Consider the following 247119-nt stretch of genomic DNA (forward strand, 5'->3'; position numbering starts at 1 on the left):
AGTTCAGCTTGCATGCACCACTAGCACTGGCAGCTCATTCCACACTCTTACGTCCCTTTGATTGATGAAGTTTCCCCTCATGTTCCCCTTAAACTTTTCACCTTTCACCCTTAATCCGTGACCTCTCATTGCAGTCCCATATAATCTCAGTGGAAAAAGTCTTCTTGCATTTATTATAACTATATAATGATGCACACCTCTATCAAATCTTCTCTCAATCTCCTATGATCCAAGGAATAAAGTCCTAACCTTTTCAATCTTCAAGTCAAGTCTATTCACTTTTATTGTCATTTCGACCATAACTGATGGTACAGTACATAGTAAAAATGAGACAACGTTTTTCAGGACCATGGTGTTACATGACACAGTACAAAAACTAGACTGAACTACGTAAAAAAAAACAACAGAGAAAGCTACACTAGACTACAGACCTACACTGGACTGCATAAAGTGCATAAAAACAGTGCAGGCATTACAATAAATAATAAACAGGACAATAGGGCAAGCTGTCAGTCCAGGCTTCAGGTATTGAGTTTGATAGCTTGGGGGAAGAAACTGTTACATAGTCTGGCTGTGAGAGCCCGAATGCTTCGGAGCCTTTTCCCTTATAACTCAGGTCCTCCAGACCTGGCAACATCCTTATAAATTTTTTCTGTACTCTTTCAACCTTGTTTACATCTTTCCTGTAGGTAAGTGACTAAAACTTCAGACAATACTCCAAATTAAGCTTCAACAATGTCTTATACAACTTCAACATAACTTCCCATCTCCTGTACTCAATATTTTGACTTATGAAGGCCAATGAGCCAAAAGTTTTCTTTATGATCTATCTGTGATGCCACTTTCAATGAATTATGGACCTGTATTCCCAGATCTCTGTTCTACCGCACTCAGTGCCCTATCGTTCACTGTGTAAGACCAAGGTTCATCCGAAGTGCAACGCCACAGACTTGTCTGCACCATCTGCCATTTTTCCAGCTGGTCAAGATCCTATTGCAAGCCATCACAGTTTTCCTTGGTGTCCACTACACCCCCGATCTTGTTGTCATCTGCAATCTTGCTGATCCAGTTAACCACAGTGTCATCCAGATCATTGATATAGATGACAAACAACGATGGACCCAGCATTGATCCCTGTGGCACTCCACTAGTCACAGGCCTCCAGTCCGAGAGGCAAGCATCTACTACCACAACACACACAAAATGCTGGTGGAACACAGCAGGCCAGGCAGCATCTATAAGGAGAAGCTGCCTTTGGAAGGGTCTCGGCCCGAAACGTCGACAGTGCTTCTCCTTATAGATGCTGCCTGGCCTGCTGTGTTCCACCAGCATTTTGTGTGTGTTGTTTGAATTTCCAGCATCTGCAGATTTCCTCGTGTTTGCATCTACTACCACTCTGGCTTCTCCCACAAAACTAATGTTTTCTCCAATTTACTACCACATCTTGAATGTCTCGGTTAGCGCGACACCATTACTGCCAGGGTCACTAGTGAACTCAAATGCAGGAATCCCAGAGACTTCAGCAATTCAAACAAAATATTTATTACAGAAATTAACCAACAGAACTAACAAGAACTCAGACAAACTATAGAATCTTGAAGGACCAAAATCATTCGGATCTCACAGAAGAACTTGGTCAGTTTCACCAGACAAGGATCCACAATGACTGAGCAAAGGGGGTTGGCAAGCACCCCCCCCCCCCCAACATACACCCTGGAGCCTGTGGGAATTCAGGCCTAATCAGACAGCCCCAGTGTCAAGACAAAGTAATAATCCCCAAAGACAACTACAATGTAAGACATTGAAAATCCCATGCTAATTAAATTATCCCAAATTGAATAAAAGTGATAAATACAAAGGGAGTTTAACAATTCCCATACCAAATGAGACACCTGTAAAACAAAGCGAAAACCCAGAGTGAGTTGAAAGACAATTGGATGTAAACAGTAAACAATCCGAGGAACACCACATACCCATGAGGTGACACCAAGAAAATACAATCCACATACTAACTGAGAAAAAAACTTAAGTCTGGTCTGGTCTTGAAAAAAAATTGGCCACTTGTGACAATTACAGGTTAGGGCATCAGAGTTGAGTTCATTCCCTGTACCGTCTGTAAGGAGTTTGAATGCAGTCCCCATGATCACATGGTTTCCTCCTGAAGTTCAAAGACGTAGTGATTAGTAAGTTAATTGGTCCTAAGGCTAGGCTAGTGTTAAATATTTGGTAGCTGGGTGGCACGGGGTTGAGCCAGAAAGGCATAGTCTGGACTGAATCTCTAAATAAATGAATAAACGTATAAAAGACTCTTATATAGGCACATGGATGAAAGAAAAATGGAGGTTGATGTGGGAAGGAAGGGTTAGATTGATCTTGGAGCAGGTTAAGGGGTCGACAATACTGTGGACTGAAGGGCCTGTACTGTACTGCAACAGCTACAGAAATAGGGCAATGCAGGCAAACAATACGGTGTAAGATCATAATGAGGTAGATTGTGAAGCCAAGAGTCCATCTTATGGCCAAGATGGCGCCAGTATACAATGCTCCCTCAGTCGACATCTTCCAGATGGCTAACGAAAATGCCTTTCTTTCTTTCTTTCTTTTACACCTGTTTTTCACCTTAAATGTGTTTCTGGGACTGTTAGAGCCTGCAATTTACAGTTTGGAGTTCATATGAATGACCCAGCACTTTGCTGTCTCCAAAAAGATTCTAGGAAGCGAGCACGTACTGGGACGGCCTCGATGCGAAGAAACTTCAAGATGGGGCGCAAGAGTTCAGCTCCATTTCACCAGTTAAAGCGTCAAGGAAGACTGAGATGTCGAGGTGATTGAAGAAGGCGAGCGAGAGTTTCAGCGCCGGATTACTGCCAAAGAATGGGTCTTTGAGCAGCCTACTGATGTAGCAGGCCAGTGAGGCCTCTCTGCCTCATGTGGGGTCTCTCTCTTTTAATCAATGTCAGTGATGTCGTAGGATGGTATTGTGGTTCTGCCCTTATGGATTTGACTACTGCATTTAAGGACTGTGGACATTTTCAGGCTTATGTTTTTTATATCCTGTGTTTTTATTGCCCATACTGAGTCCTCGGGGAATGTGGGGTCAAAGTTCAGGAGCGGGACGCAATCGGGAGGAGCCTGGGAGGGAGTTGTTTGGGTCTGGGTTGTGAGTGGGGTGTATTCGGGTCTGGATTTTGCGACGGATGTGGGCACTCTTTGCAGCCTGGGAGTAGCGATGCACTTTAGCAGATTAGCCTCCCCATGATGATCATATCACGTTGCTGTACGACAGGTCTCAGAGATATCCCGCTTTCTCTGGGCTCAGCCACGTTCACCTGTACAAAGTAGGTCCTGGGTTCACCTTAGTGCACATGCACTCTTACAGCCCTCTTATGAGTTCCCCTACACCTCCTCCTTACCTTTCAGGGCCCCAGACAGTTCTCCCAGGTGAGGCAACACTTCGCCTGTGCATCTGTTGGGGTGGTGTTCTGTATATCGGTGAGACCTGACATAGACTGGGAAACCACTTCACCGAGCATCTCCACTCTGTCAGCCAGAACCAGGATCTCCCGTTGGTCACCCATTTCAATTTGACTTTCCATTCTGACATGTAAGGTGCAATGAGACCACACTCAGGTTGGAGGAGCAACACCTTATATTCTGTCTGGGTAGCCTCCAACCTGATGGCACGAACACCGATTTCTCAAACTTATAATTGCCCCTCCCTCATTTCCCATTCCTGTTTCCCTCTTCCACCTTATTTCCTTACCTATCACCTCCCCCTGGTACTCCACCTCGTCTTTCTTCCATGGTCTTCTAACCCCTCTGATCGGATTTCCTCCCATCCCCTTCTCCAGCCCCTTATCTCCTTCACTCAGCAACTTCCCAGCTTTTTACTCCCCCCGCCCCTTTGCTCCGGTTTCATTTATCATCTGCCACCATGTATTCCTTCCCCTTCTCTTCCTGTGCAGTCCTGATGAAGGGTCTCGGCCCTGAAAAGTCGATTCCTTGCCATATATGCTGCCCGGCCTGCAGAGCTCATCCAGCACCTTGTGCGTATCATTTGGATTGGCGGCCTATGCAGAGTTTCTCATCTCGTCACAGGGTGCACCCACTTCCGGCAGTGAGGATGGCGGCTGTGCTACTACTCGTTTTGCTCTGGGCGAGGGCTGCGGAGGCAGGTGGGAGCTGGAGCGCGCCGGGCTGGGGAAACGGGCGACTAAGTTCCCAATTCGGCTCGCAGCACACCAGAATTGGGTGAAGAATCTGAGTCAAGATGGACTTTTAGGACCCGGGCAGCCCCAGAACCGCCGCTCACTGCTGCTGCTGAGTGTTGAATCAGGAGTAAGACGGTGTAAATCTGAATTTGCGGAGAGTGAAATAAACACGATTTGAGAATGATCGAACCGTCAACGGGACAGAAATGCGGCGGATTCGGCAGCAGCCGCGGACGGCGCTTCCTGAGCTTCCCAGGTGCCAAAGTCCATCCTCGCGTCTGGCGCGGCGAACACCCCCGAGGGCAGCGGGGGTGGGGGTGGGAGTGGGTTCTGGGTGCCAGTAGGTGTCCGGGCCGGGGTGTTTGCGGTTAGGGAGTGGAATGGGACAGGTTGCGTGTTGAGCTCGCTGCTAACTGGCAGAAGTGGAGCATTAGCGGTCGGTTCCGAATGATCTGTCTGACCTTAGTGGGTGTCATGACGTTTGTTAGCTTCGTTGAGCTGAGTCTGAATTTTGTGGTGTGGCTCTCTCGCATCTCTTTTTCAGCGGATGTGATGACTGACTCAGTCTGGTTTAGATATTCAGTTCAGTGACACTGGATCCCTTTTGTCTGTTATTATTTTGCTGATGATGACAAAAAAAGTATCATTTATGAACCAACTTCAAACTGCTGGAATAACTCAGTTGATGAGGCTGTATTGGTGGAGCCTGGAGGGTATTTCAGATTAAGATGCTGCATCAGGTCAGCTGAAATTTCCCAGACACCTGGTCAGGACTTGGCAACATCCTCCTGAATCTTTTCTTCACCCTCTCTCAGGTAACCACATCCACACGATGCCACTGTGTTCAGATCTGCATTCAACATTCCAGGAGTGGATGTTGAGCAACTGTAACATGACGTGCCTTCTCTGGTAGTCAGACCCCCTGTCTGATTAACACGAACTGATTTTGGACCTCAGAAAGAGTAAAATGAGGGAGCACACACCAGTCATCATAGAGGGATCAGAACCAGACAGAGTGAGAAATTTCAAGTTTCTGGGTGTCAATATCTCTTGAGGATCTATTATGGACCCAACATATTGAAACAGTTACAATGAAGGTATGACAGTGGCTATATTTCATTAGGAGATTTGGTATCCAGACACAAATTTCTATAGAGCAAACACGAGGAAATCTGCAGATGCTGGAAATTCAAACAACAACACACACAAAATGCTGGAAACACACACAGCAAGCCAGGCAGCATCTATAGGGAGAAGCGCTGTTGACGTTTCGGGCCAAGACCCTTCATCAGGACTAACCGAAAGGAAAGATAGTAAGAGATTTGAAAGTAGTGGGGGGAGGGGGAAATGCGAAATGATAGGAGAAGACCGGAGGGGGTGGGATGAAGCTAAGAGCTGGAAAGGTGATTGGTGAAAGTGATACAGAGCTGGAGAAGGGAAAGGATCATGGGACGGGAGGCCTCGGGAGAAAGAAAGGTGGGGGGGAAGCACCAGAGGGAGATGGAGAAAAGGCAAACAAATATGTCAGGGATGGGGTAAGAAGGGGAGGAGGGGCATTAATGGAAGTTAGAGAAGTCAATGTTCATGCCATCAGGTTGGAGGCTACCCAGCCAGTATATAAGGTGTTGTTCCTCCAACCTGAGTTTGGATTCATTTTGACAATAGAGGAGGCCATGGATAGACATATCAGAATGGGATGTACCATTCTATAGATGTACCCTGGACAGCATTTTAAATAGCTGCATCAGAATCAGGTTTATTATCACTGGCCTGTAATGTGAAATTTATTAACTCAGCAGTGTAAACTTAAATTTGCCAGACCAATAATCACACCATACAGTTCTTTATCCTTTTCATCAGTTTATTTGTTTGAGCTCAGCCTGCAAGAAACTGGGAGCCAATCATCAAAGAGACAGAGTCTCTCTCCCTCTCCCTCCCTCCCCCCCCCCCCCTTAACGAGCCTCTGACTTGACAGGCAGAAACGCTACAATTTATAGGAACAGCAGACACTCAGTTACCATGATATTCCCGACAAGACAGAGCAAAACTTCATTAATTAGATAAGAGAGTACACTAAATCACGGGTTTTAATTGCAGACAAATTCTTGCCTTATCAGTAAAACATGAATACACAAAGGTGGGAACATAGATCAGTGATGTGACATCGTGGGGCATGATGTATGCAACCTATATGAATACCGGCCACAGGTCGATCTCAAAAGGACAGCTGTGAATTGTTAATCTAAACAAACAGGCAGTTTTTTCAGTCAAGGACAGTGTCTGCAAGCTGGCACTTAATTTTAACCCACTATTTACCAGAATAAGAGAATCATTTCTTATGTCCCCAATTCCCTTAAAATTCCATCATCATCAGCAGTTCAATGCAATACATAATATAGAAGAAAAAATAAATAAATCAATTACTATATATTGAATAGATTTTAAAAATATGCAAAAAACAGTAATACTGTATATTGAAAAAGTGGGGTAGTGTCCAAAGATTCAATGTCCATTTAGGAATCGGATGGCAGAGGGGAAGAAGCTGTTCCTGAATCGCTGAGTGTGTGCCTTCAGGCTTCTGTATCTCCCACCTGATGGTAACAGTGAGAAAAGGGCATGCCCTGGGTGCTGGAGGTCCTTAATAATGGAAATTGCCTTTCTGAGACACCACTCCCTGAAGATGTCCTGGGTACTCTGTAGGCTAGTGCCCAAGATGGAGCTGACTAGATTTACAACCCTCTGCAGCTTCTTTCGGTCCTGTGCAGTAGCCCCCCACCCCTCCATACCAGACAGTGATGCAGCCTGTCAGAATGCTCTCCACGGTACAACTATAGATGTTTTTGAGTGTATTTGTTGTCATGCCAAATCTCTTCAAACTCCTAATGAAGTATAGCCGCTGTCTTGCCTTCTTTATAACTACTGTACATCGATATGTTGGGACCAGGTTAGATCCTCAGAGATCTTGACACTCAGGAACTTGGAAACTGCTCACTCTGGGGGACTTTCGGTGAGGCACGAGGCAAGATGGCAGCATGGCACTGAGCGCTGACATATAACCCTCCTCTTTCAAGTTCTTTAGGGCTTATATACGGTCTTAATACAAGGTTGAGTTGGAGAAAGATCTAACAAAAGACATGACCTCAAAAAAAATTCAAACTCAGCCAGGAAACAAGATACCAGCAGACGACACCAAGCTAGCGATTCATCTGAGGAAATAGCTATGCTAATTAAGCAAACAATGGCAACGGAGATGGAATCACTGCAAGAAACAGTAGCCCACATGCCGGAGTCGCCAGAAAAGGCTCTCGACCCCATACAGAAGCATATGGCAGAGATTGGCAACATTCTCTGGTCATTAAAGGAGCAAGCGGATGTTCATGCTAAAAAATTTAGCACGGTCTTCAACAAAATAGACAACATTCAGGTTTGCTTACGCAAGAATGAGAAAGTTACTAATTCCTGTCTCTCAGAGGTGACTAAGATATGGAAGAAGCTAAACGACTTGGAGGGCAGATCCAGGAGAAACAATGTGCAGCTGGTCAACCTACCAACAGGTGCTGAGAGCGACGATCACAAGACGTTACCTCCAGAAGATGCTGCCTAATTGGATTCCAACGCTCAAGAATTCCCACAGAACTCCATTGGAGATCGATAGAGCACATAGGATCTTTTCCAACAAGACCCCAGACCATGATTTTTAGGCTTCTACGGTACACCGATCGGCAGGCTATCCTGGAGGGCGCGAGGAAAGCCAAACCTACTCTCCCTGATGGCACCCAGCTGCAGTTCTTCGCCGACTGCAGCCCCGACACGATGCAGGAACGGCAGGGATACAAGGAGATCCGCGCTAAGCTTCGACAGAAGGGGATCGACTCATTCCTCATATACCCAGCGATTTTGAGAGTGAATATCAAGGGCATGAAGATGTCGTTTAACTCGGCAGAGGAAGCGAAAGAAGCTCTGCAATCGTTGGTGCTGGGAGATATGGAGAAGACCCTGGGCAAAGACCACACGCCCCTCGGGAGGAGATGGAACTGCATTAAGAGCTTGGACCAGCCTGTATGCACAATCTAACAGGCACGGGCAAGTTAACGTTATAGATGCGAAGTTCTCTGGTTATTCTTTTATTGGAAAGTCATTCGTTGCACTTTTGTATTTAGTTAATTACGGGGCCAATTTGTTTCTGAGTATTGCAGGTCAGAGTTTTAAGGTGATATTCAATATACCCAAATGTCATACTTCATCAAGAATGAAGCTGAAAAACAGCAGTTTGTTCTGAATAACTTTACAGCGTTATGTCTCCAGTAGACTTGTTTACGTTCCTGGGCACCAGATAAGACGGCACTGGCGACATCGCCAAGCGATGATCTGTTAAAGCGACAGTTTCTCGCAGGAGAGCTGTTGGGGTCTTGATTATGTGTTATACTTTTTAAAAATTTTTTTTAAACTTTTTTTTATTGTGTTTTCAAATAGTTACAGAATAAAAGTGTGTGAAAAAGAAAATATGTGTTACCCATCCCCCCTCCCTTAACCCCTCCCCCCTAACATCCCTATTGAAAAAAAAGAAAGAAAAAAAAAGGAATGCCTGGATATTGGAAGATCCCCACATGCTCCATGGAGTTCGTAATAACTTTAGTATATATATTTATTTCTTTCCCCAAGTAACCAATTATTTCATCTTCGGAGCATCTATATATTTAATCCTATCTTTTGTAAATAAGGGCGCCAAATTTTCAAAAATGTTTCATATTTATCTCTGAAATTATAAGTAATTTTTTCAAGTGGAATACAGCCATAAATTTCTTTCTTCCAACGATCTATACTTAAATATGTATCCGATTTCCAAGTAACTGCAATAGCTTTTTTGGCTACTGCCAATGCAATTTTTACTATTTTTGAGACGGAAATGGTTTTAATTATGTAGGTTAACGGGTCTGTCCAGGTTTTTTTTTCTCTTGTCTCTTTGATATGATTGTCTATGAGAACTGCTTTACCTTTCTGATTTTTTGTTGCTAGAGGGGGTTGGTTAATGTCAGTGTTCGGTGTCTGACGTTGCTAAGTGACACTCACAGATATTACAAAGTAAAGGGTTATATGCGAGGGATGGTGGGGGGGTAGGGGTGGGGGGAAGGGCTCAAACACCAACAGATCCAGGGGACAATGTGCAACACAGGTAAATTAGAATATCTTACTATTGTATCATTTAACGTTAGAGGATTAAACTCTCCCTTCAAGCGTTCAAAGGTTTTAGATTTCTTACGCAGGAAGAAAATAGACATCATGCTGTTACAGGAAACACATCTTAAACCTAATGACATTCCCAGGGTTCAAAACTGCTTTTAAAAACCCGTTGTGGCATCAGCTGATGGTACTCGTACCAAAGGAGTTATGATATTAATGAGACGTAATATCAATGTAGCAATTGAAAGGTCTGGCGCCGACAATAAAGGACGTCTGGCTTTTTGCTGTACATCCATTCAGGGTAAAAAAGTTGCATTCATTAGCCTATATGCCCCAACTATGTTCAAGGTTGAATATTTTCTCTCAATTACCTCACAATTACTGAAGTTAAGTGACTACCAACTATATGTTGGTTCGGACATGAATGCTTTGGTAAACATTAACCTCGATAAATCTTCCTCAACTATATCAAGCTCTCAAGAATCTGCTTCCAAAGCACATAACCTTTTCCTAACGGATTTAAATTTAACTGATGTGTGGAGGGTGCATAATCCATCTGCTAAAGACTATACCTTCTTCTCCACAAGACATAAAACTTTCTCTCGGATATATTACATTCTTGTATCCTCCGGTCTGCTGCCTTTAGTATACTCAATAGAATTTTTGCCCAGACATCTATCTGATCACAACCCAGTCATATCTACTTTTAATTATGGCAAAATTAAAAATAAGGCTACTAGGTAGAGGTTTAACTCCACCCTTCTAAAAAACGACGAATTTCTAAGACAACTGAGAACAAAACTGACAGAATTTATAAATTTAAATAAAAATAGTGTCTCAGATGTGACAGTGATTTGGGCCTCCATCAAGGGTTTCTTACGAAATAAAAGCCGGCTTCAAAAGATTTCCACCCAAGAAGAACAATGTGTGTGACCCTGTTCCAAGCTTATTGGATTTTCCAGCTTTAATCTTATTTATGTTGAGAGGATCGGAGTTGACGACACTGATGATTATGTATTCTTGTGAGATATTATAAACAGCCCTTTTTTTTCTTTTTCTAGTTTTTCTTTTTTTTTCTTTTTTTGCTTCTTTTTTCTTCATTAGCAGATTAGTAGTTTAGTCAATTTTGCAAACATTTTTTTTTCTTTTTTCTGTTTTTTTTATATCATATATTATGAAATACCTAGATTTACCTTGTTCATACATATACTGTATGGTTCATGTTTTGGGAAAACTCATTTATACTATAATTATTGCTTATGTATTCTTTCATGTGTAATGGGAATTTGTATGTTTGTAATCCCTTCATTAATATATCAATTGTATTTTGTTCATAATATTATTAATACTAATAAAAAGAAAGAAAGAAGAACAATGTAAGGTTTTGGAGAATGATCTCAAAAGGAGATACGCCATAACAAAAGAAAACCAGCTCAAAACAAAACAAGCAGAGTTAAATGATTTATTAAGAAACAGAGTAGAATATATGATCCATATAACCAAATATAAGTATTATGCAGAAGGCAGCAGACCGAGCCATCTTTTGGCACTAACGCTCAAACAACAGGAAGCTAAGAGGTCTATACCAGTGATTAGATGTGCTAAACATGGAGTAGTATCTTCAACAGAGGAAATAAACTGGACATTCAAGAATTACTTTAAAGAATTGTATACAAGTGGCTCAGTTCCTTCTGAGAATGACTTCACCAATTTTTTTTAGTGGAGTAGACCTCCCTATGTTGTCATTAGAGGACACCAAAACTCTAGACTCTCCTATTACACTAGATGAGCTACTTAAAGCAGTCAAAGCTACAAATAGAGGCCGTACGCCAGGTATAGACGGCATACCTGTGGAACTTTACCTAGCACTTTGGGATATTCTGGGACCATTATGGTTAGAAACATTAAATTATGCTTTTGGAAATGGTGCTTTCCATAGAGATCTAAACACAGCCCTGATCACAGTTATACCTAAGCCCGGTAAGGACCCCTTGGAGTGTGCCAATTACAGTCCAATCTCCTTGATAAATGCCGACCTCAAGATATTTTCCAAAGTCTTAGCCAGTAGACTTGAGACAGTAGTTGGGAAAATAATTAGCCCAGATCAAACGGGCTTTATCAAGGGGTGTCTCACATCTGATAATATTCGCTGGCTCTTACACATACTGAGTGCAACACATAAAATCCCACCTGCCTGTGGCCTGTTGTTTCTTGATGCTGAAAAAGCGTTCGATCGTCTTGAATGGCCATATCTTTGGAGAGTTCTGAAAGAATTTAAGTTCGGTGATAAATTTATCAATATGATTCAAACGTTGTATGCTAATCCTTCAGCCCGGGTATTTGTGGGAGGAGGTTTCTCAGAGTTATTTGAAATAGGACTGGGCAGATGACAAGGGGACCCTTTGTCTCCTTTAATTTTTACTATATATATTGAACCGCTTGCACAGTTAATTAAAAACTCTCCTCAGATCTCCCCTATAACAATAGGTACAACATCACATTCGATATCACTTTACGTGGACGACACGCTAGTTTATATGGCAAATGTTCAACAAACTCTCCCCTATGTTTTAAAAACACTGGAGCAATTTGGATTTCTTTCAGGATACAAAGTTAGTTTGTCAAAATCAGCACTGATGCTGATTAATACGGATAAAAGTAAGGTGTTTCTCCCTCCCCAGATTACAGTTACAAATGAGGTCCACTACTTCCCTGTCATCTGTGGCTAAAACAAATTACTCTTTAAAAACAAAAGATATTAATAGATTGAGACACCTGCCAGCATCAGTCCCAGCCCGTATATCGGTCATTAAAATGAACATCTTACCCCGCATTAATTTTATCAGCTCAATGATTCCACTTGCACCTCCAGCAGGATATTGGCCAAAATTGGACTCCTTACTACGATGCTATGTTTGGAATGGTAAACGACCCAATATAAAGTGGTCAGCTCTACAATTCAAAAAGTTGGATGGGGGATTGGCATGTCCAAATTTTAAACTGTATCACTGGGCATTTGTATTAAAAAGTCTTAGCTATTGGATGGAGGAGGATAAAGTTTCATTATGGAAAAATATAGAACAAGAGCTAATAGTACCAATAAGGTTGAAGGACTTTCTCCTTATAGGTATGTATACCAAAAAATGTGATTTGTATTATGGTCCAATTTTAACCCATATGCTACAAGTGTTTAGAGCAGCAGAAAAATTCCTAAAATTTTAAAGTGTATGGTGCAAATCATCTCCATTATGGAACAATAATCATTTTCTATCTGGGGGAAACCATTCACTAACAGAACTTGGGAGGATAAAGATACTGCTACTCTTCAAGATATTAATGGGGCAAGTAATATCCTTAGCTTTCAAGAACTGATATCTCGATATAATATTGATAAACATTCTCTTTTCTTCTGCTTTAGAGCAAGATCAGCTTGTAAAGCCTATGGCATTCCCTGGGGGTCAGATTTAAAGGACCATCCCATTTTAAGTTGGATACAGGGTGCTCCAAGACAGATAGTGTCATATATCTATGATAAATTAAACTCCCAGAATTATATGCCCACATCAAGGATGAATTCCTGGGATAGGGACATACCTGAATTGGGACAAGACTTAGACTGGGATGCGATTTGGGATAATGCTGCCAATGTTTCGAAAAACCCAAATCATCGGTATATACACTTGAAATTTTGTCATAGAGCATATTTAACACCGAGAATTAGACATCAAATGGGACTGGTTCCTGACCCATATTGCTCATTTTGCCCCCACGGAACTGTTGGCTCTTTTATACATGTTGTATGGGAATGTCCAGGGGTTGTTGGTTTCTGGGGGAAGGTTATCAGTACTCTTACAGAACTAACGGGGGTACAATTACCAATGGACCCCGCTGTACATCTTCTAAATGATGACTCCCACCTTTCCCTTACGGAAAAAACACGCAAAATCTGGCTGGCAGGCCTGACTGCAGCTAAGAAGATTGTAGTCCAGCTTTGGAAACCTCCCCATGATATTTCATATACTCACTGGCTTCGGAGATTTTTGGACATTTCTTACTTGGAACTTTCATCAGCAAGAGTAAATGATGCAGGACCAAACACAATCTTAATGTGGACAAATTTGATATCTAACTTAAAAGATCTTTTGTTAAAATAGGAATGCTTTGTCTGTGTTTGCACTACTATTCAGTTGGTTCGTGGAGGTTAGAGGGGGGATGGTGAGGAAAGTTGGGGGGTGGCGACGTTAAATAGTCAAAATGTAATTGGCAATTGGTTGTATTGAATGTAATTTGTTGGTGTTTCAATGAAAAGTTAGTAATTAAAAAAAGAAACTGCTCACTCTCTCCACTTTTGATCCCTCTATGAGGATTGGCATGTGTTCCTTCGTCTTACCCTTCCTGAAGTCTGCTATCAGCTCTTTCATCTTACTGACGTTGAGTGCCAGGTTGTTGCTGTGGCACCACTCTACTAGTTGGCATATCTCACTCCTGTATGCCCTCTTGTCACCACCTAAGATTCTACCAACAATGGTTGTATCGTCAGCAAATTTATAGATGGTATTTGAGCTGTTCCTGGCCACACAGTCCTGTGTATATAGAGAGTAGAGCAGTGGGCTAAGCACACACCCCTGAGGTTCGCCAGCGCCAGTGTTGATCGTCAGCGAGGAGGATATGTTATCATCAATCTGTGCAGATTGTGATCTTCCGGTAAGGAAGTCGAGGATCCAGTTGCAGAGGCCCAGGTTCTGCAACTTCTCAATCACCATCTTGTATTGGCGGGGGGTGGTGGTGGTTGCTATTGCTCAGGATTGGAGTTGTAAACTTAGTCAGATCCATCATGTGAGGGAGCCTCTGCAGTATCCAGGATATCTTCAAGGCATCCCTTATGACTGCTGTAGCCTTTGGTCATGTAGAGTTAGAGATTTATTGTTGTTGCTGAGGATGACGAGATTGCCGTGCTGTTCCATTCACTGTAAAACAGCGCACTAGCTATTCAATTACTGAAAGCACAATGACTACATTTAAATTAACGTCTTGAGTTTGAAATAACATCTAAGTTACAACTGAAATAAAAACAAACCACTCTAAAATTAAAAGAAACAGTGGCTGTCCCATTCAGTGTTGCACATGCCCATCTTATAAAATGCATTCATTATATATAAAATTGCTTCAAGAATTATGGCCATGTATTGCACCTTGAGATTATCCATAATGCCTAAGGAAGAAAGGGTGAGTGGTGAAGGGTGGGAGAGTCATTGTTCAGTTGCATGACAGCCCTGGGGGAATAGCCGTTTTTCAGTCTGTGTGTTCATGCAGAGATGTTTCTGTATCTCCGGCCATAGACAGTAGGTGCAGGAGTAGGCCATTTGGCCCTTTGAGCCAGCACCGCCATTCACTGTGATCATGGCTGATCATCCACAATCAGTACCCCATTCCTGCCCTCTCCCCATATCCCTCGACTCCGCTATCTTTAAGAGCTCTATCTTACTCTATCTTGAAAGCGTCCAGAGACTTGGCCTCCACTGCCTTCTGAGGCAGAGCATTCCATAGATCCACAACTCTGGCTGAAAAAGTTTTTCCTGAACTCCGTTCTAAATGGCTTACCCCTTATTCTTAAACTGTAGCCTCTGGTTCCGGACTCCCTCAACTTCGGAAACATGTTTCCTGCCTCTAGCATGTTCAATCCCTTAATGATCTTAAATGTTTCAATCAGATCCCCTCTCATCCTTCTAAATTCCAGTGTATACAAGCCCAGTCGCTCCAATCTTTCAACATATGACAGTCCTGCCATCCTGGGAATTAGCCTTGTGAACCTACGCTGCACTTCCTCAATAGCAAGAATGTCCTTCCTTAAATTTGGAGACCAAAACTGCACACAATACTCCAGGCCATAGAAAACATACAGCACAATACAGGCCCTTCGGCCCACAAAGCTGTGCTGAACATGTCTCTACCTTAGAACTACCTAGGCTTTACCCATAGCCCTCTGTTTTTCTAAGCTCCATATAGTAGCCATCCAGGAGTCTCTTATTGTTTCTGCCTCCACCACCACCACCACCACTGGCAGCTCATTCCATGCACTCACCACTCTCTGTGTAAAAAAACTTGCCCCTGACATCTCCTGTGTACCTACTTCCAAGTACCTTAAAACTATGCCCTCTCATGCTAGCCATTTCAGCTCTGGGGAAAAGCCTCTGACTATCCACACGATTAATGCCTCTCATTATCTTGTACACCTCTATCAGGTCACCTCTCATCCTCCGTCGCTCCAAGGAGAAAAGGCCGAGTTCACTCAACCTATTCTCATAAGGCATGCTCCCCAATCCAGGCAACATCCTTGTAAATCTCCTCTGCACCCTTTCTATGATTTCCACATCCTTCCTGTAGTGAGGCGACCAAAATTGAGCACAGTACTCCAAGTGCAGTCTGACCAGGGTCCTATATAGCTGCAACATTACTTCTCGGCTCTTAAATTCAATCCCACAACTGATGAAAGCCAATGCACCATATGCCTTCTTAACAACAAATTCAACCTACGTAGCAGCTTTGAGTGTCCTATGGACTCGGACCCCAAAATCCCTCTGATCCTCCACACTGCCAAGAGTCTTACCATTATTGCTATATTCCGCCGTAATATTTGACCTATCAAAATGAACCGCCTCACACTTAGCTGGGTTGAACTCCATCTGCCACTTCTCAGCCCAGTTTTGTATCCTATCAATGTCTCTTTGTAACCTCTGACAGCCCTCCACACAATCCACAACACCCCCAACCTTTGTGTCATCAGTAAATTACTAACCCATCCCTCCACTTCCTCATCCAGGTCATTTATAAAAATCATAAAGAGTAGGGGTCCGAGAACAGATCCCTGAGGCACACCACTGGTCACCGCCCTCCTTGCAGAATATGACCCATCTACAACCACTCTTTGCCTTCTGTGGGCAAGCCAGTTCTGGATCCACAAAGCAAATGTCCCCTTGGATCCCATGCCTTCTTACTTTCTCAATATTCCTTGCATGGTATGAGATTGAACAGATTATTACTGGGGTGGGATGAGTTGATCACGATTTTGCAAGCCCGCCGTGGACATTGTGAGTTGTAGATGGTTTCCATATCAGGTAATTCTGTCCCAGAAATGTTCTGTGCAGTCCTGATCACTTATTGAAGGGCTTTTTGGATGATCTTGTTGCAGCTAGTTTACCATATGTCATGTACTGTTCAGCTACGTCTTCTAATATATAGTAGCAAACTACAAATTCAGAGTGCATTAAATTATAACCATGTTTATTACTTGCAAGGGAAAGTCTACCAACATACTTTGTCATTAGAAGGTAGCATCAATCTTGCAGCTCAAAGCAAATCACTTTTATACATTTATAAAGTCCAGTGATTCATCATGTCATTGAGGTTGTTTCATCCCAAAGTTCCATCCCTTTCTTATCTGCATCCTTCACGTATGTCTTTAATCAGTCCATTTGTAATTTGAGGCTTTTTCCCCCACCCCCTCCCATGAGAGCTGTGTCCTGTTTTACTCTATTGTCAGAACATTCCCTACCATAAACACCCCACACTATTAAAAACAAGCAATCTTCTTGTAAGCCTCCAGCCAAACCAGCAAGGCACTCTGGGATCCCACAGGTTCCATTTTGTCACATTACATTTTTACAAAAGTAATAAATTCATAAAGACTATAGAGTTACAAATTTTACAGACTTGCATATTGTCATGCAGTAGGTCAGTATACTTCAATAAAGGTTTACTCGCAGCGTTTGGAGTAGATTTGCTATCTTTAAACTCTGAAAATAGTACAGGCATTACTGAGCTTTCCCTACTATACTGCTGTGTAAGCTAACAGTCAACTTGTTGGGGGAGTGTGGTGTTGAAGGCAGAATTGTTGTTGATTAAAAAGTATTCTTGTGTTGGTGTCCTTATGCTCCAGGTGTTCCAGTGCAGTGTGGAGAGTGATGGAGCCTGCTGTTGATTTGTTTGCTTTCTAGACAAACTGGTGCTGGTCCAGAGTAAGCAGGGATGGTGTTCTTAATGTGGGGCATAACCAGTCTGTCGTCATTGAGGCATGTTGCTTCTGACTAGTATAATGGTTGATGATTTGAAGCATGCAAGGACCACAGCAAGAGACAGGGAGGTGTTACAGATTTCAGTAGGAACAGTCCTTCTAGACCTGCCATCTGGTCCATGTGCTCTGTGTGTGCCAAGGCCTTGATCCCTGTTGTTGTCCCTGTCCAACTGAGCAAAGAAGTTGTTTAGCTCAGCTAGTGTAGCGCCACTGTTTGCAGGAGAGGAGGTCTTTCCTTTAGAGTCGGTGATAGACTTCATGCCAAATAACAGCGTTAGCTCTGAGTTTGCAGAGAAAACACTTACTTGTTTCTGTATTTGTATTCATGTTTAACTTGACTTTGTTTCCTGTGTCATACATTTCAATATTTGGCATTGACAAACTATAAAAAAAATTGCCAAAAATCATTGAACTGGGTACAAGGAAAATAACTTCGAGTCTTTTTCTGGCGTGCGTCTCTTGTGTTGGTTGTTGCAAATTAAAAAGGGCAATTCTTTCTTTTTTAAGAGGAATGTAACCGGCCACCAAAGTTGGAAAACGGCTTACTACACGATAAGTATCTCCAGAAAAAGACGTTTGCAAGTGGATCCAAGGTCTCTTACGTATGTAACCCTGGTTACACTTTTCCTCCATACAGTCGCAAGTCTATTATTTGTAATGAAGGTGTTTGGGAACCATTACAAGCCACCTGTACACGTAAGTACTGAATAACTAATCCTTTCTCACTCAATAACTTCTCCCATTCTGCAATCTGCATCTTTTCTCAGTCCCCATCCTCTCCAGGACTGAAGTAAGTTAGCTGGAGTGTGGTTCATGGGAGTCAGACGCTTCCTGACGCAAATCTAATTCTCAAGTGTGCTGCTCTACCTTTTAGACAGAAGAGTGAAAATCTGCTAATCTGAGCTTCAATTATCAGTGAGAAAAAGGAAATAGCAATTTTGGAAGAGCTCATTTTATGAACAATAATATCAAGATTAATTTAATGTGGGGCTAAATGTCCCTGTAATTTCCTGAGAAGTTTAATGTCTTGAATAAATTGCCTTGCTCACCCAGAACTTTAAAATTAAATAATATTTAGAAAAATCTGGAAAAAAGTGTGCAGCAGTTTAGTTGTTTCTCATGCATTTCAGTGAATTTAATTGGAAAGGCCTATCAACATTTTGTAACATCCTGGCTTTTTTCTCCTTTTTTGTTCAGCAAAGAGCTGTGGAAGTCCAGGGGAAATTATGAATGGGTATTACCAGGGTGACAATACTTTTGGAAGTAATGTTACATTTTATTGCAATGAAGGGTGAGTATTCACATACTTGATTGAAAGAAAAGAGTTGAGTTAATATTTCAGTTTACAACTTATTGCAATAGTGTTCAGTGTCAGCATCAGAACAGAAGGTGGTGGAAAAACCGAGAAACTGGACAGTAAATAAGGTTAGCTGTCAGAAAGGGGTGGGTAAGGGTGGTACATTAACAGGAGTACTGGGACAACTGCATGATAGAGCAGAAGCTGCCAGTCTCGGGTCCATGGACCCCTTGGTTAATGGTAGGGGTTCATGGCATAAAAAGGGTTGGGAACCCCTGGTTTAGAGGGATAAGGCTAAATGCAGGAAAATGGGATGAGCTTAGATGGGCACCTTGACCAGCATGGGCCAGTCATGCCCAAGAGCCTGCATTCAAGATTATTTAATGTCATTTCCAGTACTCAAGTGTAAAAGAGAATGAAATAATTGTTCCTCCACATCTTATGCAGCACCAAATAAAAACATTGAGATAAGGAACTCAGTAATAAAACAACTACAATAAACATAAATACGTGTCTGTACATCAGCTGACTGACAGTAAATGATGAAGCAGTGGTGTTTGGAGGTGTGGTGGGGTGGTCTTGTTAGAGGAGTTGTTGATCAGCCTTACTGCTCCATGGACTTATCTCCCCATCTCATGCTGCTGTTGAACAACTTCAGCTGAAGGATGACAACTCCATCACTTTCTCAAAGGCAATGGAGAAAAGCAATAAACACTGACCTTCCCAGACTTGCTAATATCCAATAATTGGGAAATTGTGATTGGCGTAATACTTTAAAACATTGGTAACCTGGGTTCAATTCTCACTGCTGTCTGTAAGGAGTTTGTACATTCTCCCCAGGACTGCATGGATTTCTTCAGGGTGCTCAGATTTCCTCCCGTGTTCCAAAGATGTGCGGGTCAGTAGGTTGATTGGACAGATGGCTGTAATTTAGTGGCCAGGGCTTGTTACTGTGCTGTATTTTGAAATAAAATTAATAAATAAATGACATCCCCTGCTTTGCTGCTGTTGTATGCCTCAGTGTGAGTGTCTCCACTTGCACTTTGGGACATTTGTCCATCTTGGCCACTGGGCTCTTGTAAGTGTCATGGATTTATTACCATTGGGAAGTTGGCTGTCTGATTCAGTCAAATTTTACACCTGCTTGTGGACATTAGTCCCGTCATAGTTAAACTGAATCAGGATCATGAGATTCTGCAGATGCTGAAATTCCTGAGCGACACACAGAAAATGCTGGAAGAACTCAGCAGGTCAAGGAGTATCTATTGAAGGATAAGCAGTTGATGTTTTGGGCTGAGACATTTTATTAGGTTTAATAAAGTGTTTGTATCTACTCAGCTGCTAGCTGACCTGCTGACTTTCTCCAGCATTTTCTGTGTTAATCTGAATTTGTTCTGTCACATGGTCTCTTAAAATATAAATGAAAAGTTAGCATTTAATTCATGCTTATATTTTCCCCACATCTTGGATGGCAGTGTTGCAGATCATTCACTTAATGTTTTACCATCTACAATGTAGCTACACATCTTCCTCTTTTCTTTTAAAGTTGTGTGATAATTAATTTCAAATTAATGGAATACAATTGCTAAGTCTCTTCCTGATAACATTGCTCTAACTTTAAGCTTCTCTGAGATAATTTTTAAAAATTTGTCACCTCTTTAGATATAAGCTGGTGGGTAGAAATTCCCGGTTGTGTCAAACTGATGGATGGGGAGGCCAGGTACCTACATGTGAAGGTGAGCTGAGATTCAGAATCATGTTTAATATATATAACTACACCAAATAAGTAGTGTAAAATGAAATAAAATGACGTGTGTACGTGGGTGTATTGTCCATTCAGAAATCTAATGGTGGTGGAGATGATGGGCTGAGGCTACAGTATTATACCCTCAGTACTGGTCAACAATCTGAGGCCATTAGCCATCTAACTGTGACTGATGTTCTTTTACTGGTTGCCTTTATTTCTATTCTGTTATTATTCCCCTTCAGAGTGCCTCTTGCTCTCCGGTTTAGAAGCATGCGGTTTTCTTTCTAGCTTTTCATTGCTCTCTGGTGTTGGTGTAGGATTGGGGAGGATCTTTCTGTCATGGTTCTGGCTGTTCTACTGGATCCAACGTGGACAATGTTGGTTGTGAATGTTGTTTCTCTGGAGGGTGACAGGTGAAGGAGGAGGGGATGGCAAGAATGGCTCGTGATACCTGCAGGCCACTGGTTGTGCTAGCAGAAAGGAGAAGTGTCGAGGGCTCTGAGAAAGTGTAAGAGCAAGGACAGACACGTTATGCCACAAATAGGAAGAAGTACAAAGAGATATTTCAAATTTTTCATTGAATTCTTATGATCAGGGAAAAGTGCTCTAATTGTATTAAAGCCGGAACTATTTGTAAATAATTGCTTCATAATTCTGCTGTGTATGAAATGAAGAGACAAGCCCTGGATTTCTTTCTAAGAGTAATGAATTAAAACAGCACGGAACTGCTCTATTCAGCCCAGATTGTCCATGCTGGCAATTTTGACCACGTAGTGAATCGTATTGGACTACGGTACATTAGATTCATTAGACATGGGAACAGAATTAAACCATTTGGCCTATCAAGTCTGCTCCACCATTCCATCATGAATGGTTTATTATCCCCTTCAGCGACATTCTCCTGCCTTCTGCCCGTAAGCATTGACCCCCCCCCCCCAACTAATCAAGAAATTATCAGCCTCAGCTTTAAAAATACCCAGTGACTTGGCCTCCACAGCCATCCGTAGCAATGAATTCCAATAATTTATCACCTGTGTCTTGCATGGTTGTATCTTGTCGAAATAGCTCTTAAAAGTAGTGACTGCAGTGATTCCACTGCCGTGCTCTGAGTTCCAGATATGAGCCATTCTCTGTGTAAAAGTCAAAACTCCCTGACGGATCTCCTTCCTCTTACCTTAAACCCGTGCCCGCACAGTTTTTTATACCACTACCATGGGAAAAAGAGCTGACTGTCCAGACACGAGGAAATCTGCAGATGCTGGAAATTCAAGCAACACGCACAAAATGCTGGTGGAACACAGCAGGCCAGGCAGCATCTATAGGAAGAAGTACAGTTGACGTTTCGGGCCGAGACCCTTCCTCAGGACTAGGGTCTATTCAGCCTATCTATGCCTCCTATAATCTTAGACACACCTCTTGGGTCACCCTTTGTGCTTTCTTAACTCCAGGGGAAAAAGCCCAGCCTGTCCAATCTAATCCCATAACTAAGTTCTCCAGTCTTGACAACATCTTTATAGTCAGTTTCTCTAAGGTCAGACTGAATGCCAAGATTATGAAAGGTAGATACACTTGGTCATGAGAGTTTGATTGTGTATTGGAGAGTATGAAGACGCCTGTACCTGGTCCTGATGAAGGGTCTAAGCCCGAAACGTCAACTGTTTATTCCTCTCCACGGATGCTGCCTGACCTTCTGACCTCCTCCAGAATTTTCTGTGTGTCACTCTAAATTTCCAGTATCAGCAGAATCTCTTCTGTTTGTCACTGGCATAATACAGACATCTTTGGACTGTGGAAGGAGACTGGAGTTCCTGAAGGAAACCCACTCAGTCACAGGAACAACGTAACAAACTCTTTACTGACAGTGGCAGAATTGAATCCCGATTGCTGACATTGTAAAGTATTACATTGACCACTGTGCTGCTGTGTATGTGTCTATCCCCTGGGGATGAGTTGGTCTAAGTTCAGAGTGGGTGCCTAGATTGTGAAAGGTGGATATGTGGTCATGGGGGTTTGAATGTGTATTGGAGAGGATGAGATTTCCCTGTATTCTGCATGCTACATTGCGATAGAGTGCTGTTGAACTTTTACTGAGCTGGTTTGACCTTTAACCATGAAGTTATAGGTGTGATGTGATGGTCTGCTCTGGGCATTAACTGAAGTACATTTGTTGCCAGCTGTTAAATGTCCTGACATTCCGGCCATTGAGAATGGAAGAATATCAAGGCCTTCTACAGAGTCATGGGAATACGGAATGGTGGCCGAAGTTTCATGCCATGACGACTACTCATTGATCGGTGAACGCAAGCTTATCTGTGAAAGTGATGGAAATTGGAATCATCCCTTTCCAAAGTGCAAAGGTACTGAACTAAAAATGAAACCTGTTTTAATTACCATTTTAAACATATTTAGTGTTTTAGTTTTGTAATTCTTCATGCAGTCAGTTAATTCTTCATGCAGTTCCTTAATGGAAATATACAATGATTTTCCAAAACTCAGAAGTACACTGCAGATGCTGGGGTCAGAGCAACACCTACAACACGCTGGAGGAACTCAGCAGGTCGGGCAGCATCCATGGAAACGAGCAGTCAACGTTTCGGGTCGAGACCCTTCATCAGGACTGAAGAGGGAGGGGGCAGGGGCCCTATAAAGAAGGTGGGGGTAGGGGTGAGAAGGAGAAGGCTGGTAGGTACTTTCCTCTGATTGAAAAGCCAATCAGAGGAAAGATCAAAGGGTGGGGAGGGGGACGCAGGGAGCGGATAGGCAGGGAAGGTGAAGAAGGAATGTAAGGGGAAAGCACTGTATAGTAGAAGAAGGCAGAATCATGAGAGAGGTGATAGGCAGCTGGAGGTGGAGGCAGAGTAAGACAGGGATGGGGGAAGTTAGAGGGAGGGAATTACTGGAAGTTGGAGAATTCGATGTTCATGCCAAGGGGCTGGAGACTACCCAGACGGTATATGAGGTGTTGGCCTGAGTTTGGCCTCATCACACAGTAGAGGAGGCCATGCATGGACATATCCGAATGGGAACGTGAAGCAGAGTTGAAGTGGGTGGCAACCGGGAGATCGTGTCTATTGTGGCGGATGGAGCGGAGGTGCTCAACGAAGCGGTCCCCCATTCTACGTCGGGTCTCGCTGATGTAGATGAGGCCGCACCGGGAGCACCGGATGCAATAGATGACCCCAACAGACTCACAAGTGAAGTGTTGCCTCACCTGGAAGGACTGTTTGGGGTCCTGAATGGTGGGAAGAGAGGAGGTGTGGGGACAGGTGTAGCATTTATGCTTGCAGGGATAAGTGCCAGGTTGGAGATCTGTGGGGAGGAATGTGTGGACCAGGCAGTCGCGGAGAGATAATAAATCAGCCAAGAATGCTGGAGCAGACTCGACCTATTTCTGCTCCTATATCATATGGTCTTATATTAGTGGTGAAAGGTGAGCATCTGATTGTCAGGGCAATACACTGAGTAGTTGAGGTGAAGATTGAAGAGAATAGAAGCAGGTTAGGTTTTTGGGGAAGGGCAGCATGTCCGTGAATGTGGAAGGGTGGCACTTCCTCTCAGCCGCTCTGAGGACTGCCAGTGAGGTCCAGCAGCAGAGCACAAAGTTACAGTGGGCATTCTGCTTGAACGGTCTGCATCTGCATGAGATGCTGCTTTTTCATCTGTTTTAGTTTAGCAAAGTGTTTTTGTGCCTTTAAGTGCTTTGAATTTAAAATTAAACTTTTCTTACTATTTTATTTGTGTTGTGAATTCATTAGGATACCTAACAGCAACAAGTTCTTTATTTTACCAGATGTTGAATGTCCGGCTCCTGATATTCCTAACAATGTCCGCATGGTATCGATATACAAACCTACTTATAAATATCAGGAGCAAATCAGTTTCCGGTGTGAAGAAGGTTATGAGATGGAGGGCGATGGTCGCATTGTATGTGGAGAGGACGGCAAGTTTTCACCCCCACCACCCACCTGCACACCACGTGAGTAAACATTTCCAGAAATAGTGGGTAAAACGGAATCTGAATTGAGAGGCAGTATGATTTAAAAAAAATGTGATTTGGTGACAGTTTACCTGCTACTCTTCACTCCTACAAACTTTTAAAGATTCAGCTTCTGAGATTAAAGAATAAAATGGTTATAGGTTATGTTTCAAAATGAGACCTATCTTTGCTTTTATGTCACAAAACTGCAGATTGAAACCAAAATACCACAGATGCTGGAAATCCAAAAAACACACGGCATCTGTGAAGAAAGAATTAGCAAAGCTTTGGGCCTGTAAACAGTGATATGTCACAGGGATCTAGCCAGAACTTCAGCATTTAGCAGTTCATAGAGGATTTTAGTTAAGGGGAAATTTTGAATTGGTTAGGACTTTAGACACTGGGGAGCAGAAAACGAGGGGAGATAGAGGTACAGTCGGCCCTCCTTATCCGCGAGTTCCGCATCCGCGAATTCAACCAACCGCGAATCGAGAAAACCCGGAGGTGGTCTTCCAGCACTTGTTGTTTGAGCGTGTACAGACTTTTTTTTCTTGTCATTATTCCCTGAGCAATGCAGTATATCAAATATTTTACATAGCATTTACATTGTATTAGGTATTATAAGTAGTCTAGAGATGATTTAAAGTATACGGGAGGACGTGCATGGGTTATCATGGATCAGGATCGAAAAAATCATGAGTTCTCTTACTAAGTAAGTCGGAACAGGTACATCCGGTATTATTTAGTATCAGTTAGTCAAACCCTGAACAATGCAGTATATCAAATATTTTACATAGCATTTACATTACTGTCTGGATTAGAGGGCATCTGCTATAATGAGAGATTGGAGAAGCGGTTTGTTTTTTTCTTGGAGCGGCAGATGCTGATAGAGACGTGTAAGATTATGAGATCGACAGAGAGAGCAGATGTTCAGTATCTCTTCACCCAGGGCTGATACGAGAAGGTATGCACGTAAATCGAAAGGAAGTGTTTTCAAGGGAGATGTGAGGGTCAATGTTTCTTACAAAGACTGTTGGCTGGCTGTGTTATTGGTAGAGGAAGAAACATGAGGGACTTTTAAGAGATGTTTAGATAGGAACATTAATATGAGGAAAATGGAGAGACATGGACAGATTGAATTAGTTTAATTCCACTGATGGGACAGTTCCTTTACTGTACTGTTCTCTGTTCTATGGGATCAGAACGGGAGATCGTAGTTTAAGGATGAAACATGAAATATTTCAGGAAGTCTTTTTTCCACTCAGAGGGTGGTCAGGGTTGGTAAACAAGCTGCCAGCAGAAGTGGTGGATGTAGGTTTGATTTTGACAGTTAAGAGAATTTTGGGCAAGTACTTGAATGGGCAGGATATAGAGGCTATGGTTCAGGTGCAGGTCGATGGAAATACGTAGAAGATTAGTTCACTGTGAACTAGATAGGCTGAAGGGCCTGTTTGCATCTATGACCCTGACGCTAAACTGTGTATGGTTTGGATGAGGGAAGTGAAGGAATGATTGCACCATGTTGTACTATACTGGAGTCTGCATATTTCCTCTACTGTCACTTCTGCAGGTTTACATGCACATACCCCAGTTCCTTCGCAAGATGGAAGTGAAAGTACTGTAGACAAATTGTCAGCTAGAATTAGAGTGGGCGGGCAGACATGAGCAACTGGACGGTTTATTCTTCTTCCTACTTGTAGTCTCCTGCTGTAAAAAGCTATCGATAAGTGAGTGGGCAAAGAGCTGATCCATGGAGTGAGTCAGGTTTTTTTATGTTTACTTTCAAATAAATTACGATTCAGTTGCATTTGGGGAATAAAATGGAAGTTTGAGTTTCTCTTCTGAATGACTCTGAAATTCTTAAATACTCCTGATGTAATAAGGAAATAACGAGTAGGATAGACAGAGGAGAATCGGTGGATGTTGTGTACTTGGATGCTCAGCAGGCCTTTGACAGGTCCACACATGAAGCTGCTGTTAAGAGCCCAAGGTAACACAGACTGGATAGAGCATTGGCTGATTGGCAAGAGGCAAAGAGTGGGAATGAAGTGTGCTTTTTCTGATGGGTGCTAGTGACTGGTGGTGTTCCACGGGGTAAGTGTCAGGTCCACTGCTTTTTACGTCTTTGGATGACAGAATTGATGGCTTTGAGGCCAAGTTTATGCACAATATGAAGATGGGTGGAAGGACAGGCAATACTGGGGAAGCTGAAGGCTGCAGAAGGACTTGGGCAGGTCAGGAGAATAGCAAAGAAGTGGCAGGTGGAATACTGTGTCAAAGGTACATTTAATGTCAGAGAAATGTATACAATATACATCTTGAAATGCTTTTTCTTCGCAACCATCCATGAAAACAGTGGAGTGACAACAAAGAAGAACGACAGTTAAATGTTAGAACCTCAAAGTCCCCCTCAACTCCTTTCCCTCCTGCATGTAAGCAGCAGCAAGCAACAATTCCCCTTCCCCCCACCAAAACAAAAGCATCAGCACCCACCACCGAGCACTCATGCGAGCAGCAAAGGCACAGACTTTCAGTACCCCAAAGGCTACTTGTTCACCTGGCATTCGACATACCACAGGCTCTCTCTCTCTCGAATAAAGGAAAAAGAGGTGTCTGTTTCACAGTGAGAGGGGAGACATAGCAAACAACTGGCTGCTTTACGATGTTAAAAGTCCATAGCATCGCTTTTTCCGAGCTCTGTGCCCAAGGATCTCAAGTCTCTGGGCACACAGCATGGATCTTCGGACTCCCGTGATCCGCCTGTCTCCAGAGCCAGGAGATCTTGGACCTCCGAAGGCAAGCTAACGTCTTTGACTGCATCCTTGGCATATCGAACAACAGCCAGTCTTGAAAGCCCAAGAGCGGGTCCCATTCCTGCAAAGAACCGAGGTCAGCGTGTAACTCCAGGTCAGGTGAAAGGGAAAAATAGAGATATTAAAGATGGAAATAAAGCTGTTATGGTGCCAGGAAGTGTACAGCCATACACTTTGACAGAAGGAACTAAAGTACTTCCTTAGAAGGTTGGCGTCATTCAATGTCTGTAGTGAGATGCTGAAGATGTTCTATAGGTCAGTTGTGGAGAGCGCCCTCTTCTTTGTGGTGGCGTGTTGGGGAGGCAGCATTAAGAAGAGGGACGCCTCACGTCTTAATAAGCTGGTAAGGAAGGCGGGCTGTGTCGTGGGCAAAGTACTGGAGAGTATAACATCGGTAGCTGAGCGAAGGGCGCTGAGTAGGCTACGGTCAATTATGGAAAACCCTGAACATCCTCTACATAGCACCATCCAGAGACAGAGAAGCAGTTTCAGCGACAGGTTGCTATCGATGCAATGCTCCTCAGACAGGATGAAGAGGTCAATACTCCCCAATGCCATTAGGCTTTACAATTCAACAGCCAGGAGTAAGATATGTTAAAGTGCCGGGGTTGATTGTATTTAATGTATTTAAGTAAACTACTTAAGAACTTTTTAAAAGCTATTATTAGTGCTTTTTGAGAGAGTGATTTAGAGGCATATCATATTTTTACTGATTGTATTTATGTAATTAGTTTTGCTACAACAAGTGTATGGGACATTGGAAAAAATGTTGAATTTCCCCATGGGGATGAATAAAGTATCTATCTATCTATCTAAAGTGAAGACTCTTCTGAGCAGGCAGAGAATTCAAACATCTGAGATGCAAAGGTAATTGGGAGGCCTCAGACAGGATTCCCGAGAGGTTACCTTGTAGGTTGGGTCAGTGGTAAGGAATATTCGCACGCATTTCAAGAGGACTAGAATATTAAAACAAGGAATTAATACTGAGGCTGCATAAGGCAATGGTGAGGCCTCACTTGCGGTATTGTGAGGAAGGATGTGCTGACACTGGAGAGAGGATGTGAATCTAGGACAGAGGCCACATCCTCGGAAATGAGGCACATCCATTTAAAATGGAGATTAGGGGGAATTTCTTTTGCCAGAGGGTGGTGAATCTGTGGATTTTGTTGCCACCGGTGGCTGTGGAGTCCAGGTTATTGGGAGTATTTAAGGTGGAGTTTGATAGATTCTTGATAAGTCGGGGTGTGAAGGGTTATGGAGAGAAGGCAGGAGAATGGGGTTGAGAGGGAAATGGATCGGCCATGTTGAAATGGCAGAGCAGATTCAATAGGCAGGATGGCCTGATTCTGCTGCTGTGTCTTGTGGTTGTATGTGCGCACGGGTAAATGGAGTTGGGGTGGAATGGGGGCTTGTTGCAGGTTGGTTCTGTTTTGTTCTGGACATTGTGGGGCATACTATGTTGGCACTGAAAAGTGAGGCAACCCGTGTGGGCTGGCCCCAGCATACCAGTCCTTCCAGGTGAGGTGACACTTCACCTGCGAGTCTGTTGGTATCATCGACTGTATCTGGTGCTCCTGGAGTGGCCTCCCGTATGCCAGTGATACCTGGCGTAGATTCAGAGACCGCTTTGCCGAGCACCTACGCTCCATGTACGTTTCCATTTCCCTCTCTCACCTTACCTCCTTACCCATCCATCACCTCCCTCTGACGCTGCTCCTCCTTCCTTTTTTTCCATGTTCTTCTACCCTTTCCTATGAGATCTCCTCATGTGTGTCACAAATCAACTTCCCAGCTCTTTACTTCACTCTCCCCTTCTCTTCTCCCTGTTTCACCTATTACCTTCTGCTTCTTTCTTCTCTACCCTATCCTCTTAATCTGACTTCTCCCCTTCCTGTCCAGTCCTGATGAAGGGTTTCAGCCTGAAACATCGACTGTTGACTCTTCTCCATGGATACTGTTTGGCATGCTGAGTTCCTCCAGCATTTGCCCTGGGCTCAGTCACGTCTGCCTGGCAGGCGCAGGTGAGTGAGAGAGCGGGAGGGTGCCGGAAGAGGGGCTGTCATGAGGCAGTAGGTGTCTGGGGTAATGGAGTGGGGTGGGAACGTCTCTGGCGGTTGGGAATGGGGCAGGATGAATCTCAAGGTCTAGTCTGGGTTATGGAGATATGGGGTGGGTTCGTGTTGAGCTCTTTGTTGCCCTGCAGTAGTGAAACGTTAGTAGTCTGTTCCAAAAGATCTGTCTGTCCATTGCAAAGTTCCTGTGTTGGTTGTGTAAGGTTGCTGAGAATCCCTGTTGTGATCTTGCTAAAGCTTCACTGAGCTGAGCCTGAGTTCTGTGGTGCCACATCCTTGCATCTGTTCCCCACCAGGTGTGATGTCTGACTCAGTCTGGAGAGGAGGTTTTGACATTTTGGGCAGCTGTAACACCACGTGCCAACTCTAATACTCAGTCCACTGTCTGATTAACACAAGTGTGCCATAGGTTGCTTAACACCCTTGTCTTCTTGTGTCATATGCCTTAGAGTCATTGAAAAGTACAGCACAGATACAGGCCCTTTAGCCCATCCAGTCCGTGCCATACTGCCTACTCCCATCGACCTGCACTGGGACCATTGTTCTCCAATCGTAGTGGTGCCGCCAACATCGCGGCCTCTCTCCCAGATGAGCTCAATCACTTTTACTCTCGGTTCGATGTCGCTAACTCTGAGCCTCCGGGGAAAGCCACCGCTACAAACTGCAAGCTGGTCATCTCTGAGGCTGAGGTACGCAGATGTCCCCAATGAGTGGACAGTCACAAGGCTGCAGGACCAGACGGCATCCCAGGGCAAGTGCTTAGGATGTGCGCAGCACAACGGGCAGGTGTGTTTACAGACATTTTTAATCTCTCCCTCTCCCAGTGTAGAGTGCCCTCCTGCTTCAAATTATCCACCATGTCCCTGTACTAAAAAAGACCAAGGTAACATGCCTGAACGATTGGCGTCCTGTCACACTCACCTCAATAATAAGCAAATGCTTTGAGAGCCTGGTCAAGGATTACATCTGCAGCTTACTAACACCCACACTGGACCTCCTACAATTCGCTCATCTCGACTGATGATGCAATAACCACTGCTCTACATACCGTCCTTACACATCTGGAGAAGAAGGATGCTTATGTGAGAATGCTGTTCTTGGACTACAGTTCAACATTCAACACCATAGTTCCATCCAGGCTCAACAAGAAGCTCAGAGACCTCAGCCTTGACCCTACCTTGTGCAGCTGGATCCTGGACTTCCTGTCAGATCGCCAGCAGGTTGTAAGAGTGGGCCCCCTCACCTCTGACCCTCTGACACTCAATACAGGAGCCCCTCAGGGCTGCATTCTGAGTCCCATCATTTACTCCCTGTATACCCATGACTGTGTTGCCACCAAAAGCTCCAGTCTGTTAATTAAACTTGCCAACAACACTATAGTGATTGGCCTTATCTCAAACAAAAATGAGGTGGCCTACAGGGAAGAAGTCATCTCTCTGACACAGTGGTGTCAAGAAAACAACCTCTCCCTCAATGTCGCAAAAACAAAAGAACTGGTTGTGGATTACAGGAGGAATGGAGATGGGCTAACCCCTATTGACGTTAATGGATCTGGGGTTGAGATGGTAAACAGGTTGAAGTTCCTCGGCATCCACATCACCGAAGACTTCACATGGTTTGTGTGCACCAGCTGTGTGGTGAAAAAGGCACAACAGCGCCTCTTTCACCTGAAGACGGTTGAGGAAGTTTGTTATGGGCCACCAAAGAACTTTCTACAGGGGCACAATTGAGAGCATCCTGACTGGCTGCATCACTGCCTGGTATGGGAACTGTACTTCCCTCAATCACAGGCCTCTGCAGAGAGTGGTGCAGGCAGACCAGCGTATCTGTAGTTGTGAACTTTCCATGATTCAGGACATTTATAAGGACAGGTGTGTAAAAAGGGCCCATAGGATCATTGGGAACTCAAGCCATCCCGACCACAATCTATTCCAGCTGCTACCATCCGGGAAGCGGTACCGCAGCATAAAAGCCAGGACCAACAGGCTCCGGGACAACTTCTTCCACCAGGCCATCAGATTGATGAACTCACGCTGATTTGAGTGTACTCTATACTACATTGACTGTTCTATTTATTATAAATTAATATAAGTTACTATGATTGCACATTGCACATTTAGATGGAGACGTAACGTAAAGTCTCCTCATGTATGTGAAGGACGTAAGAAATAAAGTCAAATCAATTCAGTTCATGCCCTCCCAACCATATACCTGTCCAAACTTCTCTTAAGCATTGAAGTGGAGCCCGTGTGCTCCACTTGTGCTGGCAGCTCGTTCCACACTCTCAAACCTTCTGAATGCAGAAATTTGCCCTCATGTTCTTCTCACTTTTCACCTTTAACCCATGACCTGTGGTTGTAGTCCCACCCAGCTTCAGCAGAAAATGCTTGCTTGCATTTACCAGATCTGTACCCCTTGTAATATTATATATCTATCAAATCTCCTCTCAGTGTTCTACGTTCTACAAAATAAAATCCTTATCTATTTAATTGTGACATCCAGATCCACCGGACTCAGAAACATCCTTGTAAATTTTCTCTGTACTCCTTCAACCTTATTTACATCGCAACTGTATGTAGGTGACCAAAACTGCACGCGGTATTCCAAATTGGGCCTCAGCAACATCTATACAACTTCAACATAACATCCCATCTCCCGTACCCAGTACTTTGATCTGTGAGCAGCAATGTGCCAAAAGCTTTCTTTACAACCCTACATACCTGTTCTGTGACTTTCAATGAATTATGGAGCTCTATTTCCAGGACTTGTTGTTCTACCAGCAAGTCAATTTGGATAGTATAGTGACTGCTGTATATTTGGTCCTGTGAGAGTTAGTTAGAGCATTATTGTGAGGACAATGAAATTACAGTGCCACTCCATTCAGTGCAAAACAATATACTGGGAATTCAATTACTGAAAACACAATGACAAAATTTAAATTAACATCTGAGTTATTTACAATGACTTCTAAGTTACAACTGAACTAAAAACAAAACACTTTAAAATTAAAGGAAACAGTGGCTGCCCCATTCAAGTGTTGCTCATGCCATCTTATAAAACACAATGATTAAGCATAAAATCACTTCAAATATTATGCCCATCCACTTCACTCACTTCATGGTGCCTCTGGACAATGTGTGGATGTATCATTGTTCAGTTGTATGACAGCCCTGGGGAAAAAACCGTTTTTCAGTCCGAATGTCTGTGCAGGGGTGTTTCTATATCTCCTGCAGGACGTACTGGGGTGGGGTGAGCCAATCACGATTTTGTGTGACAGCGTAGATCTTGTCATTTGGAGATGGTTTCCATATCGATAGTTGTATTCCAGTGATGTTCTGATCACTCACTGAAGTGCTTTTTGGTCAATCCTGCTGCAACTAGTGTGACACACTATCATGCCAATGTACTCTCAATGACACCTGATAAGGGTTTAACAGGCAGATTTTGGGACAGATTTGCTCTCTTTAAACTCCTAAGTGAGAACAGGCATTGCTGAGCCTTCCCTACTATCAAGGAGGTGTTGTTGGACCAAGAGAGCTCCTCTGTGGTGTTCATTCCCAAGAATTTAAAGCTGGAGACCCTTTCCACTGCTTTGCCACTTTGAGTAGTGGAACATGTTCATATCTTCATGTTTTCCTGTAATTAATTTTTTTTAATATATATTGATTGAAAGGTTATGGTTATGACTCCATTTGGACAGTTTATGCCTCTTCTCTCTGTATGTTGTTGCATTATTATTTGGAATTAATTAAGAGTGGTGGATATGTGGAATGCTCTGCCCCAGAAGGCAGTGGAGGCCAAGTCTCTGGATGCATTCAAGGGAGAGTTAGATAGAGTTCTTATCGATAGCGGGGTCAAGGGATATGGGGAGAGGGCAGGAACGGGGTACTGATTGTGTATGATCAGCCATGATCACAGTGAACGGCAGTGCTGGCTAGAAGGGCCGAATGGCCTACTCCTGCACCTACTGTCTATTGTCTTATTGTCTATAAAACACTGTTATTTGCCTCTGTACTTGTATTCATGTTTAACTTGACTTTATTTCCCGAATAGTACATTTCAATATTTGGTGTGACCAAGCCAAAAAAATGCTAAAAATCATTGAACTGGATGGAAGGAAAACAGCTTAAGAGAATCTTTTCCAGGCATGCATCTCTTGTGCTAGTTGTTTAAATTCAAAAGGCTAATTCTTTTTTTTCAAGGGAAATGTGACAGGCCACCAGAATTGGAAAATGGCTTACTAGAAGATAAGTATCTCATGCAGAAAAAGTTTCCAAGCGGATCTACGGTCTATTATGTGTGTAACCCCGGTTACACTTTTCGTCAATACAGTCGCAGATCTATTATTTGTAATGAAGGTGTTTGGGAACCATTACGAGCCACCTGTACACGTAAGTACTGAATAACTAATCCTTTCTCACTCAATAACTTCTCCCATTCTGCAATCTGCATCTTTTCTCAGTCCCCATCCTCTCCAGGACTGAAGTAAGTTAGCTGGAGTGTGGTTCATGGGAGTCAGATGCTTCCTGACGCAAATCTAATTCTCAAGTGTGCTGCTCTACCTTTTAGACAGAAGAGTGAAAATCTGCTAATCTGAGCTTCAATTCTCAATGAGAAAAAGCAAACTGAAATTTTGGAAGAGCTTATTTTATCAGCAATAACAAATATTAATCTAATGAGTGGTAAAATGCCACTGTAATTTGCTGAGAAGTTTAATGTCTTGAAAAAATTAACTTGCTCACTTTAAAATAAAAGTAATTTTAATTTTACTTTAAAATTAAATAATATTTAGAAAAATCTGGGAAAAAGTGTGTATCAGTTTAGTGTTTCTCTTACATTTCAGTGAATTGTATTGGAAAGGCTCATCAACACTTTGTAACATCCTGGCTTTTTTCTCCTTTTTTGTTCAGCAAAGAGCTGTGGAAGTCCAGGGGAAGTTATGAATGGGTATTACCAGGGTAACAATACTTTTGGAAGTAGTGTTACATTTTACTGTTATGAAGGGTGAGTATTCACATACTTGATTGAAAGAAAAGAGTTGAGTTAATAGTTCAGTTTACAACTTATTGCAATAGTGTCAGCATCAGAACTGAAGGTGGTGGAAAAACTGAAGCTGGACAGTATAAAGGATTAGCTGTCGGAAAGGGGTGGGTAAGGGTGGTACATTAACAGGAGTACTTGGACAGCTACATGATAAAGCAGAGGCTGCCAGTCTCGGGTCCATGGACCCCTTGGTTAATGGCATAAAAAGGGTTGGGAACCCCTGGTTTAGAGGGAGAAGGCTAAATGCAGGAAAATGGGATGAGCTTGACCAGCATGGGCCAGTCATGCATTCAAGATTCAAGATTATTTAGTGTCATTTCCAGTACACAAGTGTAAAGGAGAATGAAATAATTGTTCCTCCAGATCCAAAGCAGCACCAAATAAAAACATTGAGATAAAGAACCCAATAATAAAAAATTACAAAAAATGTAAATATGTAAGATAGCTTCTATGCATAGATTGTGTGTCCGTAGAATGATGGTACAGCAGTGTCTGTACATCAGCTGACTGACAGTAAATGATGAAGCAGTGGTGTTTGGAGGTGTGGTGGGGTGGTCTTGTTAGGGGAGTTGTTGATCAGCCTTACTGCTCCATGGACTTATCTCCCCATCTCATGCTGCTGTTGAACAACTTCAGCTGAAGGATGACAACTCCATCACTTTCTCAAAGGCAATGGAGAAAAGCAATAAACACTGACCTTCCCAGACTTGCTAATATCCAATAATTGGGAAATTGTGATTGGCGTAATACTTTAAAACATTGGTAACTTGGGTTCAATTCTCACTGCTGTCTGTAAGGAGTTTGTACATTCTCCCCAGGACTGCATGAATTTCTTCAGGGTGCTCGGATTTCCTCCCGTGTTCCAAAGATGTGCGGGTCAGTAGGTTGATTGGACAGATGGCTGTAATTTAGTGGCCAGGGCTTGTTACCGTGCTGTATTTTGAAATAAAATTAATAAATAAATGACATCCCCTGCTTTGCTGCTGTTGTGCGCCTCAGTGTGAGTGTCTCCACTTGCACTTTGGGACATTTGTCCATCTTGGTCACTCGGTTTTTGTAAGTGTCATGGATTTATACCATTGGGAAATTGGTTGTCTGATTCAGACACATTTTACACCTGCTTGTGGACATTAGTCCCGTCATAGTTAAACTGAATCAGGATCATGAGATTCTGCAGATGCTGAAATTCCTGAGCGACACACAGAAAAAGCTGGAGGAACTCAGCAGGTCAGGGAGTATCTATTGAAGGATAAGCAGTTGATGTTTTGGGCTGAGACATTTTATTAGGTTTAATAAAGTGTTTGTATTTACTCAGATGCTAGCTGACCTGCTGACTTTCTCCAGCATTTTCTGTGTTAATCTGATTTTTTTCTGTCCCATGGTCTCTTAAAATATAAACGAAAAGTTAGCATTTAATTCATGCCAATATTTTTCCTACATTAGGAGAAATATTGGAACTGATCTTGATTGGCAGTGTTGCAATTCACTCAATTAATGTTCTTCCATCTAAGAATGGAATTACACATTTTCCTCTTTTCTATTACAATCCTATCCTAATAAATTTCAAATTAATGGAATATAATTGCTAAGTCTCTTCCTGATAACACTGCTCTAACTTTAAGCTTCTCTGAGATAATTTTTATAATTTTGTCATCGCTTTAGATATAAGCTGGTGGGTAGAAATTACCGGTTGTGTGAAGATGATGGATGGGGAGGCCAGGTACCTACATGTGAAGGTGAGCTGAGATACAGAATCAGGTTTAATATATATAACTACATCAAATAAGTAGTGTAAAATGAAATAAAATGATGTTGTGTACATGGGTGCATTGTCCATTCAGAAATCTAATGGTGGTGGAGATGATGGGCTGAGGCTACAGTATTATACCCTCAGTACTGGTCAACAATCTGAGGCCATTAGCCATCTAACTGTGACTGATGTTCTTTTACTGGTTGCCTTTATTTCTATTCTGTTACTATTCCCCTTCAGAGTGCCTCTTGCTCTCTGGTTTAGAAACAAACTATCAACCTCAGCTTTAAAAATACCCAGTGACTTGGCCTCCACAGCCATCCGTAGCAATGAGTTCCAATAATTTATCACCTGTGTCTTGCATGGTTGTATCTTGTCGAAATAGCTTTTAAAAGTAGTGACTGCAGTGATTCCACTGCCGTGCTCTGAGTTCCAGATATGAGCCATTCTCTGTGTAAAAGTCAAAACTCCCTGACGGATCTCCTTCCTCGTACCTTAAACCCGTGCCCGCACAGTTTTTTATACCACTACCATGGGAAAAAGAGCTGACTGTCCAGCCATGAGGAAATCTGCAGATGCTGGAAATTCAAGCAACACGCACAAAATGCTGGTGGAACACAGCAGGCCAGGCAGCATCTATAGGAAGAAGTACAGTTGACGTTTCGGGCCGAGACCCTTCCTCAGGACTAGGGTCTATTCAGCCTATCTATGCCTCCTATAATCTTAGACACACCTCTTGGGTCACCCTTTGTGCTTTCTTAACTCCAGGGGAAAAAGCCCAGCCTGTCCAATCTAATCCCATAACTAATGTTCTCCAGTCTTGACAACATCTTTATAGTCAGTTTCTCTAAGGTCAGACTGAATGCCAAGATTATGAAAGGTAGATACACTTGGTCATGAGAGTTTGATTGTGTATTGGAGAGTATGAAGACGCCTGTACCTGGTCCTGATGAAGGGTCTAAGCCTGAAACATCAACTGTTTATTCCTATCCATGGATGCTGCCTGACCTGCTGATCTCCTCCAGAATTTTCTGTGTGTCACTCTAAATTTCCAGTATCAGCAGAATCTCTTCTGTTTGTCACTGGCATAATACAGACATCTTTGGACTGTGGAAGGAGACTGGAGTTCCTGAAGGAAACCCACTCAGTCACAGGAACAACGTAACAAACTCTTTACTGACGGCGTCAGAATTGAATCCCGATTGCTGACATTGTAAAGTATTACATTGACCACTGTGCTGCTGTGTATGTGTCTCTCCCCCGGGGATGAGTTGGTCTAAGTTCAGAGTGGGTGCCTAGATTGTGAAAGGTGGATATGTGGTCATGGGGGTTTGAATGTGTATTGGAGAGGATGAGATTTCCCTGTATTCTGCATGCTACATTGCGATAGAGTGCTGTTGAACTTTTACTGAGCTGGTTTGACCTTTAACCATGAAGTTAAAGGTGTGATGTGATGGTCTGCTCTGGGCATTAACTGAAGTACATTTGTTGCCAGTTGTTAAATGTCCTGACATTCCGGCCATTGAGAATGGCGAAATATCAAGGCTCTCTGCAGAGTCATGGGAATACGGAATGGTGGCGGAAGTTTCATGCCATGACGACTACTCATTGATCGGTGAACGCAAGCTTATCTGTGAAAGTGATGGAAATTGGAATCATCCCTTTCCAAAGTGCAAAGGTACTGAACTAAAAATGAAACCTGTTTTAATTACCATTTTAAACATATTTAGTGTTTTAGTTTTGTAATTCTTCATGCAGTCAGTTAATTCTTCATGCAGTTCCTTAATGGAAATATACAATGATTTTCCAAAACTCAGAAGTACACTGCAGATGCTGGGGTCAGAGCAACACCTACAACACGCTGGAGGAACTCAGCAGGTCGGGCAGCATCCGTGGAAACGAGCAGTCAACGTTTCGGGTCGAGACCCTTCATCAGGACTGAAGAGGGAGGGGGCAGGGGCCCTATAAAGAAGGTGGGGGTAGGGGTGAGAAGGAGAAGGCTGGTAGGTACTTTCCTCTGATTGAAAAGCCAATCAGAGGAAAGATCAAAGGGTGGGGAGGGGGACGCAGGGAGCGGATAGGCAGGGAAGGTGAAGAAGGAATGTAAGGGGAAAGCACTGTATAGTAGAAGAAGGCAGAATCATGAGAGAGGTGTTAGGCAGCTGGAGGAGGAGGCAGAGTAAGACAGGGATGGGGGAAGTTAGAGGGAGGGAATTACTGGAAGTTGGAGAATTCGATGTTCATGCCAAGGGGCTGGAGACTACCCAGACGGTATATGAGGTGTTGGCCTGAGTTTGGCCTCATCACACAGTAGAGGAGGCCATGCATGGACATATCCGAATGGGAACGTGAAGCAGAGTTGAAGTGGGTGGCAACCGGGAGATCGTGTCTATTGTGGCGGATGGAGCGGAGGTGCTCAACGAAGCGTTCCCCCATTCTACGTCGGGTCTCGCTGATGTAGAGGAGGCCGCACCGGGAGCACCGGATGCAATAGATGACCCCAACAGACTCACAAGTGAAGTGTTGCCTCACCTGGAAGGACAGTTTGGGGTCCTGAATGGTGGTAAGAGAGGAGGTGTGGGGACAGGTGTAGCATTTATGCTTGCAGGGATAAGTGCCAGGTTGGAGATCTGTGGGGAGGGATGAGTGGACCAGGCAGTCGCGGAGAGATAATAAATCAGCCAAGAATGCTGGAGCAGACTCGACCTATTTCTGCTCCTATATCATATGGTCTTATATTAGTGGTGAAAGGTGAGCATCTGATTGTCAGGGCAATACACTGAGTAGTTGAGGTGAAGATTGAAGAGAATAGAAGCAGGTTAGGTTTTTGGGGAAGGGCAGCATGTCCGTGAATGTGGAAGGGTGGCACTTCCTCTCAGCAGCTCTGAGGACTGCCAGTGAGGTCCAGCAGCAGAGCACAAAGTTACAGTGGGCATTCTGCTTGAACGGTCTGCATCTGCATGAGATGCTGCTTTTTCATCTGTTTTAGTTTAGCAAAGTGTTTTTGTGCCTTTAAGTGCTTTGAATTTAAAATTAAAACTTTTCTTACTATTTTATTTGTGTTGTGAATTCATTAGGATACCTAACAGCAACAAGTTCTTTATTTTACCAGATGTTAAATGTCCGGCTCCTGATATTCCTAACAATGTCCGCATGGTATCGATATACAAACCTACTTATAAATATCAGGAGCAAATCAGTTTCCGGTGTGAAGAAGGTTATGAGATGGAGGGCGATGGTCGCATTGTATGTGGAGAGGACGGCAAGTTTTCACCCCCACCACCCACCTGCACACCACGTGAGTAAACATTTCCAGAAATAGTGGGTAAAACTGAATCTGAATTGAGAGGCAGTATGATTTTAAAAAAATGTGATTTGGTGACAGTTTACCTGCTACTCTTCACTCCTACAATCTTTTAAAGATTCAGCTTCTGAGATTAAAGAATAAAATGGTTATAGGTTATGTTTCAAAATGAGACCTATCTTTGCTTTTGTGTCACAAAACTGCAGATTGAAAACAAAATACCACAGATGCTGGAAATCCAAAAAACACACGACATCTGTGAAGAAAGAATTAGCAAAGCTTTGGGCCTGTAAACAGTGATATGTCACAGGGATCTAGCCAGAACTTCAGCATTTAGCAGTTCATAGAGGATTTTAGTTAAGGGGAAATTTTGAATTGGTTAGGACTTTAGACACTGGGGAGCAGAAAACGAGGGGAGATAGAGGTACAGTCGGCCCTCCTTATCCGCGAGTTCCGCATCCGCGAATTCAACCAACCGCGAATCGAGAAAACCCGGAGGTGGTCTTCCAGCACTTGTTGTTTGAGCGTGTACAGACTTTTTTTTCTTGTCATTATTCCCTGAGCAATGCAGTATATCAAATATTTTACATAGCATTTACATTGTATTAGGTATTATAAGTAGTCTAGAGATGATTTAAAGTATACGGGAGGACGTGCATGGGTTATCATGGATCAGGATCGAAAAAATCATGAGTTCTCTTACTAAGTAAGTCGGAACAGGTACATCCGGTATTATTTAGTATCAGTTAGTCAAACCCTGAACAATGCAGTATATCAAATATTTTACATAGCATTTACATTACTGTCTGGATTAGAGGGCATCTGCTATAATGAGAGATTGGAGAAGCGGTTTGTTTTTTTCTTGGAGCGGCAGATGCTGATAGAGACGTGTAAGATTATGAGAGCGACAGAGAGAGTAGATGTTCAGTATCTCTTCACCCAGGGCTGATACGAGAGGGAATGCACTTAAATCGAAAGGAAGTGTTTTCAAGGGAGATGTGAGGGTCAGTGTTTTTTACACAGACTGTTGGCTGTCTGTGTTATTGGTAGAGGAAGAAACATGAGGGACTTTTAAGAGATGTTTAGATAAGAACATTAATATGAGGAAAATGGAGAGACATGGACAGATGGGATTAGTTTAATTGCACTGATGGGACAGTTCCTTTACTGTACTGTTCTCTGTTCTATGGGATCAGAACGGGAGATCGTAGTTTAAGGATGAAACATGAAATATTTCAGGAAGTCTTTTTTCCACTCAGAGGGTGGTCAGGGTTGGTAACAAGCTGCCAGCAGAAATGGTGGATGTGGGTTTGATTTTGACAGTTAAGAGAATTTTGGGCAAGTACTTGAATGGGCAGGATATAGAGGCTATGGTTCAGGTGCAGGTCGATGGAAATACGTAGAAGATTAGTTCACTGTGAACTAGATAGGCTGAAGGGCCTGTTTGCATCTATGATCCTGACGCTATACTGTGTATGGTTTGGATGAGGGAAGTGAAGGAATGATTGCACCATGTTGTACTATACTGGAGTCTGCATATTTCCTCTACTGTCACTTCTGCAGGTTTACATGCACATACCCCAGTTCCTTTGCAAGATGGAAGTGAAAGTACTGTAGACAAATTGTCAGCTAGAATTAGAGTGGGTGGGCAGACATGAGCAACTGGACGGTTTATTCTTCTTCCTACTTGTAGTCTCCTGCTGTAAAAAGCTATCGATAAGTGAGTGGGCAAAGAGCTGATCCATGGAGTGAGTCAGGTTTTTTAATTTTTACTTTCAAATAAAATACGATTCAGTTGCATTTGGGGGATAAAATGGAAGTTTGAGTTTCTCTTCTGAATGACTCTGAAATTCTTAAATACTCCTGATGTAATAAGGAAATAACGAGTAGGATAGACAGAGGAGAATCGGTGGATGTTGTGTACTTGGATGTTCAGCAGTTCTTTGACAGGTCCACACATGAAGCTGCTGTTAAGAGCCCAAGGTATCACAGACTGGATAGAGCATTGGCTGATTGGCGAGAGGCAAAGAGTGGGAATGAAGTGTGCTTTTTCTGATGGGTGCTAGTGACCGGTGGTGTTCCACTGGGTCAGTGTCAGGTCCACTGCTTTTTACGTCTTTGGATGACAGAATTGATGGCTTTGAGGCCAAGTTTATGCACAATATGAAGATGGGTGGAAGGACAGGCAATACTGGGGAAGCCGGAGGCTGCAGAAGGACTTGGGCAGGTCAGGAGAATGGCAAAGAAGTGGCAGGTGGAATACTGTGTCAAAGGTACATTTAATGTCAGAGAAATGTATACAATATACATCTTGAAATGCTTTTTCTTCGCAACCATCCATGAAAACAGTGGAGTGACAACAAAGAAGAACGACAGTTAAATGTTAGAACCTCAAAGTCCCCCTCAACTCCTTTCCCTCCTGCATGTAAGCAGCAGCAAGCAACAATTCCCCTTCCCCCCACCAAAACAAAAGCATCAGCACCCACCACCGAGCACTCATGCGAGCAGCAAAGGCACAGACTTTCAGTACCCCAAAGGCTACTTGTTCACCTGGCATTCGACATACCACAGGCTCTCTCTCTCCCGAATAAAGGAAAAAGAGGTGTCTGTTTCACAGTGAGAGGGGAGACATAGCAAACAACTGGCTGCTTTACGATGTTAAAAGTCCATAGCATCGCTTTTTCCGAGCTCTGTGCCCAAGGATCTCAAGTCTCTGGGCACACAGCATGGATCTTCGGACTCCCGTGATCCGCCTGTCTCCAGAGCCAGGAGATCTTGGACCTCCGAAGGCAAGCTAACGTCTTTGACTGCATCCTTGGCATATCGAACAACAGCCAGTCTTGAAAGCCCAAGAGCGGGTCCCATTCCTGCAAAGAACCGAGGTCAGCGTGTAACTCCAGGTCAGGTGAAAGGGAAAAATAGAGATATTAAAGATGGAAATAAAGCTGTTATGGTGCCAGGAAGTGTACAGCCATACACTTTGACAGAAGGAACTAAAGTACTTCCTTAGAAGGTTGGCGTCATTCAATGTCTGTAGTGAGATGCTGAAGATGTTCTATAGGTCAGTTGTGGAGAGCGCCCTCTTCTTTGTGGTGGCGTGTTGGGGAGGCAGCATTAAGAAGAGGGACGCCTCACGTCTTAATAAGCTGGTAAGGAAGGCGGGCTGTGTCGTGGGCAAAGTACTGGAGAGTATAACATCGGTAGCTGAGCGAAGGGCGCTGAGTAGGCTACGGTCAATTATGGAAAACCCTGAACATCCTCTACATAGCACCATCCAGAGACAGAGAAGCAGTTTCAGCGACAGGTTGCTATCGATGCAATGCTCCTCAGACAGGATGAAGAGGTCAATACTCCCCAATGCCATTAGGCTTTACAATTCAACAGCCAGGAGTAAGATATGTTAAAGTGCCGGGGTTGATTGTATTTAATGTATTTAAGTAAACTACTTAAGAACTTTTTAAAAGCTATTATTAGTGCTTTTTGAGAGAGTGATTTAGAGGCATATCATATTGTTACTGATTGTATTTATGTAATTAGTTTTGCTACAACAAGTGTATGGGACATTGGAAAAAATGTTGAATTTCCCCATGGGGATGAATAAAGTATCTATCTATCTATCTAAAGTGAAGACTCTTCTGAGCAGGCAGAGAATTCAAACATCTGAGATGCAAAGGTAATTGGGAGGCCTCAGACAGGATTCCCGAGAGGTTACCTTGTAGGTTGGGTCAGTGGTAAGGAATATTCGCACGCATTTCAAGAGGACTAGAATATTAAAACAAGGAATTAATACTGAGGCTGCATAAGGCAATGGTGAGGCCTCACTTGGGGTATTGTGAGGAAGGATGTGCTGACACTGGAGAGAGGATGTGAATCTGGGACAGAGGCCACATCCTCGGAAATGAGGCACATCCATTTAAAATGGAGATTAGGGGGAATTTCTTTTGCCAGAGGGTGGTGAATCTGTGGATTTTGTTGCCACCGGTGGCTGTGGAGTCCAGGTTATTGGGAGTATTTAAGGTGGAGTTTGATAGATTCTTGATAAGTCGGGGTGTGAAGGGTTATGGAGAGAAGGCAGGAGAATGGGGTTGAGAGGGAAATGGATCGGCCATGTTGAAATGGCAGAGCAGATTCAATAGGCAGGATGGCCTGATTCTGCTGCTGTGTCTTGTGGTTGTATGTGCGCACAGGTAAATGGAGTTGGGGTGGAATGGGGGCTTGTTGCAGGTTGGTTCTGTTTTGTTCTGGACATTGTGGGGCATACTATGTTGGCACTGAAAAGTGAGGCAACCCGTGTGGGCTGGCCCCAGCATACCAGTCCTTCCAGGTGAGGTGACACTTCACCTGCGAGTCTGTTGGTATCATCGACTGTATCTGGTGCTCCTGGAGTGGCCTCCCGTATGCCAGTGATACCTGGCGTAGATTCAGAGACCGCTTTGCCGAGCACCTACGCTCCATGTACGTTTCCATTTCCCTCTCTCACCTTACCTCCTTACCCATCCATCACCTCCCTCTGACGCTGCTCCTCCTTCCTTTTTTTCCATGTTCTTCTACCCTTTCCTATGAGATCTCCTCATGTGTGTCACAAATCAACTTCCCAGCTCTTTACTTCACTCTCCCCTTCTCTTCTCCCTGTTTCACCTATTACCTTCTGCTTCTTTCCTCTCTACCCTATCCTCTTAATCTGACTTCTCCCCTTCCTGTCCAGTCCTGATGAAGGGTTTCAGCCTGAAACATCGACTGTTGACTCTTCTCCATGGATACTGTTTGGCATGCTGAGTTCCTCCAGCATTTGCCCTGGGCTCAGTCACGTCTGCCTGGCAGGCGCAGGTGAGTGAGAGAGCGGGAGGGTGCCGGAAGAGGGGCTGTCATGAGGCAGTAGGTGTCTGGGGTAATGGAGTGGGGTGGGAACGTCTCTGGCGGTTGGGAATGGGGCAGGATGAATCTCAAGGTCTAGTCTGGGTTATGGAGATATGGGGTGGGTTCGTGTTGAGCTCTTTGTTGCCCTGCAGTAGTGAAACGTTAGTAGTCTGTTCCAAAAGATCTGTCTGTCCATTGCAAAGTTCCTGTGTTGGTTGTGTAAGGTTGCTGAGAATCCCTGTTGTGATCTTGCTAAAGCTTCACTGAGCTGAGCCTGAGTTCTGTGGTGCCACATCCTTGCATCTGTTCCCCACCAGGTGTGATGTCTGACTCAGTCTGGAGAGGAGGTTTTGACATTTTGGGCAGCTGTAACACCACGTGCCAACTCTAATACTCAGTCCACTGTCTGATTAACACAAGTGTGCCATAGGTTGCTTAACACCCTTGTCTTCTTGTGTCATATGCCTTAGAGTCATTGAAAAGTACAGCACAGATACAGGCCCTTTAGCCCATCCAGTCCGTGCCATACTGCCTACTCCCATCGACCTGCACTGGGACCATTGTTCTCCAATCGTAGTGGTGCCGCCAACATCGCGGCCTCTCTCCCAGATGAGCTCAATCACTTTTACTCTCGGTTCGATGTCGCTAACTCTGAGCCTCTGGGGAAAGCCACCGCTACAAACTGCAAGCTGGTCATCTCTGAGGCTGAGGTACGCAGATGTCCCCAACGAGTGGACAGTCACAAGGCTGCAGGACCAGACGGCATCCCAGGGCAAGTGCTTAGGATGTGCGCAGCACAACGGGCAGGTGTGTTTACAGACATTTTTAATCTCTCCCTCTCCCAGTGTAGAGTGCCCTCCTGCTTCAAATTATCCACCATGTCCCTGTACTAAAAAAGACCAAGGTAACATGCCTGAACGATTGGCGTCCTGTCACACTCACCTCAATAATAAGCAAATGCTTTGAGAGCCTGGTCAAGGATTACATCTGCAGCTTACTAACACCCACACTGGACCTCCTACAATTCGCTCATCTCGACTGATGATGCAATAACCACTGCTCTACATACCGTCCTTACACATCTGGAGAAGAAGGATGCTTATGTGAGAATGCTGTTCTTGGACTACAGTTCAACATTCAACACCATAGTTCCATCTAGGCTTGACAAGAAGCTCAGAGACCTCAGCCTTGACCCTACCTTGTGCAGCTGGATCCTGGACTTCCTGTCAGATCGCCAGCAGGTTGTATTAGTGGGCCCCCTCACCTCTGACCCTCTGACACTCAATACAGGAGCCCCTCAGGGCTGCATTCTGAGTCCCATCATTTACTCCCTGTATACCCATGACTGTGTTGCCACCAAAAGCTCCAGTCTGTTAATTAAACTTGCCAACAACACTATAGTGATTGGCCTTATCTCAAACAAAAACGAGGTGGCCTACAGGGAAGAAGTCATCTCTCTGACACAGTGGTGTCAAGAAAACAACCTCTCCCTCAATGTCGCAAAAACAAAAGAACTGGTTGTGGATTACAGGAGGAATGGAGATGGGCTAACCCCTATTGACGTTAATGGATCTGGGGTTGAGATGGTAAACAGGTTGAAGTTCCTCGGCATCCACATCACCGAAGACTTCACATGGTTTGTGTGCACCAGCTGTGTGGTGAAAAAGGCACAACAGCGCCTCTTTCACCTGAAGACGGTTGAGGAAGTTTGTTATGGGCCACCAAAGAACTTTCTACAGGGGCACAATTGAGAGCATCCTGACTGGCTGCATCACTGCCTGGTATGGGAACTGTACTTCCCTCAATCACAGGCCTCTGCAGAGAGTGGTGCAGGCAGACCAGCGTATCTGTAGTTGTGAACTTTCCATGATTCAGGACATTTATAAGGACAGGTGTGTGAAAAGGGCCCATAGGATCATTGGGAACTCAAGCCATCCCGACCACAATCTATTCCAGCTGCTACCATCCGGGAAGCGGTACCGCAGCATAAAAGCCAGGACCAACAGGCTCCGGGACAACTTCTTCCACCAGGCCATCAGACTGATAATCTCACGCTGATTTGAGTGTACTCTATACTACATTGACTGTTCTATTTATTATAAATTAATATAAGTTACTATGATTGCACTTTGCACATTTAGATGGAGACGTAACGTAAAGTCTCCTCATGTATGTGAAGGACGTAAGAAATAAAGTCAAATCAATTCAGTTCATGCCCTCCCAACCATATACCTGTCCAAACTTCTCTTAAGCATTGAAGTGGAGCCCGTGTGCTCCACTTGTGCTGGCAGCTCGTTCCACACTCTCAAACCTTCTGAATGCAGAAATTTGCCCTCATGTTCTTCTCACTTTTCACCTTTAACCCATGACCTGTGGTTGTAGTCCCACCCAGCTTCAGCAGAAAAAGCTTGCTTGCATTTACCAGATCTGTACCCCTTGTAATATTATATATCTATCAGATCTCCTCTCAGTGTTCTACGTTCTACAAAATAAAATCCTTATCTATTTAATTGTGACATCCAGATCCACCGGACTCAGAAACATCCTTGTAAATTTTCTCTGTACTCCTTCAACCTTATTTACATCGCAACTGTATGTAGGTGACCAAAACTGCACGCGGTATTCCAAATTGGGCCTCAGCAACATCTATACAACTTCAACATAACATCCCATCTCCCGTACCCAGTACTTTGATCTGTGAGCAGCAATGTGCCAAAAGCTTTCTTTACAACCCTACATACCTGTGCTGTGACTTTCAATGAATTATGGAGCTCTATTTCCAGGACTTGTTGTTCTACCAGCAAGTCAATTTGGATAGTATAGTGACTGCTGTATATTTGGTCCTGTGAGAGTTAGTTAGAGCATTATTGTGAGGACAATGAAATTACAGTGCCACTCCATTCAGTGCAAAACAACATACTGGGAATTCAATTACTGAAAACACAATGACAAAATTTAAATTAACGTCTGAGTTATTTACAATGACTTCTAAGTTACAACTGAACTAAAAACAAAACACTTTAAAATTAAAGGAAACAGTGGCTGCCCCATTCAAGTGTTGCTCATGCCATCTTATAAAACACAATGATTAAGCATAAGATAGATAGATAGATAGATAGATACTTTATTCATCCCCATGGGGAAATTCAACTTTTTTTCCAATGTCCCATACACTTGTTGTAGCAAAACTAATTACATACAATACTTAACTCAGTAAAAAATATGATATGCATCTAAATCACTATCTCAAAAAGCATTAATAATAGCTATTAAAAAGTTCTTAAGTCCTGGCGGTTGAATTGTAAAGCCTAATGACATTGGGGAGTATTGACCTCTTCATCCTGTCTGAGGAGCATTGCATCGATAGTAACCTGTCGCTGAAACTGCTTCTCTGTCTCTGGATGGTGCTATGTAGAGGATGTTCAGAGTTTTCCATAATTGACCGTAGCCTACTCAGCGCCCTTCGCTCAGCTACCGATGTTAAACTCTCCAGTACTTTGCCCACGACAGAGCCCGCCTTCCTTACCAGCTTATTAAGACGTGAGGCGTCCCTCTTCTTAATGCTTCCTCCCCAACACGCCACCTCAAAGAAGAGGGCGCTCTCCACAACTGACCTATAGAACATCTTCAGCATCTCACTACAGACATTGAATGACGCCAACCTTCTAAGGAAGTACAGTCGACTCTGTGCCTTCCTGCACAAGGCATCTGTGTTGGCAGTCCAGTCTAGCTTCTGGTCTAACTGTACTCCCAGATACTTGTAGGACTTAACCTGCTCCACACATTCTCCATTAATGATCACTTCACTTCAAATATTATGCCCATCCACTTCACTCACTTCATGGTGCCTCTGGACAATGTGTGGATGTATCATTGTTCAGTTGTATGACAGCCCTGGGGAAAAAACCGTTTTTCAGTCCGAATGTCTGTGCAGGGGTGTTTCTATATCTCCTGCAGGACGTACTGGGGTGGGGTGAGCCAATCACGATTTTGTGTGACAGCGTAGATCTTGTCATTTGGAGATGGTTTCCATATCGATAGTTGTATTCCAGTGATGTTCTGATCACTCACTGAAGTGCTTTTTGGTCAATCCTGCTGCAACTAGTGTGCCACACTATCATGCCAATGTACTCTCAATGACACCTGATAAGGGTTTAACAGGCAGATTTTGGGACAGATTTGCTCTCTTTAAACTCCTAAGTGAGAACAGGCATTGCTGAGCCTTCCCTACTATCAAGGAGGTGTTGTTGGACCAAGGGAGCTCCTCTGTGGTGTTCATTCCCAAGAATTTAAAGCTGGAGACCCTTTCCACTGCTTTGCCACTTTGAGTAGTGGAACATGTTCATATCTTCATGTTTTCCTGTAATTAATTTTTTTTAATATATATATTGATTGAAAGGTTATGGTTATGACTCCATTTGGACAGTTTATGCCTCTTCTCTCTGTATGTTGTTGCATTATTATTTGGAATTAATTAAGAGTGGTGGATATGTGGAATGCTCTGCCCCAGAAGGCAGTGGAGGCCAAGTCTCTGGATGCATTCAAGGGAGAGTTAGATAGAGTTCTTATCGATAGCGGGGTCAAGGGATATGGGGAGAGGGCAGGAACGGGGTACTGATTGTGTATGATCAGCCATGATCACAGTGAACGGCAGTGCTGGCTAGAAGGGCCAAATGGCCTACTCCTGCACCTACTGTCTATTGTCTTATTGTCTATAAAACACTGTTATTTGCCTCTGTACTTGTATTCATGTTTAACTTGACTTTATTTCCCGAATAGTACATTTCAATATTTGGTGTGACCAAGCCAAAAAAATGCTAAAAATCATTGAACTGGATGGAAGGAAAATAGCTTAAGAGAATCTTTTCCAGGCATGCATCTCTTGTGCTAGTTGTTTAAATTCAAAAGGCTAATTCTTTTTTTTCAAGGGAAATGTGACAGGCCACCAGAATTGGAAAATGGCTTACTAGAAGATAAGTATCTCATGCAGAAAAAGTTTCCAAGCGGATCTACGGTCTATTATGTGTGTAACCCCGGTTACACTTTTCGTCAATACAGTCGCAGATCTATTATTTGTAATGAAGGTGTTTGGGAACCATTACGAGCCACCTGTACACGTAAGTACTGAATAACTAATCCTTTCTCACTCAATAACTTCTCCCATTCTGCAATCTGCATCTTTTCTCAGTCCCCATCCTCTCCAGGACTGAAGTAAGTTAGCTGGAGTGTGGTTCATGGGAGTCAGATGCTTCCTGACGCAAATCTAATTCTCAAGTGTGCTGCTCTACCTTTTAGACAGAAGAGTGAAAATCTGCTAATCTGAGCTTCAATTCTCAATGAGAAAAAGCAAATTGAAATTTTGGAAGAGCTTATTTTATCAGCAATAACAAATATTAATCTAATGAGTGGTAAAATGCCACTGTAATTTGCTGAGAAGTTTAATGTCTTGAAAAAATTAACTTGCTCACTTTAAAATAAAAGTAATTTTAATTTTACTTTAAAATTAAATAATATTTAGAAAAATCTGGGAAAAAGTGTGTATCAGTTTAGTGTTTCTCTTACATTTCAGTGAATTGTATTGGAAAGGCTCATCAACACTTTGTAACATCCTGGCTTTTTTCTCCTTTTTTGGTCAGCAAAGAGCTGTGGAAGTCCAGGGGAAATTATGAATGGGTATTACCAGGGTAACAATACTTTTGGAAGTAGTGTTACATTTTACTGTTATGAAGGGTGAGTATTCACATACTTGATTGAAAGAAAAGAGTTGAGTTAATAGTTCAGTTTACAACTTATTGCAATAGTGTCAGCATCAGAACTGAAGGTGGTGGAAAAGCTGAAGCTGGACAGTATAAAGGATTAGCTGTCGGAAAGGGGTGGGTAAGGGTGGTACATTAACAGGAGTACTTGGACAGCTACATGATAAAGCAGAGGCTGCCAGTCTCGGGTCCATGGACCCCTTGGTTAATGGTAGGGGGTTCATGGCATAAAAAGGGTTGGGAACCCCTGGTTTAGAGGGATAAGGCTAAATGCAGGAAAATGGGATGAGCTTGACCAGCATGGGCCAGTCATGCATTCAAGATTCAAGATTATTTAGTGTCATTTCCAGTACACAAGTGTAAAGGAGAATGAAATAATTGTTCCTCCAGATCCAAAGCAGCACCAAATAAAAACATTGAGATAAAGAACCCAATAATAAAAAATTACAAAAAATGTAAATATGTAAGATAGCTTCTATGCATAGATTGTGTGTCCGTAGAATGATGGTACAGCAGTGTCTGTACATCAGCTGACTGACAGTAAATGATGAAGCAGTGGTGTTTGGAGGTGTGGTGGGGTGGTCTTGTTAGGGGAGTTGTTGATCAGCCTTACTGCTCCATGGACTTATCTCCCCATCTCATGCTGCTGTTGAACAACTTCAGCTGAAGGATGACAACTCCATCACTTTCTCAAAGGCAATGGAGAAAAGCAATAAACACTGACCTTCCCAGACTTGCTAATATCCAATAATTGGGAAATTGTGATTGGCGTAATACTTTAAAACATTGGTAACCTGGGTTCAATTCTCACTGCTGTCTGTAAGGAGTTTGTACATTCTCCCCAGGACTGCATGGATTTCTTCAGGGTGCTCGGATTTCCTCCCGTGTTCCAAAGATGTGCGGGTCAGTAGGTTGATTGGACAGATGGCTGTAATTTAGTGGCCAGGGCTTGTTACCGTGCTGTATTTTGAAAAAAAATTAATAAATAAATGACATCCCCTGCTTTGCTGTTGTTGTGCGCCTCAGTATGAGTGTCTCCACTTGCACTTTGGGACATTTGTCCATCTTGGTCACTCGGTTTTTGTAAGTGTCATGGATTTATTACCATTGGGAAATTGGTTGTCTGATCCAGACACATTTTACACCTGCTTGTGGACATTAGTCCCGTCATAGTTAAACTGAATCAGGATCATGAGATTCTGCAGATGCTGAAATTCCTGAGCGACACACAGAAAAAGCTGGAGGAACTCAGCAGGTCAGGGAGTATCTATTGAAGGATAAGCAGTTGATGTTTTGGGCTGAGACATTTTATTAGGTTTAATAAAGTGTTTGTATTTACTCAGATGCTAGCTGACCTGCTGACTTTCTCCAGCATTTTCTGTGTTAATCTGATTTTTTTCTGTCCCATGATCTCTTAAAATATAAAGGAAAAGTTAGCATTTAATTCATGCCAATATTTTTCCTACATTAGGAGAAATATTGGAACTGATCTTGATTGGCAGTGTTGCAATTCACTCAATTAATGTTTTTCCGTCTAAGAATGGAACTACACATTTTCCTCTTTTCTATTACAATCCTATCCTAATAAATTTCAAATTAATGGAATATAATTGCTAAGTCTCTTCCTGATAACACTGCTCTAACTTTAAGCTTCTCTGAGATAATTTTTATAATTTTGTCATCTCTTTAGATATAAGCTGGTGGGTAGAAATTACCGGTTGTGTGAAGATGATGGATGGGGAGGCCAGGTACCTACATGTGAAGGTGAGCTGAGATTCAGAATCAGGTTTAATATATATAACTACATCAAATAAGTAGTGTAAAATGAAATAAAATGATGTTGTGTACATGGGTGCATTGTCCATTCAGAAATCTAATGGTGGTGGAGATGATGGGCTGAGGCTACAGTATTATACCCTCAGTACTGGTCAACAATCTGAGGCCATTAGCCATCTAACTGTGACTGATGTTCTTTTACTGGTTGCCTTTATTTCTATTCTGTTACTATTCCCCTTCAGAGTGCCTCTTGCTCTCTGGTTTAGAAGCAAACTATCAACCTCAGCTTTAAAAATACCCAGTGACTTGGCCTCCACAGCCATCCGTAGCAATGAGTTCCAATAATTTATCACCTGTGTCTTGCATGGTTGTATCTTGTTGAAATAGCTCTTAAAAGTAGTGACTGCAGTGATTCCACTGCCGTGCTCTGAGTTCCAGATATGAGCCATTCTCTGTGTAAAAGTCAAAACTCCCTGACGGATCTCCTTCCTCGTACCTTAAACCCGTGCCCGCACAGTTTTTTATACCACTACCATGGGAAAAAGAGCTGACTGTCCAGCCATGAGGAAATCTGCAGATGCTGGAAATTCAAGCAACACGCACAAAATGCTGGTGGAACACAGCAGGCCAGGCAGCATCTATAGGAAGAAGTACAGTTGACGTTTCGGGCCGAGACCCTTCCTCAGGACTAGGGTCTATTCAGCCTATCTATGCCTCCTATAATCTTAGACACACCTCTTGGGTCACCCTTTGTGTTTTCTTAACTCCAGGGGAAAAAGCCCAGCCTGTCCAATCTAATCCCATAACTAAAGTTCTCCAGTCTTGACAACATCTTTATAGTCAGTTTCTCTAAGGTCAGACTGAATGCCAAGATTATGAAAGGTAGATACACTTGGTCATGAGAGTTTGATTGTGTATTGGAGAGTATGAAGACGCCTGTACCTGGTCCTGATGAAGGGTCTAAGCCTGAAACATCAACTGTTTATTCCTCTCCATGGATGCTGCCTGACCTGCTGATCTCCTCCAGAATTTTCTGTGTGTCACTCTAAATTTCCAGTATCAGCAGAATCTCTTCTGTTTGTCACTGACATAATACAGACATCTTTGGACTGTGGAAGGAGACTGGAGTTCCTGAAGGAAACCCACTCAGTCACAGGAACAACGTAACAAACTCTTTACTGACGGCGTCAGAATTGAATCCCGATTGCTGACATTGTAAAGTATTACATTGACCACTGTGCTGCTGTGTATGTGTCTCTCCCCCGGGGATGAGTTGGTCTAAGTTCAGAGTGGGTGCCTAGATTGTGAAAGGTGGATATGTGGTCATGGGGGTTTGAATGTGTATTGGAGAGGATGAGATTTCCCTGTATTCTGCATGCTACATTGCGATAGAGTGCTGTTGTACTTTTACTGAGCTGGTTTGACCTTTAACCATGAAGTTATAGGTGTGATGTGATGGTCTGCTCTGGGCATTAACTGAAGTACATTTGTTGCCAGTTGTTAAATGTCCTGACATTCCGGCCATTGAGAATGGCGAAATATCAAGGCTCTCTGCAGAGTCATGGGAATACGGAATGGTGGCGGAAGTTTCATGCCATGACGACTACTCATTGATTGGTGAACGCAAGCTTATCTGTGAAAGTGATGGAAATTGGAATCATCCCTTTCCAAAGTGCAAAGGTACTGAACTAAAAATGAAACCTGTTTTAATTACCATTTTAAACATATTTAGTGTTTTAGTTTTGTAATTCTTCATGCAGTCAGTTAATTCTTCATGCAGTTCCTTAATGGAAATATACAATGATTTTCCAAAACTCAGAAGTACACTGCAGATGCTGGGGTCAGAGCAACACCTACAACACGCTGGAGGAACTCAGCAGGTCGGGCAGCATCCGTGGAAACGAGCAGTCAACGTTTCGGGTCGAGACCCTTCATCAGGACTGAAGAGGGAGGGGGCAGGGGCCCTATAAAGAAGGTGGGGGTAGGGGTGAGAAGGAGAAGGCTGATAGGTACTTTCCTCTGATTGAAAAGCCAATCAGAGGAAAGATCAAAGGGTGGGGAGGGGGACGCAGGGAGGGGATAGGCAGGGAAGGTGAAGAAGGAATGTAAGGGGAAAGCACTGTATAGTAGAAGAAGGCAGAATCATGAGAGAGGTGATAGGCAGCTGGAGGAGGAGGCAGAGTGAGACAGGGATGGGGGAAGTTAGAGGGAGGGAATTACTGGAAGTTGGAGAATTCGATGTTCATGCCAAGGGGCTGGAGACTACCCAGACGGTATATGAGGTGTTGGCCTGAGTTTGGCCTCATCACACAGTAGAGGAGGCCATGCATGGACATATCCGAATGGGAACGTGAAGCAGAGTTGAAGTGGGTGGCAACCGGGAGATCGTGTCTATTGTGGCGGATGGAGCGGAGGTGCTCAACGAAGCGGTCCCCCAATCTACGTCGGGTCTCGCTGATGTAGACGAGGCCGCACCGGGAGCACCGGATGCAATAGATGACCCCAGCAGACTCACAAGTGAAGTGCTGCCTCACCTGGAAGGACAGTTTGGGGTCCTGAATGGTGGTAAGAGAGGAGGTGTGGGGACAGGTGTAGCATTTATGCTTGCAGGGATAAGTGCCAGGTTGGAGATCTGTGGGGAGGGATGTGTGGACCAGGCAGTCGCGGAGAGATAATAAATCAGCCAAGAATGCTGGAGCAGACTCGACCTATTTCTGCTCCTATATCATATGGTCTTATATTAGTGGTGAAAGGTGAGCATCTGATTGTCAGGGCAATACACTGAGTAGTTGAGGTGAAGATTGAAGAGAATAGAAGCAGGTTAGGTTTTTGGGAAAGGGCAGCATGTCCGTGAATGTGGAAGGGTGGCACTTCCTCTCAGCAGCTCTGAGGACTGCCAGTGAGGTCCAGCAGCAGAGCACAAAGTTACAGTGGGCATTCTGCTTGAACGGTCTGCATCTGCATGAGATGCTGCTTTTTCATCTGTTTTAGTTTAGCAAAGTGTTTTTGTGCCTTTAAGTGCTTTGAATTTAAAATTAAAACTTTTCTTACTATTTTATTTGTGTTGTGAATTCATTAGGATACCTAACAGCATCAAGTTCTTTATTTTACCAGATGTTAAATGTCCGGCTCCTGATTTTCCTAACAATGTCCGCATGATATCGATATACAAACCTACTTATAAATATCAGGAGCAAATCAGTTTCCGGTGTGAAGAAGGTTATGAGATGGAGGGCGATGGTCGCATTGTATGTGGAGAGGACGGCAAGTTTTCACCCCCACCACCCACCTGCACACCACGTGAGTAAACATTTCCAGAAATAGTGGGTAAAACTGAATCTGAATTGAGAGGCAGTATGATTTAAAAAAAATGTGATTTGGTGACAGTTTACCTGCTACTCTTCACTCCTACAAACTTTTAAAGATTCAGCTTCTGAGATTAAAGAATAAAATGGTTATAGGTTATGTTTCAAAATGAGACCTATCTTTGCTTTTATGTCACAAAACTGCAGATTGAAACCAAAATACCACAGATGCTGGAAATCCAAAAAACACACGGCATCTGTGAAGAAAGAATTAGCAAAGCTTTGGGCCTGTAAACAGTGATATGTCACAGGGATCTAGCCAGAACTTCAGCATTTAGCAGTTCATAGAGGATTTTAGTTAAGGGGAAATTTTGAATTGGTTAGGACTTTAGACACTGGGGAGCAGAAAACGAGGGGAGATAGAGGTACAGTCGGCCCTCCTTATCCGCGAGTTCCGCATCCGCGAATTCAACCAACTGCGAATCGAGAAAACCCGGAGGTGGTCTTCCAGCACTTGTTGTTTGAGCATGTACAGACTTTTTTTTCTTGTCATTATTCCCTGAGCAATGCAGTATATCAAATATTTTACATAGCATTTACATTGTATTAGGTATTATAAGTAGTCTAGAGATGATTTAAAGTATACGGGAGGACGTGCATGGGTTATCATGGATCAGGATCGAAAAAATCATGAGTTCTCTTACTAAGTAAGTCGGAACAGGTACATCCGGTATTATTTAGTATCAGTTAGTCAAACCCTGAACAATGCAGTATATCAAATATTTTACATAGCATTTACATTACTGTCTGGATTAGAGGGCATCTGCTATAATGAGAGATTGGAGAAGCGGTTTGTTTTTTTCTTGGAGCGGCAGATGCTGATAGAGACGTGTAAGATTATGAGAGCGACAGAGAGAGTAGATGTTCAGTATCTCTTCACCCAGGGCTGATACGAGAGGGAATGCACTTAAATCGAAAGGAAGTGTTTTCAAGGGAGATGTGAGGGTCAATGTTTCTTACAAAGACTGTTGGCTGGTTGTGTTATTGGTAGAGGAAGAAACATGAGGGACTTTTAAGAGATGTTTAGATAGGAACATTAATATGAGGAAAATGGAGAGACATGGACAGATTGAATTAGTTTAATTCCACTGATGGGACAGTTCCTTTACTGTACTGTTCTCTGTTCTATGGGATCAGAACGGGAGATCGTAGTTTAAGGATGAAACATGAAATATTTCAGGAAGTCTTTTTTCCACTCAGAGGGTGGTCAGGGTTGGTAACAAGCTGCCAGCAGAAGTGGTGGATGTGGGTTTGATTTTGACAGTTAAGAGAATTTTGGGCAAGTACTTGAATGGGCAGGATATAGAGGCTATGGTTCAGGTGCAGGTCGATGGAAATACGTAGAAGATTAGTTCACTGTGAACTAGATGGGCTGAAGGGCCTGTTTGCGTCTATGATCCTGACGCTATACTGTGTATGGTTTGGATGAGGGAAGTGAAGGAATGATTGCACCATGTTGTACTATACTGGAGTCTGCATATTTCCTCTACTGTCACTTCTGCAGGTTTACATGCACATACCCCAGTTCCTTTGCAAGATGGAAGTGAAAGTACTGTAGACAAATTGTCAGCTAGAATTAGAGTGGGCGGGCAGACATGAGCAACTGGACGGTTTATTCTTCTTCCTACTTGTAGTCTCCTGCTGTAAAAAGCTATCAATAAGTGAGTGGGCAAAGAGCTGATCCATGGAGTGAGTCAGGTTTTTTTATGTTTACTTTCAAATAAATTACGATTCAGTTGCATTTGGGGGATAAAATGGAAGTTTGAGTTTCTCTTCTGAATGACTCTGAAATTCTTAAATACTCCTGATGTAATAAGGAAATAACGAGTAGGATAGACAGAGGAGAATCGGTGGATGTTGTGTACTTGGATGTTCAGCAGTCCTTTGACAGGTCCACACATGAGGCTGCTGTTAAGAGCCCAAGGTATCACAGACTGGATAGAGCATTGGCTGATTGGCGAGAGGCAAAGAGTGGGAATGAAGTGTGCTTTTTCTGGTGGGTGCTAGTGACTGGTGGTGTTCCACTGGGTCAGTGTCAGGTCCACTGCTTTTTACGTCTTTGGATGACAGAATTGATGGCTTTGAGGCCAAGTTTATGCACAATATGAAGATGGGTGGAAGGACAGGCAATACTGGGGAAGCCGGAGGACTTGCGCAGGTCAGGAGAATGGCAAAGTGGCAGGTGGAATACCGTGTCAGGAAGTTTATGGTCCTGCACTTTGGCAGAAGAAACAAAAGTGAAGGCTCTATTCTAAGCAGGCCGAGAATTCAAAAATCTGAGGTGCAAAGAAAATTGAATTGAATTGACTTTTTTTCTTACATCCTTCACATACATGAGGAGGAAAAGTCTTTACATTACGTCTCTGTCCAAATGTGCAATGTGCAATCACAGTAATTTATAATAAATAGAACAGTCAATGTAACATAGAAATACACTCAAATCAGCATGAGTTAATTATTCTGAAGGCCTGGTGGAAGAAACTGTCCTGGAGGCTGTTGGTCCTGGCTTCTATGCTGTGGTACCGTTTCCCAGGTGGTAGCAGCTGGTATAGATTGTGGTAGGAGTGACTTGGGTCACCAATGATCCTATGGGCCCTTTTTACACACCGGTCTTTATAAATGTCCTGAATCATGGGAAGTTCACAACTACAGATGCACTGGGCTTTCTACACCACTCTCTTTGCAAAAAGCATTCTGGCAGTGGTATCCTTGTGCTCCAGTTGTTCCAATACGATGTGGAGAGCGATAGAGATAGGATCCTCAGTTGATCTGTTTGCCTGTCTGTCCAGAGTAGTAGGGATGGTGTTCTTAATGTGTGAACATAACCAGACTCTGCAGGTACTTGGCGTCTATGGGAATGAGTGCAACCAGTCGTTGAGGCATGTTATCACTGACTGGTATGATGTTTGATGTTTTGAAGCATTCAAGACCAACAGCAAGGAACAGAGAAATGTTATAGATTTCAGTAAAAACCTGCCAGCTGGTCAGCACATTTCTCAAGGACCTGCCCAGGTACGACGTCTGGTCCATCTGCTATGTGTGTGTTGATACTGTGGATGGTAAGTCTCGCCTATTGTGTGCTCGGTGTCAGGACTGTGTCCTCAGGTATGAAGGTCTTCGTGACTGGTTCGTTGTTGTCCCCCCCGTCAAACTGAGCAAAGAGGTTTAGCTGCTCAGCGAGTGTGGTGTCGCTGGTTGTAGAGGAGGAGGACTTTATAGTCAGTGATGGACCTAATGTCTAATAACAGTGATAACTCTGAGTTTGCAAAGAAAACATTGTTATTTGCTTCTGTACTTGTATTCATGCTTAATTTGATTTTATCTCCCATATTGTACATTTCAATACTTGGCGTAGCCAACACAAAAAAATGCCAAAAATCATTAATAAGAACATAAGAAATAGGAGCAGGAGTAGGCCATCCGGCCCATCGAGCCTGCCCCACCATTAAATAAGATCATGGCTGACCTGTCCATAACTCAGCTCCATCTACCCGCCTTTTCCCCATAACTCTTAATTCCCCTACTATGTAAAAATCTACCTAACTGTATCTTAAATATATTTAGTGAAGAAGCCTCAAGTGCTGGCAGAGAATTCCACAGATTCACCACTCTCTGGGAAAAACAGTTTCTCATCATTTCTGTCTTAAATCTTTTCCCCTGAATCTTGAGGTAATGTCCCCTAGTTCGAGTCTCACCTACCAATGGAAACAACTTCCCTTTCAAAATTTTGTATGTTTCTATAAGATCCCCTCTCATTCTTCTGAATTCCAGAGAGTATAGTCCCAGGCGACTCAGTCTCTCCTCACAGGTTAACCCCTTCATCTTTGGAATCAACCAGGTGAACCTCCTCTGCACTGCCTCCAAAGCCAGTATATCCTTCCTCAAGTAAGGAGACCATAACTGCACACAATACTCCAGCCTTACCAGTACCCTCTATAGTTGCAGCATGACCTCCCTGCTCTTGAATTCAATTCCTCTATCCCTCAATGAAGGCCAACATTCCGTTTGCCTTCGCAATAACCTGTTGCACCTGCAAGCCAACTTTTTGCAATTCATGCATAAGCACTCCCAAGTGCCTCTGCACAACATCATGCTGCAATCTTTCACCATTTAAATAATGATCTCTTCTTCTATTATTCCTTCCGAAGTGGATGATCTCACATTTACCAATATTGTATTCCATCTGCCAGACCTTGGCCCACTCACTTAACCTATCTATATCCCTCTGCAGACTCTCCACATCCTCTGTACAATTTGCTTTTCCACTCAGTTTAGTGGCATCAGCAAATTTTGCTACACTCGGTTCCCTCTTCCAAATCATCAGTATCAATGGTAAGTAGATGTGGGCCCAGCACCGACCCCTGCGGCACCTCACTCAGCACTGACTGCCATTCGGAGAAACATCCATTGATACCAACTCTCTGCCTTCTATTGGTTAACCAATCCACTGTCCATGCCAATACACTTCCTCCGACTCCATGCATTCTTATCTTATTTATAAGTCTCTTGCGCGGCAGCTTATCAAACACCTTCTGGAAACTAAGTATATGACATCCACCTGTTCCCCTCTATCCACTGCACTCATTATGTCCTCAAAGAACTCCAGTAAGTTTGTCAAACAGGACCTGCCTTTTCTGAATCCATGCTGCAAATGTCAAATGGAACCACTCCTTTCTAAATGTTTCGCTATTTCTTCCTTAATGACAGCTTCAAGCATTTTCCCAACTAAAGATGTTAAACTAACTGGCCTGTAGTTGCTGTCTTTTGCCTACATCCTTTTTTAAACTGTGGCATGACATTTGCTGTCTTCCAATCCGCCGGGACCTGCCCAGAGTCTGGAGAATTTTGGTAAATGATTACCAATGCATCTACTATAACCTCCGCCAATTCCCTCAGCACCCATCAGGACCAGGGGAATTATCTACCTTCAGGCCCTCTAGTTTGCTCATCACTATTTCTTTGGTAACAGTGATTTTGTCGAGGTCCTCACCTCCCATTGAACTGGATGCAAGGAAAATAGCTTAACTGAGTCTTTTCCAGGCATGTATCTCTTATGCTAGTTGTGGTAAATTAAAAAGGCTAATTTTTTTTTTCCAAGGGAAATGTAACAGGCCACCAGAATTGGAAAATGGCTTACTAGAAGATCAGTATCGTGGGAAGGAAAGATTTGCAAGTGGATCCAGGGTCTCTTACGTATGTAACCCTGGTTACACTTTTTCTCAAAACGATGGCAGATCTATTACTTGTAATGAAGGTGTTTGGGAACCATTACGAGCCACCTGTACACGTAAGTACTGAATAACTAATCCTTTCTCACTCAATAACTTCTCCCATTCTGCAATCTGCATCTTTTCTCAGTCCCCATCCTCTCCAGGACTGAAGTAAGTTAGCTGGTGTGTGGTTCATGGGAGTCAGACGCTTCCTGACACAAATCTAATTCTCAAGTGTGCTGCTCTACCTTTTAGACAGAAGAGTGAAAATCTGCTAATCTGAGCTTCAATTCTCAATGAGAAAAAGCAAACTGAAATTTTGGAAGAGCTCATTTTATGAACAATAATGTCAAGATTAATGAGGGGTAAAATGCCAATGTAATTTCTTGAGTTTAATGTCTTGAATAAATTACCTTGCTCATCCAGAACTTTGAAATTAAATAATATTTAATACAATCTGGAAAAAGTGTGCATCAATTTAATGTTTCTTTTACATTTCTGTGAATTGTATTGGAAAAGCTTATCAACACTTTGTAACATCCTGGCTTTTTTCCCATTTTTTGTTCAGCAAAGAGCTGTGGAAGTCCAGGGGAAATTATGAATGGGTATTACCAGGGTGACAATACTTTTGGAAGTAAGATTACATTTTATTGTAATGAAGGGTGAGTATTCACATACTTGACTGAAAGAAAAGAGTTGAGTTAATATTTCAGTTTACAAATTATTGCAATAGTGTTCCAGATCAGCATCAGAGCAGGAGGTTGTGCCAAAACTGAGAAGCTGATTTTATGGGATTATTATGCGTTGATGTCTTTTTTTCGTGGGGGGGTGGAATGGAGGTTTTGTTGCACCTATTATGAGATGAGTAGTCAGAAGGAGTGAGTAAGGGTGGTACACCAACAGCGGGTGAATGGACAGGTACACGGATAGAGCAGGGGTTCCCAGGTCTGCAGTCCATGGACCCCTCGGTTAATGGTAGTGGTTCATGGCTTAAAAAAAGTTTGTAAGGCATTGGTTTAGAGTGATATGGGTCAAACACATGAGCTTAGAATGGCACCTTGCCCAGCATGGACCAATTAGGCCAAAGGGCCTGCATTCCAGATTCAAGATCATCTAATGTCATTTCCAGTATACAAGTGTAAAGGGGAACAAAATAGTTGTTACTCAAAGGCAATTTCTCAAAAGCAATTGGAGAAAAGTAACAATCGCTGACCTTCCCAAAGTTAAAAATATCTAATAATTGGGAACTTGTGTTTTGTCATAATACTTTATAACATTGGTAACCTAGGTTCAATTCTCACTGCTATCTGTAAGGAGTTTGTACATTCTCCCCAGGACTGCATGGATCTCCTTCGAGTGCTCTGATTTCCTCCCGTGTTCCAAAAATGTACGGGTTAGTAGGTTGATTGGACAGATGGTTGTTATTGAGCAGCAAGGGATCGTTACTGTGCTGTGTTTCTAAGTAAAATTAATAAGTAAATGACATTCTCTACTTTAGTGTTGTTGAGCACCTTGGTGTGAGAGTCTCCACTTGCACGCTGTGACACTTGTCCATCTTGGCCACCCGACTCTTGTAAGTTTCATGGATCTCTTACCATGATTCAGACAAATTTTACACCTGCTTGTGGATATTTGTCCCTTCGTAGTTAATCTGAATCAAGATCACGAGATTCTGCAGAAGCTGAAATTCTAGAGCAACATACAGAAAATGGTGGAGGAACTCAGCAGATCAGGCAGCATCTATTAAGGGATAAAGAGTCAACTCTTCAGACTGAGACCTTTTTTCAGATCTAATGAAGTTTTTTGTCTCCTCGTAGATGCTAGTTGACCTAAGCTGTGCCAGCATTTTCTATGTTAATCTGAATTTGTTAGAAATCTCTATTTCCTGAGGAGACTGAGGTCCTTTAGCATCTGCCGGTCGATGCTGAGGATGTTCTACGAGTCTGTGGTGGCCAGTGCTATCATGTTTGCTGTTGTGTGATGGGGCAGCAGGCTGAGGGTAGCAGACACCAACAGAATCAACAAACTCATTCGTAAGGCCAGTGATGTTGTGGGGGTGGAACTGGACTCTCTGACGGTGGTGTCTGAAAAGAGGATGCTGTCCAAGTTGCATGCCATCTTGGACAATGACTCCCATCCACTCCATAATGTACTGGTTAGGCACAGGAGTACATTCAGCCAGAGACTCATTCCACCGAGATGTAACACTGAATGTCATAGGAAGTCATTCCTGCCTGTGGCCATCAAACTTTACAACTCCTCCCTCGGAGTGTCAGACACCCTGAGCCAATAGTCTGGTCCTGGATTTATTTCCACTTGGCATGATTAATTTATTATTATTTAATTATTAATGGTTTTATATTGGTATATTTCTACACTATTCTTGGTTGGTGCAGCTGTAACACAACCCAATTTCCTTCGGGATCAATAAAGTATGTCTGTCTGTCTATTACATTGTTTCTTAAAATATGAATTTAAGGTTAGCATTTCATTCAATCCAATATGTTTTCCACGATAGGAAAAATATTGACTCTGATCTTGAATGGCAGTGTTGTAGATCACTCATTTAATGTTTTTCCATCTAGCAATGTAGCTACACATCTTCCTCTTTCCTTTTAAAGTCTTGTGCTTATTAAATTTAAACTAATGGAATGTAATTGCTGAGTCTCTTCCTGATAACATTACTCTAACTTTAAGCTTCTCTGAGATAATTTTAAAAATTTTGTCGCCTCTTTAGATATACTCTGGTGGGTAGAAATGACCTGTTTTGTGAAGCTGATGGATGGAGAGGCCAGGTACCTACATGTGAAGGTGAGCTGAGATTCAGAAACCGGTTTAATATCGCCGGCATATGACATGAAATATGTTTTTCAGCAGCAGTAAATTGCATACTTGTTTAAGAAAAAGATTAATTACAACAAAAACTATATATATATAAAGATAACTACATTAAATAAGTAGTGTAAAAAGAAATAAAAGTTAGGTAGTGTACATGGCTTCTTTGCCCATTCAGAAATCTAATGATGGTGGAGATGATGGGTTGAAACTACAGAATCATACCCTCAGTATCATCCACTCCTCTTTTCGGCCTGTAAGCAAACTGGAGTGGGTCAATGAGCCCACTTACCCCCACCTGTAGCTGTGGTAGGAGGAGTCTTTCAAAGGACTTCATTCCCAGTGATGTTAGAGCTACAGGACAATCGTCATTATTGACAGTGGGATTGCTCCTCTTGGCAATTGGGCGTATGATGGAGGTTTTCCGAATGGTCGGTATGGAATGTTCAGACAGAGCGCGGTTGAGAGATGACAGAGAACTTCTGACAGCTGTCTACAGCAGAGTTTCAGTAGCCATCCACTGATGTTGTTTATACCTGGTGCTTCACTAGGGTTTGTTCTCCTGAGTCCTCTCTCAGATGAAACTCTATATTGGTGCTGCCTAGTGCATCTGAGAGAAGAAAGGTGGTGGGCTTATCCATCCCCAGTGTGAAATTGTACTGATCAAACCTGCAGTAAAAGCTGTTCAGTCCTTCTGCAAACTCCAGCATTCTTCACAACTTGGGGAGGATGGAGGCTGGTGATTACAGAACTGGCCAGTATTTTGGCACCTTTCCAGGCGTCTCTAGCTTTGCCCTCTTGGAAGAGCTTTTCCACTTTTTCTTTATAGATTTAGATAGATAGATAGATAGATAGATACTTTATTCATCCCCATGGGGAAATTCAACTTTTTTCCAATGTCCCATACACTTGCTGTAGCAAAACTAATTACATACAATACTTAACTCAGTAAAAAAAAATATGATATGCATCTAAATCACCGTCTCAAAAAGCATTAATAGCTTTTAAAAAGTTCTTAAGTCCTGGATTTATTTGGCTTGTTTTATTTCTTTGTTTAGTAAGTTTAGCCTCAGTTCTGTTACCGGGGTAAAGGCTATATTTTTTCAGGTTAAGTGTGTTTTTCTGATTCTTTGTGATCCAAGGGTTGTTATTGAGAAATACTTCAACAGTTCTTTTGGGTATGAATCAGTTTCATACTAAAATTCCTCCTTGTCATTGTGCAAGTCTGATCAGCAGCTTCAGGAAACGCTTGGTGGACATTATTGCTGCTCATTGAGGTTCTATCAGTTATGAAATACAAGGGTTCAAGTACTTTTTCCAGCCTAGACTGAATGATTAAACAATGTGTTCAATAAAGACATGAAAAGTAGAATTGTTTGTGTGTTATTAGTTGAGGAAGATTATTTTGTCTCTTATTATAACTTAGATGAAGATCAGACCACGTTTTATGAGTCATTAATGCAAAGAAACAGGGAATTGCAAAGGGTTTACAAACTTTTTCTTGCATCTGTATGTCTTTGGACTGTGGGAGGAAACTGGAACATCCAGAGGAAACCCACTCATTCACACGGGCAATGTAACAAACTCTTTACTGACAGTGGCAGAATTGAATCCCGATTGCTGACGTTGTAAAGTATTATATTGAGCACTGTGCTGCTGTGTATTTGTCTCACCCCTGGGGATCAGTTGATCTCAGTTCAAAGTGGGTGCCTAGATTGTGAAAGGTGGATATGTGGTCATGGGGGTTTGAATGTTTATTGGGGAGGATGAGATTTCCCTGTATTCTGAATGCTACACTGCGATAGAGTGCTGTTGAACTTTTACTGAACTGGTTTGACCTTTAACCATGAAGTTAAAGGTGTGATGTGATGGTCTGCTCTGGGCATTAACTAAAGTACATTTGTTGCCAGCTGTTAAATGTCCTGACATTCCGGCCATTGAGAATGGAAGAATATCAAGGCTTTCTACAGAGTCATGGGAATACGGAATGGTGGCTGAAGTTTCATGCCATGGCGACTATTCATTGATCGGTGAACGCAAGCTTATCTGTGAAAGTGATGGAAATTGGAATCATCCCTTTCCAAAGTGCAAAGGTACTGACCTAAAAATGAAACCTGTTTTAATTACCATTTTAAACATACTTAGTGTTTTAGTTTTGTATTTCAGCATGCAGTCAGTTCTGCTTTCTTGATGGAAATATACAATGATTTTCCAGTGGGTGAAACAGGTCAGTTTTCTAGCACTGTCTTCATCTTTTGGCTTGTTTAAAACGAATCCCCTAAAACCAGCTTCTGTTAATATTGGAGATCTGTCATAGTAAAACAGAACAGTCTAAACATGAGAGGTTGTGCAGATGCTGGAAATCCAGAGTAACGCACTCAAAATGGTGCTGGAACTCAGAAGGTGAGGCAGCATCTACGGAGAGGAACAAAGAACACTTTGTTGTTACTCTCTATAGATCTCTAATATTAAAAGTACTTTATTTTCAAACAAAAGCAAATGCCAGCAACACAGGTGGCATCTGAACATCAGAATGGGAAAAGCTAGAGGTAAGCGGACTTCAATTGCAAGCATCAGGGGTGATGGGGAAGGGCTTTGGTTGGGCAGAATGTAAGTGATGTGCCGCCCTCCACAGCAGTTGCTCCCTCTGTGATTCCCTTGTCCATTCATCCCTTCCCAATAACTTCCCTCCTCATACTTATCCCTGTAAGCGGCCCACGTGCTACATCTGCCCATTCCAGGCCTCAAACAGTCCTTCCAGCTGAGTCCATACTTCACCTGTGAATGTATTAAGTTTGTCTACTGTATGAGTGCTCCTGATGTGGTCTCCTCTGAACTGGTGAGATCTGGCATAGATTGGGGACTGCTCTGTTGAGCACCTCTGCTCTATTTGCAAAAGGCAGGATTTCCCGGGGGGCCAGCCATTTTAATTCCAATTCCCATTCTGGCATATCAATCCATAGTTGTGTCTCATGCCACAATGAGGCCACTCTCAGTTTAGAGGAGAAACACCTCATATTCCTTCGAGGTAGCCTCCAACCTGATGGCATGAACATTGATTTCCCCAACTTCTGGCAATTTTTTCCTATCTCCTTACGCTACTGTTCTGCACTCTATCCCCTTACTACTTCTCACCTGCTAACGTCCACCCCCTGGTGTGGTTCCCACCTACCCCCCCCCCCATTTCCCTTTTCTCCCATGATCTTGTTCTCTCCTATCAGATTTCTTCTTCTTGAGTCATTTGTCTTTTCCACCAATCTGCTCCTATATCATATGGTCTTATATTAGTGGTGAAAGGTGAGCATCTGATTGTCAGGGCAATACACTGAGTAGTTGAGGTGAAGATTGAAGAGAATAGAAGCAGGTTAGGTTTTTGGGAAAGGGCAGCATGTCCGTGAATGTGGAAGGGTGGCACTTCCTCTCAGCAGCTCTGAGGACTGCCAGTGAGGTCCAGCAGCAGAGCACAAAGTTACAGTGGGCATTCTGCTTGAACGGTCTGCATCTGCATGAGATGCTGCTTTTTCATCTGTTTTAGTTTAGCAAAGTGTTTTTGTGCCTTTAAGTGCTTTGAATTAAAAATTAAACTTTTCTTACTATTTTATTTGTGTTGTGAATTCATTAGGATACCTAACAGCAACAAGTTCTTTATTTTACCAGATGTTAAATGTCCGGCTCCTGATTTTCCTAACAATGTCCGCATGGTATCGATATACAAACCTACTTATAAATATCAGGAGCAAATCAGTTTCCGGTGTGAAGAAGGTTATGAGATGGAGGGCGATGGTCGCATTGTATGTGGAGAGGACGGCAAGTTTTCACCCCCACCACCCACCTGCACACCACGTGAGTAAACATTTCCAGAAATAGTGGGTAAAACGGAATCTGAATTGAGAGGCAGTATGATTTTAAAAAAATGTGATTTGGTGACTGTTTACCTGCTGCTGTTCACTCAAACATACTTAAAAAGATTCAGCTTCTGAGATTAAAGAATAAAATGGTTATAGGTTATGTTTCAAAATGAGACCTATCATCGTTTTTATATCACAGAAATGCAGATTGAAAATAAAATAACGCAGATGTCGGAAATTTAAAATACATGCTGCATCCGTGAAGAACTTTATCACTTGACAGTTCATTGAGGATTTGAGTTACAGAAGATTGAATAGGTTAGCACTTTATCCCCAGAATGAAGGGAGATTTGATAGAGGTATACAAAATGATGACGGGTATAAATAGGGTACACTGAGGTTGTGTGAGGTTTTCCACTTTGGGAGAGCATGCAGAGGAGATTTTTCCAGATACTGCCTGGATTAGAGGACATCTGCTATAATGAGAGGTTGTACAAACTTGGGTTATTTATTTTTTTCTTTGGGCGGTGGAGGTTGAGTGACTGCCGTCCAGTGGCACTGACCTCACTCTAGAGAGGCTGGTCCTGGTTCACCTCTAACCCCTGGTCTGATCAGCCCTCAATCCCCTGTAATTTGCCTACCAGGAGCACATTGGAGTCGATAGTGCTGTTGTAGAAGTAAGGACCCTACAGAAAATCCTGGCAATTCTGGACAATGTTTCTCATCCTCTGCATGCCACTTTGGTTAAACAGAGGAGAAATTTTAGTAATAGACTAAGACAACTGCGCTGCTCCAAGGAGCACTGTATGAGCTAATTCCCCTCAGCCATTAGGCTTTATAATGAATCAATGGTGTGGCACTCTGCCATCAATCAGCAAAGGCACGGTGACTGAGGGAGAGGAGTGGACGTACGGTGCCAAGGCGAATTATTCTTGCAATGAGGGCCATACGTTGACTGGTCAAGAGACCATTCACTACACGGAAACCGGGACCTGGAGTCACTGCCCTCCAATCTGTACAGGCGATCATCAAGGCTTTGTACGGTAAGGAAAGTCTCTGTAGCATACCTGGACCAACCCCACTGTGGGACTCTACACTAATCCCATTTGTTGACATTAGGCCCGAATTTCTTGGGCCTGCCTGATCCCAGCATTTATCAAAATGGCACCGGACAGGATAGTTTTTTTGTGGCGGGGGGGGGGGGGGGGGGAGTAGGGCAGCGGATGTTGTCTACATGGATTTTAGTAAGGTGTTTTAACAAAGCCCCTCATGGGAGATTAATCCAGAAGATTAGTAGGGTCGGCGGCGCATTCAGAACTAGTTTGTTCACAGAAGACAAAGGGTAGTGTTTGAAGGGACTTATTTGAATGGAGTTCCGCAGGGATCTGTGCTGGGACCCTTACTCTTCGTGATTTTTATAAATGACCTGGATGAGGAAGTGGAGGGATGGGTTGGTAAGTTTACTGATGACACAAAGATTGGGGGTGATGTGGATAGTGTGGAACGCTGTCAGAGGTTACAGCGGGACATTAATAGGTTGCAAAACTGGGCTGAGAAGTGGCAAATGGAGTTCAACACAGGTAAGTGTGAAGTGGTTCATTTTGGTAGGTCAAATATGATGGCAGAATATAGTATTAATGCTAAGACTCTTGGCAGTGTGGAGGATCAGAGGGATCATGGGGTCCGAGTCCATAGGACGCTCAAAGCAGCTATACAGGTTGACTCTTGGGTTAAGAAGGCATACGGTGCATTGGCCTTCATCAATCGTGGGATTGAGTTTAAGACCAGCAGTTATATAGGATCCTGGTCAGACCCCACTTAGAGTACTGTGCTCAGTTCTGGTCGCCTCACTACAGGAAGGACGTGGAAACCATAGAAAGGGTGCAGAGGAGACTTACAAGGATATTGCCTGGATATGGGAGCATGCCGTATGAAAACAGGTTGAGTGAACTCGACCTTTTCTGCTTGGAGCGACAGAGGATGAGAGGTGACCTGATAGAGGTGTATAAGATGATGAGAGGCATTGATCGTGTGGATAGTCAGAGGCTTTTCCCCAGGGCTGAAATGATTGCCACAAGAGGACACAGGTTTAAGGTGCTGGGGCGTAGGTACAGAGGACATGTCAGGGGTAAGTTTTTTATGCAGAGAGTGGTGAGTGTGTGGAATGGGCTGCCGGCAAAGGCGGTGGAGGTGGATATGATAGAGTCTTTTAAGAGACTTTTGGATAGGTACATAGAGCTTAGAAAAAAAGAGGGCTATGGGTAAGCCTAGTAATTTCTAAGGTAGCGACATGATCAGCACAACTTTGTGGGCCAAAGGGCCTGTACTATGCTGTAGGTTTTCTATGTTTCTATATAACTAGATGGGCTGAAGGGCCTGTTTGTGTCTATGACCCTGACGCAATACTGTGTATGGTTTAGATGAGGGAAGTGGAGGAACGATTGCAACGTGTTGTACCAAAATTAGTTGTTAAGAGTTGGAGTTTGCCTATTTCCTCCCCTTGTCATCTGTGCAGGTTTACATGCACATCCCCCAGTTCCCATGCAAAATGGAAGTGAAATTGTCGGCCATAGTTGGAGTGGTGGAGGAGCAGACATGAGCAACTGCAGGTTCAGTCCTGTTCCTACTATAGTGTCCTGGCTATGAAGAACTATTGATAAGTGAGTGGCCAAAGATCTGATCAATGGAGTGAGTTATGCTTTTATGTTTACTTTCAAATAAAATATGATTCATTTGGATTTGGAGAATGAAAGAAAGTTACCAACTTGATTTGAGTTTTTTGACAAGGTGATGAGGGTAGGGCAGTGGATGTTGACTACGTGCATTTTAGTAAGGTGTTTGACAAAGTCTTTCACGGGAGCTAATCCAGAATAAGATGCATGGGATTTGCGGCGAACTGGCTGTTAGAATTCAGAACTGCCTTGTACGTAAAAGACGGTAGTGGTTGAGCTGGGCGTCTGTAATTAAAGAATCTCTGCAGGAATCTCGGCTGCTTGTGATGTATGGAAATGACATGGATGAAAATGTAAATGGGAGGGTTAGTAAATTTGCATCTGGTACCATATTTGGAGTGTGGATAGTGTAGAAGACTGTGATAGACTGATATAGACTAGTTACGGATATGGGCTGTGAAATGCCCTTTGGAGTATAACCCAGATAAATGTGAGGTGTTGTACCTCAGTAGGGCAAATGCAAGGAGACAGTACAGTGTTACAGGGCAAGGTCCTTAACAGTGTTGCTGAGCAGAGAGAACTTGGGATCCATGTTCATTGCTCCTTGAAAGTGGCTACACAGGTCAATGAGGTGGTTAAGAAGGTTTAGGGAACGCTTGCTTTTATTACCCAAGGCATTGAGTTCAAAAATCGGGAGATCATGTTGTAGTTTTATAAAACTCTGGTAGGCCATGTCTGGAGTGTTGTGTACAGGACAGGTTGCCCCACTATTGAAAGTATGTTGAGGCTTTGGAGAGGGTTCAGAAGAGGTTCACCAGGATGCTGTCTGGTTTTCAGGGCATATGCTATCATAAGAGTCTGGATAAACTTGTGTTGTTTTCTCTGCAGTGGCAGAGGCTGAGGGGATATTTGATTATGAGAGACATAGAGTGGACTGAGAGCATCTCTTTCCAGAGTTGAAATGTCTAATTCCAGAGGGCATGCACTGAAGATGAAATGGGGTAGGTTCAAAGGGGATGTGAGGGGTAAGTTTTTTTACTCAAAGAATGGTGGATGCCTGGAATGTGCTGCTGGGTGTGATGGTAGAGACAAATACATTTGAATCTTTTAAGAGATGTTTAGAATGGCATATCATGGATGTAAGGAAGATGGAGGGATATGGACATGATGTAGGTAGAAGAGATTAGTGTTCAGGGGGTTTTGATTTGCTTTTTAGCTGGTTCAACACAAAATTTTGGGCCAAATGGCCTATTCCTGTGCTGTGCTGTACTGTTCTGTTCTCTATATTTTGAGTGTTTCTTCTGATGTGTCCAATAACTCTGAAACTTAAATAATCATGATGTAATAAGGATATAACAAGCAGGATTGACAAAGAACTGGTGGATGTTGTGTGCTTGGATTTTCAGAAGGCCTTTGATAAGGTGCCACGTATGAGGCTGTTGATAAGAGTATGGTATCACAGGAAAGGTACCAGAATGGATAGAGCATTGGCTGGTTGTCAAGAAACAAAGAGTGGGAATGAAGGGTACCTTTTCTGATGGGCTGTTGGTGACTAGTGGTGTTCCGCAGGGGTCAGTGTCGGGACCACTTCTTTTTACATTTTATGTTAGTGATATGGATGACAGAATTGATGGCTCTTAGGCCAAGTTTGCTTACAATAAAGGTAGGTGGAGGGCAGGTAGTACTGAGGAAGCAGGAGGCTGCAGAAGGACTTGGACAGATTAGAAGAATGGCAGACAGAATACTGTGTCAGGAAATGTATGGTCATGCACTTTGGTAGTAGGAACAAAAGCGCAGACTATTTTCTAAGCAGACAGAAAATTCAAAAATCTGTAAAGGACAAGGGACTTGGGCATAATTTGCTAAAGGTTTAATTTGCAGGTTGAGTTGGTGGTGAGGACTGCAAAAGCAATGGCAGTAGCATTCATTTCAAGAGGACTAGAATAGAAAATCAAGGAATTAATGCTGAGGCACTGGTGAGGTCTCACTTGGATTACAACAGCTATTTTGGGCTCCTTATCTAAATAAGAACATTGGCGAGCGGATGTGGAGAGGATGTTTCCCATAGTGGGGAACTCCAGGACAGAGGGCACAGACTCAGAATAGAGGCACGTCTATTTAGAACAGGCATGAGCAGGAATTTCTTTAGCCAGCAGGTGTTAAATCCATGCAATTTGTTGCCATAGGTGGCAGTGCAGATCAGGTGATTGGGTGTGTTTAAAGTGGTGGTTGATAGAAATGGCAGATGGAATTCAGTGTCTGAAAGTATATGGTCATGCACTTTGCTAGAAGGAATAAAAGTGTAGACTATTTTCTAAACAGGGAGAAAATTCAAAAAATCCAAGGTGCAAAGGGACAGGATTTCCTCAAAGTAATCTTCCTGATTGAGTCAGTGGTAAGGAAGGCAAATGCAATGTTAGCATACATTTTGAATGGACTAGAATATAAAAACAAGGATGTAATGCTGTGGCAAAAATAGACAAAAGAACACCAGAAAGGAATGTAGGAGATGTAAAATGCAGGGCAGCAGGACGTTCTCTGCAGGCCTGTCTGGACATGGTCTCTACGCCTTGTGTCTACATGTCAGGGTGACTGGGTTCTGACAAAGTGTCATAGATCTGAAATGTCAGCTGTAGTTCTCTTCCCACTGATGCTGCACTTCTTGTTTTTATTTTAGATTTCCAGCTTCTGCAGTTTTTTGTATTTTTCACTTTACTGTGTTTTTTGACTGCTATTATGTTAACTTCAATATTATTCCTTTACAGCTTCAAAACGCTCTCATCTAAATCTAATAATACTTGGTAAGTCAAAAAATTGGATAATTGATGCTTTTATCTTGTGTATAATTTTATTGACAGCAATAAACATGCACTAATATTTACAGAAAATGATGACAGTTGAAATCCTTTAAGGGCGTAAATAAGAGTTTTCTTTGTGAAGAGGGCAACAGTGGTAATTGAGCAACACACACAAAATGCTGGGGGAACTCAGCAGGTCAGACAGCATTGATGGAGAGGAGTAAATAGTTGGACACTTTGAGCCAAGACCCTTCATTAGGACTGGAAAGGAAGATACCAGAGTAAAAGGTAGGGAGGAGTGGAAGGCAGGCATGCTAGAAGATGACAGGTAAAGCCAGGTGAGTGGGAAAGGTAAAATGATGGAGAGGGAGGGATCTGATAGGAGAGGAGAGTTGAAGGGAAGGAGAAGGAGCACTGGGGGAGGTGAAGGGCAGGTGAGAAGAGGTAAGCGACCAATTGGGGAGTGACATGGGAGTGGTAAACGAGAGTATTTTTGGATCGAGGGCTCCGGTGATAAATGAGAATATTTTATTCTGATGAGGGATTCAGTGGTAAGTTCAGTATTCATTTTCCATCCATGAATGCCGCTGAAGGTCAGGTCCAGTGTCTGCACCCATGAATACTGGGGCTGAAGATGTCCTGTCCTGTGTCAGAGGTGTGTGTATGTGCATGGCAGATGCGGAGGGTGGTGACGAACAGGGTGTCGCTCACTGTTGCTTGCTGTGTTCTGTGTTCGTCTGCTGAGCATTGTTAGCGTAATCTGTTGACGTCGAAATGTATGGCACCTCTTATTGACGACCCTTAGCACATCCTCGGGTGTGTTGGTTATTCACACAAGTGACATGTTTCACTGTACGTTTCAATTTATGCCCGATAAATAAAACTGAATCAGACATCTGACCTGCTGGTATTTGTGTGGTGGAAGTGCTGCCACTTACTGCACTTGGGGAGGGGGCATACCAGGACTGAAACCCAGCCATGAAAAAGGACTGGTGATAATATTTCTTGGTTAGGATGGAGTGGGTGTGGGAGGGGAACTCTCAAAACCACTGCCTTTGTCCTGCTAAGTGGCAGAGATGGCGGGTTTGGAGTTGCTGTCTAATATCCCAGGTGAGAAATTGCCAGACATGTTGCACTAAGCACTGCAGTCATGTGGCGATGGGGGGGGGGGGGGTGGAATGGATTGTAGGGTGTGCAAGTCCTGGCATAATTTACTTATTATTATTTATGGTTTTATATTGCTATATTTCTACACCATTCTTGGTTGGTGCGACTGTAACGAAACCCAATTTCCCTCGGGATCAATAAAGTATGTCTGTCTGTCTGTCTGGGTCTATACGTTACAATTTACATTCCTATATAATATGAGGATCTCAGGAATCAGAATCAGGTTTATTATCACCGGCAAGTGATGTGAAATTTGTTAACTTAGCTGTAGTAATCAATGCAATACATAATATAAAAGAAAAAAGCACAAAATAAAATAATAATAAATAAGTAAGTAAATCATTTACAATGTATGTGTATTGAATAGATTAAAAATTGTGCAAAAATCAGAAATACTATATCTTAAAAAAAAGTGAGGTGGTGTTTTCGGGTTCAATGTCCATTTAGGAATCAGATGGAGGAGGAGAAGAAGCTATTCCTTCAGGCTTCTGTACCTCTACCTGATGGTAACAATGGGAAAAGGGCATGCCCTTTGTGCTAGAGGTACTTAACGATGGACACTGCCTTTCTGACAAACCGCTCCCTAAAGATGTCCTGGGTACATTGTACCCAAGAAGGAGCTGACTAAATTTCCAACCTTCTGCAGCTTCTTTCGGTCCTGTGCAGTAGCCCCCTCCCCCCACCAGACAGTGATGCAGCCTGTCAGAATGTTCTCCACAGTACATCTATAGAAATTTTTGAGTGTATTTGTTGATGTACCAAATCTCTTCACACTCCCAATGAAGTATAGCTGCTGTCTTGCCTTCTTTATAACTACATATGTTGGGACCAGGTTAGATCCTCAGAGATCTTGATGCCCAGGAACTTGAAGCGTCTCACTCTCTCCACTTCTGATCCCTCTATGAGGATTGGTATGTGTTTCTTCATCTTACCCTTCTGGAAGTCCACAATCAACTTTTTCGTCTTACTGAGTGCCAGGTTGTTGCTGCGGCACCATTCCACTAGTTGGCCCATTCCACTGTACGCCCTGTCGTCACCACCTGAGATTCTCCCAACAATGGATGTATCATCAACATATTTATAGATGGCATTTGAGCTATGCCTAGCCACACAGTCATGGGTATATAGAGAGTAGAGCAGTGGGCTAAGCATTCACCCCTGAGGTGCACCAGTGTTGATCATCAGTGAGGAGGAGATGTTGTCACCAATCTGCACAGATTGTGGTCTTCCAGTTAGGAAGTTGAGGATCCAATTGCAGAGGGAGGTACAAACTCCCAGGTTCTTTAACTTCTCAATCAGGATTGTGGGAATGATAGTATTATATGCTGAGCAAAAGTCAATGAACAGAATCCTGACATAGGTGTTTGCATTGTCCAGGTGGTCTAAAGCTGTGTGAAGAGTCATTTAGATTGCACGTGCCGTTGACCTATTTTGACAAAAGGAAAACTGCAATGCGTCCAGCTCCTTGCTGAGGCAGGAGTTCAGTCTAATCATGACCAGCCTCTCAAAGCATTTCATCACTGCAGATGTGAGTCATTAAGGCAGCTCACATTATTTTTCATCGGCACTGGTATAATAGTTGCCTTTTTGAAGCAAGTGGGAACTTCCGCCCTTAGCAGTCAGAGGTTGAATCCTCCTGCCATTTGGTTGGCACAGGTTTTCAGAGCCTTACCAGGTATTCCATCAGGACCTCCTGTCAAGTTCAGAGCTCTCTGAGAGTGGCTGTGCAGGTTGGTAGGATGGTTAAGAAAGCACATGAACATGCTTGCCTTTATTAGTCGAGGCATTCAGTTCAAAAGTCAGTAAGTTATTTTGCAACTTCGGAAACCTAGTTAGGCCGCCTCTGGAATATTGCATACAGTTCTGGACACCCGATTATAGGAAAGATGTCGAGGTTTAGGAGGGGGCAGAAGAGATTTACCAGGATGCTGCTTGGACTAGAAGGTTTGAGCTGAAGTGAGAGGTTGGGCAAGCTTGGGCTGTTTTGTTTGAGGTGGTGGAGGTTGAAGGGGAGATCAGATAGAGGTTTATAAGGTTATGAGAGGCATAGACAGAGTAGACAGTATCTTTTTCCCTGGGATGAAACGCCTGATACCAGAGGGCATACTTTTAAGACGAGAGGGGTAAATTTTAAAGGAGATGTGAGAGGCAAGTCTTTTACACAAGATTTTTGTTGGCTGCCTTTGGTGGTGGTGGAGGCAGACACATTAGGAATTTAGGTAAGCACATGAATGTGAAGAAATTGTGGTATATAGTTATTGTGTATGCAGTAGGGATTAGTTAGATTACTAATTTATTTGTTTCAGCACAAAATTGTGGGCCAAAGGGCCTGTTCTCTGTTCTATACTCAAAATATGGCCTAACCGTAAGTTTTAGACAGGTGAAACATGACCTTTTTTCTACTCAAATGACTCAACAGCTGAAGGTAAGCATGCCACATGCTGCCTTCACCACCCTGTCCCCTTGCGTTGCCACTTTTGGGAGCTGTGGATTTTGAGGAGTACAACTGCAAAGTTCTGTGATATAATTGGAAGAGAGCATATGGCATTCTTGCCTTCATCGATAGAGGCATTATGTACAAGATCTGGGATATCATGTTACAGCTATACGGGGATGTTGGTGAGATCACACCTGGAGTATTGTGTGCAGTTTTAGTCGCCCTACCATAGGAAAGATGTGATTAACCTAGAGAAGGTGAAGGAAATATTTGCAAGTGTGTGTTCCATGAACTGAAGAAGTTCAGTAATAAGGAGACACTGGATAGGCTGGGACTGTTTTCCCTGGAGAAGATGGGCAGAAATTTATAAAATCAAGAGGCACGTAGATAGGGTCCCAATTTATATTGACGAGTCTAAAACTAGAGGACATAGCTTTATGATGAAAGGAGAAAGTTTTCAAGGGGACCCGAGAGGCAACTTTTATACACAGAGGCCTGTGGGTGTATGGGCTGAACTGCTAGAGGATTATACCTGACTGAGGCAGCTACAATTACCTTTGAACATCTGCATACATGATAGGTTTATATTGCTATGGGCCTCACTTTGGCAAATGGGATTAGCTGAGGTTGGCACTTTGTTCGGCACGGACAGGTGGGGCTGAGGACCCGTTTCTGTGTCGTATAGCGATTGCAATAAGATTCATGGACAAGGCACTTTGGCTAATGTGGTTAACAAGAGAAATCGGTGGTTCTCCTTCAAGCAAAGAGAAAGGAGAGTTATGATTTGTTGTCAGACTTGGCAGAAGCTCTAATTACCTCTCACAGCTACTAAGATGAGAGTTGAATTTTGTCCAAGTCTTTACTGATAATGCCAATCTAACATTGTGTTTAATCTTCTTTTATAGGGGTACTTGCTATAGTTATTATACCTCTCGTGATAGGCTTTTTATACAAAAGAAATAGCTCATGTGGAAGGTAAGTTGTGTTTTATATTTTATTGATTTATATTTTAGATGCTGAATTCTATCTCATGGTCTAATTTCATGGTCCACTCTTTTTAACAATTTAATTGTCTGCTGAAAATTCTATTCAGATTTACCGAAAGGAGAATTGGATCAGGGAGTCTGAACCTGTTTTGATATTTGAAAAATCTTTGAATTGATGTGATTGTCCCCACGTTGTTGTGCACACTGCTCAGTATAACAGGACATCTTGCACATGTGATTAACTTCCTTAAGCTATGATGGAACCTTGTGTTCTCCCATCATTTGACATATTAAAGCTCAGTGCCATCACCCTCTTGATTCTCTACAGGGCCAAAGTCAACCCTGGCTACAATGTTCAGTGTCCTTAGACGGTGAATTGTACTGTGGGCGTGCAAGCCACTCCCCTCTCTTTGTGTAAAGCGACCCCATTTGAAAAAGGAGTAGTTGGAGAATATCTTCTGCAGGAAATGAGGCTCCTAACATCCAAAAATGTTCATGATGGACTTGGGCATATTCGGAGATTGAGACTCTGCAGTCCTCTTGAGTAAAGACTTTCATTTGGGTTATCTGCCACTCTGGGTTAAGCATTTTCCCTGCTGAATTACCTCCCCTTTGAGTATATAGCCCTGGGTTACATCTAACATGGGCACAGGAACAAACCCTCCTATCTACAATGTCCATGTTCTTTCTTTTCCTGCATGTTCATGTGCCGATCTAGAGCCTCTTGATGGCCTCCACCGTATTCACCTCACCTCCATCCCAGGTTCGTACCGACTATCTGGGTAGTAAAAAAAAATTGCCCCCTGCACATGTCCTTTCCCCTTGTCCCTTCTCACTTTAAAAGTATGCCCTCTAGTATTAGAGCTGTTGACCCTCAGTGAGAGATACTGTCTTGTCTTTTCTATCTATGCTTAATCTTATAACGCTCTATGAGATCTCCTCTCAGCCATGCTGCTCCAGAGAAAACAAGCAAAGTTTGTCCAAACTCTCCTTATAGCACATGCCCTCTAATCCAGGCTGCATCCTGGTGAGCCTCTTTTGCACCCTCTCCAAAGCCTCGACGTCATATTGTGGGGCGACCAGAACTGAATGCAATACTCCAGATGCAGCCTTATGAGTTCAATAAGGCTGCAACATAACTTCCTGATTCCATTCCTTGATTATTAAAAACAAGCTTGTTGTGTGCTTTCTTCATCACTGTATGAACCTGTGTCGCCACTTTCAGGGAGTTATGAACCTAATATCCCTCTGCTCCTCTACTCCTTGCTATTATTAAATGTAAGCTGTTCTTTATATTTGATCTCCCAAGGGAAAACACATCACATTTGCCTGCTATTTCTCTGCCCATATTTGCAGCTGATCTGTATCTCACTGTATCATTTGATAGTCGTCCACACTGTCCGCACAACCAATCTTCAAATATAACCATATAATAATTACAGCACAGAAACAGGCCATCTCGGCCCTTCTAGTCTGTGCCGAACGCTTACATTCACCTAGTCCCAGTGGCCCGCACTCAGCCCATAACCCTCCATTCCTTTCCTGTCCATATACCTATCCAATTTTACTTTAAATGACAATACCGAACCTGCCTCTACCACTTCTACTGGAAGCTCATTCCACATAGCTACCACTCTCTGAGTAAAGAAATTCCCCCTCGTGTTACCCTTAAACTTTAGCCCCCTAATTATCAAATCATGCCCTCTTGTTTGAATCTCCCCTACTCTCAATGGAAAAAGCCTATCCACGTCAACTCGATCGCTCCCCCTCATTATTTTAAATACCTCTATCAAGTCCCCCCTCAACCTTCTACGCTCCAAAGAAAAAAGACCTAACTTGTTCAGCCTTTCCCTGTAACTTAGGTGCTGAAACCCAGGTAACATTCTAGTAAATCTTCTGTGTACTCTCTCTATTTTGTTGATATCTTTCCTATAACTCGGTGACCAGAACTGTACACAATACTCCAAATTTGGCCTCACCAATGCTTTGTACAATTTTAACATTACATCCCAACTTCTGTACTCAATGCTCTGATTTATAAAGGCTAGCATACCAAAAGCTTTCTTCATCACCCTATCCACATGAGATTCCACCTTCAAGGAACTATGCACCATTAATCCTAGATCACTCTGTTCTACTGCATTCTTCAATGCCCTACCATTTATGATGTATGTCCTATTTGGATTATTCCTACCAAAATGTAGCACCTCACACTTGTCAGCATTAAACTCCATCTGCCATCATTCAGCCCACTCTTCTAACTGGCCTAAATCTCTCTGCAAGCTTTGAAAACCTACTTCATTACCCACAACGCCACCTACCTTAGTTTCATCTGCATACTTACTATTCCAATTTACCACCCCATCATCCAGATCATTAATGTATATGACAAACAACATTGGACCCAGTACAGATCCCTGAGGCACACCACTAGTCACCGGCTTCCAACCTGACAAACAGTTATTCACCACTACTCTCTGGCATCTCCCATCTAGCCACTGTTGAATCCATTTTACTACTTCAATATTAATACCTAACGATTGAACCTTCCTAACTAACCTTCCGTGCAGAACCTTGTCAAAGGCCTTACTGAAGTCCATATAGACAACATCCACTGCTTTACCCTCATCAACTTTCCTCGTATCCTCTTCAAAAAATTCAATAAGATTTGTCAAACATGACCTTCCACACACAAATCCATGCTGACTATTCCTAATCAGACCCTGTCTATCCAGATAATTATATATACCATCTCTAAGAATACTTTCCATTAATTTACCCACTACTGATGTTAAACTGACAGGCCAATAATTGCTAGGTTTACTTTTAGAACCCTTTTTAAACAGTGGAACCACATGAGCAATATGTCAATCCTCTGGCACCATCCCCGTTTCTAATGACATTTGAAATATTTCTGTCAGAGCCCCTGCTATTTCTACATCAACTTCCCTCAAAGTCCTAGGAAATATCCTGTCAGGATCCAGAGATTTATCCACTTTTATATTCCTTAAAAGTGCTAGTATTTCCTCCACTTTAATCGTCATAATTTCCATAACTTCCCTACTTGTTTCCCTTACCTTACACAATTCAATATCCTTCTCCTTAGTGAATACCGAAGAAAAGAAATAGTTCAAAATCTCCGCCATCTCTTTCGGCTCCACACATAGCTGTCCACTCTGATTCTCTAAGGGACCAATTTTATCCCTCACTATCCTTTTGCTATTAATTTAACTGTAGAGACCCTTTGGATTTATTTTCACCTTACTTGCCAAAGCAACCTCATAACTTCTTTTAGCTTTTCTAATTTCTTTTTTAAGATTCTTTTTACATTCCTTATATTCCTCGAGCACCTCATTTACTCCATGCTGCCTATATTTATTATAGATCTCCCTCATTTTCCGAACCAAGTTTCCAATATCCTTTGAAAACCATGACGCTCTCAAACTTTTAACCTTACCTTTCAACCTAACAGGAACATAAGGATTCTGTACCCTCAAAATTTCACCTTTAAATGACCTCCATTTTTCTATTACATCCTTCCCATAAAACAAATTGTCCCAATCCACTCCTTCTAAGTCCTTTTGCATCTCTTCAAAGTTAGCCTTTCTCCAATCAAAAATCTCAACCCTGGGTCCAGTCCTATCCTTCTCCATAATTATATTGAAACTAATGGTATTGTGATCACTGGACCCGAAGTGCTCCCCAACACATACGTCTGTCACCTGACCTATTTCATTCCCTAACAGGAGATCCAACTCTGCTCCTTCTCTAGTTGGTACCTCTATGTATTGCTGCAAAAAACTATCCTGCACACATTTTACAAACTCCAAACCATCCATCCCTTTTGCAGTATGGGCTTCCCAGTCTATGTGTGGGGATAATTAAAATCTCCCACAATCACAACCTTGTGCTTGCTACAAGTATCTGCTATCTCCTTACAAATTTGCTCTTCCAATTCTCGCTCCCCATTAGATGGTCTATAATACACCCCTATAAGTGTTACTACACCTTTCCCATTCCTCAATTCCACCCAAATAGCCTCCCTAGATGAGCCCTCTAATCTATCCTGCCAAAGCACCACTGCAATATTTTCTCCGACAAGCAATGCAACACCTCCTCCTCTTGCCCCTCCGATTCTCTCACACCTGAAGCAATGAAATCCAGGAATATTTAGTTGCCAATCACACCCCTCCTGCAACCATGTTTCACTAATAGCTACAACATCATATTTCCAGGTATCAATCCATGCTCTAAGCTCATCCACCTTTCTTACAATGCTCCTAGCATTAAAATAGATACATTTAAGAAACTCTCCACCTCTTCCTCTCTGTTTATCCCTAACGATGCGATCAACTTTATTAACGTTTTCTTCCTTCTCCCCTACATCTTCGGTCTGAGCGCTCCCCTTCTCTATCACCTGCCTATCCTCCCTCACACACTGTCTACTAGCTTTTTCTATTTGTGAACTAACCTCCTCTCCCTTAGTCTCTTCAAATTGATTCCCACCCCCCCAACCATTCTAGTTTAAAGTCTCCCCAGTAGCCTTAGCAAATCTCCCCACCAGGATATTAGTCCCCCTAGGATTCAAGTGTAATCTGTCCTTTTTGTACAGGTCACACCTGCCCCAAAAGAGGTCCCAATGATCCAGAAACTTGAATCCCTGCCCCCTTCTCCAATCCCTCAGCCACGCATTTATCCTCCACCTCATTCCATTCCTACTCTCACTGTTGTGTGGCACAGGCAGTAGTCCCAAGATTACTACCTTTGTGGTCCTTCTTCTCAACTGCCTTTCTAACTCCCTGTATTCTCTTTTCAGGACCTCTTCCCTTTTCCTACCTATGTCATTGGTGCCTATATGTACCACGACCTCTGGCTCCTCACCCTCCCACTTCAGGATACCTTGGACACGATCAGTAACATACCGAACCCTGGCACCAGGGAGGCAAACTACCATCCGGGTCTCCTGACTGCGTCCACAGAATCGCCTATCTGATCCCCTAACTATCGAGTCCCCTATTACTACTGCCTTCCTCTTCCTTTCCCTACCCTTCTGAGCTATAGGGCCAGACTCTGTGCCAGAGGCACAGCCACTGTTGCTTCCCCCAGGTAGGCTGTCCCCCCCAATAGTACTCAAACCGGAGTACTTATTGTCAAGGGGTACAGCCACTGGGGTACTCTCTAGTACCTGACTCTTCCCCTTCCCTCTCCTAACCGTGACCCACTTGTCTGCCTCCTGTGGCCCTGGTGTGACCACCTGCCTGTAACTCCTCTCGATCAACTCCTCACTCTCCCTGACCAGACGAAGGTCATCGAGCTGCAGCTCCAGTTCCCTAACACGGTCCCTTAGGAACTGCAGCTCGGCACACCTGGTGCAGATGTGGACGTCCGGGAAGCTAGGAGACTCCAGGACCTCCCACATCCGACACCGAGAACAACAAGCTGCCCTCACACTCATACTTCCCCTTTCCTCAAATAACAGGAAAAACTGAAAATCAAACCTACCTTGCCTCGTCCGTTTCCACCTAAGCCTGTTGAGCCCAAGCCCTTAAGCCTTCACTCTGCTCCCAGCTCACTCCTCTGCATGCACATGACGCTGCCTGCTGTAGAAGGCTGTGTCCTTTTTAAATCTTCCCCACTTCACTGCCCGCCTTCACACGCCTGCGCAGTCCCGCCTCTCTTAACTCCGATGAGAATAAGAAAAATTCAAGATGGCTCCCGCTGCACTCCTGTTCTGATCCACCGACTTCCTTCTCCAAATCATTTGCAAACTTACATACCCATCCATGTGTGTTTTCATCCAGCTTGAATACAAGAACATTCATACATACACACTTTAATTGATGGTTTTTTTACTATTATTATTTATTGCAATTTATTGATGCTGCAAAGTCAACAAATTTCACAATATATACCAGTGATATTCTGATTCTGAATGAGCCTGTCATGAGGGACCTTGTGCAAACTTCTTCATGTGCCTTGCGCATTACATGCTTGGGTGATCATGGCTCTGCACATCAAACGATCCCTCACAGCGTCAGTGTTTCTTTCACAGTGTCCATCTATTTTCTTCTTTGTCTTCCGCTTCCGCATTTCCCAGGCATATGGCCTTGTAATCTAAAACATTCTGTTTCTCCCTTTCTGATTACATGGCCCAGGAATTTAAGTTTCCTCTCATTTAATGTTCTAATTAAAGATCTTTTTGTATGGGCACATTGGTGTACTGTCTCATTAGTTACCCTGTCTCTATATGATATTTTCAGCATTCTTCTAAGAAACCACATTTCTGTTGCTTCTAAGTTTCTTCGGAGTTCTGCTGTTATAGGCCATATTTCAGAAGCATACAGCAAGATTGACCAGATGGAACATTTTAGTAGCCTAAGCCTTGTTGTCAAAGAAATGTGTCTGTTGGTAAAAATGTGCAAACACCTTACCAAACTCCACTTAAATAGCATCCACAATTCTACCTTCATCAATCACTCTCGTAACCTCCTCAAAAACACTATCAAGTTGGCATGGTGCAAAGACAATAACCTATCCCTCAACATCAGCAAGACAAAGGAATTGGTTGTTGACTTCAGAAGGAGTAGCGGACCGCACGACCTCATCTACATCAGTGGTGCGCAGGTGGAACAGGTCAAAAGCTTTAACTTCCTTGGGGTGAATATCACGAATGACCTGACTTGGTCTAACCAAGCAGAGTCCACTGCCAAGAAGGCCCACCAGCGCCTTTACTTCCTAAGAAAGCTGAGGAAATTTGGCCTGTCCCCTAAAACCCTCACTAATTTTTATAGATGCACCGTAGATAGCATTCTTCTAGGGAGCATCACAACCTGGTATGGAAGTTGTCCTGTCCAAGACCAGAAGAAGCTGGAGAAGATTGTGAATAGACATTAGACAATAGGTGCAGGAGTAGACCATTTGGCCCTTCTAGCCAGCACAGCCATTCACTGTGATCATGGCTGATCATACACAATCAGTACCCCGTTCCTGCCCTCTCCCCATATCCCTTGACCCCGCTATCTATAATAGCTCCATCTAACACAGCCCAGCACATCACACAAACTGATATTCTGTCTTTGAACTCACTTTACACTGCACGCTGTCGGAGCAGTGCTGCCAGGATAATCAAGGACATGACCCAATCATCCAACACACTTTTTGTCCCTCTTCCCTCCGGGAGAAGGTTCTGGAGCTTGAAGACTTGTACAGCCAGATTTGGGAACAGCTTCTTTCCAACTGTGATAAGACTGCTGAATGGATCCTGACCCGGATCTGGGCCGTACCTTCCAAATATCCGGACCTGATTTGCACTAACTTACTTTCCCTTTTTTATATTTTAAATTTATGATTTATAATTCAAATTTTTATTATATTTACAATTGATTTGTACTCCAGGGAGCATGAAGCGCAGAATCAAATATCGCTATGATGATTGTACGCTCTAGTATCAATTGTTTGGTGACAATAAAGTAATAAAGTAAAGTTAGTAAGACCTTGTCCTAATTAGGCAGTGGTTTTCCAAATTCTCACAAATCCTATCTCTAAAAATGCTCTCCAGTAACTTCCCTACCGCTAACAAGAGTCTATAGTTTTCAGGATCATAACTATTTCTCGAATAATGAAACAACATTAGTTACTTACCAGTCTTCTGGGACCTCACCGCTGGCTGGAGAGTACAAGAGGATATTGGTCAAGGCCCCAACAATCTTATCTCTTGCCCTTCTCAATATCCTGGGATATATCCCATCAGATGTGAGGGGTCTTATCCACCTTAATGTTCTTTAAGAGACCAATACATGAGCCTGACGTCAGTTGTGGGTAAAGTATTGGAAAATATTCTAGGGGACAGGATATCTAAGTATATGAATAGACAAGGCATGATTAGGGATAGTCAACATGGCAGGATTCAGTCTTAGGTCCTCTTGTTTATCATCTATGTTAATACTTTAGATGATGTGATAAACTGAATTAGCAAATTTGCAACAACTCCACATTTGCGGGTGTAGTGGACAGGAAGGAAGGTCATTAAAGCTTGCAGTGGGATCTATACCAGCTTGAAAAATGATCTGAAAGATGGCAGATGGCATTTAATGCGGGCAGGTATGAGGTGTTCCACCTGATGAGGAAAAACCAGGATAGACATTGCACAGAGAATGGTAGGACACTGAGGTATGCAGTAAGACAGGGGATCTGGAAATACAGATCCATAATTTCTTCAAAGTGCTGCATAGGGCCATAAAGAGAGCTTTATGGCACATTGGGCTTTATAAAATATTGAGTGCAGAAGTTGGGATGTTATGTTGAAGTTATATAAAATATTGGTGAGGCCAAATTTAGAGTATTTTGTGCAGTTTCAGAAAAACAGGAAAAATGTCAATAGGATTGAAGCAGTTGAGAGAAAATTTACAAGAACATTGCTGGGACTTGACATGAGTTATAGGGAAAGGCTGAATAGGTTAGCAGGACTTTATTTCTCGGACTGTAAGAGAATGAGGGGAGATTTAATAGAAGCTTACAAAAAGTATGAAGGGTAGAACTAGGGTAAATGCTGAGGTTGAGTGAGACGAGAAATAGACGTCATAGTTTAAGGGTGAAATGTGGAATATTTAAGAGGAACCTGAGGGGGAAATTCTTCACTCAGTAGTGGGAGTGTGGAATGAGCTGCCAGTGGAAATGATGGATGCAGACTCAGTTACAACATTTAAGGGAGGTTGGGTAAGTACATGGATGAGAGAGCCATGGAGGGCTGTGGTCCAGGTGCAGGTAGATGGAACTATAGGCGAGATGGGCCAAAGTACTGTGGTGCACTATGACACTGCCTCTTTAGTTAGCTTGAAATGCCCATTAACGGAATCAAGGAACATAAGATCAAAGACATAGGAGCAGAATAAAGCCATTCGGCCCATCTAGTCTGTTCTGCACTTGATCATGGCTGATGATCTTCCTTCTCAACCCCATTCTCCCTGTAACCTTTGATGCTCTTTTACTACTCAAACTTTCCAAGGCGTAAATCCATGGTCTAATGAGACTAACGGAGGCCTACACACACTGATCAAGGAATTATCAGCCTCTGTTTTAAATATTAACCAATGACTTCACCTCTATAGGTGCCTGTGACAATGAATTCCACAGATTCACCACTCTGACTAAAGAATCCTCCATCTCTGTCCTAAAGAGACGGAGATGAGGAGTCCTTGTATTCGAAGGCTGTGCTCTCTGGTCCTCGGCTCTCCCAATATAGGGAAACATCATTGAGACAAATGTTTAGTAGTAATGCGTGCAAGTGACAGAGTGTTTATAGGATTTCCTGTGACTGTGGAGCAGTGTATTTCATCCAGATGATGGAAACCCATATTAAGGAGCACTGGGACGTGTATCTGTTTGGGTTAGCTAGAGAAATCGGTGGTAGCAGAACACTATATTCGCATTGTCTACAGGATTGATTTCAGCACAAAACTATTGTGTCACGACGGTGACTTTTGGAACCACCTGGTGAAGGAAGCCAGTGAAATAAAACTGGAGAACAAGAATTTTAACAAAGGTCTCGCTCTAGGTAAGGACTGTAATTTGATTGTAAACAAGGTGGGACAGGGGAAACCTGTTTGGATGAGGACAAACCAATCAGGAGGAACAGATGACAAGAGGAAGCCCAAGAAGAGTTTATTCATCATATATGCTGGGACAACACTATATCATTTTTGGTAGACCATGTTTGAAAAGTTGAATGGTGGATTTCTCATGTCCCTTGGTTCTTGTGTTCTTTCCAGCCTGATGAGAAACAAGAAAAGAGACCTTGAGAATGGAGAGGCACTTTCCCATCAGATGGAGCGCCTTGCACCTGCTGAAGAGACAAAGTAATGGACTTCAACTTTTAAAGAGGTATTTAGTTTTATATCTCCAGCAGTTTTTGGGGAAATGTTTAAGCATTTAAAAGTACTTGTTCAAAGAAGGTCAGTCAGTGTAGAGTTAGAAGCCTGGTCATTGTCATCATTATGTAGCGACTGGTCGCTCGTGGTCTTTGACTGTGATTGTTCTTGGTAAATTTCTTCTCAGAAGCCGTTGCCTTCTTCTGGGTAGTGTATTTACAAGACAGGTGACCCCAGTCATTATCAATACTCTTCAGAGACTGTCTGTCTGGTGTCAGTGGATGCAGAACCAGGGCTTGTGATGTACACCAGCTGCTCATACAACCTCCCATGGCTTTACATGATATTGATCGGGGGCTAAGCAGGTGCTACACCTTGCCCAAGGAAGGAGCGCCTTACTTCTCCTTTGGTAAATACTGATTTCCTCCCCGGCAGCTAATTTAATCCAGAGGTTGAGGATAGTACACTAGGACCAATGCCCCAATGCCACAGGAAACATTCTGATGTGCTGAGGTCTTGGGTCCTTTTAAAAAAAACCTGCTTTGGGGTTGTGAAAAGTGGAATATTGCCACCACTCGGTCCTTATGCAGGATTCCCTAAAGTTTAACTTGCAGATTGGTACTGTGGTGAGGAATGCAAATGCAGTGTTAGCATTCTTTTGAAGAGGACTAGTATATTAAAGCAAGGATGTAATGCTGAGGTTTTATAAGGTATTGATCAGACCACAGTTGGAGTATTGCCATCAGCATTGGGTCCATTATCTAAGAAAGGGCGTGCTGGTATTGGAGAGAATCCAGAGGTGGTTCACAAGAATGTTCCTGGGAATGAAAGGGTTTACATATGAGGAGAATTTGATAGGGCTGGGCCTGTACTCACTGGAATTTAGAAGAAGAGTGATTGAATATTGAAAAGCCTGAAGAGAGTGGGCATGGAGAGGATATTTCCTATAGTGGTGAAGTTCAGGACCAAAGGCACAGCCTCAGAATACAAGAACAGCCCATTAGAGCAGAGATGAGGAGGAAATTCTTCAGTAAGAGGGTGGTGAATCTGTAGAATTCATTGCCTCAGATGGCAGTGCAGCCTAAGTTGTTTGGTATATTTTAAGAGGAGGTTGATAGGTTCTTGATTAATAAGGGTGTCAAAGGCAGGAGAATAGGATTGAGGGGATAATAATTCAGCCATGATCGCATGGCAGAGTAGACTCGATGGGCTGAATAATCTAATTCTCCCTTGTCTTATGGTTAATTTTCTTGGAATGAAGAAGATGGAGAGAATATTTGATTGAAGTGCACAAAATCACATTGGGTCAGAGTAGAGTGGCCAGTCAGCCAAGCATAAAGGGGGAGACGAAGGAAAACCAGTTTCATTGAAAGGGTGGTAGTGACCAGGAGGGGTAATAGGGCAGAAGCACCTAAACAGGACTTGGATATATATGTGAGGAAGTGTATCCTGAAGTGATGTGAGCTCAGTGTTGGAAGGTGGGTTTACACTGGGAAGCCCTTTCTGGCACAGACTCAGTAGCAAAGTAGCCTTTCTCTGGCTCAAGTCGCAGGCAACATAAGGTGGTTACGAACTGGATAATTAGTTAGAAGTTTAGATGATGGAACAATAGCTATGCCAACCATGATACTAATCTAATGCCATCTGCCTGCACATGGCCCATATCCTTCCATTCCCTGTCTGCTCATGTGACTAAATGCCTCTTAAACATTGTATCTATTGTATCTGCTCCTACCACCACTCATGGAAATGGGTTTCAGCACCTACCATTGTGTGTATTTAAACAAAATACTTGCCACTCCATCAGAGTCAGGTTTAATATCACCAACATATGTTTTGATTCCTTGATGGACATTGAGCCCTTGAACACTACCTCACTTTGTTAATATATATTTCTGTTTTTTGCATGGTTTTTGATCTGTTCAATGTATGTATAACTAATTTATTTATTTATTATTATCATTTTATTTTATTTTCTTCTTTCTTGTGTATTGCATTGAACTGCTGCTGCTAAGTTAACAAATTTCACAACACATGCTGTTGATAATAAACCTGATTCTGAAATTACAATACATGATAAAAAACTGTAAATGACAGTAACTATATGTGTGGGGAAAAGACTTGCCATCCACCTCTTCTATGCCTCTCATAATTCTATAACTCATCCCTCTTGTGTCCTAAGGAATGAAGTCCTCACCAACTTCAGGATTTCACAGATTACATTAAACTTAACTCTTGAGACTGCAACTGTGGAGTGTCATTGTTAAATTTCTGCTTTTTATTTCAAATAATTTAGGTTTGCAGAGATGTCTTTCCTGCTGGAAAATGAGCGATATTACTTTCTGGCTTTACCATTAGTGTGACTCTATGACTTAGAACTGAGGGCAGTACACAGGAACAGGCCCTTTGGCTCACGATGTTGTGTCAACCGATTAAATTAGTAATCAGTGGTCAACTAAATTAATCCCGTCTGCCTGCACTATTTCGAGATCCCTCCATTGTCCTCACAGTCATGTGCCTTCTAAACGTCTCTTAAAAGTATCTGCCACTACCACCATCCCAGGTAGCACATTCTAGGCACTCACCAGTGTGTTTTTAAATGAAACTTGTCCCACACACCTCCTTTGAAATGACTCTCTCACCCTAAATCAGAGGTTCACAACCTGGGGTCCATGGCATAAATGTATACTTTCTGGTATTAGACATTTCAACCCTGGGGAAAAGATGCTGTCTGTTTACTCTATTTTTGTCTCTCATAATATTATAAATCCCTATCAGAGCTCCGCTTAGACTTTTGAAAGCTACTTCTTAACTAAACTCTTTCTACACTACATTACACAACTCTTATTTTTTTTCTTTCCTTCTACAGATCGGTACTATGAAGTTGTTATTTTGAATTTGATTAATCATGGCAGAGGTGTGGAACTGGAGCTTCTCCTGCTGTTTCGAACAAGTGTATCGTGTATAGACATTCGGTTAAGGAAATCCTGCATTTCCTTAATGGTGTTTTGAAAAAAGGATGAGAATACTCGGTCAAAATTATGTGCCAGCTCAATGAAGTTGCAAAGTAGCAGACTAAATGGAAATGTTCTCATGCTTGCAAAGGAATGTTTATGAAACTTCAGATCAGTTGTAAAGAATTATATAGACATTTATATTACCCTGAAAACATATCCCATTTGGAAGCTCAGGAGTAGCTGATCCCAGTATCTACTAGAGGATCCAAGTTGTATGATTGTTTCATGCTATTTCTAAATTCATAATTGATATAGATTATTCCAGGTGAAGATAATTATTGAGTCTGTTAATTTTGTTTGAGTGCTATTTAATATTTAAATCTGATGTTTCAATTTGTGGGTGCTTTTGAAATCAGCAAAACCAGTGCCAGAGTATTCTTGTTCAGAGGGTCTCAGTTTGTTCCAACAACCTGTTTTAAACATCTGGACAGATGATAGTGACATTGGTAATAAACCACTTTACTGAGGTTAATTATATTTTGTTCAAAACCATTCCACCATCGAAGATGCAAAAAAAAAAACCAAGTGCTTCAAAAGAAGTCAACTTGTGTTTTAAAAACTTAATTAGAACTTCTGATTGATTTCACTGAAGTCCTGCACAGCAGAAATGTAACTTGCTCTTTGCTAATTTAGCTCAAAAGGTAGATTTGTTTCTCTTTCCTGTGTGCTGCTTTCAGGATGCTCCTGGCAAAGCATTGTTAGTCTTTATACCTCTTCTAAAGCTGGGGTAGGATTACCCCTCCAAAGGCATGCAGTTCTGAACAACACGAGCAAGTAGGTGGTTGCTTGAGGGGTGCAACTGAACTGCTCTCCTTTGCAGAAAAGGCCAGAATCTTCCCATGTCACCCGATGTGAGACCACCATTCTTACTTAAACCCTTCACCCCTACTGGGACCTAGGCCTCTGACAGCTGCTCACCAGAGTCCTCTGTCCTGCACACGTCTTTCTAATTGTCCCCAGGTATGGCCCGTCTTCTAGGCAAAGATCCTCGCTCTCCCAGGGATGAGGCCTTTGTAGCTTCTGGTGGTGTTTCTGTTGCTCTGGGTTTTTATGGGAAGGGGTTGCTAGCCCCATGCCCAACCCACCGACCTTCGCAGCCGGGGTTGGGTCTGCCCGTGGAAGAGTTGATACCACCGTTTCCTCACTATTATTATTAATTGGCACTTGTATCTTTGCTGAATAGATATTTATGTTCTGATTTTGAATGAGATTAAGAAATCTGAAATTGGTGCAAGCACCTGCGGGGCTTTTCTGTGTTAGGAGCTTCAAAGAGCCACTAGGCAGCACATTAATGATGTCAAAATGAAGAGCACTTATCGGAAATAATTTTAAAGACTTACTGTTTACTCTTTATGCTGACTGGCTTTTTTTTAGGTAAATTGTAAAATTATAATAATGCTCGAAATTCTTGCCAATTGACTACACAGTAAGGCAGCGTAAACTAATCTGTGTTGTATATATAATTATGTCTTTTATAAGCTGCAAGTGCAGAATGTAGTGCTCCCTAAAATCATCTGCCTTTATATCATTCTGGCTGCTTCAATTGGTTTTATTGATTGCTAACACTGGGTGCAGGTTAACTTCTGGATTTGTAGAAGCCGAGGGTCGGAGAGAACTGAAGATGGAGAGTTGTGAGGAAGCTGGAACAGAGTGGGAGTTTAGAGGCAAAGCTTGAGACACAGCTAAACATCCAATAAGGGAACACCTGCCGGGAAGAGGGTTGAGGCCAGACTAGACATTACACTAAGCTGGAGGGAAAATTTCAGATGAAACCAGAGCTTGGGTGAGAAGTCCTGTCGATTTTAGTTGTTGAGCGGATGGGAGTCACACAGATAACAAGAGCATGTAAAATTTTGTCCATAGTGGATCAAGGATCTCGTTTATTGTGTGAATAGTGCACATTGTGGCCTTATTTATTTAGAAGTTCCAAGGTGCAATAGAATTGCTCTTGGCTTGTGATTTAATTTTTCACTTTATAATTTTAAATGAAATAAAGTGCTAAAGAATTCTTGCACTTAAGTTACGGTATTGGCACCTTATACCTAAAATTTGGTGTTTTTATTATATGCCCGATGATATTTATTAGTAAAATTATGGTTGAAGTTACCATATACTTCTGAATGTACTCAACACATCTGTTCACGAAGTTCACGTTCCCAGTGGGAAAGATATAGTATGCATCCTGTATCTGCTGTTGTTACAACATTTTTGTTATTGATGGGCAGGGCTCATCCTGTTGCTCTTCTTCACTTTGGGATATGGTGTTTACTTGTTTATTTTGCAGTGCTTATCAAGGTCATGTATATTATAAAACAGACCTAATGTCAAAGACTTAGTAAGTTCTGAATCTCAAAGTACCACCCAGTTGTCAGTTTAACTTTTAAAGTACAGTGAAAGTTGATTAACTTGTTTTTGTCTAAACGAGCCTGTTCAGCTTTGGATCTAATGTCCAAGCATTAAATATAGTTTCCAAGTGCTGTTATCGCAACTGCTCATGTTAATAAAATCATTGCACTAATTAATTTCTCTCTCTTCCATCTTTTATGCTGCCCAATGATTACCTTTGTTGCAGGCTGTTCATTTGAACAATAAACCAGTCGTCACTGTTCTAACTGGGATCTCGTTCTTGTGGCCAAGTCCTAGAAACCTGAGGTGGCCTTCACTGTTGAAGGTGTGATGGTGTCTAGCTATAATTCAGGGGATTACAATGGCAGTTCATTGGCTCTAATGGGAAACCACACAGGGTGAATTTAGAGACTTGCGTTCGTCAGGCTGGGTATGGACAGCATGCTTCAAAAAGGTTCATTTTATTGTCGAAGTATGTGTGTATGATACAACTGTGATATTTATCTTCTCATAAAAGACATCTTCGGAGAAGGGTCTCAGCCTGAAACATTGACTGTTCACTCTCTTCCATAGTGCTGCCTGACCTGCTGAATTCTTCCAGCATTTTGTGTGTGCCTCTTTATAGTACATGCCCTGTAAACCAGGCAGCATCCTGGTAAATCTCTACCGCACCCTCTCCGAAGCCTCCACGACTTTTCCACAATTCAGCTCGTGTTCTGGTCCTGTTCGGGAACCTGCCTCTGGTCTTCTCCATAAGGCAGCTCTCCTTGTGCTCAACGGTGTCTGATTGCTTGATCGAATTCCAAACTGCATGGCGCAGGCTCCGGCAGTTTCTGTAACACATACAAGACAAAAAGAACAAGCACAAAGTGTAGAAAAAGTGCAATAATTGAGAGATTGGCTGTCTGGAAGACATTGCCCAAGGAATCATTTGCTGGTGCCATCTTGACCTGATCTATAAAATACTTCATCCCTGAAGGATTTATTGAAGCTAATTGGTTCAAGGGCAATTGTGGTCTGTGCCACTGTGACCAATTTTTACTAAATCCGCACCATGAATTGAATTCACATTCCACTGTATCCATGGATGGTTTGAGCCATGGTCTCCAGCAGAGTCAGTAATCTAACCAAAGAACCACCAGCATATGGTTTGTGAACCTTTTGTAATTGCCTGGTTTTCTGCATTAATTACTTAAGATGAAGATCAGACTGTATCTTATAAGTCACAATAATGGACAAACACAATATGCCTAGACTAATAACACACAAACAATTGTACTTTTCATGTCTTTATTGAACACCTTGTTTAATCATTCACAGTCCAGGCTGGAAAAAGTGTGTAAACCCTCCAACTTAATAACTGATAGAACTTACCTGAGCAGCAATAACCTCCACCAAGTGTTTCCTGCAGCTGTTGGTCTGCGTTTGTCAACGGTGAGGAGGAATTTTAGACTATTCCTCCATATAAAACTGTTTTAGTTCATCAATGTTTCTGGGATACCTTGCATGAACAGTCCTCTTCAAGTCGTGCCACAGCGTCTCATTTGGGTAAGGTCTGGACTCTGACTTAGACATTCCAACACACGAAGTTATTTTTTTAAACCATCCTGTTGTTGATTTTCTCTCGTGATTCAGATCATTGTCTTGTATCATCCAACTTCTATTTAGCTTCAGTTGACAGACTCCTACGCTGACATTCTTCAGAAAACTGTCTTGATGCAATTTCGAATTCATTGTTCCCTCAATGATTGCAAGCTGTCCAGACCCTGCGGCAGCAAAGCAGCCCCAAACCATGATCACCTTCCACTGTGCTTCACAGTTGGGATGAAGCTTTGGTGTAGGTGTGCAGTGCCCTTTTCCCTGCAAATGTAGCAGTGTGCATTTCTCCCAAAAGGTTCAACTTTTGTCTTATTGTCCTAAAAGCATTGTGGAACATCCAGGTGGTCTTTTGCAAACTTGAGATGTACAACACCATTCTTGTTCACTGTTTTTTCTTATAGTGGACTCATGAACAGAGATGTTAGCAAGTATTAAGAGATTTCTGTAGGTCTTTTGTTACCCTGGGGTTCGTTCTCACCTCCTTCGGCATTGCTCGATGTGCTCTTGGTGTGATCTTTGCTGGATGCCCACTGTTAGGGAGAATATCAACAGTACAGAATTTCCTCCATTTGCTGACAATTTCTCTTGCTGTGGAATGATGAACACACAGGTCTTTAGAAATTCTTTTGCTGCCTTCTCCAGCTTCACTCATCCCTACAATTCCACTAATGTACTCTGAAAGTTGTTTGGATCAAGGCATGGTGCACATAAACAGATCTTTCTGGAGAAGAGCAGGCTCTGTCAGTAATCTGACTTTGTGTGTCTTTTTCAATAGGGCAGGGCACCTCTACAACCCACACCTCCAATTTCATTTCATTGACTGGAACACCAAGCTCCAAGTAGTATTTTTTAGAAGGTATTACACAAGAGGTTCACGTACTTTTTCAACTTGGACTGTGATTGTTTAAATGGAGTACTCAATATTGACAAGAAAAAGTGCAATTGTGCGTTACTAGTTTAGGCAGATTGTGTTTATTATTGTGACTTGGATGACAATCAGATCACATTTTATGAATAATTAATACAGAAAACCAGGTAACTGCAAAGGGTTCACAAACTTTTGCTTGCAACTGTACATGTTCGGCTGAATCAGTATCAGGTTTATTTTCTCTGATGTACCTGTACATTGCAGTTGCAGTACAGTGAAATAAAAATTACTATATTACAATAAAGCTATATATAGTAAATGTAACAGAAATTATTTTAAAAATTGTTCTGTGTTCTTGGTTCAGCTTAGGGTATTCACAAACATAAGAGGGCAACATGTTCAAGGGCACAAGAGAACACTGTTAAAACTAGCAAACCTGTAATACGAAACTAGAAACAGTTCTCTCTAGTAGCAGTTCAGAAATCAAAATACATATCTTCTAAATGAGCTGATCTGCAGGATGCTTCCATGCAGCCTGTCCCTGTCCTTCCCACTCCCTCTCTCCTCCCACCCCACTCTCCCTCTCAGCCTGAGGCACTTGTTCTTTCTACTTGATGGCAGCAGCGAGAAAAGAGCATGGCTTGGGTTAGGGTCTTTGATGATGGATGCTGCTTTCAACAGCATTTCATGTAGATGTGCTGAATGGTTTGGAGGAATTTATATCAGGATGCTCTGAATCCTTTGTAGATTTTCCACTCAAAGGCTTTGGTGTTCCCATACCAAGCCTTAATGCAGCCAGTCAATACACTCTCCACTACACATCTATAAAAGTTTGTCAAAGTTGTTGGTGCCATACCAAATCTCTGCAGAGTCTTAAGGAAGAAGAGGCACTGTTGTGCTTTCTTCGCAATTACATTTATATGATGGGTCCAGGACAGGTCCTTTAAGGTGGCTACACCCAGGAATTTAAAGTTATTGATCTTCTCCACCCCTGATCTTCCAATGAGGACTACCTCATGGACCTCTGCTTTCCCTCCCCTGCAGTCTACAATCAGTTCCTTGGCCTTGCTGACATTAAGTGACAGGTTGTTGTTATGACACCAGCTTGGTGTTGGAGGTGTACTTAGCCACACAGTCATCAGTGTAAAGTGAGTGGAGCAGTGGGCTAAGCACACACCTGTGGTGCACCTGTGCTGATGGAGTTTGTGGTGGAGATGTTTTTGCCAATACAAATTGACTTGGGTCTGAAAGTGACAAAATCTGGGATCCCATTGGACAAGGAGTATTAGATGCTGAGCTGTAATTGACAGAGAGCATCCTGATATATGCATCTTTGCCGTTTAGATGTTCCAGGATTGTGTGAAGAATCAATGAGATGGTATCTGCTGTGGACCTGTTGCTCTGCTAGGTAAACTGGAACGGATTCAAGTTGTCACTTGGACGGGAGCTGATTTGTTTCATTACCAGCCTCTCAAAATTCTCCACTGTGGATGTAAGTGCAACTGGGGGAAAAAGTCATTTCGGCAGATAACCACGCTGTTCTTGGGCTCTGGTATGATTGAAGCCTGCTCGAAGCACATGGGTACCACACAACACTGAAGTGAAAGGTTTAAGATTTCCTTGAACTCATCAACTAGTTGGTCACCAAGATGGCATCAGGCTGCAGAAAATTGTTCTAAGTCTGCGGGAAGGAAGGGTCATACTGATCTTGGAATAGGTTAAAGGGCATGTACTATTCTGTAACAGCTAAAGAAAAAGGGCAGACAATAAGCTGCAAGATGATAACGAGATGGATTGTGAGGTCAAGAGTCCATTTTATGGTATTAGGGACATTCATATCTTTTATTATTTATTTATTTATTGAAATAGTGCAGAAAGGCTAATTCCGCACTTCAAGCCACACCGCCCAGCAATCCCAGATTTAACCCTAGTCAAATCACAGGACAATTTACAGTGACCAATTAACCTCCCATCCAGTACATCTTTGGACTGTGGGAGGAAACCAACCACCCGGAGGAAACTCACATGGTCACAGGGAGAATATTACAGGCAGCAGTGGGAATTGAACCGGGGTTTCTGGTACAGTAAAGTGTTGTGCTAACCACTATGGAACCATGCCACCCCATCTTGAACTTACTGTTCTGTATGAACAGCATGCAAGATGAGATTTTCTCTGTACTTGACAACATTAAATGGCTTCTTGGCCTTTAGGCTAAGATCAAGTGTAGTTTTGTTGCAGACTACTGTGATCAGGAGGCTGAGGAGAGGATAATTTGCTGATGTAGGGGTGGATCCTCGTACTGATTGGGTAACCAATCTAACACCTCTTTCCAGCAATTGACGCACGGCCAGAATGGCCTCTTTGACCAGCACACTGGGTGAAGGACCTGAGATCCGAAACGCTGTTAAGGGTGGCAGTGAAGGAAGCCCGTTCGATAGGCACCGCTTCATTTGAAATTGAATCCTGCAAGTTCAAGGCAGAAGACATCTACTACATTCAGGAATTCAACTGATTCTTTGACGCAACTTTCAAGTACGTGAAAGGATAGCAGAAGTTCCTGCGAGATTTTTATGAGGAGAACGAGGCACCGCTGTCACTGCTGAAGGAACAGCCCCTTTTCACTAACCCCACCCAGGAGCGGGTGATAATGGTGCACACATGAGCCCATTGTGGGCCTCCTCACCGTTCTTGCCCATTATGCTGAGGGCAAAGGACATAAAGGACTTATTTGGGATCTGGGTAAGCAGGTGACAAGCCAAGGTCAAGTCAAGGCTGGATGCCACTGTCTCCACCATCCACCTTTCCTCAGTCTTCGCCATTGGAGGGAACCATGGGCACATGGTGTACACTGGGAAACCCAGGGTATGTCGGAACTGCAATACGTCAGGACATGCTGTGGCCCAGTGCAGTGCAGTGATTTGCAAGAACTGCAAGCAAAGGATTGCACAGAAAGTAAATACTGCAACCTTTGTGGAAAGGCAGGCCCCCTCTACAAAGCCTGTCCAAAATGTGCCGGCACCTACGTATGGGCACAAGAGGAGGTGCTGGCACCGAAACAGCCCTGGCAAACGTCAATGCGTAGAGGCAATGACCTGCACAGGTCTGAAGCCTGGCACTGAGCAAAGGCCAACCACCTTGAGCTCCACATCCCCACTCAAAATCCCCAGGCCCCTCCAAAAGACGAGGAGGAGGGGAGGGCACAGGGTGAAGCAGAATGACGGGTGTTGAAGACATCAGCCAAGACACAATGGGCTGAAGAAAAGGGCAGGGCAGCATACAGCCACCAGCAACCTATCCCCCATCGAGGGAGGAAACCGGTTTAGGTAGAGGAAGCATGCAGTGGATGGATGGGAAAAGAATTCTACTGACCGCCCTACAGATCCAGGAGGCTGCGAGCAGCATGACGCCCAGTCGGCCCAGCTCTGGGAAACCGGAAGGAGCGCAGAAGCCTCTGGCCACCAACTCTGGGAGACTGGGAATAGTACAGGAGCCACCAACCCACAACTCCGGTTGTCTGGGAGCAGAACCTCGTCTGGCACTCGCCAGCTGAGAGAGGTGAAGAATGTAACTCAGCTAGTGCAGGAGAAAGAAACTGTGAACAATATTCCCACCACTCACATCACCAACATCCGGGGGAGGATTATCTTCAGTACCCAAGCCCACAAAGGCACACCGGTTTACTAAAGCTGTGGGCACGATGGCTCAAGGCTGAGTGACAGGTAAGAATTGTGACTCAAGGGCAAATCATGGTCTTAAAACTGGCAAATTTAAATATGCATAGTGTTAAGCAAACTGGGCGACACATCAGTGCTTTACAGGAGTACAAGCTATCACACCTCTGCAACTACCAAAGGCGGTTGAGATAGTGGCCCCGGCCTTTGTCTGTGTGTTGGGGAGCAATGATTGCAATACTTCCTGCCTGGGGATTCTGCTGCAGGGAGGCATCTTCTCAATCACCCCCTCATGGTGGCAGACGTAAAGTACCGAAGCAATCCGCTCCACCTAATCGACATGTACACCACAGCCACGTGGAGTGAGCGACTGGCCGTCCTTGATCAGCTCCCATCGCTTCCAGCAATGTCCCAGCCAGTCATTTGGCAAGAGACTTCAACTGATGCGGCTGGTCGATCTGGCAGCACTGACAGCAGGCTGGATAGCACCTCCAGATTCCTGAAGGAAATGCTGAGAATAGCCACGCTGCACGATGCCTCTGGCAACCCCCCCACCAAAGGTGGAGCACAGCTGCGACCCACCTGGTCGCAATCAGGTGGCCCAGACCACTCATGGATCGAATTCCTCTTCCTATCAGAGCATGTCCACCGACGTCACGCTGGTGTCCTTCTCTGACTGCTGCCTTCTGCGAGCCTGTGGTCACCTACAGGAAGACCAGAAAGGTTCACAGGGGAGCTTTGTGATCCACAGACTTGAGGAGGAGGACAGCTCAGTAGCATACTCAAAGAAGGCCATATGAGGATCCGTGGGTCCTTCTATGCCAGTCTGTGTGACAGGAAGGCCACAGTGTCCTAGAACTTCCTGCCATCTCTCACATAGGTTTTAGATGGCAGCAAGAGAGTCTGGACCAGTCACTGACCCTGGACGAGCTGACTGTCTCCATCCTTTCCTTTGACTCAGGTAAAACTCCTGTCATGGCTATGGCTTCCCAGTTGAATTGTACTTGGCTCCGTGGGATTGGATGGGCCCAGATCTGCTGCAAGTGTACAATGCTATGCTTCTAGCTGGCATAGACTCCATGAGGAGGGGCATCTATGCCCTCATCTCCAGGCAGAAGAGGAAAAGAGATGTCATCAGGAAGTGGAGACCCATTTCACTCGAGTGTGGACTATAAGATCCTGGCCACCATCGCCAACACGGTCAAGTCTGTTCGGGGTCTGGTGACTAAACCTTTGCTGTACCTGGCAGGAAGATCTTTGACAGCCTTGTGCCGCTGAGGGACGCCATCACCCTTGGACGGGATGGGGTGGACACCTGCTTGGTCAGCTTGAACCAGGAGTAAACCTTTGACAGGATATCACACATAATGGACATACTCTCCAAAATGGGATCTGTGGAAGGAATCAGGAATTGGATCCAACTGCTCTACACAGACATCTGTAGTGCAGTCCAGGTCAACGGGTAGGATACAGATAGCTTCCCCATCAGATCTGGGGTCAGGCAGGGCTGCTTCCTCTCCCGTCTTGTTTGTGTGCTGCATAGAATCCTTTGCCGAAGCCATCAGGAGGGATGAGAGCACAAGAGGGGTGACACTGCCAGGCAGTGGAGGGACCCACGTGAAAACCTCCCTGTACGTGGACGACGTCACCTGCTTCTGCTCTGATCTGAGGTCAGTTCGCAGTTTAATCAGCATCTGCTACCAGTTTGAGCTGGCTACTGGGGCCAGGGTCAACCGCGCGAAGAGCGAGGCCATGCTCTTCAATAACTGGCCCGACTAATCCGAAGTCCCCTTCGCCGCAGGTCCGATCAGGTGAAGGTGCTGGGGATCTGATTCAGAGGGGCTGAGGCATGCTGGAGTGGACTGGCAGTGTAAAGCAGAAATTGGGACTGTGGCAAGGGGCAAGCCTGACGCGCACCTCTCCAAAAATGTAATTGCACGTCGTGGCGACGCAGACATCAACAACTGTGATTGGTCTGCTTGGTAACATCGCATTTCCTCCTGTCTATAGGCATACTGTACATACACTGATGCGAAATAAATGGTTGGAGATGATGAGTCAAATCTACCTGCCGACATCCGAAAATATTTGCAATGCGTTTCCTCGTCCATGTCTCTCAGTGGCCAGACAAGCACAGAAAATTCACCCTCCTTCTGCCTCAATTCGTTCAATGGTCGTACATACCATCTCCTCCGACATCTTCTCTCTTTTCTGTGTTGCAGTAATTTCAATAAAAGTAACCCTTGTTCAACACTTATTAGCTCCAACTCCAACATGATGCGCTCAGTTGCTATTGTTTGAAGTACACAAAGTAGTGTCTTGTTTATTATTTATGCCTGCACTGTTTTGTGCATTTTATGCAGTCCGGGGTAGGTCTGTAGTCTAGTTTTTGTACTGTGTTATGTAACACCATGGTCCTGAAAAACACTGTCTCGTTTTTACTGTGTACTGTACCAGCTGTTATGGTCGAAATGACAATAAAAAGTGACTTGACTTGACTTGAAACTCTCTCTATACAGTGGCATGGAAACCCCACCGCCGACTAGCGTTTTGGCGGTGAATTGCAGAGCGACGCACACACACCAACGCACAGGTATCAATGCTCACAACGGCGTAGGCTACTACGCATTAGTATAAATCAGCCTTTAGGACACACTCAGGTTGAAGGAGCGACACCTTGTATTCCGTCTGGACAGCCTCCAACCGAGTGCATGAATATCAATTTCTCGAACCTCCAGTAATTACCCCCACCACCTCCTCCCGGTTTCACCGATTACCTTCTACATCTTTCTTCTATACCCGCACCTTTTTAATCTGACCTCTCCCCTTCTTGCCTAGTCTTAATGAAGGGTCTCAGCCCGAAACATCGACTGTTGACTTTTCCGCGGATGCTTCCTGGCCTGGGGAGTCCTCTAGCATTTGCCCCGGGCTCAGTCACGTCTGCCTGGCAGTCCCGAGGATAAGAGCGCCAGTATAAAGCATGGCGGCACCATGTCTCGGCTTCAGCTCAGAGCGCAAGCGCACCTTCTGGAGTCGCCTTTCCGGCGTTCCCGGCCCGGTGCGGTAATTTCCGGTGGCGACTATGGCGGTTGTGCTGCTGTTTGCTTTGCTCTGGGCGATCGTGGCGAGGGCCTCGGGGGCAGGTGAGCGCGCCGGGGCTCGGTCGGGAAGGGGACGGGTCCTGGGTATCCGGGCCGGAGTGACGAGGGGAGTGTTTGTGGTTAGGGAATGGGCTGGGAAAGTCTCTGTCCAGGGGTGGCTGCGTGTTGAGCTCACTGCTATCCGGTCGGCTCTGAGAGATCTGTCTGTCGATCTGCACCGTTCCTGTGTTGGCTGTGTAAGGTTGCTGACAGTCTCTCAGCATTCCCGCTGTGATCTTGCTTTGTTTCACTCAGCTGAGTCTGAGTTCTGTGATGCCGCTTTCTCGCGTCTTGTTCCCTACCGGCTCTGGTGTCTGACAGTCTGGAGAGGAGATGCTAACGTTTTGGGCGGCTGTAACACGACGTGCCAACTCTAGTACTCAGTCCACCGGCTGATTAACACAAATGTGCCATAACACAAATTCACCCTCTTGTCAGAGCACCAAAACAGGCCCTTTGGCCCATCTAGTCCGTGCTGACATATTTAAACTGCCTAATCCCATCGATGTGCACGGGACCATTAGCCCTCCATCCACGAATCTATTCGAACTTCACTTTGTTACGGATTCAGGCAACAATAAATATATGAGTTAGGCAGGGGTTTATATAACAAATAACACGTTTATTAAACACTGAAAACAAACCCCCCAAAAGTAAACAAATCACTGACGTAACCGAAAATCAGCTGCTGTGCGGCAGCCTAAACAGTTCTTAAAGCATTGAAGCTTAAACAGTTCTTAAAGCGATGTTGCAAAAACAGTTCTTCAAAGTAGTATTGCCAAAAGTTCAAAATGCTCACAGTCCATTTAAGGGAGAGACTTTTTAAAGACGATTTAAATTCTCTTCCACGTCGTGTTGTTTCGGTTCCCAGATCGAACTTTTTCCCACGAAGAATTTACGTAACGAAATGGCTTAAAGGCACTGATCGTTCCTTTACAACACTGTTCTCAATCCTTTCTAATATTTCACAGGGATTAACACGAGAACAGTCAACAAATTCCTTCCTAATAAGGATCAAACAAGCTCGAACCTGTTTCACCGTCGAAATCGATTCTCCTCGATCTTTCAGCTCCCGAACTCTGATCTTCACTCTCCACTGATTCTCAACTAGCAGTATTGTAAAGAAACTGCTGGCAATGACCTTTTAAACTTTAGGCATTAGATAAAACTTCATCTTTCAACTAAACTGCGTCATAACATTAAATCACGCAGTGGCATGAAATCAACATGGCAAATCCAGCCACGAACTGCCCCTCCTCACAGGGAGGGGTCCTCCTTTTATAACCTGTAAAAAAAACCTGCCAGATGACCTCTACTGGCGGGAAAATGACGTCACTCCACCATCACAAGACCATTACCTCAAGTCCAGTATAGCTTCAACCCCAGTCACGTGACAAGGATACCACTGTCACGTGTCACGGGTACGTAACACCTCCCTCCAAAAAAAACATTTTTGGTCTGACAAGAACAAAAATTTCAAAAATTATTTACAAGAAAAACAAATGTATAAATTTTATAACATACACAATATACAATACCATCACATAACATCTTACAACTCACAATACAGTAGGAGTGTTACAATTGTAAAAAAAACACTATAAAAAAATTACATTGTACATTCAACATCGAGATAGACAATCAGCAACCACATTATCTTTACCTTTAATATGAGTTATCACAATATTGTACTCCTGCAACATCAAACTCCAATTTAATAACCTTCTGTTTTTGTTTTTCATCTTACTCAGAAAAACTAACGGATTATGATCAGTGTAAACAATAAGTGGTTTTTGAGTTGTACCAACATATACCTCAAAATATTCTAAAGCTAAAACAAGAGATAACAATTCTTTCTCTATTGTCGAATAGTTTCTTTGATGCTTATTAAATTTCTTAGAAAAGTAAGCTACTGGATGATCAACCTCATCACCCTCATTCCTTTGCATTAATACTGCTCCTGCAGCCTCATCACTAGCATCTACAGCTAATGAAAAAGGTTTTTCAAAGTCAGGTGCCTTAAGTACAGGTTGTTGACATATCATTGTTTTCAATTTTTCAACTGCTTCTTGACAAGGCACTGTCCACACAAACTTCACATTCTGCTGCAAAAGGTTAGTTAATGGAAGGGCAACATTAGCAAAATTCTTACAAAATTTTCGATAATATCCTACCATTCCCAAGAATCTTTCTTTTTTCTTTTTCAATCTTTTTATTAGTATTAATAATATTATGAACAAAGTACAATTAATATATTAATAAAGGAATTACAAACATACAAATTCCCATTACACATGAAAGAATACATAAGCAATGATTACAGTATAAATAAGTTTCCCGAAACATGAACCATATAATATATATATGAACAAGGTAAATCTAGATATTTCATAATATATAATATAAAAAAAAGAAAAAAAAATATATGCAAAGTTGACTAACCTACTAATCTAGTATCTAAGGGGAAAAAAGGAAGCAAAAAAAAAGAAAAAAAAACTAAAAAAAAGAGAGAAAAAAAGGGCTGTTTATAGTATCTCACAAGAATACATAAACATCAATGTCGTCAACTCCGATCCTCTCAACATAAATACGATTAAAGCTGAAAAAACCAATAAGCTTGGCACAGGGTCATATTTCATCATATGAAAATATTGAATAAATGGTCTCCATATCTTTTCAAATTTAATAGAAGTATCAAATACACCACTTCTAATTTTTTCTAAATTTAAACATAACATAGTTTGAGAAAGCCAATGAAATACCGTGGGAGGATTAATTTCCTTCCAGTTCAACAAAATAGATCTTCTAGCCATCAAAGTGAGAAAAGCAATCATTCGACAGGCGGAAGGAGATAAATGGAGTGAGTCCATCATAGGTAAACCAAAAATTGCGGTAATAGGATGGGGTTGTAAATCGATGTTCAGTACCACAGAGATAATATCAAAAATATCTTTCCAATATTTTTTCAAAAGCGGACATGACCAAAACATATGAGTTAAAGACGCGATTTCTAATTGACATCTGTCACAAATAGGGTTTATATAAGAATAAAAATGAGCTAATTTATTCTTGGACATATGGGCCCTATGTACAACCTTAAATTGTATTAATGAATGTTTGGCACATATAGATGATGTATTAACTAATTGAAGAATTCTATCCCAATTCTCAATAGGAATAATTAGATTGAGCTCTCTTTCCCAATCATTTTTGGTCTTATCAAAGGGCACTGAACGTATCTTCATAATTATATTATAAAGTTTTGATATAAGCCCTTTTTGAAAAGGGTTTAATTCGAACAAACTCTCCAAAATATCTGAAGACACAAAATTTGGAAACGTAGGAAGTACCGTACTTAAAAAATGCCTAACCTGTAAGTATCTAAAAAAATGAAATCTGGGCAAATTATATTTATTAGATAATTGCTCAAAAGACATAAATCAGTTGTCCGAAAATAAATCGGAAAATCTTAATAAACCCTTAGTTTTCCAAGCCAAAAAAGCTTGATCTATAATTGAGGGGTGGAAAAAACAATTAGATACAATAGGACTATTTAAAACGAATTGGGTCAACCCGAAAAATTTCTGAAATTGAAACCATATACGTAAGGTATATTTAACTATCGGGTTGTCAATTCGTTTCGGCAATTTAGAAAGAGCAAAAGGGAGAGATGTCCCTAAAATAGAACCCAGAGCATAACCTGGTACCGATTTAGTTTCCAGACTCACCCAATGAGGGCCAAAAGGACCATCCCATTCTTTCAACCAACATAACAAATATCTAATATTAACTGCCTAATAATAAAATCTGAAATTGGGTAATGCCAACCCACCTTCCTTTGTCTTCTGTAAGTACGTTTTACCTAACCTGGGATTTTTATTCTGCCATATATATGAGGAAATTTTTGAATCAACATTAGTAAAAAAGGATTTCGGAATAAAAATTGGTACCGCTTGAAAAATATATAAAAATTTAGGTAAAATAACCATCTTAATAGCATTAATCCTACCTATCAGAGATAAAGATAATGGTGACCACTTAGTAAACAAGCCTTTAATCTGATCAATTAAGGGTAGAAAATTAAACCTAAATAATTCTTTATGGTTTTTTGTGATTTTAATCCCTAAGTAAGTAAAAGAGTCAATAACTAATTTAAAAGGTAAAATACCATAGCTTGGGACCTGTCTATTCAAAGGAAACAGTTCACTCTTATTAAGATTTAACTTATACCCAGAAAACTCACTAAATTGAGCCAACAATGATAAGACTGCTGGAATAGATTTCTCAGGGTTAGAGATGAATAATAATAAATCATCTGCGTACAAAGATACCTTATGAATATCTGTTCCACGATTAATACCCAAAATATCCTGTGATTCTCTGATGGCAATTGCCAAAGGTTCTAAAGCAATGTTAAATAGTAATGGGCTAAGAGGACAACCTTGTCTAGTGCCCCGAAATAAACGAAAAAAGGGAGATCTTTGATTATTAGTAAAAACTGGAGTTTGATAAATCAGTTTAATCCAAGAAATAAAGGTCGGACTGAAATTAAACTTCTCCAGCACATAAAATAAGTAAGGCCATTCAACTCTATCAAATGCTTTCTCCGCATCTAATGAAATAACACATTCTGAAGTGTTATGTGAAGGAGTATAAACAATATTCAGTAATCTAACATTAGAAAAAGAATAGCGATTTTTAATAAAACCGGTTTGATCTTCTGAAATAATTTGGGGTAATACCTTCTCCAGCCTGGAAGCCAGTAACTTGGAAAAGATCTTAGAATCCACATTCAATAAAGATATTGGTCTATAAGATGCACAGTCAGTAGGGTCTTTATCTTTCTTCAGTATTAAGGAAATGGAAGCTCTATAAAAAGATTGTGGCAAATTCCCCAATCTAATTGCTTCTTCAAAAACCTTGCATAGCCAAGGAGAAAGAGTAGCAGAAAAACATTTAAAAAATTCTACTGTATACCCATCTGGACCTGGTGCTTTCCCAGAATTCATTGAGGAAATAACCCCTTTAATTTCCGCACCTGTGAATGGAGTATCTAATACTGAAAGATCATCGGATGATAATTTTGGAAAATTCAATTTCCCAAGAAAATCACACATGGTATTATGATCCTGAGGGAATTCAGATTGATACAGGGAGGTATAAAAGTCTTGAAAAGACTTATTTATCTCATCATGGTTAACTGTCAAATCCCCATTCTGCTGACGAACCTTAGTGATTTGACGTTTAACCCAAACATTCTTCAGCTGACTAGCTAACAGTTTTCCCGATTTATCACTATGTATATAAAAATCAGATCTGGTTTTCATTAATTGATTTTCAATCGGAGATGTAAGTAATAAACTATGTTCCATTTGAAGTTCAACCCTTTGTTTGTAAAGCTCCCTACTAGGAGTAGTCGAATATTTCTTGTCAATCTCTTTAATTTTATCAACCAATAAAAGAGTTTCCTTCTTAATGCGTTTTCTCAGACCAACAGAGTAAGAGATAATCTGTCCACGTATATACACTTTAAAGGTGTCCCAAAGTATTCCGCAAGAGATATCTTCCGTGGAATTAGTTGAAAAGAAGAAATCGATCTGCTCCTTCATAAATTTAATAAAGTCCGGCTCTTGCAATAAGGTAGAGTCAAATCGCCATTGTCTAGCACTTAAAGCTGTATCCGTGAAATTAATAGAAAATTTTAATAGAGCATGGTCAGAAATAGCTATAATATCATAATTACAACCAATTACCGATGGAATAAAACAAGAGTCAATAAAAAAATAATCAATTCTCGAATAGGAATGATAAACGTGAGAAAAAAGAAAACTCTTTGTCATTAGGATGACGAAATCTCCAAATATCAAAAACTCCATTATCAGTCAAAAAGGAGTTAATACAAGTGGCCGACTTATTGGGTAAAGTCTGAATAGATGTAGAGTTGTCCATCAAAGGATTTAGACAACAATTAAAGTCACCACCCATTATTAACTTATATTCATTTAAATTAGGTAAAGAAGTAAATAAGGACTTAAAAAAATCAGGACAATCCACATTTGGAGCATAAACATTAACCATAGCAACCTTTTTATTACAGAGTAAACCCGTAATTAACAAAAATCTACCATTCGGATCCGAAAGGATATCATGTTGAACAAATGCAATAGAGGAGTCAATAAAAATTGAAACTCCCTTAACTTTGGCATTCGAATTCGAATGATACTGTTGACCCCGCCAAGACCTAAAAAAGTGATATTTGTCCTCCTTCCTCACATGAGTTTCTTGTAAAAAAATGATATGAGCATTAAGTCTTTGGAATACTTTGAAAATCTTCTTTCGTTTAATCGGATGGTTTAAACCATTAGTATTCCAAGACACAAAGTTAATGGTTTGAGCCATGCTTCTAAAGTCAACCCTTTGGTATAGAAAGGGTTAACCATATTATAAACTCATGCACCCAGAAGAGGAACAAAAATAAAGAGCGGACCCAGAAGTGACGACATAGTAGACATATTTGTCGTTCAAGAACAGCCCGAGTGAAAAAAACTGAAACAAACTGATAAAAGAAAAATAAAAAAGGAAAACAGACCAACCCCCACCCCCACAAGAAAAAGAAAAAAAGCCAAAATATGGCTAGAAAAAGGAAAAAATGAGACTAATTCTACCCCCATATCAGCGGCAGACCACTCCGTATTTAAAGGATATATGAAAAAAACCACCCCAACTTTAAAAATTATGATCACAATACTAAAATCTACGCTTCTTAATATGCTTAGTTGTAAAAAAAAAGAATATAATCACTAAAAGTTTATAAATCGGGTTATAACCCAAACAAATCAAGAAGTATTTAAACTATGATAAGCGATGCATTATAGGAAGAAGACGAAAAAAGAAACAATAACGCCATCTTAAACAAAAACCAAGAATATTTTGCAAAAAACCACCATCTTGATAATTAAAAATATTCCCTTCGAAAGGTTAAAAATATACCTTCAAGGGAACAAAACTAATAGTCAAAAATATAGTATAGTGGTTAAAGTGTATAAGACAGAGCGATTAATATAACGAAAGCACACTTTAACTTAAATATGAAGTATAGGATAAACCTACACCAATAGCCAGAGACTAACCCTGGTTTGAGGAATCGAAAACCATCTTACACGATCAGAATCACTCATTTATTAGAGAGTAGTGTCTATAGCAGTAGGGAAGTTCTCCTCCAGATACTTTTTCGCTTCAAAAGTAGAAAGAAAAACCTGGCGTGGAGCATTCGACGGAGAGATTCTAAGCTTCGCCGGGTATAAGAGCGCAGGTTTTAGATTTTTCTCATAACATTCAGACATCAGAGGTTTAAAAAGAAGCCTTTTTTTCATAACTTCAGGACTAAAATCTTCCACCAAACGGAAATAGTAATTTTGAAATTTAATCATCCCAGCCCTCCGAGCCTCACGAATGAGTTGTTCTTTGTCGTGTACATAGTGAAACCGGACAATTACCACCGGGGGTTTAGCTGAAGCACTTGATGAACGACTCCAAATTCTATGTGCTCGGTCAAGTAACGGGGGGTTCTCTGGAAAAACCGACGGAAACGCATCTTTTAAAAATTGAGCAAAATATTTCGAAGGATCGCCTTTTTCTATGCCGTCTGGGAGACCAAGTATACGTAGGTTCTGTCTTCTGGACCGATTCTCCAAATCGACACTCTTGGCTTTAAGTGTTTCCACCAGTTTAATGGTCGAAATTAAATCCTGTTGCAATTTTTCAATTGTCAAATCTCGTTTCCGAGCTTCTTCTTGCAGAGACGTGATAAGAGCTTGCTGCTGGTTAATTACTGAATCCGTCTTAACCATATAATCTTGAAAAGTCTTTATATCTTGTTTAAAAACTTGTTGTAGTTCATCGAATTTTCTATCCAAAACCTCCATAAACAGTTCATAAGTTAACTCAGTGCGTTGCGGTTGAGCTTGCTTCTTTCCATTACTGTTCAGGTTACGCCCCGGTTCTCGTCCTTTGGATCTAAGAGCCATTTCTGTTTGCATATCTTCAAAAATTCACAATAAAATCTTAACGATAAGCCCGAGGAAGTAGCAAGAATCTTTTGGTGTAGGTAAAAATAAGTTGAATAAGGGTGATCAAAGATTAAAAAAAGTAAAGGTTATGGAGCGGATCTGAAACAGTACTCACTCCATGAGCGTCTCCCGCTGACCTATCCCAAGAATCTTCTAAGAGTTTTTTTCCCCGTTGGAGTGGGAATCTCTAAAATTGCCCGAACTTTTGCCTGAACAGGAGCTACCTTGCCTTGACCCACAACATAACCAAGGTAAGTCACAGTGGCATGTCCAAATTCACTCTTAGCTAAATTAATAGTTAAGTTAGCTTTTGAAAGCCTTTCAAACAATTTCTCCACCGCAATAATGTGTGCTTCCCAAGTATCATTTCCTGTCACTAAATCATCAATATAAGCATCAGTATCTTTCAATCCCTGAATCACAGAGTTAATCGTCCTCTGGAAAGTACCTGGGGCATTCTTCATCCCAAATGAAAGAACATTATATTCATATAACCCAGATGGAGTTACAAATGCAGAAATCTCTCTACCTCTGTCCGTTAATGGAACACACCAATACCCTTTCAATAAATCAATCTTTGTAAGGAACTTTGCTTTTCCAACTTTATCTACACAATCATCTACTCTAGGAATTGGATATGCATCTGATTTTGTTACAGCATTCACCTTCCTATAGTCCGTACAAAACCTAATACTACCATCTGGTTTTGGCACCATAACACAGGGTGAACTCCAATTCGAGTTAGAATGTTTAATAATATTATTCTCTAACATATATTTAATTTCTTTCTCAGCAAGTTCACATTTTTCTATGTTCATCCTATATGGGTGTTGTTTAATAGGTTTGGCATCTCCAACATCTACATCATGTGAAGCAATAGTAGTAGTCCTTCTCGGAACATCTGGAAACAAATCCTTATATTTAAAAATTAATTCCTTCATCTGTTGTTTCTGCTCTAGTTGTAAATGTGCTAATTTCTCATCAATATTTTCCAGAATGGTTGAATTTGGTAACCTAACAGAAACAATGTTGGATTTAGAATGAAATTCAGATGAATCATCTATCATGTTCCTAGTTAAATGAAACTCATTCTCACTAACCACAACAGTCACAGTATCAGATTGTTTCCCAAAATATGGTTTAATCATATTTATATGGCAAAGTTGTGTTGACCTTCTACGATCTGGAGTTTTTATCAGGTAATCCACATAATTGATTTTAGACACAATTTCATAAAGACCATGAAATCTAGCTTGTAAAGGATTCGTTTGCACCGGGAAAAGAACCAACACCTTATCTCCAGGCTTAAACAGCCTCATCCTAGCTTCTTTATCATACCAAGTTTTCATTTTCTCCTGAGCCAATTTTAAATTTTCCTTGGCTAAGTTACAAGCTTTATGTAACCTGTCCTTAAATTTCAAAACATAGTCCAACAAATTAGTGTGTATTTCCTTACTAATCCACTGTTCTTTTAATAAAGCTAAAGGTCCTCTAACTCTATGCCCAAACACAAGTTCAAATGGACTGAAACCTAAAGATTCCTGTACCAATTCCCTTACTGCAAATAAAAGTAAGTTTATACCCTCATCCCAGTCACTTTCATTTTCCACACAATATATCCTAATCATATACTTGAGGGTAGAATGAAACCTTTCCAAGGCACCTTGCGATTCCGGATGGTATGCAGATGAAGTGATTTGCTTAGCTCCCAATTTATAAACTATCTGTTGAAACAATCCAGACATAAAACTACAGTTTGTATTTCCTTTGGTAATCCAAAATAAGTAAAGAATTTTATAAGGGCCTTTGTCACAGTTTTAGCTTTTATATTCCTAAGTGGTACTGCCTCTGGAAACCTAGACGAAGTACATATGATAGTCAACAAATACTGATAACCAGTTTTTGTCTTTGGTAATGGACCAACACAATCTACAATAACTTTAGAAAATGGTTCACCAAATGCTGGAGTAGGTTGTAATGGAGCTACTGGTGTAACTTGATTTGGTTTACCCACAATTTGACAAGTATTGCACGTTTTACAAAACATCGCCACATCTTTTCTTAGACCAGGCCAGTAAAAATGTTTTAAAATCTTGTCCACAGTTCACTTGCCATCCACTTGCCCATCCACTTCACTTGGAGGTTGTCCATAGTGTCTGTGGACAATGTGTGGGTGTGTCATTGTACCATATCGGGTAGTTGTGTCCCAGTGATGTTCTGTTTAGTCCTGATGACTCATTGAAGTGCTTTTTGGTCGAACCTGTTGCAGCTGGTGTGCTGTACTATCATGCAGTAGGTCAATGTACTCTCAACGACACGATCAGAATCAGGTTTATCATCGCCGGCATGTGACGTGAAATTTGTTAACTTAGCAGCAGCAGTTCAATGCAATACGTAATCTAGAAGAAAAAAATAATAATAAATAAGCAAATGAATTACAGTATATGTATAATGAATAGATAAAAATCACACAAAAGCAGAATAATATATATTTAAAAAGTGAGGTAGTGTCCAAGGGTTCAATGCCCATTTAGGAATCGGATGGCAGAGGGGAAGAAGCTGTTCCTGAATCACTGGGTGTGTGCCTTCAGGCTTCTGTATCTCCTGCCTGATGGTAACAGTGAGAAAAGGGCATGCCCTGGGTGCTGGGGATCCTTAATAATGGACAATGCCTTTCTGAGATACTGCTCCTTGAAGATGTCCTGGGAACTTTGTAGAGACAGTAGAACAGCGGGCTAAGCAAACACTCGTGAGGTGCACCAGTGTTTATCAGTGTTTACCATCAACTTTTGGGGAGATTTGCTGTCTTTAAACTAGTGGTCACCAACCTTTTTAAGCCCAAGATCCCCTACCTCGGCCTTAGTGAAAGGCAAGATCAACCTACTAAATTGTTCAGACACAGGCATGTGTGTGTGTGGGCAGAAGGGACCGGAAGTGTAGCCCCGTAGCCCTGGAAGCGGTCTCTCTTTACAGCCAGCTTTCTGTAAATTGGTATTACTTGTTTTTTATAATGCTCACGTTACAATACCTTTAATTCTATGTTTCATTATTTAATATATTTCAACATGAAAAATAAATGAATAAAAATTGACTGTTGCACTCAGTGTGATGACTGGGGCTGAATACTTTCTGCTAGATCACTGAAATTTGTCTCATGACTAGACAGCCATTCTGAGACATTATGAGGTGTCTGTCAGTAAGACAGCTCCTGTACTTAGATTTCATAATTTTAATCTGTTGCAGCACAGTGCCCTGGCAAACCTCCTCACAGACTGAATAATTGAATGGACTGTTTCCTTTTGTTAGACTGAATGTTGAACCTGCCAAGTTTTTCAGGTGTTTTGTATTGGTAAACTGTTACTGAGACACTAGTATAAATTTCAGAGGTACGCAAGCTAATGACACCACTTTTTTTTTGTTTCCCAGTTCTTTTACATTTGGGGAATGTTGGAATTTAAAGGGGGAGAAGTGTTGTAATGTGAACATTATCAGACATCCCACCCTGCAAAAACTCATTTCAGGGAGGTAGCACAATCAATTTGTGGGAGACTCCCGGGAGAGGTGGGATGTCTGCAATAGAGTAGCTCCTTAGCAGCTGCAAGCTAGTTTAAATAACGTTAGCTATGCTAATGAAGGACTGACACCTGTTAAACTCACCTCAACATGTCTTTTACATTTTAACCCACCAAGGGCAATAGAAAAGTCACTGTTGCAAACAGAGCAGTGAGCAACACTGTCATTATTTTTGACCCCTATTAAGCAAGGGTACACTTTAGTGCTGTCTGGGGTGAAGTACGTTTTATATTTTCTTTTTTCTTGAAACACTCTGCCATGGTGCTCTCTCTCGCACGTGCCCTCTCTCTGTTGCCCTCTTGCGCACTCTCTGTCTCTTTCTGTCTCTCACTCTCTCAAAAAAATCGATTTCCAGGATATTGTATATAACTTGCGGGTGACAGGGAGCCACTGTCAATTTCCGGGAGAGGTGGGATGTCTGCATTGTAAAGAGAGGTCAATGCTGATTAGGATAATGGTGATATAGCGGTGCTCCCGCTGTGGAGAGCTGTCTGTGGGGAGGGGTTGGTTCCAGGTTGCGGGGTTTTACTTCCAGTCTTTTCTGCCTAGTGCGCATTTTTATTTATTTCCAGGATCTACCGGGAAAGTCTCAAAGATTGACTGGTTGGTGACCACTACTTTAAACTGAAAGGTAATACAGTCGGCCCTCCTTATCCGCAAGGGATTGGTTCTGGGACCCTTCACGGATGCTCAAGTCCCTTTTTCAACCTGCTCAATGCGGTAGACCTTAGGACCCAGCAGAACCACAGACTTTATTTACCCTGTCTCAGTGCAGTGGACATTAGGACCCAGCGCCAGAACTCTGAATGCAGTGTTTCTGTTCACGAAAATAATCACTATCACAATTGAAAATAAAGTGGAAATAATAAAGCGATCGGAAAGAGGTGAAACACCATCGGTCATGGCTACGTCGGTTAACGATCGGAACAATTTTAAAGGATAAAGTGAGAAAGGCTCTGCCCCGATGAAAGCTACAATTATTACTAAGCAATGCAGTGGTTTAATTATTGGGTTTTGGGTTTTTTATCCTCCACATCAACCTGCCATGGATGGAGAGCGCACTCGGAAGTGGTCTGTCACTGGGTCAAACTCAAAAAATTCTGTTCCCGAGCCCGGCGCTGAAACAAGTGTTTTATATGCATAGAAAGGTAAAATATATACTATATACTAAGACAAACGTTTGACTAACTGATGCTAAATAATACCAGATGTACCTGTTCCGACTTGCTTAGTAAGAGAACTTCCAATCTTTTTCGATCCCGATGCACGATAACCCACGCACATCCTCCCGTGTACTTTAAATCATCTCTAGATCATTCATAATACCTAATACAATGCAAATGCTATGTAAATGGTTGTTATACTGCATTGTTTAGGGAAAAATTACAAGGGGAAAAAAGTCTGTACATGCTCGAACAACAAGTGCTGGAAGAGCACTTCCAGGTTCTCGCGATTCGCGGTTGGTTGAATTCGTGCATGCAGAATCAGCAGATAAGGAGGGCTGACTGTTTAGGCATTGCTGAGCCTTTCTGATTATCAAGGAGATGTTGGTGGTTCAAGGGAGCTGCTCTGTGCTGTTCATTCCCAAGAACTTAAAACTGGAGTCCCTTTCTACTGTTTCACTGCTTATGAGTAGTGGAGCTTGCTGATACCTTCTTGATTTCCTGAAATCAATAATCATTTCTTTTTGTTTTTTACTTTGAGTGAAATGTTATGGTTATTGCACCACTCCAACAGTTTCTGTCCCTCCTCTCTGTATGCTGTTTCATTGTTATTTGTAATTAATCCAGTCAACGAGGTGTTCCCTCCAAAGTTAAGGATGGAGTGGGTGAAAAGAATGGAAAGAGGAATGCTTAGTACACATTCCTGTGGTGCACCGGTGTTCAGGGTCAGGGAGATTATGCATCCTTGCCTTGTCTCACTGGTGTGATTGGTAGGAAAGTCCAGAATGCAGTTACAAATTGATGTATTGAGTCCAGCTTGTGTAGCCTAATGTTCAGTTTCAGCACTGTGTCCTCAGGTATGAAGGTCTTCAGGACTGGTTCGTTGTCGTCCCCGTCAAACTGAGCAAAGAAGTTTAGCTGCTCAGCTGGTGTGGTATTGCTGGTTGTAGAGGAGGAGGACTTTATAGTCAGTGATGGACCTAACATCAATGATAACTCAGAGTTTGCAGAGAAAGCACTGTTAGTTGCTTCTGTACTTGTATTCATGTTTAATTTTACTTCATTTCCCATATTGTACATTTCAATATTTGGCGTCACCAAGGCAAAAACATTGTCAAAAAGCTTTGAACTGGATGGAAGCAAAATAGCTTAAGAGAGTCTTTTCGAGGCATGCATCTCTTGTGCTAGTTGCAAATTAAAAAGACTAATTCTTTTCTTTTTTTTAAGGGGAATGTAGCCAGCCACCAAAATTGGAAAATGGCATGCTAGAAGATAGGTATCGTGGGAAGGAAACATTTGCAAGTGGATCCAGGGTCTCTTACCTATGTAACCCTGGTTACATTTTTTCTCAAAACGATCGCAGATCTATTACTTGTAATGAAGGTGTTTGGAAATCATTACGAGCCACCTGTAAACGTAAGTACTGAATAACTAATCCTTTCTCACTCAGTAACTTCTCCCATTCTGCATTCTGCATCTTTTCTCAGTCCCCATCCTCTCCAGGACTGAAGTAAGTTAGCTGGAGTGTGGTTCATGGGAGTCAGACGCTTCCTGACGCAAATCTAATTCTCAAGTGTGCTCCTCTGCCTTTTAGACACGAGTGAAAATCTGTTCAACTGAGCCTCAGTGAGAAAAAGCAAACTGAAATTTAAGGAAGAGCTTATTTTACGAACAGTAATGTCAAGATTAATTTAATGAAGGGTAAAATGCCACTGTAATTTCCTGAGGAGTTTAATGTCTTGAATAAATTAACTTGCTCACCCTGAACTTTGAAATTAATTCATATTTAGAACGATCTGGAAAAAGTGTGCATCAGTTTAGTGTTTTTCTTACATTTCAGTGAATTGTATTGGAAAGGCATATTAACATTTTGTAACGTCCTGATTTTTTTTCTCCTTTTTTCATTCAGCAAAGAGCTGTGGAAGTCCAGGGGAAATTATGAATGGGTATTACCAGGGTGACAATACTTTTGGAAGTAAGATTACATTTTATTGTAATGAAGGGTGAGTATTCACATACTTGACTGAAAGAAAAGAGTTGAGTTAATATTTCAGTTTACAAATTATTGCATTAGTGTTAGCATCAGAAGGTGGTGGAAAAACCGAGAAGTTGGACAGCATTTGGGATTAGCTGTTGGAAAGGGGTGGGTAAGGGTGGTACAATAACAGGAGTACTTGGACAGCTACGTGATAGAGCAAGAGTTCCCAGTCTAGGGTCCATGATAGGGGTCCAAGGGATATAGTCCCGCTTGGTGGCGCAATAATATCTGCGCCGGACTCCGGAGCGAAGGTTCCCGAGTTCGAATCCGAGTCGGGTTGAGCGTCGAACTAGCAACTTGGCCTCGTAAAACAAGAATAGCTTGCTAAACAATCACTGTCGTGACAGTGCCCCGATAACTCCACTGCCGAGTTAAAGGCTATTCGTCTTCTTCTTCAAGTCAAGTCAAGTCAACTTTTATTGTCATTTCGACCATAACTGCTGGTACAGTGCATAGTAAAAATGAGACAACGTTTTTCAGAACCATGGTTTACATGACACAGTACAAAAAACTAGACTGAACTACGTAATAAAAAAAAACACAGGGAAAGCTACACTAGACTACAGACCTACACTGGACTGCATAAAGTGCACAAAAACAGTATCGGCATTACAATAAATAATAAACAGGACAGTAGGGCAAAGTGTCAGTCCTGGCTTTGGGTATTAAGGAGTCTGATATCTTGGGGGAAGTAACTGTTATATAGTCTGGTCGTAAGAGCCCGAATGCTTCGGAGCCTTTTCATAGACGGCAGGAGGGAGAAGAGATTGTATGAGGGGTGCATGGCGTCCTTCATAATGCTGTTTCCTTTTCGGATACAGCGTGTAGTGTAAATGTCCATGATGGCAGGAAGAGAGACCCCGATGATCTTCTCCGTTGACCTCACTATCCGCTGCAGGGTCTTGCGATCCGAGATGGTGTAATTTCCGAACCATGCAGTGATGCAGCTGCTCAGGACGCTCTCAATACAACCCCTGTAGAATGTGATGAGGATGGGGGGTAGGAGATGGACTTTCCTCAGCCTTCGCATAAAGTAGAGATGTTGCTGGGCTTTCTTTGCTATGGACCTGGTGTTGAGGGACCAGGTGAGATTCTCCATCAGGTGAACACCAAGAAATTTGGTGTTCTTTACGATCTCTACCGAGGAGCCATCGATGTTCAGAGGGGAGTGGCCGCTCCATGCCCTCCTGAAGTCAACAACCATCTCTTTTGTTTTGTTCACATTAAGAGACAGGTTGTTGGCTCTGCACCAGTCCGTTAGCCGCTGCACCTCCTCTCTGTAAGCTGACTCGTTGTTCTTGCTGATGAGACCCACCACGGTGGTGTCATCGGCGAACTTGATGATATGGTTCGAGCTGTGTGTTGCAGCACAGTCGTGGGTCAGCAGGGTGAACAGCAGTGGACTGAGCACGCAACCCTGGGGAGCCCCTGTGCTCAGTGTGATGGTGTTGGAGATGCTGCTCCCGATCTGGACTGACTGAGATCTCCCAGTCAGGAAGTCTAGGATCCAGTTGCAGAGGGAGTTGTTCAGGCCCAATAGGCTCAGCTTTCCAATCAGTTTCCGAGGGTTGATTGTGTTGAATGCTGAACTAAAGTCTATGAACAGCATCCGAACGTATGTGTCTTTTTTGTCCAGGTAGGTTAGGGCCAGGTGGAGGGTGGTGGCAATGGCATCATCTGTTGAGCGGTTGGGACAGTACGCAAACTGCGGGGGGTCCAGTGAGGTGGGCAGCAGGGTGTTGATATGCCTCATGACGAGCCTCTGGAAACACTTCATGATGATGGATGTAAGTGCAATGGGATGGTAGTCATTCAGGCAGGACACTGAAGACTTCTTCAGCACGGGGACGATGATGGCGGTCTTGAAGCATGTTGGAATGGTGGCACTGCTCAGGGAGATGTTGAAGATGTCAGTGAGAACATCTGCTAGCTGGTCTGCACATCCTCTGAGGGGTGGACTTCCTCGCCGCCATGTAATTTTCCGCCTCAAACCGGGTGTAGAAGTTATTCAGCGCATTTGGGAGGCAGGCATCACCTGTACAGTCAGGTGATATTGTTTTGTAATTGGTGATGTCCTGGATGCCCTTCCACATGCACTACGTGTCGCTGCTGTCCTGGAAGTAACTGGATTAGCTGGGCATGTGCACGCTTTGCCTCTCTGATGGCTCGGGACAATTTGGCCCTTGCTGTTGTTAAAGCTGCCTTGTCGCCTGCTCTGAAGGCGGAGTTGCGGGACCTCAGCAGCGCACGCACCTCTGCGGTCATCTACGGCTTCTGGTTGGCGCGTATAGTGATGGTCTTGGACAGAGTAACATCATCAATGTACTTACTGATGTAGCTGGTCACTGATGCTGTGTACTCCTCTAAGTTGGTAGAGTCGCCATCGGTTGCAGCCTCCCTGAACATGTGCCAGTCAGTGTTCTCAAAGCAGTCTTGAAGAGCAGAGATGGCTCCTGCTGGCCAGGTTTTCACCTGTTTCTGAACTGGTCTGGAGCGCCTGACGAGCGGTCTGTATGCTGGGATTAGCATAACAGAGATGTGGTCTGAGTATCCGAGGTGGGGGCGGGGCTCTGCCCAGTACGCATCGGGAATGTTTGTGTAAACCAGGTCCAATGCGTTCTCCCCCCTTGTTGCAAAGTCCACATACTGATGGAATTTGGGGAGCACTGACTTAAGGTTTGCGTGGTTAAAATCACCGGCGACAATAAACAGTCCATCAGGATGTGCGTTCTGCAGTTCGCTAATAGCCCCGTACAGTTCACAGAGTGCCTCCTTAGCATTAGCGCTGGGGGGAATGTAGACACCGAATATAAGGACAGAGGTGAATTCCCGTGGCAAATAAAATGGTCTGATGTCTCCATCTCCATCTCCGGCTCCCAACATCAGGCAAGTCCGAGGATTGTAGGCTCGTTCCTCTCAGCAAGCTGACGTCACGTAATTCAGCCAGCAGATCTTTGTGGAGGTTTGTTTTTGGGCGATCTCTGTATTGTAGTAGTGTCTGGCGATGGTAGATAGTCGCTCTGTTATCCATGTGCCTGAATTAAAAATTGTGTATCAAACTTAAATTAGAAAATTAAATTAAAGTAACACCAGGTCTGAAAGGCCACTGCTGCCGTGCCGCACTGCCTCATGGGTAAATTCCTCTTCCAAGGGATATAAAGGTTGTGAAGCCTTGGTTTAGAGTGATATGGGCTGAACACATTAAATTAGTTGGATACCTTGAACAGCATCGGCCAGTTATGCCCAAGGGCCTGCATTCCAGGTTTTTTAATGTCATTTCCAGCGTACAAGTTTAAAGGAGAACAAAATAGTTGTTTCTCCGGATCCGATGCAGCATGAAAAATTATATGTTAAGAGCCCAAAAATAAAAAGTACAATAAATATAAGTACCGTAGATGTCAGATTATAAGCCGCTACTTTTTTCCCACATTTTGAACAGCTTTGAACACTGCGGCCTTTAATACCGTGCGGCTAATGCATGATTTTTTTCATGCCGCCAAAAACATTTTGCCTCGTAACAGTAGACCAATAAAATTGATGAGTAGTTCACAGAGGTCCAATGAAATTGTACGATAAATCAAGCGCACTTTCACAATTAAATTATTGTAAATCAGTCATTTGTACTCACCCTCATCAACATGGAAAACACTCGAAGAAAAGCATTGTGCTGCCTTTATGGCAGTTATTTAGTTTATAATATTTTCGTTTAGTAATTCATTTTCTAGTTAAAGTTAGTGTTTTAACTATATTTGTTTTCTGTACTACATCGCGGGATGCTATGACGTCACACTCGGTTTCGCCGCGTCTTGTGGGATACCGGTTTGCGATAAACGGGAAGGCGGGGGCGAGCGGCATTACGCGAGCGGCATTGGATCTGAGCGAACGCTGCTTTTAAGTTAAAGGCGATCAATAACTTTTCCTGGTAGGCTGCAGTATATATATTTTTTACCAGTCGTTAGGAGATATTGGAATGTTGTTCAGTAAAAAAGTATACGCAACGTATATTTAAAAGTAGCCGCGTTACAGGCACGGTTCGAAAAAAAAGCATTTGCAATATGTATTTGTTTATGTTACCATATGGATTTAATTAAAAGTTAAAAAATCCTCACGTGTAATATCTTTCTGTGTAAATATCTCATATTACAACGTGGGACACCTGCGGCCGAAAATCCGGTGCGGCCGAAAATCCGGTGCGGCCTAAAATCTGGTGCGGCCTGTACAAGTAAAAAATTGATTTTCTTTCTAAAATTAGAGCCAGCGGCTTTTAATCAGGTGCGCTCTGTAGTCCGGAATCTACGGTAGATAGTGTGTCTGTAGAGTGATGGCAGGCACAGCAGTGTCTGCACATCAGCTGACAGGCAGGAAATGATAAAGCAGTGGTGTTTGGTGGAGTGGTCTCGTTAGGGGAGTTTTTGATCAGCCTTACTACTTGGGCCTATCTCCCCATTCAATGCTGCTGTGGGAACAATTTCACCAGAAGGATGACAACTCCATCACTTTCTCAAAGGCAATGGAGAAAAGCAATAAACACTGACCTTCCCAGAGTTGCTAATGTCCAATAATTGGGAAATTGTGGTTGGCGTAATACGTAAAACATCGGTAACCTGGGTTCAATTCTCACTGCTGTCTGTAAGGAGTTTGTACATTCCCCCCAGCACTGCATGGATGTCTTCCGGGTGTTCTGATTTCCTCCCGTGTTCCAAAGATGTACGGGTTAGTACGTTGATTGGACAGATGGCTGTAATTGAGTGGCAAGGGCTCATTACTGTGCTGTGTCTTTAAATAAAATTAATAAGTAAATGACATTCTCCACTTTAGTGTTGAGCACCTCAGTGTGAGAGTCTCCACTTGCACTTTGTGACATTTGTCCATCTTGGCCACTGGACACTTTTAAATGTCATGGATTTGTTACCATTGGGAAGTTGGTTGTCTGATTCAAACAGTTGATCTTTTGGGCTGAGTCTTTTTATTCGATCTAATGGAGTGCTTTTATCTACTCGGATGCTAGCGAAATTGCTCCAGTATGTTCCATGTTAATCTGAATTTGTTTTGTCACATGGTCCCTTAAAATACAAATGAAAAGTTAGCATTTAATTCATGCCTATATTTTTCCTACATTAGGAGAAATATTAATTCTGATCTTGGATGGCAGTGTTGCGGATCACTTATTTAATGTTTTTCCATCTAGCAATGTAGCTACATATTTTCTTCTTATAAAGTCCTGTGATGATTAATTTCAAATTAATGGAATGTATTTGTTAAGTCTCTTCCTGATATCATTGCTGTAACTTTAAACTTCTCTGAGATAATTTTTAAAATTTTGTCACCTCTTTAGATATATTCTGGTGGGTAGAAATTACCGGTTGTGTGAAGTTGATGGATGGAGTGGCCAGGTACCTACATGTGACGGTGAGCTGAGATTCAGAATCAGGTTTAATGTCACTGGCATGTGACATGAAATATGTTTTTCAGTAACAGTAAATTGTAATACTTAGTTTAAAATGTTAATTATAGCAAGAAATATATATGTATGCATGCAAAAGTTTGGGTACTCTGGTCAAAATTTCTGTTACTATGAATAGTTTAGTGAGTAGAAGATGAACTAATCTCCAAAAGTCTTAAAGTTAAAGATGAAACATTCTTTTCAACATTTTAAGCAAGATTAGTGTATTATTTTTGTTTTGTACGATTTTAGAGTGAGGAAACAAAGAAAAGGAGCACCATGCAGAAGTTTGGGCACACCAAGAGATTTGAGCTCTCAGATAACTTTTACCAAGGTCTCAGACCTTAATTAGCTTGTTATAGGGCTATGGTTTGTTCACAGTCATCATTAGGAAAGACCAGGTGATACAAATTTCAAAGCTTTATAAATACCCTGACACCCCAAACCTTGTCCCAACCATCAGCAGGCATGGGCTCCCCTAAGCAGCTGCCTAGCACTCTGAAAATTAAAATAAATGATGCCCACAAAGCAGGAGAAGGCTATAAGAAGATAGCACAGTGTTTTCAGGTAGCCGTTTCCTCAGTTTGTAATGTAATTAAGAAATGGCAGTTAACAGGAACGGTGGAGGTCAAGTTGAGGTCTGGAAGACCAAGAAAACTTTCTGAGGGAACTGCTCGTAGGATTGCTAGAAAGGCAAATCAAAACCCCGTTTGACTGCAAAAGACCTTCAGGAAGATTTAGCAGACTCTGGAGTGGCGGTGCACTGTTCTACTGTGCAGCGACACCTGCACAAATATGACCTTCATGGAAGAGTCATCAGAAGAAAACCTTTCCTGCGTCCTTACCACAAAATTCAGCATCAGAAGTTTGCAAAGGAACATCTAAACAAGCCTGATGCATTTTGGAAACAAGGCCTGTGGACTGATGAAGTTAAAATAGAACTTTTTGGCTGCAATGAGCAAAGGTATGTTTGGAGAAAAAAGGGTGCAGAATTTCATGAAAAGAACACCTCTCCATCTGTTAAGCATGGGGTTGGATCGATCATGCTTTGGGCTTGTGTTGCAGCCAGTGGCACAGGGAACATTTCACTGGTAGAGGGAAGAATGAATTCAATTAAATACCAGCAAATTCTGGAAAAGAGCTGAAGATGAAAAGAAGATGGCTTCTATGACAGGATAATGATCCTAAGCACACCTCAAAATCCACAAAGGACTACCTCAAGAGGCGCAAGCTGAAGTTAACAGTTGAGTGTGTTAACAGAATCCTGAAGCCGACTGTGATTGGGAACTCCATACCAGGCAGTAATGTCTTCCCCACTTGCTGCTACCCAATATCATCAGAAGCATGCACTACTGTAGTTAAGGCTTTGCTGGGGTTTTGTGGTGGTGCAGTGAATGTAGCTGGGTTGCTTTCCCTGGGCTTAGTGTATGCCAGCATGAGTTTGATCTTTTCTGGCTATAGAAAAGATTTGAGGATAGTGGGAGAATCCAGAACCAAAGTGATAATCTGAGACAACTTCAAAGGAGTTTTCCTAGATTCTAACCAAGGTTAGCTTTATTTGTCACATGGACTTGGAAACATAAAGTGTAATGCATCATTTTGTGACAATGCCCGATGTGCTTGGGAGCAGACCACAGATGTCGCCATGCTTTCGGGGCAACATAGATGCTGGAGGAACTCAACAGGTCAGGCAGCATCTATGAAGAGGAATAAACAGTTGATGTTTCAGGCTGAGACTCTTCATCAGGGACCAGAAAGAAAGGGCAAGAAGCCTTTTCCAGTCCTGAAGAAAGGTGTCATCCTGAAATGTCAACTGTTCATTGCTCTTCATGCATGTTGTCTTACATGCTAAATTCCTCCAGCATTTTGTCTCTGTTACTCTGCTGAATTTCCAGCATCTCTTGAGTTTGCCATTAATGCAACACATACAGTTCAAAGAAAAAGTTTGTGAGCCTTTGCAATTATTGGTTTCCTGCATTAGTTACTCATAAAATGTGGTCTGATCTTCATCCAAGTCACAATAATAGACACACACAATCTGCCTAAACGAATAACAAAAACACTTGCACTCAGTATTGATAAGAAGTACACCATTTAAAGAATCACAGTCAAGGTTCAAAGAAGTCTCTGGGGTAATGCCTTCTACAAAAGCTACTTGGAGTCAGGTGTTCCATCAATGAGGTGAAATTGGAGCTGTGGGTTGTAGATGTGTTTTGCTTTACACAAAATCAAGTTACCAACAGCCTGCTCTTCTTAAAGATCTGTTTATATGCACCATGCCTCGATCAAAACAACTTTCAGAGGACTTGAGAAGAAGAATTGTAGAGATGCACAAAGAGGTCCAGAGTCAAATCCCGGACGAGCCTCCAATTTGTTACGTACCCCGTAACTGGGTGTCTTACCAGCAAAGATAGAAGTATCCGTTGGAGTCTGGTACTATTTTCAAAACAGTGTTTATTAGTAAAATATACAAATCAATATCAACAATGCAAATGTACAGATAATACACATTAGCAATATTAAACCTAAAAGCGTGGGTATAATAATAATCAATAATAAATAAGCTCTATCGTTGTCTAGGGGATAAAGAATTATTATGGGAAAGTATAAAGTTCAGTTCATGTAGGCTGAAGTAGTTGTTGATTCTTTTGTTGTAATTGTTGGAGAGGGAGAGAGAGCGAGCAAACAGTAACAGCTATTGTCTTGCAAACCTTCCTTTACAATCTTGATCCGTCGATGTGTTGTTGTGGCCATTCAGGTATGACCCCACTGTCCTTTAGCTAGACCATTCTTCTATGGTGGACTCATCACCCAGGCAAGGGTGGACACACACACAAGCCCCCACCGGCCTCACTATAAACACTGTGAGTTCAAATTGACCGATCCTTCGTTCAGTCTCCGATGCCCCCCACTTTTCTCGTGGGTTCCAACACTTAAACAGTGCTTACTAGTGTGTCTCTTGGTGCGTCTGAGGGGTGTCTCCCCAGACCTCACTTTTATCCCTACTCATGGGGTCTCAGGTGTCAATCAGTTTTGAATGGCTTAGCCCATCAAACCAGCCCACTCCGGCTGTCCACTGAGGAATTTTAATTAACAGAATAGTACCAAGTAAACAGCCCTCTCCGGAGCCGTGAGTCTTACAGGAGTCATAATATGGTCTCTCTCCCCTGGTGTTATCTCGCCCTTGTCTGAAGCAAATGTTCCAGTCCCAGTATGTTTTTGTTTCATCTCTTTCTCACTCATTAACAGCCTGGCAACAGTAACGGTTTGTAATTCTCCCAGGGGCATGGGCAACCTTGCACCCTTCTGCCCATCAGAGCTGTTCATCCTTCTAGGAATTTTCACCATAGGGGAAAATTAACTACTACAGCGTTTTACAGGATTACAGGGTTTAGCAAAAAAAAAACACGGAAGTGTTCTTAACTATAAAGCAATACAGATATACCTTCACTTAGCATCTAGATAAACAGTCAGCGATTACATTGTCACTTCCTTTAATATGTTGTATCTGAATATCAAACTCTTGTAGCATCAGGTTCCAATTTAATAATCTCCTGTTTTTATTCCTTTTCGTCAGCAAAAAAAACTAAAGGGTTGTGATCTTAGCTTAAAGGTATATTACAAAATGTGAACTAATACATGTGTTATTATACTGTGGTACATTACAGAAGTTTGTGCAAATACTAATCTTTATTTTACTTTTAAACTTAACAGTCAATCTTCCATGGTGTTGTCTTTATTATTTACATGCTTTGTCAAATTCCTTCAAAACCAGATCCTGTTATGTTCAAGATACATTGATATGAACTGAAACAGTTTTGTATGGTGTAATGGTCTAAAATTCCTCCTCATCATTGTTATCAGCAGCTACAGGCAAAGTTTGTTGGAGATTATTGCTGCTCAAGGAGATTCTACCAGTTATGAAATACAGGGTTCACATACTTTTTCCAGCCTAGACTGAATGATTAAACAATGTGTTCAATAAAGACATGAAAATTAGAATTGTTTGTGTTATTAGTTTAAGCAGAATATTTGGTCTGTTGTAACTTAGATGAAGATCCGCATATGTTTTATGAGTAATTAATGTGGAAAAGTAGGTAATTGCAAAAGATTCACAAACTTTTTCTTGCATCTGTATGTCTGGACTGTGGGAGCAAACTAACAACTGGAGGAAACCCACTCAGTCACAGGAACAACGTAACAAACTCTTTACTGATTGCGTCAGAATTGAATCCCGATTGCTGACATAAAGTATTATATCGACCACTGTGCTGCTGTGTATGTGTCTCACCCCTGGGGATGAGTTGGTCTAAGTTCAAAGTGGGTGCCTAGATTGTGAAAGGTGGATATGTGGTCATGGGGGTTTGAATATGTATTGGGGAGGATGAGATTTGCCTTTATTCTGAAGTGCTACACAGTCCCAGGGATGTTTGCTCTGTCCACTGCTGTTCACTCTGCTGACCCACGACTGTGCTGCAACACACAGCTTGAACCACATCATCAAGTTCGCCAATGACACGACTGTGGTGAGTCTCATCAGCAAGAACAACGAGTCAGCTTACAGAGAGGAGGTGCAGCGGCTAACGGACTGGTGCAGAGCCAACAACCTGTCTCTGAATGTGAACAAAACAAAAGAGATGGTTGTTGACTTCAGGAGGGCACGGAGCGACCACTCCCTGCTGAACATCGACGGCTCCTCGGTAGAGACTGTAAAGAGCACCTCATTTCTTGGTGTCCACCTGGCGGAGAATCTCACCTGGTCCCTCAACACCAGCTCCATAGCAAAGAAAGCCCAGCAGCATCTCTACTTTCTGCGAAGGCTGAGAAAAGTCCATCTCTCACCCCCCCCATCCTCATCACATTCTACAGGGGCTGTATTGAGAGCATCCTGAGCAGCTGCATCACTGCCTGGTTCGGAAATTGCACCATCTCTGATCGCAAGACATTGCAGCGGATAGTGAGGTCCACTGAGAAGATCATTGGGGTCTCTCTTCCCGCCATCAGAGACATTTATACTATACGCTGCATCCGCAAAGCAAACAGCATTATGAAGGACCCCATGCACCCCTCTTACAATCTCTTCTCCCTCCTGCCGTCTGGGAAAAGGCACCGAAGCATTCGGGCTCTCACGACCAGACTATGTAACAGTTTCTTCCCCCAAGCTATCAGACTCCTCAATACCCAACGCCTGGTCTGACACCTTGCCCTATTGTCCTCTTTATTATTTATTGTAATGCCTGCACTGTTTTGTGCACTTTATGCAGTCCTGGGTAGGTCTGTAGTCTGGTTGTTGTATGTATGTTTTTTTTTTCCCTTTGTGTTTTTTACGTAGTTCAGTCTAGCTTTTGTAATGTGTCATGTAACACTATGGTCCTGAAAAACGTTGTCTCATTTTTACTATGTACTGTACCAGCAGTTATGGTGGAGATGATAATAAAAGTGACTTGACAATAGAGTGCTGCTGAATTTTTACTGAGCTGTTTTGATTTTTAACCATGAAGTTAAAGGTGTGATGTGATGGTCTGCTCTGGGCATTAACTAAAGTACATTTGTTGCCAGTTGTTAAATGTCCTGACATTCCGGACATTGAGAATGGAAGAATATCAAGGCCTTCTACAGAGTCATGGGAATACGGAATGGTGGCCGAAGTTTCATGCCATGGCGACTACTCTTTGATCGGTGAACGCAAGCTTATCTGTGAAAGTGATGGAAATTGGAATCATCCCTTTCCAAAGTGCAAAGGTACTGAACTAAAAATGAAACCTGTTTTAAATACCATTTTAAACATATTTAGTGTTTTAGTTTTGTATTTCTGCATGCAGTCAGTTCTGCTTCCTTGACGGAATTATATGATGATTTTCCGATCTGTGCAACAAGTCAGTTTTCTAGCACTATGTTCTTCTGGCTTGTTTAAAACAAGTCTTTCTCCAAGCTACTGTTAACATTGGAGATCTGTCAGAGTAAAATAGAGAACACTATATGAGAGAGTGCAGATGTTGGAAATCCAAAGTAAGGCACTCAAAATAGTGGAGGAATTCAGAAGGTGAGGCAGCATCTACGGAGAGGAACAAAGAACACTCTGTTTGTTACCCTCTATAGATCTCCAATATTAAAAGTATTTTATTTTCAAAAAGAATTGCCAGCAACTCAGGTGGTATCTGAGCGTTTTAGGTTGATAGCTTCACCAGAATGGGAAAAGCTAGAGGTAAGCGGGCTTCAAATGAAAACATCAGGGGTGACGGGTAAGGGCTTTGGTTGGGCAGAATGCAAGTGAATCACATGTTAAAATAATAAAGTCAATGTGCTGCTCTCCACAAGGATCAATCCCTCCATGATTTCCTTGTCCATTCATCCCTCCCCACTGATTTCCCTCCTCACACTTATCTTTGCAAGCAGCGCAAGTGCTACACCTGCCCATTCCAGGCCCCAAACATGTTTCCAGCTGAGGCAGCACTTCACCTGTGAATGTATTGAGTGCCCCTGATGTGGTCTCCTCTAAACTGGTGAGACCCGGCACAGAATGGTGCTTTGTTAAGCAGCTTTACTCTATCTTCAAAAAGCAGGATTTCCCGGGGGCGAGCCATTTTAATTCCAATTCCTGTTCTGGCATATCAGTCCATAGTTGTGTCTCATGCCACAATGAGGCCACTCTCAGGCTGGATGAGCAACATCTCATGTTCCGTCAAAGTATCCTCCAACCTGATGGCATCAACACAGATTCCTCCAACTTCTGGCAATTTTTTCCTATCCCCTTCCATTTCTATTCTCCACTCTGGTCTCTTAACTCTTCTCCACCCCTTGGTGCACCAGCCTTTCTTCCATGATCTTGTCGTCTCCTATCAGATTCCCTCTTTGAGTGTTTTGTCTTTTCCACCTTTTCCATCTGGTTCCCGAAACCAGACACCAGTGCCGTGACACACAAGGCAACCAATGGGAAAGAGCTGCTGCATCCTTCAAACAGGCCAATGATTGGCACGATAGAAGCAGCTTCTGACTGACAAGTAAACTAACCCATCACATTACACTGTTAGATTAGGTTACCACATGGCTAAAAGAAGGGAGACTAGCTCGGTCAACCTTTCAACAATCTGAGTGCCGTGTTTACTTCAGTGGTTTTTTTTAGTGAGTGGATTTCCCACCCATCTGGACTCTGATCTATCTCCCACATAGTATGTGTTACTGTTTCATGTAGATCTGACTTCCCCATCAGAGGTAGGAACTGCAGTTGCTAGGAATCTGAAATAAAACTAGAAACAACCTGTGTCAGGCATCAGTGGGAAGGGTGACACTTATCTGGTTATAATGAAAGAGTGGGTATGGAGAGGGTGTTTCTTAAATGGGGGAGTATTCAACCAGAGGGCACGACTACAGAGTAGAAAGACATCCCTTTAGAACAGAGGTGTGGAGGAATTTCCTTATGGAGCGGTGAATCTGTGGAATTCGTTGCCACAGACAACAGTGGAGGCCAAGTCACTGAGCATATTTAAAGCAGAGATTGATATCGGTTCTTGATTAGTAAGGGCAACAAGGGTTATGGGGAGTAGGCATGAGAATGTAGTTGAGAGAGATAATAAATCAGCCAGGAGTGCTGGAGCAGACTCGACCTATTTCTGCTCCTATATCACATGGTCTTATATTAGTGGTGAAAGGTGAGCATCTGATTGTCAGGGCAATACACTGAGTAGTTGAGGTGAAGATTGAAGAGAATAGAAGCAGGTTAGGTTTTTGGGAAAGGGCAGCATGTCCGTGAATGTGGAAGGGTGGCACTTCCTCTCAGTAGCTCTGAGGACTGCCAGTGAGGTCCAGCAGCAGAGCACAAAGTTACAGTGGGCACTCTGCTTGAACGGTCTGCATCTGCATGAGATGCTGCTTTTTCATCTGTTTTAGTTTAGCAAAGTGTTTTTGTGCCTTTAAGTGCTTTGAATTTAAAATTAAACTTTTCTTACTATTTTATTTGTGTTGTGAATTCATTAGGATACCTAACAGCAACAAGTTCTTTATTTTACCAGATGTTAAATGTCCGGCTCCTGATATTCCTAACAATGTCCGCATGGTATCGATATACAAACCTACTTATAAATATCAGGAGCAAATCAGTTTCCGGTGTGAAGAAGGTTATGAGATGGAGGGCGATGGTCGCATTGTATGTGGAGAGGACGGCAAGTTTTCACCTCCACCACCCACCTGCACACCACGTGAGTAAACATTTCCAGAAATAGTGGGTAAAACGGAATCTGAATTGAGAGGCAGTATGATTTTAAAAAAATGTGATTTGGTGACTGTTTACCTGCTGCTGTTCACTCAAACATACTTAAAAAGATTCAGCTTCTGAGATTAAAGAATAAAATGGTTATAGGTTATGTTTCAAAATGAGACCTATCTGTGCTTTTATGTCACAAAACTGCAGATTGAAAACAAAATACCACAGATGCTGGAAATCCAAAAAACACACGACATCTGTGAAGAAAGAATTAGCAAAGCTTTGGGCCTGTAAACAGTGATATGTCACAGGGATCTAGCCAGAACTTCAGCATTTAGCAGTTCATAGAGGATTTTAGTTAAGGGGAAATTTTGAATTGGTTAGGACTTTAGACACTGGGGAGCAGAAAATGAGGGGAGATAGAGGTACAGTCAGCCCTCCTTATCCGCGAGTTCCGCATCCGCGAATTCAACCAACCGCGAATCGAGAAAACCCAGAAGTGGTCTTCCAGCACTGGTTGTTTGAGCATGTACAGACTTTTTTTCTTTGTCATTATTCCCTGAACAATGCAGTATATCAAATATTTTACATAGCATTTACATTGTATTAGGTATTATAAGTAGTCTAGAGATTATTTAAAGTATACGGGAGGACGTGCATGGGTTATCATGGATCAGGATCGAAAAAATCGTGAGTTCTCTTACTAAGTAAGTCGGAACAGGTACATCCGGTATTATTTAGTGTCAGTTAGTCAAACGTTTGTCTTATTATATAGTATATATTTTACCTTTGTATGCATATAAAACACTTAAGAATGTATGTTTCAGCGCTGGGCTCGGGGGCCAGTGACAGACCGCTTTCGAGTGTGCTCTCCATCCATGCCGGGTTGATGTGGAGGATCAACAGCTCAAAACCCCAAAACCCAAAAATTAAACCACTGCATTGCTTAGTAATAATTGTAGCTTTCATCGGGGCAGAGCCTTTCTCACTTTATCCTTTAAAATTGTTCTGATCGTTGACCGACGTAGCCTAACACTTTTACAATGACCGATGGTGTTTCACCTTTTTCCGATCGCTTTATTATTTCCACTTTATTTTCAATTGTGATCGTGATTGTTTTCGTGAACAGAAACACTGCAGATTCAGAGCACCATTGCCAGGTCCTAATGTCCACCACACTGAGACGGATTAAATAAGGTCTGGGGTTCCACTGGATCCTAAAGTCCACCGTATTGAGACAGGTTGAATAAGGTACTTGAGCATCCGCGTTTTTTGGTATCCGTGAGGGGTCCTGGAACCAATCCCTCATGGATAAGGAGAGCCGACTGTATATAAAATAATAAGTTATAGATAGGGTAAATGCAAGCAGGATATTTCACCTGAGGTTGGATAAGGCTTTTCACTTTGGGAGAGTGTGCAGAGGAAGTGTACCAGGATACTGTCTGGATTAGAGGGCATCTGCTATAATTAGAGATTGGACAAGCGGTTTGTTTTTTTCTTGGAGCGGCAGATGCTGATAGAGACGTGTAAGATTATGAGAGCGACAGAGAGAGTAGATGTTCAGTATCTCTTCACCCAGGGCTGATACGAGAAGGCATGCACTTAAATCGAAAGGAAGTGTTTTCAAGGGAGATGTGAGGGTCAATGTTTCTTACAAAGACTGTTGGCTGGTTGTGTTATTGGTAGAGGAAGAAACACGAGGGACTTTTAAGAGATGTTAAGATTGGAATATTAATATGAGGAAAATGGAGAGACATGGACAGATGGGATTAGTTTAATTGCACTGATGGGACAGTTCCTTTACTGTACTGTTCTCTGTTCTATGGGATCAGAACGGGAGATCGTAGTTTAAGGATGAAACATGAAATATTTCAGGAAGTCTTTTTTCCACTCAGAGGGTGGTCAGGGTTGGTAACAAGCTGCCAGCAGAAATGGTGGATGTGGGTTTGATTTTGACAGTTAAGAGAATTTTGGGCAAGTACTTGAATGGGCAGGATATAGAGGCTATGGTTCAGGTGCAGGTCGATGGAAATATGTAGAAGATTAGTTCACTGTGAACTAGATGGGCTGAAGGGCCTGTTTGCGTCTATGACCCTGACGCTATACTGTGTATGGTTTGGATGAGGGAAGTGAAGGAATGATTGCACCATGTTGTACTATACTGGGGTCTGCATATTTCCTCTACTGTCACTTCTGCAGGTTTACATGCACATACCCCAGTTCCTTTGCAAGATGGAAGTGAAAGTACTGTAGACAAATTGTCAGCTAGAATTAGAGTGGGCGGGCAGACATGAGCAACTGGACGGTTTATTCTTCTTCCTACTTGTAGTCTCCTGCTGTAAAAAGCTGTCGATAAGTGAGTGGGCAAAGAGCTGATCCATAGAGTGAGTCAGGTTTTTTAATGTTTACTCTCAAATAAAATACGATTCAGTTGCATTTGGGGGATAAAATGGAAGTTTGAGTTTCTCTTCTGAATGACTCTGAAATTCTTAAATACTCCTGATGTAATAAGGAAATAACGAGTAGGATAGACAGAGGAGAATCGGTGGATGTTGTGTACTTGGATGCTCAGCAGGCCTTTGACAGGTCCACACATGAGGCTGCTGTTAAGAGCCCAAGGTATCACAGACTGGATAGAGCATTGGCTGATTGGCGAGAGGCAAAGAGTGGGAATGAAGTGTGCTTTTTCTGATGGGTGCTAGTGACTGGTGGTGTTCCATGGGGTAAGTGTCAGGTCCACTGCTTTTTACGTCTTTGGATGACAGAATTGATGGCTTTGAGGCCAAGTTTATGCACAATATGAAGATGGGTGGAAGGACAGGCAATACTGGGGAAGCCGGAGGACTTGGGCAGGTCAGGAGAATGGCAAAGTGACAGGTGGAATACCGTGTCAGGAAGTGTATGGTCCTGCACTTTGGCAGAAGAAACAAAAGTGAAGACTCTATTCTAAGCAGGCCGAGAATTCAAAAATCTGAGGTGCAAAGAAAATTGAATTGAATTGACTTTTTTTCTTACATCCTTCACATACGTGAGGAGGAAAAGTCTTTACATTACGTCTCTATCCAAATGTGCAATGTGCAATCACAGTAATTTATAATAAATAGAACAGTCAATGTAACATAGAAGTACACTCAAATCAGCATGAGTTAATTATTCTGAAGGCCTGGTGGAAGAAACTGTCCTGGAGGCTGTTGGTCCTGGATTCTACGCTGTGGTACCGTTTCCCAGGTGATAGCAGCTGGTATAGATTGTGGTAGGAGTGACTTGGGTCACCAATGATCCTATGGGCCCTTTTTACACACCGGTCTTTATAAATGTCCTGAATCATGGGAAGTTCACAACTACAGATGCACTGGGCTTTCTACACCACTCTCTTTGCAAAAAGCATTCTGGCAGTGGTATCCTTGTGCTCCAGTTGTTCCAATACGATGTGGAGAGCGATAGAGATAGGATCCTCAGTTGATCTGTTTGCCTGTCTGTCCAGAGTAGTAGGGATGGTGTTCTTAATGTGTGAACATAACCAGACTCTGCAGGTACTTGGCGTCTATGGGAATGAGTGCAACCTGTCGTTGAGGCATGTTATCACTGACTGGTATGATGTTTGATGTTTTGAAGCATTCAAGACCAACAGCAAGGAACAGAGAAATGTTATAGATTTCAGTAAAAACCTGCCAGCTGGTCAGCACATTTCTCAAGGACCTGCCCACGTACGACGTCTGGTCCATCTGCTATGTGTGTGTTGATACTGTGGATGGTAAGTCTCGCCTATTGTGTGCTCGGTGTCAGGACTGTGTCTTCTGGTATGAAGGTCTTCGTGACTGGTTCGTTGTTGTCCCCCCCCCGTCAAACTGAGCAAAGAGGTTTAGCTTCTCAGCGAGTGTGGTGTCGCTGGTTGTAGAGGAAGAGGAGGACTTTCCTTCATAGTCAGTGATGGACCTAATGTCTAATAACAGTGATAACTCTGAGTTTGCAGAGAAAACACTGTTATCTGCTTCTGTACTTGTATTCATGCTTAATTTGATTTTATCTCCCATATTGTACACTTCAATACTTGGCGTTGCCAACACAAAAAAATTGCCAAAAATCATTAATAAGAACATAAGAAGTAGGAGCAGGAGTAGGCCATCCGGCCCATCGAGCCTGCCCCGCCATTAAATAAGATCATGGCTGACCTGTCCATAACTCAGCTCCATCTACCCGCCTTTTCCCCATAACTCTTAATTCCCCTACTATGTAAAAATCTACCTAACTGTATCTTAAATATATTTAGTGAAGAAGCCTCAACTACTGGCAGAGAATTCCACAGATTCACCACTCTGGGAAAAACAGTTTCTCATCATCTCTGTCCTAAATCTTCTCCCCTGAATCTTGAGGCAATGTCCCCTAGTTCTAGTCTCACCTACCAATGGAAACAACTTCCCTACTTCTATCCCTTTCAAAAATTTTCTATAAGATCCCCTCTCATTCTTCTGAATCCCAGAGAGTATAGTCCCAGGCGACTCAGTCTCTCCTCACAGGTTAACCCCTTCATCTTTGGAATCAACCAGGTGTACCTCCTCTGCACTGCCTCCAAAGCCAGTATATCCTTCCTCAAGTAAGGAGACCGTAACTGCACACAGTACTCCAGCCTCACCAGTACCCTCTATAGTTGCAGCATGACCTCCCTGCTCTTGAATTCAATTCCTCTAGCAATGAAGGCCAATATTCCGTTTGCCTTTGCAATAACCTGTTGCACCTGCAAGCCAACTTTTTGCAATTCATGCATAAGCACTCCCAAGTGCCTCTGCACAACAGCATGCTGCAATCTTTCACCATTTAAATAATGATCTCTTCTTCTATTATTCCTTCCGAAGTGGATGATCTCACATTTACCAATATTGTATTCCATCTGCCAGACCTTGGCCCACTCACTGAACCTATCTATATCCCTCTGCAGACTCTCCACATCCTCTGTACAATTTGCTTTTCCACTCAGTTTAGTGGCATCAGCAAATTTTGCTACACTCGGTTCCCTCTTCCAAATCATCAATATCAATGGTAAGTAGATGTGGGCCTAGCACCGACCCCTGCGGCACCTCACTCACCACTGACTGCCATTCGGAGAAACATCCATTGATACCAACTCTCTGCCTTCTATTGGTTAACCAATCCACTGTCCATGCCAATACACTTCCTCCGACTCCATGCATCCTTATCTTATTTATAAGTCTCTTGCGCGGCAGCTTATCAAACGCCTTCTGGAAACTAAGTATATGACATCCACCTGTTCCCCTCTATCCACTGCACTCATTATGTCCCCAAAGAACTCCAGTAAGTTTGTCAAACAGGACCTGCCTTTTCTGAATCCATGCTGCAAATGTCAAATGGAACCACTCCTTTCTAAATGTTACGCTATTTCTTCCTTAATGACAGCTTCAAGCATTTTCCCAACTAAAGATCTTAAACTAACTGGCCTATAGTTGCTGTCTTTTGCCTACATCCTTTTTTAAACAGTGGCATGAAATTTGCTGTCTTCCAATCCGCCGGGACCTGCCCAGAGTCTGGAGAATTTTGGTAAATGATTACCAACGCATCTACTATAACCTCCGCCAATTCCCTCAGCACCCATCAGGACCAGGGGAATTATCTACCTTCAGGCCCTCTAGTTTGCTCATCACTATCTCTTTGGTAACAGTGATTTTGTCGATGTCCTCACCTCCCACTGAACTGGATGCAAGGAAAATAGCTTAACTGAGTCTTTTCCAGGCATGCATCTCTTATGCTAGTTGTGGTAAATTAAAAAGGCTAATTTTTTTTTTCCCAAGGGAAATGTAACAGGCCACCGGAATTGGAAAATGGGTTACTAGAAGATCAGTATCGTGGGAAGGAAAGATTTGCAAGTGGATCCAGGGTCTCTTACGTATGTAACCCTGGTTACACTTTTTCTCAAAACGATGGCAGATCTATTACTTGTAATGAAGGTGTTTGGGAACCATTACGAGCCACCTGTACAGGTAAGTACTGAATAACTAATCCTTTCTCACTCAATAACTTCTCCCATTCTGCAATCTGCATCTTTTCTCAGTCCCCATCCTCTCCAGGACTGAAGTAAGTTAGCTGGTGTGTGGTTCATGGGAGTCAGACGCTTCCTGACACAAATCTAATTCTCAAGTGTGCTGCTCTACCTTTTAGACACAAGAGTGAAAATCTGCTAATCTGAGCTTCAATTATCAGTGAGAAAAAGCAAACTGAAATTTTGGAAGAGCTCATTTTATGAACAATAATGTCAAGATTAATGAGGGGTAAAATGCCAATGTAATTTCTTGAGTTTAATGTCTTGAATAAATTACCTTGCTCACCCAGAACCTTGAAATTAAATAATATTTAGTACGATCTGGAAAAAGTGTGCATCAATTTAATGTTTCTCTTACATTTCTGTGAATTGTATTGGAAAAGCTTATCAACACTTTGTAACATCCTGGCTTTTTTCCCATTTTTTGTTCAGCAAAGAGCTGTGGAAGTCCAGGGGAAATTATGAATGGGTATTACCAGGGTGATGTTACTTTTGGAAGTAAGATTACATTTTATTGCAATGAAGGGTGAGTATTCACATACTTGACTGAAAGAAAAGAGTTGAGTTAATATTTCAGTTTACAAATTACTGCAGTAGTGTTCCATATCAGCATCAGAGCAGGAGGTGGTGCCAAAACTGAGAAGCTGATTTTATGGGATTATTATGCGTTGATGTCTGTTTTTTTGGTGGGGGGGGAATGGAGGTTTTGTTGCAGCTATTATGAGATGAGTAGTCAGAAGGAGTGAGTAAGGGTGGTACACTAACAGCGGGTGAATGGACAGGTACACGGATAGAGCAGGGGTTCCCAGTCTGCAGTCCATGGACCCCTCGGTTAATGGTAGTGGTTCATGGCTTAAAAAAAGTTTGTAAGGCATTGGTTTAGAGTGATATGGGTCAAACACATGAGCTTAGAATGGCACCTTGCCCAGCATGGACCAATTAGGCCAAAGGGCCTGCATTCCAGATTCAAGATCATCTAATGTCATTTCCAGTATACAAGTGTAAAGGGGAACAAAATAGTTGTTACTCAAAGGCAATTTCTCAAAAGCAATTGGAGAAAAGTAACAAACACTGACCTTCCCAAAGTTAAAAATATCTAATAATTGGGAACTTGTGTTTTGTCATAATACTTTAAAACATCGGTAACCTAGGTTCAATTCTCACTGCTATTTGTAAGGAGTTTGTACATTCTCCCCAGGACTGCATGGATCTCCTTCAAGTGCTCTGATTTCCTCCCGTGTTCCAAAGATGTACGGGTTAGTAGGTTGATTGGACAGATGGTTGTTATTGAGCAACAAGGGATCGTTAACTGTGCTGTGTTTCTAAGTACTATCATGTGCTGTTGTGTGCTGGGGCAGCAGGCTGAGGGTAGCAGACACCAAAAGAATCAACAAACTCATTCGTGAGGCCAGTGAAGTTGTTGGGGTGGAACTGGACTGTCTGATGGTGGTGTCTGAAAAGAGGATGCTGTCCAAGTTGCATGCCATCTTGGACAATGACTCCCATCCACTCCATAATGTACTGGTTAGGCACAGGAGTACATTCAGCCAGAGACTCATTCCACCGAGATGTAACACTGAGTGTCATAGGAAGTCATTCCTGCCTGTGGCCATCAAACTTTACAACTCCTCCCTCGGAGTGTCAGACACCCTGAGCCAATAGTCTGGTCCTGGATTTATTTCCACTTGGCATAATTTACTTATTATTATTTAATTATTAATGATTTTATATTGCTATAATTCTACACTATTCTTGGTTGGTGCAGCTGTAACACAACCCAATTTCCTTTGGGATCAATAAAGTATGTCTGTCTGTCTATTACATTGTTTCTTAAAATGTGAATTTAAGGTTAGCATTTAATTCTATCCAATATGTTTTCCACGATAGGAAAAATATTGACTCTGATCTTGGATGGCAGTGTTGTAGATCACTCATTTAATGTTTTTCCATCTAGCAATGTAGCTACACATCTTTTTCTTTCCTTTTAAAGTCTTGTGCTTATTAAATTTAAATTAATGGAATATAATTGCTGAGTCTCTTCCTGATAACATTACTCTAACTTTAAGCTTCTCTGAGATAATTTTTAAAATTTTGTCGCCTCTTTAGATATACTCCGGTGGGTAGAAATGACCTGTTTTGTGAAGCTGATGGATGGGGAGGCCAGGTACCTACATGTGAAGGTGAGCTGAGATTCAGAAACCGGTTTAATATCACCGGCATATGACATGAAATATGTTTTTCAGCAGCAGTAAATTGCATACTTGTTTAAGAAAAAGATTAATTACAACAAAAACTATATATATATAAAGATAACTACATTAAATAAGTAGTGTAAAAAGAAATAAAAGTTAGATAGTGTACATGGCTTCTTTGCCCATTCAGAAATCTAATGATGGTGGAGATGATGGGCTGAAACTACAGAATCATACCCTCAGTATCATCCACTCCTCTTTTCGGCCTGTAAGCAAACTGGAGTGGGTCAATGAGCCCACTTACCCCCACCTGTAGCTGTGGTAGGAGGAGTCTTTCAAAGGACTTCATTCCCAGTGATGTTAGAGCTACAGGACAATCGTCATTATTGACAGTGGGATTGCTCCTCTTGGCAATTGGGCGTATGATGGAGGTTTTCTGAATGGTCGGTATGGAATGTTCAGACAGAGCGTGGTTGAGAGATGACAGAGAACTTCTGACAGCTGTCTACAGCAGAGTTTCAGTAGCCATCCACTGATGTTGTTTATACCTGGTGCTTCACTAGGGTTTGTTCTCCTGAGTCCTCTCTCAGATGAAACTCTATATTGGTGCTGCCTAGTGCATCTGAGAGAAGAAAGGTGGTGGGCTCATCCATCCCCAGTGTGAAATTGTACTGATCAAACCTGCAGTAAAAGCTGTTCAGTCCTTCTGCAAACTCCAGCATTCTTCACAACTTGGGGAGGATGGAGGCTGGTGATTACAGAGCTGGCCAGTATTTTGGCACCTTTCCAGGCATCTCTAGCTTTGCCCTCTTGGAAGAGCTTTTCCACTTTTTCTTTATAGATTTATTTGGCTTGTTTTATTTCTTTGTTTAGTAAGTTTAGCCTCAGTTCTGTTACCGGGGTAAAGGCTATATTTTTTCAGGTTAAGTGTGTTTTTCTGATTCTTTGTGATCCAAGGGTTGTTATTGAGAAATACTTCGACAGTTCTTTTGGGTATGAATCAGTTTCATACTAAAATTCCTCCTTGTCATTGTGCAAGTCTGATCAGCAGCTTCAGGAAACGCTTGGTGGACATTATTGCTGCTCATTGAGGTTCTACCAGTTATGAAATACAAGGGTTCAAGTACTTTTTCCAGCCTAGACTGAATGATTAAACAATGTGTTCAATAAAGACATGAAAAGTAGAATTGTTTGTGTGTTATTAGTTGAGGAAGATTATTTTGTCTCTTATTATAACTTAGATAAAGATCAGACTACGTTTTATGAGTCATTAATGCAAAGAAACAGGGAATTGCAAAGGGTTTACAAACTTTTTCTTGCATCTGTATGTCTTTGGACTGTGGGAGGAAACTGGAACATCCAGAGGAAACCCACTCATTCACACGGGCAATGTAACAAACTCTTTACTGACAGTGGCAGAATTGAATCCCGATTGCTGACGTTGTAAAGTATTATATTGAGCACTGTGCTGCTGTGTATTTGTCTCACCCCTGGGGATCAGTTGATCTCAGTTCAAAGTGGGTGCCTAGATTGTGAAAGGTGGATATGTGGTCATGGGGGTTTGAATGTGTATTGGGGAGGATGAGATTTCCCTGTATTCTGAATGCTACATTGCGATAGAGTGCTGTTGAACTTTTACTGAACTGGTTTGACCTTTAACCATGAAGTTAAAGGTGTGATGTGATGGTCTGCTCTGGGCATTAACTAAAGTACATTTGTTGCCAGTTGTTAAATGTCCTGACATTCCGGACATTGAGAATGGAAGAATATCAAGGCTTTCTGCAGAGTCATGGGAATACGGAATGGTGGCCGAAGTTTCATGCCATGGCGACTACTCTTTGATCGGTGAACGCAAGCTTAGATGTGAAACTGATGGAAGTTGGAATCATCCCTTTCCAAAGTGCAAAGGTACTGACCTAAAAATGAAACCTAATTACCATTTTAAACATACTTAGTGTTTTGTTTTGTATTTCAGCATGCAGTCAGTTCTGCTTCCTTGATGGAAATATACAATGATTTTCCAGTGGGTGAAACGGGTCAGTTTTCTAGCACTATGTTCATCTTTTGGCTTGTTTAAAACGAATCCCCTAAAACAAGCTTCTGTTAATATTGGAGATCTGTCATAGTAAAACAGAACAGTCTAAACATGAGAGGTTGTGCAGATGCTGGAAATCCAGAGTAACGCACTCAAAATGGTGCTGGAACTCAGAAGGTGAGGCAGCATCTACGGAGAGGAACAATGAACACTTTGTTGTTTCTCTAATAGATCTCTAATATTAAAAGTACTTTATTTTCAAACAAAAGCAAATGCCAGCAACACAGGTGGCATCTGAACATCAGAATGGGAAAAGCTAGAGGTAAGCGGACTTCAATTGCAAGCATCAGGGGTGATGGGGAAGGGCTTTGGTTGGGCAGAATGTAAGTGATGTGCCGCTCTCCACAGCAGTTGCTCCCTCTGTGATTCCCTTGTCCATTCATCCCTTCCCAATAACTTCCCTCCTCACACTTATCCCTGTAAGCGGCCCACGTGCTACATCTGCCCATTCCAGGCCTCAAACAGTCCTTCCAGCTGAGTCCATACTTCACCTGTGAATGTATTAAGTTTGTCTACTGTATGAGTGCTCCTGATGTGGTCTCCTCTGAACTGGTGAGACCTGGCATAGACTGGGGACTGCTCTGTCGAGCACCTCTGCTCTATTTGCAAAAGGCAGGATTTCCCAGGGGGCCAGCCATTTTAATTCCAATTCCCATTCTGGCATATCAATCCATAGTTGTGTCTCATGCCACAATGAGGCCACTCTCAGGTTAGAGGAGCAACACCTCATATTCCTTCGAGGTAGCCTCCAACCTGATGGCATGAACATTGATTTCCCCAACTTCTGGCAATTTTTTCCTATCTCCTTACGCTACTGTTCTGCACTCTATCCCCTTACTACTTCTCACCTGCTAACGTCCACCCCCTGGTGTGGTTCCCACCTACCCCCCCCCCCCCCCCCATTTCCCTTTTCTCCCATGATCTTGTTCTCTCCTATCAGATTTCTTCTTCTTGAGTCATTTGTCTTTTCCACCAATCTGCTTCTATATCATATGGTCTTACATTAGTGGTGAAAAATGAGCATCTGATTGTCAGGGCAATACACTGAGTAGTTGAGGTGAAGATTGAAGAGAATAGAAGCAGGTTAGGTTTTTGGGAAAGGGCAGCATGTCCGTGAATGTGGAAGGGTGGCACTTCATCTCAGCCGCTCTGAGGACTGCCAGTGAGGTCCAGCAGCAGAGCACAAAGTTACAGTGGGCATTCTGCTTGAACGGTCTGCATCTGCATGAGATGCTGCTTTTTCATCTGTTTTAGTTTAGCAAAGTGTTTTTGTGCCTTTAAGTGCTTTGAATTTAAAATTAAAACTTTTCTTACTATTTTATTCATGTTATAAATGTTTTTTTAATGCATATGGATGCCTAAAAGCAACAAGTTCTTTATTTTACCAGATGTTAAATGTTCGCTTCCGGATTTTCCTGACAATGTCCGCATGGTATCGACATACAAACATACTTACAAATATCAGGATGAAGTCATTTTCCAGTGTGAAGAAGGTTATGCGATGGACGGCAATAGTGTCATTGTATGTGGAGAGGACAGCAATTTTTCATCCTCACCACCCAGCTGCACACAAAGTGAGTAAACATTTCCAAAAATAGTGGGTAAAACTGGATGAAAATTGAGAGGCAGTACGTGTTTTGGTGACTGTTTACCTCTTGCTCTTCACCCCTACAAACTTTAAAAAATTCAGCTTATGAGATTAAAGAGTAAAATGAATATAGGTTATGTTTCAAAATGAGACCTATCATTGCTTTTATATCACAGAAATGCGGATTGAAAACAAAATAACGCAGATGTCGGAAATTTAAAATACATGCTGCATCCGTGAAGAACTTTATCACTTGACAGTTCATTGAGGATTTGAGTTACAGAAGATTGAATAGGTTAGCACTTTATCCCCAGAATGTAGAAGAATGAAGGGAGATTTGATAGAGGTATACAAAATGATGACGGGTATTAATAGGGTACACTGAGGTTGTGTGAGGTTTTCCACTTTGGGAGAGCATGCAGAGGAGATTTTTCCAGATACTGCCTGGATTAGAGGACATCTGCTATAATGAGAGGTTGTACAAACTTGGGTTATTTATTTTTTTCTTTGGGCGGTGGAGGTTGAGTGACTGCCGTCCAGTGGCACTGACCTCACTCTAGAGAGGCTGGTCCTGGTTCACCTCTAACCCCTGGTCTGATCAGCCCTCAATCCCCTGTAATTTGCCTACCAGGAGCACATTGGAGTCGATAGTGCTGTTGTAGAAGAAAGGACCCTACAGAAAATCCTGGCAATTCTGGACAATGTTTCTCATCCTCTGCATGCCACTTTGGTTAAACAGAGGAGAAATTTTAGTAATAGACTAAGACAACTGCGCTGCTCCAAGGAGCACTGTATGAGCTAATTCCCCTCAGCCATTAGGCTTTATAATGAATCAATGGTGTGGCACTCTGCCACCAATCAGCAAAGGCATGGTGACTGAGGGAGAGGAGTGGACGTACGGTGCCAAGGCGAATTATTCTTGCAATGAGGGCCATACGTTGACTGGTCAAGAGACCATTCACTACACGGAAACCGGGACCTGGAGTCACTGCCCTCCAATCTGTACAGGTGATCATCAAGGCTTTGTACGGTAAGGAAAGTCTCTGTAGCATACCTGGACCAACCCCACTGTGGGACTCCACACTAATCCCATTTGTTGACATTAGGCCTGAATTTCTTGGGCCTGCCTGATCCCAGCATTTATCAAAATTGCACCGGACAGGATAGTTTTTTTGTGGCGGGGGTGGGGGGGGGGGGGAGTAGGGCAGCGGATGTTGTCTACATGGATTTTAGTAAGGTGTTTTAACAAAGCCCCTCATGGGAGATTAATCCAGAAGATTAGTAGGGTCGGCGGCGCATTCAGAACTAGTTTGTTCACAGAAGACAAAGGGTAGTGTTTGAAGGGACTTATTTGAATGGAGTTCCGCAGGGATCTGTGGTGGGACCCTTACTCTTCGTGATTTTTATAAATGACCTGGATGAGGAAGTGGAGGGATGGGTTGGTAAGTTTACTGATGACACAAAGATTTACTAATGATGACACAACTGACCTATAGAACATCTTTAGCATCTCACTACAGAGATTGAATGATGCCAACCTTCTAAGGAAGTACAGTCGACTCTGTGCCTTCCTGCACAAGGCGTCTGTGTTGGCAGTCCAGTCTAGCTTCTCGTCTAACTGTACTCCCAGATACTTGTAGGTCTTAACCTGCTCCACACATTCTCCATTAATGATCACTGGCTCCATATGAGGCCTAGATCTCCTAAAGTCCACCACCATCTCCTTGGTCTTGGTGATATTGAGACGCAGGTAGTTTGAGTTGCACCATATCACAAAGTCCTGTATCAGTTTCCTATACTCTTCCTCCTGTCCATTCCTGACACACACCCCACTATGGCCGTGTCATCAGCGAACTTCTGCACATGGCAGGACTCCGAATTATATTGGAAGTCTGATGTGTACAGGGTGAACAGGACCGGAGAGAGCACGGTCCCCTGCGGCGCCCCTGTGCTGCTGACCACCGTGTCAGACCTACAGTCTCCCAACCGCACATACTGAGGTCTATCTGTCAGGTAGTCCACTATCCAATCCACCATGTGAGAGTCTACTCCCATCTCCGTTAGTTTGTGCCTTAAGATCTTGGGCTGGATGGTGTTAAAGGCACTAGAGAAGTCCAGGAATGTAATCCTCACAGCACCACTGACCCCATCTAGGTGAGAGAGGGATTTGTGCAGCAAATACGTGATAGCATCCTCCACTCCCACCTTCTCCTTATACGCAAACTGAAGAGGATCCCCGGCCTGGGAGCTTAGTACATAGTACATTAGTACATAGAGCTTAGAAAAATAGAGGGCTATGGGTAAGCCTAGTAATTTCTAAGGTAGCGACATGATCAGCACAACTTTGTGGGCCAAAGGGCCTGTACTATGCTGTAGGTTTTCTATGTTTCTATATAACTAGATGGGCTGAAGGGCCTGTTTGTGTCTATGACCCTGACGCAATACTGTGTATGGTTTAGATGAGGGAAGTGGAGGAACGATTGCAACGTGTTGTACCAAAATTAGTTGTTAAGAGTTGGAGTTTGCCTATTTCCTCCCCTTGTCATCTGTGCAGGTTTACATGCACATCCCCCAGTTCCCATGCAAAATGGAAGTGAAATTGTCGGCCATAGTTGGAGTGGTGGAGGAGCAGACATGAGCAACTGCAGGTTCAGTCCTGTTCCTACTATAGTGTCCTGGCTATGAAGAACTATTGATAAGTGAGTGGCCAAAGATCTGATCAATGGAGTGAGTTATGCTTTTATGTTTACTTTCAAATAAAATATGATTAATTTGGATTTGGAGAATGAAAGAAAGTTACCAACTTGATTTGAGTTTTTTGACAAGGTGATGAGGGTAGGGCAGTGGATGTTGACTACGTGCATTTTAGTAAGGTGTTTGACAAAGTCTTTCACGGGAGCTAATCCAGAATAAGATGCATGGGATTTGCGGCGAACTGGCTGTTAGAATTCAGAACTGCCTTGTACGTAAAAGACGGTAGTGGTTGAGCTGGGCGTCTGTAATTAAAGAATCTCTGCAGGAATCTCGGCTGCTTGTGATGTATGGAAATGACATGGATGAAAATGTAAATGGGAGGGTTAGTAAATTTGCATCTGGTACCATATTTGGAGTGTGGATAGTGTAGAAGACTGTGATAGACTGATATAGACTAGTTACGGATATGGGCTGTGAAATGCCCTATGGAGTATAACCCAGATAAATGTGAGGTGTTGTATCTCGGTAGGGCAAATGCAAGGAGACAGTACAGGGCAAGGTCCTTAACAGTGTTGCTGAGCAGAGAGAACTTGGGATCCATGTTCATTGCTCCTTGAAAGTGGCTACACAGGTCAATGAGGTGGTTAAGAAGGTTTAGGGAACACTTGCTTTTATTACCCAAGGCATTGAGTTCAAAAATCGGGAGATCATGTTGTAATTTTATAAAACTCTGGTAGGCCATGTCTGGAGTGTTGTGTACAGGACAGGTTGCCCCACTATTGAAAGTATGTTGAGGCTTTGGAGAGGGTTCAGAAGAGGTTCACCAGGATGCTGTCTGGTTTTCAGGGCATATGCTATCATAAGAGTCTGGATAAACTTGTGTTGTTTTCTCTGCAGTGGCAGAGGCTGAGGGGATATTTGATTATGAGAGACATAGAGTGGACTGAGAGCATCTCTTTCCAGAGTTGAAATGTCTAATTCCAGAGGGCATGCACTGAAGATGAAATGGGGTAGGTTCAAAGGGGATGTGAGGGGTAAGTTTTTTTACTCAAAGAATGGTGGATGCCTGGAATGTGCTGCTGGGTGTGGTGGTAGAGGTAAATACATTTGAGTCTTTTAAGAGATGTTTAGAATGGCACATGGATGTAAGGAAGATGGAGGGATATGGACATGATGTAGGTAGAAGGGATTAATGTTCAGGGGGTTTTGATTTGTTTTTTAGCTGGTTCAACACAAAATTTTGGGCCAAATGGCCTATTCCTGTGCTGTGCTGTACTGTTCTGTGCTCTATATTTTGAGTGTTTCTTCTGATGTGTCCAATAACTCTGAAACTTAAATAATCATGATGTAATAAGGATATAACAAGCAGGATTGACAAAGAACTGGTGGATGTTGTGTGCTTGGATTTTCAGAAGGCCTTTGATAAGGTGCCACGTATGAGGCTGTTGATAAGAGTATGGTATCACAGGAAAGGTACCAGAATGGATAGAGCATTGGCTGGTTGTCAAGAAACAAAGAGTGGGAATGAAGGGTACCTTTTCTGATGGGCTGTTGGTGACTAGTGGTGTTCCGCAGGGGTCAGTGTGGGGACCACTTCTTTTTACATTTTATGTTAGTGATATGGATGACAGAATTGATGGCTCTTAGGCCAAGTTTGCTTACAATAAGAAGGTAGGTGGAGGGCAGGTAGTACTGAGGAAGCAGGAGGCTGCAGAAGGACTTGGACAGATTAGAAGAATGGCAGACAGAATGCTGTGTCAGGAAATGTATGGTCATGCACTTTGGTAGTAGGAACAAAAGCGCAGACTATTTTCTAAGCAGACAGAAAATTCAAAAATCTGTAAAGGACAAGGGACTTGGGAGTCCTTGGGCATAAATTGCTAAAGGTTTAATTTGCAGGTTGAGTTGGTGGTGAGGACTGCAAAAGCAATGGCAGTAGCATTCATTTCAAGAGGACTAGAATAGAAAATCAAGGAATTAATGCTGAGGCACTGGTGAGGTCTCACTTGGATTACAACAGCTATTTTGGGCTCCTTATCTAAATAAGAACATTGGCGAGCGGATGTGGAGAGGATGTTTCCCATAGTGGGGAACTCCAGGACAGAGGGCACAGACTCAGAATAGAGGCACGTCTATTTAGAACAGGCATGAGCAGGAATTTCTTTAGCCAGCAGGTGTTAAATCCATGCAATTTGTTGCCATAGGTGGCAGTGCAGATCAGGTGATTGGGTGTGTTTAAAGTGGTGGTTGATAGAAATGGCAGATGGAATTCAGTGTCTGAAAGTATATGGTCATGCACTTTGCTAGAAGGAATAAAAGTGTAGACTATTTTCTAAACAGGGAGAAAATTCAAAAAATCCAAGGTGCAAAGGGACAGGATTTCCTCAAAGTAATCTTCCTGATTGAGTCAGTGGTAAGGGAGGCAAATGCAATGTTAGCATACATTTTGAATGGACTAGAATATAAAAACAAGGATGTAATGCTGTGGCAAAAATAGACAAAAGAACACCAGAAAGGAATGTAGGAGATGTAAAATGCAGGGCAGCAGGACGTTCTCTGCAGGCCTGTCTGGACATGGTCTCTACGCCTTGTGTCTACATGTCAGGGTGACTGGGTTCTGACAAAGTGTCATAGATCTGAAATGTCAGCTATAGTTCTCTTCCCACTGATGCTGCACTTGTTGTTTTTATTTTAGATTTCCAGCTTCTGCAGTTTTTTGTATTTTTCACTTTACTGTGTTTTTTGACTGCTATTATGTTAACTTCAATATTATTCCTTTACAGCTTCAAAACGCTCTCATCTATATCTAATAATACTTGGTAAGTCAAAAAATTGGATAATTGATGCTTTTATCTTGTGTATAATTTTATTGACAGCAATAAACATGCACTAATATTTACAGAAAATGATGACAGTTGAAATCCTTTAAGGGCGTAAATAAGAGTTTTCTTTGTGAAGAGGGCAACAGTGGTAATTGAGCAACACACACAAAATGCTGGGGGAACTCAGCAGGTCAGACAGCATTGATGGAGAGGAGTAAATAGTTGGACACTTTGAGCCAAGACCCTTCATTAGGACTGGAAAGGAAGATACCAGAGTAAAAGGTAGGGAGGAGTGGAAGGCAGGCATGCTAGAAGATGACAGGTAAAGCCAGGTGAGTGGGAAAGGTAAAATGATGGAGAGGGAGGGATCTGATAGGAGAGGAGAGTTGAAGGGAAGGAGAAGGAGCACTGGGGGAGGTGAAGGGCAGGTGAGAAGAGGTAAGCGACCAATTGGGGAGTGACATGGGAGTGGTAAACGAGAGTATTTTTGGATCGAGGGCTCCGGTGATAAATGAGAATATTTTATTCTGATGAGGGATTCAGTGGTAAGTTCAGTATTCATTTTCCATCCATGAATGCCGCTGAAGGTCAGGTCCAGTGTCCACCCATGAATACTGGGGCTGAAGATGTCCTGTCCTGTGTCAGAGGTGTGTGTATGTGCATGGCAGATGCGGAGGGTGGTGACGAACAGGGTGTCGCTCACTGTTGCTTGCTGTGTTCTGTGTTCGTCTGCTGAGCATTGTTAGCGTAATCTGTTGACGTCGAAATGTATGGCACCTCTTATTGACGACCCTTAGCACATCCTCGGGTGTGTTGGTTATTCACACAAGTGACATGTTTCACTGTACGTTTCAATTTATGCCCGATAAATAAAACTGAATCAGACATCTGACCTGCTGGTATTTGTGTGGTGGAAGTGCTGCCACTTACTGCACTTGGGGAGGGGGCATACCGGGACTGAAACCCAGCCATGAAGAAGGACTGGTGATAATATTTCTTGGTTAGGATGGAGTGGGTGTGGGAGGGGAACTCTCAAAACCACTGCCTTTGTCCTGCTAAGTGGCAGAGATGGCGGGTTTGGAGTTGCTGTCTAATATCCCAGGTGAGAAATTGCCAGACATGTTGCACTAAGCACTGCAGTCATGTGGCGATGGGGGGGGGGGGGGGGGTGGAATGGATTGTAGGGTGTGCAAGTCCTGGCATAATTTACTTATTATTATTTATGGTTTTATATTGCTATATTTCTACACCATTCTTGGTTGGTGCGACTGTAACGAAACCCAATTTCCCTCGGGATCAATAAAGTATGTCTGTCTGTCTGTCTGGGTCTATACGTTACAATTTACATTCCTATATAATATGAGGATCTCAGGAATCAGAATCAGGTTTATTATCACCGGCAAGTGATGTGAAATTTGTTAACTTAGCTGTAGTAATCAATGCAATACATAATATAAAAGAAAAAAGCACAAAATAAAATAATAATAAATAAGTAAGTAAATCATTTACAATGTATGTGTATTGAATAGATTAAAAATTGTGCAAAAATCAGAAATACTATATCTTAAAAAAAAGTGAGGTGGTGTTTTCGGGTTCAATGTCCATTTAGGAATCAGATGGAGGAGGAGAAGAAGCTATTCCTTCAGGCTTTTGTACCTCTACCTGATGGTAACAATGGGAAAAGGGCATGCCCTTTGTGCTAGAGGTACTTAACGATGGACACTGCCTTTCTGACAAACCGCTCCCTAAAGATGTCCTGGGTACATTGTACCCAAGAAGGAGCTGACTAAATTTCCAACCTTCTGCAGCTTCTTTCGGTCCTGTGCAGTAGCCCCCTCCCCCCACCAGACAGTGATGCAGCCTGTCAGAATGTTCTCCACAGTACATCTATAGAAATTTTTGAGTGTATTTGTTGATGTACCAAATCTCTTCACACTCCCAATGAAGTATAGCTGCTGTCTTGCCTTCTTTATAACTACATATGTTGGGACCAGGTTAGATCCTCAGAGATCTTGATGCCCAGGAACTTGAAGCTGCTCACTCTCTCCACTTCTGATCCCTCTATGAGGATTGGTATGTGTTTCTTCATCTTACCCTTCTGGAAGTCCACAATCAACTTTTTCGTCTTACTGAGTGCCAGGTTGTTGCTGCGGCACCATTCCACTAGTTGGCCCATTCCACTGTACGCCCTGTCGTCACCACCTGAGATTCTCCCAACAATGGATGTATCATCAACATATTTATAGATGGCATTTGAGCTATGCCTAGCCACACAGTCATGGGTATATAGAGAGTAGAGCAGTGGGCTAAGCATTCACCCCTGAGGTGCACCAGTGTTGATCATCAGTGAGGAGGAGATGTTGTCACCAATCTGCACAGATTGTGGTCTTCCAGTTAGGAAGTTGAGGATCCAATTGCAGAGGGAGGTACAAACTCCCAGGTTCTTTAACTTCTCAATCAGGATTGTGGGAATGATAGTATTATATGCTGAGCAAAAGTCAATGAACAGAATCCTGACATAGGTGTTTGCATTGTCCAGGTGGTCTAAAGCTGTGTGAAGAGTCATTTAGATTGCACGTGCCGTTGACCTATTTTGACAAAAGGAAAACTGCAATGCGTCCAGCTCCTTGCTGAGGCAGGAGTTCAGTCTAATCATGACCAGCCTCTCAAAGCATTTCATCACTGCAGATGTGAGTGCTACTGGGCGTAAGTCATTAAGGCAGCTCACATTATTTTTCATCGGCACTGGTATAATAGTTGCCTTTTTGAAGCAAGTGGGAACTTCCGCCCTTAGCAGTCAGAGGTTGAATCCTCCTGCCATTTGGTTGGCACAGGTTTTCAGAGCCTTACCAGGTATTCCATCAGGACCTCCTGTCAAGTTCAGAGCTCTCTGAGAGTGGCTGTGCAGGTTGGTAGGATGGTTAAGAAAGCACATGAACATGCTTGCCTTTATTAGTCGAGGCATTCAGTTCAAAAGTCAGTAAGTTATTTTGCAACTTCGGAAACCTAGTTAGGCCGCCTCTGGAATATTGCATACAGTTCTGGACACCCGATTATAGGAAAGATGTCGAGGTTTAGGAGGGGGCAGAAGAGATTTACCAGGATGCTGCTTGGACTAGAAGGTTTGAGCTGAAGTGAGAGGTTGGGCAAGCTTGGGCTGTTTTGTTTGAGGTGGTGGAGGTTGAAGGGGAGATCAGATAGAGGTTTATAAGGTTATGAGAGGCATAGACAGAGTAGACAGTATCTTTTTCCCTGGGATGAAACGCCTGATACCAGAGGGCATACTTTTAAGACGAGAGGGGTAAATTTTAAAGGAGATGTGAGAGGCAAGTCTTTTACACAAGATTTTTGTTGGCTGCCTTTGGTGGTGGTGGAGGCAGACACATTAGGAATTTAGGTAAGCACATGAATGTGAAGAAATTGTGGTATATAGTTATTGTGTATGCAGTAGGGATTAGTTAGATTACTAATTTATTTGTTTCAGCACAAAATTGTGGGCCAAAGGGCCTGTTCTCTGTTCTATACTCAAAATATGGCCTAACCGTAAGTTTTAGACAGGTGAAACATGACCTTTTTTCTACTCAAATGACTCAACAGCTGAAGGTAAGCATGCCACATGCTGCCTTCACCACCCTGTCCCCTTGCGTTGCCACTTTTGGGAGCTGTGGATTTTGAGGAGTACAACTGCAAAGTCCTGTGATATAATTGGAAGAGAGCATATGGCATTCTTGCCTTCATCGATAGAGGCATTATGTACAAGATCTGGGATATCATGTTACAGCTATACGGGGATGTTGGTGAGATCACACCTGGAGTATTGTGTGCAGTTTTAGTCGCCCTACCATAGGAAAGATGTGATTAACCTAGAGAAGGTGAAGGAAATATTTGCAAGTGTGTGTTCCATGAACTGAAGAAGTTCAGTAATAAGGAGACACTGGATAGGCTGGGACTGTTTTCCCTGGAGAAGATGGGCAGAAATTTATAAAATCAAGAGGCACGTAGATAGGGTCCCAATTTATATTGACGAGTCTAAAACTAGAGGACATAGCTTTATGATGAAAGGAGAAAGTTTTCAAGGGGACCCGAGAGGCAACTTTTATACACAGAGGCCTGTGGGTGTATGGGCTGAACTGCTAGAGGATTATACCTGACTGAGGCAGCTACAATTACCTTTGAACATCTGCATACATGATAGGTTTATATTGCTATGGGCCTCACTTTGGCAAATGGGATTAGCTGAGGTTGGCACTTTGTTCGGCACAGACAGGTGGGGCTGAGGATCCGTTTCTGTGTCGTATAGCGATTGCAATAAGATTCATGGACAAGGCACTTTGGCTAATGTGGTTAACAAGAGAAATCGGTGGTTCTCCTTCAAGCAAAGAGAAAGGAGAGTTATGATTTGTTGTCAGACTTGGCAGAAGCTCTAATTTACCTCTCATAGCTACTGAGGTGAGAGTTGAATTGTTTGTCCAAGTCTTTACTGATAGTGCCAATCTAACATTGTGTTTAATCTTCTTTTATACAGTAGTTATTATTCCTATAATCGGGATAGTAATATGGAAAAGACATGACATATCTAGAATGTAAGTAGTGTTTTATATTCATTTTCAATTTATTTTGTAGATGCTGAATTCTATTTCATGCCCTAATTTCTCCACAATCCACTCTTTTTAATGATTCAATCTTCTGCTGAAAATTCCATTGAGAAAGGAGAATTGGATCTGGGAGTCTGAACCTGTTTTGACATTTGAAAAATCTTTAAATTGATGTGATTGTCCCCACGTTGTTGTGCACACTGCTCAGTATAACAGGACATCTTGCACATGTGATTAACTTCCTTAAGCTATGATGGAACCTTGTGTTCTTCCATCATTTGACATATTAAAGCTCAGTGCCATCACCCTCTTGATTCTCTACAGGGCCAAAGTCAACCCTGGCTACAATGTTCAGTGTCCTTAGACAGTGAATTGTACTGTGGGCGTGCAAGCCACTCCCCTCTCTTTGTGTAAAGTGACCCCATTTGAAAAAGGAGTAGTTGGAGAATATCTTCTGCAGGAAATGAGGCTCCTAACATCCAAAACTGTTCATGATGGACATGGGCATATTCGGAGATTGAGACTCTGCAGTCCTCTTGAGTAAAGACTTTCATTTGGGTTATCTGCCACTCTCTGGGTTAAACATTTTCCCTGCTGAATTACCTTCCCTTTGAGTCTATAGCCCTGGGTTACATCTAACATGGGCACAGGAACAAACCCTCCCGTTTACTACAATGTCCATGTTCTTTCTTTTCCTGCATGTTCATGTGCCAATCTAGAGCCTCTTGATGGCCTCCACCGTATTCACCTCACCTCCATTCCAGGCCCGTACCGACTATCTGGGTAGTAAAAAAAATTGTCCCCTGAACATGTCCTTTCCCCTTGTCCCTTCTCACTTTAAAAGTATGCCCTCTAGTATTACAGCTGTTGACTCTGACTGAAAGATACTGTTTTATCTTTTCTATCTATGCTTCTTTTTATAACGCTCTATGAGATCTCCCCTCACCCATGCTGCTCCAGAGAAAACAAGCAAAGTTTATCCAAACTCTCCTTATAGCACATGCCCTCTAATCCAGGCTGCATCCTGGTGAGCCTCTTTTGCACCCTCTCCAAAGCCTCGACATCTATAATGGGACGACCAGAAATGAATGCAATACTCCGGATGCAGCCTTATGAGTTCAATAAGGCTGCAACATAACTTCCTGATTCCATTCCTTGATTAATAAAAACAAGCTTGCTGTGTGCTTTCCTCATCACTATGAATCTGTGTAGCCACTTTCAGGGAGTTATGAACTTAATATCCCTCTACTCCTCAATAATGGCCTTGCCATTATTAAATGTAAACTATTCTTTACATTTAATCTCCCAAGGGAAGACACTTTACATTTTCCGGCTATTTCTCTGCCCATATCCACAGCTGATCTATATCTCACTATATCATTTGATAATCTTCTACACTGTCCACACAACCAATCTTCAAATCATTTGCAAACTTACATACCCATCTGTGTTTTCATCCAGCTCATATCCAAGAACATTCATACATACACACTTTAATTGATGGTTTTTTACTATTATTATTTATTTCTGCTGCAAAGTCAACAAATTTCACAATATATGCCAGTGATATTCTGATTCTGAAAGAGCCTCTCATAAGGGACCTTGTGCAAACTTCTTCATGTGCCTTGCGCATTACACGCTTGGGCGATCATGGCTCTCCACAGCAAACGATCCCTTGCAGCTTCAATGATATCTTGCACACTTAGATCTGTTAGTTCTTTCACAGTGTCCATATATTTTCTTCTTTGTCTTCCTCTTCTGCGTTTCCCAGGCATACGGCCTTGTAATGTAAAGCATTCTGTTTCTCCCTTTCTGATAACATGGCCCAGGAATTTAAGTTTCCTCTCATTTAATGTTCTAATTAAATATCTTTTCGTATGGGCATGTTGGAGTACTGTCTCATTAGTTACCCTATCTTTATATGATATTTTCATCATTCTTCTAAGAAACCACATTTCTGTTGCTTCTAAGTGTCTTTTGAGTTCTCCTATTATAGGCATTGCTTCAGAAGCATACAGCAAGATTGACCAGATGGAACATTTTAGTAGCCTAAGCCTTGTTGTCAAAGAAATGTGTCTGTTGGTAAAAATGTGCAAACACCTTACCAAACTCCACTTAAATAGCATCCACAATTCTACCTTCATCAATCACTCTTGTTATCTCCTCAAAAACCCTATCAAGACCTTGTCCTAATGGTTTTCCAAATTCTCACAAATCCTATCTCTAAAAATGCTCTCCAGTAACTTCCCTACCGCTAACGAGAGTCTATAGTTTTCAGGATCATAACTATTTCTTGAATAATGAAACAACATTAGCAACTTACCAGTCTTCTGGGACCTCACCAGTGGCTGGAGAGTACAGGAGGATATTGGTCAAGGCCCCAACAATCTTATCTCTTGCCCTTCTCAATATCCTGGGATATATCCCATCAGATGTGAGGGGTCTTATCCACCTTAATGTTCTTTAAGAGACCAATACATGAGCCTGACGTCAGTTGTGGGTAAAGTATTGGAAAATATTCTAGGGGACAGGATATCTAAGTATATGAATAGACAAGGCATGATTAGGGATAGTCAACATGTCAGGATTCAGTTCTAGGTCCTCTTGTTTATCATCTATGTTAATTATTTAGATGATGTGATAAACTGAATTAGCAAATTTGCGATAACTCCACATTTGCGGGTGTAGTGGACAGGAAGGAAGGTCATTAAAGCTTGCAGTGGGATCTATACCAGCTTGAAAAATGATCTGAAAGATGGCAGATGGCATTTAATGCGGGCAGGTATGAGGTGTTCCACCTGATGAGGAAAAACCAGGATAGACATTGCACAGAGAATGGTGGGACACTGAGGTATGCAGTAAGACAGGGGATCTGGAAATACAGATCCATAATTTCTTCAAAGTGCTGCATAGGGCCATAAAGAGAACTTTATGGCACATTGGGCTTTATAAAGTATTGAGTGCAGAAGTTGGGATGTTATGTTGATGTTATATAAAATATTGGTGAGGCCAAATTTAGAGTATTTTGTGCAGTTTCAGAAAAACAGGAAAAATGTCAATAGGATTGAAGCAGTTGAGAGAAAATTTACAAGAACATTGCTGGGACTTGACATGAGTTATAGGGAAAGGCTGAATAGGTTAGCAGGACTTTATTTCTCGGACTGTAAGAGAATGAGGGGAGATTTAATAGAAGCTTACAAAAAGTATGAAGGGTAGAACTAAGGTAAATGCTGAGGTTGAGTGAGACGAGAAATAGACGTAATAGTTTAAGGGTGAAATGTGGAATATTTAAGAGGAACCTGAGGGGGAAATTCTTCACTCAGTAGTGGGAGTGTGGAATGAGCTGCCAGTGGAAATGATGGATGCAGACTCAGTTACAACATTTAAGGGAGGTTGGGTAAGTACATGGATGAGAGAGCCATGGAGGGCTGTGGTCCAGGTGCAGGTAGATGGAGCTAGGTAGAAAACAGGCGGTCATGGACTTGATGGGCCAAAGTACTGTGGGGCTCCATGACACTACCTGCTTAGTTAGCTTGAAATGCCCATTAACGGAATCAAGGAACATAAGATCAAAGACATAGGAGCAGAATAAAGCCATTCGGCCCATCTAGTCTGTTCTGCACTTGATCATGGCTGATGATCTTCCCTCTCAACCCCATTCTCCCTGTAACCTTTGATGCTATTTTACTAATCGAGGAATTATCAGCCTCCATTTTAAATATTAACCAATAACTTCACCTCTATAGGTGCCTGTGACAATGAATTCCACAGATTCACCACTCTGACTAAAGAATCCTCCATCTCTGTCCTAAAGAGACAGAGATGAGGAGTCCTTGTATTTGAAGGCTGTGCTCTCTGGTCCTCGGCTCTCCCAATATAGGAAAACATCATTGAGACAAATGTTCAGCAGTAATGCGTGCAAGTGACAGAGTGTTTATAGGATTTCCTGTGAATGTGGAGCAGTGTATTTCATCCAGACGATGGAAACCCATATTAAGGAGCACTGGGAGGTGTATCTGTTTGGGTTAGCTAGAGAAATCGGTGGTAGCAGAACACTATATTCGCAATGTCTGTAGGATTGATTTCAGCACAAAACTATTGTGTCACGACGGTGACTTTTGGGACCACCTGGTGAAGGAAGCAAGTGGAATAAAACTGGAGAACAAGAATTTTAACAAAGGTCTCGCTCTAGGTAAGGACTGTAATTTGATTGAAAACAAGGTGGGACAGGGGAAACCTGTTTGGATAAAGACAAACCAATCAGGAGGAACAGACAACGAGATGAAATCCGAGAAGTGTTTATTCATCATATACACTGGGACAACACTATATCATTTTTGGCAGAGCATGTTTGAAAAGTTGAATGGTGGATTTCTCATTTCCCTTGGTTCTTGTGTTCTTTCTAGGCTGATGAGAAACAAGAGACCTTGAGAACGGAGAGGCACTTTCCAATCAGATGGAGCGCCTTGCACCTGCTAAAGAGACAAAGTAATGGACTTCAATTTTAAAAAAGGTATTTAATTTTATATCTCCAGCAATGCTTGGGGAAAAGTTTAAGCATTTAAAAGTACCTGTTCAAGAAGGTCAGTTAGTGTAGAGTTAGAAGTCTGATCATTATCATCATTATGTAGTGACTGGTCGCTCGTGGTCTTTGACTGTGATTGTTCTTGGAAATTTTTTTCTCAGAAATCATTGCCTTCTTCTGGGTAGTGTATTTACAAGACAGGTGACCCCAGTCATTATCAATACTCTTCAGAGACTGTCTGTCTGGTGTCAGTGGATGCAGAACCAGGGCTTGTGATGTACACCAGCTGCTCATACAACCTCCCATGGCTTCACATGATATTGATCGGGGGCTAAGCAGGTGCTACACCTTGCCCAAGGAAGGAGCGCCTTACTTCTCCTTTGGTAAATACTGATTTCCTCCCCGGCAGCTAATTTAATCCAGAGGTTGAGGATAGTACACTAGGACCAATGCCACAGGAAACATTCTGATGTGCTGAGGTCTTGGGTCCTTTGAAAAAACCTGCTTTGGGGTTGTGAAAAGTAGAATATTGCCACCACTGGAAAAACTTCTCTGAACGTTTGGATAGGCTGGTGGGTCCTTGTGCAGGGTTCCCTAAAGTTTAACTTGCAGATTGGTACTGTGGTGAGGAATGCAAATGCAGTGTTAGCATTCTTTTGGAGAGGACTAGTATATTAAAGCAAGGATGTAATGCTGAGGTTTTATAAGGTATTGATCAGACCACAGTTGGAGTATTGCCATCAGCACTGGGTCCATTATCTAAGAAAGGGCGTGCTAGTATTGGAGAGAATCCAGAGGTGGTTCACAAGAATGTTCCTGGGAATGAAAGGGTTTACATATGAGGAGAATTTGATAGGGCTGGGCCAGAAGAATATTTAAAAGAATAGCGATCGAATATTGAAAAGCCTGAAGAGAGGATATTTCCTATAGTGGTGAAGTTCAGGACCAAAGGCGCAGCCTCAGAATACAAGAACAGCCCATTAGAGCAGAGATGAGGAGGAAATTCTTCAGTAAGAAGGTGGTGAATCTGTAGAATTCATTGCCTCAGATGGCAGTGCAGCCTAAGTTGTTTGGTATATTTTAAGAGGAGGTTGATAGGTTCTTGATTAATAAGGGTGTCAAAGGCAGGAGAATAGGATTGAGGGGATAATAATTCAGCCATGATCGCATGGCAGAGTAGACTCGATGGGCTGAATAATCTAATTTTCCCTTGTCTTATGGTTAATTTTCTTGGAATGAAGAAGATGGAGAGAATATTTGATTGAAGTGCACAAAATCACATTGGGTCAGAGTAGAGTGGCCAGTCAGCCAAGCATAAAGGGGGAGACGAAGGAAAACCAGTTTCATTGAAAGGGTGGTAGTGACCAGGAGGGGTAATAGGGCAGAAGCACCTGCCGTACCTAAACAGGACTTTGATATATATGTGAGGAAGTGTATCCTGAAGTGATGTGAGCTCAGTGTTGGAAGGTGGGTTTACACTGGGAAGCCCTTTCTGGCACAGACTCAGTAGCAAAGTAGCCTTTCTCTGGCTCAAGTCGCAGGCAACATAAGGTGGTTATGAACTGGATAATTAGTTAAATAAGAAGTTTAGAAGATGGAACAATAGCTATGCCAACCATGATACTAATCTAATGCCATCTGCCTGCACATGGCCCATATCCTTCCATTCCCTGTCTGCTCATGTGACTAAATGCCTCTTAAACATTGTATCTATTGTATCTGCTCCTACCACCACTCATGGAAACCCACTCATGGGTTTCAGCACCTACCATTGTGTGTATTTAAACAAAATACTTGCCACTCCATCATAGTCAGGTTTAATATCACCAACATATGTTTTCATTCTTTGATGGATATTGAACCCTTGAACACTACATCACTTTTTAAATATATTATTTCTGTTTTTGCATAGTTTTTGATCTGTTCAATGTATATATAACTCTAATTTATTTATTATTATCATTATTTTATTTTATTTTCTTTCTTATGTATTGCATTGAACTGCTGCTGCTAAGTTAACAAATTTCACAACACATGCTGTTGATAATAAACCTGATTCTGAAATTACAATACATGATAAAAAACTGTAAATGACAGTAACTATATGTGTGGGGAAAAGACTTGCCATCCACCTCTTCTATGCCTCTCATAATTCTAATAACTCACCCCTCATTTTCTTGTGTCCTAAGGAATGAAATCCTCAGGATTTCACAGATTACATTAAACTTAACTCTTGAGACTGCAACTGTGGAGTGTCATTGTTGAATTTCTGCTTTTTATTTCAAATAATTTAGGTTTGCAGAGATGTCTTTCCTGCTGGAAAATGAGCGATATTACTTTCTGGCTTTACCATTAGTGTGACTCTATGACTTAGAACTGAGGGCAGTACACAGGAACAGGCCCTTTGGCTCACGATGTTGTGTCAACCGATTAAATAGTAATCAGTGGTCAACTAAATTAATCCCGTCTGCCTGCACTATTTCGAGATCCCTCCATTGTTCTCAGTCATGTGCCTTCTAAACGTCTCTTAAAAGTATCTGCCACTACCACCATCACAGGTAGCACATTCTAGGCACTCACCAGTGTGTTTTTAAATGAAACTTGTCCCACACACCTCCTAATCAGAGGTTCACAACCTGGGGTCCATGGCATAAATGTATACTTTCTGGTATTAGACATTTCAACCCTGGGGAAAAGATGCTGTCTGTTTACTCTATTTTTGTCTCTCATAATCTTATAAATCCCTATCAGAGCTCCGCTTAGACTTTTGAAAGCTACTTCTTAACTAAACTCTTTCTACACTACATTACACAACTTTTTTTTTTCTTTCCTTCTACAGATCGGTACTATGAAGTTGTTATTTTGAATTTGATTAATCATGGCAGAGTTGTGGAACTGGAGCTTCTCCTGTGTTGAACAAGTGTATCGCGTATAGACATTCGATTAAGCAAATCCTGCATTTCCTTAGTGGTGTTTTTAAAAAAAAAGGATGAGAATACTCAGTCAAAATTATGTGCCAGCTCAATGAAGTTGGAAAGTAGCAGACTAAATGGAAGTGTTCTCATGCTTGCAAAGGAATGTTTATGTAACTTAAGATCAATTGTAAAGAATTATATAGACATTTATATTACCCTGAAAACATCTCCCATTTGGAAGCTCAGGAGTAGCTGATCCCAGTATCTACTAGAGGATCCAAGTTGTATGATTGTTTCATGCTATTTCTAAATTCATAATTGATATAGATTATTCCAGGTGAAGATAATTATTGAGTCTGTTAATTTTGTTTGAGTGCTATTTAATATTTAAATCTGATGTTTCAATTTGTGGGTGCTTTTGAAATCAGCAAAACCAGTGCCAGAGTATTCTTGTTCAGAGGGTCTCAGTTTGTTCCAACAACCTGTTTTAAACATCTGGACAGATGATAGTGAGAAAGATGTAGTATGCATCCTGTATCCGCTGTTGTTACAACATTTTTGTGTTTGATGGGCAGGGCTCATCCTGTTGCTCTTCTTCACTTTGGGATATGGTGTTCGCTTGTTTATTTTGCAGTGCTTATCAAGGTCATGTATATTATAAAATAGACCTAATGTCAAAGACTTAGTAAGTTCTGAATCTCAAACTACCACCCAGTTGTCAGTTTAACTTTTAAAGTACAGTGAAAGTTGATTAACTTGTTTTTGTCTAAACAAGCCTGTTCAGCTTTGGATCTAATGTCCAAGCATTAAATATAGTTTCCAAGTGCTGTTATCTCAACTGCTCATGTTAATAAAATCATTGCACTAATTAATTTCTCTCTCTTCCATCTTTTATGCTGCCCAATGATTACCTTTGTTGCAGGCTGTTCATTTGAACAATAAACCAGTCGTCACTGTTCTAACTGGGATCTCGTTCTTGTGGCCAAGTCCTAGAAACCTGAGGTGGCCTTCACTGTTGAAGGTGTGATGGTGTCTAGCTATAATTCAGGGGATTACAATGGCAGTTCATTGGCTCTAATGGGCAACCACACAGGGTGAATTTAGAGACTTGCGTTCGTCAGGCTGGGTATGGACAGCATGCTTCAAAAAGGTTCATTTTATTGTCGAAGTATGTGTGTATGATACAACTGTGATATTTATCTTCTCATAAAAGACATCTTCGGAGAAGGGTCTCAGCCTGAAACGTTGACTGTTCACTCTCTTCCATAGTGCTGCCTGACCTGCTGAATTCTTCCAGCATTTTGTGTGTGCCTCTTTATAGTACATGCCCTGTAAACCAGGCAGCATCCTGGTAAATCTCTACCGCACCCTCTCCGAAGCCTCCACGTCTTTTCCACAATTCAGCTCGTGTTCTGGTCCTGTTCGGGAACCTGCCTCTGGTCTTCTCCATAAGGCAGCTCTCCTTGTGCTCAACGGTGTCTGATTGCTTGATCGAATTCCAAACTGCATGGCGCAGGCTCCAGCAGTTTCTGTAACACATACAAGACAAAAAGAACAAGCACAAGGTGTAGAAAAAGTGCAATAATTGAGAGATTGGCTGTCTGGAAGACATTGCCCAAGGAATCATTTGCTGGTGCCATCTTGACCTGATCTATAAAATACTTCATCCCTGAAGGATATTATTGAAGCTAATTGGTTCAAGGGCAATTGTGGTCTGTGCCACTGTGACCAATTTTTACTAAATCCGCACCATGAATTGAATTGAATTCACATTCCACTGTATCCATGGATGGTTTGAGCCATGGTCTCCAGCAGAGTCAGTAATCTAACCAAAGAACCACCAGCATATGGTTTGTGAACCTTTTGTAATTGCCTGGTTTTCTGCATTAATTACTTAAGATGAAGATCAAACTGTATCTTATAAGTCACAATAATGGACAAACACAATATGCCTAGTCTAATAACACACAAACAATTGTACTTTTCATGTCTTTATTGAACACCTTGTTTAATCATTCACAGTCCAGGCTGCAAAAAGTGTGTAAACCCTCCAACTTAATAACTGATAGAACTTACCTGAGCAGCAATAACCTCCACCAAGTGTTTCCTGCAGCTGTTGGTCTGAGTTTGTCAACGGTGAGGAGGAATTTTAGACTATTCCTCCATATAAAACTGTTTTAGTTCATCAATATTTCTGGGATACCTCGCATGAACAGTCCTCTTCAAGTCGTGCCACAGCGTCTCATTTGGGTAAGGTCTGGACTCTGACTTAGACATTCCAACACACGAAGTTATTTTTTTAAACCATCCTGTTGTTGATTTTCTCTCGTGATTCAGATCATTGTCTTGTATCATCCAACTTCTATTTAGCTTCAGTTGACAGACTCCTACGCTGACATTCTTCAGAAAACTGCCTTGATGCAATTTTGAATTCATTGTTCCCTCAATGATTGCAAGCTGTCCAGACCCTGCGGCAGCAAAGCAGCCCCAAACCATGATCACCTTCCACTGTGCTTCACAGTTGGGATGAAGCTTTGGTGTTGGTGTGCAGTGCCCTTTTCCCTGCAAGTGTAGCAGTGTGCATTTCTCCCAAATGGTTCAACTTTTGTCTTATTGTCCTAAAAGCACTGTGGAACATCCAGGTGGTCTTTTGCAAACTTGAGATGTACAACACCATTGTTCACTGTTTTTTCTTATAGTGGACTCATGAACAGAGATATTAGCAAGTATTAGAGATTTCTGCAGGTCTTTTGTTACCCTGGGGTTCGTTCTCACCTCCTTCGGCATTGCTCGATGTGCTCTTGGTGTGATCTTTGCTGGATGCCCACTGTTAGGGAGAATATCAACAGTACTAAATTTTCTCCATTTGCTGACAATTTCTCTTGCTGTGGAATGATGAACACACAGGTCTTTAGAAATTCTTTTGCTGCCTTCTGCAGCTTCACTCATCTCTATAATTCCTCTAATGTACTCTGAAAGTTGTTTGGATCAAGGCATGGTGCACATAAACAGATCTTTCTGGAGAAGAGCAGGCTCTGTCAGTAATCTGACTTTGTGTGTCTTTTTCAATAGGGCAGGGCACCTCTACAACCCACACCTCCAATTTCATTTCATTGACTGGAACACCAAGCTCCAAGTAGTATTTTTTAGAAGGTATTACACAAGAGGTTCACGTACTTTTTCAACTTGGACTGTGATTGTTTAAATGGAGTACTCAATATTGACAAGAAAAAGTGCAATTGTGCGTTACTAGTTTAGGCAGATTGTGTTTATTATTGTGACTTGGATGACAATCAGATCACATTTTATGAATAATTAATACAGAAAACCAGGTAACTGCAAAGGGTTCACAAACTTTTGCTTGCAACTGTACATGTTCGGCTGAATCAGTATCAGGTTTATTTTCTCTGATGTACCTGTACATTGCAGTTGCAGTACAGTGAAATAAAAATTACTATATTACAATAAAGCTATATATAGTATATGTAACAGAAATTATTTTAAAAATTGTTCTGTGTTCTTGGTTCAGCTTAGGGTATTCACAAACATAAGAGGACAACATGTTCAAGGGCACAAGAGAACACTATTAAAACTAGCAAACCTGTAATACGAAACTAGAAACAGTTCTCTCTAGTAGCAGTTCAGAAATCAAAATACATATCTTCTAAATGAGCTGATCTGCAGGATGCTTCCATGCAGCTTGTCCCTGTCCTTCCCACTCCCTCTCTCCTCCCACCCCACTCTCCCTCTCTCCGTCTCAGCCTGAGGCACTTGTTCTTTCTACTTGATGGCAGCAGCGAGAAAAGAGCATGGCTTGGGTCAGGGTCTTTGATGATGGATGCTGCTTTCAACAGCATTTCATGTAGATGTGCTGAATGGTTTGGAGGAATTTATCCATGATATACTGGCCTGAATCCTTTGTAGATTTTCCACTCAAAGGCTTTGGTGTTCCCATACCAAGCCTTAATGCAGCCAGTCAATACACTCTCCACTACACATCTATAGAAGTTTGTCAAAGTTTTTGGTGCCATACCAAATCTCTGCAGAGTCCTAAGGAAGTAGAGGCACTGTTGTGCTTTCTTTGCAATTACATTTATAGGATGGGTCCAGGATAGGTCCTCTAAGGTGGCTACACCCGGGAATTTAAAGTTATTGATCTTCTCCACCCCCGATCTTCCAATGAGGACTACCTCATGGACCTCTGCTTTCCCTCCCCTGCAGTCTACAATCAGTTCCTTGGCCTTGCTGACATTAAGTGACAGGTTGTTGTTATGACACCACCTTTGATATGGCCCACAAGTGTGGTGTCACCAACAAACTTGAATATGGTGTTGGAGGTGTACTTAGCCACACAGTCATCAGTGTAAAGTGAGTGGAGCAGTGGGCTAAGCACACACCTGTGGTGCACCTGTGCTGATGGAGTTTGTGGTGGAGATGTTTTTGCCAATACAAATTGACTTGGGTCTGAAAGTGACAAAATCTGGGATCCCATTGGACAAGGAGTATTAGATGCTGAGCTGTAATTGACAGAGAGCATCCTGATATATGCATCTTTGCCGTTTAGATGTTCCAGGATTGTGTGAAGAATCAATGAGATGGTATCTGCTGTGGACCTGTTGCTCTGCTAGGTAAACTGGAACGGATTCAAGTTGTCACTTGGACGGGAGCTGATTTGTTTCATTACCAGCCTCTCAAAATTCTCCACTGTGGATGTAAGTGCAACTGGGGGAAAAAGTCATTTCGGCAGATAACCACGCTGTTCTTGGGCTCTGGTATGATTGAAGCCTGCTCGAAGCACATGGGTACCACACAACACTGAAGTGAAAGGTTTAAGATTTCCTTGAACTCATCAACTAGTTGGTCACCAAGATGGCATCAGGCTGCAGAAAATTGTTCTAAGTCTGCGGGAAGGAAGGGTCATACTGATCTTGGAATAGGTTAAAGGGCATGTACTATTCTGTAACAGCTAAAGAAAAAGGGCAGACAATAAGCTGCAAGATGATAACGAGATGGATTGTGAGGTCAAGAGTCCATTTTATGGTATTAGGGACATTCATATCTTTTATTATTTATTTATTTATTGAAATAGTGCAGAAAGGCTAATTCCGCACTTCAAGCCACACCGCCCAGCAATCCCAGATTTAACCCTAGTCAAATCACAGGACAATTTACAGTGACCAATTAACCTCCCATCCAGTACATCTTTGGACTGTGGGAGGAAACCAACCACCCGGAGGAAACTCACATGGTCACAGGGAGAATATTACAGGCAGCAGTGGGAATTGAACCGGGGTTTCTGGTACAGTAAAGTGTTGTGCTAACCACTATGGAACCATGCCACCCCATCTTGAACTTACTGTTCTGTATGAACAGCATGCAAGATGAGATTTTCTCTGTACTTGACAACATTAAATGGCTTCTTGGCCTTTAGGCTAAGATCAAGTGTAGTTTTGTTGCAGACTACTGTGATCAGGAGGCTGAGGAGAGGATAATTTGCTGATGTAGGGGTGGATCCTCGTACTGATTGGGTAACCAATCTAACACCTCTTTCTAGCAATTGACGCATGGCCAGAATGGCCTCTGACCAGCACACTGGGTGAAGGACCTGAGATCCGAAACGCTGTTAAGGGTGGCAGTGAAGGAAGACCGTTCGATAGGCACCGCTTCATTTGAAATTGAATCCTGCAAGTTCAAGGCAGAAGACATCTACTACATTCAGGAATTCAACTGATTCTTTGACGCAACTTTCAAGTACGTGAAAGGATAGCAGAAGCTCCTGCGAGATTTTTATGAGGAGAACGAGGCACCGCTGTCACTGCTGAAGGAACAGCCCCTTTTCACTAACCCCACCCAGGAGCGGGTGATAATGGTGCACACATGAGCCCATTGTGGGCCTCCTCACCATTCTTGCCCATTATGCTGAGGGCAAAGGACATAAAGGACTTATTTGGGATCTGGGTAAGCAGGTGACAAGCCAAGGTCAAGTCAAGGCTGGATGCCACTGTCTCCACCATCCACCTTTCCTCAGTCTTCGCCATTGGAGGGAACCATGGGCACATGGTGTACACTGGGAAACCCAGGGTATGCCGGAACTGCAATACGTCAAGACATGCTGTGGCCCAATGCAGTGCAGTGATTTGCAAGAACTGCAAGCAAAGGATTGCACAGAAAGTAAATACTGCAACCTTTGTGGAAAGGCAGGCCCCCTCTACAAAGCCTGTCCAAAATGTGCCGGCACCTACGTATGGGCACAAGAGGAGGTGCTGGCACCGAAACAGCCCTGGCAAACGTCAATGCGTAGAGGCAATGACCTGCACAGGTCTGAAGCCTGGCACTGAGCAAAGGCCAACCACCTTGAGCTCCACATCCCCACTCAAAATCCCCAGGCCCCTCCAAAAGACGAGGAGGAGGGGAGGGCACAGGGTGAAGCAGAATGACGGGTGCTGAAGACATCAGCCAAGACACAATGGGCTGAAGAAAAGGGCAGGGCAGCATACAGCCACCAGCAACCTATCCCCCATCGAGGGAGGAAACCGGTTTAGGTAGAGGAAGCATGCAGTGGATGGATGGGAAAAGAATTCTACTGACCGCCCTACAGATGCAGGAGGCTGCGAGCAGCATGACGCCCAGTCGGCCCAGCTCTGGGAAACCGGAAGGAGCGCAGAAGCCTCTGGCCACCAACTCTGGGAGACTGGGAACAGTACAGGAGCCACCAACCCACAACTCCGGTTGTCTGGGAGCAGAACCTCGTCTGGCACTTGCCAGCTGAGAGAGGTGAAGAATGTAACTCAGCCAGTGCAGGAGAAAGAAACTGTGAACAATATTCCCACCACTCACATCACCAACATCCGGGGGAGGATTATCTTCAGTACCCAAGCCCACAAAGGCACACCGGTTTACTAAAGCTGTGGGCACGATGGCTCAAGGCTGAGTGACAGGTAAGAATTGTGACTCAAGGGCAAATCATGGTCTTAAAACTGGCAAATTTAAATATGCATAGTGTTAAGCAAACTGGGCGACACATCAGTGCTTTACAGGAGTACAAGCTATCACACCTCTGCAACTACCAAAGGCGGTTGAGATGGTGGCCCCAGCCTTTGTCTGTGTGTTGGGGAGCAATGATTGCAATACTTCCTGCCTGGGGATTCTGCTGCAGGGAGGCATCTTCTCAATCACCCCCTCATGATGGCAGACGTAAAGTACCGAAGCAGTCCGCTCCACCTAATCGACATGTACACCACAGCCACGTGGAGTGAGCGACTGGCCGTCCTTGATCAGCTCCCATCGCTTCCAGCAATGTCCCAGCCAGTCATTTGGCAAGAGACTTCAACTGATGCGGCTGGTCGATCTGGCAGCACTGACAGCAGGCTGGATAGCACCTCCAGATTCCTGAAGGAAATGCTGAGAATAGCCACGCTGCACGATGCCTCTGGCAACCCCCCCACCAAAGGTGGAGCACAGCTGCAACCCACCTGGTCGCAATCAGGTGGCCCAGACCACTCATGGATCGAATTCCTCTTCCTATCAGAGCATGTCCACCGACGTCACGCTGGTGTCCTTCTCTGACTGCTGCCTTCTGCGAGCCTGTGGTCACCTACAGGAAGACCAGAAAGGTTCACAGGGGAGCTTTGTGATCCACAGACTTGAGGAGGAGGACAGCTCAGTAGCATACTCAAAGAAGGCCATATGAGGATCCGTGGGTCCTTCTATGCCAGTCTGTGTGACAGGAAGGCCACAGTGTCCTAGAACTTCCTGCCATCTCTCACACAGGTTTTAGATGGCAGCAAGAGAGTCTGGACCAGTCACTGACCCTGGACGAGCTGACTGTCTCCATCCTTTCCTTTGACTCAGGTAAAACTCCTGTCATGGCTATGGCTTCCCAGTTGAATTGTACTTGGCTCCGTGGGATTGGATGGGCCCAGATCTGCTGCAAGTGTACAATGCTATGCTTCTAGCTGGCATAGACTCCATGAGGAGGGGCATCTATGCCCTCATCTCCAGGCAGAAGGGGAAAAGAGATGTCATCAGGAAGTGGAGACCCATTTCACTCGAGTGTGGACTATAAGATCCTGGCCACCATCGCCAACACGGTCAAGTCTGTTCGGGGTCAGGTGATTAAACCTTTGCTGTACCTGGCAGGAAGATCTTTGACAGCCTTGTGCCGCTGAGGGACGCCATCACCCTTGGACGGGATGGGGTGGACACCTGCTTGGTCAGCTTGAACCAGGAGTAAACCTTTGACAGGATATCACACATGATGGACATACTCTCCAAAATGGGATCTGTGGAAGGAATCAGGAATTGGATCCAACTGCTCTACACAGACATCTGTAGTGCAGTCCAGGTCAACGGGTAGGATACAGATAGCTTCCCCATCAGATCTGGGGTCAGGCAGGGCTGCTTCCTCTCCCGTCTTGTTTGTGTGCTGCATAGAATCCTTTGCCGAAGCCATCAGGAGGGACGAGAGCACAAGAGGGGTGACACTGCCAGGCAGTGGAGGGAACCACGTGAAAACCTCCCTGTACGTGGACGACGTCACCTTCTTCTGCTCTGATCTGAGGTCAGTTCGCAGTTTAATCAGCATCTGCTACCAGTTTGAGCTGGCATCAGGGGCCAGGGGCCAGGGTCAACCGCGCGAAGAGCGAGGCCATGCTGTTCAATAACTGGCCCGACCAATCCGAAGTCCCCTTCGCCGCAGGTCCGATCAGGTGAAGGTGCTGGGGATCCGATTCAGAGGGGCTGAGGCATGCAACAAAAATTGGCTGGAGTGGACTGGCAGTGTAAAGCAGAAATTGGGACTGTGTCAAGGGTGCTCCCTTTCGATAACTGGAAAGAACCTGGTCATCTGGCGTGAGCTACTCTCAGGGCTGTACTTGGCGCAGGTGTGGCCACTCCCTGGTCCTCCAATTTGGGAATCATTCAAACTGTCTTCATTTTCATCTGGGGATCCGAGATGGAGTGGGTCAGCTGGGTCACCATGCTTAAGTTTATGGACCAGGACCCAGCCTGGTTGGCGGTGAGAGAGGCATTCCCCTTCAGGTCTTGCTCCCGCTGTCTGAAGGATGCCTGTAGTGGGGGAGAGACAGTGACTCACCTCCTTACGCACGGTGGGTTTGGGAAGAAGCTATGGAGGAAGATGAAAGGCCCCGTGTCACATTTCACCCTGAGCTGCCACCTAACAGAGGACTCTCTGATCTATGTGCTGTTCTCGGGACGACCACGGAGACAAACATCCGGGGCTGCCGGCTGATCATCAACCCGGTGAAAGATGCTCTATGGTCGGGCCGAAAGCCGTTGAGATGTCGGCGGAATAATGCTGCCAACTAGCACGTTCCAGGCTGCTGGAGTACGCGCTGTCGGTTTAGGGTCTATCTTCTAGAGAGGGAGGGGCCGGGTTGGGGAAAGAAGTCCTGAATTACTGTAGTATTTAATAAAAACCTTAGGGTGCCACATGAGGGGAGGTAGTGCACAACAGGATTATCACATGTGTGAAGAATAAAAAGTTATGGAGCAGTTTATTCTTGTTTTGTTAATAAAAATAATAAACCAATGTCAACAGTATTGATAGAAGCTCTCCTTCTCTGTTTTGGGTCAAGCCCTCTCCTCTGATTTCAAGACTGGAAAAGTCGACTACCTATTTCGTAACCCCTCCCCACACACACACACACACACCACCCCACTGGGTTCATTCAGCAAATGGGCTCCACATTCCAGCGCCTGCACTCTGTAGTCTGTTTCGTGTCTCCACTGAATTCTCAGACTTTCCTCACTCGTTCCAGCCTCTCTCATGCCCTTCCCCCCCCCCCCCCCCAGCGCGCCGCCCTGTCTGGCAGCAATTTGGCTCAGTGGCTCAATTTAATTCTTAATAGTTCAGGGTGGGTGGTGGGGTATCGGGGGCGCTCCGGGACTGATGTGAGTTGAGGACCAGAAGCGCACCTGGTGTGAGTGGAAACGGGTCGAGGGGCAGGAAATCAGTACAATGAGCACTGCATACTGATGTGAGCGCCGTAAGTACAACATAGCTGCGTAACCTACGCCTTAGGCTGATTTATACTTCTGTGTCAAATGAACACCTTAAATATGGCGAGGCCGCGTAACCTACGCCATAGCCTGACGCGCACCTCTCCAAAAATGTAATTGCACGTCGTGGCGACGCAGACATCAACAACTGTGATTGGTCTGCTTGGTAACATCGCATTTCCTCCTGTCTATAGGCATACTGTACATACACTGATGCGAAATAAATGGTTGGAGACGATGAGTCAAATCTACCTGCCGACATCCGAAAATATTTGCAATGCGTTTCCTCGTCCATGTCTCTCAGTGGCCAGACAAGCACAGAAAATTCACCCTCCTTCTGCCTCAATCCGTTCAATGGTCGTACATACCATCTCCTCCGACATCTTCTCTCTTTTCTTGTGTTGCAGTAATTTCAATAAAAGTAACCCTTGTTCAACACTTATTAGCTCCAACTCCAACATGATGCGCTCAGTTGCTATTGTTTGAAGTACACAAAGTAGTGTCTTGTTTATTATTTATGCCTGCACTGTTTTGTGCATTTTATGCAGTCCGGGGTAGGTCTGTAGTCTAGTTTTTGTACTGTGTTATGTAACACCATGGTCCTGAAAAACACTGTCTCGTTTTTACTATGTACTGTACCAGCTGTTATGGTCGAAATGACAATAAAACTTGACTTGACTTGAAACTCTCTCTATACAGTGGCATGGAAACCCCACCGCCGACTAGCGTTTTGGCGGTGAATTGCAGAGCGACGCACACACATCAACGCACAGGTATCAATGCTCACAACGGCGTCGGCTACTACGCATTAGTATAAATCAGCCTTTAGGACACACTCAGGTTGAAGGAGCGACACCTTGTATTCCGTCTGGACAGCCTCCAACCGAGTGCATGAATATCAATTTCTCGAACCTCCAGTAATTACCCCCACCACCTCCTCCCCTCCTCCCGGTTTCACTGATTACCTTCTACATCTTTCTTCTATACCCGCACCTTTTTAATCTGACCTCTCCCCTTCTTGCCTAGTCTTAAATAAGGGTCTCAGCCCGAAACATCGACTGTTGACTTTTCCGCGGATGCTTCCTGGCCTGGGGAGTCCTCTAGCATTTGCCCCGGGCTCAGTCACGTCTGCCTGGCAGTCCCGAGGATAAGAGCGCCAGTATAAAGCATGGCGGCACCATGTCTCGGCTTCAGCTCAGAGCGCAAGCGCACCTTCTGGAGTCGCCTTTCCGGCGTTCCCGTCACGCAGGGTGCGGTAATTTCCGGTGGCGACTATGGCGCTTGTGCTGCTGTTTGCTTTGCTCTGGGCGATCGTGGCGAGGGCCTCGGGGGCAGGTGAGCGCGCCGGGGCTCGGTCGGGAAGGGGACGGGTCCTGGGTATCCGGGCCGGAGTGACGAGGGGAGTGTTTGTGGTTAGGGAATGGGCTGGGAAAGTCTCTGTCCAGGGGTGGCTGCGTGTTGAGCTCACTGCTATCCGGTCGGCTCTGAGAGATCTGTCTGTCGATCTGCACCGTTCCTGTGTTGGCTGTGTAAGGTTGCTGACAGTCTCTCAGCATTCCCGCTGTAATCTTGCTTTGTTTCACTCAGCTGAGTCTGAGTTCTGTGATGCCGCTTTCTCGCGTCTTGTTCCCTACCGGCTCTGGTGTCTGACACAGTCTGGAGAGGAGATGCTAACGTTTTGGGCGGCTGTAACACGACGTGCCAACTCTAGTACTCAGTCCACCGGCTGATTAACACAAATGTGCCATAACACAAATTCACCCTCTTGTCAGAGCACCAAAACAGACAGTGGAAGACATCCTGTATTGTCCCGGTACCGAAGAAACCACAACCAAAGGAGTTGAATGACTTCAGACCTGTTGCCTTGACGTCGCACGTGATGAAGACCATGGAGCGGCTGATAATACAGAATCTGAGGCCACAAACCAGGCACGCCCAGGATCCTCTTCAGTTTGCATATAAGGAGAAGGTGGGAGTGGAGGATGCTATCACGTATTTGCTGCACAAATCACTCTCTCACCTAGAGGGGGTCAGTTGTGCTGTGAGGATTACATTCCTTGACTTCTCTAGTGCCTTTAACACCATCCAGCCTAAGATCTTAAGGCACAAACTAACGGAGATGGGAGTAGACTCTCACATGGTGGATTGGATAGTGGACTACTTGACAGATAGACCTCAGTATGTGCGTTTGGGAGACTGTAGGTCTGACACGGTGGTCAGCAGCACAGGGGCGCCGCAGGGAACCGTACTCTCTCCGGTCCTGTTCACCCTGTACACATCAGACTTCCAATATAACTCAGAGTCCTGCCATGTGCAGAAGTTCGCTGATGACACGGCCATAGTGGGGTGTGTCAGGAATGGACAGGAGGAGGAGTATAGGATACAGGACTTTGTGATATGGTGCAACTCAAACTACCTGCGTCTCAATATCACCAAGACCAAGGAGATGGTGGTGGACTTTAGGAGATCTAGGCCCCATATGGAGCCAGTGATCATTAATGGAGAACCTGTGGAGCAGGTTAAGACCTACAAGTATCTGGGAGTACAGTTAGACGAGAAGCTTGACTGGACTGCCAACACAGATGCCTTGTGCAGGAAGGCACAGAGTCGAATGTACTTCCTAAGAAGGTTGGCGTCATTCAATGTCTGTAGTGAGATGCTGAAGATGTTCTATAGGTCAGTTGTGGAGAGTGCCCTCTTCTTTGTGGTGGCGTGTTGGGGAGGAAGCATTAAGAAGAGGGACGCCTCACGTCTTAATAAGCTGGTAAGGAAGGCGGGCTCTGTCGTGGGCAAAGTACTGGAGAGTTTAACATCGGTAGCTGAGCGAAGGGCGCTGAGTAGGCTACGGTCAATTATGGATAACTCTGAACATCCTCTACATAGCACCATCCAGAGACAGAGAAGCAGTTTCAGTGACAGGTTACTATCGATGCAATGCTCCTCAGACAGGATGAAGAGGTCAATACTCCCCAATGCCATTAGGCTTTACAATTCTACCGCCAGGACTTAAGAACTTGTTAAAAGCTATTATTAATGCTTTTTGAGACGGTGATTTAGATGCATATCATATTTTTTTACTGAGTTAAGTATTGTATGTAATTAGTTTTGCTACAACAAGTGTATGGGACATTGGAAAAAAAGTTGAATTTCCCCATGGGGATGAATAAAGTATCTATCTATCTAAAACAGGCCCTTTGGCCCATCTAGTCCGTTCCGACATATTTAAACTGCCTAATCCCATCGATGTGCACGTGACCATTAGCCCTCCATCCACGAATCTATTCGAACTTCACTTAATTGTTGAAATCGAGCTCGCATGGACCACGTGCTGGCAGCTCATTCCACACTCTCACAACCCTTTGAGTGAAGAAGATTCCCCTCATGTTCCCATTAGACTTTTCACCTTTCACCCATGACCTCTGGTTGTAATCCCACCCAGCCTCAGTGGAAAAAGCCTGCGTGCATTTACCCTATCTGTCATCATCATCATCAGGCTCCTCGATACCAAGAGTCTGGACTGACACCAACTTACAGCCTTCTACCGTGCTTATTGTTTATTATTTATTGTAATGCTTGCATTGTTTTGTGCACTTTATGCAGTCCTAGGTAGGTCTGTTATCTAGTGTAGTTATTTTGTGCTGTTTTACGTAGTTTGGTGTAGTTTTTGTATTGTTTCATGTAGCACCATGGTCCTGAAAAAGTCTCGTTTTTGCTGTGTACTGTACCAGCAGTTATAGTTGAAATGACAATAAAAATTGACTTGACTTGAGATGTATTTCCCAAGTTGAGCTTTGACTGCCATGGCCCACACACTCCTGTTTCGGGTCAAATGGATCAATTCATTGGTATTCATTTCCAGTTCTCTGGCTGCTGTCTCCCATCATCATTTGTCTTTGCCTTCCTCTTGCTTTCTTCCCTTCAATCTTTCCCATAATTACCGCGCATTCTAATTCCTCTTTCCTAATCACATGTCCAATGAAGTTGCTTTGCCTTTTCATGATCTCATACATTATTTCTCTTTCTGTGCTTGCTCCATTCATCCTTGTTGGATAGTTGTTTCGTCAATGATATTCTTTGCATCCTCCTCAAAAAACCGCATCTCTGCTGCTTCAATTCGTTTCCTCATGTTACTAGGTATTGTCCAACATTCAGAGCCATATTACACAACTGGATAACCATAACATTTCAGTACTCTGAGGCGGGTTTTCATGCCTAGTTTAGTGTTGGTCAGTATACTCTTCATTCTCGTAAAGGTGTCTTTTGCCATCCCTATTCTTCCTTTGATGTCCATGTCGCACCTGCCATCTGATATCACCCAGCTTCCTAAGTAGCAAAAGTTCTGTACTTGTTTTATGACTTCCCTGTTTGTTCTCAGCTTGCAGATAGGATTCTCCTTCTTTTTGGATATCACCATACATTGTCTTTTTGCAATTGATAGATAGACCCATTTTTGCACTTTTCTTCAACAACCGTATCAATTCAGTTTTGTAGTTCTTCCTCTATACTTGCAATTAACACAGTGTTATCTATATATCTGAAATTATTGATGTTTTCACCACCAACTGTGATTCCCAAGATGTCTGTTATTTTTTGTAATATTGTTTCACTGTATGCATTAAACAAGTAGGGAGAAGACACACCCTTGTCTAACGCTTCTTTTGGGACTGCCTCACTTCTCCATCTATTCTTACAGCGGCAGTTTGTTCCCAGTACAGATTACTAATTAGGCGGAGGTCTTTCGAATCTAGATCTAGAGTTTCCTGTAATATTTCAAATAACTTACAATGCTTCACTTTATCAAATGCTTTTGTGCAGTCAATAAAACAAAGAAATCTTTCTGCACTTGAATAGCTCGTTCTGATAGTATCCTTAACATCAATATCGTGTTTCTTGTACCTTTGTCTTTCACAAAACCACATTCTTAGAGTATCAACCCAGCTTCTTTCTCCCACTTCTCCTTAATATAAAACGTGTTTTCCTTTTTGGAATGAGAGAGGGCATTATATAATTGAGAAATTGATTTACTTGGTATTGAGCTGTAAGCCAATTTCAGAATCTTAAAAAATTCTAATTCTGCTGTTGATAAGTCTGTATAACTACAATTCTGGTTAAAGTAGTGTCGTACTTGAAGGTACCTAAAAAAGTCGTTCTGTTCTAGGCTGTGTTTGTCCTTCAGGTATTGAAACCTTGGTAATGCACTTTTATGTGTGAATGAGAGGTAGGTTGTAAGGCCTTTCTTTGTCCATAATACAAATTTTTTTTATCTCCTCTGTTGGGCAGGAATTCGGTATCTTAAGCACACCATCTGAAAAGTTTTAGCATGTTGTAGATTCCACATGAATTAGCCACCTTCTGCCATGCTTTTAGTGTGAGATTTATCCAGCTGTTTTTAATTTTTTCCAACTGGGCCATCAATCCTTTGTCCGCAGTTGAGGCCTGTGGAGGAAAACTCAATCAATCCAAATTCTGTTTCCTTCCATCTAGCCTTGTATTGTCCGTTACACCAATACAACAGAGGGGTTATCTGTGAAGCTAAAAATAGTTTCTTAAGCAAGGAAGTACCATGCCTTCTCCTTCCTTTCCTAACTGTAAGGTGTTAAATCAGATTCGAGGTTTCTTCCCTTGCCAAATAAAGTGGGAAATCCAATTGCCCCGTTCCCTGAATTGATTATCACCTACCTCCACAGGTAAAGTCCGGAAAAAGTAAAGTAACCGAGGGACAATATTCATTTTTATAGTATTTATCCTTGAATTTAAACTTAAAAAGGGGATAAGATTCCATCTATGTATATCTGTTTTTATCTCTGAAATTAATGGCCCATAATTTATCTGTAACAACGTTGAAAGATCTTTTGGCGGTGTTATTCCTAAATATTTTAATGATTTAGCTTCCCATTTAAGATCATATGTATCCTGCAGTTTTTTGGATGCTGTATAATTTAATGACATAACCTGCATTTTCTTCACATTAATTTTATAACCTGATATTTTCTGGAACTTGTCCAATAGTGTAAACAATCCTATGCATGATTTTTCTGGTTCACTCAAATAGACTAAGATGTCGTCTGCAAATAGCGCCACCTTCTGTTCAATCCCTGCCACCTTGATACCTTTTACAGTTTCACTCTGTCTTATTGGTTGGGCTAAAAGTTCAATGTATAGTGCAAAGAGGAGAGGGGAAATTGGGCATCCCTGTCTAGTTCCTCTCTCTAAAATTAAAAAAAAAAGTCAGAGAGGTCCCTGTTTATCTTAATTTGAGCTATAGGGCTGGCATATAAAGTCTGGATTACTTTAATAAACTTTTCTTGAAAGCCGAATCTTCCTAACACCTTGTATAGGATCTAACCCATCTAACTCAGTGGACCTCAACCACCGGGCCACAAAGCATGTGCTACCAGGCCGCGAGGCAATGATATGATTTGGCGATATGAGTCAGCTGCACCTTTCCTCATTCCCTGTCACGCCCACTGAACGCATGCAAGGTCATCAGTCGGTCATTGACCTACAACTACTTGATGAGTTAAAAAACAAATGTCGCTTGAGAGTTTCTTTGGAAGAGGTGGTAGGGACATAAAGGGCCTAACAATGATGATAATGCAGAGACAGCTGAGGCCGAGACTGCAAAAAAAAAGGAAAGCTTCCTTCAACAGAAAATAAGATGAGTCATACATAAAATATGGCTTTAATGCGACCAGTGACTCGCAAGCTCCAAGCCCCCTGTGTGTGATATGTGGAGGCAAGCTGTCTAATGAGGCAATGAAGCCCTCAAAACTACTACGGCACCCTGAGTCCAAGCACCCTGCACTTAAAGACAAACCCGTTGAGTTTTTTGAGTGGAAAAAACATGAACAAGCGGGACAGAAGCAAGTGCTGAGAGCCACCACCTCCATAAATGCTGCTGCTCTGAGAGCGTCGTACTTAGTGGTTAGCCGTGTCGCTAAGGCGAAGAAGCCTTTCACTGTTGGTGAAAAATTGATTCTGCCTGCTGCCAAGGACATGTGCCGTGAACTGTTGGAAGAAGCTGCAGTTAACAAGATGACACAGGTTTCTCTTTCAGCTATCACAGTTTCAAGGAGAGTCGATGACATAGCGGAGGACATCGAAGCACAGCTGTTGGAACGGATTAACATGTCACCATGGTATGCTATCCAGGTCAATGAGTCTACCGATGTCGACAACAAGGCAATACTGCTGGTTTATGTGCGATAATACATTTCAAGACGATGTGCATGATGATATGTTTGTGCACTGCCGCTGCCAACTAACACAACTGGGTCAGAACTATTCCAGTCTTTAAATGACTACATGTCAGGCAAATTGAACTGGTCACTCTGTGTTGAAATGTGCACAGACGGGGCTGCAGCTATGACTGGACGGCTGTCTGGTTTCACTACCTGAGTCAAAGAGGTTGCCCCTGAATGCCAGTCTACACACTGTGTCATACACAGGGAAATGCTGGCTAGCCAAAAAATGTCACCTGATCTTAACAGCGTATTGAGTGACGTTGTTGAAGTTATCAATCACATCAAAGCAAAAGCCCTTGACTCACGTCTGTTTGAGCAGCTTTGCGAGGAAATGGATGCAGAGCACAAACGCCTTCTCTTACACACTGAAGTCAGGTGGCTATCAAGGGGTAGAGCCCTGGCCAGGGTTTTTGAGTTAAGAGAGCCGCTACAGAGATTTCTTTCAGGAAAAAAGTCACCACTGGCAGCGCATTTCAGTGACAAGGAGTGGATAGCAAAACTCACTTATCTGTGTGACATCTTCAGCCTGTTCAGTGAACTTAATTTGTCACTTCAGGGGAGAATGACAGCTGTCTTCAAGTTGGCAGATGAAGTGTCTGCTTTCAAAGCCAAACTGGAACTGTGGGGATGGTGAGTGGACAGGGGTATATTTGACATGTTCCCAACATTAGCTGGGATTTTGGGAGAGATTGAGGCTGCACCGTCCTTCTCACAGCTGGTGTGCGGTCACCTATCTTTGCTGTCGACAGAATTCGAGCGTTACTTCCCAACCGCAAATTACCCAAGACGTGCAAAGGAATGGGTGCATGACTCATTTGTGAATGTCCCCGGTGAATCCATGTCAGTGCAGGCAGAAGATCAACTCCTTGAGCTTGCAAATGACGGTGGGATGAAAAGTATGTTTGACATAACATCTCTGCCGGCATTCTGGATCAAAGTCAAGGCTGAATATCCTGAGATAGCCACAAAAGCACTGAAAACGTTGCTTCCATTTCCAACATCATATCTCTGCGAGGCGGGGTTTTCTGCAATGAATGCAATGAAAACTAAATTGCAGAATAGACTGGATATAAGGTACCTCCTTCGAGTATCGCTATCTCCCATCACCCCTCAATGGGACCATCTTGTTGCAGGGGAAAAAAGCCCAGGTCTCCCACTGATTCAGCGATATTGGTGTGTTGTAATAGTTTTATATATTTATGGGAGGAAAATATGCACTGTGTTTAATATCCAAATGTTACTTAAAAAGTTATGATGCTATTGATTTATAAGTGACTTATAATTGTCATCACTATATTCATGCGAGGAAAATACGCGCTTTGTTTAATATTAAATTTGTTAGCTAAACCTGTTTAGAAACAGAATTGAGTGTATTAGCCACTTATAAGTGACTTATAGTTGACTTAGTCTATATTCCAGTCATGATTAATATCTCCCCCCCCCCCCCCAGTCAGCCGATCTGCAAGAATATTATCAATATTAAACCAGTCCACGGTGCAAAAAAAGTTGGTGACCCCGATCTAATTGAATCAAAAGCTTTCTTGGCGTCTAATCCCACTACAATTGTCTCTGTCCCGTTCTTAGTAACCTGTTCTAGTATGTGTAAAGTTGATAATTTGTTCTATTGCTAATTCATCAGGATCTGCTGCCTTTCCTTCTCATTTATTGCATTACAAACTTCAGATTTTAAAATACTATCTGTACCCCTCATAATATTTTATACCTTTCAAATCTCCTCTCAACCTTCTACATTCCAGGGAATTCTAGGGAACAGAGTCCTAACCTAGTCAATCGGTATAACCAGATCCTCCAGGCCCAGCAACATCCTTGGAAATTTTCTCTGTACGCTTTCAGTATAATTTACATCTTAACTGTATGTAGGAGACCAGAACTGCACACAATACTCCAAATTAGGCCTCACCAACATCTTATACAACTTCAACATAACATCCCATCTCCTGTACTCGTACATTGACTTATGATGGCAAATTGTGCCAAAAGCTTCCTTTACAAACCTGTGCTGTATCTTCCAATGAATTCTGTACCTGTATTCCGAGATCTCTTTGTTCTACCAGCTAGTCAAACCACTAGCAAATAAAAACAAACCACTCTAAATTTAAGAGGAACAGTGGCTGCCACATTCAAGTGTTGCACATGCCCATCCTATAAAACACAATGACTAAGTATAAAGTCAGGTCAAGTATTATGCCCATCCACTTCACTTGGAGGTTGTCCATAGTGTCTGTGGACAATGTGTGGGTGTGTCATTGTTCAGCTGTATGACAGCCCTGGGGGAAAAAATGTTTTTCAGTCTGAATGTCCACTCAGGGATGTTTCTGTATCGCCTGCAGGATGTACTGGGGTGGGATGAATCCATCAAGATTTTGTATGACAGCGTAGATATCGTTATTTGTAGATGGTTTCCATATCGGGTAGTTGTGTCCCAGTGATGTTCTGTTTAGTCCTGATGACTCATTGAAGTGCTTTTTGGTCGAACCTGTTGCAGCTGGTGTGCTGTACTATCATGCAGTAGGTCAATGTACTCTCAACGACACGATCAGAATCAGGTTTATCATCACCGGCATGTGACGTGAAATTTGTTAACTTAGCAGCAGCAGTTCAATGCAATACGTAATCTAGAAGAAAAAAATAATAATAAATAAGCAAATGAATTACAGGCAAGATCGACCTACTAAATTGTTCAGACACAAGCATGTGCACCGGGCAGAAGGGACCGGAAGTGTAGCCCCGTAGCCCTGGAAGCCGGTCTCTCTTTATATATCACTGATCACTGAAATTTGTCTCATGACTAGACAGCCAGTCTGAGACATTCTGAGGTGTATCAGTAAGACAGCTCCTGTACTTAGATTTCATAATTTTAATCTGTTGCAGCACAGTGCCCTGGCAAACCTCACAGACTAAATATTTGAATGGACAGTTTCCTTTGTTAGACTGAATGTTGAACCTGCCACGTTTTTCAGGTGTTTTGTATTGGTAAACTGTTACTGAGACACTAGTATAAATTTCAGAGGTACGCAAGCTAATGACACCACTTTTTTTTTGTTTCCCAGTTCTTTTACATCTGGGGAATGTTGGAATTTAAAGGGGGAGAAGTGTTGTAATGTGAACATTATCAGACATCCCACCCTGCAAAAACTCATTTCAGGGAGGTAGCACAATCAATTTGTGGGAGACTCCCGGGAGAGGTGGGATGTCTGCAATAGAGTAGCTCCTTAGCAGCTGCAAGCTAGTTTAAATAACGTTAGCTATGCTAATGAAGGACTGACACCTGTTAAACTCACCTCAACATGTCTTTTACATTTTAACCCACCAAGGGCAATAGAAAAGTCACTGTTGCAAACAGAGCAGTGAGCAACACTGTCATTATTTTTGACCCCTATTAAGCAAGGGTACACTTTAGTGCTGTCTGGTGTGAAGTGCGTTTTATATTTTTTTCTTGATACACTCTGCCATGGTGCTCTATCTCGCACGTGCCCTCTCTCTGTTGCCCTCTTGCGCACTCTCTGTCTCTTTCTGTCTCTCGCTCTCTCAAAAAAATCGATTTCCAGGATATTGTATATAATTTGCGGGTGACGGAGCCGCTGTCAATTTCCGGGAGAGGTGGGATGTCTGCATTGTAAAGAGAGGTCGATGCTGATTAGGATAATGGTGATATAGCGGTGCTCCCGCTGTGGAGAGCTGTCTGTGGGGAGGGGTTGGTTCCAGGTTGTGGGGTTTTACTTCCAGTCTTTTCTGCCTGGTGCGCATTTTTCATTTATTTCCAGGATCTATCAGGAAAGTCTCAAAGATTGACCGGTCGATCATGATCGACTGGTTGGTGACCACTACTTTAAACTGAAAGGTAATACAGTCGGCCCTCCTTATCCGCAAGGGATTGGTTCTGGGACCCTTCACGGATGCTCAAGTCCCTTTTTCAACCAGCTCAATGCGGTGGATCTTAGGACCCAGCAGAACCAAGAACTTTATTTACCCTGTCTCAGTGCAGTGGACGTTAGGACCCAGCGCCAGAACTCTGAATCCGCAGTGTTTCTGTTCACGAAAATAATCACTATCACAATTGAAAATAAAGTGGAAATAATAAAGCGATCGGAAAGAGGTGAAACACCATCGGTCATGGCTACGTCGGTTAACGATCGGAACAATTTTAAAGGATAAAGTGAGAAAGGCTCTGCCCCGATGAAAGCTACAATTATTACTAAGCAATGCAGTGGTTTAATTATCGGGTTTTGGGTTTTTTATCCTCCACATCAACCTGCCATGGATGGAGAGCGCACTCGGAAGTGGTCTGTCACTGGGTCAAACTCAAAAAATTCCGTTCCCGAGCCCGGCGCTGAAACAAGTGTTTTATATGCATAGAAAGGTAAAATATATACTATATACTAAGACAAACGTTTGACTAACTGATGCTAAATAATACCAGATGTACCTGTTCCGACTTGCTTAGTAAGAGAACTTCCAATCTTTTTCGATCCCGATGCACGATAACCCACGCACATCCTCCCGTGTACTTTAAATCATCTCTAGATCATTCATAATACCTAATACAATGCAAATGCTATGTAAATGGTTGTTATACTGCATTGTTTAGGGAAAAATTACAAGGGGAAAAAAGTCTGTACATGCTCGAACAACAAGTGCTGGAAGAGCACTTCCAGGTTCTCGCGATTCGCGGTTGGTTGAATTTGTGCATGCAGAATCAGCAGATAAGGAGGGCTGACTGTTTAGGCATTGCTGAGCCTTTCTGATTATCAAGGAGATGTTGGTGGTTCAAGGGAGCTGCTCTGTGCTGTTCATTCCCAAGAACTTAAAACTGGAGTCCCTTTCTACTGTTTCACTGCTTATGAGTAGTGGAGCTTGCTGATACCTTCTTGATTTCCTGAAATCAATAATCATTTCTTTTTGTTTTTTACTTTGAGTGAAATGTTATGGTTATTGCACCACTCCAACAGTTTCTGTCCCTCCTCTCTGTATGCTGTTTCATTGTTATTTGTAATTAATCCAGTCAACGAGGTGTTGCCTCCAAAGTTAAGGATGGAGTGGGTGAAAAGAATGGAAAGAGGAATGCTTAGTACACATTCCTGTGGTGCACCGGTGTTCAGGGTCAGGGAGATTATGCATCCTTGCCTTGTCTCACTGGTGTGATTGGTAGGAAAGTCCAGAATGCAGTTACAAATTGATGTATTGAGTCCCAGCTTGTGTAGCCTAATGTTCAGTTTCAGCACTGTGTCTTCAGGTATGACGGTCTTCAGGACTGGTTCGTTGTCGTCCCTGTCAAACTGAGCAAAGAAGTTTAGCTGCTCAGCTGGTGTGGTGTTGCTGGTTGTAGAGGAGGAGGACTTTATAGTCAGTGATGGACCTAACATCAATGATAACTCAGAGTTTGCAGAGAAAGCACTGTTAGTTGCTTCTGTACTTGTATTCATGTTTAATTTTACTTCATTTCCCATATTGTAAAACATTGTCAAAAAGCTTTGAACTGGATGGAAGCAAAATAGCTTAAGAGAGTCTTTTCGAGGCATGCATCTCTTGTGCTAGTTGCAAATTAAAAAGACTAATTCTTTTCTTTTTTTAAGGGGAATGTAGCCAGCCACCAAACTTGGAAAATGGCATGCTAGAAGATAGATATCGTGGGAATGAAACATTTGCAAGTGGATCCAGGGTCTCTTACCTCTGTAACCCTGGTTACACTTTTTCTCAAAACGATCGCAGATCTATTACTTGTAATGAAGGTGCTTGGGAACCATTACAAGCCACCTGTTCACGTAAGTACTGAATAACTAATCCTTTCTCACTCAGTAACTTCTCCCATTCTGCATTCTGCATCTTTTCTCAGTCCCCATCCTCTCCAGGACTGAAGTAAGTTAGCTGGAGTGTGGTTCATGGGAGTCAGACGCTTCCTGACGCAAATCTAATTCTCAAGTGTGCTCCTCTGCCTTTTAGACACGAGTGAAAATCTGCTCACCTGAGCCTCAGTGAGAAAAAGCAAACTGAAATTTAAGGAAGAGCTTATTTTACGAACAGTAATGTCAAGATTAATTTAATGAAGGGTAAAATGCCACTGTAATTTCCTGAGGAGTTTAATGTCTTGAATAAATTAACTTGCTCACCCTGAACTTTGAAATTAATTAATATTTAGAACGATCTGGAAAAAGTGTGCATCAGTTTAGTGTTTTTCTTACATTTCAGTGAATTGTATTGGAAAGGCATATTAACATTTTGTAACATCCTGATTTTTTTTCTCCTTTTTTCATTCAGCAAAGAGCTGTGGAAGTCCAGGGGAAATTATGAATGGGTATTACCAGGGTGACAATACTTTTGGAAGTAAGATTACATTTTATTGTAATGAAGGGTGAGTATTCACATACTTGACTGAAAGAAAAGAGTTGAGTTAATATTTCAGTTTACAAATTATTGCATTAGTGTTAGCATCAGAACAGAACAGAAGGTGGTGGAAAAACCGAGAAGTTGGACAGCATTTGGGATTAGCTGTTGGAAAGGGGTGGGTAAGGGTGGTACAATAACAGGAGTAGCTACGGTGATAGAGCAGGAATTCCCAGTCTGGGGTCCATGATAGGGGTCCAAGGGATATAGTCCCGCTTGATGGCGCAATAATATCTGCGCCGGACTCCGGAGCGAAGGTTCCCGAGTTCGAATCCGAGTCGGGTTGAGCGTCGAACTAGCAACTTGGCGTCGTAAAACAAGAATAGCTTGCTAAACAATCACTGTCGTGACAGTGCCCCGATAACTCCACTGCCGAGTTAAAGGCTATTCGTCGTCTTCTTCAAGTCAAGTCAAGTCAACTTTTATTGTCATTTCGACCATAACTGCTGGTACAGTGCATAGTAAAAATGAGACAACGTTTTTCAAAACCATGGTTTACATGACACAGTACAAAAAACTAGACTGAACTACGTAATTAAAAAAAAACACAGGGAAAGCTACACTAGACTACAGACCTACACTGGACTGCATAAATTGCACAAAAACAGTATCGGCATTACAATAAATAATAAACAGGACAGTAGGGCAAAGTGTCAGTCCTGGCTTCGGGTATTAAGGAGTCTGATATCTTGGAGGAAGAAACTATTATATAGTCTGATTGTAAGAGCCCGAATGCTTCGGAGCCTTTTCATAGACGGCAGGAGGGAGAAGAGATTGTACGAGGGGTGCATGGGGTCTTTCATAATGCTGTTTCCTTTTCGGATGCAAGTGTAGTGTAAATGTCCATGATGGCAGGAAGAGAGACCCCGATGATCTTCTCCGTTGACCTCACTATCCGCTGCAGTGTCTTGCGATCTGAGACGGTGCAATTTCCGAACCAGGCAGTGATGCAGCTGCTCAGGACGCTCTCAATACAACTCTATAGAATGTGATGAGGATGGGGGGTGGGAGATGGACTTTCCTCAGCCTTCGCATAAAGTAGAGACGTTGCTGGGCTTTCTTTGCTATGGACCTGGTGTTGAGGGACCAGGTGAGATTCTCCATCAGGTGAACACCAAGAAATTTGGTGTTCTTTACGATCTCTACCGAGGAGCCATCGATGTTCAGCGGGGAGTGGCCGCTCCATGCCCTCCTGAAGTCAACAACCATCTCTTTTGTTTTGTTCACATTAAGAGACAGGTTGTTGGCTCTGCACCAGTCCGTTAGCCGCTGCACCTCCTCTCTGTAAGCTGACTCGTTGTTCTTGCTGATGAGACCCACCACGGTGGTGTCATCGGCGAACTTGATATGGTTCGAGCTGTGTGTTGCAGCACAGTCGTGGGTCAGCAGGGTGAACAGCAGTGGACTGAGCACGCAACCCTGGGGAGCCCCTGTGCTCAGTGTGATGGTGTTGGAGATGCTGCTCCCGATCTGGACTGACTGAGATCTCCCAGTCAGGAAGTCTAGGATCTAGTTGCAGAGGGAGTTGTTCAGGCCCAATAGGCTCAGCTTTCCAATCAGTTTCCAAGGGTTGATTGTGTTGAATGCTGAACTAAAGTCTATGAACAGCATCCGAACGTATGTGTCTTTTTTGTCCAGGTAGGTTAGGGCAAGGTGGAGGGTGGTGGCAATGGCATCATCTGTTGAGCGGTTGGGACAGTACGCAAACTGCGGGGGGTCCAGTGAGGTGGGCAGCAGGGTGTTGATATGCCTCATGACGAGCCTCTGGAAACACTTCATGATGATGGATGTAAGTGCAATGGGATGGTAGTCATTCAGGCAGGACACTGAAGACTTCTTCAGCACGGGGACGATGATGGCGGTCTTGAAGCATGTTGGAATGGTGGCACTGCTCAGGGAGATGTTGAAGATGTCAGTGAGAACATCTGCTAGCTGGTCTGCACATCCTCTGAGGGGTGGTCTTCCTCGCCGCCATGTAATTTTCCGCCTCAAACCGGGTGTAGAAGTTATTCAGCGCATTTGGGAGGGAGGCATCACCTGTACAGTCAGGTGATATTGTTTTGTAATTGGTGATGTCCTGGATGCCCTTCCACATGCGCCACGTGTCGCCGCTGTCCTGGAAGTAACTGGATTAGCTGGGCATGTGCACGCTTTGCCTCTCTGATGGCTCGGGACAGTTTGGCCCTTGCTGTTGTTAAAGCTGCCTTGTCGCCTGCTCTGAAGGCGGAGTCGCGGGACCTCAGCAGCGCACGCACCTCTGCGGTCATCTACGGCTTCTGGTTGGCGCGTATAGTGATGGTCTTGGACAGAGTAACATCATCAATGTACTTACTGATGTAGCTGGTCACTGATGCTGTGTACTCCTCTAAATTGGTAGAGTCGCCATCGGTTGCAGCCTCCCTGAACATGTGCCAGTCAGTGTTCTCAAAGCAGTCTTGAAGAGCAGAGATGGCTCCTGCTGGCCAGGTTTTCACCTGCTTCTGAACTGGTCTGGAGCGCCTGACGAGCGGTCTGTATGCTGGGATTAGCATAACAGAGATGTGGTCTGAGTATCCGAGGTGGGGGCGGGGCTCTGCCCAGTACGCGTCGGGAATGTTTGTGTAAACCAGGTCCAATGCGTTCTCCCCCCTTGTTGCAAAGTCCACATACTGATGGAATTTGGGGAGCACTGACTTAAGGTTTGCGTGGTTAAAATCACCGGCGACAATAAACAGTCCATCAGGATGTGCGTTCTGCAGTTCGCTAATAGCCCCGTACAGTTCACAGAGTGCCTCCTTAGCATTAGCACTGGGGGGAATGTAGACACCGAATATAAGGACAGAGGTGAATTCCCGTGGCAAATAAAATGGTCTGATGTCTCCATCTCCATCTCCGGCTCCCAACATCAGGCAAGTCCGAGGATTGTAGGCTCGTTCCTCTCAGCAAGCTGACGTCACGTAATTCAGCCAGCAGATCTTTGTGGAGGTTTGTTTTTGGGCGATCTCTGTATTGTAGTAGTGTCTGGCGATGGTAGATAGTCGCTCTGTTATCCATGTGCCTGAATTAAAAATTGTATATCAAACTTAAATTAGAAAGTTAAATTAAAGTAACACCAGGTCTGAAAGGCCACTGCTGCCATGCCGCACTGCCTCATGGGTAAATTCCTCTTCCAAGGGATATAAAGGTTGTGAAGCCTTGGTTTAGAGTGATATGGGCTGAACACATTAAATTAGTTGGATACCTTGAACAGCATCGGCCAGTTATGCCCAAGGGCCTGCATTCCAGGTTTTTTAATGTCATTTCCAGCGTACAAGTGTAAAGGAGAACAAAATAGTTGTTTCTCCGGATCCGATGCAGCATGAAAAATTATACGTTAAGAGCCCAAAAATAAAAAGTACAATAAATATAAGTAGATAGTGTGTCTGTAGAGTGATGGCAGGCACAGCAGTGTCTGCACATCAGCTGACAGGCAGGAAATGATAAAGCAGTAGTGTTTGGTGGAGTGGTCTCGTTAGGGGAGTTTTTGATCAGCCTTACTACTTGGGCCTATCTCCCCATTCAATGCTGCTGTGGGAATAATTTCACCAGAAGGATGACAACTCCATCACTTTCTCAAAGGCAATGGAGAAAAGCAATAAACACTGACCTTCCCAGAGTTGCTAATGTCCAATAATTGGGAAATTGTGGTTGGCGTAATACGTAAAACATCGGTAACCTGGGTTCAATTCTCACTGCTGTCTGTAAGGAGTTTGTACATTCCCCCCAGCACTGCATGGATGTCTTCCGGGTGTTCTGATTATCTACTCGGATTCTAGCGAAATTGCTCCAGTATGTTCCATGTTAATCTGAATTTGTTTTGTCACATGGTCCCTTAAAATACAAATGAAAAGTTAGCATTTAATTCATGCCTATATTTTTCCTACATTAGGAGAAATATTAATTCTGATCTTGGATGGCAGTGTTGCGGATCACTTATTTAATGTTTTTCCATCTAGCAATGTAGCTACATATTTTCCTCTTATAAAGTCCTGTGATGATTAATTTCAAATTAATGGAATGTATTTGTTAAGTCTCTTCCTGATATCATTGCTGTAACTTTAAACTTCTCTGAGATAATTTTTAAAATTTTGTCACCTCTTTAGATATATTCTGGTGGGTAGAAATTACCGGTTGTGTGAAGTTGATGGATGGAGTGGCCAGGTACCTACATGTGAAGGTGAGCTGAGATTCAGAATCAGGTTTAATGTCACTGGCATGTGACATGAAATATGTTTTTCAGTAACAGTAAATTGTAATTAATTACAATTGTATTTTAATTAATTTAAAATGTTAATTATAGCAAGAAATATATATGTATGCATGCAAAAGTTTGGGTACTCTGGTCAAAATTTCTGTTACTATGAATAGTTTAGTGAGTAGAAGATGAACTAATCTCCAAAAGTCTTAAAGTTAAAGATGAAACATTCTTTTCAACATTTTAAGCAAGATTAGTGTATTATTTTTGTTTTGTACGATTTTAGAGTGGGGAAACAAAGAAAAGGAGCACCATGCAGAAGTTTGGGCACCCCAAGAGATTTGAGCTCTCAGATAACTTTTACCAAGGTCTCAGATCTTAATTAGCTTGTTATAGGGCTATGGTTTGTTCACAGTCATCATTAGGAAAGACCAGGTGATACAAATTTCAAAGCTTTATAAATACCCTGACACCTAAACCTTGTCCCAACCATCAGCAGCCATGGGCTCCCCTAAGCAGCTGCCTAGCACTCTGAAAATTAAAATAAATGATGCCCACAAAGCAGGAGAAGGCTATAAGAAAATAGCAAAGTGTTTTCAGGTAGCCGTTTCCTCAGTTTGTAATGTAATTAAGAAATGGCAGTTAACAGGAACGGTGGAGGTCAAGTTGAGGTCTGGAAGACCAAGAAAACTTTCTGAGGGAACTGCTCGTAGGATTGCTAGAAAGGCAAATCAAAACCCCCGTTTGACTGCAAAAGACCTTCAGGAAGGTTTAGCAGACTCTGGAGTGGCGGTGCACTGTTCTACTGTGCAGCGACACCTGCACAAATATGACCTTCATGGAAGAGTCATCAGAAGAAAACCTTTCCTGCATCCTTACCACAAAATTCAGCATCAGAAGTTTGCAAAGGAACATCTAAACAAGCCTGATGCATTTTGGAAACAAGACCTGTGGACTGATGAAGTTAAAATAGAACTTTCTGACTGCAATGAGCAAAGGTATGTTTGGAGAAAAAAGGGTGCAGAATTTCATGAAAAGAACATATCTCCATCTGTTAAGCATGGGGTTGGATCGATCATGCTTTGGGCTTGTGTTGCAGCCAGTGGCACAGGGAACATTTCACTGGTAGAGGGAAGAATGAATTCAATTAAATACCAGCAAATTCTGGAAAAGAGCTGAAGATGAAAAGAAGATGGCTTCTATGACAGGATAATGATCCTAAGCACACCTCAAAATCCACAAAGGACTACCTCAAGAGGCGTAAGCTGAAGTTAACAGTTGAGTGTGTTAACAGAATCCTGAAGCCGACTGTGATTGGGAACTCCATACCAGGCAGTAATGTCTTCCCCACTTGCTGCTACCCAATATCATCAGAAGCATGCACTACTGTAGTTAAGGCTTTGCTGGGGTTTTGTGGTGGTGCAGTGAATGTAGCTGGGTTGCTTTCCCTGGGCTTAGTGTATGCCAGCATGAGTTTGATCTTTTCTGGCTATAGAAAAGATTTGAGGATAGTGGGAGAATCCAGAACCAAAGTGATAATCTGAGACAACTTCAAAGGAGTTTTCCTAGATTCTAACCAAGGTTAGCTTTATTTGTCACATGGACTTGGAAACATAAAGTGTAATGCATCATTTTGTGACAATGCCCGATGTGCTTGGGAGCAGACCACAGATGTCGCCATGCTTTCGGGGCAACATAGATGCTGGAGGAACTCAACAGGTCAGGCAGCATCTATGAAGAGGAATAAACAGTTGATGTTTCAGGCTGAGACTCTTCATCAGGGACCAGAAAGAAAGGGCAAGAAGCCTTTTCCAGTCCTGAAGAAAGGTGTCATCCTGAAATGTCAACTGTTCATTGCTCTTCATGCATGTTGTCTTACATGCTAAATTCCTCCAGCATTTTGTCTCTGTTACTCTGCTGAATTTCCAGCATCTCTTGAGTTTGCCATTAATGCAACACATACAGTTCAAAGAAAAAGTTTGTGAGCCTTTGCAATTATTGGTTTCCTGCATTAGTTACTCATAAAATGTGGTCTGATCTTCATCCAAGTCACAATAATAGACACACACAATCTGCCTAAACGAATAACAAAAACACTTGCACTCAGTATTGATAAGAAGTACACCATTTAAAGAATCACAGTCAAGGTTCAAAGTAGTCTCTGGGGTAATGCCTTCTACAAAAGCTACTTGGAGTCAGGTGTTCCATCAATGAGGTGAAATTGGAGCTGTGGGTTGTAGATGTGTTTTGCTTTACACAAAATCAAGTTACCAACAGCCTGCTCTTCTTAAAGATCTGTTTATATGCACCATGCCTCGATCAAAACAACTTTCAGAGGACTTGAGAAGAAGAATTGTAGAGATGCACAAAGAGGGTGGTTCATGCAAGGTATTCAAGATACATTGATGAACTGAAACAGTTTTGTATGGTGTAATGGTCTAAAATTCCTCCTCATCATTGTTATCAGCAGCTACAGGCAAAGTTTGTTGGAGATTATTGCTGCTCAAGGAGATTCTACCAGTTATGAAATACAGGGTTCACATACTTTTTCCAGCCTAGACTGAATGATTAAACAATGTGTTCAATAAAGACATGAAAATTAGAATGTTTGTGTTATTAGTTTAAGCTGATTATTTTGTCTGTTGTAACTTAGATGAAGATCTGCCTATGTCTTATGAGTATTTAATATAGTAAAGTAGGTAATTGCAAAAGATTCACAAACTTTTTCTTGCATCTGTATGTCTGGACTGTGGGAGCAAACTAACATCTGGAGGAAACCCACTCAGTCACAGGAACAACGTAACAAACTCTTTACTGACGGCGTCAAAATTGAATCCCGATTGTTCACGTTGTAAAGTATTATATTGAGCACTGTGCTGCTGTGTATGTGTCTCACCCCTGGGGATGAGTTGGTCTAAGTTCAAAGTGGGTGCCTAGATTGTGAAAGGTGGATATGTGGTCATGGGGGTTTGAATATGTATTGGGGAGGATGAGATTTGCTTTTATTCTGAAGTGCTACACAGTCCCAGGGCTGTTTGCTCTGTCCACTGCTGTTCACTCTGCTGACCCACGACTGTGCTGCAAAACACAGCTTGAACCACATCAAGTTCGCCGATGACACGACCGTGGTGGGTCTCATCAGCAAGAACGATGAGTCAGCTTACAGAGAGGAGGTGTAGCAGCTAACGGACTGGTGCAGAGCCAACAACCTGTCTCTGAATGTGAACAAAACAAAAGAGATGGTTATTGACTTCAGGAGGGCACGGAGCGACCACTCCCTGCTGAACATCGGCGGCTCCTCGGTAGAGATTGTAAAGAGTACCAAATTTCTTGGTGTCCACCTGGCGAAGAATCTCACCTGGTCCCTCGACACCAGCTCCATAGCAAAGAAAGCCCAGCAGCATCTCTACTTTCTGCGAAGGCTGAGAAAAGTCCATCTCCCACCCCCCCCATCCTCATCACGTTCTACAGGGGCTGTATTGAGAGCATCCTGAGCAGTTGCATCACTGCCTGGTTCGGAAATTGCACCATCTCTGATCGCAAGACCCTGCAGTGGATAGTGAGGTCAGCTGAGAAGATCATCGGGGTCTCTCTTCCCACCATCACAGACATTTACACTACACGCTGCATCCACAAAGCAAACAGCATTATGAAGGACCCCATGCACCCCTCTTCAATCTCTTATCCCTCCTGCCGTCTGGGAAAAGGCACCAAAGCATTCGGGCTCTCACAACCAGACTATGTAACAGTTTCTTCCCACAAGCTATCAGACTCCTCAATACCCAGTGCCTGGTCTGACACCTTGCCCTATTGTCCTGTTTGTTATTTATTGTAATGCCTGCACTGTTTTGTGCACTTTATGCAGTCCTGGGTAGGTCTGTAGTCTGGTTGTTGTATGTATGTTTGTTTTTTTTCCCCTTTGTGTTGTTTTTTACGTAGTTCAGTCTAGCTTTTGTAATGTGTCATGTAACACTATGGTCCTGAAAAACATTGTCTCATTTTTACTATGTACTGTACCAGCAGTTATGGTGGAGATGACAATAAAAGTGACTTGACAATAGAGTGCTGTTGAATTTTTACTGAGCTGGTTTGATTTTTAACCATGAAGTTAAAGGTGTGATGTGATGGTCTGCTCTGGGCATTAACTAAAGTACATTTGTTGCCAGTTGTTAAATGTCCTGACATTCCTGCCATTGAGAATGGAAGAATATCAAGGCCTTCTACAGAGTCATGGGAATACGGAATGGTGGCCGAAGTTTCATGCCATGGCGACTACTCTTTGATCGGTGAACGCAAGCTTATCTGTGAAAGTAATGGAAATTGGAATCATCCCTTTCCAAAGTGCAAAGGTACTGAACTAAAAATGAAGCCTGTTTTAATTACCATTTTAAACATATTTAGTGTTTTAGTTTTGTATTTCTGCATGCAGTCAGTTAGTTCTGCTTCCTTGACGGAATTATATGATGATTTTCCGATCTGTGTAACGAGTCAGTTTTCTAGCACTATGTTCTTCTGGCTTGTTTAAAACAAGTCTTTCTCCAAGCTACTGTTAACATTGGAGATCTGTCAGAGTAAAATAGAGAACACTAATATGAGAGAGTGCAGATGTTGGAAATCCAAAGTAAGGCACTCAAAATAGTGGAGGAATTCAGAAGGTGAGGCAGCATCTACGGAGAGGAACAAAGAACACTCTGTTTGTTACCCTCTATAGATCTCCAATATTAAAAGTATTTTATTTTCAAAAAGAATTGCCAGCAACTCAGGTGGTATCTGAGCGTTTTAGGTTGATAGCTTCACCAGAATGGGAAAAGCTAGAGGTAAGCGGGCTTCAAATGAAAACATCAGGGGTGACGGGTAAGGGCTTTGGTTGGGCAGAATGCAAGTGAATCACATGTTAAAATAATAAAGTCAATGTGCTGCTCTCCACAAGGATCAATCCCTCCATGATTTCCTTGTCCATTCATCCCTCCCCACTGATTTCCCTCCTCACACTTATCTTTGCAAGCAGCGCAAGTGCTACACCTGCCCATTCCAGGCCCCAAACATGTTTCCAGCTGAGGCAGCACTTCACCTGTGAATGTATTGAGTGCCCCTGATGTGGTCTCCTCTAAACTGGTGAGACCCGGCACAGAATGGTGCTTTGTTAAGCAGCTTTACTCTATCTTCAAAAAGCAGGATTTCCCGGGGGCGAGCCATTTTAATTCCAATTCCTGTTCTGGCATATCAGTCCATAGTTGTGTCTCATGCCACAATGAGGCCACTCTCAGGCTGGATGAGCAACATCTCATGTTCCGTCAAGGTATCCTCCAACCTGATGGCATCAACACAGATTCCTCCAACTTCTGGCAATTTTTTCCTATCCCCTTCCATTTCTATTCTCCACTCTGGTCTCTTAACTCTTCTCCACCCCTTGGTGCACCAGCCTTTCTTCCATGATCTTGTCGTCTCCTATCAGATTCCCTCTTTGAGTGTTTTGTCTTTTCCACCTTTCACCTCAGAGCTTACTTTATCCCTCCTCCCCACCTGCCTGGCTTCACCTATCACCTTCTAGCTTGTCCTCTTTCCCTTTCCCCCACTCCTATCTCCTTATTCAGGCATTTTTCCCCTTCATTTCCAGTCCTAATGAAGGGTCTCAGCTCGACTGATCAGCCGATTCCACAGATGATGCCTGACCTGCTGAGTTCCTCCAGCATTTTGTGTGTTGCACTGGAAATATTAATTTGGCCAGGCAGTAGCTATGGAGCATGTGCTGGTGCGGGTGGGGAGTTGAAATATTGAAGATGATGCACAAGGCTAGAGTGAATACTTATCTGAAATCGTTGAAATTGCTTTTGTCCTAAAGGCCTCATTGCATCAAGATAACTTGCTGTTCTTTGATCTTTGTTGAGCGGGATCAGGAGGCCAGTGAGTTCAGGATAGGTGTAGAGTGGAGAACTAAAGTGATAGGTAGCTTCACTGTCTTCATTGAGGACTGAGACTAAACTTATAACGAAGTGTGGACAAAGTTAAAGTTGAATTGAATTTTGAGGATATAATACCATGTACTGTATTTCAAGCAGCAGACATTTCCAGAGAAGTGGTAGTTATAGAATCTTGCAAAGAGCTGGCAGAACTAGGCACAATTGTCGATGTTCTGTTGCAGAACCTGCCATACAAACAAAACGAGTATGTGCTGGTATTCCGATGTACTCAAGTTTACATCCCTGCCCATCTACCCCCAACCCCACCCGCATTATCCAACATCTAATCCAGCATAAAGTTAGAGCACAAGTCATAGGAGCAGAATGTACTGCTTCACCTTGATCTCATTTCGATCAACAGTCATGTAGTCCCTGTGACTAAACGCACATTTCCTCTTATCTCCTGGTGACTGTTGCAGTGACAGTCTGAGATTTGGTTTTACTGTGGCATGTTGTTCACATCTTTCTTGATATTAACATCATACAATCTAATGTTTATTATGAGGAAGTAGGTTCATGGGTTTGCTGAGTGAGACAGAAGATGCTGATTACAAATAAGTACATTAATCGTTTATTTACAAGCATTGAACCATTCAACCAAACATTTAAGACACCCTAAGTTACACAAACTGTGACACTAAACATTCAGTAACACTTCAAATTCAACAAGTACTTCATTAAGTCTCTCCAAGTTACACAACTACAAAACACAGAACATAGAAATCTACAGCACATTACAGGCCCTTAGGCCCAAAATGTTGTGCCGACCATGTGACCTTCTCTAGAAACTGCCTAGAGTTGCTCCACTGCGTAGTCCTCTATTTTTCCAAGCTACCCGTACCCATCTAAGAGTCTCTTAAAAGTCCCTACCACCGTCGCTGGCAGTGCATTCCATGCACCCACCACTGTTGGAAAAACTTGCCTCTGACATCCCCCTTGTACTTACTTTCAAGCACCTTAAAACTATGCCTCCTCGTGTTAGCCGTTTCAGCCCTGGGAAAAAGCCTCTGGCTATCCACATGATCAATGCCTTTCATCAACTTATACACTTCTATCAGGTCACCTCTCACCCTGTCATCCTCCATCACTCCAAGCAGAAAAGGCCAACTTCACCCGACCTAGTCTCCTATGGCATGCTCTCCAATCTCCTTTGTACACTCTCTCCACATCCTTCCTGTAGTGAGGTGACCTGAACTGAACCCCCCAATACTCCAAGTGTGGTCTACCTAAGTCTTGAATAACTTTAACATTACTTCACGGCTCTTGAACTCAATCGCATGGTTGATGAAGGCCATCACACCATGTGCCTTCCTAACAACATTGTCAACCTGTGCAGCAGCTTTGAGTGTTTTATGGACATGGACCCCAAGATCTATCAGATCCTCCACACTGCCAAGAGTTTTACCGTTAATATTATATCCTGTCTTCAAATAGACCTACTGAAACGAATGATTTCATACTTATCTGGGTTGAACTTCATCTGCCGCTTCTCAGCCCCGTTCACCCTATCGATGTCCTGCTGTAAACTATGACAACCTTCCACACTATCCACAACACTCCCAACTGTGTCATCAGCAAACTTACTAACCCACCCTTCTACTTACTCATTCAGGTCATTTGTAAAAATCACAAAAAGGAGAGGGGTCCCAAAACACATCCCTGCAGACCACCACTGTTCACCATCCTCCATGCAGAATACAAACCATCTACAACCACACTTTGTCTTCTGTGGGCAAGGCAATTCTGTATCTGCAGCATAATTTCTCAGTGGTTCTTCAGCACTGATTATGACCTCAGTGTGAAGAATGGTGCCTGGAGACAAAGGAAAGCCGCAGAGGTTCCCGAAACCAGACACCAGTGCCGTGACACACAAGGCAACCAATGGGAAAGAGCTGCTGCATCCTTCAAACAGGCCAGTGATTGGCACGATAGAAGCAGCTTCTGACTGACAAGTAAACTAACCCATCACATTACACTGTTAGATTAGGTTACCACATGGCTAAAAGAAGGGAGACTAGCTCGGTCAACCTTTCAACAATCTGAGTGCCGTGTTTACTTCAGTGGGTTTTTTTTTTAGTGAGTGGATTTCCCACCCATCTGGACTCTGATCTATCTCCCACATAGTATGTGTTACTGTTTCATGTAGATTTGACTTCCCCATCAGAGGTAGGAACTGTAGTTGCTAGGAATCTGAAATAAAACTAGAAACAACCTGTGTCAGGCATCAGTGGGAAGGGTGACACTTATCTGGTTATAATGAAAGAGTGGCTATGGAGAGGGTGTTTCTTAAATGGGGGAGTATTCAACCAGAGGGCACGACTACAGAATAGAAAGACATCCCTTTAGAACAGAGGTGTGGAGGAATTTCCTTATGGAGCGGTGAATCTGTGGAATTCGTTGCCACAGACAACAGTGGAGGCCAAGTCACTGAGCATATTTAAAGCAGAGATTGATATCGGTTCTTGATTAGTAAGGGCATCACAGGTTGTGGGGAGTAGGCATGAGAATGGAGTTGAGAGAGATAATAAATCAGCCAGGAGTGCTGGAGCAGACTCGACCTATTTCTGCTCCTATATCATATGGTCTTATATTAGTGGTGAAAGGTGAGCATCTGATTGTCAGGGCAATACACTGAGTAGTTGAGGTGAAGATTGAAGAGAATAGAAGCAGGTTAGGTTTTTGGGAAAGGGCAGCATGTCCGTGAATGTGGAAGGGTGGCACTTCCTCTCAGCAGCTCTGAGGACTGCCAGTGAGGTCCAGCAGCAGAGCACAAAGTTACAGTGGGCACTCTGCTTGAACGGTCTGCATCTGCATGAGATGCTGCTTTTTCATCTGTTTTAGTTTAGCAAAGTGTTTTTGTGCCTTTAAGTGCTTTGAATTTAAAATTAAACTTTTCTTACTATTTTATTTGTGTTGTGAATTCATTAGGATACCTAACAGCATCAAGTTCTTTATTTTACCAGATGTTAAATGTCCATTTCCTGATTTTCCTAACAATGTCCACATGATATCGATATACAAACCTACTTATAAATATCAGGAGCAAATCAGTTTCCGGTGTGAAGAAGGTTATGAGATGGAGGGCGATGGTCGCATTGTATGTGGAGAGGACGGCAATTTTTCACCCCCACCACCCACCTGCACACAACGTGAGTAAACATTTCCAGAAATAGTGGGTAAAACTGAATCTGAATTGAGAGGCAGTATGATTTTTTTTTAAAAATGTGATTTGGTGACAGTTTACCTGCTATTCTTCACTCCAACAAACTTTTAAAGATTCAGCTTCTGAAATTAAAGAATAAAATGAGTGTAGGTTATGTTTCAAAATGAAACATTGCTTTTATGTCACAAAAATGCAGATTGATAACAAAGTTCCACAGATGTTGGAAATCCAAAATACATGTGGTATCTGTGAAGAAGGAAATAGCAAGGTTTTGCAGCTTGTAACCAAGGTGTAAATAGTGATATGTCATAGGGATCTAGCCAGAACTTCAGCATTTAGCAATTCATAGAGGATTTGAGTTACAAGAAAAGTTTGAATCGGTTAGGACTTTCGACACTGGAGAGCAGGAGAATGAGGGGAGATAGAGATATATAAAACAATGACTAGGTTATAGATAGGTGTTACGTTCCCCAGTAACCGGGTAGTTTTCCAGCAAAGATAGATGGATCCACCGAAGCCTGATGCTACTATTTTCAAACGTTTTTATTTATAAAGGGGCACAAACGTATGGTTAATACAAAACATTCAGATCATATACGTCGTCACAACTCAATCTAAAGCACAGGTATAGTAATAATCAATCAGAAATAAGCTCTACAGTTGTCTAGGGGTAATGTAGATATATATTGTTTACTGGATATTTAAAACTCTTTTTTGCGGTCACTGCAGTTCCACCAGCCGCCGTCGGTTGTGGTGTCGCGTTGGTGCACTTTTGTTAGAAAGAGAGAGAGAGAGATGTCATTAAACAGCTTCACCTGCCCGGGTCCCTACGGAGCACCGCCGTGGAATCAGAAGAGCAGGCTTCCCGGTTGTTAGTTAAAAGCGATTGTCCGTGATTTCATCCACAGACTCCTGATCCGGAGTCTAACGCACGTGGCTTCCTTCAGAATGGCGTCCCGCTCCGACGGGAAGCACTATTGTGTCTTCCTTGTGTCTCTCCTGGGTGCGTCTGGCACCCCGCCTCGGCAGCCCACCTTTTATCTGGACTGGCAGGGTTGTAGATGTCCATCAGGGTAGGGGGGCGAGGCAATCCTTCCCCCATCACCCATCTCACATTGCCCTGAGATTTTGCACGTAGGCCAATTCCTTATCCCACAAAGGTGTCTCCCAAGACAATGGCTATGTCCGTGGCTTTTGTCTTGTTGAGCGACCAGCCCACTTTGCCCGAGGGCTTTACACGTGGTTTTCATGAGACAATAGTCAAAGAGTCGCTTTATTCTGCTTCCCTGGGGAACGTGGTCTTCAGCACGTCTACCTCTCTCTCTTGGGTCATTTGACCCCCCCTTGACTAGGGCTCTTGCAAATCTCACAAAGGAGGGGGCTGGGGTCATAACATAGGGTAAATGAAAACAGGATTTTTCTGCTGAGATTGAGTAAGGTTTTCCACTTTGAGAGGGCATACAGTGGAGGTGTACCAGGATACTGCCTGGAATAGAGGTCATCTGAAATAATGAGAGGTTGGATAATCTTGGGTTGTTTTTTATCTTGGAGTGGCGGAGACTGGTAGACATATACAAGGTTATGAGAGGCACAGTTACAGTATCTTTTTCCCAGGATTGAAATGTCTGATACGAGAGAACATACATTTAGATCAAGAGGGGCTGATTTCAAAGGAGATGTGAGGGCCAAGATTTTTTCAATTTTTACACAGTTGTGGGTGTCTGGAGTGTTGGCAGAGGAAGAAACATTAGGGACTTTTAAGAGATGTGTAGATGGGTGCATGAATATGAGGGATATGGACAGATGGCGTTAGTTCTGTTCCTCCGCTGTACCGTTCTATGAGACCAGAACAGGTCGTAGATTAAGGGTGAAAAGTGAAATAGCTCAGGGGACCTTCTTCATTCAGAGGGTGGTGAGGTTTGTAATGAGCTCCCAGTGGAAGTGGTGGATGTGGGTTTGATTTCAACATTTAGAGAAGTTCGGATAAGTACATGGATGAGTAGTGTACGGAGAGCTATCTGTGGTCCAGGTACAGGTTGATGAGACTATGCAGAATAATAGTTCACCATGAACTAGATGGGCTGAAGGGCTTGTTTTGTGTCTATGACCCTGATGTGGAATCCTCTTGTGGTTTGTATTGACTGTGGCAGGGTAACTGTCACTCGAATATAAAGTTGTATTGTTAACACTGGAAACTGTAGTGTTTGAAACATGGTGTTCAGCAAAAAAAAAGTTTAAAAGTTTGCATTGTCATAATTATTTTGAGACACACAAGTGAGACATGTTTTACAAAGTATTTTCTGGAGAATAAAATTAAATAGTTAAATTCTTTAAAGTGATGTTATGGTAAAGATGTTAATTTCAGCTGAGGTTTTCCCATTCTTCCACAGCAAGCAAAGTTACTACCACTGCAGCAACTGGTAAGTATGTGGTCCTTATGGGATACAGGCAGTCCCCAGGTTACAAACGAGTTCCATTCCTGAGTCTGTCTTTAAGACGGATTTGTACGTAAGTCAGAACAGGTACATCTGGTATTAATTAGTGTCAGTCAGATGTCTGTCTTAGTATATAGTATATATTTTACCTTTCTATGTACATAAAACACTAAAGAAACATATGTATTTCAATAATTAAACCACTACGTTGCTTAGTAATAATTGTAGCTTTCATCGGGCCAGGGCCTTTCACATGCTCCGTTATTCTCACTTTATCCTTTACCTTTAAAATTGTTCCAATCGTTGACCAACTGTAGTCTAACATTTTTCCAATGACTGATGGCGTTTCACCTCTTTCCGATCGCTTTATTATTCCCACTTTATTTTCAATCGCGATCGTTTTCCATCAACGAAGCAGAAAACTGCAGATTCAGCAGCAGCCACGGACGGCGGGTCCTCTGCTCCCCCGGGTCCTAAAGTCCACCTGCACTACGACAGGTTAAATGGGACGAGTAGGGGCGGTGCTGACTGGAAAAGGGGTGTCAGGGAGAATCTTGCTAAGAAATTTTTAAGCCTAATACACACTCAATACTGTGTTAACGGCAATGACTTAAAATGGCGGATGGCATTGTGATCCGACTTAAAATGGTGGGCGGCGTTCTCCTCCCTTCGTTCATAAGTACAAGTTGTTCGTAAGTCAGATGTTCGTAACTCAGGGACTGCCTGTAATAGTTGGTGTTTGCTGTAGTATAATAGTATTTGATTGTTCAGGGACATCTGTAAAGGAAAGTAAGATTGTACTTTTATTAAAAATCAGCGCACATCACAAACTTCCGAATCCAGAGACCTCTACATACATATGAGCTCCCATTATATAATATATTCCAATATGTGTTCATTCCTACAATGGTTGAACTAGTTTCCACTTGAAGTAATTGCTCTCAGCTGTCTTGTGTGTTGCCATTCATTACAATATAGTGGTGGTGTGGTTCCTTATTGATGATTTTTGTGTATTTTCTGATTTACAGACAAAATTAACTGATGGTACCCCAAAATAAAGGAAACATATTCATTACCAGTACTTTTGTTTGCGAACAGTCTTCTCTTTTCATATTTATCATAGTTAAGAATGTTTCATGGTGATGAATTGAATTATTCCAGATAACAAGTGGTATTTGAGCATTTTCTGATCATTGGTCAGATCTTTAGATTATTGATAATGCTCTAAAAATCCACTCTTCTGTTGGTGGATGCGGGTATGAAGGCTGCCCCTCTTACCAATGAAACAGCCCCATAAAAACTTAAAACCAGTTGATGCATGTTACAGTGCAGAACTTTTAACTCCATCTCTTGCCACTCGGATGTTTAGTTTTAAGATGCATCCACTCACCTTTATAGTGAGTGGATTTCCCACTCATCCGGAGTCTGATCTATCTCCCAGGTGGTATGTATTACTGTTTCATGTAGTTCTGACTAGTTTAATATCCACTTCCCCATCAGAGGTAGGAACTGCAGTTGCTAGGAATCTGAAATAAAACTAGAAACAACCTGTGTTAGGCATCGGTGGGAAGGGTGATACTTAACAGGTTATAATGAAAGAGTGGCTTTGGACAGGGTGTTTCTTATGATGGGGGAGTATTCAACCAGAGGGCACGACTACAGAATAGAAAGACATCCCTTTAGAACAGAGGTGTGGAGGAATTTCCTTATGGAGCGGTGAATCTGTGGAATTCGTTGCCACAGACAACAGTGGAGGCCAAGTCACTGAGCATATTTAAAGCAGAGATTGATATCGGTTCTTGATTAGTAAGGGCATCACAGGTTGTGGGGAGTAGGCATGAGAATGGAGTTGAGAGAGATATTAAATCAGCCAGGAGTGCTGGAGCAGACTCGACCTATTTCTGCTCCTATATCATATGGTCTTATATTAGTGGTGAAAGGTGAGCATCTGATTGTCAGGGCAATACACTGAGTAGTTGAGGTGAAGATTGAAGAGAATAGAAGCAGGTTAGGTTTTTGGGAAAGGGCAGCATGTCCGTGAATGTGGAAGGGTGGCACTTCCTCTCAGCAGCTCTGAGGACTGCCAGTGAGGTCCAGCAGCAGAGCACAAAGTTACAGTGGGCACTCTGCTTGAACGGTCTGCATCTGCATGAGATGCTGCTTTTTCATCTGTTTTAGTTTAGCAAAGTGTTTTTGTGCCTTTAAGTGCTTTGAATTTAAAATTAAACTTTTCTTACTATTTTATTTGTGTTGTGAATTCATTAGGATACCTAACAGCATCAACATCTTTATTTTACCAGATGTTGAATGTCCGGCTCCTGATATCCCTAACAATGTCCACATGATATCGATGCACAAACCTACTTATAAATATCAGGAGCAAATCAGTTTCCGGTGTGAAGAAGGTTATGAGATGGAGGGCGATGGTCACATTGTATGTGGAGAGGACGGCAAGTTTTCACCCCCACCACCCACCTGCACACCATGTGAGTAAACATTTCCAGAAATAGTGGGTAAAACTGAATCTGAATTGAGAGGCAGTATGATTTTTTTTTAAAAATGTGATTTGGTGACAGTTTACCTGCTACTCTTCACTCCAACAAACTTTTAAAGATTCAGCTTCTGAAATTAAAGAATAAAATGAGTGTAGGTTATGTTTCAAAATGAAACATATTATTGCTTTTATGTCACAAAAATTCAGATTGATAACAAAGTTCCACAGATGCTGGAAATCCAAAATACATGTGGTATCTGTGAAGAAGGAAATACCAAGGTTTTGCAGCGTGTAACCAAGGTTAAATAGTGATATGTCACGGGGATCTAGCCAAAACTTCAGCATTTAGCAATTCATAGGGGATTTGAGTTACAGGAAAAGTTTGAATCGGTTAGGACTTTTGGCACTGGAGAGCAGGAGAATGAGGGGAGATAGAGATATATAAAACAATGAATAGGTTATAGATAGGGTAAATGAAAGCAGGATTTTTCCACTGAGATTGGGTGAGGATTTCCACTTTGGGAGAGCGTACAGAGGATACATGTTGCAGTAGAGAACTTTTAACTCCATCTCTTGCCACTCAGATATTTAGTTTTAAGATGCATCCACTCACTTCAAAAATTATGACCTTGGTATAATTTTAGCCATTTCATACTGAGTAAAGTCTCTGGCTATTCACTCTGTAAGAGGCATGAATCATCTTGTACATGTTAATCAAGTTGCTCTCATCGGCATATCTTCTAAAGAGAAGCCCTAGCTCCCTCAACCTATATTCATATGACATGTTCTCCAATCCAGGCAGCATTTTGGGAAAGCTCCTCTGCATTCGTCCCATAACGAGGCAATCAGAATTGAACTGAGACCACAAGATACAGGAGCAGAATTGGGCCATTTGGCCCATTGAGTCTGCTCCACCATTTCATCATGACTGATCCAATTTTCCTCTTGGCCCCAATCTTCTACCTTTGTCCCCGTATCCCTTCATGCCCTGACCAATCAAGAATCTATCAACCTCTGTATTAAATATACATAAAGACAGTGTGTGAAAGGTTATGGGGAGAAGGCTGGAGAATGGGGTTGAGAGGGAAATGGATCAGTCATCATGAAATGACAGAGCAGAGTTGATGGGCTGAATGGCTTAACTGCTCCATTGTCTTGTGATCTATCATCTCTGTGGGATTACCGAGTGAGGCATCCAAAGTTTACAGAAGAACTGTGGCAAGTTCCTCAAGATGCTTGGAACAACCTACCAGCCCACTTTCTTCTAAAACTGCACAACATGTACCTAGGACATATATGTCAAACTCAAGGCCCGCGGGCCAAATCCGGCCCGCGGTGGAATTATCTTTGGCCCGCGAGATAATATCTAATTACTATTAAAGCTGGCCCCAGTAATCGAAGCGCCTGTGGCGTATGATATGGCTAATGCTGAGTTTATTCAGGTACCAGGTTTTCAGGGTTTTTGGTGTTTATTCGGCAGTCTTGCTCAGCAGTCTTCTTCATAAGAAACGGAATTTGTAAAGTGAAACACTTTGTAGTTATAGCAGAGACTGAGACACATGAGAGCAGGCTGAAAAAACGGAGGCAACGAAAGCTGCGTTCGCACGCGTCCGACTGATCCGGCCCGCATGAAGCTGCATTTTGCTCAATCCGGCCCGTGACCTAAAATGAGTTTGACACCCCTGACCTAGGAGAATTGATGCAGTTTTAAAGGCAATGGGTGGTCACACCAAATATTGATTTGATTTACAATAGACAATAGGTGCAGGAGTAGGGAGTAGGCCATTTGGCCCTTTGAGCCAGCACCACCATTCACTGTGATCGTGGCTGATCATCCACAATCAGTACCCCGTTCCTGCCTTCTCCCCATATCCCTTGATTCTGCTATCATTAAGAGAGTTTAGCTTTTGTAAACTATTTACTGCTCTTTATAGTAATTTTTTTGATTTCATCATTTTTGAAAGCAGCTTTTACTGTAAAGAATTTTTACATGCTTAAGACTTTTGAACAAAACTGTAGTGTTCATTCAGAAATTTTATGTCGGTGGGGAAGAAGCTGTTCCTAACACATTGACTATGTGGCATTTGTCGTATTTATTCTCCCCCAACTTCTGCATCACTACCCGGCTCCCCCTTCCTGTACACCCCCTGCACCATCACCTTGAACCATTATTTTCCCTGAATTTCCCTTGTAGTTTTTCCACCAGCATCTCAGTTCATTTAGTGGAGTGAACCAGTTTGCTCGGCATATTGCAACTGCATCTTCAAGCTGACTTCCTGCTCTTCAGAATCAGAATCAGGTTTATTATCACCAGCATGTGTCATGAAATTTGTTAACTTAGCAGCAGCAGTTCAATGCAATACATAAAATAGACGAAGAAAAAATAAAATAAGTAAATAAATCAATTACAGTGTATGTATATTGAATGGATTAAAACTCATGCAAAAACAGAATATATATTTTAAAATGTGAGGTAGTGTTCATGGGTTGAATGTCCATTTAGGAATCGATTGGCAGAGGGGAAAAAGCTGTTCCTGAATCGCTGTGTGTGCGCCTTCAGATTTCTATACTTCCTTCCTGATGTTACCAGCGAGAAAAGGGCATGCCCTGGGTGCTGGAGGTTCTTAATAATGGACGCTGCCTTTCTGAGACACCGCTTCCTAAAGATATCTTGGGTACTTTGTAGGCTTGTAGTAGCACCACCACCCCCATACCAAATCGTGATGCAGCCTGTTAGAATGCTCTTCATGGTATATCTATGGAAGTTTTTGAATGTTTTTGTTGACATACCAAAGCTCTTCCACTGATCTCTGCTACTGTGCATCCTCTCTTCCGATTCTGTGCTTTCAACAAGGTTAATTCTGCATGTTTATAGCATCTTTCATCCCTTTGCAAGATACTTTACGGTCAGTCATCTCACTGCCTTGCTGGAATTGCATTACTCGAGAGGCAATGACTGAATAGTCAAAAGAACATCAGAAAGGAAAAATGCAGAGCAGCAGGACATTCTCTGCAGGCCCGTCTAGACATGGTCTCTACGCCTTGTGCCTTGCGTGTCAGGGTGACTGGGTCCTGACAAAGTGTCATAGATCTGAAATGTCAGCTTTAATCCTCTTCCCACAGATGCTGCACTTCTTGTTTTTATTTTAGATTTCCAGCTTCTGCAGTTTTTTGTATTTTTCACTTTCCTGTGTTTTTTGACTGCTGTTTTGTTAACCTTAATACTATTCCTTTACAGCTCATGAATCCATTCCTCTATATCAAAAAGTACTCTATGGTAAGTCAGAAAATTGAATAATTCATGCTTTTATCTTAGTACATTTTTATTGACAGCAATAAACATGCACTAATATTTACAGAAAATGATGACAGTTGAAATCCTTTAAGGGTGTAAATGAGAGGTTTTTTTTGTGAAGAGGGCAACGGTGGTAATTGAGCAACACACACAAAATGCTGGGGGAACTCAGCAGGTCAGGCAGCATTGATGGAGAGGAGTAAATAGTTGACACTTTGAGCCAAGACCCTTCATCAGGACTGGAAAGGAAGGGGGAAGATACCAGAATAAAACAAGTGGGGAGGAGTGGAAGGCAGGCAAGCTAGGAGATAATAGGTAAAGCCAGGTGAGTGGGAAAGGTAAAGAGATGGAGAGGGAGGGATCTGATGGGAGAGGAGAGTGGACCATAGGTGAAAGGAAAGGAGAAGGGGGGAGGTGATAGGCAGGTGAGAAGAGGTAAGTGGCCAAAGTGGGGACTAGAAGAAGAAGGGAGGGTAGTGGTAAATGAGAGTATTTTTGAATCGAGGGCTCTGGTGATAAATGTGAGTATTTTATTCTGATGACCGACCCTTGTTCCTCCTCGTGCCTTCTACTCGCATAGACATCCGGTCTCGGTGATCTGAGACAGCCCAACATCCACAGATGTCCTTCGTCGTCCATCATGTTGATGGACTCTGAATGTCTTTCATCCCATGTCCATATTGCTGGCCTTCAAACATAGTGGAGGCCTGGCCTCTAACCTCTTCACATTCCTGTCCCAAAACTTAATCTGGCCTCTAAACTCTAACCTGACCCCTAACTCCCCTCTCTCTACCCAAAACCATCATTACAAACCAAACCATTGCTGCTCCAGAGAAAGCAACCCTGGTGTGTCCAACCTCTTGTAGCTAATATTCTCTAATCCAGGTAAACCTCTTCACCTCCAAAGGATCCACATCTTTGCTATACTCTACAGTTTACATTCTGATACCATATCAGGACCTCCTGTCAAGTTCAGAGCTCTCTGAGAATGGCTGTGCAGGTTGGTAGGATGGTTAAGAAGGCACATGACATGCTTGCCTTTATTAGTCGAGGCATTCAGTTCAAAAGTCAGGAAGTTGTGTTGCAGCTTCAGAAAACACTGGTTCTGCCAGGGTGCTGCATACAGTTCTGGACACCTGATTCTTGGAAGAATGTTGAGGTTTGAGAGGGAGCAGAAGAGATTTACCAGGATGCTGCTTGGATTAGAAAGTTTGAGCTGAAATGAGAGGTTGGACAAACTTGGACTGTTTTCTCTAGAGCAACAGAGGTTGAGGGGAAATCTGACAGAAGCTTGTAAGGTTAGGAGAGGCATAGATGGAGTAGCCAGTCAGTATCTTTTTCCCAGGGTTGAAATGCCTGATACCAGAAGGCATGCATTTAAAATGAGTGGGTTAATTTTTAAAGAAGAATACCAGGGTGGGGGTGTGTGTTCTCATTGAGTCCTATCAAATATTGAAAGGACTGGATAGGGTGGATGTTTCCTTTGGTGGGTGTATCCAGAAATGGACATCTTAGCCTCAAAATTGAGGAGCTACCTTTTAGAACAGAAGTAAGGAGAATTTTTTTTTTGTCCAGAGTAATGAATCTGTTGAGTGGTCTGCAACAGATTGTGGTGGAGGCCAAGTCCGTGGGTATACTTAAGAGGCCTGTGGGTGTATGGGCTGAACTGCTAGAGGATTATTCCTGATTGAGGCAGCTACATTTACCTTTGAACATCTGCATACATGATAGGTTTGTATTGCTATGGGCCTCACTTTGGCAAATGGGATTAGCTGAGGTTGGCACTTTGTTCGGCACGGACAGGTGGAGCTGAGGATCCGTTTCTGTGTTGTATAGTCATTGCAATGAGATTCATGGACAAGGCACTTTGGATAATGTGGTTAACGAGAGAAATCGGTGGTTCCCCTTCAAGCAAAGAGAAAGGAGAGCTATGATTTGTTGTCAGACTTGGCAAAAGCTCTAATTACCTCTCACAGCTACTAAGATGAGAGTTGAATTTTGTCCAAGTCTTTACTGATAATGCCAATCTAACATTGTGTTTAATCTTCTTTTATAGGGTTACTTGCGGTTGTTGTTGTTATTATTATACTACTCGTGATAGGCTTTTTATACAAAAAATATAGCTCAAGTGGAAGGTAAGTTGTGTTTTATATTTTATTGATTTATATTTTAGATGCTGAATTCTATCTCGTGCTCTAATTTCACCACAGTCCACTCCTTTTAACGATTTAATTGTCTGCTGAAAATTCCATTCAGATTTACAGAAAGGAGAATTGGAAATGGGAGTCTGAACCTGTTTTGATATTTGAAAAATCTTTGAATTGATGTGATTGTCCACACATTGTTGTGCACTCTGCTCAACATAACAGGACATCTTGCAGACGTGATTAACTTCCTTAAGCTATGATGGAACCTTGTGTTCTCCCATCATTTATCATATTAAAGCTCAGCACCATCACCCTCTTGATTCTTTACAGGGCCAAAGTCAACCCTGGCTACAATGTTCAGTGTCCTTAGACGGTGAATTGTACTGTGGGCGTGCAAGCCACTCCCCTCTCTTTGTGTAAAGTGACCCCATTTGAAAAAGGAGTAGTTGGAGAATATCTTCTGCAGGAAATGAGGCTCCTAACATCCAAAACTGTTCATGATGGACATGGGCATATTCGGAGATTGAGACTCTGCAGTCCTCTTGAGTAAAGACTTTCATTTGGGTTATCTGCCACTCTCTGGGTTAAACATTTTCCCTGCTGAATTACCTTCCCTTTGAGTCTATAGCCCTGGGTTACATCTAACATGGGCACAGGAACAAACCCTCCCGTTTACTACAATGTCCATGTTCTTTCTTTTCCTGCATGTTCATGTGCCAATCTAGAGCCTCTTGATCGCCTCCACTGTATTCACCTCACCTCCATCCCAGGCCCGTACTGACTATCTGGGTAGTAAAAAAAATTGCCCCCTGCACATGTCCTTTCCCCTTGTCCCTTCTCACTTTAAAAGTATGCCTTCTGGTATTAGAGCTGTTGACCCTCAGCGAAAGATATTGTCTTATCTTTTCTATATATGCTTCATCTTATATCCCTCTATGAGATCTCCATAGAACCATAGAACATTATAGCACAGAAACAGGCCTTTTGGCCCTCCTTGGCTGTGCCGAACCATTTTTCTGCCTAGTCCCACTGACCTGCACCTGGCCCATATCTCTCCATACACCTCTCATCCATGTACCTGTCCAAGTTTTTCTTAAATGTTAAAAGTGAGCTTGCATTTACCACTTCATCTGGCAACTCATTCCACACTCCCACCACTCTCTGTGTGAAGAAGCTCCCCCTAATGTTCCCTTTAAACTTTTCCCCCTTCATCCTTAACCCATGTCCTCTGGCTTTTTTCTCTCCTAGCCTCAGTGGAAAAAGCCTGCTTGCATTTACTCTATCTATACCCATCATAATTTTATACACCTCTATCAAATCTCCCCTCATTCTTCTACGCTCCAGGGAATTAAGTCCTAACCTATTCAACTTTTCTCTGTAACTCAGTTTCTCAAGTCCCTGCAACATCCTTGTAAACCTTCTCTGCACTCTTTCAACCTTATTAATGTCCTTCCTGTAATGAGGTGACCAAAACTGCAAACAATACTCCAAATTCAGCCTCGCCAATGCCTTATATAACCTCACCATAACATTCCAACTCTTATACTCAATACTTTGATTTATAAAGGTCAATATACCAAAAGCTCTCACTACCCTATCTACCTGTGACACCACTTTTAGGGAATTTTGTATCTGTATTCCTAGATCCCTCTGTTCTACTGCACTCCTCAGTGCCCTACCATTTACCTTGTATGTTCTACCTTGGTTTTTGCTTCCAAAGTGCAATACCTCACACTTGTCTGTATTAAACTCCATCTGCCATTTTTCAGCTGACTTTTCCAGCTGGTCCAAATCCCTCTGCAAACTTTGAAAACCTTCCTCACTGTCCACTACACCTCCAATCTTTGTATCATCAGCAAATTTGCTGATCCAATTTACCACATTATCATCTAGATCATTGATATAGATGACAAATAACAATGGACCCAGCGCTGATCCCTGTGGCACACCACTAGTCACAGGCCTCCACTCCGAGAAGCAATCCTCCACTACCACTCTCTGACTTTTCCCTTTGAGCCAATGTCTAATCCAGTTTACTACCTCTCCATGTATACCTAGCGACTGAATCTTCCTAACTAACCTCCCATGCGGGACCTTGTCAAAGGCCGTACTGAAGTCCATGTAGACAACATCCCCTCTGCCATGCTGCTCCAGGGAAAAAAAAACAAAGTTTGTCCAAACTCTCCTTGTAGCACATGCCCTCTAATCCAGGCTGCATCCTGGTGAGCCTCTTCGGCACCCTCTCCAAAGCCTCGACGTCATATTGTGGGGCGACCAGAACTGAATGCAATACTCCAGATGCAGCCTTATGAGTTCAATAAGGCTGCAACATAACTTCCTAATTCCATTCCTTGATTAATAAAAACAAGCTTGCCGTGTGCTTTCTTCATCACTGTATGAACCTGTGTCGCCACTTTCAGGGAGTTATGAACCTAATATCCCTCTACTCCTCAATAATGGCCTTGCCATTATTAAATGTAAATTATTCTTTACATTTGATCTCCCAAGGTGAAACACTTCACATTTGTGTGGGCTAAACTTTATCTGCTATTTCTCAATCCATATCTACAGTTGATCTATATCCCATTATATCATTTAGCAGTCTTCTACACTGTCCGCACAACCAAACTTCAAATCATTTGCAAACTTACAAATCCACCCATATGTCTTTAAATCCAGGTCATATACAAGAACATTGTTGATTAAGTTCCCAGGACCTGATGGGATATATCTAAAAAAACAGAGGTCCCAGTACAGATCCCTCTAGAACACCATTAATCACAGGGCTCCAGCCAGAATAAGCCCTATTGACTGCTACACTTTGCCTTCTGTGGACTAAATTTTGAATCCAAATGGCCAATGCACCATGGATCCCATGCATCTTAATCTCAGTATCAGTAAGGCCAAAGGACTGATTGTAGACTTCAGAGAGTGTAAGGCAAGGGAACACACACCAGTCTGCATAGAGGGATCAGGAGTGGGAAGAGTGAGCAGTTTCAAGTTCTTGGATGTCAGTATCTCTGAGGATCTAACCTGGACCCAACAAATTGATGTGGCTACTTTTTATTTGGAGTTTGAGGAGATTTGGTATGTCATCTAAAACTCTTGCAAATTTCTATAGTTGTACCATGGAGAGAATTCTAACTGACTGTGTCATTGTTTAGTATGGGGGGAGCCACTACACGGGATCAAAGTAAGCTGCAGAGAGCTGTAAAGTTAGCCAGCTCCATCAGTGGCACTAGCCTCCATTGTATCCAGGACATCTTAAGGAGTGACCCCTCAAAAAGGCAGTGTCCAGCATTAGGGATGCCCATCGGCCAGCTCATGCCTTGTTCACAGTTTTTTACTTATTATAATGTATTGCACTTGACGAAGGCAAACCAGGGTAGACATTGCACAGTGAATGGTGGGACACTGAGCTATACAGTAAGACGGGATCTGGAAATACAGATCCATAATTTCTTCAAAGTGCTGCATAGGGCCATAAAGACAGCTTTTTGAATTAAAGTATTGAGTGCAGAAGTTGGGATGTTGGTTATATAAAATACTGGTGAGGCTAAATTTGGATTATTTTGTGTAGCTTTGGTCACCTACCAACAGGAAAAATGTCAATAGGATTGAAGCAGTTGAGAGAAAATTTACAAGAACTTTGCTGAGACTTGACATGAGTTATAGGGAAAAGTTGAATAGGTTAGTAGGACTTTATTTCCTGGAGTGTAAGAATGAGAGAAGATTTGATAGAAAATTACAAAAAGTATGAAGGGCAGAATTAATGCTGAGGTTGAGTGAGACGAGAAATAGACGTCATAGTTTAAGGGTGAAATGTGGAATATTTAAGAGGAACCTGAGGGGGAAATTTTTCACTCAGTAGTGGGAGTGTGGAATGAGCTGCCAGTGGAAATGATGGATGCAGACTCAGTTACAACATTTAAGGGAGATTTGGTAGGTACATGGATGAGAGAGCCATGGAGGGCTGTGGTCCAGGTGCTAGGAGAAAACAGGTGGTCATGGACTAGATGGGCCAAAGTACTGTGGGGCTCTATGACACTACCTGCTTAGTTAGCTTGAAATGCCCATTAACGGAATCAAGGAACATAAGATCAAAGACATAGGAGCAGAATAAAGCCATTCGGCCCATCTAGTCTTCTGCACTTGATCATGGCTGATGATCTTCCTTCTCAACCCCATTCTCCCTGTAACCTTTGATGCTCTTTTACTACTCAAACTTTCCAAGGCGTAAATCCATGGTCTAATGAGACTAACGGAGGCCTACACACACTGATCAAGGAATTATCAGCCTCTGTTTTAAATATTAACCAATGACTTCACCTCTATAGGTGCCTGTGACAATGAATTCCACAGATTCACCACTCTGACTAAAGAATCCTCCATCTCTGTCCTAAAGAGACGGAGATGAGGAGTCCTTGTATTCGAAGGCTGTGCTCTCTGGTCCTCGGCTCTCCCAATATAGGGAAACATCATTGAGACAAATGTTCAGTAGTAATGTGTGCAAGTGGTAGAACGTTTACAGGATTTCCTTGAATACAGAACAGAGTATATCTGCCAGACAGGGCACACGGTAGAAACCCGTATTAAGGAGCACAGGAGGTAAACTAGAGAAATCGGCAGTAGAGGAACACTGTATTCACAATTGACGGCAGCACAATACTACTGTGCCACACTAATGGCTTTTGGGACCGCCTGGTGAAGCAAGCCGTTGAAGTAAAACTGGAGAAAAAGAATTTTAACAAAGACAAAGCTGTTGCCCTAAGCAAGGATTATAATTTGATTGTAAACAAGGTGGGACAGGGGAAACCTGTTTGGATGAGGACAAACCAATCAGGAGGAACAGACAATGAGTGGAAGCCCGAGAAGAGTTTATTCATCATATATGCTGGGACAACACTATATCATTTTTGGCAGAGCATGTTTGAAAGGTTGAATGTGGATTTCTCATGTTCCTTGGTTCTTCAACTACTGCAGAGTCTTGCCATCTTCAGAAGTTTTCTGATGACTGCCATAGTTGGATGCATCAGCAAGGGAGATGAGGTGGAGTACAGGGCTACGGTGGGGAAACTTTGTCACATGGTGTGAGCAGAATCATCTGCAGCTTAATGTGAAAAAGACTAGGGAGCTGGTGGTGGACCTGAGGAGGGCCTAGGCACTGGTGACCCCAGTTTCCAACCAAGGGGTCAGTGTGGACATGGTGGAGGATTACAAATACCTGGGTATCTGAATTGACAATAAACTGGACTGGTCAAAGAACACTGAGGCTGTGTACAAGAAGCGTCAGAGTCGTCTCTATTTCCTGAGGAGACTGAGGTCCTTTAACATCTGCCGGACGATGCTGAGGATGTTCTACGAGTCTGTGGTGGCCAGTGCTATCATGTTTGCTGTTGTGTGCTGGGCCAGCAGGTTGAGGGTAGCAGACACCAACAGAATCAACAAACTCATTCGTAAGGCCAGTGATGTTGTGGGGTGGAACTGGACTCTCTGATGGTGGTGTCTGAAAAGAGGATGCTGTCCAAGTTGCATGTTATCTTGGACAATGTCTTCCATCCACTCCATAATGTACTGGTTAGGCACAGGAGTACATTCAGCCAAAGACTCATTCCACCGAGATGCAACATTGAGCGTCATAGGAAGTCATTCCTGCCTGTGGCCATCAAACTTTACAACTCCTCCTTCAGAGTGTCAGACACCCTGAGCCAATAGTCTGGTCCTGGACTAATTTCCACTTGGCATTATTTACTTATTATTATTTAATTATTTATGGTTTTATATTGCTATATTTCTACACTATTCTTTGTTGGTGCGACTGTAACAAAACCCAATTTCCCTTGGGATCAATAAAGTATGTCTGTCTGTCTTGAGTTCTTTCTCATCATCATCATCATCAGGTGCCATGCCCAGTTTGAGCTCTGACTGCCATGACCCACACACTCCTGTTTCAGGTCAGTGGATCTATTCGTTGGTATTCATTTCCGGTTCTCTGGCTGCTGTCTCCATCATCATTTGTCTTTGCCTTCCACTTGCTTTCTTCCCTTCAGTCTCTCCCATAATTACCGTGCATTCTAACTCCTCTTTCCTAATCACATGTCCAGTGAAGTTACCGTAGATTCCGGATTTTAAGCCGCTACTTTTTTCCCACATTTTGAACAGCTTTGAACTTTGCGGCCAATAATCCGGAGCGGCTAATGCAAGGTTTTTTTCATGCCGCCTCGTAAACATTTTGCCTCGTAACAGTAGACCAATAAAATTGATGAGTAGTTCACAGAGGTCCAATGAAATTGTACGATAAATCATGCGCACTTTCACAATTAAATTATTGTAAATCAGTCATTTGTACTCACCCTCATCAACATGGAAAACACTCGAAGCATTGTGCTACCTACCCTACTTAGTTTAAACTATATTTGTTTTCTGTACTACATCGCGGGATGCTATGACGTCACACCCGGTTTCGCGGCGTCTTGTGGGAAAATGCCGTTTGCGATGAAACGGAAAGGAGGGGGGGAGCGGATTACGCGAGCGGCTTTGGATCCGAGCGAAATCTGCTTTTAAATGCCGTTTGCGATGAAACGGAAAGGAGGGGGGGAGCGGATTCCGCGAGCGGCTTTGGATCCGAGCGAAATCTGCTTTTAAATGCCGTTTGCGATGAAACGGAAAGGAGGGGGGGGAGCGGATTACGCGAGCGGCTTTGGATCCGAGCGAAATCTGCTTTTAAATGCCGTTTGCGATGAAACGGAAAGGAGGGGGGGAGCGGATTCCGCGAGCGGCTTTGGATCCGAGCGAAATCTGCTTTTAAATGCCGTTTGCGATGAAACGGAAAGGAGGGGGGGAGCGGATTCCGCGAGCGGCTTTGGATCCGAGCGAAATCTGCTTTTAAGTTAAAGGTATCAATAACTTTTCCTGGTAGGCTGCAGTATATATATTTTTTACCAGTCGTTAGGAGATATTGGAATGTTGTTCAGTAAAGAAGTATACGCAACGTATATTTAAAAGTAGCCGCGTACGGGCACGGTTCGAAAAAAAGCATTTGCAATATGTATTTGTTTTTGTTACCATATGGATTTAATTAAAAGTTAAAAAAATCCTCACGTGTAATATCTTTCTGTGTAAATATCTCATATTACAACGTGGGACACCTGCGGCCGAAAATCCGGTGCGGCCTAAAATCCGGTGCGGCCTTTACATTTAAAAAAATGATTTTATTTCTAAAATTAGTGCCAGCGGCTTAAAATCAGGTGCGCTCTGTAGTCCGGAATCTACGGTACTTTGCCTTTTCATGATCTCATACATTATTTCTCTTTTTGTGCTTGCTCTGTTCATGACATCCTTGTTAGATAGTTGTTTAGTCCATGATATTCTTTGCATCCTCCTCAAAAACCACATCTCTGCTGCTTCAATTCGTTTCCTCATGTTACTAGATATTGTCCAACATTTTGAGCCATATTACACAACTGGGTAACCACAACATTTCAGTACTCTGAGGCGGGTTTTCATGCCTAGTTTAGTGTTGGTCAGTATACTCTTCATTCTCGTAAAGGTATCTTTTACCATCCCTATTCTTCTTTTGATGTCCATGTCGCACCTGCCATCTGATGTCACCCAGCTTCCTAAGTAGCAGAAGTTCTGTACTTGTTTTATGTCTTCCCCGTTTATTCTCAGCCTGCAGATAGGTTTCTCCTTCTTAGATATCACCATACGTTCTGTCCTTTTGCAATTGATAGATACAGGTTTCCCCCTGCTATCCAAAGGTAGAGCGTTCCTCTGAAACCGTTTGTAAGCTGAAATGTCGTAAAGCAAAGAAGCAATTACCATTAATTTATATGGGAAAATTTTTTGAGCATTCCCAGCCGCAAAAAATAACCTACCAAATCATTCCAAATAACACATAAAACCTAAAATAACACAAACATATAGTAAAGGCAGGAATGATATGATAAATATACAGCCTATATAAAGTAGAAATATTGTATGTACGATGTAGTTTCACTTATCAGAATAGGGAAGACAGCGAGCCAAAATTGATTTGGAGAAAAAGAAATCACGTACACGCCTGCGCACACAACTCCCCACACGAGGCTTCACAGTCATGGTAGTCTTTCTCAGGGTAAACACACGTATAAAGCAGACATCTTTTTTTTCGTAAAAGTGAAAATCCGCTTTGGTTAGCGAAAACGGGTACTAATGTAGGTCTTTTGTAACAGCGAGCTGTCGTAAAGTGAATGTTCGAAAAATGGCAGCCACCTGTAGACCCATTTTTGCACTTTCTTCAACAATTGTATCAATTAAGTTTTGTAGTTCTTCCTCCGCACTTGCAATTAACAGTGTCATCCACATATCTGAAATTATTGATGTTTTCATCGCCAACATTGATTCCCAAGATGTCTTATTATTTTGTAATATTGACTGTACACGTTAAACAAATCAGGGGAGAAAACACATCCTTGTCTACGCCTCTCTTAATTTTCATAAACTGACTCACTTCTCCATCTATTCTTACAGTGGCAATATTCTTTCTTGCCTGACAAAAAACAAGAAAGGAGACCCTGAGAGTGGAGAGGCACATTCCAATCAGATGAAGCCCCTTGCAGCTGTTGAAGGGGCAAAGTAATACACTTTTTTTTTTTAAAAAGGTATTGATTTTATATCTCCATCAGTGATTGGGGAAAAATTTAATCATTTAAAAGTACTTGTTCAAAGAAGGTTAGTCAGTGTAGAGCTAGAAGTCTGATCATCATCATTATCATTATGTAGCAACTGTCGATCGTGGTCTTTGACTATGATTGTTCTTGGCAAAGTTTTTCTCAGAAGTGGTTTGCCACTGCTGCCTTCTGGTCAGTGTTTTTACAAGATAGGTGGCCGCAGCCATTATTATCAGTACTCTTCAGAGATTCTCTGCCTGGTGTCAGTATTTGCAGAACCAGGACTTGTGATCTGCACCAGCTGCTTATACGATCATACACTCCCTGCATGTGACACTGATCAGGGTCTAGGAAGGTGTTACACCTTGCTTAATGGTGACCTGCAAGCTAGTGGAAAGGAGGGAGCACCTTGCACCTCCTTTGTGAGATACTGATCACCTTCCTGCTGGTCAGGAAGAGAATTTAATCCAGAGGTTGAGGATAGTACACTAGAGCCAATGCCTCAAGGCGACAGGAAACATTCTGATGTGCTGAGGTCTGGGGTCCTTTTTTATATTTAAAAAAACATTTGGAGTTGTGAAAGTGAAATATTGCCAGTACTGGAAAACCTTTTCTGATGCACATAAAGATAGACTGGTGGGTCCTCGTGCAGGATTCCCTAAAGGTTAACTTGCAGGTTGAGTATGTAGTGAAGAAGGCAAATGCAGTGTTAGCATTCAATTCAAGAGGACTAGTATATTAAAACAAGGATGTATGCTGATGCTTCAAGGTATTGATCAGACTGCTCTTGCAGTGCTATGAGCAGTTTTGCACCCTTTATCTGAGAAAGGACGTGCTGGCATTGGAGAAGATCCAGATGTAGTTCACAAGAATGATCCTGGGATTAAAAGGATTAACATATGGAGAGCGTTTGGTGGCTATAGGCCTGTACTCGCTGGAGTTTAGAAGATTAAGGAGGGATCTTATCAAATTGCCACAGGTGACAGTACAGGCTAAGTTGTTTGGTGTATTTTAAGAGGAGGTTGATAGGTTCTTGATTAGTAAGGGTGTCAAAGGCAGGAAAATAGGATTGAGGGGATAATAAATCATCCACAATCACATGGCGGAGTAGATTCGATGGGCTGAATAATCTAATTCTCCCTTTTATGGTTAATTTCCTTGGAATGAAGAAGATGGAGAGAATATTTGATTGAATTGCACAAAATGACATTGGGTCGGGGTAGAGTGGCCAATCGGCCAAGCATAAAGGGGGAGACAAAGGAAAACCAGTTTCATTGAAAGGGTGGTAGTGACCAGGAGGGGTAATAGGGCAGAAGCACCTGCCGTACCTAAACAGGACTTGGATATATATGTGAGGAAGTGTATCCTGAAGTGATGTGAGCTCAGTGTTGGAAGGTGGGTTTACACTGGGAAGCCCTTTCTGGCACAGACTCAGTAGCAAAGTAGCCTTTCTCTGGCTCAAGTCGCAGGCAACATAAGGTGGTTACGAACTGGATAATTAGTTAGAAGTTTAGATGATGGAACAATAGCTATGCCAACCATGATACTAATCTAATGCCATCTGCCTGCACATGGCCCATATCCTTCCATTCCCTGTCTGCTCATGTGACTAAATGCCTCTTAAACATTGTATCTATTGTATCTGCTCCTACCACCACTCATGGAAATGGGTTTCAGCACCTACCATTGTGTGTATTTAAACAAAATACTTGCCACTCCATCAGAGTCAGGTTTAATATCACCAACGTCCAGTCGGAAATTTGTTGTTATGCTCCAGTAGTACAATACAGTACATGATGATAAAAAACTGTAAATGACAGTAACTATATGTGTGGGGAAAAGACTTGCCATCCACCTCATCTATGCCTCTCACAATTCTATAACTCACCCCTCATTTTCTTGTGTCCTAAGGAATGAAGTCCTCACCAACTTCAGGATTTCACAGATTACATTAAACTTAACTCTTGAGACTGCAACTGTGGATTGTCATTGTTGAATTTCTGCTTTTTATTTCAAATAATTTATGTTTGCAGAGTTGATTTTTCTAGTGGAAAATGAGTGATATTACTCCTTAGCTTTACCAGTTTTAGTTGACTCTGTGACTTAGAACTTAGAACAGCACAGGAACAGGCCCTTTGGCTCACAATGTTGTGTTGAACCTATTAAATTAATAGTCAATGGTCAACTAAATTAATCCCTCCTGCCTGCACAATTTTGATATCCCTCCATTGTCCTCACATTCGTGTGCCTTCTAAACGTCTCTTAATAGTATCTGCCACTACCACCATCACAGGTAGCACATTCTAGGCACTCACCAGTGTGTTTTTAAATGAAACTTGTCCCACACACCTCCTTTGAAATGACTCTCTCACCCTAAATCAGAGGTTCACAACCTGGGGTCTATGGCATAAATGTATACTTTCTGGTATTAGACATTTCAACCCTGGGGAAAAGATGCTGTCTGTCTACTCTATTTTTGTCTCACATAATCTTATAAATCCCTATCAGAGCTCTGCTTAGACTTTTGAAAGCTACTTAACTAAACATACACAAAATACTGGTGGAATATAGTGTACCTGGACTTCCAGAAAGCTTTTGATAAAGTCCCACATAGGAGATTAGTGGGCAAAATTAGGGCACATGGTATTGGGGGCAGAGTACTGACATGGATTGAAAATTGGCTGGCTGACAGGAAACAAAGAATAGCGATTAACGGGTCCCTTTCGGAATGGCAGGCTGTGACCAGTGGGGTACCGCAAGGTTTGGTGCTGGGACTGCAGCTGTTTACAATATACATTAATGATTTAGATGAAGGGATTAAAAGTAACATTAGCAAATTTGCTGATGACACATAGCTGGGTGGCAGTGTGAAATGTCAGGAAGATGTTATGAGAATGCAGGGTGACTTGGACAGGTTGGGTAGGTGGGCAAATATATGGCAGATGCAGTTTAATGTCGATAAATGTGAGGTTATCCACTTTGGTGGCAAGAACAAGAAGGCAGATTACTACCTAAATGGAGTCAAGTTAGGAAAAGGGGAAGTACAATGAGATCTAGGTGTTCTTGTACATCAGTCAATGAAAGCAGGCATGCAGGTACAGCAGGCAGTGAAGAAAGCTAATGGCATGCTGGCCTTTATAACAAGAGGAATTGAGTATAGGAGTAAAGAGGTCCTTCTGCTGTACAGGGCCCTGGTGAGACCCCACCTGGAGTATTGTGTGGAGTTTTGGTCTCCAAATTTGAGGAAGGACATTCTTGCTATTGAGGGAGTGCAGCGTAAGTTCACAAGGTTAATTCCCGGAATGGCGGGACTGTCATATGTTGAAAGATTGGAGCGACTGGGCTTGTATACACTGGAATTTAGAAGGATAAGAGAGGATCTGATTGAGACATATAAGATTATTAAGGGATTGAACACGCTGGAGGCAGGAAGCATGTTCCCGCTGTTGGGTGAGTCCAGAACTAGAGGCCACAGTTTAAGAATAAGGGGTAGGCCATTTAGAACTGCGATGCGGAAAAACTTTTTCACCCAGAGAGTGGTGGATATGTGGAATGCTCTGCTCCAGAAGGCAGTGGAACCCAAGTCTCTGGATGCATTCAAGAGAGAGTTAGATAGAGCTCTTATAGATAGCGGAGTCAAGGGATATGGGGAGAGGGCAGGAATGGGGTACTGATTGTGTATGATCAGCCATGATCACAGTGAATGGTGGTGCTGGCTAGAAGGGCCAAATGGCCTACTCCTGCACCTATTGTCTATTAAATGCAGCAGGCCAGGCAGCATCTATTGGAAGAAGTACAGTGGACGTTTTGGCCTGAGACCCTTCATCAGGACTAACTGAACGAAGAGATAGTAAGAGATTTAAAAGTGGGAGGGGGAGTTCTGAAATGATAGGAGAAGACAGGAGGGGAGGGATGAAGTCTAGAACTGATAAGTTGATTGGCAAAAGGGATACACAGCTGGAGAAGGGAAAGGATCATGGGACAGGAGGCCTAGGGAGAAAGAAAGGGGGAGGGGAGCACCAGAGGGAGATGGATAGCAGGCTAGGAGTGATTGTGAGAGGGGCAGAGAGAGAAAAGGGGGGGGGGGTTTAATAAATAAGGGATGGGAGAAGAAGGGGATGGGGTATTAACAGAAGTTAGAGAAATCAATGTTCATGCCATCAGGTTGGAGGCTACCCAGACGGAATATAAGGTGTTGTTCCTCCAACCTGAGTGTGGCTTCATCTTGACAGTAGAGCAGGCCATGGATAGACATATCAGAATGGGACGTGGAATTAAAATGTGTGGCCACTGGGAGATCCTGCTTTCTCTGGCGGACAAGAGCATAGGTGTTCAGCGAAACAGTCTCCCAGTCTGCATCAGGTCTCACCAATATATAGAAGGCCACACTTGGAGCACTGGACACAGTATATCACACCAGCAGACTCGCAGGTGAAGTGCTGCCTCACCTGGAAGGACTGTCTGGGGCCTTGAATGGTGGTGAGGGAGGAAGTGTAAGGGCAGATGTAGCACTTGTTCCGCTTACAAGGGTAAGTGCTGGGAGGGAGATCGGTGGGAAGGGATGGGGGGGGAAATGGACAACGGAGTCGCGTAGGGAGCAATCCCTGCGGAAAGCAGAAAGGGGGGAGAGGGAAAGATGTGCTTGGTAGTGGGATCCCATTGGAGGTGGAGGAAATTATGGCGAATTATATGTTGGACCCGGAGGCTGGTGAGGTGGTAGGTGAGGACAAGGGGAACCCTATCCAGGGTGGGGTGAGAGCAGAGTTGATGGTGGAGGAAGGGAAGCCCCTTTCTTTTAAAAAAGGAAGACATCTTTGTCCTGGGATGAAAAACCTTATCCTGAGAGCAGATGTGGCAGAGACTGAGGAATTATGAGAAGGGGATGGCATTTTTGCAAGAGACAGGGTGGGAGTCAGGTAGCTGTGAGAGTCTAGGCTTATAGTACAAACCCCATTTCCAGAAAAGTTGGGATATTTTCCAAAATGCAATAAAGACAGAAATATGTTAATTCACGTGAACCTTGGTTTAACTGACAAAAGTACAAAGAAAAGATTTTCAATAGTTTTACTGACCAACTTAATTGTATTTTGTAAATATACACAAATTTAGAATTTGATGGCTGCAACACACTCAACAAAAGTAGGGACAGAGGCATGTTTACCATTGTGTTACATCACCTTTCCTTTTAATAACACTTTTTAATCGTTTTGGAACTAAGGATACTAATTGTAGTAGATTTGCAATTGGAAATTTTGTCCATTCTTGCTTGATATATGACTTCAGCTGCTCAACAGTCCATGGTCTCCGTTGTCTGATGCTCCTCTTCATGATGTGCCATACATTTTCAATAGGAGATAGATCTGGACTGGTAGCAGGCCAGCCAAGCACACACACACTGTGTCTACAAAGCCACGCTGTTGTAGCCCATGCAGAATGTGGTCTGGCATTGTCCTGCTGAAATAAGCATGGACGTCCCGGGAAGAGATGTCGCCTTGATGGCAACGTATGTCTCTCTAAAATCCTAATACACGCCTCAGAGTCAATGGTACCTTCACATACATGCAGCTCAGCCATGCGGTGGGCACTGATGCACCCCCATACCATCACAGATGCTGGCTTTTGCACCTTTCGCTGATAACAATCAGGATGGTCATTTTCATCTTTGGCATGGAGAACTCGACGCCCGGTTTTTCCGAAAACTAGCTGAAATGTGGACTCATCTGACCACAGCACACAGTTCCACGGTCTTTCAGTCCATCTGAGATGAGCTCGAGCCCAGAGAACTCGCTGGCGTTTCTGTATAGAGTTGATGTATGGCTTCCTCCTTGCGTAATACAGTTTCAAGTTGGATTTCTGGATGCAGCGACGGACTGTGTTAAGTGACAATGGTTTTCCGAAGTACTCCCGAGCCCAGGTGGCTATAATTGTCACAGTAGCATGACGGTTTCTTAGGCAGTGCCGCCTGAGGGCTCGAAGATCACGCGCATTCAACAGTGGTTTCCGACCTTGCCCTTTACGCACTAAGATGTCTCTGAATTCTCTGAATCTTTTCACAATATTATGTACTGTAGATGTTGAAAGACCTAAATTCTCTGCAATCTTGCGTTGGGAAATGTTCCTTTTGAACTGACTAACAATTCTCTCACGAATTTTGGCACAAAGGGGTGAGCCACGACCCATCCGTGCTTGCAAAGTCTGAGCCTTTGATGGACGCTACTTTTATACCCAGTCATGATACCTCACCTGCTACCAATTAGCCTGCTTAATGTGGAGTCTTCCAAACCGGTGTTACTTGAATATCCTGTGCACTTTTCAATCTTATTTTAACTCTGTCCCAACTTTTGTTGAGTGTGTTGCAGCCATCAAATTCTAAATTTGTGTATATTTACAAAATACAATTAAGTTGGTCAGTAAAACTATTGAAAATCTTTTCTTTGTAGTTTTGTCAGTTAAATAAAGGTTTACGTGAATTAACATATCACAGATTTTTGTTTTTATTGCATTTTGGAAAATATCCCAACTTTTCTGGAAATGGGGTTTGTAGATATCAGTAGATATCTGCAAGATGGCGGCGCGACGCAGCGCGCAGCGGCCACTTTGGAATATCTGTAATCTGTCATGTAGGATGCCATGTACAATCCTGATTTGATGGAGGTGGACATGTGAAGCACGGAGGAACATCTGGTGAAACTTTTGAAATGCCTGTTTCGCTGCCGCTGCTACTGTGCGATCGGAAAAATCTCCGGGAGGAAGGCCCCAAATCCTCGGCTTTGCCTGTTGCTTGGCGGCCGGTGCCGAGGTCAAAGCGCTTGGCAGAGATGGTGCTCGGTGTCAGAGGCTCGAGGTTTTCGGACGGACTCGGAGTTGGCTGCGGTCGGGCCTCGCATGAGTCCTGTATCAGCAAGCTGTGGCGCTGGAGGTTCATGGCAGGAAGAGTTTTTCTTCCTTCTACCGTCTGCGTGAGATGATAGGCTGTTGGGACTTTGAAACTTTCTTTTAAACTGTGCCATGGACTGCTCTTTATCAGATTACGGTATTGCTTAGATAGATAGATAGATAGATACTTTATTCATCCCCATGGGGAAATTCAACTTTTTTTCCAATGTCCCATACACTTGTTGTAGCAAAACTACTTACATACAATACTTAACTCAGTAAAAAAAAATATGATATGCATCTAAATCACTATCTCAAAAAGCATTAATAATAGCTTTTAAAAAGTTCTTAAGTCCTGGCGGTAGAATTGTAAAGCCTAATGGCATTGGGGAGTATTGACCTCTTCATCCTGTCTGAGGAGCATTGCATCGATAGTAACCTGTCGCTGAAACTGCTTCTCTGTCTCTGGATGGTGCTATGTAGAGGATGTTCAGAGTTATCCATAATTGACCGTAGCCTACTCAGCGCCCTTCGCTCAGCTACCGATGTTAAACTCTCCAGTACTTTGCCCAAGACAGAGCCCGCCTTCCTTACCAGCTTATTAAGACGTGAGGCCTCCCTCTTCTTAATGCTTCCTCCCCAACACGCCACCACAAAGAAGAGGGCGCTCTCCACAACTGACCTATAGAACATCTTCAGCATCTCACTACAGACATTGAATGACGCCAACCTTCTTAGGAAGTACAGTCGACTCTGTGCCTTCCTGCACAAGGCATCTGTGTTGGCAGTCCAGTCTAGCTTCTCGTCTAACTGTACTCCCAGATACTTGTAGGTCTTAACCTGCTCCACACATTCTCCATTAATGATCACTGGCTCCATATGAGGCCTAGATCTCCTAAAGTCCACCACCATCTCCTTGGTCTTGGTGATATTGAGACGCAGGTAGTTTGAGTTGCACCATATCACACTTTGCACTGTTGAAACTATGTGTTATAATTATGTGGTCTTTGTCAGTTAGTCTTTTATCAATTATGCTATTGTCTGCACTGTTGAAACTATATGTTAACTATAACTATATGTAACTATGTGGTTTTGTGTAGGTCTTGTAGCTTTAGTTTTATTTGATGGGTTTTTAGTTCCTTTCCGGGGAACATGCTAAGACGGTAGCGCATTATCGATACACAGCAGCCTCTCCGGACTCTGGATTGGAGATTACCAAACGTTATGTGGTTTTTCTTGTGTGGTCTGTTTTGTGCTTTTTCGTGATATCATTCTGGAGAACATTGTCTCATTTTTTAACTGCATTGTATTTGTGGTTTATAAATGACAATAAACTGAATTTGAATCTGAATCTGAATAAGCCGTCTCCAGAGATAGAGACAGAAAGATCAAGAAAGGGGAGAGGGGTGTTGGAAATGGACCAGGTAAATTTGAGGGTAGGGTGAAAGTTGGAGGCAAAGTTAATAAAGTCAACGAGCGCAGCATGGGTACAGGAAACGGCATCAATATAGCCGTTGATGTAGCGAAGGAAAAGTGGGGGTCGGATACCAGTATAGGCTTGGAACATGGACTGTTCCACAAAAGCCAACAAAAAGGCAGGCATAGCTGGGACCCATATGGGTGCCCATGGCTACACCTTTGGTTTGGAGGAAGTGGGAGGAGCCAAAGGAGAAGTTATTAAGAGTAAGGGCTAATTCCGCTAGATGGAGGAGAGTGGTGGTAGAAGGGAACTGGTTAGGACTGGAATCCAAAAAGAAGTGGAGAGCTTTGAGATCTTCCTGGTGGGGGGGTAGAGGTATATAGGGACTGGACATCCATGGTGAAAATTAAATAGTGGGGGCCAGGGAACTTAAAATCATTGAAAAAATTCAAAGTGTGAGAAGTGTTATGAACATAGGTGGGAAGGGATTGAACAAGGGGGATAAAACAGTGTTGAGGTATGCAGAAATGAGTTCGGTGGGGCAGGAGCAAGCTGAAACAGTGGGTCTGTCTACCTGGACAGGCATATTTGTGGATATTGGGTAAGAGGTAGAAATGGGAAGTACAGAGTGTGGGAGCTGTGAGGATGGTGGCAGTGGATGGGAGATCCCCAGAGCTGATAAGGTTGGTGATGGTGTGGGAGACAATGGCCTGGTGCTCCTTAGTGGAGTCACACATTATCTTCCAGTGATGCCTGCACTGAAGAAGTATAAATCTTTTCTTCAGGAGTTTCGTGAAACCCTCTCTCACTGCTCCCCATCTATAATTTCTATGGCCCTTCAACTTTTCGACCACATTTGACCCAGACCCGTTACTATAGCCAGCTCTTAGGTATCCCTCCCCCTCCTGTCTTCTCCTATCATTTTGGATCTCCCCCTCCCCCTCCCACTTTCAAATCTCTTACTATCTCTTCTTTCAGTTAGTCCTGGCGAAGGGTCTCGGCCCGAAACGTCGACTGTACTTCTTCCCATAACTGGTGCCTGGCCTGCTGCGTTCCACCAGCATTTTGTGTTGCTTGAATTTCCAGCATCTGCAGATCTTTTTGTGTTTGCATTCTTAACTACCGTAGATTCCGGATTTTAAGCCGCTACTTTTTTCCCACATTTTGAACAGCTTTGAACTCTGCGGCCTTTAATACGGAGCGGCTAATACATGGTTTTTTTTCATGCCGCCAAAAACATTTTGCCTCGTAACAGTAGACCAATAAAATTGATGAGTAGTTCACAGAGGTCCAATGAAACTGTACGATAAATCAAGCGCACTTTCACAATTAAATTATTGTAAATCAGTCATTTGTACTCACCCTCATCAACATGGAAAACACTCGAAGAAAAGCATTGTGCTGCCTTTATGGCAGTTATTTAGTTTATAATATTTTTGCTTAGTAATTCATTTGTTAGTTAAAGTTAGAACTGTTTTAACTATATTTGTTTTCTGTACTACATCGCGGGATGCTATGACGTCACACCCGGTTTCGCCACGTCTTGTGGGATACCGGTTTGCGATAAACGGGAAGGAGGGGGGCGAGCGGCGGAGTGAAAACGCTGCTTTTAAGTTAAAGGCGATTAATAACTTTTCCTGGTAGGCTGCAGTATATATATTTTTTACCAGTCGTTAGGAGATATTGGAATGTTGTTCAGTAAAGAAGTATACGCAACGTATATTTAAAAGTAGCCGCGTTACAGGCACGGTTCGAAAAAAAGCATTTGCAATATGTATTTGTTTATGTTACCATACGGATTTAATTAAAAGTTAAAAAATCCTCACGTGTAATATCTTTCTGTGTAAATATCTCATATTACAACGTGGGACACCTGCGGCCGAAAATCCGGTGCGGCCGAAAATCCGGTGCGGCCTGTACAAGTAAAAAATTGATTTTATTTCTAAAATTAGAGCCAGCGGCTTTTAATCAGGTGCGCTCTGTAGTCCGGAATCTACGGTAAACTCTTTCTACACTACATTACAGACTATTAATTTTTTTTCTTTCCTTCTACAGATCAGTACTATGAAGTTATCATTTTGAATTTGGTTCATCATGGCAGAGGTGTGGAACTGGAGCTTCTCCTGCTGTGTCGAACAAGTGTATCCCGTATAGACATTCGGTTAAGCAAATCCTGCTAAATCCTCTGCATTTCCCTAATGGTGCTTTTGAAAAAAAAAAGATGAGGACACACAGTCATTGAAACTCAGTTGAACTTGTGTGCCAGCTCACGAAGTTGCTAAGCAGCAGAACAAATGGAAATGTTCCCATTCTTGCAAAGGAATGTTTATGAAACTTCAGATCAGTTGCAAAGAAATTACAACAAAGATCATCTTTTTATTTTGTAATATTTCCCTGAAAACATTTCCCATTTGGAAGCTAAGGAGTACCTGATCCCAGTATCTGCTGGAGGATCCAAGTTGTATGATTGTTTCATGGTATTTCTAAATTAATAATTGATCAGGGTTTTTCCAGGAGAAGATAATTATTGGGTTTGTTTGAGTGCTATTTAATATTTAAATCTGATGTTTTGATTTGTGAGTGCTTTTGAAATCAGCAAAACCAGTGCCAGAGTATTCTTGTTCAGAGGGTCTCAGTTTGTTCCAACAACCTGTTTTAAACATCTGGACAGATGATTGTGACATTGGTAATAAACCACTTTACTGAGGTTAATTACATTTTGTTCGAAACCATTCCACCATCGAAGATGCAAAAAAAAAACAAGTGCTTCAAAAGAAGTCAACTTGTGTTTTAAAAACTTAATTAGAACTTCTGATTAATTTCACTGAAGTCCTGCACAGCAGAAATGTAACTTGCTCTTTGCTAATTTAGCTCAAAAGGTAGATTTGTTTCTCTTTCCTGTGTGCTGCTTTCAGGATGCTCCTGGCAAAGCATTGTTAATCTTTATACCTCTTCTAAAGCTGGGGTAGGATTACCCCTCCAAAGGCATGCAGTTCTGAACAACGCAAGCAAGTAGGTGGTTGCTTGAGGGGTGCAACTGAACTGCTCTCCTTTGCAGAAAAGGCCAGAATCTTCCCATGTCACCCGATGTGAGACCACCATTCTTACTTAAACCCTTCACCCCTACTGGGACCTAGGCCTCTGACAGCTGCTCACCAGAGTCCTCTGTCCTGCGCACGTCTTTCTAATTGTCCCCAGGTATGGCCCGTCTTCTAGGCGAAGATCCTTGCTCTCCCAGGGATGAGGCCTTTGTAGCTTCTGGTGGTGTTTCTGTTGCTCTGGGCTTTTATGGGAAGGGGTTGCTAGGGATTTGTAGAAGCTGAGGGTCAGAGAGAATTGAAGATGAAGAGTTGTGAGGAAGCTGGAACAGAGTAGGAGTTTAGAGGCAAAGCTTGAGACACAACTAAACATCCAATAAGGGAAGACCTGCCGGGAAGATGGTTGAAGCCAGACTAGACATTACACTAAGCTGGAGGGAAAATTTCAGATGAAACCAGAGCTTGGGTGAGAAGTCCTGTCGATTTTAGTTGTTGAGCGGATGGGAGTCACACAGATAACAAGAGCAAGGAAGTTTTGTCCATAGTGGATTAAGGATCTCGTTTATTGTGCAAATAGTGCACATTGTGGCCTTACTTATTTAGAAGTTCCAAGGTGCAATAGAATTGCTCTTGGCTTGTGATTTAATTTTTCACTTTATAATTTTAAATGAAATAAAGTGCTAAAGAATTCTTGCACTTAAGTTACAGTATTGTCACCTTACACCTAAAATTTGGTGTTTTTGTTATATGCCCGATGATATTTATTAGTAAAATCATGGTTGAGGTTACCATATACTTCTGAATGTACGCAACACATCTGTTCTTGAAGTTCACGGTCCCAGTGGGAAAGATATAGTATGCATCCTGTATCCGCTGTTGTTACAACATTTTTGTTTTTGATGGGCAGGGCTCATCCTGTTGCTCTTCTTCACTTTGGGATATGGTGTTCACTTGTTTATTTTGCAGTGCTTATCAAGGTCATGTATATTATAAAATAGACCTAATGTCAAAGACTTAGTAAGTTCTGAATCTCAAACTACCACCCAGTTGTCAGTTTAACTTTTAAAGTACAGTGAAAGTTGATTAACTTGTTTTTGTCTAAATGAGCCTGTTCAACTTTAGATCTAATGTCTAAGCATTAAATATAGTTTCCAAGTGCTGTTATCTCAACTGTTCACGTTAATAAAATCATTGCACTAATTAATTTCTCTCTCTCTTCCACCTTATCTGCTGCCCAATGATTACCTTTGTTGCAGGCTGTTCATTTGAACAATAAACCAGTCGTCACTGTTCTAATTGGGATCTCACCCTTATGGGGCCAGATCCTAGAAACCTTCACTGTTGAAAGTGTCTAGCTCGAATTCAGAGGATTACAATGCCAGTTCATTGGCTCTAATGGGCAACAAGATGTCATCGGAGAAGGGTGTCAGCCGGAACCATTGACTATTCACTCTCTTCCCTAGTGCTGCCTGACCTGCTGAGTTCTTCCAGCATCTTTATAGTACATGCCCTCTAAACCAGGCAGCATCCTGGTAAATCTCTACTGACCCTCTCTGAAGTCTCCACATCTTTCCTACAATGGGATTATCAGAAATTAAATCAATGCTCTAGATGTATCCTAATAAGGACTCTAAATATTTACTTATTTGGGAATCTTTTAGCAATGGTTCTGTGGCCTCCCAAGCTGTATAGTTATTAAGCAAATAGTGGATGTTGTATACAAGTTGAGAGAACTTTAAAGGTGAGATGGGGAATCAGGTTTATTATTACCAACAGGTGTCATGAAGTTTGTTAGCAACAGCAGTTCAATGCAATATATAGTATAGAAGATAAAAATAAATACATAAATCAATTACAGAATATGCATATTGAATAAATTAAAAACATGCAAAAACAGAAATACTGTATATTTTTAAAAAGTGAGGCAGTGTCCAAGGGTTCAATGTCCATTTAAGAATCGGATGGCAGAAGGCAAGAAGCTGTTCTTGAATCGCTGAGTGTGTGCCTTCAGGCTTCTGAACCTCCTACCTGATGGTAATAGAAAAGGGCATGCCCTGGGTGCTGGAGATCCTTAATAATGGACATTTTCTGAGACATCGCTCCCTGATGATGTCATGGGTAATTTGTAGGGTAGTACCCAAGATGTAGCTAACTAGATTTACTACCCAATGCAGATTCTTTCGGTCCTGTGCAGTAGCCCCTCCCCCCATACCGAACAGTGATGCAGCCTGTCAAAATATTCTCCACGGTACATGAAGAAGAAAGTCTGAGAATCAGAACAGGAGTGATGCAGGAGCCATTTTGATTTTTTCTTCTCATCGGGGTTAAGAGAGGCGGGACTGTGCAGGCGTGTGACGTCGGGCAGTGAAGTGTGGAAGATTTAAAAGGAACACAGCCTAATACAGCGGGCAGCGGAGTGAGCCAGAAGCAGAGTGAAGAGGCAAGGTAGGTTTAGTTTTCAATTTTTCCTGTTATTTGAGGAAAGGGAATTATGAGTGTGAGGGCAGCTTGTTGTTCTCGGTGTCGGATGTGGGAGGTCCTGGAGTCTCCTAGCCTCCCAGACGTCCACATCTGCGCCAGGTGCACTGAGCTGCATCTCCTAAGGGACCATGTTAGGGAACTGGAGCTGCAGCTCAATGACCTTCGTATGATGAGGGAGAGTGAGGAGTTGATAGAGAGGAGTTACCGACAGGTGGTCACACCAGGGCCACAGGAGGCAGACAGGTGGGTCACGGTTAGGAGAGGGAAGGGGAAGAGTCAAGTTCTAGAGAGTAACCCAGTGGCTGTACCCCTTGACAATAAGTACTCCTGTTTAAGTACTGTTGGGGTGGACAGCCTACCTGGGGAAAGCAACAGTGGCCATGCTTCCAGCACAGTCTGTCCTGTAGCTCAGAAGGGTAGGGAAAGGAAGAGGAAGGCAGTAGTAATAGGGGACTCGATAGTTAGGGGTCAGATAGGTGATTCTGTGGACACAGTCAGGAGACTCGGATGGTAGTTTGCCTCCCTGGTGCCAGAGTCCGGGATGTTTCGCATCCACGATATCCTGAAATGGGAGGGTGAGGAGCCAGAAGTTGTGGTACATATAGGTACCAATGACATAGGTAGGAAAAAGGAAGAGGTCCTGAAAGGAGAATATAGGGAGTTAGGAAGGCAGTTGAGAAGAAGGACCATAAAGGTAGTAATCTCGGGATTACTGCCTGTGCCACGCGACAGTGAGAGTAGGAATGGAAAGAGGTGGAGGATAAATGCATGGCTGAGGGATTGGAGCAAGGGGCAGAGATTCAAGTTTCTGGATCATTGGGACTAATTTTGGGGCAGGTGTGACCTGTACAAAAGGGATGGGTTGCACTTGAATCCTAGGGGACCAATATCCTGGCAGGGAGATTTGCTAAGGCTACTGGGGAGACTTTAAACTAGAATGGTTGGGGGGTGGGAATCAAATTGAGGAGACTAGGAGAGTGGAAGTTAGTTCACAAATAGAGAAAGCTAGTAGACAGTGTGTGAGGGAGGATAGGCAGGTGATAGAGAAGGGGAACGCTCAGACCGAAGATGTAGGGGAGAAGGAAGAAAAAGAAGATAGTAAAGTTGTTTGCGCCATTAGGGATAAACAGAGAGTAAGAGGTGGAGAATTTCTTAAATGCATTTATTTTAATGCTAGGAGCATTGTAAAAAAGGTGGATGAGCTTAGAGCATGGATTGATACCTGGAAATATGATGATTTAGCTATTAGTGAAACATGGTTGCAGGAGGGGTGTGATTGGCAACTAAATATTCCTGGATTTCGTTGCTTCAAGTGTGATAGAATCGGAGGGGCAAGAGGCAGAGGTATTGCATTGCTTGTCAGAGAAAATATTACAGCGGTGCTCTGGCAGGATAGATCAGAGGGCTCGTCTAGGGAGGCTATTTGGGTGGAATTGAGGAATGGGAAAAGTGTAGTAACACTTATAGGGGTGTATTATAGACCACCTAATGGGGAGCGAGAATTGGAGGAGCAAATTTGTAAGGAGATAGCAGATATTTGTAGTAAGCACAAGGTTGTGATTGTGGGAGATTTTAATTTTCCACACATAGACTGGGAAACCTATTCTGTAAAAGGGCTGGATGGTTTGGAGTTTGTAAAATGTGTGCAGGATAGTTTTTTGCAGCAATACATAGAGGTACCAACTAGAGAAGGGGCAGTGTTGGATCTCCTGTTAGGGACTGAGATAGGTCAGGTGACAGAGGTATGTGTGGGGGAGCACTTCAGGTCCAGTGATCACAATGCCATTAGTTTCAATATAATTATGGAGAAGGATAGGACTGGACCCAGGGTTGAGATTTTTGATTGGAGAAAGGCTAACTTTGAGGAGATGCGAAAGGATTTAGAAAGAGTGGATTGGGACAATTTGTTTTATGAGAAGGAGGTAATAGAGAAATGGAGGTCATTTAAAGGTGAAATTTTGAGGGTACAGAATCTTTATGTTCGTGTTAGGTTGAAAGGAAAGGTTAAAAGTTTGAGAGAGGCATGGTTTTCAAGGGATATTGGAAACTTGGTTCAGAAAAAGAGATCTACAATAATTTAGGCAGCATGGAGTAAATGAGGTGCTCGAGGAATATAAAGAATGTAAAAAGAATCTTAAAAAAGAAATTAGAAAAGCTAAAAGAAGATATGAGGTTGCTTTGGCAATTAAGGTGAAAATAAATCCAAGGAGAAGGATATTGAATGAAAATAAATACTAAGGAGAAGGATATTGAATTGTGTAAGGTAAGGGAAACAAGTAGGGTAGTTATGGAAACTATGATGATTAAAGAAGAGGAAGTACTGGCACTTTAAAAAAAATATAAAGGTGGATAAGTCTACGGTCCTGACAGGATATTCCCTTGGACCTTGAGGGAAGTTAGTGTAGAAGTAGCAGGGGCTCTGACAGAAATATTTCAAATGTCTTTAGAAACAGGGATGGTGCCAGAGGACTGGTGTATTGCTCATGTGGTTCCATTGTTTAAAAAAGGGTTCTAAGAGTAAATCTAGCAATTATCAGCCTGTAAGTTTGATGTCAGTGGTGGGTAAATTAATGGAAAGTATTCTTAGAGATGGTATATATAATTATCTGGATAGACAGGGTCTGATTAGGAATAGTCAGCATGGATTTGTGTGTGGAAGGTCATGTTTGACAAATCTTATTGAATTTTTTGAAGAGGATACGAGGAAAGTTGATGAGGGTAAAGCAGTGGATGTTGTCTATATGGACTTCAGTAAGGCCTTTGACAAGGTTCCGCACGGAAGGTTAGTTAGGAAGGTTCAATCATTAGGTATTAATATTGAAGTAGTAAAATGGATTCTCAAGTGGCTGGATGGGAGATGCCAGAGAGTAGTGGTGGATAATTGTTTGTCAGCTTGGAGGCTGGTGACTAGTGGTGTGCCTCAGGGATCTGTACTGGGTCCAATGTTGTTTGTCATATACATTAATGATCTGGATGATGGGGTGGTAAATTGGATTAGTAAGTATGCAGATGATACTAAGATAGGTGGCGTTGTGGATAATGAAATAGGTTTTCAAAGCTTGCAGAGAGATTTAGGCCAGTTAGAAGAGTGGGCTGGAAGATGGCAGATGGAGTTTAATGCTGATAAGTGTGAGGTGCATTTCAGTAGGACTAATCGGAATAGGACGTACATGGTAAATGATAGGGCATTGAGGATTGCAGTATAACAGAGTGATCTAGGAATAATGGTGCATAGTTCCCTGAAGGTGGAATCTAATGTGGATAGGATGGTGAAGAAAGCTTTTGGTATGCTGGCCTTTATAAATCAGAACATTGAGTATAGGAGTTGGGATGTAATGTTAAAATTGTACAAGGCATTGGTAAGGCCGAATTTGGAGTATTGTGTACAGTTCTGGTCACCGAATTATAGGAAAGATGTCAACAAAATAGAAAGAGTACAGAGGAGATTTACTAGAATGTTACCTGGGTTTCAGCATCTAAGTTACAGAGAAAGGTTGAACAAGTTAGGTCTTTATTCTTTGGAGCATAGAAGGTTGACGGGGGAACTTGGTAGAGGTATTTAAAATTATGAGGGGTATAGATAGAGTTGACATGGATAGGGTTTTTCCATTGAGAGTAGGGGAGATTCAAACAAGAGGACATGAGTTGAGAGGGGGCAAAAGTTTAGGTGTTTGGGGTAACGCAAGGGGGAACTTCTTTACTCAGGGAGTGGTAGCTGGTAGAGGCAGGTTCGATATTGTCATTTAAAAAAAAATTGGATAGGTATATGGACAGGAAAGGAATGGAGGGTTATGGGCTGAGTGCAGGTCGATGGGACTAGATGAGAGTAAGCGTTCGACACGGACTAGAAGGGCCGAGATGCCCTGTTTCTGTGCTGTTATTGTTATATGGTTACACCTATAGAAGTTTTTGAGTGCATTTGTTGACATACCAAATCTCAGCAAACTCCTAATGAAGTATAGCTGCTGTCTTGCCTTCTTTATAGCTGCATCAATTTGTTGGGTCCAGGTTAGGTCCTCAGAGATCTTGACACCCAGGAACTTGAAACTGCTCACTCTGTGTGGTTCTGATCCCTCAATGAGGATTGGTATGTGTTTCTTCATCTTACCCTTCCTGAAGTCCACCATCAGCTCTTTCGTCTTACTGGCGTTGAGTGCTAAGTTGTTTCTGCGGCACCATTCTACTAATAGGCATATCTCGCTCCTGTGTGCCCTCTCATCACCGTCTGAGATTCTACCAACAATGGTTGTATCATCTGCAAATTTTATAGATGGCATTTAAACTGTACCTAGCCACACAGTCATGGGATTAGGGAGTGTTCAAGCTCAGCATGCTGTTGTTACAATGGAGGATAAGGCTGCCAAGATTAGGGAACTTTGGTGAACAAAGAATATTTAGGGTATTGTCAGGAAAAAGGAGATATCCCATTGTAGAAAAAATGTGGAGGCTTTGGAGAGGGTGTGGAAGAGACTCATTCAGGACACTGCCTGAATGAGAGAGCATGTGCTATAAAGAGAAGTTGGATAAAGTTAGGTTTTCTTCTGGAGTAGCGGAAACTGAACTGAAATGTATTGTTTATGTTGATGACTGACACAGTCTGAGGATTGTCATGTGCAGCCAACAAGTGTTGCCCTGCTCCAACTTATGAATCATAACTTATACGTCTTTGGAATGTGGGAAACTGGAGCATCCAGAGGAAGACATGCTGTTCGATGATGTGTCTATTTTAATGCGAGTATTACCATAAATAAAGCAGATGACCTTAGAGCGTGGATCAGCACTTAGAGCTATGATGTTGTGGCCATTACAGAGATTTGGATGGTGCAGGGGCAGGAATGGCTGCTTCAAGTGCCAGGCTTTAGATATTTCAGAAAGGATAGGGAGGGAGGCAAAAGAGGTGGGGACGTGGCACTCTTGGTCAGAGATGGCATCATGGCTGCAGAAAAGGAGGAAGTCATGGAGGGGTTGTCTACGGAGTCTCTGTGGGTGGAAATTAGGAACAGGAAGGGGTCAATAACTCTACTGGATGTTTTTTATAGACCACCCAATAGTAATTGAAGAGCAGATAGGGAGACAGATTCTGGAAAGGAGTAATAATAATAGGGTTGTTGTGGTGGTAGATTTTAATTTCCCAAATATTGATTGGCATCTCCCTAGAGTGAGGGGTTTAGATAGAGGGGAGAGTTTGTTAGATGTGTTCAGGAAGGTTTCTTGGCACAATTTGTAGATAAGACTACAAGAAGAGAGGCTGTACTTGATCTGGTATTGGGAAATGAACCTGGTCAGGTGTCAGGTCTCTCAGTGGGAGAGCATTTTGGAGATAGTGATCACAATTCTACCTCCTTTACCATTGCATTGAAGAGGGATAGGAACAAACAAATTAGGGAAACGTTTAATTGGTGTAAGGGGAACTATGAGGCTATCGGGCAGGAACTTGGAAGCATAACTTAGAAACATGTTCTCAGGGAAACGTACCAAAGAAATGTGGTAGATGTTCAAGGGGATATTTGCATGGGTTTCTGAGTAGGTACATTCCAATGAGACGTGGAAAGGATGTATGGTACAAGATCCGAGGTGCACGAAGGCTGTTGTAAATCTAGTCAAGAAGAAGAGCTTACGAAAGGTTCAAAAAACTAGGTAATGATATGAATCTAGAAGATTATAAGGCTTGCAGGAAGGAGCTTAAGAATGAAATTAGGAGAGCCAGAAGGGGCCATGAGAAGGCCTTGGTGGACAGGATTAAGGAAAATCCCAAGGCATTCTACAAGTATGTGAAGAGCAAGAGGATAAGACAAGAGAATAGGGCCAGTCAAGTGCAACAATGGAAAAGTATGTATGGAACCGGAGGAAATAGCAGAGGTACTTAATGAATACTTTGCTTCAGTATGCACTACGGAAAAGGATCTTGGCGACTGTATGGATGACTTGCAGTGGACTGAAAAGCCTGAGAATGTAGATATTAAGAAAGGATGTGCAGGAGCTTTTGGAAAGCATCAAGTTGGGTAAGTCACCGGGACCAGATGAGATGTACCCCAGGCTACTGTGGGAAGTGAGGGAGGAGATTGCTGAGCCTCTGGCAATGATCTTTGCATCATCAATGAGGACTGGAGAGGTTCCGGAGGATTGGAGCGTTGCGAATGTTGTTCCCTTATTCAAGAAAGGGAGTAGAGATACTTCAGGAAATTATAGCCCAGTGAGTCTTAATTTGGTGGTTGGTAAGTTGATGGAGAAGATCCTGAGAGGCAGATTTATGAACATTTGAAGAGACATAATATGATTAGGAATAGTCAACATGATTTTGTCAAAGGCCTTATGAGCCTGATTGAATTTTTTGAGGATGTGACTAAGCACATTGATGAAGGAAGAGCAGTAGATGTAATGTATATGAATTTTAGCAAGGCATTTCATAAGTTACCCTAAGCAAGCCTTATTGAGAAAGTAAGGAGGCATGGGACCCAAGGGGACATTGCTTTGTGGATCCAGAACTGGCTTTCCCACAGAAGGCAAAGAGTGGTTGTAGACGGGTCATATTCTGCAAGGAGGCCAGTGACCAGTGGTGTGCCTCAGGGATCTGTTCTGGGACCCCTACTCTTTGTGGCTTTTATAAATGACCTGGATGAGGAAGTGGAGGGTTGGGTTGGTAAATTTGCTGATGACACAAAGGTTGGGTGTGTTGTGGATAGTGTGGAGGGCTGTCAGAGTTTACAACGAGACATTGGTAGGATGCAAAACTGGGCTGAGAAGTGGCAGATGGAGTTCAACCCAGAGATGTGAGGTGGTTCTTTTTGGTAGGTCGATTATGATGGCAGAATATAGTATTAATGGTAAGAATCTTGGCAGTATGGAGGATCAGAGGGATCTTGGGGTCCAAACCCATAGGACACTCAAAGCTGCTATGCAAGTTGACTCTCGTTAAGAAGGCATATGGTGCATTGGCCTTCATCAATCGTGGGATTAAGTTTAAGAGCTGAGAGATAATGTTGCAGCTCTGTAGGACCCTGGTAGGACTTGGAGTACTGTGCTCAATTCTGGTCGCCTCATTATAGGAAGGACTTGGGAACTATAGAAAGGGTGCAGAGGAGATTTACAAGGCTGTTGCCTGGATTGGGGAGCATGCCTTATGAAAACAGGTTGAGTAAACTCGGCTTTTTCTCCTTGGAGTGAAGGAGGATGAGAGGTGACCTGATAGAGGTGTACAAGATAATGAGAGGCATTGATCATGTGGATAGTCAAATGGCTTTTCCCCAGGGCTGAATTGGCTAGCATGAGAGGGCATAGTTTTAAGGTACAGAGGAGATGTCAGGTAAGTTTTTTTACGCAGAGTGGTGAGTGCATGGAATGGGCTACCGGCAATGGTGGTGGAGGCGGATACAATAGGGCCTTTTAAGAGACTCTTGGATAGCTACATGGAGCTTAGAAAAATAGAGGGCTAAGGTTAAAGCCTAGGTAGTTCTAAGGTTGGGACATGTTCGACACAGCTTTGTGGGCTGAAGGGCCTGTATTGTGCTGTAGAGCTTCTATGTTTCTATGGGTAAAATGGTAAGGCTTACTGACAGGCAGAAATTGAACCCTGATCACTGGCACTGTGTTGCACTGACCACTAAACTACCCTGCCACTCTCAAGTATAAGGGTACATTAGAAGGAAATTAGGCCAAAAGGTGTATGTCCAAATTCCCATGCTAGGGATGTCTAAAACAAGAGGAAATGGGTTTAAAGTGAGAGTGAAGAGGTTAACAAAGACCTGATGGATAAAATACTAACACAGCCATCATTTGGGATGAGCTACCAGAGGAGGTTGTGGAGGCAGAAGCAGTAACAAGACTTGAAGTATCTGCATGGGGACTTCAAAGAAAATATCACTGAGCAACGTGGAATGAATGCAGAATCTACTGGCATTTGGGAAGATGGTTAGGGATAGTCAGCCTATCTGTGCATGGGAAATTATGTCAATAATTTTCTTTATTTAAACAGGTGACCAAGAGGATTGATGCAGGCAGGGCAGTAGATGTTAAATGCATGGACTTTGGCAAGGTCCCTGTGATAGGCTGATCTGGAAAGTTGGATCACGTGGGATCAAATTTGAGCCAGCCTTCTAGGTACAAAATTGGCATGGAAGATGGAGGCAGGATTATCAGGGAGGTAGAGGAAGGCTGCTTCTTGGGCTGTAGGCCTGAGACCAGTGTTATGCTGCAGGGAGTGGTACTAGGTCCTCTCTTGTTTGAAGAGGGTTGGCACAGTTTGTCAGTTTGTGGACGACACCACAATTGGGTTTTTGTGGTGAGAGGGGCACAGGAAGGAGAACTGAAGGAACAAGCTTTAGCACACAGAGAGTGGTGGGATATAGAAGAAGAAACAAGTGTGAAAGTTGAAGGGATTGCCATGAAGAACACAGGGAGATTTAGGGGCAGGCTGTGGGAGGGAAATTGATGAGGTATTCTCCAGATTTAAATAGGGGAGAGACGTGAATACAGCATAAACACTAAGGTGGACTGGTAGTGCAGAAAGGCCTGTGTCTCTGTTGTGTATTTGACTTAATGCTATGTTGGTGACACCACTGTAGTGGGACAAACCTCAGATAACAATAGATCTGAGAACAGGAAGGAGATAGCTCAGTGACAAGGCAGTATGCCAATAAAGTTTCCCTCATTGTCAGCAAAACAAAGAAACTGGTCATTGATCTCAGGAAGGAGCCTGATGAACAGACTCCTGTCTATATCAATGGTGTTGAGGTCAAGAGGGTGGAGAGCTTCAAGATCTGAAGAATGAACATCATCAATACCCTGTTCTAGTCCAACAATGTAGATGCCATGGCCGAGGAAGTTCACCAAAGCCTCTACTTGGGCTAAAGAAATTAATGTGTCCCTTATGGTCATCGCCATTGTCTATTGATGATTCATAAAAATAGTTCCAAATGGTTGTCATGGCCAGAGTGGTAGTGGGAAGACGCTCCCACTACCTATAAAGTGCGCCCAATAGTGTGTATCAAATTAGCCTCTGATAACCAAATCCAACAACTGGCCTTCACGTGGCAGAACTCTTTACACTGACAGGAGAAGGGACGAAGGACTTAAAACCAGTTGCTTTGGGCAGGTGGGGCCCGTTATCATACCGCAGCTGACTAGACATCTATTTTGCGGTCGAACTACCTCAAAAACCACAAAAAAAGAACTGCCAGAAAGCCGAGCAAACTCTGTGTTGGAGCCTGGAACGTCAGGACATTCATGGAGAACAAGATCAGTAACAGACCAGAGAGGTGAACTACTCTTGTAGGACACGTGCTTCAGAAGTACGTAGATATTGCAGAGCTCAGTGAGACACACCTGGCCGAGACTGGTGAAATGACTGAAGTAGGGGCTGGCTACATGTTTTTCTGGAGTGCCAAGGGTAAGGATGAGACTTGAGAAGCCGGAATTGGCTTTGCCGTCCAGACCACAATAGTCAGGAACCTGGAGTCCCTCCCCAGAGGCATCAACGATCGCCTCACGGTAATGAGGTGCCTCTGAAAGCCAAGACTCATCTGATTCTGATTAGTGCCTACGCACCCACATGACCTGCACCTGTGAATAGAAGGAACTGTTCTACCTGAACTCGGCTAGCTACTACACTCTGTCCCCAAAGTTGACTAGATCCTGCTACTTGGCAACTTTAATGCCCGAGGAGGCAGTGACCTGTCTTGGCCAGAAATAATTGGCAAGCATGGCCTTGGAAAGGAGAATTCAAGTGGGCAGTTACTACTCACCTGTGCAGAAAATGGGCTGACAATCACCACCCTCCCACCTCTTTCAGTTTCCAAACATCCCCTAAGCAACGTGGATGCACCCGCGCTCCAAGACCTGTCACCAGATTGATTATGTGATCACAAGGCGCCAGGACATCAGGGATGTGATCATCACCAGAGTGATGAGGGGTGCAGGCTGCTGGACTGTCCAAATCCTGCTGAGAAGCAAGCTGACATTTCAGATCACCAGGGTGCACAGGCATCAGCAGACTGGCACTAAGCGGAAGCTGAACATTCAACGGCTCGCTGACCGGCAACAAAGAGCTGATCAGCAAACTGGAGGAACAACTTGAGCAACTGCCTGGGGAAGCAGACCTAGAACCAGCGAGAACTGTCTTCAGAGATGCCCTGTACAGCACAGCAAGTGGCATTCTCAGGCACCCTAAGAATAAACATCAGGGTTGGTTTGATGAGAACAACTCTGATGTCATCACCCTTATCAAGCAGAGGCAAGAAGCCTTTGCAAGCTGGCTCAGTGACATGCAGTCACCCTTCAAACACCTTGAAGCACCTCTGTGGTAAGGTCCAGGCTGAGCTGTGGAAGATGAAAGATGAGTGGTGGGAAGCTAAAGCAGTAGAACTTCAGCACTACACTGACCAGAACAACACAAAGAAGTTTCTGATGGTCTAAAGGCAGTGTACGGACCTTCTTGCAACATCGTGGCACCAGTCTGCTCCTTGGATTGAGTGCTGCTCACTGACAAAGGAGACATTGTCCAACGCTGGGCAGACCATTTCAACCAGCTGCTGAACAGGCCATCCCAGATAGAGGACCAGGCTATAGAAAACATGCCCCGGTGCCCAGTCTTGGAGGCCCTTGATGACTCCCACATTGGTAAACCAGAAGTCTTCAAAGAGAGTGGCAAAACCCTTCTTCAGAGGCTGACAGAGCTCATGCAGCAGTTCTGGGAGAAAGCCTGTGTACCACAGGTCTTTAGGGATGCAAACGTCATCCACCTGTACAGGAACAAGAGGGACAGGGCATCCTCTGACAACCACAGAGGCATAACTTCCCTGAGCATAGTGGGGAAGATCATGGCCCGTATCATACTGAACAGGATCACCTCTCACCTCCTTGGCAACGTTGTCTCAAGAGCCAATGTGGTTTCAGATCCAACAGAGGGAGAGTGGCCATGATGAGGAGACAGATGCAGGAGAAGTGCCAGGAACAGAACCAGAATCTCTGCATCCTCTTTGTGGACTTGTCGAAGACATTTGATACGGTCAGCTGCATAGACTTTGGACACATCCTTATCAAGTTAGACTGCCTCCCCCCATCCCCCGCCACCCAAGGCGGGTCAGCATTGTCAGGTCATTCCACAAAAGTATGATGACCAATGACCAAGGTCATTGAAAACGGCTGCACCTCTGACCCCTTCCTAGTAACTAATGGTGTCAAGTAGGGCTGTGTCCTTGTCCCTACTCTGTTCTGTCTGCTGTTTGCTGGTCTCTCACAGACTGATACAGGAATAACAATTCGCTACAGGGCTGATGAATGCTTCTTTGATCTGTGACACCTCACAGCCAAGACCAAAGTGCTGGAAGCAATAGAACGAGACCTCTTTGCAGATGACTGCGCACTTGCAACGCACAGTGAAAGGGACTCACAGGAGCTCACTGACTGCCTTGCTGTGGCAGCAGGAAAATTCAGCCTAACCATCAGCCTGCAGAAGACAGAAATTCTACTTCAGCCTACACCTCATACCAACCCTGCGGAACCACGAATTGAGATTGAAGGCACACAGCTCAACAATGTTGACGCCTTCACCTACCTGGGAATCTGCCTCACCTCCTCCTGCAATTTAGATTGAGAGATCTCAAACAGACTTGCAAATGCTGGAGCATCCTTTGGCAGGCTATGAACACATGAGTGGGGAGAGCATGGCATCTGGCTGAAGACCCAAGACGGCAGTCTACAGAACAATCACCCTGACTTCTCTGCTGTACGGCTGTGAAACGTGGACATCGAGATGCTTGACCAATTCCACCTGCAATGCCTTCGCAAGATCATGGGCATCTCGTGGCAAGACAGAGCCCTCACCACAGAAGTGCTACGAAGGGCCGAGAGCCCCGGCACAGAGATGCTGATCATGAAGGCTCAACTTCAAAGTGTTTGACATGTCGTCCAGATGGAAGACAACTGCCTTCCAAACATGGTGTTCTTTTCTGTGCTGGCACATGGCACTAGAAAGCAGGAAGGCCCCACAAAGTACTAAAAAGACTGTGTGAAAGTGTCCTTCAAGGCATGCAATATCCCTGTGACTGGTTGGGAGGCCTTGGCCAAAGTCTGAAACGTCTGGTGCCTGGCAGTCTACAAAGGCACCAGCACATTCAAAGAGCAGTGGCTGAAGGACCTCGATCAAAAATGCCAGGACCACCAGGAGGGATGACCCAATCCTTCAATGACCGTAATGCGCCAGACCTGCGGATGTATCTGCGCTTCCCAGTTCGGGCTTTGCTCTCCTCAGAGACGTCGTCATCATTACTGATGGACTTCCAAAAAGAAGATGACCGGAGAAAGCTTTTCCTATCCAGATGCACCATGGTTTGGTATGGCAAACACAACAAACTGCAGAGACCTCTGGGCACAGCTCAGTCCAGCACAGAAACTGGCCTCCCCTCCATGGACTCTGTCGACACTTCTCGCTGCCTTGTATTCAAAGACCCCACCCACATTCTCTCTTCTCCCCCCACTTGCATCGGTCAGAATATACAGAAGCTTGAAAGCACGTGCCTCCATCAAGAACGACTACCCCATTGTTACTGACTATTGACTGACAGAATGGACCCGTGACCCGTGACCTTAAACTACCTGTAGTGGCCTTGCACTGCAGTTCCTCTCTAACTGTGACACTTTATTCTGCACTCTCTTATTGTTTTCTCTCAGTGCACTGTTGTAATGAAATGATCTGTATGGATAGCATACAAAACAAAGGTTTTCATATCTCAGTACTGTCTAGGTACCATATCCGATGCGGACGTTGGTGATCTATCCCTTGTTCTCGGTACATGCCATGATAATAAATGAATTTACATGGTTGTGATATTGCATTTTTTTAGAATTGGGTTTAGCATCACTGGCATACGTCACGAAACTTGTTTTGCAGCGTAAGTATATTTCAATACATAAAGAAAATAACTTCCAATATGTATGGGTTTAAAATTAAATAAGTAGTGCAAAAAGAGTGGAGAAAAATACAGAGGAAGTGTTCATGGGTTCATGGTCCATTCAGAATTCTGATGGTGGAGTCTTCATTTCAGAAGCTGTTTCTGAAATGCTGAGTGTGAGTCTTCAGTCTTCCGCATAACAACAAATTTCACAACATAGGCCAGTGATATTAACCCTGATTCTGATTCCTCCCTGATGGTAGCAATGAGAAGAGGGCATGTTCTGGGTGATGGTGCTCCTTAATGATAAATGCTGCCTTTCTGTGGCACTGTCTTTTGAAGGTGTTCTGGATGCCGGAGAGGCTAATGCCCATGATGGAGCCGGCAGAGCTTACGACTTTCAGCAGTTTCTTTCCCTCCCTGATCCTGTGCAGTGTCCCCTCCTCCATATCAGACAGTGATCCAGCCAGTTGGAATGCTCATCACAGTACATCTACAAGTGTCTTTGGTGACATCCCAAACTCCTAACGAAATATAGCCACTGTCACAACTTATTTGCAATTGCGTCAATATGTTAGGCCCAGAATAGTTCATTGGAGATGTTGACACCCAGGAACTTGAAACAACTCACCATTTCCGCTTCTGGTAATGAGGACTGGGGTGTGTTCCCTCGACTTCCCCTTTCTGAAGTCCACAATCAATCCCTCATTCTTACTGATATTGAGTGCAATGCTGTTGTTCCAACACCACTCAACCAGCTGGTCTATCTCCTGTACACCACCTGGTCTCCGTTTGAAATTCTGCCAATAGTAGTTATGTCATCGGCAAATTTATAAATGGCATTTGAGCTGTGCCTATCCACACAATTGTGAGTGTACAGAGGGTACAACAGTGGGTTAAGCTTGCATCCTTAAACTGCATCACCAGTGTTGAATGTCAGTGCAGATTCAAAGTGTATTTATCATCAGTGCAGTATCTATGCAGTATACAATCCTGAGATATGTTTTCACGCAGACAGCCGGGAAACAAAGAAACACCATGGAACCGGTTCAAAGAAAACATCAAACACCCAAGGTGCAAAAAAAGGAACACATCTGGCAAATGGCAAATAATACAGATTATAAAATATCAAACCACCGTCATTGAAACAGTCCAGTTTAGTTCAATTTAATTTAGCACTGTGTTGTGCGTTGACTGCAGGCCACAAAGCCGATCCACCCTGCTCCAAATTGCATAAAATAGCTACAAATAAAAACGGAAACACACGGTAACATGAACTACAGAGTCCAATCCACACGCTGTGTCAATTAAACCTTGCCCAAGAGACAGAGAGAGACCAGTTAAACAGTGCCGAACACCCGCTCACTTTCTGTTCTTGTCCTCATTGATTTCAGTCTTCCTTGATGCTTTAGCTAGCAAGATTGTCCATAAATGGAGTCGATCATGGGCTTGTGCCATGTCTCCAGGCTCCTTGGCCTCCGGGCCACACACACCACTTGAAACCCCACTGAACCCCCTCGAAGATTGAGTGATCTGGCGCTTTCTATCGGCCTGAAAACATCACCAAAAGGTAAATCACAGGTTCCAATTGTAGCAGAATCGGGGTTCTGCTCTTGTCTGACAACCCTGACTGGTAAAACAAACATCGACTGTTTATTCATTTCTATAAACGCTGCCTAACCTGCTGAGTTCCTCCAGTGTTTTGTGTGTGTTGCCTTGGATTTCCAGTAGCTGCAGATTTTCTCATGTTTGTGGTAAAACAAAGCTGTTATGGAAACAGCAATGAAGAATCCTTCTGCATCTGAGTGCGACGGTATTCCTGAGTCTCCACCCGCGACTTGCATGACTGGCAATAGTGAGGAAGCTACTGACATGATGAAGGAAGCCCTGATCACCTCCAGAGATGGAGAACCTTCACTGCTGTCCTAAAAGCCAGTGGTATAATGGCAGTAAGTATGGTATTCTCATACTGAAAAAGCACATTCTGGTTCAATTACAGACAAGAAATTCCTTGTTGGAAAGCCAGATCTAGAAAGCTTTAGAGTCATAAAGTCACACAGAATAGAAACAGGTTCTTTGGTATAAGTGCTGAACAAGATTTATTTTAACCTAAGTTAGTTCCATTTGCCCATGTGTTGGACCCATACCCCTTCAAACCTTTCCTATGCACATATCTGTCCAAACGTTTTTTTAAAATCCTAAAACACAAGAGATTCTGCAGATGCTTGAAGTCTTGAGCAACACACACACAAAGTGCTGGAGGAACTCAGCAGGTCAGGCAGCGGCTATGGAGAGGAATAAACAGTCAATGTTTTGGGTGGAGACTCTTCAGAGTGGAAAGGATGGGGGGTGGAAACCATTCAGCCTTCCCAGTCCACCTTGATGTTTCTGTTGCACTTCCTCCTCTTCCCCCATCTAAATCTGCAGAATACCCTCCATTGCCCTCACACAGCATTCTCCCTAAATCTACCATCATTATAACCATGCCACCTTCTACACTCTGACCACTTGTAGGGTAAAGGAGAGTCTTCCAAAATCCTTACTGAATTTCAAAGCCTCTGCCTTGCCTTTCACCATGTCCTCTAACTCTGTGGTGCATGGCCGGGCAGTAATTGAAAAGTTCCTGCGTACAAAATCTTTAAACTGCCACACGATTTTCAGGCTACATAAACGTTTCCTGCTCAGAACAACAGTTGGTCTGTGCAGCTGTAAATAAAAAGTTAGAGGGAAGGTTTCCCCCTTTCCTTTCCAGTCCTGTTGAAGTGTCCCGGCACGAAACATCGACTGTTTATTCCCCTCCACAGATGCTGCTTGACCTGCTGAGCTTCTCCAGCATTTTGTGCCGTTAAATGTTGCAATTTACATTTTTGACTCCACAAGACTCTGACCATCCACCTAACTGTGCCACTTGCAATTTTGTAAAGCTCTGTAAGGTCCCCTCTCCTCGCACTTCAAGATAAAACGGCTCTGTTGATCCTGTGTGCCCTTTCCAGTTCAACCACAGCCTTCCTGTTGCAGTGACGAGCAGCATTGCGCATAATACTCCCAGTGCGGTCTCGCCAATGTCCGCATAAACGGTGGCCAGGGGTCAGTGTGTTACTGTGGCCACAGACTGCAGATGGTGGCACGCGGCAATGCGCACAAACGCTGGGGGAGCTCAGCAGGTCACGCAGCATCTATGGAGAAAAATGAATGGTCGATGTTTCATGTTGATGGAAGTCTCAAAGCATCAACATCAATTCTGGTAACCACTCCCCTCTGTTCACCATCTCCCTCCCCCCCCCCCATATTCCCCTTATCCCTGTGGCCCCATTACTCTTCCTTCCCACCCTCATGATGTGACCATCATCTTCACCTTTTTCCATCTGGCTCCACAGTCCACTGCCTTCTTTCTGATTCCATCTAGTTAAGTGCTTTGCCCCTTCCATCTGTCACCACCCAGTCTCCTATATCATTCCACTATTCCCTCCCCCCTCAACTGCCAGCCTGGAGTCACAGAAACAAGGCCATTGGCCCATCTAGTCCTTGCTGAACCATTTAAACTGCCTACTCTCATCAACCTGAACCCAGACCATAGCCCTCCATTCCCCCTACCATGCATGTAGCTATCCAAACTTAAATATTGAGCTCTCACAGCCCTCTGAGTGAAGAGGCTTTCCCTCATGTTCCTCTTAAATTTCTCACCTTTCACCCTTAACCCATGACCTCTGGTTGTAGTCCCACCCAACCTCAGTGGAAAAAACTGGTTTACATTTCCCCTATCTATACCACTCATAATTTTGTATATCTCTATCAAATCTCCCCTCAGTCTTCTACATTACAGGGAATAAAGTGCTAACCTCTTTTATTTTTCCTTATAACTCGGGTGCTCCAGTCCTGGCAACATCCTTGTAAATTTTCCCTGCACTCTTTCAATATTTACAATTTTCCAGTAGGTAGGTGACCAAAACTGTACATAATACCCCAAAGCCCTTGTTCCCTCTTCTCCCTCTACCCATTAATTCTGGCTCCTGTCCTTACCAATGCACCATAGAAAGCATCTCATCTGGACTCATTGCAGCTTGCTACGGCACTGTCCGTAACCACAAGAAACTGCAGTGTGTTGTGGACACAGAAACCAGCCGCCCTTCCGTGGACTCTGTCTACACTTCCCACTTCCTCAGTAAAGTGGCCAGAATAATCAGAGACCCAACCCCCCCCACCCCCACACACACCTTCTCTCTTCTCCCCCCTCCTATTGGGCAGAAGAAACTAAAGCCTGAAAGTGGGTACTGCCAGGCTCAAGGACAATTCTCATCGTACTACTGATTGGTTCCCTCATACGATGACGTGCATACTCGACCTCACAATCAACCTCATTATGATCCTGCACCATTATCTACCTACCTGCACTGCACTTTCTCTGTAAGTCCAACACTTTATTCCGCATTGTTATTGTTTTATCCTGTCCTACCTCAACGTACTATGTAATGAATATAATACAAGACAATCTTTTTCACACTATTTCAATACACGTGACAATAATAAACTGACTTGAATTCTTTCTTTCCAGTCCAGATTAGTTATTTATTGATTGGGATACAGCGTGGAACTGGCCCTTTGAGCTACACCACCCATCAACACCCAATTTAACCCTAGCCCAATCAGGGCACAGTTTACGATGATCAATTAACCTGTGTCTTGTAGTCTGATTGATTCTGGATCAATAGACTCTGGTGGTTCTGCTGCTGCTTGTGTGGTGTGGGGCTG

General features: G+C 42.9%; 3 protein-coding genes and 1 long non-coding RNA gene across 12 annotated transcripts; 3 read left to right on the plus strand and 1 right to left on the minus strand.

The window, feature by feature from the left end:
* The first annotated feature begins 3934 nt into the window (after positions 1 to 3934).
* LOC140717380 (C4b-binding protein alpha chain-like) lies at positions 3935 to 92577 on the plus strand. 4 transcript variants are annotated; one of them, XM_073030904.1, is made up of 25 exons: positions 3935 to 4175; positions 17971 to 18159; positions 18661 to 18754; positions 20423 to 20496; positions 22682 to 22864; positions 24298 to 24483; positions 33571 to 33759; positions 34279 to 34372; positions 36074 to 36147; positions 37657 to 37839; positions 39274 to 39459; positions 49251 to 49439; positions 49959 to 50052; positions 51769 to 51842; positions 53352 to 53534; positions 54969 to 55154; positions 60318 to 60506; positions 60998 to 61091; positions 63167 to 63240; positions 65175 to 65357; positions 66922 to 67107; positions 72550 to 72585; positions 77092 to 77161; positions 86940 to 87051; positions 89908 to 92577. In XM_073030904.1, exons 1-24 carry the CDS (start codon positions 3935 to 3937, stop codon positions 87028 to 87030), a joined length of 3342 nt encoding a protein of 1113 aa, XP_072887005.1. In that variant the 3' UTR covers positions 87031 to 87051; positions 89908 to 92577. The 4 variants fall into 4 exon arrangements, 3 of the variants coding, with proteins under 3 accessions (XP_072887005.1, XP_072887006.1, XP_072887007.1); XR_012096525.1 differs by lacking the exons at positions 86940 to 87051; positions 89908 to 92577 and adding an exon at positions 69628 to 69800; XM_073030905.1 differs by lacking the exons at positions 33571 to 33759; positions 34279 to 34372; positions 36074 to 36147; positions 37657 to 37839.
* Positions 92578 to 101597: 9020 nt separating this feature from the next.
* Positions 101598 to 160516, plus strand: LOC140717381 (C4b-binding protein alpha chain-like). 4 transcript variants are annotated; one of them, XM_073030909.1, is made up of 15 exons: positions 101598 to 101683; positions 115713 to 115901; positions 116395 to 116488; positions 121859 to 121932; positions 127526 to 127708; positions 129976 to 130161; positions 135971 to 136159; positions 136651 to 136744; positions 138325 to 138398; positions 140136 to 140318; positions 141894 to 142079; positions 147571 to 147606; positions 152135 to 152192; positions 156611 to 156717; positions 159569 to 160516. In XM_073030909.1, exons 1-14 carry the CDS (start codon positions 101623 to 101625, stop codon positions 156633 to 156635), a joined length of 1632 nt encoding a protein of 543 aa, XP_072887010.1. In that variant the 5' UTR covers positions 101598 to 101622; the 3' UTR covers positions 156636 to 156717; positions 159569 to 160516. The 4 variants fall into 4 exon arrangements, with proteins under 4 accessions (XP_072887010.1, XP_072887008.1, XP_072887009.1 ...); XM_073030907.1 differs by lacking the exon at positions 159569 to 160516 and adding an exon at positions 144648 to 144820 and having other exon boundaries at positions 156611 to 156628; XM_073030908.1 differs by lacking the exon at positions 159569 to 160516 and adding an exon at positions 144648 to 144792 and having other exon boundaries at positions 156611 to 156627.
* A 271-nt stretch (positions 160517 to 160787) lies between these two features.
* On the minus strand, positions 160788 to 162161 carry LOC140717384 (uncharacterized). The gene is made up of 2 exons (XR_012096526.1): positions 161721 to 162161; positions 160788 to 161173 (listed from the first exon to the last, which is right to left on the minus strand). It is a non-coding gene; the product is annotated as an uncharacterized lncRNA (long non-coding RNA).
* Positions 162162 to 170903: 8742 nt separating this feature from the next.
* LOC140717383 (membrane cofactor protein-like) lies at positions 170904 to 228206 on the plus strand. 3 transcript variants are annotated; one of them, XM_073030915.1, is made up of 12 exons: positions 170904 to 170999; positions 182503 to 182691; positions 183185 to 183278; positions 187432 to 187505; positions 191690 to 191872; positions 196447 to 196632; positions 199037 to 199066; positions 201382 to 201567; positions 204814 to 204852; positions 206927 to 207005; positions 215529 to 215659; positions 226020 to 228206. In XM_073030915.1, the coding sequence occupies exons 1-11, from the start codon at positions 170939 to 170941 to the stop codon at positions 215635 to 215637; spliced, it is 1230 nt and encodes a 409-aa protein (XP_072887016.1). In that variant the 5' UTR covers positions 170904 to 170938; the 3' UTR covers positions 215638 to 215659; positions 226020 to 228206. The 3 variants fall into 3 exon arrangements, with proteins under 3 accessions (XP_072887016.1, XP_072887018.1, XP_072887017.1); XM_073030917.1 differs by lacking the exon at positions 215529 to 215659; XM_073030916.1 differs by lacking the exon at positions 199037 to 199066.
* The last annotated feature ends 18913 nt before the right edge of the window (positions 228207 to 247119 follow it).

The sequence above is a fragment of the Hemitrygon akajei genome, chromosome 27 (genome assembly GCF_048418815.1).
Source record: "Hemitrygon akajei chromosome 27, sHemAka1.3, whole genome shotgun sequence".
In the NCBI taxonomy this organism is placed as follows: Eukaryota; Metazoa; Chordata; class Chondrichthyes; order Myliobatiformes; family Dasyatidae; genus Hemitrygon; species Hemitrygon akajei.

Coding starts and splice junctions, on each gene's coding strand:
- LOC140717380 (XM_073030904.1), top strand. CDS start 3,935: ATGTATTCCTTCCCCTTCTCTTCCTGTGCAGTCCTGATGAAGGGTCTC. Junction 4,176..17,970: donor GGCGAGGGCTGCGGAGGCAG/GTGGGAGCTGGA, acceptor TTCTTTTTTAAG/AGGAATGTAACCGGCCACCA. Junction 55,155..60,317: donor ACCACCCACCTGCACACCAC/GTGAGTAAACAT, acceptor TTTTTTTCCAAG/GGAAATGTAACAGGCCACCA.
- LOC140717381 (XM_073030907.1), top strand. CDS start 101,623: ATGGCGGTTGTGCTGCTGTTTGCTTTGCTCTGGGCGATCGTGGCGAGG. Junction 115,902..116,394: donor ATTACGAGCCACCTGTAAAC/GTAAGTACTGAA, acceptor TTTTTCATTCAG/CAAAGAGCTGTGGAAGTCCA. Junction 138,399..140,135: donor CCAGGTACCTACATGTGAAG/GTGAGCTGAGAT, acceptor ATTTGTTGCCAG/TTGTTAAATGTCCTGACATT.
- LOC140717383 (XM_073030915.1), top strand. CDS start 170,939: ATGGCGCTTGTGCTGCTGTTTGCTTTGCTCTGGGCGATCGTGGCGAGG. Junction 201,568..204,813: donor ACCACCCACCTGCACACCAT/GTGAGTAAACAT, acceptor ATTCCTTTACAG/CTCATGAATCCATTCCTCTA. Junction 207,006..215,528: donor AAATATAGCTCAAGTGGAAG/GTAAGTTGTGTT, acceptor CTATTCTTACAG/TGGCAATATTCTTTCTTGCC.